The 288358-nt window shown below is 37.6% G+C and overlaps 22 protein-coding genes and 3 non-coding genes across 31 annotated transcripts; 8 read left to right on the top strand and 17 right to left on the bottom strand.

Annotated features, from left to right (window-relative positions):
* Nucleotides 1-70873: 70873 nt before the first annotated feature.
* LOC136236153 (uncharacterized) lies at nt 70874-74037 on the bottom strand. The gene is made up of 3 exons (XM_066026262.1): nt 73149-74037; nt 71991-72557; nt 70874-71359 (listed from the first exon to the last, which is right to left on the bottom strand). The coding sequence occupies exons 1-3, from the start codon at nt 73900-73902 to the stop codon at nt 71019-71021; spliced, it is 1662 nt and encodes a 553-aa protein (XP_065882334.1). The 5' UTR covers nt 73903-74037; the 3' UTR covers nt 70874-71018.
* A 931-nt stretch (nt 74038-74968) lies between these two features.
* LOC136247565 (zinc finger HIT domain-containing protein 2-like) lies at nt 74969-85902 on the top strand. The gene is made up of 11 exons (XM_066039328.1): nt 74969-74988; nt 75748-75869; nt 76073-76135; nt 76481-76599; nt 77229-77339; nt 79016-79059; nt 79497-79566; nt 80246-80338; nt 81038-81206; nt 82019-82162; nt 84304-85902. Exons 1-11 carry the CDS (start codon nt 74969-74971, stop codon nt 84426-84428), a joined length of 1080 nt encoding a protein of 359 aa, XP_065895400.1. The 3' UTR covers nt 84429-85902.
* Trnah-gug (transfer RNA histidin (anticodon GUG)) lies at nt 77728-77799 on the bottom strand. The gene has a single exon. It is a non-coding gene; the product is annotated as a tRNA-His (tRNA).
* A 48-nt stretch (nt 85903-85950) lies between the features above and the next one.
* LOC136269404 (uncharacterized) lies at nt 85951-89114 on the top strand. The gene is made up of 3 exons (XM_066064961.1): nt 85951-86839; nt 87431-87997; nt 88629-89114. Exons 1-3 carry the CDS (start codon nt 86086-86088, stop codon nt 88967-88969), a joined length of 1662 nt encoding a protein of 553 aa, XP_065921033.1. The 5' UTR covers nt 85951-86085; the 3' UTR covers nt 88970-89114.
* A 31839-nt stretch (nt 89115-120953) lies between these two features.
* Nucleotides 120954-123764, bottom strand: LOC136269303 (uncharacterized). The gene is made up of 3 exons (XM_066064850.1): nt 123134-123764; nt 121862-122431; nt 120954-121444 (listed from the first exon to the last, which is right to left on the bottom strand). The coding sequence occupies exons 1-3, from the start codon at nt 123729-123731 to the stop codon at nt 121080-121082; spliced, it is 1533 nt and encodes a 510-aa protein (XP_065920922.1). The 5' UTR covers nt 123732-123764; the 3' UTR covers nt 120954-121079.
* Nucleotides 123765-130302: 6538 nt separating this feature from the next.
* Nucleotides 130303-131581, bottom strand: LOC136269349 (uncharacterized). The gene has a single exon (XM_066064901.1). The coding sequence runs from the start codon at nt 131532-131534 to the stop codon at nt 130524-130526; it is 1011 nt and encodes a 336-aa protein (XP_065920973.1). The 5' UTR covers nt 131535-131581; the 3' UTR covers nt 130303-130523.
* A 1624-nt stretch (nt 131582-133205) lies between these two features.
* LOC136269286 (uncharacterized) lies at nt 133206-137140 on the bottom strand. Its single transcript, XM_066064825.1, has 3 exons — nt 135483-137140; nt 134323-134889; nt 133206-133691 (listed from the first exon to the last, which is right to left on the bottom strand). The coding sequence occupies exons 1-3, from the start codon at nt 136861-136863 to the stop codon at nt 133351-133353; spliced, it is 2289 nt and encodes a 762-aa protein (XP_065920897.1). The 5' UTR covers nt 136864-137140; the 3' UTR covers nt 133206-133350.
* A 944-nt stretch (nt 137141-138084) lies between these two features.
* LOC136269324 (zinc finger HIT domain-containing protein 2-like) lies at nt 138085-152906 on the bottom strand. 2 transcript variants are annotated; one of them, XM_066064887.1, is made up of 13 exons: nt 152805-152879; nt 152664-152742; nt 150468-150538; nt 149787-149851; nt 147109-147171; nt 146639-146757; nt 145899-146009; nt 144183-144226; nt 143676-143745; nt 142858-142950; nt 141981-142149; nt 141020-141163; nt 138085-138886 (listed from the first exon to the last, which is right to left on the bottom strand). In XM_066064887.1, exons 3-13 carry the CDS (start codon nt 150485-150487, stop codon nt 138762-138764), a joined length of 1023 nt encoding a protein of 340 aa, XP_065920959.1. In that variant the 5' UTR covers nt 150488-150538; nt 152664-152742; nt 152805-152879; the 3' UTR covers nt 138085-138761. The 2 variants fall into 2 exon arrangements, with proteins under 2 accessions (XP_065920959.1, XP_065920950.1); XM_066064878.1 differs by having other exon boundaries at nt 138086-138886; nt 152798-152906.
* On the top strand, nt 145439-145510 carry Trnah-gug (transfer RNA histidin (anticodon GUG)). Its single transcript has one exon. It is a non-coding gene; the product is annotated as a tRNA-His (tRNA).
* A 4614-nt stretch (nt 152907-157520) lies between the features above and the next one.
* On the bottom strand, nt 157521-242872 carry LOC136269368 (cuticlin-6-like). Its single transcript, XM_066064922.1, has 3 exons — nt 242767-242872; nt 158148-158722; nt 157521-158087 (listed from the first exon to the last, which is right to left on the bottom strand). The coding sequence occupies exons 2-3, from the start codon at nt 158440-158442 to the stop codon at nt 157756-157758; spliced, it is 627 nt and encodes a 208-aa protein (XP_065920994.1). The 5' UTR covers nt 158443-158722; nt 242767-242872; the 3' UTR covers nt 157521-157755.
* LOC136269279 (uncharacterized) lies at nt 161068-167538 on the bottom strand. Its single transcript, XM_066064813.1, has 8 exons — nt 167316-167538; nt 167101-167262; nt 166940-167046; nt 163544-164675; nt 163411-163482; nt 161907-162155; nt 161790-161854; nt 161068-161740 (listed from the first exon to the last, which is right to left on the bottom strand). The coding sequence occupies exons 1-8, from the start codon at nt 167524-167526 to the stop codon at nt 161135-161137; spliced, it is 2604 nt and encodes an 867-aa protein (XP_065920885.1). The 5' UTR covers nt 167527-167538; the 3' UTR covers nt 161068-161134.
* LOC136269310 (uncharacterized) lies at nt 170788-173050 on the top strand. 2 transcript variants are annotated; one of them, XM_066064862.1, is made up of 2 exons: nt 170788-171391; nt 171622-173050. In XM_066064862.1, exons 1-2 carry the CDS (start codon nt 171383-171385, stop codon nt 172894-172896), a joined length of 1284 nt encoding a protein of 427 aa, XP_065920934.1. In that variant the 5' UTR covers nt 170788-171382; the 3' UTR covers nt 172897-173050. The 2 variants fall into 2 exon arrangements, with proteins under 2 accessions (XP_065920934.1, XP_065920938.1); XM_066064866.1 differs by having other exon boundaries at nt 170788-171417; nt 171530-173050.
* On the bottom strand, nt 181265-183218 carry LOC136247559 (uncharacterized). The gene is made up of 7 exons (XM_066039315.1): nt 183116-183218; nt 182254-182390; nt 181824-181859; nt 181739-181765; nt 181637-181681; nt 181520-181576; nt 181265-181468 (listed from the first exon to the last, which is right to left on the bottom strand). Exons 1-7 carry the CDS (start codon nt 183216-183218, stop codon nt 181265-181267), a joined length of 609 nt encoding a protein of 202 aa, XP_065895387.1.
* On the top strand, nt 183688-187228 carry LOC136269386 (uncharacterized). Of its 4 annotated transcripts, XR_010707316.1 has the most exons (4): nt 184123-184192; nt 184251-184583; nt 184642-184717; nt 186517-187228. XR_010707316.1 is itself a non-coding variant. In XM_066064942.1 (3 exons), exons 1-3 carry the CDS (start codon nt 183886-183888, stop codon nt 186677-186679), a joined length of 351 nt encoding a protein of 116 aa, XP_065921014.1. In that variant the 5' UTR covers nt 183688-183885; the 3' UTR covers nt 186680-187228. The 4 variants fall into 4 exon arrangements, 1 of the variants encoding a protein (XP_065921014.1); XM_066064942.1 differs by lacking the exons at nt 184123-184192; nt 184251-184583 and adding an exon at nt 183688-183997; XR_010707317.1 differs by having other exon boundaries at nt 184094-184587.
* On the bottom strand, nt 206112-208645 carry LOC136269378 (collagen alpha-1(XII) chain-like). Its single transcript, XM_066064931.1, has 3 exons — nt 208349-208645; nt 207274-207840; nt 206112-206616 (listed from the first exon to the last, which is right to left on the bottom strand). The coding sequence occupies exons 1-3, from the start codon at nt 208641-208643 to the stop codon at nt 206282-206284; spliced, it is 1197 nt and encodes a 398-aa protein (XP_065921003.1). The 5' UTR covers nt 208644-208645; the 3' UTR covers nt 206112-206281.
* On the bottom strand, nt 208636-210538 carry LOC136269338 (uncharacterized). The gene has a single exon (XM_066064896.1). The coding sequence runs from the start codon at nt 209731-209733 to the stop codon at nt 208636-208638; it is 1098 nt and encodes a 365-aa protein (XP_065920968.1). The 5' UTR covers nt 209734-210538.
* LOC136269360 (uncharacterized) lies at nt 210716-234564 on the bottom strand. The gene is made up of 12 exons (XM_066064910.1): nt 234360-234564; nt 226107-226177; nt 225551-225615; nt 223511-223629; nt 222346-222455; nt 221759-221929; nt 220770-220813; nt 220246-220315; nt 218957-219049; nt 218391-218580; nt 217831-217974; nt 210716-210888 (listed from the first exon to the last, which is right to left on the bottom strand). Exons 6-12 carry the CDS (start codon nt 221912-221914, stop codon nt 210827-210829), a joined length of 759 nt encoding a protein of 252 aa, XP_065920982.1. The 5' UTR covers nt 221915-221929; nt 222346-222455; nt 223511-223629; nt 225551-225615; nt 226107-226177; nt 234360-234564; the 3' UTR covers nt 210716-210826.
* On the top strand, nt 221805-221876 carry Trnah-gug (transfer RNA histidin (anticodon GUG)). The gene has a single exon. It is a non-coding gene; the product is annotated as a tRNA-His (tRNA).
* On the top strand, nt 231607-232575 carry LOC136247547 (ATP-dependent DNA helicase PIF1-like). The gene has a single exon (XM_066039306.1). It carries the CDS (start codon nt 231607-231609, stop codon nt 232573-232575), a length of 969 nt encoding a protein of 322 aa, XP_065895378.1.
* LOC136247537 (cartilage matrix protein-like) lies at nt 241993-254202 on the bottom strand. The gene is made up of 3 exons (XM_066039297.1): nt 253625-254202; nt 242045-242422; nt 241993-242000 (listed from the first exon to the last, which is right to left on the bottom strand). The coding sequence occupies exons 1-3, from the start codon at nt 253662-253664 to the stop codon at nt 241993-241995; spliced, it is 426 nt and encodes a 141-aa protein (XP_065895369.1). The 5' UTR covers nt 253665-254202.
* LOC136269295 (uncharacterized) lies at nt 250544-253356 on the top strand. The gene is made up of 3 exons (XM_066064836.1): nt 250544-251999; nt 252177-252752; nt 252800-253356. The coding sequence occupies exons 1-3, from the start codon at nt 251327-251329 to the stop codon at nt 253132-253134; spliced, it is 1584 nt and encodes a 527-aa protein (XP_065920908.1). The 5' UTR covers nt 250544-251326; the 3' UTR covers nt 253135-253356.
* A 3806-nt stretch (nt 254203-258008) lies between the features above and the next one.
* On the bottom strand, nt 258009-258746 carry LOC136247528 (TNF receptor-associated factor 5-like). Its single transcript, XM_066039287.1, has one exon. The coding sequence runs from the start codon at nt 258744-258746 to the stop codon at nt 258009-258011; it is 738 nt and encodes a 245-aa protein (XP_065895359.1).
* A 27-nt stretch (nt 258747-258773) lies between these two features.
* On the bottom strand, nt 258774-259388 carry LOC136247527 (TNF receptor-associated factor 4-like). The gene has a single exon (XM_066039286.1). The coding sequence runs from the start codon at nt 259386-259388 to the stop codon at nt 258774-258776; it is 615 nt and encodes a 204-aa protein (XP_065895358.1).
* Nucleotides 259389-265219: 5831 nt separating this feature from the next.
* On the bottom strand, nt 265220-270342 carry LOC136251100 (uncharacterized). The gene is made up of 10 exons (XM_066043487.1): nt 270325-270342; nt 269391-269515; nt 269107-269229; nt 268904-269018; nt 268119-268525; nt 267670-267892; nt 267281-267474; nt 266472-266717; nt 265645-265905; nt 265220-265593 (listed from the first exon to the last, which is right to left on the bottom strand). Exons 2-10 carry the CDS (start codon nt 269488-269490, stop codon nt 265331-265333), a joined length of 1932 nt encoding a protein of 643 aa, XP_065899559.1. The 5' UTR covers nt 269491-269515; nt 270325-270342; the 3' UTR covers nt 265220-265330.
* LOC136251108 (omega-amidase NIT2-like) lies at nt 270209-281763 on the bottom strand. 2 transcript variants are annotated; one of them, XM_066043496.1, is made up of 10 exons: nt 281651-281763; nt 277959-278077; nt 275768-275888; nt 274545-274727; nt 273811-273885; nt 273679-273757; nt 273120-273135; nt 271938-272026; nt 270532-270587; nt 270209-270480 (listed from the first exon to the last, which is right to left on the bottom strand). In XM_066043496.1, the coding sequence occupies exons 1-10, from the start codon at nt 281658-281660 to the stop codon at nt 270413-270415; spliced, it is 816 nt and encodes a 271-aa protein (XP_065899568.1). In that variant the 5' UTR covers nt 281661-281763; the 3' UTR covers nt 270209-270412. The 2 variants fall into 2 exon arrangements, 1 of the variants encoding a protein (XP_065899568.1); XR_010698945.1 differs by lacking the exon at nt 270209-270480 and adding an exon at nt 272828-272899 and having other exon boundaries at nt 270538-270587.
* Nucleotides 281764-288358: the final 6595 nt, after the last annotated feature.

The raw sequence follows: 288358 nt of genomic DNA, 5'->3' as shown, positions 1-288358 counted from the left end.
ATGTAGAGAGTTCAGCTATAAACAAATCACCTGTAGAGAGTTCAGCTAGAAACAAGTAACCCTGTAGAGAGATCAGCTAGAAACAGTGACACTGTAGAGAGTTCAGCTAGAAGAAGTTACCTTGTAGAGAGTTCAGCTATAAAGAAACCACCATGTAGAGAGTTCAACTGCAAACAAATCACCCAGTAGAAAGTTCAGCTATGAACAGATCACCCTGTTGAGAGTTCAGTTAGAAACAAGTCATCCTGTAGAGAGATCACCTAGAAGTATCACCTTGTAGAGAGTTCAGCTACAAACAAGTCATCCTGTAGAGAGATCAGCTAGAAGAAGTTACCTTTTAGGGAGTTCAGCTACGAACAGATCACCTTATAGAGAGTTCAGCTAGAAGAATTAACATTGTAGAGAGTTCAGCTACAAAAAAACTACCATGTAGAGAGTTCAGCTGCAAACAAATCAACCTGTAGAGAACTCAGCTACAAACAAATATGCCCTGTAGAGAGATCAGCTAGATGAAGTCACATTGTAGGGAGTTCAGCTACGAACAGATCACCCTGTAGAGAGTTCAGTTACAAAGAAACCACCATGTAGAGAGTTCAGCTGCAAAAAAATCAATCACTCTGTAGAGAGTTCAGCTAGAAGAAGTCACCTTGTAGAGAGTTCAGCTGCAAATAAATCACCTTGTAGAGAATTCAGCTACAAACAAATCACCCTGTAGAAAGATCAGCTAGAAGAAGTTACCTTGTAGAGAGTTCAGCTACAAAGAAACCACCATGTAGAGAGTTCAGCTGCAAACAAATCACCTGTAGAGAGTTCAGCTAGAAACAAGTCACCCTGTAGAGAGATCAGCTAGAAACAAGTCACCCTGTAGAGAGTTAAGCTAGAAGAAGTCACATTGTAGAGAGTTCAGCTACAAAGAAACTATCATGTAGAGAGTTCAGCTGCAAACAAACACCCTGTAGAGAACTCAGCTACAAACAAATCGTCTGTAAAAAGATTAGCTAGAAGAAGTTACCTTGTAGGGAGTTCAGCTACAAACAAATCACCCTGTAGAGAGTTCAGCTACAAAGATATCATCATGTAGAGGGTTCAGCTGCAAACAAATCATCCTGTAGAGAGTTCAGCTACAAAGCAACCACTATGTAGAGTGTTCAGCTGCAAAAAAATCAATCACTCTGTAGAGAGTTTAGCTAGAAGAAGTCACCTTGTAGAGAGTTCAGCTGCAAATAAATCACCCTGTAGAGAATCCAAATCACCCTGTTGAAAGATCAGCTAGAAGAAGTCACATTGTAGAGAGTTCAGCTACAAAGAAACTACCACGTAGAGAGTTCAGCTGCAAACAAATCATCCTGTAGAGAGTTCAGCTAGTAGAAGTCACCTTTTAGAGAGTTCAGCTACAAAGCAACCACCATGTAAAGAGTTCAGCTGCAAAAAACTCAATCACCTTGTAGAAAGATCGGCTAGAAGAAGTTACCTTGTAGAGAGTTCAGCTACAAAGAAACCACCATGTAGAGAGTTCAGCTGCAAACAAATCACCTATAGAGAGTTCAGCTAGAAACAAGTCACCCTGTAGAGAGTTCAGCTAGAAGAAGTCACATTGTAGAGAGTTCAGCTACAAAGAAACTACCATGCAGAGAGTTCAGCTAGAAACAAGTCACCCTGTAAAGAGTTCAGCTACAAACAAATCACCTGTAGGGATTTCAGCTACAAACAAATCACCCTGTAGAGAGTTCAGCTACAAAGCAATCATTATGTAGAGAGTTCAGCTGCAAACAAATCACCCAGTAGAACGTTCAGCTACGAACAGATCACCCTGTTGAGAGTTCAGTTAGAAACAAGTCATCCTGTAGAGACATCACCTAGAAGTATCACCGTGTAGAGAGTTCAGCTACAAACAAATCACCTGTAGAGATTTCAGCTACAAACAAATCACCTGTAGAGAGTTCAGCTACAAAGAAATCATCATGTAGAGAGTTCAGCTGCAAACAAATCAGCCTGTAGAGAGTTCAGCTATGAAAAGATCACCCTGTAGAGAGTTCAGCTATAAGAAGTCACCTTTTAGAGAGTTCAGCTACAAAGCAACCACCATGTAGAGAGTTTAGCTGCAAACAAATCACCTTGTAGAGAATTCAGCTACAAACAAATCTCCCTGTAGAGAGACCAGCTAGAAACAAGTCACCCTGTAGACAGATCAGCTAGAAGAAGTTACCTTGTAGAGAGTTCAGCTGCAAACAAATCACCCCATAGAGAATTCAACTACAAACAGATAACCCTGCAGAGAGTTCAGCTAGAGTCAAGCCACCCTGTAGAGAGAATCCGGTAAAGAGTTCATCTACATACAAGCAGATCACCCTGTAGAGAGTTCAGCTACATTTCAAGTCACCCAGTAGAGAGATCAGCTGCAAATTATCCTGTGGGGATTAATTGACATGTAATAAATTTATGCAAGAGTTCATAATATAATGAACTCTTGATATATGCATTATATATATATAATTTGTACATTTGCTGATAAAATCAGAATGAGTTAAAGTATTTATAAAATCTGCTCCATCTTTTTCTTTTTCCTGTGGTAAAGAAAAATATATAGGTTAAAAAGCCCCAAAGCTGGCCATAGGCCGGCTTTGGGGTATACATATACAAAAAGAAGTGAAATCTAATCAAAAACAGCCAAGCTGTAAAAAAAGGAGTGCGGCCCTTGAAAAGGCTATGGTGAAAAAAGATGTGAAATCCAAGGTGGCGGCCAAGAAATGGCTGTGATGGTAGGTTAATGGTAAAAATTTTAATAACGACAATTCAGGTGAATTTTGTGCCAATTGACCAAGCGGCACCAAATTCACCTGAATTGTCATTATTAAAATTTTTACCATTAACCTACCATCACAGCCATTTCTTGGCCGCCACCTTAGATTTCACATCTTTTTTCACCATAGCCTTTTCAAGGGCCACACTCCTTTTTACACAGCTTGGCTGTTTTTGATTAGATATTTATTACAGAACTCTACATGGTGGTTTCTTTGTAAATGAACACTCTACAAGGTGAGTCCTTCTGGCTGATCTCTCTACAGGGTGAATTATTTGTAGCTGAACTATCTACAAGGTAACTTCTTCTAGCTGATCTCTCTACAGGATGATTTGTTTGTAGCTGAACTATCTACAAGGTAACTTCTTCTAGCTGATCTTTCTACAGGGTGATTTGTTTGCAGCTGAACTCTCTACAAAGTAATTTTTCTAGCTGATGTCTCTACAGGGTCACTTGTTTGTAGTTGAACTCTCTACATAATGGTTTCTTTGTAGCTGAACTCTCTACCAGGTAACTTCTTCTAGTTGATGTCTCTACAGGGTCACTAGTTAGTAGCTAAACTCTCTACAAGGTGATTTCTTCTAGCTGATCTTTCTACAGGGTGATTTGTTTGTAGCTGAACTCTCTATAGGTGATTTGTTTGCAGCTGAACTCTCTACATGATGGTTTCTTTGTAAATAAACTCTCTACAAGGTAATTTCTTCTAGCTGATCCCTCTACAGGGCGATTTGTTTGTAGCTGAACTCTCTACGTGATGGTTTCTTTGTAGCTGAACTCCCTACAAGGTAACTTTTTCTAGCTGATCTCTCTACAGGGTAAATTGTTTGTAGCTGAACTCTCTACAGGGCGATTTGTTTGTAGCTGATCTCTATACAGATTACTAGTTTCTAGCTGATCTCTTAAATTCTTTTCAGGGTGACTGCTCTATTAGAGTATCTCGATCTCGCACTTTTTTTATTTTTAATTTATTTATTTATTACTGCTTTACAGCACAAGTACTGAAGGTCTGTAGGACACCTGGTCCTACAGCCTGCTCAAAGACTTTAGCTACTTAAGGTGTGTTTGAAAAGTTGGAGAAAGGAGAAAAAATCCATGACTGGACCTAGGTAGCCTCGAACCTGCAGCCATCCGATTTACACTCGAACACTTACAGGAGTTTACCAGGTGGTCAGGATGTTTTCTCCTTATTATTTTCATGTAACTATATCCATAGGAATTCTAGAGAGTAACCCATTATCTCAAAGTACCCCAAGTAGAACCAAATGGACACTAGTTTATTTATTACTGCTTTACAGCACAAGTGCTGAGGGTCTGTAGGACACCTGGTCCTACAGCCTGCTCAAAGAGCTACACCAAACTTAATTGGTGTAGCTCTTAATTGGTGTAGCTCAAAGAGCTACTACCACACTTAATTGCTACACCAAGTTGGATTTCGTGTTATAACTCTGTGGCTTTAAGTCCGATTCTTCTACATCATTGAAGAGCCTTTCTAAGATGATTACTCCATCTGTACAGCGAATTTCAAAGCATTACCCCAAAGCGGTTTTTCTGGTAGGCGTAGAAAGTAGTCGTTTTTATTAGCTACTGTAATCTTGATTGCGTAATTGTTACACACTGTTGATTTTTTCGCTGTATCTTCCTGGTTTTTAGCTCGATTTCTTTCAAACCACAAAAGGTTTGAGGTTCAATAGTTAACCTCAGGCTATTCACCCACTGATTTTCAGCTTCTTCCCATAAGCAGTTTACCCTGTAGGCGTGACAACATATTGGTGTTATTTTTCGTGAAAAATAGCTAATACCTGCATGTTTATCGTATCTAATCCAAAACAGCCAAGCTGTAAAAAGAGTGCGGCCCTCAAAAAAGGCTATGGTGAAAAGAGATGTGAAATCCAAGGTGGCGGCCAAGAAATGGCTGTGATGGTAGGTTAATGGTAAAAATTTCAATAATGACAATTCAGGTGAATTATTGTGCCGCTTGGTCTTGGCACAAAATTCACCTGAATTGTCGTCATTAAATTTTTTTTTTTACCATTAACCTATCATCACAGCCATTTCTTGGCCGCCACCTTGGATTTCACATCTCTTTTCACCATAGCCTTTTTGAGGGCCACACTCTTTTTTACAGCTTGGCTGTTTTGGATTAGATTTCACTTCTTTTTGTATTTGATAGCTACCCCAAAGTTGGCCTATGGCCGGCTTTGGGACTTTCTTAACCTATTTTTTTTTCTTTACCACAGGAAGAAGAAAAGATGAAGCAGGTTTTTTAAATACTTTAAATATTTCTGATTTTATCAGTAAATGTACAAATTAGAATATAATACCTATCAAGACACACGGTAGTGTGCCGTGCGGCCCAAGAAGCCGGCTCGTAACACCCGTAAGTATATTGACAGGAAGAAAGAAAACGCAATTTTCGCACCTCCGTAGCTCTGTGCTTCCTTGATGAAACAAGACGATTTTTACTGATGACATGCCCTCCAACTTCAGTACTCCACATTCCAAATTTGAGCGAAATCGCTTCACGCGTTCCCGAGATATGCAACTTCAAAATTGGCTTAGTTTCTTAGTTTTTCTTCTTATTTTTCTTCCTCTTGTCGCACACTTGCAAAAACCACTATAAAACGCGAACGCCATATCCGATTGCCTTGAAAATTTGGCACACAGAAGGAGGGTATAAAGGCGCATCACGGTACCAGCTTTGGCTGGAATACGTTAAACAGGCAAAGAGTTATGAGCGATTATTCACGAAAAATAACACCAATATGTTGTCATGCCTACAGGGTAAACCGCGTATGGGAAGACGCTGAAAATCGGTGGGTGAATAGGTTAACTATTGAACCTCAAACCTTTTGTGGTTTGAAAGAAATCGAGCTAAAAACAGGAAGATACAACGAAAAAACCAACAGTATGTGACAATTACACAATCGAGATTGGCTAATAAAAAACGACTGCTTGCCACGCCTACCAGATAAACCGCTTGGGGTAATGCTTTGAAAATCGTTGTACAGATGGAGTAATCATCTTAGAAAGGCTCATCAATGGTGTAGAAACATCAGACTTAAAGCCACGGAGTTATAACACGAAATCCAACTTGGTGCAGCAAGTGCGAGATCGAGATACTCTAATAGAGCAGTCATCCTAATAGAACAGTCACCCTGAAGAGGATTCAAGAGATGAGCTAGAAACAAGAAACCTGTATAGGGATCAGCTACACACAAGTCACCCTGTAGAGAGATCAGCTAGAAGAAGTTACCTTGTAGGGAGTTCATGCAACTATGGAAAGAGATAGTTCAGTTAGAAGAAATCACCTTGTAGAGTTCGGCTACAAAGAAACCACCATGTAGAGAGTTCAGCTACAAACAAATCGCCCTGTAGAGAGATCAATAGAAGAAGTTACCTTGAAGAGAGTTCAGCTACAAAGAAACCATCATGTAGAGAGTTCAGCTACAAACAAATCACCGTGTAGAGAGATCAGCTAGAAGAAGTTACCTTGTAGAGAGTTCAGCTACAAAGAAACCATCATTTAGAGAGTTTCAGCTTCAAACAAATCACCCTGTAGAAAGATCAGCTAGAAGAAGTCACCTTGTAGAGAGTTCAGTTACAAAGAAACCACCATGTAGAGAGCTCAGCTACAAACTAGTGACCTTGTAGAGACATCAGCTAGAAGAAGTTACCTTGTAGAGAGTTCAGCTACAAAGAAACCATTCTGTAAAGAGCTCAGCTGCAAACAAATCACCTATACTGAATTCAGCTACAAACAAATCACTCTGTGGAGAGATCAGCTAGAAGAAGTTATCATGTAGATAGTTCAGCTACCAAATCACCCTGTAGAGAGATCAGTTAGAAGAAGTTACCTTGTAGAGACTTCATCTACAAAGAAACCATCATTTAGAGAGTTCAGCTTCAAACAAATTACCTGTAGAGAGTTCAGCTACAAACAAATCTCCCTGTAGAGAGATCAGCTAGAAGAAGTTACCTTGTAGAGAGTTCAGCTACAAACAAACCACCCTGTAGAAAGATCAGCTAGAGGAAGTTACCTTGTAGAAAGTTCAGTTACAAAGAAACCACCATGTAGAGAGTTCAGCTACAAACTAGTGACCTTGTAGAGACATCAGCTAGAAAAGTTACCTTGTAGAGAGTTCAGCTACAAAGAAACCATTCTGTAAAGAGCTCAGCTGCAAACAAATCACCTATACAGAATTCAGCTACGAACAAATCACCCTGTAGAGAGATCAGCTAGAAGAAGTTACCTTGTAGATCGTTCAGCTACAAACAAATCTCCCTGTAGAGAGATTAGCTAGAAGAAATTACCTTGTAGAGAGTTCAGCTACAAAGAGACCATTCTGTAAAGAGCTCAGCTGCAAACAAATCACCTATATACAGAATTCAGCTACAAACAAATCACCCTGTAGAGAGATCAGCTAAAAGAAGTTACCTTGTAGATCATTCAGCAACAAACAATTCACCCTGCAGAGAGAGCATCTAGAAGAAGTCACCTTGTAGAGTGTTTAGTTACAAAGAAACCACCATGGAGATTTCTGTAATCAATTATGTATTATATATATATATATATAAAATTTGTACATTTACTGATAAAATATATATTTAAAGTACATCTACTTCATCTTTTCTTCTTCCTGTGGTAAAGAAAAAAGATAGGTTTAAAAAGTCTCAAAGGCCAGCTTTGGGGTATACAAATACAAAAAGAAATGAAATTTAATCCAAAACAGCCAAGCTGTAAAAAAAAGGGTACGGCCTTCAAAAAGGCTATGGTGAAAAAAGATGTGAAATCCAAGGTGGCGGCCAAGAAATGGCTGTGATGGTAGGTTAACAGTAAAAATTTTAATAACGACAATTCAGGTGAATTTTTGTGGCAAGACCAAGTGGCACAAAAATTCACCTGAATTGTCGTTATTAAAATTTTTACCGTTAACCTACCATCACAGCCATTTCTTGGCCGCCACCTTGGATTTTACATCTGTAACCGAACCAGGTACAATGTGCTTTATGGTGCCAAAAAGACTGATCTTAATAATTTCACACATATACATAAATACAATTATATAGTAATTACAAGCAATCATAAAATTATAATTAATAATAAATAAACGAGTTCAGTTCGATTACATTCGTCCCTCCTAGACTAAGCTCGCCCTCGAGCTAAGGTGGCCTAAACCAGTCTGGTAGTCTATGATCACGAGTCGGGTAGCGAGATCGTGCTGGTGGTTCTTCTATGTCCATAATTATGTGTTTGACAGATGGGGGTGACCATTGGCTAACTTTTTCTGGCCTTAGCTCGGTGGCAGCTCTTAGGGCAGGTTGAATGCGAGGTCGCAGTCTATTAACATGAACAGTTTTTGTCCGTTTCCCGTCAGAGATAGTGTATGTTGTTGATCCATTTACAGTTAGTACTTCACAATCTCCCTCCCACTTATGATCTAACTTGCCAGCTGTTGGTGATGTTAGCCACACAGAATCACCAGGTTTGAAAGAACGAGATGTAGTATGCTGGTCATAATACAACTTTTGTTTGCATGCTGCCTCTGTCATATGTGCTTCCACAAAATCAGTTAGTTGTGCTAGTTTTGAGTGTAAATGGTTCTGGTATGATACAACATCGTAAGCTGTGACTTCAGGAAGGGGTGGCCGATGTGATGGGCGCCCAAACATCACCTCAAAGGGTGACATACCAGTTGAGGCATGTACAGCTGTGCGATATGCAAACAGAACAAATGGCAAGTATCGTTCCCACTCTGCATGATCATAAACAAAAGAGCGAAGCATTTGCACAAAGAGTGGTTAAAACGCTCAACCATTCCATCTCCTTGTGGGTGGTATGCTGTGGTGTGGGATTTTTGCACTCCAAAAGCTTCAAGTGTCTGTCTTAAAATGCAACTCTCAAAATTACTCCCCTGATCTGAGCGTAGGATGTCAGGCATGCCATAGGTGGAAAACACCTTCACTAACTCTTTTGTGATGCAGAGGCGTAGCCAAGGGGGGGCAAGGGGAGGCATTTGCTCCCCCATCGCCGAGTGGTTTTTTATAAAACCTCCGTCACAAGCTTTACCAGTATTAAACTGACACGCAAATGACTATAAATTATGTGCGCTACTACGCGGTATCACCAGGGGTTGCTAGTGAACGCACACACAACATTCAACTCGCTCGTGAATCCACCAAACGAAAATATTAGAGACGCACGTTTGTATTTTTAGTCTAGATTACTCACGTGATAGAGCATTTTCGAATCTAGACCCGCTCTAAGGATCTCGCCGCGGCAGGAGTTACAACTCACAAGTGACAAAGGAGACCAGATGACGCTACGAACCTACTGGCTACGAGGTGATAAAGTGTTAAATAGCTATACCAAGTTTATTTTCTCGAGTCGATCACACTAGATCTTGGTAGCTACAGCAGTGCCGCCTATTTTGTATTTTTTTAACTTTATCAGTTAGTCAGGCGGATCAGTCACAAGCTTACAAGTTCTGCTAGCAAGAAAGACAGAGGTGGGATTTCATGCAATATGTGGCATTTAAATTTCGCCGAGTGAAGTGAGTGAACATGTCATCCTGTCAGCAGTGTGCTAGGACTGCAACACAAGCTGTGGCTAACTTGTATTAGCACTAAAATATTAATAATATAGCTCTACCGGACTGTGGATGAATTTGTTGGAGTACAGTTGTGGCACGTGCGATGATGCGCGACGAATATACCTCCATTGATAAATGATAAGCAGTCAGTACTGAAATAGTATAGTTACGCCTAGTTATGTAAGCTGTAATAATACAACACCGTATGTTGGCTAGCCCACCATTGGGTCATTAGCCCTTTTTTGCAATCATGAATGATTTTGAGCATTTCGTGGGGGCATGCCTGCCCCTCCATCACCTTCTGGCTAGCTACGCCCCTGTTGTGATGCGATCGGCTGTCTGGTTTGGGTGTGGAATGGCGTCTGCCCACTTACTAAAATAATCTTGAATAACAAGTAGATAATGATTCCTGTTAAAAGACAATGGCACTTCCAGGATGTCGACAGCAACCATCTGCCATGGTTTTCCAATTGGCATAATGATGAGTGGAACTTTCTGTGGAGCGGGTGGTTTAGAGCTCTGGCACACCGTACACTCTCTGCAATACTGATCAATATCATGAAGCATATCTACCCAGTAGCCCACTTGCTGTATTCTAGCTGCAGTCTTATCTGGCCCTAAGTCACCAGCTGATGGTTGGCTGTGATACTGATGCAGTAAGGTTTGTTGATATGATGATGGAATAAGAGGAACTGTAATAAGTTCATAGACTGGCCCAGGTTTATACTGTCGGCACACTAACTCATCCTTCAGGAGTAGCTAGGACCATAACTGGCGATATCGACGTAGGGGAGGGTGACTCCAGGACAGCCCTCTAGAAGGAACTTGAGACTTTAACAATGCATCACGCAGTTGGCAAAGGACAGGGTTCTGGAGTTGCTGATGTTTAAGTTCACTGACATTCTGGGCTACATGACCAATAGCAGCATTATGGTCAGAATGTTGTCGAGATAAAGCATCAGCATTACCATGTTCAACACCCTTGTGATATTTAATTGTAAAATCAAATTCTTGGGTGGCTAAAGCCCACCGAGCTAGTAAGCCTTCCATTTTCTGGCTGGAAAGCCACTGTGGGGGGGGCATGGTCAGTCACTAGTTGAAACTTACATCCAAGCAGGTAGTGTCTAAACTGTTTTAGAATGTACACAATAGCCAAGCATTCTCTTTGGATCACACTATAATTTCTTTCTGGATTTGACAGCGTTCTACTGGCGTATGTTACAACGTGTTCGCCTTGCTCCAAAACAGCTCCAATACCAGTGGCATCTGTCAGGAGTATAAATTGGTCAGCTGATGGGCCAAAGCGTGGATAAGTGAGGACAGGGGATTCTGTTAATCTTTGCTTTAACAGATTAAAAGCTGATTAACATGCCTCGTCCCAGGTAAACGCCGCACCCTTGTTAGTAAGTTGGTACAGTGGTCCTGCTATATCAGCAAATTGACGAATATATCGCCAGTAATATGAAGCAAGACCTAAAAAGCTGCGTAGCTCAGAGGGATTTTTGGGGATAGGCCACTCACAAACAGCTGTTATTTTGGTGGAGTCTGGTTCCATACCCTTTCCAGAAAATACATGTCCCAGATATCTTACTTGACATACACCAATGTTACACTTACCACCGCGGAGTGTTAACCCTGCAGATTGAAGTCTTTCAAAAGCTTTTGTAAGATGGCAGTGGTATTCTTCAGTACTAGAGGAGTGCAGTATAAGTACATCATCCAAATAAGTGGTAATAAATGAAAGGTCACGTAGAATAGTATCCATTAGTGCTGAAATGAAGCAGGGGCTCCAGACAATCCAAAGGGCATTTTGCAAAACTGATATAGCCCTAGTCCTGGACCTGGGCAGAATGCAGTTTTGGCTCAGTCGTTTATATACATGCACTGGCAATTGTCTACTCTGCAGATCCAGGGTTGAAAAAATAACAGATCCTGCAAGCTTATCTTGTACTTCATCAGGGAGTGGTAGTGGGTATGCATCCTTAACTGTCCTTTTGTTAAGCTCCCGATAGTCGACGCATATTCTGATGTCACCTGTTTTCTTGCGGACAAACACTGTGGGTGCTAGCCATGGGCTGGAACTTTCTTCGATTATTCCATCCTTCAACATGGTCTGAATCTGCCTTTCTACATCCTGACGGTAGTTGGCAGGTATCCTACGGGGTGACACTTTTACTGGAGTACCAGTTATAGGAATAAAATCTCCAGCTAGAGTAGTACTGCCAGGCGACTTCTGAAATAAACACTTATACTGTTCAAGTAGTGATGATAATATTGGTATAGCACATGAAGGCACATCATATTCATTACAAAGTGACTCTACACATAAAGGAACAGCACACTCATCAATAGATTCTTCGGTTGGTTCCTTCAGGGCTTCTACTGCACATATCTTGGCTTTGTTCTTCTTAGTAGCGTCAAATAGTGGTATCAAATCTTGCAGATTTTATCACTTGCTTGTGGAAAGATTAGATTAACAGGACTTGATGAAAAGTCAACAGTCAATTTGTGTTTGCAGAGAAAATCCAATCCGAGTATAACTGGAGAGATTAATGAGTGCACTATCACCAGGGAGCAGGGGTGGATCTAGGATTTATAAAAGGGGGGGGGGGGGGGGCTAACTCAAGGTACTAATCTCTTGGGTAGAGGTAGCAAGGCACACTTCCCAGCATGCAAAGCATGCTGGAACTAGGGGGTCTGGGGGCATGCCCCCCCAGGAAAATATTGAAAAATAGATGCTAAAACACTGCAATTTGGAGACATTTCCACATAAAATTGATAATATTTTCCGTCTGTAGATATTTTATATACTGCCTTTAGATTATAGGTATGGCTCTCTGAAGCATTTTGCTAATGGAAAAGTTTGGATAGGTACAGACAACCAAGTACATGATGCACCCCTCTCACAATTGCACAACACTGAATAGATGCAGGTTAGAATAATAATGTTGAAAGTGGAAAATTTTGAAATTTGAACAATACAAGATTGAATCTGAGAGCATTTTCAATGGAAATTGTGAACCTGAATTAAGTATTGTCATGCACAAGTAGATGAATAAAGCCCTTTAAACAGACCAATTCATTTCATTGCATGTATAGGTGCAGGAAGATTTGGAAAAATTCCATAACAGAACCAACTACATGTTTCCAGTGAATGTTCTATTAGAGTAGTTAGCTGACTGCTCTATTAGAGTATCTCGATCTTGTAAACCTCCAATGCTGATTCGGGTCCTTGTTGCATAAATTTTAGTATAAATCCACTGATAATACCTTGGAAAGACATTTATAAGGTGGTTTATGATTATGATTACTGAAAACACAGTTACAAACTGATATGTTCAGGTAAGGAAAAAACATTACAAATCACATAGATGAGTATTTGCAAATACTCATAGTGGTTTTATGAGTATTTGTATTATTAGTGAGTATTTGTATTATTACAAATACTCATAAAACCACTATGAGTATTTGCAAATACTCATAGTGGTTTTATGAGTATTTGTAATAATACAAATACTCATAGTGGTTTTATGAGTATTTGTATTATTAGTGATCATATAATTATGCTAAGACAAAATTTCATTATAATACTCAGCATATTGATCAAGTAAAGCCTAAATATGAAGGAGGGGCTTCAGCCCCCAAAGCCCCCCCCCCCCTGGATCCGCCCCTGGGGAGTGATTGGTTTATAGAGGTCCCAAATGTACTGATAAGGTAATGGACCATAATGTGGGGATGTTGTCACCTGCTGCTGACACCAGTCTAATTGATGATTCAGTCACATTTGCTTCTGTGGAGAAGCCTGCTGCAACATTTTGTTCATTCAATGAAATTGAAGAACCCGAGTCCACCATCATGTCCACCTCTTTGTTACCTAACGCTCCCTGTATGACAGCTGTAGTGGGTCGGACAGCTGCCACCACAGCACCAGCTAACTTAGTGGGGCTTAAGGCCTGGGATGTCCCCATCCCCTCAGGGACATCCCTCGGTCGTTTCCCGAATAGCAGTCTCTAGCAACATGTCCAATCTGCCCACACAAATAACACCTTTTGGCAAGAGGACAGTTCCTTTGGATGTGTCCTGATTGCTGACATCCATAGCACACAACACTTGCAGGTCGTTTTGTGTGCCTAACAGACAATGCTGCCACTTGTTCGGTTAGGCTTGAAATCTGGTCCTTTAGTTCTTGCATTTCATTTGATTGTACAGCGGCAGGGGCGTAGCCAGGGGGGTTCAAAGGGTTCGGACGAACCCCTTTTCAGAGTTAAGTTTTTTTAAATCGTGATACTGGTTAACTAAAACTGAATTAACTTACACAAATCCACTGAAATGGGTAGCTACAGGTCTTCAGGCCAGGGGCGGATCCAGAGTTTGGAAAGAGGGGGGGCACCTTTCTGAAAAACAGTTGAAGACCAAAAAAACTTGCTGAAAACCAGTTGAAGACCAAAAAAAAAAGGTCACGACAATAATAGCTAGTTATCTTTACCAACTATATCACGTCTGTTATGTAAAATAAAATCCTATTTATAGCTTCATAGGTAAGCTACACTGCCTCATGAACATTGTGACTGCTTTATTAGAGTAATTGACTGCTCTATTAGAGTATCTCGATCTTGTATGCAATTTCTTGAAGGGGGGGGGGGGGGGGGGCATTTGCCCCAAATGCCCCATCCTGGATCCGCCACTGCAGGCAGAGGAATTCAAGTACCTCTACTCGCTATTGCGAATGAATTTATAAGAATACACATGTTTACACGTGTACACGTGTTTACAACCTTCATCCCAGGGGCACTTAATGCATCATAATTAATGTACTTTTTGCATAAAATATAGCAATTTGCTGAGTTTTGATTTATTAAAATATTGAAAGTCTCTCAGCGGCTGGGGGCTGTGCTCCCAGACCCCTGCTTCTAGTGACTCAATGCTGGTGCTGGAACCCCCCTTCAAAAAATCCTGGCTACGCCCCTGAGCGGCTGTTGTCTGGGGCTCTTGAATTGTCATCAGCAGCTTTGCTCGCTCAAGGACCTTGTCTAAGTTGCTCACTTCCCCTGTGGCACGCAATTGTTTCCCAATTCGGCTTGGCAGTCCGCTTACAAATTGGTGAAGAACTAGTTAATTACTGGTCGTCGCGTCCACATCCGGCATAGCTTTCTTGGACAGCACTTTCAGCTCGTGTAAGAACACTGGTAGAGACTACTCCGGATTTAATTTCCTAGCTCGAAAATCATCAAGAGACACGAATCGTACCTGCCCCTCTCTTCTGTACTCAGCTTTAACCAAATCGCGAGCGCTTCCGCCTTCCAGTAGCGTGGGGAGCTTCTTAGCCTTTGTGGCGTTATCCCAATCGTTGGCATCGCAACATATTTCGTATTTCTGGAACCACTCCGTCGGCTCACCCTCCGAAAATTGTCTTGGCAGGCTGATATGCTTACTAGTAGTTCGGGTCCGCAACGTGAAAAATGAAGCTGCAAGAAATAAATCCCCGACTATCGTAGTATGTTACCCTTAGTGCCCCATCACTAATACCACCCTTGGTTTGGAACTGAGTTCCCTTGTTGGAGAGACACTCGGATTTTAATATCTCACGTGATTGATCTTTATTTCGTGCGCTCCAAAGAAGACGTCCAGAGCTCCCAGATTCTGAGTGTGATATCAAGTGTTGTTGGCCTACCAAACCACGCATAGAAGTGAGTAAAACTTTGCGTGTGTTTTCCACGGAGGCTGACTTTCTGCGGATGGGTCGAGAAAATTTTTTGTTCGAGGTGCTCTACCAGCCAAGAGAAGAGAAGCCAATCCTATCACATAAGATGGTAATGAAGTTGGATGTATAAGTATTCTATATACACCAAGTTTGAAAGAGCTGCGACCTTTCTAACCATCTGGCTGGCAGAGATGAAATTTTCAGTGCAATGATCTTTAATGATTTTGGTGGGTTGCCTCCTTCCTACTGTTACAAACTGTCTTCCTAGGAGCTTTAAATCAGGGGAAGATCCAGAAGAACATCTGAGGCTTCTAAGAAGTGGTCAAATCCTTGACTTTTAAAGTTAAAAGGTCATTGGAAGCTACTACTCTAATAGAACATTCAGTATTCTATTAGAACAACCATGTATAGTCACTACATTTACCATTTGCTTTTGATTGTGTCAGTTGAACAGCTGTATAGATTGCTTGGCAAGTGTGCATTTTATGGATGTTTAAATCTTGATATTTTAACCTTGCGATGATGCAAGTAATGCAGAGTCCAGGATACTGGAGAGTCTAATAGTATTTGAAATCCATTCATTTGTTATGGAATAATTATTTTGTATGAGCTAGAGCACTTTATTGCAGGACCAGCTCATTAACTTCACATTTTACATACCTGGTTTTCTATATGAAAATTAACAACAATAATGTATCTTGTGCAACTGCCTAAACAAATAACAACTCAGTAATGCAATATAGCCATAATACCCTAATGCTGCTGTGTATATGGCCTATGAGTTTGTGAAATTATTGATTCATGACTAAGATAGAGGTAAAGCTTCACAGTTTTATCTGTCAATGTGTTCTATTAGTAGAGCTGGGAAATATACTGGTATTGTTAGTAATCTGTGGTATTTAAGTCATACCGGGTTTGATACCTCCTGTTTCTTTTTTAATACTGCTATACCATCTGGGCACTATGGCCTCCCTGTGGGCTTGTTTCATCCCATATTTAGAAGGTAACCAGACATGTGACAATGTTTGTAAGCAGGTGCTGATGTAGTCAGCTAACCAAACTATGTAAGCAAGTTTGTTAGTGGTAGTTGGTACCTGAGGCATGCTGAGCTACCATGGGTATTTGGTGCTTTTATTGAGGTAAATGGCAGTTACTTTAATACTAATGGCTTTTACATCAATACCGTGATATTTAGTAATACCGTGATACTTTTATGGAAGGTATATCGTTTGTTATTTTTTCAATACCACCCAGCACTATCTATTAGAGTAGTTTATTACTTGATAGGTGTGAATAGATTACACACATTTTTTGAAGTGTCCTTTTATCATGTTTTGCACAGGTAGTGAAAATAGGGCAGGGAACCACAGGCCATGCATGGTCCCCCAGTTTTGGTGGTCAATTCTTGTAGCAAAAGATCAACGTGCTCTTAATCATTCTAATAGAGCAATTACAAACTGCTTAATTTTTTAAAATGACACCCAAAGTACTGTCTCAGAGCCCTGGGGCATACATCCAGATGGAATCTGTGTCTGTATGGGCTAATTAAAGAACTTTTTACATTCAATTGCAAGTAGGTCTGAGTCAAATACGCTCAAAATTTTGCCCAAAATTCTTTCAGGAATTTCCCTAAATTTTCACCTATTATGCTCATCAGATGTTCCCATTATGCTTGCATTATGCTCTTAGCCAGGTTAGCAACAATTCTGACTATTATCTTTGAACATTTTAATCAGTGAATGTTCTGTTAGATTATTTCACTAAAAGTGACTGTTCTATTAGAGAGTATCAATCTCCAATGCATTTGAGTGCTCAGCTTGCAGCATCTATGCACTGCCTGTTCTATTGGAGAGTATCAATGTATTTTCATGGAATTAAGCTCCATAGCTTGAAATATCCACCTAATATGCTAGCATTATGCAGCATAGCACTTCAGTCTATTATGCTTTTTATTATGCTGGAATATTTCCTAATTGCAAGTACTTTGTAAGGAGATGTGCATGGTTGAATAATTCCTTGAACACATTAGTGAATTTTATTGTCCAAAGAATACATTTATCCTGTTGTATTGATTTCTACTTGTCACAGGTCCATATGCATTGGACTGCTCTGTGTAACAACACCCGTTCAAAATAACAAACTTATCTTGAAAATACTCATCAATCTGCAATGTTCTCTGCTATAATGAAGCCAAATTTCTGTTTATTTAGATCTATTAATTTTACATCTCTGCCTATGTCATTGTTTCCCTTACCATATCAATGATTGTTGTTCCATTGATTGTTGAGTGCAGCTGTATGAAGCTGTCATCAAAGTTAATAAATGCATGGCTAGAGCAGACTAAAACGTAGCATTACAAATCATTTGGGGTATCGATTCAGCCAACTAGTTTGTAAAGAATAATTGGCTATAAGCTTGCACAATATTTTGAGTATTAATGGATGAGAAACTGATGATTGAGTTTATGTGACGTAATTTATTTAAGCGTATGATCATGCATATGTATGATTGTTTACTGTAAACTACATGTGTGTAATGTAATAGACTAATCACACAATTTGTTCTTGAAGCGACCTATAGAATATGAGTAGGTTAATATACAAGTATATATGGTATGCCTCACTATATAGCTTAATAGGATGTGGGAAATGTATGCAGGAGCTGGAATAAGAAATGAAAGACCTGGCAGTTTGTCTACTTATTGAGCACAATGCAACTACTGAATATAGAAGAGTTAATTATGAAGGAGTCATTGCAGTGATAAACATGCTTACTTATGCTCATAATTATAAATTTAGCATGTGCTTATTGTACTACACTTGAAAGTTGTTAATACAACTTTACGGTAAAACGGTCTATTCCTCAGGGGCAGCAGAGAAAGGGGGCTGCAACCCCTGTGAAAAAATTATGGGGGCTTAGCCCCCCTAAAGTTATCTATAGCTGTGATGGAGAGCCTAGCTCAATAGTATCAATAATTTAGATACTATAATAGAGTAGTCAAGATTGAAGTATATACTCTAATAGAGCAGTCACAGTATTCTTAGAGGAGCAGTGTAGCAAGCTATGTATGTAGTTATAAATAAGGAGATATAGTCTAGTTGGTGGAGGGAAACTATTGCCAGCAGATAGTACAGTGACCTTTTTTGGTCTTCAACTTACTGCTAGACCATGGCATCATCAATCTAGGCCCCCCTTAAATAATGTCCGCCCTTGCTATTCCTGCTGGCATTAAAATCATTGTGCCAATCATTCCATGAACTATCATTAGATTGACAGCTATCATGGATGATTCAGCTTTGGTGAATGCTTTCCAAAGTAATGTGAGTGAGATGATGAGTGTACAACAGGGAAGTGCAACACTTAGTGTGCTGGTCCTAGCATGAGACCAACTACCTGGCAGGGGTCTGGAATTCCATCCTAGAACACTTTTGTGCTTTAACACCTTGATTGAGAGTGCTAATGACAAAATGGAAATTGTAATGCTATAAATTAACATTGTGTAACTTTTTAAAGTATATACCACATTGTTTCAAATGAAACTATAGCTAGATACACTCCTACAGTTATAACTAAGTGTGTTTGGATAAAAATGTAACTACACATGTCAACAATTAGTGAAAACTAGCAGCGATTCTATCATCATGTACATTGCAGGATGTCTGGGATGTCATCCCTGGAGGACTACTTTACTTGTACATAAAACACCCAAACACACTGTATGAGGATATCAAAGTGCACAATATGCACCTCAAACATTGCAAATTATACATAATTGTGTTCTTCAGTATGATTAAAGCTATAGCCTTTGCCCTAAACATTGAAGAAGTTGCTAGCTAGCTAGGTTATGCAGGATTATTGACATACCGATACACAAGGTTTTTGATCTGAAATTATATTCTACATTATTTATACAATAATATTACAATGACTGTGCAACTTTTATTAACTAAGCAACTTGTCTACAGCTGTTCAATTGACACAACTAATAGTAGATGGCAAATGTAGTGACTATACATGGTTGTTCTAATAGAGTGAATGTTCTATTAGAGTAGTAGCTTCCAATGACCTTTTAACTTTAAAAGTCAAGGATTTGACAACTTCTTAGAAGCCTCAGATGTTCTTCTGGATCTTCCCCTGATTTAAAGCTCCTAGGAAGACAGTTTGTAACAGTAGGAAGGAGGCAACCCACCAAAATCATTAAAGATCATTGCACTGAAAATTTCATCTCTGCCAGCCAGATGGTTAGAAAGGTCGCAGCTCTTTCAAACTTGGTGTATAGAATACTTATACATCCAACTTCATTACCATCTTATGTGATAGGATTGGCTTCTCTTCTCTTGGCTGGTAGAGCACCTCGAACAAAAAATTTTCTCGACCCATCCGCAGAAAGTCAGCCTCCGTGGAAAACACACGCAAAGTTTTACTCACTTCTATGCATGGTTTGGTAGGCCAACAACACTTGATATCACACTCAGAATCTGGGAGCTCTGGACGTCTTCTTTGGAGCGCACTAAATAAAGATCAATCACATGAGATATTAAAATCCGAGTGTCTCTCCAACAAAGGAACTCAGTTCCAAACCAAGGGTGGTATTAGTGATGGGGCACTAAGGGTAACACACTACGATAGTCGGGGATTTGTTTCTTGCTACTTCATTTTTCACGTTGCGGACCCTATAGACGGGTTGCCTATTTAGGGCGTGTCCCTTGTGTAACGCGAGAAAACGCGACTTTCCGTTTTACGCATGATTACAATGTTGGTCAAGAAGTCAACAAAAAACCCATTTTTTAAAATAGTTTGACAAACGTTTTTGATTCTTCAAAGGTACAAAGTGAGTTAAAATCATCCAGTCTATCATTCTAAGTAGTAGCAAAGTCTTACAAAGAATGTTTTCAGCGAGTTTTATCGCTTTCCAAAAACCCGAGATTGAGAGAAAATCATCTTCTCGTTCAGCCTTCACCTTACACGCTGGATATGTTATAGCTCGAACTTTTCTCTATAACATACTTTCTGTTCTGAAGGCTGGCTAACTCTTGCTTGCTAAAGTTAACCGAAACGTTCATTTTCTCCAATAGCCGTAATACATTTTTGACTTAGCGAACTCGGAAAGTATGTGGAAAATTTACGGTAAAACGACCACGCCTTAAAAAGGCAACCCGTCTATAGTAGTAGACATTTCTTGACAAACCGTCCTCTGCTACCAGTGTAACCGAACCTCTACAATGTCACTAGTTTGTAGCTGAACTCTATACATGGTGGTTTCTTTGTAAGGCCCCTATTTGGTGATTATTAGTTTCTCATCCACCGCCCGCATCCTTCTTAAGCTACCGCATGGTAAGCCATTATTTACTCTGCGCATGCTCAGAAGAACACGTGATACCAAACTGTTATAATTTTTGTTAATGAACGCTACAATTCGCTATATATCACCAGGAGAACTGTTTTTTTCCTTGGCAAATTGCTGCAGTGCCAGTTGCAATCGTGCTCTATCGACTTCATCAAAGCAGGCTTTCAGTTGACTGTCGAAAAATAGTTGGCGATCACGAAAATTAGAATCAGCTGGTGAAGGAAATGTTTGTAGTAAGAAAGAAAGACAATTTGGACAAGGTCTGTACATCAGTGTGTTAATATTATAAAATAATGGCATAATGGTAATACCCTCCCGCCCGCATCATAATAATTAGAAAGGCTGGATGAGAAACTAATAATCACCGAATAGGGGCCTAACTGAACTCTCTACAAGGTTACTTCTTCTAACTGATCTTTCTACAGGTGATTTGTTTGTAGCTGAGGAAACTTCTTCTAGCTGATCTCTCTACAGGGAAATTTGTTTGTAGCTGAACTCTCTAGAGGTGATTTGTTTGCAGCTGAACTCTCTACATGATGGTCTTGCAGAAATTTACTTAAAACGCAAAAATTACCATACCCTTTACGGGAAAATTTTAAGTAACCAGCGCCATCATGCTTACGGAGTAACTTTAAGTTATGTGTTCCGTCTTCATTACGGGGAAACTTTAAGTAATCATCTCCGTCATCTTTACGGGAGAATTTTAAGTCATTGCGTCACGTGATCTTAGTTATCTGTAGTTGTGACGTATCTGCCTCCCACTGTCACGCAATCCGTCCCATGAATTCACTACTACAGTACCGTATTTATTAGCTTATTACTGGGCTGCTCCAAATCAATTGTGGTACCATCGCGCACACCCTCTATGACCACTCGCTGCCTTAGCCAGTATCACGTGATTTTAGCGGCCCTTAACCACTTGATTTTGATCACGTGACTTTGGCGATTCAACCACATGGATTATGAAGTGTGCTGTAATGAGGCTGCAGATTTTCTATGCTATGACTGCAGTCCTGAAGGAAGGCCTCTTTGCAGCAGTTGCTACAACGTAACCCCAAAAGAATTGGACATTCACTGGTGAGTCTTATACCTCATGAATCTTCATACAAAATTAAATAATACTGTGTTGTGTGCATAGGTGCCTGTAGAAGAGAGTCCCAGCACCTGACTGCCCAGCACCAACACTTAGTTCTCAGAGCTCCCATCACAGTAATGATTCTTTGGATGGTGCCGAGGCCAGTAAAGTTTTAACTTTAGTTGAATCTTTTTCGCTTCTCTCCTTTTATCCGTATCAGAAGTCCATCATTGATGCTGTACTGGATATGAAGAACACAATCATTATCCAATCTACTGGAAATATGAAAAGTCTTTATATAGCAATATGTTAATCTGTGTCAACCTTAACCATAACTTTAGTATTGCCTGTTTAGCAAAATGATGACTTTCACTGTCCGTACGAAGGTAATTTTTTCTGAGCTCAAGGCGAGCATGGGTTGAAGTGAATAACTGAGCAGATCCTAACCAAAATTTATACTAGTGTGTTTGATAATACTGAAGTCTGTTGATAAATATTAGTGGTAACATATGAAGAATTAAATAAATAGACTGGTTAAGTTGGCTGGAAGAATAGCCTCCTCTATGCTTATTAATGCACTATCAACAGGGTCAGTAAAATATTTGCAAGTGTTAGTATACCCTAGCAATATATTGTAGGTATGTAGCAACTATGGGCAGCACTAGTTAGGTACCATAAATGATGGTGACTTAATTTTGGCGAATCAGCATGCAAAGCAGGAAATGTTTGGCAAACATACTGTATATGGCCAGTACTGAACAGTATAAAAATAACTAATAGGCAAATAAAGTTTGGCAAATTTCCTTTGTTTGTCAAATTTGCTTAAGCCACGTTAAACTTTCGTTGTTTATGGTAGTAACAAACCTAACAGTATCTTCAGAACAGCCAATAAATGTTTTGGATAGATTGATACAGAATTTTAAAAAACAGAATTTTGGAATGACAGACTGCCTTCAGTCAGAACGGCTAAGGATACAAGTCCGCTGTTAGATGCTGACCATTGCCTTTTGGCATACTGTAGTATATACAATGCACACACACATCATGCCATTCACATGCTTTCATTTGTCCTCCTTTTTGTCCAATTTCTTACAGTGCAAGGTGTTGATTCTGTAGCTCTGTAATGACTGGATTGAATACAGAATGGCTTTTCTACTAAGTGTTGTTTAAATGCTGTGTAACGGGGACATAGCTGTAATGATAATGATACGGCTAACAAATTTTTACAAATTAATAGGAGGGACACACATTCGGACAATAATGTCTGTGTTAGCTATGCCAAATGAGCTATGCACAGGATTACCAGCACACTGATTCTTATCTAAGCACACCATACAAGTACAAGAAATACGATTACATTTGTTTACTTATTTGCAACACAATTATCACTGTAATTAGAGTCTTGTATGTAACATGTGCTGATAAACAAGTTATTAAATTCTGTTATAACAAAAACAGGTAGAAAGAAAAATATTAATAAGCTTTGGATTCATGGAGAAAGGTCAGGAAACAAGGGAGATTGCCAGCACCTGTGGACCCCTACTGACTGTTCTGTGTGTGCAACATTACAATACTGTTAATATATATTAGTTAATGGCTTAATGATTAATGCTATATGCTATTGGTAGATCAGAGGATACTAAAAAGAAACGATTACAAAGCAAGAGAAGCCAAGAGATACTGCAGCTATTTATGGTCCTCCAGACAAGCAGCAACACTTTTTGAATGATGAAGATGACTTTAAGCAGGCAAGAAAAAGAAGGGTGCCAGTCCTAACAATAAACCCAAGATAGGAGGAAAAGTAAAGGCAAAATATGACTGAGAGTGGTTTACAGGAGAACTGGTTTCCTACATTGATCAGTGGACAATTTACTTTAAAGATAATGATTATACCAATTATGTGATTTTTTCCAGACAGACGTTAAAACGGAATATGACAAGCTTTAAGCAGGAAATTTTTATTATGTAATTGTGATATTGACATAAAATTACAATTTCATGCCTACATGTACTGAGACATATCGACAATATAAACCCCCATGTAGCAAAACTTGAGGTTCATGGCTAGGAGGGGATATACACAGTTGCATGTATAATGTGATCTATATTCTGACTTTGAGCCAGGCTTTAGTAATACAAGTGTAGTGGCTGGCATCCAAAGAATGTTTCAAATCTTGCATTGGTATTGCTCTTGGGCACCCTTAAATTTTAACAATACAACCTCCACCTTCCCTTAATGGACCATATCCACAATTAGAGGTGTACTGATAATCAGACTGGCCATCAATATGGGAATTTTAGCCCATATTGGTAATTGGTAAAGGTGCTACAAGAATCGATATTGCTAGCAATATTCACACAGTGGGATTACATTGGTTTCTTACTTAATCAGTAGCACTTTTAGTGTCACTGCTCCTTGTTTATTGAGGCTGTGCTGAACAAAGCTAGAAACCATACAAACACAGGCGATTGTTTCCTTGCTGAAGTGCTTATCCATTGTTTAAAATGAAATAGTAAAAGCCAGTACTTTAGAGATGATGAAAAAGCCACAGGAGAACTAAGGAAGGCAGAATCTGTCTTCTCTACCAGCCATTAAAATGTGAAGTAATGCAAAGTAATCCGTTTAAGCCTTGATGGGAGCATGCATAAAATAATTATTTGTGGTGCTTCTGGGTTACACAATGGAAGTGACACCACAAACATAGACCATAGATTGCATTTAGCATAAAAGAGCTACAGTAGATCATAGATAGGTGTAGTATTATCTAAGGCTGGCTATATACGTTTGTTGAAAACTGTGCCTTGCAAATATCAGATCGACCATCTGTTATTAGTTTAATTTCTTTAGGTGACATCAGTATTGGATATCGGAAAATGGCAAAAACCCATATCGGTAAACCTCTATCCACAATGACATCATAATTGACAAAATAGCCATGTTAGTGGGGTCTTCACTACGTTTTCAACTGTAGTAGCCAAAAGGAATTTCACTTGTGGCTTTTACGACATGGAACCATTAGATAAGGTAGCATGTATGATCAAGTGATGTGACTAAGCAAAACCAGACCAAAGTTGTGATGTGGATACAAACTATCAGAATTTGCCTTGTAAGTAGATGTATATGCCTCACCTTCCCACTTGCTGCAGTGCATGCATTATCACCACATCTACCAATACCCCTCTGTACAATTGCAAGTTCCCCACTATTGCCACCATTTTTATGTTGTAATATCATTGTGTATAAGGTTCATACCCTCAGCCCATACTTGTGGTATTCGGACATTACATTGATAGGTGCATTTAAGGGTATACAGGACTAAACAAGCTGAGAGATACCTTGCTACAACTAATTGGTTTCTCGTGGTTTGAATTGGCCATTATGATTATCAAATGTACAACTACATTAATTTTATTCCCATAATGCCTATTCCCCTAACACAGTATGGGCAGGGTGAGGAATGAGTGGGGATTCACAAATCGAAGTGGAAAATGCCCCACCGTTTCCCTTCCCAACTTTGAAGTAATTCCAAAGAACCAACACGAAGCCAAGAAAACTAATGCCAAAGGCCATTATAAATAGTGAATCTCCATATAGCTAATTCCCTCTGTACTGTGGGTACCAGGGGCGGATTTAGGGAGTGGGTGGGCTAAGGTGGCTGTAGCCCCCTTCCTTAGTACGTAGCTAATAAAACCCTATATCTTCTGTGTGTATCATTATTTCAGGAACTACATACATCACTACCAACACAAATAATGTCTATGTAACTATACCTATTGTTCAACTCTGTTCCAGTAGAATATAGCTTCCTTTTCCTATAAGTTCTTCAAAAACAAGTTTCGATTGTAGGTTGCATCTCCAGTTAGAAAAGTTGTAATTGTGGGTTTTGTTTTATTCAAATGATTAGCAGTGTGGCTATAAGAGGTGATTAGTGTGGTTTTTATATTTAAAATAAATTATATGATTCAAAAAGTGTTAGTTGGTTTAATTGGTTAGATTTATCAGCTTCAGTATAATATGTAGTTACCAATTCAGCCATTTAGCAAACTGTAGTCTTTGGAAATTTGCAGTCTCATAAGGCAGCTATAGCATATTCACCCACTTTGCTTTAAATATAAAATATGTATCAGTTACCTTCTGATATGACCCCATGCTGTGGGTTATGGTGCTGGCATTTGTAACTAGCCTATAGTTCAGTCTTCATAACCTGGCAGATCTATAATAAATTGACTATCACAACAATAAATTCAGAAAGTACATAAATGCAAATATAGTTGCACTTTGCTAAGGATTGCCAGTGGACTAGCTAATAGCTACTAGTATCCTTCATTGCATTCCATTTTCAGTACACTTCATTGGTTTTATGGCTAACAAATAGGCTAAGGAGCATGCATCATAGTTGTGACGTTCAACACCACTACTACTTAGCTATACATGCACAGATTTAGGCATGGCTAAGAGGAGCTGATGCATTATGGCATATAGCTAGCTATATCTAAAAGCTTGGTAGCTATAAGTAAAAAGGAATGCATGATAGCTATATTCAATGCATATTGCAATCAGTCTTGATTTAACGGAAAGGTAAAATTTGAATGATAAAATAATAAACTTCCATTATTTTCCACTGAAAAACTGCTAAAATACTCTCAGATTCACCTTTTCAAACATTTCCTGGGGGGAATGCCCCCAGACCCCCTAGGTTGGTTTGCACACTAATTTAGTCATTATTCCAAACAGGGGCAGATCCAGACTTATGGAAAGTGGGGGTCAAAATTTAACTGAGGCACTACATTGTTTCTGGTTTGATAAGGTGAGACCAAAAAAAAAGGTCACAACCAGCTGACAATAGCTGCCCACCTCACCAACCACGCATTTATAGCTGGTAAAGTACATAAAAATCCTTAAATAGCTCACTACACACTGTTCTAATACTGTGACTGCTTTATTAGAGTGACTGCTCTATTAGAGTATCTCGATCTTGGTATACTAATAATTTTTGTAGGGGGGTCAAGAGCCCTCTTTGACCCCCCCCCCCCTGTATCCGCCCTTGCCAATTCCAAATAGCTAATTTTACCATGGATACTACATGAATCTTACAACTAGGGCCTTGTGAGAAGGTTTGGTATCTTCTGATGTCTGGCTAATTACCTATGTCCCTGTCCAGCTTAGCCCCCCTTTCAAAAAATCACCCCTGGTTACTAGGTGATACAAATTATAGGTGTATAATTACTAGCTTACCACAACTGGATGTCAGGAATTAGTGTGATACCAATTCTCAGCTATTCCGGATGCCGCAAAGGCACCATGCTACAGCTGACTATTCGCCATTTTGTCTTGCACGTCTACACTAAGGTTAATGGATCACGTGATCTTTTGGAAAGTACTTAAAAGTTCCCCGTATAAGGTATGGAGTTGCTTACTTAAAATTTCCCCGTAATATAAGTGGCGTTGCTTACTTAAAGTTATCCCGTAATAGATATGGAGTACCTTACTTAAAGTTTCCCCGTATATATCAAGGAATTCATTACGTTTTTAAGTAAATATATGTAGGACCGAAGAGAACCATGAAGATTCAGGTTATTTAATGGCGCATGCTGTGGATGAGGTAATATTTGGTCGCGGGAAGAAAATAAACTTCAGAAAGAAGGCCACACCTGAGCTAGAAAAAGACTATGTATTGCATCACGTGGGTTGGGTGACACGTAAACAACGTGAACGTCACATAGCTGAGGTTGTTGACAATGAACCAATGGTGTCAGGTTATTCATGTCAGGAATTTGCTGTGGACATAGCATTTCAAATTTCCTGCTCAAGAACATACACCTACATTAAGAGCATAACATTGGTACGTCTACGAACCATGGTATATTATACACTAGTGTTGTGCAGTGCTCTAGTCTTTCTGTTGAAGGAGTGTTTTGATCAGCCGATTACTGTGATAGTTGAAGTTAACCCTCAACTGTTCAACCCTGCTACCATAACAAACCTGTTTATTGCCACAGAGGTTTACCGGCTGGGGTATACCAACCTGCGACAAGAGAAAGATTGGAAAAGTGGATTGATTGATCGGCTCAATGTGTACTTCAATATTATCCCATTTGTGGACAAACTAAAGTTGGCCTTGTTGCTGTCATTTAGTATTGTAGTTCAGCTATGGATGAAGAACATCATGTTAACGGTATTTGTGTTGATGGTATGTATCATTATGGCAAAGGTATAGCCAACATGATCAGTCACTGCAAGCTACACTTTTATTCTTACCACTTCATCTGCATAGGTCACTTTTGTATTATTTTTATGGTATAGCTACACTGTATTTTAAGATAAACTACATTTTATATATTATAGTCTTAATGCCATGCCCAGTAATCTGACTAGTTATACATACTGTATCATGTTACATTATTCATCTGATAATGGACCATAATGCCATGTTTGCTATATACATTATGTGTTCCTATAATTGACTATATGTGGAGTTTTGAAATGCATAACAAGCATGCATGATTATTGATAACATACACATGGATGCATAATGGGTGTATACTGTAGTAGCACTGATGTTAGAGTTATATAACTTCTGTTAAAAGCAGTATAATTATGTATACATTCAATGTTCCTGTTATATACTAATCTATTTGCCATAGTACTGACCATTATATTTAATTGTATTAATATCCAGGGGTGAATCCAGGGTTTGGCAAGGGGGGCACCAAGGTAGTAAACATAATTATGGAGCAGGGGTTCATAGCCCCCCAGAAACTACAGGGTGTATCCATTCACTGGACTGGACTACTGGACTGGAATATTTTTGGTTTTTGCACATTCTGTGGTTAAAATGTATTGAGTCTCACAAGCCAAGGGTCCTGAGGGAACCTACAGCCCACGACTAAATGCTGAATATGAGCAGTGGAGTATGCGATAACTGTCTTAATAATTTTGCTGTGATTTAATATGTCCTAGAATACTTATTCCTTACCCTGGTGTATAGTAATGCTGTAGGGAATGTATATCAGCAATAGTTAACCAGCGATCAACTTGCCAGTTGACAAGATATCCTTAGTGTGAGCTCAAGGAGCAACCTATGTGTAGTATAGTCTTGCGTGGCAAGACCTTTACTTCTGGAGAAAGGCTTACTGATTAGAAATTTTTTTAGCCTGTGCTTAATTATAATCATTGTGTCCCGCGGCACTGAAAACAAGTCTGCCCATGCTAGCTCAATTCCTGAGCTCACACTAAGGATATCTTGAAGGATATGGTTAATTATACATCCCCTACAGCATTACTGTACACCAGGGTAGGGAATAAGTGTTGTAGGACATAATAAATCACAGCAAAAATATTAAAAGACAGTTATCGCATACTCCACTGCTCATATTCAGCATTTAGTAGTGGGCTGTAGGTTCCTTCAGGACCCTTGACTTGTGAGACTCAATAAATGTTAACCACAGCATGTGCAAAAACCAAAAAATATACCAGTCCAGTAGTCCAGTCCAGTAGTCCAGTCCAGTAGTCCAGTAGTCCAGTCCAGTAGTCCAGTCCAGTAGTCCAGTAGTCCAGTCCAGTAGTCCAGTCCAGTAGTCCAGTCCAGTAGTCCAGTCCAGTAGTCCAGTCCAGTAGTCCAGTCCAGTAGTCCAGTCCAGTAGTCCAGTCCAGTAGTCCAGTCCAGTAGTCCAGTCCAGTGAATGGATGCACCCGAATCTACAGGTACTTCATATGTTTCAGAACTGTAATTTTTGGTATAGAACAGTTTTATGCAAAACTATGTAAATAATAGCAATAAACCATGCTACATTGATCAGTAGGGATCAGTGACAGTCATAAGTAGTTAAGTTACCTGTCAACTGTCATAATAATTATATTGTAGAATGAAATACAAAGGACCATGCACATGTTATCTGTTAAGAATCTCTACAGTTGCTGAGTATGTATGATCTGCAGCATCATCCCATGGGCACAATTAGCCGCTACTAGCCAGCTAGGAATTTTGCAGTGTTACATGTGGTGGCTGTTCTAATAGAGTATTTGACTGACTGTTCTATTTGAATATCTCAAATTTTGGGGGGAGGGGGACACAGCAAGGTCATTTGCAAAATGATGTGTGTGTGTGTGTGTGTGTGTGTGTGTGTGTGTGTGTGTGTGTGTGTGTGTGTGTGTGTGTGTATGCAGCTAGTGGAACATGTTGTGGATGATGGCAGATCCTACATACATGCAGAGTTTGCAATTTAACATGATCAGGGCTGGGCTATAGTTGTATAAACTTAATCCTGGAATAGATGGACAGCTATGCTGTGGAAATTGGACCTGTTGCAACAATGAAGTGACAAAGTGAACACTTTCTCTTGAGACGGTACAGTCAATGCCTGAGTTACTCTTAATCCATCTGTTTTGTTCTGCAACTGACCACTGTAGAGGCAATTATTATAACTTAAAAGATCAAGATGCTCTAACAGAGCAGTTACATACATCACATTTATTATTATTATAGGGTAAGTGAGTGCTCTATTAGAGTATCTCAATCTTTTGTGGCTTTATGTTAGCAGCATTTGAGAGGTGCAGAGAATTTTATGTTTTACTGCAAGTAAAATTTATGAGTTTTACTTTATAACTGAAAATCATTCTATTTTTCCTGATTCCTTTTACCACTTATTATTCCTGAAATTAGTCCGGCATACTGTGTGGGTCCCTACTTATGTACCTTTCCCTCCCTCACCCACCCACATGCACACACAGAGAGCAACAACTCAAACAGACCACTGAGTGTACTCCAGCAGATCAGCTTATAGCCACTTATTGTTGATTTTAATTATATTTCAGATCCCTCACCTGCATTGCTATATCTCACCACCTATTATTATAACATCATGCAAGTTCTCATCATTATTCCATTATATCAATGGTTATATAACAATTGTATGGAAGTAAATAAACTAACTAGCTCAAATAGCTAGGCATATATGGGAAGGCAGGATAGATGTAAAACTCATTTCAATGTTAGAGTAGTGGTCGTTAATCCTTTCACTTCTTGAGATAAGATCAAGATAGCTACTCTAATAGAGCATTCAGCTCACCCTAATAAAACAGCCAGTCCATGTAAAATAATTGTAATGAATAACAAGCCACCCGCTGGCATGGGTTAAGCTAACATTCCTGATCTGAAACATAAAATTAACAATAGGTGGCCTAATTATAAAATATCAACTCTAGTAGTAAACAGCATGCAGCACTTAACAGTATTTTTTACAGGACAACACTTCTTAGATCTCTTTTATATTAACTTTATAGATTCCTCATATTTACATTGCAATTAGTAATTAATTTAACTGTAGATGGAGGCATTTTAACCGAACAAGCATAAAGTTTGCAGTGTCTACTCTTACAATGTGAATGAATGATACTGTATTAAAATTGATAGCAAATCATAATTACTCAGGTGTGCAACTGAGCCATAAATTGTTGTGTATGCCCATATCAACAGTAAGAAAGTGAACATCCTAATAGAATTCTTAGAGAAATCTTTGCTCTGCTGCATAATGTATGTACACTTGAGATCAGACAAGGATACAGGCTTGTTTATTTCATGCTAATGTTTAGACTTTTAAAAATGATTTAGCTTACATTCCGTATGATTACAAACCAGTTTACGCTCCTAGTGGGATACCAGACCCAGTTACTCAGTAAAACTAACAAGACCTTATGCAAAGACAAGTAGTTATTTTAACTCATTTACCCCACGGACTACTTCAAATTGGAGCAAAATTAATGTAGAAGATGTATCTGTACTAGTAGAAGAATTTAAAGATGTTTTAAGTGTTGCTTTTGTAAATTAGCATGGTGTGGTTAAAATATTCATAACATAGCCTTGTAACTTTAATGGATCAATACATGAAAATTTTAGAATTTCAATGTTATCTGAATGATTTTCAATGCATCACAGGTCAAGAAGAGGCTTAGTTTTAACTTACTAAATGGTATTCTATCTAGCCTTTTCAATGTTCTATTATAGAGTAGTTGACTGTCATTTGTAACATGGTAGATGTGATAATGTTTGAGTGCCACAAAGCTAGGAGATATTTATAAGAAATCAGTGTGGTGATAAGTACAACAACTGATGATTGTGTGTTTAATGTAGTCGTTGCATTGATAATTGCCAAAATAGTTGAAATCTTATCTTGTGATATCTCCCTGTTAAATATTAGAATTACAGTCAAACCTCTCTAATCCAAGACTCAGGGGGAGCCATAAATTTTGCTGGATTAAGGAGGTTATTGGATTATCAATTTACCTCTGTAATCCAATGTTGTACAATATCTAGAATTATGTTGGATTGCACAGTAAATTACAGGTAAAACGGATCATACTAAGTTTTTAACATGAATTAATTTTAGAATTTGCAAGTATTACAGTTTATTGTCAACCAATTAAATGCTTTGGTATAAAAGTGATTTTCTGTGATTGTTTCTAATGCTGCTTTATTCTCTGTTGGATTACAAAGGTTGAAAACAATGTATTTCCAAGTCAGGGAATCAAATTTTGTGTCAAATTACAGAGTAGCTACAGAGGTGTCAGATTGCAGAGATTGTTTTCTATACAAAAGTGTTGCTAATGACATTTTGGTTGGATGGATGGAGAGGATTAGAGAGGTTTGACTGTACAATAATAGTGTGTGTTTGTGCATATGTGTGTTTATATAGTGTGCTTGTGCTGTACGTTTGTATATATGTATACATGTTTTACACATGCCTGTACTGCATAACTTTGTACTAGCTAGTGGACAATGTATATTATGTCATCATTGTCATGTCAGTTGACAGATACCCAACCAGCTAACATGGTCAGCAGCCAACCAGCATTTAGCTACATAGCTATAGCCATATATAGCCTTAACTTAGAGAATGGGAAGGGGGTGCATGCATGGGTGACACTAAATGAAGCACAGACAGGGGTGTAGCCAGGATTTTGTGAAGTGCATGGGGTTTCAACAGCAGTATTGAGTTACCAGAAGTGGGGGTGCAGCCCCCAGCTGCTGAGAGACTTTCAGTATTTAGAGGGAAGACCATCGTGATTATGATGAATGTGTACAACAAAAAAGTATGTGAATCCTCGGACTAACATGCGACCACAGATCTGATCTACACAGTAGTCAGTTGTGAGCATGGCAAGGAATAATGAATCAAAACTAAGCAAATTGCTATATTTTATGCAAAAAGTACATTAATTATAATGCATATCAGTACCCTGAGATGAAGCTAGTTCTAGATAAAGCTACCTATATAGTAGAAACAGTCAGCATAACACATACATAGAGACACATAATATAGTAATCTGTAAGTGATAGTTATCTCACTGGTATAGGAACCATGAATCCACTGATACAAATGTCATGACTTACAATCAAAATATTATAACTATACCAATATGCATAGCATGAATTCATTTGCATAATGTTAGAATGTCTGAAAAACTTCATATGGATATTTACATGCAGAGTATATGTGACTGCTCTATTAGAGAATATCAATCTTTTTAACAAGCTCTGAAGAGGGGTCATGTTACCTCTGTAAATTCTTCTCTGAGCTATGAATGCAAACTTTATCGATTGTTGTGCTGTGCCATTACACTATATTACTCACTTATTTTGTCCTGTCACACTAAATGGTGTGTTAGGATCCTACTTATAGAAGTCATAATTTTACAGGGGGTTCCTGAACCCCTTGGAACCCCCCCCCCTCTATGCTCCTGACAGGTGTAGTTTGGATTAAAATCAATAGTATTTTGTCTACATGATTCATTATTATGGTTTGACTTAAACATGCGACCGAATTTTGCCTTAATGTCACATTTTACAACTGGAATGTTAATTGAATAGTATAAGATATCACAAACTTGTACTCAGCTTTACAGTGATTAGATCAGTACTTTTTCAGTAGTCAGTACCTTGAATTACAAGAAATTCTACGAAATATTTTAACAGGTGCATAAGTTGACACATACTGTAAGTGCAGATTTCTATGTATTTCAAATGAGACTGATTTTCCAAAATCCGGTCATACACACACACACACGCACGCACACACACACACACACACACACACACACACACATGCACACGCACACTACCACATGTGGTATGTGATCTCACTCACGGTAAGATATAGAAGTGCCAATAGCTAATTGGCAACTGATATGCATGGTGCAGGGTATAGCAAATAAAATAGCATTGAAGTTACTGCATGCATGCATGCTTCCTATAACTGACATGATAGTCACAGACTCAAGTTTTGTATGGCACACCAAGAAACAAAAAAAAACAAAAACAAAAAAACAATATACATATAGGAAGCACAGCTCAAATACACAGGCCCAAGGGCAGGGCTGGGGCATAAACGGTCCACAGCTTTAGCCATATAATACTGAAAAGTCCAGCATTTTAGTAGCAAAAGTCCAACTTAAAAATCTTTAATGACTGAAATGACACCATGCCAGAGTACGTCAGACGACTCTAACTTCTGAATCAGTAAACAACACCATAAGGTCCACTTTTTCATCTAAATTAAGAAACTACCCAGATAAAGTCTGGCTACATCCCTAATGCTAGCTACGCCGGGACTGAACATGTACTGTTGACATTGTGCCAAAGTTAGTCTTTTGCAGTTTAGTGCATGGATGCATCAGCTCTGCAGATTAGCTAATCATTAAAGATAGCAGTCGATTAGTTTATGGAGGCAGCGATATATGATCTGACTGATTTTCTATAGCTTCTCAGGATAGTACCTATAGCTAGCAAGTATATAGAGCAGCACAGTCTAACTAGGGCTACTGGTATTACTTACACGTATTAAACTTTCTAACTGCATATACCGCATGCATGCAGCTGCAGAATACTAAAAGTGAAGAATATAATTATTATGAACAGTTGAATAATTATACTTTTGTATTACATGGGTTGGCTGCATGTAGCTATAGTTATACAGTACGTATAACTATCTATACTGCAATCAAGATTTAACTTTCGTAATGCATATAGCTAGCTAGCTAGATATTGTAGCAGTTGCATTTGACTACTTAACTATGCAAGTGAGTGTTATAGGGTTGAGGTCGATTTTCTACCTTATATGCATCAACTTGGTTTTCTACCGCGATACAGCCTACGCGCAAGATCATAGCGCGATTGATAGAACCATAGAGCCTGAAGTAAGAGGCAGTGAAGTTGTGGAAACTGTTGTAAGTCGAATAGAGCGATCGGCGATCTTCGAAAATGACTATGGCTACATTCGCCGCATCGCTTGGGTGGAGACGAGGGATGGGCTGAGTCGCACTGCAACCTTTAGGAATGGATATCATGGAGGATTATGGCAAGTAGACGAAGTGGTATTTAAGGAGACTATAGACACAGTGACATACCCACAACTTCTTGAGAAGTATCAGCAAATACAAGTTGAGTTCGCAATCGACTGGTCTACAACGAGATGGGAGGACCTAAGGAAGCCATTGTATTCTGGATTAGCCGTCTATCTGTACATGGTCACTATTATTGGTATTAATGAGAGCATTCCACTCAATATTCATGATCAAGCTGATCACTGGAAGAGGAATTACAGGCTCCACGTTGAGGTTACCGTGGAGGAATTTGTCACCTTGGTTGGCGAGCTGGAAACAATGACTGTCGGTACGTTCGGGGGTAAATTACTACTAGGTCTTATTGTCGGGGAAGTGCTACATGAAACTAGCTACGTACACGGTCATTTGCTATATAGTATCCTGGTACTTCTTCACTTGATCAATATCGAGATTGATATGTCTTAAATTGAATGATTGGCCACTCGAGTAGATCTCTTAAAGCTAATGTCAAGTGAAATTGCCCCATCACTTTCTCTAATTTACCGAGCTTCCCTTGAACAGAGTGTCCTTCCACAAGACTGGAAAAATGCCCTCGTGGTGCCAATCTTTAAGAAGGGAAGTCGTGCTCACTCCTCTAACTACAGACCAATTTCCTTAACATGCATTGTTTGTAAGATACTCGAACATATAATTTCCACCAGTATTTATCAACATCTAGAAGAAAATCATATTATATGCAGACAGCAACATGGCTTCCGTAAGCGGCGCTCATGCGAAACCCAACTGATATCAACTGTACACGACTTTGCAACTACTTTGAATAATGGTGGAGAGGTACATGCAATTCTGCTGGACTTGTCAAAGGCTTTCGACACCGTTCCCCACAATAAATTATCTCATAAACTGTCCTCATATGGTATACGTGGCCAATTGTTAAATTGGATCAATGCCTTTTTAACTGATAGAAAGCAGCAAGTTGTACTAAATGGAGAAACCAGTCAACCACAATCAGTAATATCAGGAGTCCCACAGGGTTCTGTCCTGGGACCGCTACTCTTTTTGTGTTACATTAATGATATCCCAACAGTAGTTAAATCTAAGATCAAGTTATATGCTGATGATGCTTTATTATACAGGAATATTAATTCAGACGAAGACATTACTATTTTACAGCAAGATCTAAATTCATTATCTCAGTGGGCCAAGAAATGGCAAATGAACTTTAATCCAAGTAAATGCGAGTGTTTAAGAATATCAAACAAGTCTAACTTACCTAACCTTACATATCACATAGACTATACTAATATCCAACAAGTTGAACACGCTAAATACCTCGGAGTCACCATAGACCAAAAACTGAACTGGCATGAACACATCAACAACGTTGTCAAGAAGGGAAATTCTGTGCTTGGTTTTTTGCGACGTAACTTAACAAACTGTCCAATCGCTGTAAAATCATCATGCTATCAAACTTATCTACGACCAGTTTTAGAGTATGCATCAGTGGTATGGTCTCCACATTACCAGACAGACATCGACAGACTAGAGATGGTGCAAAGACGATCAGCAAGATTTGCTTTAAATAAGAAAGACAGATATGCTAGTGTGACTAAAATGATGGAATCTTTGGGATGGCCTAGTTTGCAAAGCAGAAGAACAAATGCAAAACTGATAATGTTTTACAAAATAATTAACGATATTGTTGATGTTGATATTGATGACAATATACTAGTACCAGTAACATGTCACTATACACGTGGTCACCTCATGCAGCCGTACACAAGAGTGGACACATACAAATATTCATATATGCCATCATCAATTAAACTTTGGAATACTTTGCCAGGAGATGTTATCAATCAAAACTCAGTGGAAAATTTTCAAGCCAACTTGCACACACACACATGCACACACTTGTAATTAACTGACAACAAATAATGTTAATATACATTCACACACAATCATATAATTGTAATTCAGATATGTACGATTATACTCCACTTATGGAGGTATGTACATTAAATCTATATTATTATTATTATTATTCTTTGTTCACATTTTTATTTGCACTAAAATTTATGACCCACACCATGCAGCTATATATAGTTACTGTGTAAGAGGTAAGGATTTAGTACAAGGTAGCTATTAAGCTATGTAAGAGCATGCAATACAAAGGAGGGTATGATTCTGAATAAGGTCATTAAAGTACCTGCAGCAGTGTGCAACTGCTACACAATCACGTGATAAATAATGATGCTGAAATGGTCAGCATAGTGAATAAAATCATGCGGAAGAATATCTATACGTGCAGGTAGGAAAATGGAAAAGAATGAATCTATCATCCGTATATGCTCTGATAGTATTGATTATCGGTAGGTTACATACAAACACTAGTCATGAACATTTTCATGAAGTGTATACCCACTGATGCGCAACATACAAAGTCCTACTATAATTATGTTTATGTTACTATTAGCAAGAGTATATAATAAAAATATTAATATTTTTATTATGTACTCTTGCTATTAGCTATATCACATACATATATATATTCTCATATATCTTGTTTGCTTATACATGTAGACTGCCACAGGGACATTGATTTGTACATTGTATTGGACAGCTCTGGAAGCATTGGCAGTACATCTTATGAAATAGCAAAGGACTTTTTAGTAGACGTGGTTAGTGGGTTTATAATAGGAGAGAACAATGTTAGAGTTGGACTGGTAAGATATGGAACTACTGCAGAGCTGATTTTTGATTTGGATGACTCATTTGATAAAGATGTGATACTAAACGCTATTAGGTCTGTAGGTTATCTTGATGCAGGAAATACAGCTACTGGTGATGGAATATTGTTAATGGCTGAATATGGCTTTACTGCAACCAGTGGAACTCGTCCACCCAACCTCGCCATTCCCCATGTTGGTATAGTACTCACTGATGGTCATTCTAATCATGGAGTAAGTGTGACTACAGCTGCCTCAATAGCCAGAAATCAGTCAATTCAAATGTTTGCTTTTGGAATTGGTGGTGGAATAAATGATGTGGAGTTACTGGAAATAGCTGGATCACAAGATAGGGTATTTAGAGTAGATGATTTTACTAACATTAATGATGCTAGGGCATTGATAGTTCAGGGATCTTGCAAATGTAAGTAATGTTACACAATTGCTGTTGTGCAATGCATGCATTGTTTCATTGTGGTCTGATATGTGGATAATGTGGTCATACAGTGTATATGTATGTGGCAAATGTAATATAAACAGCTGCACTATATTCCATTAATAGCTTAGTTACGTTACTAAGTTTAGTGAAAACACAAGAACTATGTGGTAGACTGGGTGTTAGCCAATAAGTTCCACTTTGTTAAAACAAAATTTACCCTCAGTACCTATGCATGCTGATGTGAACCACCAAAGCATGATGGAAGTAAATATAATTTGGTACCTGTACATGTGCTTGCAATGTGTTAATTAGGAATTGGCTATTACAAATACTTGTCTGATGATGTACATTAAACTCTGTATGTATGTATAGTAGTTAATTGTACTGTAATGTACACTGTAGCTAATGTAAAGGCTTACACAAACACAACATATGAAGGAAACCTTGCTGTAACAGAGCGCAGGTCATTTGAGTTCACAATTCCAGAAGAGGGTATTTCAATACAAGTAGAAGTCACTACAGGACTTGTGATACTGTATGGATCATACAGCAACCCCAACCCCAGTCCAATATGGCATGACGTTCTTATTAGAGGAATAGATCACAGTCGGGACGTGTTCATACCCCACCCAACAGTGAACAAGAAGAAAAGACAAGTTGTACAAGCTGTGCCATTTTACTGTAACTTGATTGGGGTACATAACAACAGTACCTTTAGTATTTCTGCTGCTAATGGAAATGTTTGTAATTGTGGATGTATTCGATAACGTTATTACTGAATTGTTTTACAAACAGAATGTATAATTGTAGCCATGTAACTTTTAGTGTGTTGTGATTGACTGGCTGTACGTATGTAAACAATGTACTAGCTATGGTGACAGAAGGTTTATATACATGTATGACATAATAGTGCATGTGCTGGATCTTTTCAAACATACATCTCCAACTTCAGTGATCATGCAAGGCATTGACCTCCATGTTCTTTATGCATGGTAACTTCACTTTATGATATGCATATAGCTACATCGATTCTATGACCACTTCGACATGGTTCCATGAAGCCTGATTTCACAAATGAATAGAAATGACTAAATTTACATTTGAGGCATTTGCAGGTCAGTACTTTGTATAATTTAGGCAGTACATACATAAAAACCACCAATGGCCTCATGGTTACATTTTAACCTAAAAGTTATTATAACCTTTGAGCCCAAATTATTTTAATCATGGACCATAATGATCAGTGCTAATTCATCATGAACAGCCATATTGGTCATGTATGATGTAAATACAATATTATTTATCATTTTACATGATTAACATCTATCTAATTACACAGGTGTATAGCAATACCTGCATGTCTATTTTGATGTTGGGTAGACACTTATAGTTGCTCTTCTCAAGTACAGATACCATAATTATGTCAAGAGTTAATAATAGTAGGGAAGGAGAGTGTCTAATGCTCGATAGGCCTGTATAAAATGAGCGCGTAGAGCACCCCGCTTATTATCGTATACCTTTGTAATTTCCTATAGTGCTGATGACCGCAATAAACACGTTATGTCACATTTTGTATGGCCTTGCAAAATCGATAGTTGGTGAGAAAGCAGTGATGCGAAGATGGCTACTACAGGGAGTGATGGAAGAACCAGAGAGAAATCGTTCATAACTTTCATCTGGCGCTTTTTCTTAGGTTGGGATTCTTCAGGCTGTGTTTCATCGGCGCCGCTTCTTTTCCTTGCCATTGCTTTCGTCTGACACTTCTTCTTCGTTACTTCCGGCTCATCACTCCTCGACTGACGCTTCTTCTTGGGCCTTATACCTCGGGACGTGGCTGAACGGTAGATTCGTGATGTAATTCTACCTGTGCTTCCGAGCGTGCTTCATCTCCGCTTTTCCTCATTGATCTTCTCTGACGCTTCTTCTTGCTAGGCTGCATGAACTGTTTCTGCTTCAATTTCGGCCAGTAGTATACCTAGGGCTGTTCATCACATATCGACATGTTTGATTGCACACGTTGCTCACGAGACTGATTCGTGAACAGCTAGTAGTATCGATAACGTCCTTCTGCGGCGTGCCTCATTTCACATCTCCCTTCATGCAATCAACACGTCTGGCCAAGAAGCCAGATTGTCTTACGCGCTCATTTTATACAGGCCTATTGAGCGTTAGACACTCTCCCTCCCTACTATTATTAACTCTTGCTTCTATGCTGGAACTATTGCAATGACCCACTTTAACCACCCATAGACACATATCAAGACTACACATGTTCTACAACTCTATTTACCATCTTACAGCAGTACAGTAACCACCTTATTTCTCCAGAACCCAACGATCTAACCATCAGTACTACCCTCTACATTTCATTACACCTACTGTATTACCAATTGTGATTATTACAAATGTGACCGGATTTACGAAAAGGGTCTTCCACACACATCCAATTTACCAACTTTAACAACTCATAACGTCAGATTGGAAAAGGCTTTTGACTTAAAATTTAGTCAGTAGTGAGCACCAGCATAGCTTAGTGGATGGAGAAAATTTCAGGTTAATGTGTTTCTTGCTTGCTACATTATGGTCCTCCACGTTTATAGAATTGGATGTGTGTGGAAGACCCCTTTTCGTAAATCCGGTCATAAATATAGCTTTTCCCTAGAACAATCCAAGATTGGAATGATTTACCTAGTGACTTGATTGAAAGTAACACTCTACCCCTGTTTAAATCCAAGCTGTAAGCAATAATTAACTCAACTCTTGATTGACTTTTTATATCAAATATCATTCTATAGATATATGATTGTATTTTGGGCTGGTGCCCTGGATGCATGAGACACTGTCTATCTGTACGGTAAATTAAAATTAATAAATAAATAAATAACTTACAGTAAGAAACCAAATTACAAACACAACAGAGCAACAAAAACATAATTAATTATTATACATTAACATGGAAATACATCACATGGAAAGTACAGAAAAAAAATTAACAATACAGAGTGTTCTAGAACTTCGATTTGCTTGATTTTTCATGTAAATGCAGGGTAGACCACTATTACATTGTTGTGTGCCTTCTTTTCACCCTTGACATATTGATATTGTTGCAATTAACTGTGTTGTTCATACAGACCGCTTGTCTTTTTCACAAGGAGATTAGCATATTAAGACTTAAGGCCTATGTATGTACTGTACTTTAAGGCTTTAAAGTATGTAACAGATCAATATTATAATCTACTGACATAATCAATATTATAATCTACTGACGTAATATTATACCCTCACATACATAATTTCCAGCAATGGTGAATATAATATACTTAAGCAAGTTGGTGCCTCGGGTGGTTATTAAGACCTACAGTATAGCTAACCAGGTTATAGGTCAGTATAATACATACATATTATATTTTTACATATACAATAATTATTGTGTTACATTATCCTTATTATGTACAGGTGTAAGTGCATGAAGATATAAAATTATTAGGCAGACATAAAAGTGTTTATGTGATATCATTTCTCAAGGATGCTATGATCTGCAATATCTCTAATTCACGAATAAGAGTTTTGACAAAAGTGCACAGATCAGTAACCTAAAAATATTAAAATGTTCAATTGTTCATTCTAATTTTAAATTTGTTGCAACATCCAGTATAAACATTAAGCGTTTATAAAACTGCAATATCTGCACACCAAAAAAAACAACAAAAAAAACACTTAATTTTCCTGATCACAAAGCATGCAGTGTGAAGATCTTAGTATTGTACTATAAGTATGTATACACCAAAATTCCTTTGATCTGCTCACACAAAGTGCTAATCAATTACAATACTGATGGTAAGATATTTTTCTATCATAATCAGTTGCATGTGTTTACTGCATTCTATACATATTATTGGCATAGCTAGACTTTTATGTATCCCTGTGTGCAGGACAAAATGCCCTGTGGTCAGGGCTCTAGTTGTCTTACTATTGAACGAGCAAGATGCACTTTACATTGTGGGTTTCAATGATCTCCTGTGGCTTACAATTGAGACTCCTGTGGCTCTCAATTGAAACCAATTGAATCCCACAATCAAAATTGTCTATTATTATTATCATTATTGTAACACTTAAGCCACAAGTAGTCTTAGTCTATACCAATGATTCAGTTGCAAGAAAAGTAAGGTGCACTTTAGCATGGATCTTTCCTACATACACACCCTAGTTCCTTAGCTAATAGTGCATATACAACTCATTTTTAGGGTGGTATATACTGTACACATTTATCATGGTTACCTATCAACGCCTTGCTATAAATTAATTTTTAAGCTGTGTACATGTATTACAGTCTGTAGGTCATATGTGATATCCTTAAGAAATGCATATCTTCACTTGAGGTTAATTTTTACCAGTCAAACTCATTATACTATATAATTATGTATTTCAGCATGAGCATTTTGGCTATGTGCTCTGTCAGTAGTTGTTGGACTGATTGTGCAGTGATGCAGCAGTTATCTGTCTGGAAATGGAAGGGATGCCTGGTCATTGGGCTATCTATATAATGTACAATTGTCCAGGTTTCTCAGCACTGATTTGTCTCATACATGTATTAGGTGAGGGACTTAGTGAATGTATTAAGTATATTCTTCATCAGAAAAAGGCCCACCTGACAGCCTATGTTTAATACTCTAGAAAGCATCCAGTATACAATTTCAATTTAAAGGCTAAACTTTTTTAAAAGCTTGGCTGTTACTTTGCATGGATAGAAGATCTTATATAATCTAAGTAGGAGTGAAAAACAATAGTGGTATAATTTATAGGTGAGCCATTAAGTACAATGCAAGTTCATTCCTGTTTTGAACTATGGCTACAATATATACGAAAAGCTCCTGGACCAGTTATACAGCAGGATATTCCATTACATTTTTCAAGTATTCATATGTATAGTTTGCTTACAGTTATGGCTATTGCTGACTGGCACATTCGCTAAGAGTTATGATGGTAGCTTTCTTACACACATTATACCAGTTGTCTAGCTTTAATTTATGTTATACATCCTGTAATTGTTTTACAGCACTTGTTGATCATTTGTCTGTCAACCAATAATATATTAATTTGGACAAATCTGTAGTTCTAGTAGTCAGGCTGATATATGATTTGTTAAACACAGGTGCAGTCAACTATGACAGCAATAATAGAAAAAAAGTACAGTACACTAACGCTTATATACGTACAAATAGGAATACTGCCATATAAATATGTACTTCAATGCAACGACTGCATACAATTAAACAAAAATCAACACAACTGCATGCATGTTGATATCACTCAGATCCTATTTGGACATCAACCCTTATTAGATGTGAATGCTTTGCATGCTAGCATGCAAAGGTGTATAGATAGGGTTTATGCATGCCATTTGATCCAAGATATTACTACGTTATAGATGCTGAGACTTTCATCATTGTATAGCTTTTTGGCCACAACTAGCCCTTTTTTTAGCCCCTGTCTGATACTGTTGTTGGTAGGTCAATATTTGACTTCTTATGAGATAGATAGATGTGCACAGACCATCATGAGATAGTAACAGAAAAATAGTTTCAATGTTTATCATACACTAATTTTAGTCATTTATTTATTTGAAGCAATTAAATACTTCAATGCTTTCAGCTAATTGAGATCTAAAATTTCTTGTATATATATGGCTCATTCACAATATGAGAGAGAGTAATCAGCTTTACAGTATCTGTACACTACAACAATGTAACACTAAGACTGGTCACCCCACTACATAGGCTAGGTTACAAATTATGACATTAAGTTTGTTGTTTAATATTTGACATGTTTGTTTCAGCAGCACTTTGTGGACAACTCATTTCCTATGGTGCTATAATGGTGAAAAAATCATGAGAAACTAAAAGAAATAGTCAATTTAGTATTAATGTTTATGTAAACTGTTACAGTGTCTACTGGATTATACAAGGGAAGATTTCTTAATGGACTCTAAGTTTTAAATGTACATGGTATATCACCTTATCTATTAATTTTCCATGCCCACCTAATCAAGTAAACAATGTAGTGAGAACATTGGAAGCCTTTGATCTCGGTCATGAACACTTCTCTACACACAATTTTAACTGTATGTATTCATACGTACCACAAAAATACATCTTGATATGTAATATCTAATCAAAAACAGCCAAGCTGTAAAAAAAGGAGTGCGGCCCTTGAAAAGGCTATGGTGAAAAAAGATGTGAAATCCAAGGTGGCGGCCAAGAAATGGCTGTGATGGTAGGTTAATGGTAAAAATTTTAATAACGACAATTCAGGTGAATTTGGTGCCGCTTGGTCAATTGGCACAAAATTCACCTGAATTATCGTTATTAAAATTTTTACCATTAACCTACCATCACAGCCATTTCTTGGCCGCCACCTTGGATTTCACATCTTTTTTCACCATAGCCTTTTCAAGGGCCACACTCCTTTTTTTACAGCTTGGCTGTTTTTGATTAGATTTCACTTCTTTTTGTATTTGTATATCCCAAAGCCGGCCTATGGCCAGCTTTGGGGCTTTTTAACCTATATAATTTTCTTTACCACAGGAAATAGAAAAAGATGAAGCAGATTTTATAAATACTTTAACTCATTCTGATTCTATCAGTAAATGTACAAATTATATATATAATGCAAATATCAAGAGTTCATTATATTATGAACTCTTGCATATATTTATTATATGTCAATTAATCCCCACCGGATAATTTGCAGCTGATCTCTCTACTGGGTGACTTGAAATGTAGCTGAACTCTCTACAGGGTGATCTGCTTGTACGTAGATGAACTCTTTATAGGATTCTCTCTACAGGGTGACTTGACTCTAGCTGAACTCTCTGCAGGGTTATCTGTTTGTAGTTGAATTCTCTATGGGGTGATTTGTTTGCAGCTGAACTCTCTACAAGGTAACTTCTTCTAGCTGATCTGTCTACAGGGTGACTTGTTTCTAGCTGGTCTCTCTACAGGGAGATTTGTTTGTAGCTGAATTCTCTACAAGGTGATTTGTTTGCAGCTGAACTCTCTACATGGTGGTTGCTTTGTAGCTGAACTCTCTAAAAGGTGACTTCTTATAGCTGAACTCTCTACAGGGTGATCTTTTCATAGCTGAACTCTCTACAGGATGATTTGTTTGCAGCTGAACTCTCTACATGATGATTTGTTTATAGCTGAACTCTCTACAGGTGATTTGTTTGTAGCTGAACTCTCTACAAGGTGATACTTCTAGGTGATCTCTCTACAGGATGACTTGTTTCTGACTTGTTTCTGACTAAACTCTCAACAGGGTGATCTGTTCATAGCTGAACTTTCTACTGGGTGATTTGTTTGCAGCTGAACTCTCTACATGGTGGTTTCTTTGTAGCTGAACTCTCTACAAGGTAACTTTTTCTAGCTGAACTCTCTACAGGGTGACTTGTTTCTAGCTGATCTCTCTACAGGGTGATCTGTTCATAGCTGAACTTTCTACAGGGTGATTTGTTTGCAGCTGAACTCTCTGCATGGTAGTTTCTTTGTAGCTGAACTCTCTACAATGTAACTTCTTCTAGCTGAACTCTCTACAGGGTGACTTGTTTCTAGCTGAACTCTCTACAGGTGGTTTCTTTGTAGCTGAACTCTCTACAAGGTAACTTCTTCTAGCTGATATTTTTACACGGCATATTTGTTTGTAGCTGAGTTCTCTACAGGGTGATTTGTTTGCCGCTGAACTCTCTACATGGGAGTTTCATTGTAGCTGAACTCTCTACAATGTGACTTCTTCTAGCTGAACTCTCTACAGGGTGATCTTTTCATAGCTGAACTCTCTATAGGATGATTTGTTTGCAGCTGAACTCTCTACATGATGATTTGTTTGTAGCTGAACTCCCTACAAGGTAATTTCTTCTAGCTAATCTTTCTACAGGCGATTTGTTTGTAGCTGAGTTCTCTACAGGGTGTTTGTTTGCAGCTGAACTCTCTACATGGTAGTTTCTTTGTAGCTGAACTCTCTACAATGTGACTTCTTCTAGCTTAACTCTCTACAGGGTGACTTGTTTCTAGCTGATCTCTCTACAGGGTGACTTGTTTCTAGCTGAACTCTCTACAGGGTGATCAGTTCGTAGCTGAACTCCCTACAAGGTAACTTCTTCTAGCTGATCTCTCTACAGGGCATATTTGTTTGTAGCTGAGTTCTCTACAGGGTGTTTGTTTGCAAGTGAACTCTCTACATGGTAGTTTCTTTGTAGCTGAGCTCTCTCCGATGTGACTTCTTCTAGCTGAACTCTCTACAGGGTGACTTGTTTCTAGCTGATCTCACTACAGGGTGACTTGTTTCTAGCTGAACTCTCTACAGATGATTTGCAGCTGAACTCTCTACATGGTGGTTTCTTTGTAGCTGAACTCTCTACAAGGTAACTTCTTCTAGCTGATCTTTCTCCAGGGTGATTTGTTTGTAGCTGAATTCTCTACAAGGTGACTTCTTCTAGCTGAACTCTCTACAGAGTGATTGATTTTTTTTGCAGCTGAACTCTCTACATGGAGATTTGTTTGTAGCTGAACTCTCTACAGGGTGATCTATTCGTAGCTGAACTCCCTACAAGGTAACTCTTCTAGCTGATCTTTCTACAGGGAATATTTGTTTGTAGCTGAGTTCTCTACAGGGTGATGTGTTTGCAGCTGAACTCTCTACATGGTAGTTTCTTTGTAGCTGAACTCTCTACAATGTGACTTCTTCTAGCTGATCTCTCTACAAGATGACTTGTTTCTAACTGAACTCTCTACAGTGTGATTTGTTTCTAACTGAACTCTCTACAGTGTGATCTGTTCATGGCGGAACTTTCTAATGGGTGATTTGTTTGCAGCTGAACTCTTTGCATGATTGTTTCTTTGTAACTGAACTCTCTACAAGGTAACTTCTTCTAGCTGATCTCTCTACAGGGCAATTTGTTTGAGCTGAACTCTCTACATGATCGTTTCTTTGTAGCTAAACTCTCTATTAGGTACCTTCTTCTGGCTGATCTGACTACAGGGTGACTTGTTTATAGCTGAATTCCCTACAGAATAACTTGCAATGTAATATAATTGAGTAAATTATAAATGCAGCTGAATGCTTTATTTAGGTGACTGTCCTATTAGAGTATCTCGATCTCGCATTTGTTACACGTAGTTGTCTTTCGAATCATAACTCAGGGTTTGTAATCCGATTCTTCTGTACTACTGCAAGGACTTTCTATGATGATTATTCCAGCTACATACTGATTTTCAGCTCGTTGCTCTAAGCGGTTTACCTGGTAGACACGAAAACTAATAGTTTTTTTATTCATGAAAATCGATTGCGTAATTTTGACACAGGTCGGGTTTTGTGTCATATCTCCATGGTCTTTATCCCGATTCCTTTCAAACCACAAAAAGGCACTCCTACGATGGCTGCTCCATCTACATATCAATTTTCAACTGATTCTTCAAAGGAGTTTACCCTGTAGGCGTGACAGACCTTCGACCTTATTTTACGCAAATAATCGGTCATAACTCCGTGAATGTTCATCGGATTCCTACCAAAGTTGGTACAGAGATCCGCCTTAATGAGCCCTTTAAGTGTGCCAAATTTCAGCTCGATCCGAGAACGCATTCGTGTTTTATGGCGGATTTTGCGAAGTGTGCGAAATGAAGAAGTAGAAGAAGAAAAAAACGAAGAAATTAAAACGAAATTGTGTTCGCTCGTATCTCGGAAATGGCTGGAGCAATTTTCTTCAAATTTGGTGTGTAGACTCCCCTAGCTAGCCGGCACGTCTGTAGCAAATTTTGTTCCAATCGGATAAGGGATCACAGAGCTACATAGGTGTGAAAATTGCGTTTTCTTTCTTCCTGTTAATATACTCACGGGTGGAACGCCGGCTTCTTGGGCCGCACGGCACACTACCGTGTATCTTGATAGTACAGTGTAGCAAACATGAAATGATTGGCACAAGAGTATTTTGCAGTATTAATAAGAGCTATAATTGCAAAAAGGATGATGGTGCATATAATTGGGTAAATCCAAAAATCCATTCTGCTGTTATAACAGGGGCGTAGGGATGGGGAGTTCCAGGGGGGTTCCTGCCCCCCCTGTAAAATTTAGACTTCTGCAAGCAGGATCCTAACACACCATTTAGTGTGGCAGGACAAAATAAGTGAGCAATATAGTGTAATGGCACAGCACAACAGTTGATAAAACTTACATTCATCTCTCAGAGAAGGATTTACAGAGGTAGCATGAGCCCTCTTCAAAACTTGTTAAAAAGATTGATATACTCTAATAGAGCAGTCAGGTATATACTCTAATAGAGCAGTCAGGTATACTCTAATAGAACATGCATGTAAATATCCATGTCCATATGAAGTTTTTCAGACATTCAAACATTAAATGCAAAACTTAGCATGACCTTATACAACTGCTATAGCTTTGGTGTGCAGTGTTTAAAGATATAGAGCTCCAGTAATTTATCACTTGTGTTATGCGAAATGAATTCATGCTATGCATATTTGTATAGTTATATTGTTTTTATTGTCATTTGTATCAGTGGATTCGTGGCTCCTATACCACAGTGAGATATAACCATCACTTACAGATTACTATATGTGTCTCTATGTGTTATGCTGTCTGTTTCCACTAGGTGACTTTATCTAGTACTACCTTCATCCCAGGGGCACTTAATGCATCATAATTAATGTACTTTTTGCATAAAATATATCAATTTGCTGAGTTTTAATTTATTAAAATATTGAAAGTCTCTCAGCGGCTGGGGGCTGCGCCCCCAGACCTCTGCTTTTAGTAACTCAATGATGGTGCTGGAACCCCCTTTCAAAAAATCCTGGCTACGCCCCTGTATAATATTATATTACTTTTTATGAGTCTGAAATCTGATTGACTATGGTGTAATATGTTACCACATTGAGTGCCACACGTAAATAATGTCTGCAAAAATTAGTTACTTCATTTCAGGCTTCACAATAAACAATGTTACTGAAAAGTACATGCCAACTTCAGCCATCCATCAGAAATGAAGTAACATCTACATTTACTTTAGTAATGACACCTCTAAGATAATATCACTTGCTTTTATTACATTTTTCTATGGTAGCGGTCATGTACAGAATATCTTGTGGGATGCAGCTAGTGTGGTTTCAGAAACACGTTATGTTTGTGCTTGTATTGGTGCCTGACATCAGCACCCATACTGTTACACCGCAGTGCTTTAAAGTGGTACAACTATTTTTACTGAAACTGAAATGTGTGCAATTCTATCTGTAACGGATTACCCTGTGTATCTGTATCACTTGAAAACTCAGCTGTATACCAGGGAAGAAGGGAGCCATAGATCTCCCTCTATTATTTGGTGTTAGTGAGTTGAAAGGACCATCTGGTAAATATATATGTACTTGGACACAGAAAAGCCTGGAAGGAAAGGTGAGTATAACATTAATATAAATTAACACTGTTGCAATACTTTGATGTATAGCACTGCAAATTTATAGGCATATTTTAATTAAAAGCATGTATGCATATGCACTGATATTATCTCCTACCATATGCACATTGTAAATTGTGCCAAGAGATTAATGACTTTAAAAACTGTATTTTTATAACACAGGTGAATCTGGTAAGACAGGAGAGCCAGGAAAGCTAGTATATCAGAGATACAGAGAATCTCTAGGATCTGGAGGATCATGTACACTGTAGTCTTTTAGGGGATCCAAGAATAACAGAACCAAGAGGATAATTATGGTGTTGATGGTGTACTAAATAAATGGCACTCCAGGGACATTGCGACTCCCCAGACCAGATGGTCCCCCTGTCCACCAGGATGTGTATGTAATAACTTGTTTATTCTATTGCATGACTATGGGTTTGGGAAGAATACTTTCTTATTCTACCTCAAAATATTATAGGAATACCATATACAGGCCTGAACCACAGATGTGCAATAGAGGTGAGTATGTATCTAGCTATATAATATCTGACACATAGCTATCTGTCTGGCTTTTCCAGGGCTCTGTTGTAAATGTCTGGCATGGACTACATCAAGCAGAATGAGACTTAATCTAGTATTACATGGTTTGCTTGAAACCTTCATATAGTGTAGTTTCTCCTAAAACCCTATAGTAGACGATCACCATCTTAAGGAAGTGGATAAACAAAAATATTTAGGAATTATTTTGACAGACATTTACAATGGGGCACTAGGTTGTGTGGTAAACAATATTATACTACATGTACATTTATTTAGAAATCTTTATTTTTTGACGTTTTTAGAATTTTGGTTGAGTTTTCTAGTGCCTTACCTGTCTGGGATCCTCCTCTTAAACAGTCACAGTCTACAATGATAGCAGAACAGCTGCATTTGTGTTACTAAATGTTTAAGGAAATATGGTCATTGACATGTTTCAGGGCATTGTCAACAATTAAACTGGTTGTCTGTCTCTGATCAAATTAAGTTTAAATCTACTTGTGCCATGTTTCATTTCTATCAGTAAGCCATGCTTAGTTCTTGATCCACAATCCTCTTTGGACCACAGCATTGTTATCATTCATATTGCAACTTGCAAGGAACCTGTCATCTCTTCTACACTAAAACTCTTTTCGTTTGTCTGCCAGTTCTTAGAGGAATTCTCTCACTGATGCCACATGTGTTATCATCCTCTGTTAAGGACTTTTACTTACTAGAATGTGTATAGTATAGTTTGTATTATGCATAGTTGTCTAGTGGTAGTGTTTTGTGTTGTGTTTATTGTTGTGTGTGCTCTGCTAGGGAAGAACAGCTTTTGCCAAATACTGTGAGATTAAACAATCAATCAATCAATCAATCAATCAATCAATCAATCAATCAATCAATCAATCAATCAATCAATCAATCAAACAATCAATCAAACAATCAATCATATCTAGCTATTTATCTATGAGAGAGAAAATCCATCATGAATTGTGAAAATATGTACAACAAAGCCTTAACAAAAAAGTAGTGCTTGGGCAACATGCGACCACAAATAGGACCATAATTGGAATCAAAGCGGGAATGGCAAGGAAAGGGAAAATACAAAATAAAATTATGATATTAAGATACAATAACAAGTTCTTAACCTACCCCATCTTAGATTTTATCTCAAACAGTTTAATATGTAAAATTTTCCTAGGTTAAAATAGCATACACAACATTATAAGGCCATCATTATTTATTCCTTGTTTCGGATGTTTCTCATCCCTGCCTGCATCCCTTTTTACCTCACCGCCTCTAATTCCATTATTGCTGTTATCAATCACGTGCACACGTATTTGATGCTAAGAAGGCTAGCTATCATTTTACAGTACAGCAAATGTCACTTGCACCTCAGATGGAAACAGTAGTAAAACGTATTAAGTGCTAGTTCTTAAAAGGCTTTAGCTAAACCTTTATAGTAACAGACAGCTTGATTTGGACTTGGAGTATTTTCTTTAATAATGAATATTGAAATGAATTCCCGCCTGCATGGAAATCCAATTTTTTGTGGATGAGGAACAAGTAATCTGGCTTAAGGTGATAAATGATAGGTACACTTGTAAAATGGGAATCTATATAGGAAACATAATTTCTGACTCCAGGCTTCTGTAGCCTCCTTGCAGGTTCTTAGAGGGATAGTTACTAAATAATAAAATGTGACTGGGCCTGCGAAAACAGGGCATGTGGGTACAAACTACACCCCATCACTCCAGACGTCATATCTCAGTACTGGAACAGAATAGTTGCATTCTGTAACTTGCATCATAAAGGCTTACTAAGAGCTGAAAATTGCATTGCCATAACTTGATAGTACAAAACGTTATGAGTGATGCAAAATTGAAAAAGTAGACAAAAATCATGTGCCCACATGCCCTATTTTCGTAGGCCCAGTCACAAATACATTTGCATAAAGAGCAAGACACTCTAATAGAACGGTCATGTAAATATTGGCAATGTGTAGGAGATTATGTTGAGCATAATTAGGGAAAATAAAAGAAAATAGGTAGGACAAAGCTTACCAGTGTAGCTACGACTTAAGGTCTATCATAACATCAAACAGTCTAACAACCTTTGTTATTGAATTGTATTGGAATATGACAATTAAAAAGAAAAATTATTAGTAGCTATCACATAATTATTAATTCCATCTCCTGTCCACATTCTACTGCACCAGTGTATTTAAGATTTAAAATTATCCAGAAATACAAAATATTTTTGTGTTGAACATCAAGATACTCTAACAGAGTAGCAAGTACAACACTCAGTTATACTGCTACAACAATCAGAGCCATTTTATTGACTAGGAGACATTTTATAGATTCAAACTCCACCAAAAATGTTCCTTTTCAACAATATACTACTTACTATAAGGGGTAGCTGAGACCAAATTTTGCAAAAATGTTAGATTTTTGTATGTTGTATATATACAGTACAAAGATATAGTCACTGTGGTTTGAAACATTCAATCCAGCAATCACAGCTTGCTGATGACTTAAGCGATGTGCACTATGAGCCTGAAGGCTATCTGTCTACCAAGAGCACTTGTAACAGTTCTGGGAAGCATTCAGCCAATTGTTACTACACTAATAACTATTATCCTTCTGCCATCTACCGTCTGTGTTTTTGAACCCTTGTATATCCATGGGTGATGATCTGAGGTCTTGATACAACTCTGACTTCAGGGGCGTAGGGAGGGGGGGGGGGTTCAGGATGCCCCTGTAAAATTTAGACTTCTGCAAGCAGGATCCTAACACACCATATAGTGTGGCAGGACAAAATGAGTGAGCAATATAGTGTAATGGCACAGCACAACAATTGATAAAACTTACATTCATCTCTCAGGGAAGGATTTACAGAGGTAACATGAGCCCTCTTCAAAACTTGTTAAAAAGATCGATATACTCTAATAGAGCAGTCAGGTATACTCTAATAGAACATGCATGTAAATATCCATGTCCATATGAAGTTTTTCAGACATTCAAACATTAAATGCAAAACTTAGCATGACCTTATACTGCTATAGTTTTGGTGTGCAGTGTTTAAAGATATAGAGCTCCAGTAATTTATCTCTTGTGTTATGCAAAATGAATTCATGCTATGCATATTTGTATAGTTATATTGTTTTTATTGTCATTTGTATCAGTGGATTCGTGGCTCCTATACCACAGTGAGATATAACCATCACTTACAGATTACTATATGTGTCTCTATGTGTTATGCTGTCTGTTTCCACTAGGTGACTTTATCTAGTACTACCTTCATCCCAGGGGCACTTAATGCATCATAATTAATGTACTTTTGCATAAAATATAGCAATTTGCTGAGTTTTGATTTATTAAATTATTGAAAGTCTCTCAGCGGCTGAGGGCTACACCCCCAGACCCCTGCTTCTAGTAACTCAATGCTGGTGCTGGAATCCCCTTTCAAAAAATCCTGGCTACGTCCCTGGACTTGCTGGAACAGCTTGGATAGACTCAGTCTCACTACTATACCTAGTGACTGTTTGTGAGATACAATACTTATTAATGTAATGATAGGGTCACCCATGCATGGGACCCACAATTGGTGGCCGTATTAGTGAGGTGATCCTATCACTGAAAACCTCATTAAAGCAGCCATAAAACAAAGTAACCTTTTTATCAAGGTTCTCAACAAGCCAGCACCTGGATATTTGTTGAAACAATTGGCATAAATACACTATGACTGTACGGTAGAGTTTTAACACAGGGAAAAGTAAGAATATTTCAACATTAGGCCATACCAAATTAATCATGTTTCACAGATTGTTTGCCCTCTAGTAGTGACCCGACAGGTTGTAAAATAATAAAATGTAAATCATTTCAGCTGCAACTGCCTGCTTTGTTAGAGTTTATATGACTGTTCTATTAGAGTATCTCAAAAAAGTGATGGAACTCCATTTCCTTTCCTTCTGATACTACACCAGTTATTGCTTGTACAATATTAAATAGTCTACAGCCATACTAGCAATCTTTTAAAGAGATCATGTGATTTACATTTACTTTGGGTTTGCCAAAACATTGACCCATCGCATCTGTGAAACATTACATTAATTTGTCATGGCCTAACTTGAGGCAGAATAGTTGATAAAAGCATGAAGTACAGTGTATTGCTAGAATACTAAGTATGGATATTGGTGGCTAAATTGGGCTTAGGAGTATATAGCTGCTTTTACAGTGATATATACTGTACCTTGACTTGCTGCTCAGCGGCCCTTTATTTAGGGAATATTGTATTACATAGTTGTACCACTTTGGTATGTGGCTACTGGCCTTATTAATAAAGTGGCCTTATTAACAAAAACTAAATCAATATAATATGATATGGAAGATACATCTTGATTTGCTGGACCTGGAAACTATAATGAGGTGGCCACTTAACGAGAATTCATTGTACAATGTATTTTCTGTGTGGAAATGGTAAAATTTGCAAATCTGGTTACAGGTTTAGTTTACAGAATGACTGGATATACTTAAATAGAACATCCAACCTCTGTTATAGGGTACTAGGTATTAAAACAATTAACCTTCAATCTTAATAGACTGCCCATTGATTTAACTTTGCTAAAAGTAATGTCAGCAACCAAACTTATCATCATACTTACGTAGTCCTTAATGTTTTTCAACTTGAATATTTGACTCTTTTAGTACAGTGAAATATTTCCTGTCCTGCATGGTGGTCTTCTACTTTTTGTACCTCAAAACATCATAAAGTTAACAGTTTTACAATATATACTAAACAAAAAGGTTTCGTGTTGCAGTTGCATCAGCTACAGCTGTTTTATTTGCAGTGCTATTTGTGCATCGAAGGCAGAGTTACAGAGCATGAAAGTGTGACCACACCTTTGAGTTGTAAAATATACTTTTCTTCCCAGTAACAGTAGCTTAGAAGAATATAAAACTGAACAGAGTACACTTCATTGCTGAGGTTACCAACTTGCTTTCTGATTACTGTTTGACTGTGCTTGTAACAATAACTCTACAGAATAACAAGGGTGCCTGCCTAGACAAATGAGGTTCCACTGTATACTCCATAACAGTGTACATTGCAGAATTATCAAAACCAGTAAAAGTGGAACCTCTCTATAATGGACATTTGGTGACCCAGAATTAGCGATTTTGCTGTTCTCCTCTTTCAATGTTAAAAATGTATGGAGTCAGGCCTGTTGAGACAAAATGATTTGTCCTTGTTATGGAGATTTTTCTATTTTGTACTTAATTCAGAGTTTGGTAAGAGAGATTCCATTGTAGGATGAAGCACAGTATGTTAACCACAAGCCGACTTGATATATTTTAAATGCTTTACAATTTCATATAATAGTGTGATCAGACACTGTATAGCTAGCATATTTCTAGGGAAGGAAGTAAAGAGCTAGTATGCGTGTATACCTACTTTTAGATATAACATTTTTGCCCTGATATTTTACAGACAGCTAGTACATTGAATACACATTAGCTAAGGTCCATCCATGGATAATTAGTATGATTAGTCGTCATAGGATATTCCATATATCTAACTGTGTAAAAGTTGCCAATTAGATAATTCTTTATCCCCAGCAAACATAATAACATATAGCTTATAAAATAATTTTTTTTTAAATCCTCAAGTCAGTCTGTATAATGTAGGTCTGAATTTAAATAGCAAACCTAACTTGGCTTTTCTAAGAATCGATTAAAGCCATACAAATTAGTTTTAACACAACATTCTAGGAATACAGTTTTTATCCCCCTCTGTCCCCAGAATCCTAGTAAATGCATGCTTTGGGTTGTATATATGTAGCAGACCCAAAAATAGCTCAAGCGCAATAACGCATAACACACTCAGTGAATGGAGAGCCCAAGCAAATGCACATTGACTATAATTAACTAAATGCAAGTTATAAATGTTTGAGGGAAAATTTTTTTCTTTTATACATGATTACTATAATGCTGTTTTAAGAACAAGGTGAAAGATAATTTCAAAAAAATGGCAAACCTTCAAATGATATTAAAAGTATACAATCACACTGTCACAGCATTCTGTTAATTGGGTGCTGGACAGTTAATAACTTGTTTGCAACAGTTTGGTTGAAATTGATGTATAACCTTGATTTAAGCTTGATGTGTGAATGTGTCCATCGATTTCAACACCAAACTGTTCCAAACATACTGCCAAATCTTAAGGAAATGTCACAAAGATGTATGTATTGCTTTCATTTGTGGATGATTTGGGTGACACACTCAAAAAGGCTTGTGAGCATAACCATGATAATGATGTACTTATTTGGTGTAAGCTGCAAATGTTGTACAGAAACATTATTTTAACAGATCGCTCATAGGAGATTCTCTCAAGAGATGTTGCTGCACACTATATTGTTAGCCCTTGTGAAAATAGTCTGTTTTTGTCTGAACTTTTAAGTAACTCAATGAACACAGCAGTGTGTCAACATCTCAGTAGATTTCTTAGCTTTTAATGTAATTCTGTGTCAAATCAACAAGAAATTTAGGATCGCCTCTCGGATTTTGATGAAACTTGGTGTGTTTATCACCCATACCAATATTTAGCCCCATATATCTGATTTATCACCAAAAATATTTTGAAAATTTCATAAAAATTTGGTCCATCTCAAGTTACAAAATTGATCGTAATTTTGTGCTGTGTTAATATCTTAAAACAAAACATTCACCAATTGAGAAGACTTTTGCATGACCTTTCAAGTGATGTATAACATTTCGGGATATCACCTTAATTAAGGGTGAAAGGTAGGGACCCGCCGATTATGCTCATAATTTTACCTATTATGCTATGCTGCACTGCTCAAAAATTCACCTATTATGCTTAAATTAATGCTCAATATTTACCGATTATGCTCAATGTTCATGCCTTAGTTCATATGCTTTGCTACTAGTTTAACACTGTATAGAAAGAAAAAAAATGAGTGGCTGGAACACAAATAATAAATTCTTGCTGCATGTAAGAGAAAAGATCGATATACTCTAATAGAACAATCAGTTTGATGATTGTTCTATTAGAGTTACTGACTGCTCTATTAGAGTATATCGATCTTATTTTGCAATTGTCATTTTTCCAGCAAGAATTTATACTATCGCACAAATATTTAACCTATTATTCTGGCATTATGCTCAATGCTTTTAGGTACCTATTATGCTCAAAATTATGCCAGCATAATCGGCGGGTCCCTAGTGAAAGGTAGTTAATTGAAAACTTTAATTCTTAATATTTCCAAAAATGCTGTTTAAAATTCTTGGGAATAAGCATTGGGTCATGGTCTACGTTTGATAAAATTTTGTGGTGGGACCACAATGAGTTCAAGAGATACTGTGGTATGCAGTGGAATTTTGTACTCTATTATTACTGTGTGGCCTCCAGTAACCACTCCCATCTAGGTCATGTCAAGTTTGTCTTAAACAATTGAGGTGTACAAGTGTAGTGCAACCTGCATTAATGACCACCTGTATTGAAGGACCACCTTTATGCAGTACTGTTAATTCTTATTTCCTTAGTTGGACATTAATATTATACTGGTAGATTCAATGCAGCCATCCTGTCTGACAGATCCAAAAATGATCCTGATAAACAGGTGAACTTCAAAATAAAGCCATGATGTGTTCCAGAACAGTGAGCATTATACCTTCTTTTCAAAAGTACCTTCTTTATTACCCACCACAGCACACTAACATAGATCCACTCCACACTACAGTACCATGTGGGTGCATTGTTACAGTGGAACTCCTCAAATACGACACCCTGAACAGCAGGCACATGGAGGATACTTGTTATTTTAATAGTATATACATTTTGTACCACTTCTATAGCTTCTCTAATAATGAACATTTTATCATGGTCCCATTGCAGGTGTGTATGGGTGTATAATACTTTTTATTATTTGAAGTATTTATTTTCTCTCGTTGAGCTGCAAGTGATGCACATATGCTGTGGAGCCCTTGAGATATTAGAAAAAAAACAAGTCCTGTATTCACGCAAAGGAGATAAATATCCAATGCTGTAAATTTCACCTGGGTATTTGTGTGAATTTAAGACTTGCTTGTACTGATCTTCAAAGTGCACATAGATGTAATGAAATACTGTAGCATATGCAGTAATTACTTTCACACACTGAGTTACAAGTATACATAGAGTGAAATCTTACTATAATTCCTGGGACCATGATAAAGTGTTCGTATTAGAGAAGTCACAGAAGTGTCTGGGAACCAATGTATACCCTGTATGCCAATAAAATGAAACTATAAACAAGTATCCAGGTTATCAAATTGACCACATTTTCAGGGTGTCCTTTCCATTGTACCGACACAGTCATGCATGTAGCATAAAAGGCGAGGAATGGCCCTATGTATTCGATGAGGTACAGAGAATATTTCATATGGGACATAATTCCAGAAAAAAGATACTGTTTACAAAGAGTATGGTAGTGTACCCCTCTAATAACCACTCCCAACTATTGTAGGTCATACCAAGTTTGTCCTACATAATAGAGGTGTACAAATACAGTACAGCCTGTATTGGTGACCACCTGTATAGTCCCTCTTTAGACATGTGTCATATAAGTTTCTATGTAATTAGGAATCTGTTGTAGAAGTTCATTTACTTGTTTTGTACTGATGTGTATGTATAGTTTGCCATGTTTTGTTTGTATCTTGTGTGTTTTTGTAGGTGATACACCTATAGGCTTTTGCCTTTTGTACTCATCTTACCCTGGTTAAATAAATAAAAATAAATACAGTAATAATAGAGTACAAAATTCCACTGCATTCCAGAACATATTTAATTATATATGTATCTCTTGAACCCATTGTGGTCACATCACAAAAAATTTATCAAACATAGACCACGATCCAGTGCTTAATCATCCACCAAAAAAATCAGAGAACTTAAAACAGCAGTTTTGAATTAAAGTTTTCACTCAAGTACTTTTCAACCTTAATTAAGGTGATATCCCATTATGCTTCACTTGAAAGGTCAATCAACAGTCTTTAATCAATAGAAATTTTATTTTAAATACCGATACAAAGTTATAGTCAATTTGTTTCAGACGGATTAATTTTTTAATGAAATATTGTGGCCATAATTAAAATCAGAAACTATGTGGTTTATGGGGCTAAAAATTTGTATGGATGATGAGCACCACAGGTACTACAAACACACCAGGTTTTGTAAAAATCTGAGAGGTGACCCTAAATTCCTTGTTGATTTGACACGGAATGACCCAATAGTGACAGATACAAGCCTCAGGCACCTCTTCACAGAACATATTCCAGTCTATGTTGGACTAAAGATCCATTCTCGAGCACAAATAATTGTCGTTAGTAAAACTTTTGCCTATCAAAACCATTTCTTGGCTGCCACTTTTGATTTCATAACTTTTCCATCCCCTGGCCTTTTTAGGGGCCACACCTACTTTTTACAGCTTGGCTGTTTTGGCTAAGATATCATTTCTTTTTATAATTGCAAGCCACAAAGCCAGCTATAAGCCATTCCTTTCAGCTTGTGTTGTTTCATTATTACAGGAATTGTCTAACAAATAAAGAATCTTCTATATATTTGTGTGTATACCTATGATCCTACGTAATTGAAATATGAAATGGAATATTAGTACATTGTAAGGGTGACTTGTTTGTAGCTGAATTATCTTTCTACACACAGTAAAAACAAACTAGTGAAGGTCACTACTAATTTCTGCTACAACACTCACTATTTTTGTGTAGCTAGTGATGTTCACTACTTTTGTAGTGACCCTCACTATATAGTAGTGAACGTCACTGCACAAAAATAGTGAGTATTATGGCAGACATTAGTAGCGACCTTCCTTTTTAGTTTTTACTGTGCAGGGTGACTTGTTTGTAGCTGAACTCGCTCCCTTCGGTGGACTTAATAATATGTAAATGTAGTTGCCATGAAGATGATATAGCACAAAATACCCAGCAAGTTACAAAAACTGCATATAGGATAATTTTGTAAATTTCTGACAGTAAGCTAGCAAGACAACCATGTAAGAAACCAGTCTTACAAGGCTTGTTATGGTAGAGAAGCAGATCTGTCCTTAACTCAGCTGCAACCACCTTGTAGCACTGCATTAACTCAACTTCAATTAAAATGATGTTCAATCAGTCAGTGACACTGATTGGCAGTGTTGGGAAAGTTACTTTGTAAAAGTAACTAGTTACATATTACATGCAACTGAACTATTTAGTTACAGTTACATATTACTCATAAAATAAAGTAGGCTCTATATAACCTGCCTATACTTTATGGATCATACAGTTGTTTTACACTGAGATATCTACTTTTAAACAGTTGAATGGACAAGTTATGTAGTGAAGGTGTGATTTCCGGCTAATTTTTCACGCTCACCCAGATGGTTAGAGACGTCACAACTTTACCAATCTTCGTATGTGACTTCTTTGTCGGTGGGGTCTATTCTACGGAACGGAACGGAACGGAATGATGGACTAAACTGCGGAACGGAATGCTTTCTCAGATTGAAGCTTGCAGCTTACCATTGCTGTACAAGTTATCAGTGGCACTTCCAGCAGGTAATCAAATGTACCCCAAGAAAGATAAAACGAATTTAAGGATCGATTGTGGGTTCTTGTTGGTTGTCATTAGTGACGAAGTACTAATTGTGGGACTAGCTGACTCAGTGTGTTCATCTTCGGATATATCAAGTAGGGAACTTAATGCATGACTTGTTTTTACTAGTATATGAGTTGTTTTTACTTACTTGACTTTAGAATGTACAGTCTGAGGCCCAGCCTTTCTAATCGGCATAAATCAGTAGCTATGTGTATAGCTACACTACAAAGGAAACAAGTATAGTGACAAGCTCAGTCTAAGCAGAATCTAAAGGAATTTTGTGCAGTGTGTGCATTCAGATACCTCAAGGAGGCTATATTGTGTGAACATCAATGATTCATTAACAGAGTAGTGGACTATTGTCAGATATCTCAGCCTGAGTACTGAGTTGAATTCTGGATGGGGTCTATTTTACAGAATGGAATGCTTTCTGAATCAACTTGCAGCTTGGATAGCTGCTATCATTGCTGAAATTGCATTTTATCAGTGGAACCTCCAGGAAAATGGAATGGGATAATTATAAAACGTTAATTAAGTGATTGTTTAGGTAATCATGACTTTATTCAGTCTAATAAACAGAATATATGGTTGATTGAGTGAGGTATCACTTTCAGATTGTTCAGACGACCAGTGATGAGATGCATGGATTCATCGAATTTTTGTTGTGGTTGGAGGCATTAAATATCCAAAAGCAAACTGACTGTATAATATTAATTCACTTTCTTTATATTTTCTCAATTTTGAGCCTGTATACAAATAATTGAATTTTCCTTGTCTATAGAAATCCTAGAATAAGATGGGAGAGAAACTTATCTTTGTTTACCTATACTGTACAACCAAGAGTTTGTAATACTGATTTGTGTGGGGGAGAGTGTCTAACTCAGTATGGCCGTACAAACACCCTGCGTAAAGTTCACCTTTCATCAAATCAACACCTTTACTGGGGGATAGAAAACTGTTGATTAGTGCTGCTGAAGAAGGTAAAGCCTTTGTTCTGAAATAAGGCCGAGGTGTTACTTTAAGCAGCGTGTTTGGTGAATGCATTCAAGTTAGACACTCTCCACCTTATTATGAACTCTTGGTACAACTTCAAAGGAAAATGAAGAAAACATACAAATGAATCAATAAAATCACTACAGTAAGGTGAATTACAGACTAGTGAGATCTTGGTTAATTAATGACAGTGGTTGGAGATTAAGTGTGGTAGCTTCTTGTTCTTGAATATGTTGCAAAGTGGAAGTACAAATCAAAATGGGATATCAATTTTATTATGAAAAATTTGTATACATAAATAATCTAGCATTACTATTTCATTTGTATTACTATTTCATTTGAATTTTAAAAATAAAACTGATTCTACAAAAACCTGTTAATTTTAGCTACTTTTATATGCTCTTCTGTATAGCACGTATATCATATAGGGGGTGGGTGGGTGGGAGGGTGCGGAGGGGAGGGGTAGTGGTGGGCCGCCCACGCACAAGAAGTGGTTGACAGTGAAAAAAACAGTCTATAAGTATCATACAACTGTTTAAATATATACGTTCTTTGATATTGTAAACAACCATTACCATACCTTGTAGTGTTTTATTTTTATGTGAATATGTATAGTGAAGCGTGTGTGTGTGTGTGTGTGTGTGTGTGTGTGTGTGTGTGTGTGTGTGTGTGTGTGTGTGTGTGTGTGTGTGTGTAGCGTGTGTGTAGCGTGTGTGTAGCGTGTGTGTAGCGTGTGTGTAGCGTGTGTGTAGCGTGTGTGTAGCGTGTGTGTGTGTGTGTGTGTGTGTGTGTGTGTAGCGTGTGTGTGTGTAGTGTGTGCATGATAAAGATTTTTTTTAATTCACCAATTTGAATGTGACTGTTTTTCCCACAGGTTTATATGTTGGAGAACTGCAATCAACTAACTTGAAATTTTTATAATGACCATTTTTAAAAATATTTATTTGATTACATGTACAAAATGCAAAGATGTATCACGTGATCAAAAAAGTTATTAGCATGATGTACAAGGACTATTGACCATTCAAAAGTTGATGAATTAAACATTCAAGAACGGAATACTTCTCCATTGCAACTCGCCCACGCAATATAGCGCGCGCGTCACTAATAATCAGTGCTCAGCCGGGGTATGCGACTATTGGATTGAGATGGTGATTTTTATAAAATTATTTGTACCGTGTAAAACGTTCGTCACGAACGGTATAGCTAGCTGAAGTATTCAAGAAAGGATAGATCTAGCCTGGTATAACCTGGAATCGTTAAATAGTTCGCACCTGGATTGTTGGGGTGAGCCAATATTTTCATTGCCAATGGTTCTATGTGTAATGTTAAACCCCCTACTTTGTACCATGAAGAAGGCCGTATTAAGGCGTGTCTTCCATAGCTGCCATTCTATCAGAGCCAGAAAACTTCTTTATTTAACTCTAGTGAGATCTCAGTTAACTTATTGCTCACAATTGTGGAATCCTTATATGATCAAAGATACCACTATTCTTGAAAAAGTACAAAGACGAGCCACCAAGTTCATTCTAGCTGATTATGTCAGTGACTATACACGCTTACTCCGGTTAGGTATATCTTACCTCTAATGTATATGCTCGATCTCTATGATATTATGTTCCTTGTCAAAGCTTTACAACAGCCATCTTCTCAATTTAACATATACAACTACATATCATTCAGCTCTTCCAACACCAGGTCTTCGTCTACTAACAAACTAAATCATGTCCGCACTAATAGTAACTATCCCAGAAACTTTTACTTTAATAGAATTCCAAGGATATGGAACCAATTACCTTGCATTGACATCAACCAGTCATTAAAGCTACTATTCAGAACTATTTATGGCAACACTTCACCACAAATTTCTCTCCTGACAATCCCTGCACCTATCATTACTGCTGTAGATGCAGCAAGTGCTATGATTCTGGACTGACAATTAACTTTACTACATAAGTTTGATTAACTCCCGGCTGCCAGCACAGGTTGCTGGCAGACCATCAATGCAACTTTTTCTTCATCTATACCCACCTACACATGTACAATTGTAATTGTATGTTGCATTGTAAAGCATTAATAATAATAATAATAATAAAAATAATAATAAGCTGTTATATTTTACGTGAAAGTAGATATCATGCTGGCCATTCCTGCTAGAACCTGGTAAAGGTTTAAAAGTTATCTGACGCTCCATAACAGAGCCTTGAAAACCTGCTTCCAGTGTAGACGCGTGTATCTTGCCAATAAAATTTTTTTTATTAAAAGTCGCTTAATTGTTGGATATGCACACACAGAGCAGGGAACAAAGCAAGCAAAAAGCAAAGCCTTTCCTGCTCCAGGAGGATTTGCACCTAGTGTACAGATATCCCAGTGCTGGTTCACTAGGTAGGTACGAATATCCCAGTAGCTATGTACTAGTAACCCACATGAGGCTGTGCCATGTCCCACAGGTGAAGGTGTGGACACCCCCAAAGTCCCACCTAGACTATCACCTGCTGTGGGAGATATGAACAGACACAGATACACAACTTTACACACTCACACATACACATGACACATGCTCATCACACGCACTCATGCATGCACACACACACACACACACACACACACTACACATGTATGAATCCATTGTATGGAAGTGACTCACTATCTAACTACATACACTACAATATATATCCACATGCCTGTGTTTTTTCACACCTACAATTAATACTGTACAAGCAAGTGAGAAAATTAATATAGCGCAGTGTGAATGTTGAAATAAAATTAGAAATGCAGATACATCACATAAATTACAATCACTGACTAGCACATTTTTAATTGATGGCTTGTGACAAAATAATGTTCACACATCAGTGTTTACAGGAAGTTGTAATTAAACGCCTAATTGCATATACACACAAGTCTATGTAACTGGCTGGCAGTACAGTACCCAATACAATTTCGAAGCGGAAATTTTATTTGCTTATTATGCTAGCAGCATGAGATATTAGTTGAAAATCAAGTGTAGCAACTAGCGGTATCAGAAAAGTTTCGAGAAAGTGACACGTCATTACATTGCACAAAAAAACAGCGCAAAGTAAAAGTACTTAGCCATAGGTAGGAGGATAACTCAGTGATGGCTCCTACATATATGTTTGTTAGAGCAGCTTTGGACTTACTACAGGCCTGTGTGGGGGTAGGGGTGAGTGGTAGGGGTGAGCGGTAGGGGGCTGAACATTCATTGGTGCAAATAAAAGCATCTAGAAATGCTCCAACACCACTAATGCTGGTGGGAAATAATACCAATGGGGTACATAAATGGCAGTGTAGTACTAGTTTGATACTAGTCAGTGACTGGAGGGATAGAAGGCAGAGCTTGTACTACATTTTAAGTGCTTCACTTTTAACTAGTGGCAAAACTCAAGGCAGAAATAAATACAAAGTATAAAACTAAACACGTACCTACACAAGTATTACTCAGGTCCAGGTCAATCAACTCTGAGATCGACTCGCTTGCTAAGTATATATTCAGCACAGAACACTGAGGCACGATTGATTGTGAGAGGTCAGTTAGAAACCAGTTACTCTGTAGAGAGATCAGCTACATTTCAAATAACTCTGTATAAAGATCAAATCATCCTATAGAGAGATCAGTTAGAAACAAGTATCCTGTAGTGAGATCAGCTTGAAACAATACCCTGTAGAGAGATCAGCTAGAAATAAGTCACAGTGTAGAAAAATTAGCTACATTACATATCACCCTGTAGAAAGGAACATATCACCCGTAGAAGAAACAAATCACCCTGTATAGAGATCAGATAGAACCAAGTCACCCTGTAGAGAGTTCAGCTAGAAACATCTAACCCTGTAGAGGGTTCACCTACAAGAAAATCATCCTGTAGAAAGTTCAGCTATCTTGCAATTCTTTCTGTAGAGTTTAGTTAGGTTATAAGTTACTCTGTAGTAAGTTCAATTACAAATTGTTCACCATGTCATCTAAGGATACAGCTACATTATGAGTCTCCCTGTAGAAATTTCAGCTACTTACATACACATTTCCATGTAGAGTTTTCAGCTGCAAACAATTGCATGACTTAATTAATGATTCATAAACACAAATAATTACTAAATAATATTGCTAAATGTGTATGTACAGCCAAACAATTTAACATAAAAATTTCTTCTTAGTAATCCTCATTCCTGTAGAAAAGAAAAAGACAAGTTAAAAGAAATACCCAAAGCTAGCCACAGGCTGGCTTTAGGTATGAAATTACAAAAAGAAGTGATATCTAATCAAAAACAGCCAAGCTGTAAAAAAGGGTGCAGCCTCCAAAAAAACAGGGTGAAAAAGATGTGAAATCAAAGGTGGCAGTCAAGAAATGGCTGTGATGGTAAATGGCAAAAATTTTAATAAAGACCATTCAGGTGAATTTGGTGCTGAATCCTAGTGGAACTTGGAGGAGGCAACACAAATTCATCTGAATTGTCGTTATTAAAGTTTTTGCCATTAACCTACCATCACGGCCATTTCTTGGCCGTCACCTTTGATCAAGTTTCGCATCTTTTTTTACACTGGCTTTTTTGGAGGCGGCACCATTTTTTTACAGCTTGGCTGTTTTGATTAGATCAAGGCACACGGTAGTGTGTCGTGCGGCCCAAGAAGCCGGCGCGCAACGCCCGTGAGTATATTGACAGGAAGAAAGAAAACGCAATTTTCGCACCTCCGTAGCTCAGTGCTGCATTGATGAAACAAGACGATTTTTGCTGTGGTCGCGCCTTCCAACGTCAGTACTCCACAGTCCAAATTTGAGCGAAATCGCTTCAAGCGTTCCCGAGATATGCGACTTCAAAAATTGGCCTAGTTTCTTCGTTTTTTCTTCTTATTTTTCTTCTTCTTGTCGCACACTTACAAAAACTGCTATAAAACGCGAACGCCATATCCTATTGCCTTGAAATTTGGCGGAGGTAGAAAGGCGCATCTCGGCACCAACGTTGGCTGGAATACGATAAGCAGGCAAAGAGTTATGAGCGATTATTTACGAAAAATAACACCAATATGTTGTTACGCCTACAGGATAAACCGCTTAGGGGAAGAAGCTGAACATCGGTGGGTGAATAGGTTAACTATTGAACCTCAAACTTTTGTGGTTTGAAAGAAATCGAGGTAAAACCAGGAAGATACAACGAAAAAACCAACAGTGTGTAACAATTACGCAATCGAGATTAGCTCGAAATCCTACTTGGTATAGCAAGTGCAAGATCGAGATACTCTAATAGAGCAGTTACCCTAATAGAGCAGTCACCCTGAAGAGAATTCAAGAGATCAGCTACAAACAATCCACCCTGTAGAAAGATCAGCTAGAAGAAGTTACCTTGTAGGGAGTTCAACTACGGAAAGAGATAGTTCAGCTAGAAGAAATCATCTTGTAGAGTTCAGCTACAAAGAAGCTATCATGTAGGGTCCTACATATATTTACTTAAAAACGTAATGAATTCCTTGATATATACGGGGAAACTTTAAGTAAGGTACTCCATATCTCTGAGAACTAAGTGTTGGTGCTGGGCAGTCAGGTGCTGGGACTCTCTTCTACAGGCACCTATGCACACAACACAGTATTATTTAATTTTGTATGAAGATTCATGAGGTATAAGACTCACCAGTGAATGTCCAATTCTTTTGGGGTTACGTTGTAGCAACTGCTGCAAAGAGGCCTTCCTTCAGGACTGCAGTCATAGCATAGAAAATCTGCAGCCTCATTACAGCACACTTCATAATCCATGTGGTTGAATCGCCAAAGTCACGTGATCAAAATCAAGTGGTTAAGGGCCGCTAAAATCACGTGATACTGGCTAAGGCAGCGAGTGGTCATAGAGGGTGTGCGCGATGGTACCACAATTGATTTGGAGCAGCCCAGTAATAAGCTAATAAATACGGTACTGTAGTAGTGAATTCATGGGACGGATTGCGTGACAGTGGGAGGCAGATACGTCACAACTACAGATAACTAAGATCACGTGACGCAATGACTTAAAATTCTCCCGTAAAGATGACGGAGATGATTACTTAAAGTTTCCCCGTAATGAAGACGGAACACATAACTTAAAGTTACTCCGTAAGCATGATGGCGCTGGTTACTTAAAATTTTCCCGTAAAGGGTATGGTAATTTTTGCGTTTTAAGTAAATTTCTGCAATACCGTTCTCTTCGGTCGGTTCCTCCAAACTATCCGCTTCTGCTGGTATTTTTATAGCTACTATCCAGTGAGACAAAGAATTAGAAAACGAGTCAGTTTCATCGTCTTCTTCTTCATACACTTTTGGCTTCGAATCTCCTCGACGTTCACCGATAAACAACTGAGAATTTGTGTGGATGTAGCGCCCTACTACCACTCTCCATACAATTAGGAAATAAGGGAAAATCAACACCATTGGAAAGTAACATCCTATTGTACCGATTATCAGACACAACCAGCTATAGAACCAGTCGAATCGTCGGTAAAGGAGCACGACACCTAAGAATCCGAATGATGAGCTCAGCCAGATGTTCAACATGCTCACAACCTACACTGTGACCCGAGTGTAGCTAACCACACGCATTATTAAATTTTATAGCTTTGTTTACCACACATTAGTAGCTATAGTGTCTGGGGGAAGTCCGAGGGTTTTCTATAACAATTTCTAGGAATTGTTGAGAAGCCAGCTAGTATACAGCAAGTTCACGACTCATTGGTCACAACAAATTTATTAATGTTTTACTGCACAAGTGCTCAAATTAGGCCACTACAATGAGATAACTTGTTTCTCATCAACCGCCCGCACCAAAGTTTTCTTTTGCCCATGCGCACTCATTAGTGCACGAGATTGCAGCATAACTTTTTTGAGTATTGTGGTAGTGGGCTTATCACGTAGAAAAGCACTATTTCCATGGAAAACTACAACCCCATTGAGATACAGACACCGTTTATTAGTGTTTTTTTACTTCTGTGTTGATTAGAGTGCTTTCTGGAGCATCAAAAACCATCAAGGCATCAACATTGTGACTACAGTGTACAGTAGACTATACACTAGCATTGGTACCGTGACCTGCATGCCCTATGTGCATATCTAAGAGTCATAGTAGCTTTAGTGCATAAGACAGCCCCTCCCCCCTAATAAGACTGACCATCCTACACATGCTAACCCCGCTGCTCCATGTTTGCTGATGTTTGCTACTGCTCAGTGCTGCTGCTGCTGCTGCTGCTGCTGCTGCTGCTGCTGCTGCTGCTGCTGCTGCTGCTGCTGCTGCTGCTGCTGCTGCTGCTGCTGCTGCTGCTGCTGCTGCTGCTGCTGCTGCTGCTGCTGCTGCTGCTGCTGCTGCTGCTGCTGCTGCTGCTGCTGCTGCTGCTGCTGCTGCTGCTGCTGCTGCTGCTGCTGCTGCTGCTGCTGCTGCTGCTGCTGCTGCTGCTGCTGCTGCTGCTGCTGCTGCTGCTGCTGCTGCTGCTGCTGCTGCTGCTGCTGCTGCTGCTGCTGTACTGTGGTATGGTACATGACCCCAAAACTGGTGGAGCTCTCGTAAAGGAAATGAAAGCTTTGTTACTGAAGTTGAAGCTTATGTGAACTTGGAGTTTTACCCTCAGTGTGCACCATTGCTTGGTGTGTACCTGCCAATTACCTAAAATAAAGGATTATTATATTGGTTTTGTACACATCTGCAATTTATAGCTATGGTTTGTGCAGTAATGAAATAATGAGATAACCCGCCCGCCCGCATGTGTTACTCTATGAGAAGTTGATGAGAAACAAGTTATCTCATTGTAGTGGCCTTAACACTAAATCATCATGTTAGATTTAGAATCACGGTAGCTACACATATATGTATGCCTTATATCTGTGTGGGGACCCGCTATTAACAAGACGCTATATCTTGATCTTGGTTTACAGCATATGCAAAATAGAGCTGCATGTGTATCTATAACGGAAGTATGACCATGGATCACAGTAGCTATAAAGCAAACCTTGAATGGCTTATGTATGTATTGATGGTCTGCCAACAACTTGTGCTGGCAGCCAGGTAATTACAAAACTAATTAATTACAAATAAGAGTTAACTAGACTTACATCACTGAGCCTGAAATTACCAGTTATTCCTAAATTATGGTAGGAATTACTGCAGTATGGTAGGAATTAATGTTAACTCCACATGCAGGGGCGGATCCAGGGGGAGGGGGGGAGTTTGCTGAAAAAAGTTGAAGAGCAAAAATAAAAAAAAAGGTCACAACAATAATAGCTAGTGATCTTTTACCAAATATATTATATCACGTATGCTATGTAAAATAAAATCCTATTTATAACTTCGTGGGTAAGCTACACTGCCTCATGAACATTGTGATTACTTTATTAGAGTATAATCGACTGCTCTATTAGAGTATCTCGATCTTGTATGCAATTTCTTGAAGGTGGGGGGGCATTTGCCCCAAATGCCCCATCCTGGATCCGCCATTGACATGGTAGGAATTATTATGTAATCCTACCATGTTGGGTTAACATTATCTTGGTGAGGGTATTTTGCTTCAGCCACCAATAAACTTTGATTGTAAATATTCTTACAATACCAGACGTTAAAATGATTTGCAGACATTTCAAATGATACAAAAAGAACTTTAGTTAGCACTTTTTTTGGCACCAGGCTACAGTGTAGTGGAATTCATTGCCATCTAGTATATTTGATGACATTACTAATAATTTGTAATAAGTACTCATCCTGAACTGTTATTGTTACTACAGTAGTCAGGGCCGCCCACAGGGGAGGGGGGGGGGGGGGGGGCAACTGGGGCATTTTGCCCCGGGCCCCAGGAGGCCCCATGAAGGGCCCCCTGAATACCTGATTAAAAGATCGATATACTCTAATAGAGCAGTCAGATCTAAATACTCTAATAGAGCAGTCACAGTATTCTTCAGAGGAGCAGTGTAGCAAGCTTATAGATAAGGAGATATGGTTGGTGCTGGGTAGTTATTGTCATTGCCAGCAGTGACCTTTTTTTTTTTTTTTTTCTTTCTTTTTTTTTTTTTTGGTTTTCACCTTACAACTTGGGTGAAGGGCCCCACTTTAACTCTTTGCCCTGGGCCCCTTAATTTCTCTGGGCAGCCCTGACAGTAGTAATAATTTTTATGTGTTGTGTGTAGCTTAGCAGTGTTACTGCATGTGCATGTGTTTGTAATGTTATGAGTACTCCATGCAGTGTGGAAGAATGGCTTTGCCGAGTACTGTGATTTTAAATAATAAATCAACCAATCACTTTATTGTACATGTAACAAAAACAGTGCACATAATAAAAAGTTACAAACTCAAATACATTAACAGCTATAAGTGTATATGTTAAGCAGCTTGGAAATTATGTTCAGTCTATGCACACAGTCAAGAGAATGAGTTCTTCAATGCTTTGATTGAGAATTCATTGTTGCTATCCACTCCAACCAAGCTACAATAAAACACTACGGAGTCAGCCTGCCTCCTCTTAACTGCAGCCAAGTGTGGTATAAGCACTGTGTTACTATCCTGGATCCCTTGTACAACGTGGTCATGCCATACTGGACTAGGATTAGGGTTGGTATAGGAGCCAAAGAGTGTTATCATTCCACTGTTGGTGTGTGTTTCAACTGTAATACCTCCTTCATCGACTGTAAACTCAAACACTTTACTTTGGCCATTAGTAAGGTTTCCACTGTAAGTCAAATTGACTGTAGCTTTCACAGTAGCTGCAACAAGACAGTTGACTTATATAACTACATAATAATGAAGAGATGCACTGCACATAGTACAAAGAATAAATACTTCGCTTCTGTCTTTGTAAATGTCTTCGTTTAGTTACTCAACATGAAATTTCATGCACACTGAAGTAATTCATTTTAAGTATTTTGCTCTATACATTACTTCAGTTGTCTATATCAGGTGAGCTCATAATGGTGGTCGGTGAGGGTGACAATGGTGTTTTCAAACTGAAACAGAAATGTGTAGAGATGAACCATTGGCCTAGTTATGGGCCATTCAGGTCTTTATCCAACACCACCAGACTGTACAGCCACCTAATTTTATAGCCATCCTCATGTTGGCCATAACTCCAGATTGCTTATACAGCTTGCAATGCACTGAGTTTGGAAAGAACAGCCAGTGAAAGCAGATTTTGAAGTGAAATTTGATTATGTATTCATGCAGGTTCAAACTGTTGTGATGGGAGATAAGACAGGCTTTCCTAGAACTCACTTATAGTGTGATGCAATTTCAAATGGACAACTCTAGGTACACATGGCATATCTCTACCAATGTAAAATTGTGTATTGGTAAAATTTGTCATTGTTATCACAACTGTAATAGAGCTCAATAACTTACATTTGCAAGACCCTTGAGTGATCATTGCTTTCACATCATCGATGTTACTAAAGCTGTCAATCCGAAACACTCTCTCTGGTGACCCAGCAATTTGTAATAACTCTGTTTCATTGATATTACTACCAATTCCAAATGCAAACATTTCAATAGACTGGTCCCTAGCTGACTGAGCTGCCCCAGGCACATTTTGTCCATGATTAGACTTTCCATCAGTCAGGACTATGGCTACACGTGGGATGGCTCCATCAGATGCTCGTACTCCATGTTCTTCAGTGAAGCCAGTGTTTGTCATGAGACTTATGGCATCTCCTGTAGCAGTGAAACTGCTGAGATACTCTACAGATTTAATTTTATCTACTATGACATTCTTGTTAAAGGAATGTGTTAGGTCAAATTTGAGACTTGCAATTGTTCCGTAGATAACAAGTCCAACTCTCACGCCATCTTCAGCAATTGTGAAGCCACTAATCAAGTCTGCCACAAAATTCTTTGCTTTTACATATGAAACTTCTCCAATACTACTAGAGCTGTCCAGTACAATGTACAAGTCAATGTCTCTGTAACAACCTGTCCAAATATAAACATCAGATACAAGTAATACACTGGTGAATTGTTACCCCAGATCACATACATTCATTTTACATCACTTAAAATACTTTTTATCAGTGATACTTTCTTACTGTCAATCTGCAGGTGAGTTCACACCACCACTCCTAATATTGGCAAGTATTATCAATGACTTTTAATTGGTCAACAGCATCAGTATACTTACTGCATGGTGGTATCCTCATACTTGAATAGTGGCCGGTCTTGAAAAATGGCCTGGGTAAAAGTTACCTAGACGTTTATTTCACTGAAGTAGCTTCTCACCCAGGCCACTGGGTCTGGGTGAAAGTTGCTCGAAAGAAATAAACACCCAGGCCACTATTCGAGACAATATGGTAATAAGGTCACATTTAAAAACTAAGACATTCAAAATGCAAGGTGTTCTAAGTAAACAAAAACTTAAGTACAATTGGTCTGAAAAGTTTCATATACGTACACCCATTAAATTTATAATTTGCATACAAAATTATAAAGCAGAATATTTGTTGATGTTAAGAACAAAGATGTATTCACAGCACAATGAATTCAGTATGTACATTATACAATAGCTACCTGGATAATTTCTCTCCCATTCCCTGACAGGATTAACAAAGTCTTCAGGATTCTTCTCTGGGTTGTAGTTCCTCTTCCAGTGATCAGCTTGATCATCAATGTTAGATGGTATAGGCTCTTCTATGGTGCACATGTACAACCAGATCGCCAGTCCACAGTACAACGGTGTCCTCAAATCCCTCCACTGCACTACCAACCAGTCAATGCCAAATTCCGACTTTATTAGATCATATTTTTGGAGGAGTTGTGAATAGGTAGTTGTGTCTTTTGTTACCTCAAAGTTCACCTCATCCACTCGCCATAACCCCCCATGATAGCCTGGTCTGAATGTGGTCAAGTAGTTTGCACCATCTTGTGTTTCCACCCAGCAGATTCGTCTGATGTAGCCAAAATCATCATGAAAAATCATCGATTGTCTAATCCGGTCAACAACTGTTTCAACTATTAAGGACCCTCTCTTTTCAGACATCATTGTCATGTCTACTTTCTGTACAGTAGAGCCATAATGGTAGATCACCACATAGGTACCACAAGCAGGTATCACAATTAGAGGAATGACAATCTTAATTACAAATGGATCAGGAAAGTAATACCAAGCATTAATGAACTGTGTCTTCACCAAGTTGATGATGTTAATAGTGTAACAATAGCAACTCCGAACACAATTGGTTACATTGGCCATACACCAGCTAAACAGTTGTTGTGGATAATTGAAGAGGCCTGGGAATGCCCGACAGTATTCCACTGTAGGCATGACAGTAATTATAATAACAAAGTATACAGGGCTACAAAAGCCACTTAGATAGCAAGCAGTAGTCAGTGATATTAGAATCGAAGGTGTGACTTTAGTCAGAAATGAGGTTATGTAGTAGAAGTAACTCCTATTGAAGTAATGCTGACGCCTCATCATCCAGCTTCTTAAAGCCGAGCCAGCAGTAAATGCTCCACACCGTATCTTTTCAGCCTCTGTGTGTACCCAACACACAATTTCCAGCATTGTTATAATTGCAGTAATGGAGATGATATAGACAGGACTGCAGAAACAACTTAAGAAGTAAGCACTACAGGAAGGAATGGCTGATAGGGACACAAAAGACTTGGACTCAACAAACAATGGGATGTCATAACAAGTCTGAACACACTTCTCCCCAACGTAATTGTACGTATCAAACACCACATTACCTGGACTTGTATACAGCCAGCATAGGTCTACTACAATGATGAGGTTGATCAGGATAACACACAATGGACACGTTGTCAGTATCGTCCCAGTGTAGCATTCATATACAAATGTGACAAAAATGAGAGCTGTATAGCACATCACTGCATACAGTCGTAACAAAACCAAAGTCTTTATGTAAGTGCACAATGGTGTAGTGGACATGTAATAAGCAGTACTGAGAGCTACAGATAGAAAGGAGTATCCAGTACACGGTGTACACTCCTTCTCAACTACACCACTGGACGTCCCCAGCTTGCAATTCACCCATCCTAGGTTATGCAAACAGTACTGGTCTTCCAGCTGACACTGCAACTTCTTAAATTGAATCTTCCACTCGTCATTCCTGATCGCAGCCACATTTTCGTTACAGTCAATTTTGCATGATTGATCGATATTGCTGGAGCAGTTATCATTTTCGCGGTTTTTATCAGCGCGATTACACACTTTAGTAGCAACAATCCAGTAGGCATCTGCAGCAGATTCTGTGTAATTCTGCTGTGATTTATCACTGGAATTATTGTGGGATTCTCGACGTTTGCATATGTAAAGTGGAGAATTTGTTTTAATGCAATTCCTCGAAGTAAACAGCTCCTGCAAAATGGTACAAGAAATCCACAGGTAAGGAAGAACGAAGACAATCGAATAAAAGTTTCCAAGCCCTGCAATCAGAACACACGCCAATCCATAGCTCCAATGAAATCGTTTAAACAAAAGTAACACTCCCAAGATCGCAAACGACAAACTCAGCCACATAAACATCACGAACGTCTTTGCTAGGTCTTAGACTAGCTACATGGTAATCCACATTTTTTTTTTTTTATTTCTTTCTAACAAGACCCAGTGGCCTGGGTGAAAAGCTACTTTAGTGAAATAAATGTGTGGCAACTTTTTACCCAGGCCATTTATTCAAGACAGGCCGCTATTTGAAACAATACGGTAGTTAGAATGAACTGACAATGTTTCTATGCTAACTAGAAACCTGAGGGATATGTGGACAAGGCTACTCCTAATTACCAAGACCACATGCCGAGGTAGTTAATTGTAACCCCACATCATCTGAGGGGCTCTAAATGGCATAGAAACTGATGTTGGCTCTTTCTAATTACTTGAGAAAATTTCCCCCTCGGCAGCGCAAGTTAAGAAGTGCAAACTGTGGCTGCTACAGTAGGAAAATTATTTATTTCAGTAAATTGATTTACAACTAGTGAAAATGTAACTGTAGGAAACACAATGTGCACTCTAGATCTTACATAGTTAGCATTAACTGCCATCTTGTTGTCTCCACTGAAACTCAAGTATTTTGTGAGACCATTAGTGACCATTAGTATATTGTATGTGTTACATGGTGGATGCTTACTGTGTTCACTCTGTTGTTAGGGGCAATTCAATTTTCAAGTTAAAAATGAGTGTTCAGTTAGAGTACTTTGTCATTGACGTGTGTTCTATTAGAGTAGATATGTGCTCTAATGTAACTAGCTCTGAATTTAAAACTATAGCAGGTTTACTTATGTGAACACTTAATATAAGAATGATATAGTGTTCAAGGATGTACTGTATTATGATATGTACATAGTACGTGTATAGCTAGTAAGCACTAACTGTTATCTATAGCAAAGTCCACACATTCCTCAAGATCGTAGTTCTGTATTAGCTTGACCTGTGAAGGAAATACTTGTCTTATAATAATACATTCTCTTTGCAGACAATTCTTGTGATGACAACACTACAGAGAACCTTGAGGAGAGACTACATGGATTGGACCTGGGTAATTACTTAATTACTGTATTGATAATAATTCCAGCATAGATGCTGAAAATAATTCAATTTGAAGTGTGTAGTTACTGTGGTATGTGTGTATAGAAATGGCATGGCCTGTGTGGAAGACAAATGACAATGCCCCAAAAATACTTGTATCCCATCTACACATGATAATCTCTTCACTTGATAATTTACATGCCACATCCAATTACAGTATACAAGTACAACTGTAGAGCGTATTATGGTATGAAAAGAAAAGGCATCGTTTTAGTTTCTCTGTTATTTACGTACATATATTATTTATACTGTTCATTATTCATATCAATTTTTGTGTGTACATTACATATACAAGATGTAGACAGTGAGTTGGTATGGCAACAGTTAACTGATACTGAGAAGGAAGAATTTCATAAGATGTTAGGTGATGGAAGGATTGGTCATCTACTGGACACTTACACTCCATGGTGGAAGGTGAGGTCATCTCTATCTGCTTGTGCTCATATCCTTATACACATACATACACGTGTAGTACAGTTTGTACTGTACATATGAATGTGCGGTAGTGTATTTGTGACATTTCTGTGTGTGCATGCGTATGGTGGAGATGTGTGTGTGTATGCATGTGTATTAGAACCCCAGCCTGGTTCAGTGTTCTCTTAAATGGATAGCTGAGGAAGCAAATGAAAACTATCCATTTCTTGCATGATACAGTAGGTAAAGTTCAGGTGGGATGCTATTGTCTTTACTTGTGAAACCTCCTGGAAGGTACTTGCTAACTTCCAGTACTTGAGTATTCCAGTGTTTCTGGGTACATGGGTGTCACCAAGTACACCTTTCTATGTGTATGGTAGTAGTACAGTAGTATTAGTAGTACAGTAGTATTAGTAGTACAGTAGTATTAGTAGTGTATTGAATACCAGCTGATGATGAATTCATGCTCCAATAGTTGATTGTGTAGTGCAAATATTTACACCAGTGCTACAAACCGTATGTGTATGCTTAATGTTTCTAACTCATGCATATACTGTATGTACTGTAGAGTAGTATGCATACATTTAACTACTTATGTTGAATCTACCAGTATATGCCTTTTCTTACAGCATCAACATAGTCGTGTTGTAGAAGTATCAGCTTCTGATGATCTTTTAGCCCCCATCTACCCTTACCCAGCAATACCTGCCAACCTGCCAGCTCTGAACACTTTGCTAAAGGTGTGTGTTGTTAGTGTATACAGTATGTATATCAGATTCTTTGCATATGGACCAAAAAGAGTTGGTAAATTTTTACTGTGACATAGGTTGTCCTCATTTACATGTAGATGCACATATGAGCTAGAGTTTTCCATCCTGTGAAGGGTATTTTTCTCTGTTAAGTTATCTAAAGAGGTCTCACTGTGTTGTGTTAAGCTGTGTGTCGGTACTTACATGCTGTATGATTTGATACAGACGTTGTCATGTACACATGTACATTTGAAATGTAACTTCACTTGTTTTCTTTTCTTGTGTGAGACCTTTGTTATTTTTTTGTCTTGAATTCATGTACGCTACATATACACTGTATTTTGAATTTTGGGGAGAAAAAATGAAAACGAAAAAAATGTGCTGTGACCAGGATTCGAACCTGGGTTTTTGCAGCCACAATGCAAAGTACTTACCACTATACTATCACAGCTCACATGAGAGAAGCACCAAACATAGGTATAAAATACACAACACATTTGAAATGGTGATGAAGATGAGGACTCACTTATCATACAGTACAATAGTACTGTATAGTAGGGACCACAAAGGTGTGGGCACGATCCAAAAACCAACCTCACTTTTCCTGAGAATTATGAGGCAGTATTGGTGAGGTAAAACTAAGCCCAAACGAGCTTTCAGATCAACCTGAAACATTTTCAACAAATTGCTATGGAATTTAAAAAACAATTATTACACAGAATTTTCTACTGACTGTCTGACTGATGCCTTCAGACAAGCATAACTCGATAACAGCTAAAGCTATGGGCTTGGCTTTTTCACTGTTCGACATAGCTTCAGTTGGACACGTGCCTTTTGGCATACCACAGTACGTACAATGCATTCTTCATGGACTTACCAGGGTTCTCCTTTGTGTCCCATTCATCTTTGCTGACAGCGAAAGGTGCATGTTGATTTGATGATAGCATGTGATGGCTTCTCTTTGTAACGGAAATCGTCCATATTTTTCATAGTGGCTACTTTGATTGCAGAGGTGCTTTTCAAACAGTTCTAGATTCGCAATGCTGTATAGCGGTTGACCATAGCTGACAATGAAGCGTAATAGATACTTTACTTTTCAGACAGTAATTAGTAGCTGGGGCACACGGTGCCATTTCTTTCGTTTGATGTGGTATGTGTGGGTTCAGCAGTTATAATAATTTATTTTACGACAAAAAGTTAGCAAACAAGTACAAACAAATTGAGTTATCAGGGACCATAGCACATCAATAAAAAGTACTGAAACAAGTGCACGATATTAAATCACAGTAAAACAAGAAGAAGTGTTATTTATATCCCTACTGTGCTCAAGATACCACAAGGATGAGCACAGTAGGGACATAACACTTCTTATTGTTTTACTGTGATTTAATATCGTGCACTATTTCAGTACATTTTATTGATGTACTATGGTCCCTACTCTAGTTGAAAATTCCAAAAAAATTTGTGCACTTGTTAAGTACGTATATTATCTTCAATATTAGAATTTTTTTGTGGCTTCTAAATAAATAGTTTAAACATCAGATGTGGTTATATTTATTTATTTCTGTTTATCTTATCACTGAGTAGGTGTCATGCTTACCGTCTTGTGTGTTAATTTATTAAATTGCTTATTCTGTAATGTTTTCATTGTTTACATACATACATAGGTTCAACCATCTTCCCTCCTGAAGTACAATGTTGTAAATGTTTTGTATCCTTTGTGGCAACAAGTTTAATGGAATATGGCACAATGGTACAGTATGTGTTCGTATTTCCTAGTATAAAACTGTATTCAAATAAAGGCCGGTCTTGATTATATACCGGGAGTGGGATAACGGAATTACTTACTCTATGTTGAATTAGTAAACCTCACTTAGTGACCGTCTATTCAATAAGAATATCCCAGTATGGTGGCCATGTGAGTTTATCCAAACATATTTGTATATGTGTACCTAAAACGTACATCTACTTGGAAATGAAAAGAAACACATTTACATGAGCACTTAGACTTTAGTTCACTGTCCATAATGGATGTTTACAAAGTCTTGCATGGTGAACAGTGATACTCATAAGACTGTCAAACAAATTCATAAGTTCATCTTTGAAATATTAATGTTTAGTGGTTATCCTTGACCATCAGATGTACAGATATTCTTATGCATACATAATACGACTATTTAATGGATCTCACACAGAACTAATCCAACAAGCAGTTGAGGTGAGTCACAATGTACTCATGAGATGTGTGTGTGTGCGTGCGTGCATGCGTGCGTGCGTGCGTGCATGTGTGTATATTATACCTTTGTACGTGTGTGGTAACAAGTCAGCTAATATTTTATAAATGCTATGTATACATATGTACCGTATTTATCCATATTAAAGCGGGGCTCAAAAAACGCAAGGTCCTAAATAAAGGTCAGGGGGCACCACCTTAATACAAGGGGTAGGACGAGATTACAATAGTTTACCGCATAGCCTAAATACGTATTTCAAGGGGGGAGATTTTTGCTGATTTTGCAGTTTGGGGGTTACCAGCAAAAATAGATTTCCATATAGTCTAATACATTTTGGGAATATTTGCAAATCAGTGATAATTATATTTTTAGCAACATTGCTCAACCTCGAAATATTTATATATCCCTCAAAATATTTAGGCTATACAGTAATTTGTAGAACAAGGCTTACTCAACTAATGAAACCAGTGACTTGTCAAAAGTATGTCAACAGTATCTGCTATAAGATTATTCAGCTGGTTCATGAGTGGATTGCAAGAAATAATTGCCCAGGCATCAGTGTATATGTGTTTGTATCATGTGTGTGTGTTCTTTTGGAGTATTTGTTCATCCATCCCTAGTGTTATCATATGGTATGGACATCTCATGTTCTCCTTGTTATAGGGACTATTAAACTTGTCTAGTGTATTATCCCACAATGCAGTATTCCATGATTGTAACTCAGCCATCAAGGATTCCATCACTAACTCTCAACAAGTGAGCATGATGTGTGATACATATTACCATACAGGACTAAAACAGTGATTTCTGGTATTTAAATGCATTTTATCAAGACTATAGATATGTAGTATTGACATGTTAAACCTGTTATTTATAATTTCATCTATATATGGTACAACCCAAGTGCAACATTGTTTCTTGCAAGTGTACACGATTAAAAAAACTCATTAATTTTTAAAGGACATGGCAGCCATTTTGCTAGTGAGTCATATGAGCCTTATCCATAATGATGTTTTATGACATCATGAGAATAAAGATGGCCGTGATAGTTGGAGGACTGTTATACAGGCGCCTATGGAGAAATTTTTTAAATTGCTCATATTTCAGCCAGAAAAGAAGATATCGAGTTCTAAACAACAGGTACAGTCAAGTTTTATATAAGACATTATGATAAACAAGTTTTGTCACGTTTGATATTTTTTTCTACGTTTACAATAACTTTTGTTACTCCATAACCATACCTGTCGGTTAATGGTCGATATCTCCATGTCTAGCGGAAATGTGAACGATCAAAAATTTATCTCCATAGGCGCCTGTATAACAGTCCCCCAACTATCGCTGCCATCTTTATTATCATGATGTCATAAAACGGCATTGTGGATAAGGCTCATAGTGCTTGGGCGGTACCATATGTGTGCATAACATAGGTTGTGTGATATTGTCATTTCATTATAGCACAAAGACACTGCTACTTCACTAGAATTTGCCTATGCTGTGATGTTGGACGTGTCATGCATCATCACTAATGGATCACATGATCTTATCGGTAGATCACAGTGTCTTGTATCACATGTTCTATCAGACCTGCATCACATGATCCAGAGTAGCTGCACAAAGGCCAAAGGTGAATAAGCTATGTGTACTGTGGTATACTATTGTGCTGAACAGTGAAACAATATGAGACACTTTGGGACTTTGGCTCCTGTTTACCTATCTCCTTAAGGGATAAAATTGTGTGGAGTTATAGTTGGGACCAAAGTCTTTGTCCTTACATACAGTATTATAAACAGTGCTCCAGATAATGTCGTACACTGGACAATTTCTGGACAAATTAGCTAATGTCTGACCATAATTGTATTTGGCAGGACATAATGGAGCCCAAAAAGCCCAGGGTGTGCATATTTGGTTTACTGTTTACTTTTTGGTTGCTAGGAGATTAAACATTCAAGCCACTCAAGAGAGTGACCACTAATGTACCCCTCTGCTGTACAGAAATCTCACAAAATCACTTGTAATAGTGTCTATATCCTCAGCACAACACAGGGAATGCCTACAGCCAGAGTGCCTTACACCAGAAAATTCCTATACTACAGGCAGTGTTATAGGTCACTTGTGTCCATGGAAAGTATAATATGTCTGGACAAGTTTGGATTTGTCAGGACATTTTATCCTGGCACTTTAGAATTCTTATCGGGAGCACTGTATAAAGTCCTTTTCTATTGATTGGCAGAGTTTGTCTGTATATGCAGTAGTATGCGTACCAATTACAATTGTCATGTTAAAATGATGTGCCATGGAGTCTCCAGGATTTATACAGTATATTTGTAATGGCAAAGTGACATTACCCCTGTATGTGTTAAAATGCCAACTTTTTGAGCTTCTGTGTAGCATTTTGTGGTTGTAATTATTGTAGTATTGATCAATCACATATTACAGGTTCCAAGAAGAGTGGTACCAAAGGAGTCACCTCCACAAAGATGTTACGTGAGGTAGAGAGGAAGGTGTTCTTCTTGTTAGTATGGAGTAAGGAACACTATAGTGACCTACTACCACTACAGAAGGTCATTGAAATAGAACATGGTATGTATCACTGTTAACCACAAGTCTGTTTGTCTATGACCATGTGGTACAATGGTGAAATAGTGCTTTGCAGATCAAGGGCTGCCTCATCTTTACAAAGGCAGAGTAAGAGATATATATATATATGGCTGGGTGATAGCCTAGAAGACGCTGAAATAAAATTATTTCACAACAATTTGTCATAAATTTATGTGTCAGTTCAAATATCGGTAACCAATTTGACCACTACTACAGTATGTATGTACACATTGAGCTGGATCCTCAAAAACATTTAATAACTCATGGATGTAATTACACACGATCTTGAAATTTGGCTCATTTGTAGTACTGTTTGACCCGCTAAGAAGATTTCAAAATCTTTTTGTTCAAATGTTTGACATAATATTTACGTACAGCCAATCAAAATTCTCACAATACATATCCTATGGGGAAGCCACACAAGTACAATGTCCATTATGGCCCTTTCCCGAACTTGTAATGGAGCCAAAATGTATGTCTGCTGTTGACTCCTTTGCTGTAACCATTAATTATCTGGTTGGCTGAATTGTTTACTCTCTTGAGAAAAAAATCCACTTCTGATTTTTTGCTGTTTTTCAGGATCTAGCTCAACTTGTACATACTATATATAACCAGTACAAACATATTGGGGGAGTGGATGGGGTCATTTTCTGTACTGATACAGTTTTATAGGAAACCTCCTATCCTACAATGTGTGTACGTACTAGTCGCACAGTAAAGTTTTTGATTGTGTAGCACTTGTTTCGTATAAAGATCGTGCCAGATATTTGTTTGACAGGCTGTTGCTTTGTATGCATCTTATTCTAACATGTATATTAACATACAGTACCATCTATATCATGTTAAACTGCATAGTTTTGATCATGTTAAGCATCATTTCCTGTTACGTACATAGATTTTTCAGCGAACTGTTCCCTTGTATACCAAAATTTAAAAATTTTAAAAGGAAGTAGGGATTGATATGATACACATGATACAAAAAGTAAGGAAACAAGATTAGATGGCTACTTGCTAACATAAGACACCTGCTTTTGGCTTATATCTTGAAATGAGACTATCAAATTAACCAAGATTAGGGATTAAAATGTGTCTCATTTTAGCAAGTAGCCTGAACAGCATGGTGCAGTGGACAAAACATAATCAAAACAACAGATTCATGAATCCACCATCATTAAATTAGCTGTCTGAAATTTCTGGAGCCGTACACCTAGCACTACCGGGTCTTACGGCAGGCAGACGAAATGCAGGTGAATTTCAATTAAAAAAAAAAAATCACTATACATCGATTTTCGCTTTGTTTAACCGAAGTATAGCATCATTACAGCAGTACTAATGCATTCCTGGTGGTTTTTTTTTGGGTAAAATTTGAGTGTAAAAAATTACATAGCCATATGATTTCTTACCTATCCCTACTTATTAAGTACTACTGTATTTAATGATACTGCCACAAAGTCACTGACAGATTTTAGTAGTACATAAGAGTATGCAATAAACCACATTGCTAGCTCATTTTCTATAATTGTATAACAGCTGTTGAAGGTCTGTCAGCATTTTATAGCAGCAGAGGGTATGTACCTTATTAGGGTATATACCTTATTACCACCTTTATGTGCTGGGTCATGTTAGAGTGTGTGGCCTAAAATTTTGAAAGGTTTCTTTATCCCATTACAAGTAGACATTTCTAGAACATTTTAATGATGTAATAATGATGTGTATGTGGGTATTACTATTCACTGGACTGCATTACAGGAGTGACAATGGAATAAATTCTGAGTACGAGTAGCAGAAACCAAACTACGTATCTTCTAAGGATTTCACTACCAAAACCAAAACAGTCTAGTCCAGTGAATAGTAACACCTCATGTATGTATAATATATATGCTCTCTCCTGAATTATTCAATAAAGTATTGTGCTACAATGAGTGGCATTGTGCATGACTTTCTAGTTTCTACATGCATATGTGACGAACATGACAGAGTCTTAAACTTCATGTATGAATTCCATGAATATTTTAAATATAATTTTAGCTGACTGATAGTGACAACAGAACCCATAAACCATGTATGTGTGTTATTGTAAAATGTTCTGGTAACTTGTACTTCATCAAGTTGTTTATTGACAGAGGGACTTGTGAAGGAGCTGAAGGAACACAGAGGCATGGAGTTAAAGATTCAGGAGAAGCAGATAACCAGCAAAACATCTCAGAATACTCCACAACATAATTCAAGACTAATTGAAGAATTGTGAAGCCATATATTATCGTGCAATTTTTATCAAAAGGAGATTTGCTAATAATACTGATACGTAGCTAGCTACATGCAATACACACAGTACAATTTTTTCTTCTTTCTTTTATTGGGTTCATGCAATCTGCTGGCCCTGAAGTTCTTTCCTGGACCTTGCTGTACATAGGACTTTGCAGGTGCTACACAACTGCTAAACATGTGACGGCACGGCTAAGGTTAATTGGCTAATGAACATGCACCGCAATTGTCGCAGGATAATAAAGTCTCGGGTTTTCCCTTAGCCTGCGTATATATGATTTGAGTCGTTCCCAGGTCATTTCCCTCATTTTTGACGTAATTCCTAGTTCATGCCTAGTCATAGTAGTAGTCCTGTAAAAAAAAAAAAGTGGATTACCATGTAGCTAGTCTAAGACCTAGCAAAGACGTTCGTGATGTTTATGTGGCTGAGTTTGTCGTTTGCGATCTTGGGAGTGTTACTTTTGTTTAAACGATTTCATTGGAGCTATGGATTGGCGTGTGTTCTGATTGCAGGGCTTGGAAACTTTTATTCGATTGTCTTCGTTCTTCCTTACCTGTGGATTTCTTGTACCATTTTGCAGGAGCTGTTTACTTCGAGGAATTGCATTAAAACAAATTCTCCACTTTACATATGCAAACGTCGAGAATCCCACAATAATTCCAGTGATAAATCACAGCAGAATTACACAGAATCTGCTGCAGATGCCTACTGGATTGTTGCTACTAAAGTGTGTAATCGCGCTGATAAAAACCGCGAAAATGATAACTGCTCCAGCAATATCGATCAATCATGCAAAATTGACTGTAACGAAAATGTGGCTGCGATCAGGAATGACGAGTGGAAGATTCAATTTAAGAAGTTGCAGTGTCAGCTGGAAGACCAGTACTGTTTGCATAACCTAGGATGGGTGAATTGCAAGCTGGGGACGTCCAGTGGTGTAGTTGAGAAGGAGTGTACACCGTGTACTGGATACTCCTTTCTATCTGTAGCTCTCAGTACTGCTTATTACATGTCCACTACACCATTGTGCACTTACATAAAGACTTTGGTTTTGTTACGACTGTATGCAGTGATGTGCTATACAGCTCTCATTTTTGTCACATTTGTATATGAATGCTACACTGGGACGATACTGACAACGTGTCCATTGTGTGTTATCCTGATCAACCTCATCATTGTAGTAGACCTATGCTGGCTGTATACAAGTCCAGGTAATGTGGTGTTTGATACGTACAATTACGTTGGGGAGAAGTGTGTTCAGACTTGTTATGACATCCCATTGTTTGTTGAGTCCAAGTCTTTTGTGTCCCTATCAGCCATTCCTTCCTGTAGTGCTTACTTCTTAAGTTGTTTCTGCAGTCCTGTCTATATCATCTCCATTACTGCAATTATAACAATGCTGGAAATTGTGTGTTGGGTACACACAGAGGCTGAAAAGATACGGTGTGGAGCATTTACTGCTGGCTCGGCTTTAAGAAGCTGGATGATGAGGCGTCAGCATTACTTCAATAGGAGTTACTTCTACTACATAACCTCATTTCTGACTAAAGTCACACCTTCGATTCTAATATCACTGACTACTGCTTGCTATCTAAGTGGCTTTTGTAGCCCTGTATACTTTGTTATTATAATTACTGTCATGCCTACAGTGGAATACTGTCGGGCATTCCCAGGCCTCTTCAATTATCCACAACAACTGTTTAGCTGGTGTATGGCCAATGTAACCAATTGTGTTCGGAGTTGCTATTGTTACACTATTAACATCATCAACTTGGTGAAGACACAGTTCATTAATGCTTGGTATTACTTTCCTGATCCATTTGTAATTAAGATTGTCATTCCTCTAATTGTGATACCTGCTTGTGGTACCTATGTGGTGATCTACCATTATGGCTCTACTGTACAGAAAGTAGACATGACAATGATGTCTGAAAAGAGAGGGTCCTTAATAGTTGAAACAGTTGTTGACCGGATTAGACAATCGATGATTTTTCATGATGATTTTGGCTACATCAGACGAATCTGCTGGGTGGAAACACAAGATGGTGCAAACTACTTGACCACATTCAGACCAGGCTATCATGGGGGGTTATGGCGAGTGGATGAGGTGAACTTTGAGGTAACAAAAGACACAACTACCTATTCACAACTCCTCCAAAAATATGATCTAATAAAGTCGGAATTTGGCATTGACTGGTTGGTAGTGCAGTGGAGGGATTTGAGGACACCGTTGTACTGTGGACTGGCGATCTGGTTGTACATGTGCACCATAGAAGAGCCTATACCATCTAACATTGATGATCAAGCTGATCACTGGAAGAGGAACTACAACCCAGAGAAGAATCCTGAAGACTTTGTTAATCCTGTCAGGGAATGGGAGAGAAATTATCCAGGTAGCTATTGTATAATGTACATACTGAATTCATTGTGCTGTGAATACATCTTTGTTCTTAACATCAACAAATATTCTGCTTTATAATTTTGTATGCAAATTATAAATTTAATGGGTGTACGTATATGAAACTTTTCAGACCAATTGTACTTAAGTTTTTGTTTACTTAGAACACCTTGCATTTTGAATGTCTTAGTTTTTAAATGTGACCTTATTACCATATTGTCTCGAATAGTGGCCTGGGTGTTTATTTCTTTCGAGCAACTTTCACCCAGACCCAGTGGCCTGGGTGAGAAGCTACTTCAGTGAAATAAACGTCTAGGTAACTTTTACCCAGGCCATTTTTCAAGACCGGCCACTATTCAAGTATGAGGATACCACCATGCAGTAAGTATACTGATGCTGTTGACCAATTAAAAGTCATTGATAATACTTGCCAATATTAGGAGTGGTGGTGTGAACTCACCTGCAGATTGACAGTAAGAAAGTATCACTGATAAAAAGTATTTTAAGTGATGTAAAATGAATGTATGTGATCTGGGGTAACAATTCACCAGTGTATTACTTGTATCTGATGTTTATATTTGGACAGGTTGTTACAGAGACATTGACTTGTACATTGTACTGGACAGCTCTAGTAGTATTGGAGAAGTTTCATATGTAAAAGCAAAGAATTTTGTGGCAGACTTGATTAGTGGCTTCACAATTGCTGAAGATGGCGTGAGAGTTGGACTTGTTATCTACGGAACAATTGCAAGTCTCAAATTTGACCTAACACATTCCTTTAACAAGAATGTCATAGTAGATAAAATTAAATCTGTAGAGTATCTCAGCAGTTTCACTGCTACAGGAGATGCCATAAGTCTCATGACAAACACTGGCTTCACTGAAGAACATGGAGTACGAGCATCTGATGGAGCCATCCCACGTGTAGCCATAGTCCTGACTGATGGAAAGTCTAATCATGGACAAAATGTGCCTGGGGCAGCTCAGTCAGCTAGGGACCAGTCTATTGAAATGTTTGCATTTGGAATTGGTAGTAATATCAATGAAACAGAGTTATTACAAATTGCTGGGTCACCAGAGAGAGTGTTTCGGATTGACAGCTTTAGTAACATCGATGATGTGAAAGCAATGATCACTCAAGGGTCTTGCAAATGTAAGTTATTGAGCTCTATTACAGTTGTGATAACAATGACAAATTTTACCAATACACAATTTTACATTGGTAGAGATATGCCATGTGTACCTAGAGTTGTCCATTTGAAATTGCATCACACTATAAGTGAGTTCTAGGAAAGCCTGTCTTATCTCCCATCACAACAGTTTGAACCTGCATGAATACATAATCAAATTTCACTTCAAAATCTGCTTTCACTGGCTGTTCTTTCCAAACTCAGTGCATTGCAAGCTGTATAAGCAATCTGGAGTTATGGCCAACATGAGGATGGCTATAAAATTAGGTGGCTGTACAGTCTGGTGGTGTTGGATAAAGACCTGAATGGCCCATAACTAGGCCAATGGTTCATCTCTACACATTTCTGTTTCAGTTTGAAAACACCATTGTCACCCTCACCGACCACCATTATGAGCTCACCTGATATAGACAACTGAAGTAATGTATAGAGCAAAATACTTAAAATGAATTACTTCAGTGTGCATGAAATTTCATGTTGAGTAACTAAACGAAGACATTTACAAAGACAGAAGCGAAGTATTTATTCTTTGTACTATGTGCAGTGCATCTCTTCATTATTATGTAGTTATATAAGTCAACTGTCTTGTTGCAGCTACTGTGAAAGCTACAGTCAATTTGACTTACAGTGGAAACCTTACTAATGGCCAAAGTAAAGTGTTTGAGTTTACAGTCGATGAAGGAGGTATTACAGTTGAAACACACACCAACAGTGGAATGATAACACTCTTTGGCTCCTATACCAACCCTAATCCTAGTCCAGTATGGCATGACCACGTTGTACAAGGGATCCAGGATAGTAACACAGTGCTTATACCACACTTGGCTGCAGTTAAGAGGAGGCAGGCTGACTCCGTAGTGTTTTATTGTAGCTTGGTTGGAGTGGATAGCAACAATGAATTCTCAATCAAAGCATTGAAGAACTCATTCTCTTGACTGTGTGCATAGACTGAACATAATTTCCAAGCTGCTTAACATATACACTTATAGCTGTTAATGTATTTGAGTTTGTAACTTTTTATTATGTGCACTGTTTTTGTTACATGTACAATAAAGTGATTGGTTGATTTATTATTTAAAATCACAGTACTCGGCAAAGCCATTCTTCCACACTGCATGGAGTACTCATAACATTACAAACACATGCACATGCAGTAACACTGCTAAGCTACACACAACACATAAAAATTATTACTACTGTCAGGGCTGCCCAGAGAAATTAAGGGGCCCAGGGCAAAGAGTTAAAGTGGGGCCCTTCACCCAAGTTGTAAGGTGAAAACCAAAAAAAAAAAAAAGAAAGAAAAAAAAAAAAAAAAGGTCACTGCTGGCAATGACAATAACTACCCAGCACCAACCATATCTCCTTATCTATAAGCTTGCTACACTGCTCCTCTGAAGAATACTGTGACTGCTCTATTAGAGTATTTAGATCTGACTGCTCTATTAGAGTATATCGATCTTTTAATCAGGTATTCAGGGGGCCCTTCATGGGGCCTCCTGGGGCCCGGGGCAAAATGCCCCAGTTGCCCCCCCCCCCCCCCCCTCCCCTGTGGGCGGCCCTGACTACTGTAGTAACAATAACAGTTCAGGATGAGTACTTATTACAAATTATTAGTAATGTCATCAAATATACTAGATGGCAATGAATTCCACTACACTGTAGCCTGGTGCCAAAAAAAGTGCTAACTAAAGTTCTTTTTGTATCATTTGAAATGTCTGCAAATCATTTTAACGTCTGGTATTGTAAGAATATTTACAATCAAAGTTTATTGGTGGCTGAAGCAAAATACCCTCACCAAGATAATGTTAACCCAACATGGTAGGATTACATAATAATTCCTACCATGTCAATGGCGGATCCAGGATGGGGCATTTGGGGCAAATGCCCCCCCACCTTCAAGAAATTGCATACAAGATCGAGATACTCTAATAGAGCAGTCGATTATACTCTAATAAAGTAATCACAATGTTCATGAGGCAGTGTAGCTTACCCACGAAGTTATAAATAGGATTTTATTTTACATAGCATACGTGATATAATATATTTGGTAAAAGATCACTAGCTATTATTGTTGTGACCTTTTTTTTTATTTTTGCTCTTCAACTTTTTTCAGCAAACTCCCCCCCTCCCCCTGGATCCGCCCCTGCATGTGGAGTTAACATTAATTCCTACCATACTGCAGTAATTCCTACCATAATTTAGGAATAACTGGTAATTTCAGGCTCAGTGATGTAAGTCTAGTTAACTCTTATTTGTAATTAATTAGTTTTGTAATTACCTGGCTGCCAGCACAAGTTGTTGGCAGACCATCAATACATACATAAGCCATTCAAGGTTTGCTTTATAGCTACTGTGATCCATGGTCATACTTCCGTTATAGATACACATGCAGCTCTATTTTGCATATGCTGTAAACCAAGATCAAGATATAGCGTCTTGTTAATAGCGGGTCCCCACACAGATATAAGGCATACATATATGTGTAGCTACCGTGATTCTAAATCTAACATGATGATTTAGTGTTAAGGCCACTACAATGAGATAACTTGTTTCTCATCAACTTCTCATAGAGTAACACATGCGGGCGGGCGGGTTATCTCATTATTTCATTACTGCACAAACCATAGCTATAAATTGCAGATGTGTACAAAACCAATATAATAATCCTTTATTTTAGGTAATTGGCAGGTACACACCAAGCAATGGTGCACACTGAGGGTAAAACTCCAAGTTCACATAAGCTTCAACTTCAGTAACAAAGCTTTCATTTCCTTTACGAGAGCTCCACCAGTTTTGGGGTCATGTACCATACCACAGTACAGCAGCAGCAGCAGCAGCAGCAGCAGCAGCAGCAGCAGCAGCAGCAGCAGCAGCAGCAGCAGCAGCAGCAGCAGCACTGAGCAGTAGCAAACATCAGCAAACATGGAGCAGCGGGGTTAGCATGTGTAGGATGGTCAGTCTTATTAGGGGGGAGGGGCTGTCTTATGCACTAAAGCTACTATGACTCTTAGATATGCACATAGGGCATGCAGGTCACGGTACCAATGCTAGTGTATAGTCTACTGTACACTGTAGTCACAATGTTGATGCCTTGATGGTTTTTGATGCTCCAGAAAGCACTCTAATCAACACAGAAGTAAAAAAACACTAATAAACGGTGTCTGTATCTCAATGGGGTTGTAGTTTTCCATGGAAATAGTGCTTTTCTACGTGATAAGCCCACTACCACAATACTCAAAAAAGTTATGCTGCAATCTCGTGCACTAATGAGTGCGCATGGGCAAAAGAAAACTTTGGTGCGGGCGGTTGATGAGAAACAAGTTATCTCATTGTAGTGGCCTAATTTGAGCACTTGTGCAGTAAAACATTAATAAATTTGTTGTGACCAATGAGTCGTGAACTTGCTGTATACTAGCTGGCTTCTCAACAATTCCTAGAAATTGTTATAGAAAACCCTCGGACTTCCCCCAGACACTATAGCTACTAATGTGTGGTAAACAAAGCTATAAAATTTAATAATGCGTGTGGTTAGCTACACTCGGGTCACAGTGTAGGTTGTGAGCATGTTGAACATCTGGCTGAGCTCATCATTCGGATTCTTAGGTGTCGTGCTCCTTTACCGACGATTCGACTGGTTCTATAGCTGGTTGTGTCTGATAATCGGTACAATAGGATGTTACTTTCCAATGGTGTTGATTTTCCCTTATTTCCTAATTGTATGGAGAGTGGTAGTAGGGCGCTACATCCACACAAATTCTCAGTTGTTTATCGGTGAACGTCGAGGAGATTCGAAGCCAAAAGTGTATGAAGAAGAAGACGATGAAACTGACTCGTTTTCTAATTCTTTGTCTCACTGGATAGTAGCTATAAAAATACCAGCAGAAGCGGATAGTTTGGAGGAACCGACCGAAGAGAACGGTATTGCAGAAATTTACTTAAAACGCAAAAATTACCATACCCTTTACGGGAAAATTTTAAGTAACCAGCGCCATCATGCTTACGGAGTAACTTTAAGTTATGTGTTCCGTCTTCATTACGGGGAAACTTTAAGTAATCATCTCCGTCATCTTTACGGGAGAATTTTAAGTCATTGCGTCACGTGATCTTAGTTATCTGTAGTTGTGACGTATCTGCCTCCCACTGTCACGCAATCCGTCCCATGAATTCACTACTACAGTACCGTATTTATTAGCTTATTACTGGGCTGCTCCAAATCAATTGTGGTACCATCGCGCACACCCTCTATGACCACTCGCTGCCTTAGCCAGTATCACGTGATTTTAGCGGCCCTTAACCACTTGATTTTGATCACGTGACTTTGGCGATTCAACCACATGGATTATGAAGTGTGCTGTAATGAGGCTGCAGATTTTCTATGCTATGACTGCAGTCCTGAAGGAAGGCCTCTTTGCAGCAGTTGCTACAACGTAACCCCAAAAGAATTGGACATTCACTGGTGAGTCTTATACCTCATGAATCTTCATACAAAATTAAATAATACTGTGTTGTGTGCATAGGTGCCTGTAGAAGAGAGTCCCAGCACCTGACTGCCCAGCACCAACACTTAGTTCTCAGAGATATGGAGTACCTTACTTAAAGTTTCCCCGTATATATCAAGGAATTCATTACGTTTTTAAGTAAATATATGTAGGACCCTACATGATAGCTTCTTTGTAGCTGAACTCTACAAGATGATTTCTTCTAGCTGAACTATCTCTTTCCGTAGTTGAACTCCCTACAAGGTAACTTCTTCTAGCTGATCTTTCTACAGGGTGGATTGTTTGTAGCTGATCTCTTGAATTCTCTTCAGGGTGACTGCTCTATTAGGGTAACTGCTCTATTAGAGTATCTCGATCTTGCACTTGCTATACCAAGTAGGATTTCGAGCTAATCTCGATTGCGTAATTGTTACACACTGTTGGTTTTTTCGTTGTATCTTCCTGGTTTTACCTCGATTTCTTTCAAACCACAAAAGTTTGAGGTTCAATAGTTAACCTATTCACCCACCGATGTTCAGCTTCTTCCCCTAAGCGGTTTATCCTGTAGGCGTAACAACATATTGGTGTTATTTTTCGTAAATAATCGCTCATAACTCTTTGCCTGCTTATCGTATTCCAGCCAACGTTGGTGCCGAGATGCGCCTTTCTACCTCCGCCAAATTTCAAGGCAATAGGATATGGCGTTCGCGTTTTATAGCAGTTTTTGTAAGTGTGCGACAAGAAGAAGAAAAATAAGAAGAAAAAACGAAGAAACTAGGCCAATTTTTGAAGTCGCATATCTCGGGAACGCTTGAAGCGATTTCGCTCAAATTTGGACTGTGGAGTACTGACGTTGGAAGGCGCGACCACAGCAAAAATCGTCTTGTTTCATCAATGCAGCACTGAGCTACGGAGGTGCGAAAATTGCGTTTTCTTTCTTCCTGTCAATATACTCACGGGCGTTGCGCGCCGGCTTCTTGGGCCGCACGACACACTACCGTGTGCCTTGATCTAATCAAAACAGCCAAGCTGTAAAAAAATGGTGCCGCCTCCAAAAAAGCCAGTGTAAAAAAAGATGCGAAACTTGATCAAAGGTGACGGCCAAGAAATGGCCGTGATGGTAGGTTAATGGCAAAAACTTTAATAACGACAATTCAGATGAATTTGTGTTGCCTCCTCCAAGTTCCACTAGGATTCAGCACCAAATTCACCTGAATGGTCTTTATTAAAATTTTTGCCATTTACCATCACAGCCATTTCTTGACTGCCACCTTTGATTTCACATCTTTTTCACCCTGTTTTTTTGGAGGCTGCACCCTTTTTTACAGCTTGGCTGTTTTTGATTAGATATCACTTCTTTTTGTAATTTCATACCTAAAGCCAGCCTGTGGCTAGCTTTGGGTATTTCTTTTAACTTGTCTTTTTCTTTTCTACAGGAATGAGGATTACTAAGAAGAAATTTTTATGTTAAATTGTTTGGCTGTACATACACATTTAGCAATATTATTTAGTAATTATTTGTGTTTATGAATCATTAATTAAGTCATGCAATTGTTTGCAGCTGAAAACTCTACATGGAAATGTGTATGTAAGTAGCTGAAATTTCTACAGGGAGACTCATAATGTAGCTGTATCCTTAGATGACATGGTGAACAATTTGTAATTGAACTTACTACAGAGTAACTTATAACCTAACTAAACTCTACAGAAAGAATTGCAAGATAGCTGAACTTTCTACAGGATGATTTTCTTGTAGGTGAACCCTCTACAGGGTTAGATGTTTCTAGCTGAACTCTCTACAGGGTGACTTGGTTCTATCTGATCTCTATACAGGGTGATTTGTTTCTTCTACGGGTGATATGTTCCTTTCTACAGGGTGATATGTAATGTAGCTAATTTTTCTACACTGTGACTTATTTCTAGCTGATCTCTCTACAGGGTATTGTTTCAAGCTGATCTCACTACAGGATACTTGTTTCTAACTGATCTCTCTATAGGATGATTTGATCTTTATACAGAGTTATTTGAAATGTAGCTGATCTCTCTACAGAGTAACTGGTTTCTAACTGACCTCTCACAATCAATCGTGCCTCAGTGTTCTGTGCTGAATATATACTTAGCAAGCGAGTCGATCTCAGAGTTGATTGACCTGGACCTGAGTAATACTTGTGTAGGTACGTGTTTAGTTTTATACTTTGTATTTATTTCTGCCTTGAGTTTTGCCACTAGTTAAAAGTGAAGCACTTAAAATGTAGTACAAGCTCTGCCTTCTATCCCTCCAGTCACTGACTAGTATCAAACTAGTACTACACTGCCATTTATGTACCCCATTGGTATTATTTCCCACCAGCATTAGTGGTGTTGGAGCATTTCTAGATGCTTTTATTTGCACCAATGAATGTTCAGCCCCCTACCGCTCACCCCTACCACTCACCCCTACCCCCACACAGGCCTGTAGTAAGTCCAAAGCTGCTCTAACAAACATATATGTAGGAGCCATCACTGAGTTATCCTCCTACCTATGGCTAAGTACTTTTACTTTGCGCTGTTTTTTTGTGCAATGTAATGACGTGTCACTTTCTCGAAACTTTTCTGATACCGCTAGTTGCTACACTTGATTTTCAACTAATATCTCATGCTGCTAGCATAATAAGCAAATAAAATTTCCGCTTCGAAATTGTATTGGGTACTGTACTGCCAGCCAGTTACATAGACTTGTGTGTATATGCAATTAGGCGTTTAATTACAACTTCCTGTAAACACTGATGTGTGAACATTATTTTGTCACAAGCCATCAATTAAAAATGTGCTAGTCAGTGATTGTAATTTATGTGATGTATCTGCATTTCTAATTTTATTTCAACATTCACACTGCGCTATATTAATTTTCTCACTTGCTTGTACAGTATTAATTGTAGGTGTGAAAAAACACAGGCATGTGGATATATATTGTAGTGTATGTAGTTAGATAGTGAGTCACTTCCATACAATGGATTCATACATGTGTAGTGTGTGTGTGTGTGTGTGTGTGTGTGCATGCATGAGTGCGTGTGATGAGCATGTGTCATGTGTATGTGTGAGTGTGTAAAGTTGTGTATCTGTGTCTGTTCATATCTCCCACAGCAGGTGATAGTCTAGGTGGGACTTTGGGGGTGTCCACACCTTCACCTGTGGGACATGGCACAGCCTCATGTGGGTTACTAGTACATAGCTACTGGGATATTCGTACCTACCTAGTGAACCAGCACTGGGATATCTGTACACTAGGTGCAAATCCTCCTGGAGCAGGAAAGGCTTTGCTTTTTGCTTGCTTTGTTCCCTGCTCTGTGTGTGCATATCCAACAATTAAGCGACTTTTAATAAAAAAAATTTTATTGGCAAGATACACGCGTCTACACTGGAAGCAGGTTTTCAAGGCTCTGTTATGGAGCGTCAGATAACTTTTAAACCTTTACCAGGTTCTAGCAGGAATGGCCAGCATGATATCTACTTTCACGTAAAATATAACAGCTTATTATTATTTTTATTATTATTATTATTATTAATGCTTTACAATGCAACATACAATTACAATTGTACATGTGTAGGTGGGTATAGATGAAGAAAAAGTTGCATTGATGGTCTGCCAGCAACCTGTGCTGGCAGCCGGGAGTTAATCAAACTTATGTAGTAAAGTTAATTGTCAGTCCAGAATCATAGCACTTGCTGCATCTACAGCAGTAATGATAGGTGCAGGGATTGTCAGGAGAGAAATTTGTGGTGAAGTGTTGCCATAAATAGTTCTGAATAGTAGCTTTAATGACTGGTAGAGACTGGTTGATGTCAATGCAAGGTAATTGGTTCCATATCCTTGGAATTCTATTAAAGTAAAAGTTTCTGGGATAGTTACTATTAGTGCGGACATGATTTAGTTTGTTAGTAGACGAAGACCTGGTGTTGGAAGAGCTGAATGATATGTAGTTGTATATGTTAAATTGAGAAGATGGCTGTTGTAAAGCTTTGACAAGGAACATAATATCATAGAGATCGAGCATATACATTAGAGGTAAGATATACCTAACCGGAGTAAGCGTGTATAGTCACTGACATAATCAGCTAGAATGAACTTGGTGGCTCGTCTTTGTACTTTTTCAAGAATAGTGGTATCTTTGATCATATAAGGATTCCACAATTGTGAGCAATAAGTTAACTGAGATCTCACTAGAGTTAAATAAAGAAGTTTTCTGGCTCTGATAGAATGGCAGCTATGGAAGACACGCCTTAATACGGCCTTCTTCATGGTACAAAGTAGGGGGTTTAACATTACACATAGAACCATTGGCAATGAAAATATTGGCTCACCCCAACAATCCAGGTGCGAACTATTTAACGATTCCAGGTTATACCAGGCTAGATCTATCCTTTCTTGAATACTTCAGCTAGCTATACCGTTCGTGACGAACGTTTTACACGGTACAAATAATTTTATAAAAATCACCATCTCAATCCAATAGTCGCATACCCCGGCTGAGCACTGATTATTAGTGACGCGCGCGATATATTGCGTGGGCGAGTTGCAATGGAGAAGTATTCCGTTCTTGAATGTTTAATTCATCAACTTTTGAATGGTCAATAGTCCTTGTACATCATGCTAATAACTTTTTTGATCACGTGATACATCTTTGCATTTTGTACATGTAATCAAATAAATATTTTTAAAAATGGTCATTATAAAAATTTCAAGTTAGTTGATTGCAGTTCTCCAACATATAAACCTGTGGGAAAAACAGTCACATTCAAATTGGTGAATTAAAAAAAATCTTTATCATGCACACACTACACACACACACGCTACACACACACACACACACACACACACACACACGCTACACACACGCTACACACACGCTACACACACGCTACACACACGCTACACACACGCTACACACACGCTACACACACACACACACACACACACACACACACACACACACACACACACACACACACACACACACACACACACACACACACACACACACACACACACACACGCTTCACTATACATATTCACATAAAAATAAAACACTACAAGGTATGGTAATGGTTGTTTACAATATCAAAGAACGTATATATTTAAACAGTTGTATGATACTTATAGACTGTTTTTTTCACTGTCAACCACTTCTTGTGCGTGGGCGGCCCACCACTACCCCTCCCCTCCGCACCCTCCCACCCACCCACCCCCTATATGATATACGTGCTATACAGAAGAGCATATAAAAGTAGCTAAAATTAACAGGTTTTTGTAGAATCAGTTTTATTTTTAAAATTCAAATGAAATAGTAATACAAATGAAATAGTAATGCTAGATTATTTATGTATACAAATTTTTCATAATAAAATTGATATCCCATTTTGATTTGTACTTCCACTTTGCAACATATTCAAGAACAAGAAGCTACCACACTTAATCTCCAACCACTGTCATTAATTAACCAAGATCTCACTAGTCTGTAATTCACCTTACTGTAGTGATTTTATTGATTCATTTGTATGTTTTCTTCATTTTCCTTTGAAGTTGTACCAAGAGTTCATAATAAGGTGGAGAGTGTCTAACTTGAATGCATTCACCAAACACGCTGCTTAAAGTAACACCTCGGCCTTATTTCAGAACAAAGGCTTTACCTTCTTCAGCAGCACTAATCAACAGTTTTCTATCCCCCAGTAAAGGTGTTGATTTGATGAAAGGTGAACTTTACGCAGGGTGTTTGTACGGCCATACTGAGTTAGACACTCTCCCCCACACAAATCAGTATTACAAACTCTTGGTTGTACAGTATAGGTAAACAAAGATAAGTTTCTCTCCCATCTTATTCTAGGATTTCTATAGACAAGGAAAATTCAATTATTTGTATACAGGCTCAAAATTGAGAAAATATAAAGAAAGTGAATTAATATTATACAGTCAGTTTGCTTTTGGATATTTAATGCCTCCAACCACAACAAAAATTCGATGAATCCATGCATCTCATCACTGGTCGTCTGAACAATCTGAAAGTGATACCTCACTCAATCAACCATATATTCTGTTTATTAGACTGAATAAAGTCATGATTACCTAAACAATCACTTAATTAACGTTTTATAATTATCCCATTCCATTTTCCTGGAGGTTCCACTGATAAAATGCAATTTCAGCAATGATAGCAGCTATCCAAGCTGCAAGTTGATTCAGAAAGCATTCCATTCTGTAAAATAGACCCCATCCAGAATTCAACTCAGTACTCAGGCTGAGATATCTGACAATAGTCCACTACTCTGTTAATGAATCATTGATGTTCACACAATATAGCCTCCTTGAGGTATCTGAATGCACACACTGCACAAAATTCCTTTAGATTCTGCTTAGACTGAGCTTGTCACTATACTTGTTTCCTTTGTAGTGTAGCTATACACATAGCTACTGATTTATGCCGATTAGAAAGGCTGGGCCTCAGACTGTACATTCTAAAGTCAAGTAAGTAAAAACAACTCATATACTAGTAAAAACAAGTCATGCATTAAGTTCCCTACTTGATATATCCGAAGATGAACACACTGAGTCAGCTAGTCCCACAATTAGTACTTCGTCACTAATGACAACCAACAAGAACCCACAATCGATCCTTAAATTCGTTTTATCTTTCTTGGGGTACATTTGATTACCTGCTGGAAGTGCCACTGATAACTTGTACAGCAATGGTAAGCTGCAAGCTTCAATCTGAGAAAGCATTCCGTTCCGCAGTTTAGTCCATCATTCCGTTCCGTTCCGTTCCGTAGAATAGACCCCACCGACAAAGAAGTCACATACGAAGATTGGTAAAGTTGTGACGTCTCTAACCATCTGGGTGAGCGTGAAAAATTAGCCGGAAATCACACCTTCACTACATAACTTGTCCATTCAACTGTTTAAAAGTAGATATCTCAGTGTAAAACAACTGTATGATCCATAAAGTATAGGCAGGTTATATAGAGCCTACTTTATTTTATGAGTAATATGTAACTGTAACTAAATAGTTCAGTTGCATGTAATATGTAACTAGTTACTTTTACAAAGTAACTTTCCCAACACTGCCAATCAGTGTCACTGACTGATTGAACATCATTTTAATTGAAGTTGAGTTAATGCAGTGCTACAAGGTGGTTGCAGCTGAGTTAAGGACAGATCTGCTTCTCTACCATAACAAGCCTTGTAAGACTGGTTTCTTACATGGTTGTCTTGCTAGCTTACTGTCAGAAATTTACAAAATTATCCTATATGCAGTTTTTGTAACTTGCTGGGTATTTTGTGCTATATCATCTTCATGGCAACTACATTTACATATTATTAAGTCCACCGAAGGGAGCGAGTTCAGCTACAAACAAGTCACCCTGCACAGTAAAAACTAAAAAGGAAGGTCGCTACTAATGTCTGCCATAATACTCACTATTTTTGTGCAGTGACGTTCACTACTATATAGTGAGGGTCACTACAAAAGTAGTGAACATCACTAGCTACACAAAAATAGTGAGTGTTGTAGCAGAAATTAGTAGTGACCTTCACTAGTTTGTTTTTACTGTGTGTAGAAAGATAATTCAGCTACAAACAAGTCACCCTTACAATGTACTAATATTCCATTTCATATTTCAATTACGTAGGATCATAGGTATACACACAAATATATAGAAGATTCTTTATTTGTTAGACAATTCCTGTAATAATGAAACAACACAAGCTGAAAGGAATGGCTTATAGCTGGCTTTGTGGCTTGCAATTATAAAAAGAAATGATATCTTAGCCAAAACAGCCAAGCTGTAAAAAGTAGGTGTGGCCCCTAAAAAGGCCAGGGGATGGAAAAGTTATGAAATCAAAAGTGGCAGCCAAGAAATGGTTTTGATAGGCAAAAGTTTTACTAACGACAATTATTTGTGCTCGAGAATGGATCTTTAGTCCAACATAGACTGGAATATGTTCTGTGAAGAGGTGCCTGAGGCTTGTATCTGTCACTATTGGGTCATTCCGTGTCAAATCAACAAGGAATTTAGGGTCACCTCTCAGATTTTTACAAAACCTGGTGTGTTTGTAGTACCTGTGGTGCTCATCATCCATACAAATTTTTAGCCCCATAAACCACATAGTTTCTGATTTTAATTATGGCCACAATATTTCATTAAAAAATTAATCCGTCTGAAACAAATTGACTATAACTTTGTATCGGTATTTAAAATAAAATTTCTATTGATTAAAGACTGTTGATTGACCTTTCAAGTGAAGCATAATGGGATATCACCTTAATTAAGGTTGAAAAGTACTTGAGTGAAAACTTTAATTCAAAACTGCTGTTTTAAGTTCTCTGATTTTTTTGGTGGATGATTAAGCACTGGATCGTGGTCTATGTTTGATAAATTTTTTGTGATGTGACCACAATGGGTTCAAGAGATACATATATAATTAAATATGTTCTGGAATGCAGTGGAATTTTGTACTCTATTATTACTGTATTTATTTTTATTTATTTAACCAGGGTAAGATGAGTACAAAAGGCAAAAGCCTATAGGTGTATCACCTACAAAAACACACAAGATACAAACAAAACATGGCAAACTATACATACACATCAGTACAAAACAAGTAAATGAACTTCTACAACAGATTCCTAATTACATAGAAACTTATATGACACATGTCTAAAGAGGGACTATACAGGTGGTCACCAATACAGGCTGTACTGTATTTGTACACCTCTATTATGTAGGACAAACTTGGTATGACCTACAATAGTTGGGAGTGGTTATTAGAGGGGTACACTACCATACTCTTTGTAAACAGTATCTTTTTTCTGGAATTATGTCCCATATGAAATATTCTCTGTACCTCATCGAATACATAGGGCCATTCCTCGCCTTTTATGCTACATGCATGACTGTGTCGGTACAATGGAAAGGACACCCTGAAAATGTGGTCAATTTGATAACCTGGATACTTGTTTATAGTTTCATTTTATTGGCATACAGGGTATACATTGGTTCCCAGACACTTCTGTGACTTCTCTAATACGAACACTTTATCATGGTCCCAGGAATTATAGTAAGATTTCACTCTATGTATACTTGTAACTCAGTGTGTGAAAGTAATTACTGCATATGCTACAGTATTTCATTACATCTATGTGCACTTTGAAGATCAGTACAAGCAAGTCTTAAATTCACACAAATACCCAGGTGAAATTTACAGCATTGGATATTTATCTCCTTTGCGTGAATACAGGACTTGTTTTTTTTCTAATATCTCAAGGGCTCCACAGCATATGTGCATCACTTGCAGCTCAACGAGAGAAAATAAATACTTCAAATAATAAAAAGTATTATACACCCATACACACCTGCAATGGGACCATGATAAAATGTTCATTATTAGAGAAGCTATAGAAGTGGTACAAAATGTATATACTATTAAAATAACAAGTATCCTCCATGTGCCTGCTGTTCAGGGTGTCGTATTTGAGGAGTTCCACTGTAACAATGCACCCACATGGTACTGTAGTGTGGAGTGGATCTATGTTAGTGTGCTGTGGTGGGTAATAAAGAAGGTACTTTTGAAAAGAAGGTATAATGCTCACTGTTCTGGAACACATCATGGCTTTATTTTGAAGTTCACCTGTTTATCAGGATCATTTTTGGATCTGTCAGACAGGATGGCTGCATTGAATCTACCAGTATAATATTAATGTCCAACTAAGGAAATAAGAATTAACAGTACTGCATAAAGGTGGTCCTTCAATACAGGTGGTCATTAATGCAGGTTGCACTACACTTGTACACCTCAATTGTTTAAGACAAACTTGACATGACCTAGATGGGAGTGGTTACTGGAGGCCACACAGTAATAATAGAGTACAAAATTCCACTGCATACCACAGTATCTCTTGAACTCATTGTGGTCCCACCACAAAATTTTATCAAACGTAGACCATGACCCAATGCTTATTCCCAAGAATTTTAAACAGCATTTTTGGAAATATTAAGAATTAAAGTTTTCAATTAACTACCTTTCACTAGGGACCCGCCGATTATGCTGGCATAATTTTGAGCATAATAGGTACCTAAAAGCATTGAGCATAATGCCAGAATAATAGGTTAAATATTTGTGCGATAGTATAAATTCTTGCTGGAAAAATGACAATTGCAAAATAAGATCGATATACTCTAATAGAGCAGTCAGTAACTCTAATAGAACAATCATCAAACTGATTGTTCTATTAGAGTATATCGATCTTTTCTCTTACATGCAGCAAGAATTTATTATTTGTGTTCCAGCCACTCATTTTTTTTCTTTCTATACAGTGTTAAACTAGTAGCAAAGCATATGAACTAAGGCATGAACATTGAGCATAATCGGTAAATATTGAGCATTAATTTAAGCATAATAGGTGAATTTTTGAGCAGTGCAGCATAGCATAATAGGTAAAATTATGAGCATAATCGGCGGGTCCCTACCTTTCACCCTTAATTAAGGTGATATCCCGAAATGTTATACATCACTTGAAAGGTCATGCAAAAGTCTTCTCAATTGGTGAATGTTTTGTTTTAAGATATTAACACAGCACAAAATTACGATCAATTTTGTAACTTGAGATGGACCAAATTTTTATGAAATTTTCAAAATATTTTTGGTGATAAATCAGATATATGGGGCTAAATATTGGTATGGGTGATAAACACACCAAGTTTCATCAAAATCCGAGAGGCGATCCTAAATTTCTTGTTGATTTGACACAGAATTACATTAAAAGCTAAGAAATCTACTGAGATGTTGACACACTGCTGTGTTCATTGAGTTACTTAAAAGTTCAGACAAAAACAGACTATTTTCACAAGGGCTAACAATATAGTGTGCAGCAACATCTCTTGAGAGAATCTCCTATGAGCGATCTGTTAAAATAATGTTTCTGTACAACATTTGCAGCTTACACCAAATAAGTACATCATTATCATGGTTATGCTCACAAGCCTTTTTGAGTGTGTCACCCAAATCATCCACAAATGAAAGCAATACATACATCTTTGTGACATTTCCTTAAGATTTGGCAGTATGTTTGGAACAGTTTGGTGTTGAAATCGATGGACACATTCACACATCAAGCTTAAATCAAGGTTATACATCAATTTCAACCAAACTGTTGCAAACAAGTTATTAACTGTCCAGCACCCAATTAACAGAATGCTGTGACAGTGTGATTGTATACTTTTAATATCATTTGAAGGTTTGCCATTTTTTTGAAATTATCTTTCACCTTGTTCTTAAAACAGCATTATAGTAATCATGTATAAAAGAAAAAAATTTTCCCTCAAACATTTATAACTTGCATTTAGTTAATTATAGTCAATGTGCATTTGCTTGGGCTCTCCATTCACTGAGTGTGTTATGCGTTATTGCGCTTGAGCTATTTTTGGGTCTGCTACATATATACAACCCAAAGCATGCATTTACTAGGATTCTGGGGACAGAGGGGGATAAAAACTGTATTCCTAGAATGTTGTGTTAAAACTAATTTGTATGGCTTTAATCGATTCTTAGAAAAGCCAAGTTAGGTTTGCTATTTAAATTCAGACCTACATTATACAGACTGACTTGAGGATTTAAAAAAAAATTATTTTATAAGCTATATGTTATTATGTTTGCTGGGGATAAAGAATTATCTAATTGGCAACTTTTACACAGTTAGATATATGGAATATCCTATGACGACTAATCATACTAATTATCCATGGATGGACCTTAGCTAATGTGTATTCAATGTACTAGCTGTCTGTAAAATATCAGGGCAAAAATGTTATATCTAAAAGTAGGTATACACGCATACTAGCTCTTTACTTCCTTCCCTAGAAATATGCTAGCTATACAGTGTCTGATCACACTATTATATGAAATTGTAAAGCATTTAAAATATATCAAGTCGGCTTGTGGTTAACATACTGTGCTTCATCCTACAATGGAATCTCTCTTACCAAACTCTGAATTAAGTACAAAATAGAAAAATCTCCATAACAAGGACAAATCATTTTGTCTCAACAGGCCTGACTCCATACATTTTTAACATTGAAAGAGGAGAACAGCAAAATCGCTAATTCTGGGTCACCAAATGTCCATTATAGAGAGGTTCCACTTTTACTGGTTTTGATAATTCTGCAATGTACACTGTTATGGAGTATACAGTGGAACCTCATTTGTCTAGGCAGGCACCCTTGTTATTCTGTAGAGTTATTGTTACAAGCACAGTCAAACAGTAATCAGAAAGCAAGTTGGTAACCTCAGCAATGAAGTGTACTCTGTTCAGTTTTATATTCTTCTAAGCTACTGTTACTGGGAAGAAAAGTATATTTTACAACTCAAAGGTGTGGTCACACTTTCATGCTCTGTAACTCTGCCTTCGATGCACAAATAGCACTGCAAATAAAACAGCTGTAGCTGATGCAACTGCAACACGAAACCTTTTTGTTTAGTATATATTGTAAAACTGTTAACTTTATGATGTTTTGAGGTACAAAAAGTAGAAGACCACCATGCAGGACAGGAAATATTTCACTGTACTAAAAGAGTCAAATATTCAAGTTGAAAAACATTAAGGACTACGTAAGTATGATGATAAGTTTGGTTGCTGACATTACTTTTAGCAAAGTTAAATCAATGGGCAGTCTATTAAGATTGAAGGTTAATTGTTTTAATACCTAGTACCCTATAACAGAGGTTGGATGTTCTATTTAAGTATATCCAGTCATTCTGTAAACTAAACCTGTAACCAGATTTGCAAATTTTACCATTTCCACACAGAAAATACATTGTACAATGAATTCTCGTTAAGTGGCCACCTCATTATAGTTTCCAGGTCCAGCAAATCAAGATGTATCTTCCATATCATATTATATTGATTTAGTTTTTGTTAATAAGGCCACTTTATTAATAAGGCCAGTAGCCACATACCAAAGTGGTACAACTATGTAATACAATATTCCCTAAATAAAGGGCCGCTGAGCAGCAAGTCAAGGTACAGTATATATCACTGTAAAAGCAGCTATATACTCCTAAGCCCAATTTAGCCACCAATATCCATACTTAGTATTCTAGCAATACACTGTACTTCATGCTTTTATCAACTATTCTGCCTCAAGTTAGGCCATGACAAATTAATGTAATGTTTCACAGATGCGATGGGTCAATGTTTTGGCAAACCCAAAGTAAATGTAAATCACATGATCTCTTTAAAAGATTGCTAGTATGGCTGTAGACTATTTAATATTGTACAAGCAATAACTGGTGTAGTATCAGAAGGAAAGGAAATGGAGTTCCATCACTTTTTTGAGATACTCTAATAGAACAGTCATATAAACTCTAACAAAGCAGGCAGTTGCAGCTGAAATGATTTACATTTTATTATTTTACAACCTGTCGGGTCACTACTAGAGGGCAAACAATCTGTGAAACATGATTAATTTGGTATGGCCTAATGTTGAAATATTCTTACTTTTCCCTGTGTTAAAACTCTACCGTACAGTCATAGTGTATTTATGCCAATTGTTTCAACAAATATCCAGGTGCTGGCTTGTTGAGAACCTTGATAAAAAGGTTACTTTGTTTTATGGCTGCTTTAATGAGGTTTTCAGTGATAGGATCACCTCACTAATACGGCCACCAATTGTGGGTCCCATGCATGGGTGACCCTATCATTACATTAATAAGTATTGTATCTCACAAACAGTCACTAGGTATAGTAGTGAGACTGAGTCTATCCAAGCTGTTCCAGCAAGTCCAGGGACGTAGCCAGGATTTTTTGAAAGGGGATTCCAGCACCAGCATTGAGTTACTAGAAGCAGGGGTCTGGGGGTGTAGCCCTCAGCCGCTGAGAGACTTTCAATAATTTAATAAATCAAAACTCAGCAAATTGCTATATTTTATGCAAAAGTACATTAATTATGATGCATTAAGTGCCCCTGGGATGAAGGTAGTACTAGATAAAGTCACCTAGTGGAAACAGACAGCATAACACATAGAGACACATATAGTAATCTGTAAGTGATGGTTATATCTCACTGTGGTATAGGAGCCACGAATCCACTGATACAAATGACAATAAAAACAATATAACTATACAAATATGCATAGCATGAATTCATTTTGCATAACACAAGAGATAAATTACTGGAGCTCTATATCTTTAAACACTGCACACCAAAACTATAGCAGTATAAGGTCATGCTAAGTTTTGCATTTAATGTTTGAATGTCTGAAAAACTTCATATGGACATGGATATTTACATGCATGTTCTATTAGAGTATACCTGACTGCTCTATTAGAGTATATCGATCTTTTTAACAAGTTTTGAAGAGGGCTCATGTTACCTCTGTAAATCCTTCCCTGAGAGATGAATGTAAGTTTTATCAATTGTTGTGCTGTGCCATTACACTATATTGCTCACTCATTTTGTCCTGCCACACTAAATGGTGTGTTAGGATCCTGCTTGCAGAAGTCTAAATTTTACAGGGGCATCCTGAACCCCCCCCCCCCTCCCTACGCCCCTGAAGTCAGAGTTGTATCAAGACCTCAGATCATCACCCATGGATATACAAGGGTTCAAAAACACAGACGGTAGATGGCAGAAGGATAATAGTTATTAGTGTAGTAACAATTGGCTGAATGCTTCCCAGAACTGTTACAAGTGCTCTTGGTAGACAGATAGCCTTCAGGCTCATAGTGCACATCGCTTAAGTCATCAGCAAGCTGTGATTGCTGGATTGAATGTTTCAAACCACAGTGACTATATCTTTGTACTGTATATATACAACATACAAAAATCTAACATTTTTGCAAAATTTGGTCTCAGCTACCCCTTATAGTAAGTAGTATATTGTTGAAAAGGAACATTTTTGGTGGAGTTTGAATCTATAAAATGTCTCCTAGTCAATAAAATGGCTCTGATTGTTGTAGCAGTATAACTGAGTGTTGTACTTGCTACTCTGTTAGAGTATCTTGATGTTCAACACAAAAATATTTTGTATTTCTGGATAATTTTAAATCTTAAATACACTGGTGCAGTAGAATGTGGACAGGAGATGGAATTAATAATTATGTGATAGCTACTAATAATTTTTCTTTTTAATTGTCATATTCCAATACAATTCAATAACAAAGGTTGTTAGACTGTTTGATGTTATGATAGACCTTAAGTCGTAGCTACACTGGTAAGCTTTGTCCTACCTATTTTCTTTTATTTTCCCTAATTATGCTCAACATAATCTCCTACACATTGCCAATATTTACATGACCGTTCTATTAGAGTGTCTTGCTCTTTATGCAAATGTATTTGTGACTGGGCCTACGAAAATAGGGCATGTGGGCACATGATTTTTGTCTACTTTTTCAATTTTGCATCACTCATAACGTTTTGTACTATCAAGTTATGGCAATGCAATTTTCAGCTCTTAGTAAGCCTTTATGATGCAAGTTACAGAATGCAACTATTCTGTTCCAGTACTGAGATATGACGTCTGGAGTGATGGGGTGTAGTTTGTACCCACATGCCCTGTTTTCGCAGGCCCAGTCACATTTTATTATTTAGTAACTATCCCTCTAAGAACCTGCAAGGAGGCTACAGAAGCCTGGAGTCAGAAATTATGTTTCCTATATAGATTCCCATTTTACAAGTGTACCTATCATTTATCACCTTAGGCCAGATTACTTGTTCCTCATCCACAAAAAATTGGATTTCCATGCAGGCGGGAATTCATTTCAATATTCATTATTAAAGAAAATACTCCAAGTCCAAATCAAGCTGTCTGTTACTATAAAGGTTTAGCTAAAGCCTTTTAAGAACTAGCACTTAATACGTTTTACTACTGTTTCCATCTGAGGTGCAAGTGACATTTGCTGTACTGTAAAATGATAGCTAGCCTTCTTAGCATCAAATACGTGTGCACGTGATTGATAACAGCAATAATGGAATTAGAGGCGGTGAGGTAAAAAGGGATGCAGGCAGGGATGAGAAACATCCGAAACAAGGAATAAATAATGATGGCCTTATAATGTTGTGTATGCTATTTTAACCTAGGAAAATTTTACATATTAAACTGTTTGAGATAAAATCTAAGATGGGGTAGGTTAAGAACTTGTTATTGTATCTTAATATCATAATTTTATTTTGTATTTTCCCTTTCCTTGCCATTCCCGCTTTGATTCCAATTATGGTCCTATTTGTGGTCGCATGTTGCCCAAGCACTACTTTTTTGTTAAGGCTTTGTTGTACATATTTTCACAATTCATGATGGATTTTCTCTCTCATAGATAAATAGCTAGATATGATTGATTGTTTGATTGATTGTTTGATTGATTGATTGATTGATTGATTGATTGATTGATTGATTGATTGATTGATTGATTGATTGTTTAATCTCACAGTATTTGGCAAAAGCTGTTCTTCCCTAGCAGAGCACACACAACAATAAACACAACACAAAACACTACCACTAGACAACTATGCATAATACAAACTATACTATACACATTCTAGTAAGTAAAAGTCCTTAACAGAGGATGATAACACATGTGGCATCAGTGAGAGAATTCCTCTAAGAACTGGCAGACAAACGAAAAGAGTTTTAGTGTAGAAGAGATGACAGGTTCCTTGCAAGTTGCAATATGAATGATAACAATGCTGTGGTCCAAAGAGGATTGTGGATCAAGAACTAAGCATGGCTTACTGATAGAAATGAAACATGGCACAAGTAGATTTAAACTTAATTTGATCAGAGACAGACAACCAGTTTAATTGTTGACAATGCCCTGAAACATGTCAATGACCATATTTCCTTAAACATTTAGTAACACAAATGCAGCTGTTCTGCTATCATTGTAGACTGTGACTGTTTAAGAGGAGGATCCCAGACAGGTAAGGCACTAGAAAACTCAACCAAAATTCTAAAAACGTCAAAAAATAAAGATTTCTAAATAAATGTACATGTAGTATAATATTGTTTACCACACAACCTAGTGCCCCATTGTAAATGTCTGTCAAAATAATTCCTAAATATTTTTGTTTATCCACTTCCTTAAGATGGTGATCGTCTACTATAGGGTTTTAGGAGAAACTACACTATATGAAGGTTTCAAGCAAACCATGTAATACTAGATTAAGTCTCATTCTGCTTGATGTAGTCCATGCCAGACATTTACAACAGAGCCCTGGAAAAGCCAGACAGATAGCTATGTGTCAGATATTATATAGCTAGATACATACTCACCTCTATTGCACATCTGTGGTTCAGGCCTGTATATGGTATTCCTATAATATTTTGAGGTAGAATAAGAAAGTATTCTTCCCAAACCCATAGTCATGCAATAGAATAAACAAGTTATTACATACACATCCTGGTGGACAGGGGGACCATCTGGTCTGGGGAGTCGCAATGTCCCTGGAGTGCCATTTATTTAGTACACCATCAACACCATAATTATCCTCTTGGTTCTGTTATTCTTGGATCCCCTAAAAGACTACAGTGTACATGATCCTCCAGATCCTAGAGATTCTCTGTATCTCTGATATACTAGCTTTCCTGGCTCTCCTGTCTTACCAGATTCACCTGTGTTATAAAAATACAGTTTTTAAAGTCATTAATCTCTTGGCACAATTTACAATGTGCATATGATAGGAGATAATATCAGTGCATATGCATACATGCTTTTAATTAAAATATGCCTATAAATTTGCAGTGCTATACATCAAAGTATTGCAACAGTGTTAATTTATATTAATGTTATACTCACCTTTCCTTCCAGGCTTTCCAGGTCGTCTTCTGTGTCCAAGTACATATATATTTACCAGATGGTCCTTTCAACTCACTAACACCAAATAATAGAGGGAGATCTATGGCTCCCTTCTTCCCTGGTATACAGCTGAGTTTTCAAGTGATACAGATACACAGGGTAATCCGTTACAGATAGAATTGCACACATTTCAGTTTCAGTAAAAATAGTTGTACCACTTTAAAGCACTGCGGTGTAGCAGTATGGGTGCTGATGTCAGGCACCAATACAAGCACAAACATAACGTGTTTCTGAAACCACACTAGCTGCATCCCACAAGATATTCTGTACATGACCGCTACCATAGAAAAATGTAATAAAAGCAAGTGATATTATCTTAGAGGTGTCATTACTAAAGTAAATGTAGATGTTACTTCATTTCTGATGGATGGCTGAAGTTGGCATGTACTTTTCAGTAACATTGTTTATTGTGAAGCTTGAAATGAAGTAACTAATTTTTGCAGACATTATTTACATGTGGCACTCAATGTGGTAACATATTACACCATAGTCAATCAGATTTCAGACTCATAAAAAGTAATATAATATTATACAGGGGCGTGGCCAGGATTTTTTGAAGGGGGGTTCCAGCACCATCATTGAGTTACTAAAAGCAGAGGTCTGGGGGCGCAGCCCCCAGCCGCTGAGAGACTTTCAATATTTTAATAAATTAAAACTCAGCAAATTGATATATTTTATGCAAAAAGTACATTAATTATGATGCATTAAGTGCCCCTGGGATGAAGGTAGTACTAGATAAAGTCACCTAGTGGAAACAGACAGCATAACACATAGAGACACATATAGTAATCTGTAAGTGATGGTTATATCTCACTGTGGTATAGGAGCCACGAATCCACTGATACAAATGACAATAAAAACAATATAACTATACAAATATGCATAGCATGAATTCATTTCGCATAACACAAGTGATAAATTACTGGAGCTCTATATCTTTAAACACTGCACACCAAAGCTATAGCAGTTGTATAAGGTCATGCTAAGTTTTGCATTTAATGTTTGAATGTCTGAAAAACTTCATATGGACATGGATATTTACATGCATGTTCTATTAGAGTATACCTGACTGCTCTATTAGAGTATATACCTGACTGCTCTATTAGAGTATATCAATCTTTTTAACAAGTTTTGAAGAGGGCTCATGCTACCTCTGTAAATCCTTCCCTGAGAGATGAATGTAAGTTTTATCAACTGTTGTGCTGTGCCATTACACTATATTGCTCACTTATTTTGTCCTGCCACACTAAATGGTGTGTTAGGATCCTGCTTGCAGAAGTCTAAATTTTACAGGGGGGGCAGGAACCCCCCTGGAACTCCCCCTCCCTACGCCCCTGTTATAACAGCAGAATGGATTTTTGGATTTACCCAATTATATGCACCATCATCCTTTTTGCAATTATAGCTCTTATTAATACTGCAAAATACTCTTGTGCCAATCATTTCATGTTTGCTACACTGTACTATCAAGACACACGGTAGTGTGCCGTGCGGCCCAAGAAGCCGGCGTTCCACCCGTGATCAAGACACACGGTAGTGTGCCGTGCGGCCCAAGAAGCCGGCGTTCCACCCGTGAGTATATTAACAGGAAGAAAGAAAACGCAATTTTCACACCTATGTAGCTCTGTGATCCCTTATCCGATTGGAACAATATTTGCTACAGACGTGCCGGCTAGCTAGGGGAGTCTACACACCAAATTTGAAGAAAATTGCTCCAGCCATTTCCGAGATACGAGCGAACACAATTTTGTTTTAATTTCTTCGTTTTTTTCTTCTACTTCTTCATTTCGCACACTTCGCAAAATCCGCCATAAAACACGAATGCGTTCTCGGATCGAGCTGAAATTTGGCACACTTAAAGGGCTCATTAAGGCGGATCTCTGTACCAACTTTGGTAGGAATCCGATGAACATTCACGGAGTTATGACCGATTATTTGCGTAAAATAAGGTCGAAGGTCTGTCACGCCTACAGGGTAAACTCCTTTGAAGAATCAGTTGAAAATTGATATGTAGATGGAGCAGCCATCGTAGGAGTGCCTTTTTGTGGTTTGAAAGGAATCGGGATAAAGACCATGGAGATATGACACAAAACCCGACCTGTGTCAAAATTACGCAATCGATTTTCATGAATAAAAAAACTATTAGTTTTCGTGTCTACCAGGTAAACCGCTTAGAGCAACGAGCTGAAAATCAGTATGTAGCTGGAATAATCATCATAGAAAGTCCTTGCAGTAGTACAGAAGAATCGGATTACAAACCCTGAGTTATGATTCGAAAGACAACTACGTGTAACAAATGCGAGATCGAGATACTCTAATAGGACAGTCACCTAAATAAAGCATTCAGCTGCATTTATAATTTACTCAATTATATTACATTGCAAGTTATTCTGTAGGGAATTCAGCTATAAACAAGTCACCCTGTAGTCAGATCAGCCAGAAGAAGGTACCTAATAGAGAGTTTAGCTACAAAGAAACGATCATGTAGAGAGTTCAGCTCAAACAAATTGCCCTGTAGAGAGATCAGCTAGAAGAAGTTACCTTGTAGAGAGTTCAGTTACAAAGAAACAATCATGCAAAGAGTTCAGCTGCAAACAAATCACCCATTAGAAAGTTCCGCCATGAACAGATCACACTGTAGAGAGTTCAGTTAGAAACAAATCACACTGTAGAGAGTTCAGTTAGAAACAAGTCATCTTGTAGAGAGATCAGCTAGAAGAAGTCACATTGTAGAGAGTTCAGCTACAAAGAAACTACCATGTAGAGAGTTCAGCTGCAAACACATCACCCTGTAGAGAACTCAGCTACAAACAAATATTCCCTGTAGAAAGATCAGCTAGAAGAGTTACCTTGTAGGGAGTTCAGCTACGAATAGATCACCCTGTAGAGAGTTCAGCTACAAACAAATCTCCATGTAGAGAGTTCAGCTGCAAAAAAAATCAATCACTCTGTAGAGAGTTCAGCTAGAAGAAGTCACCTTGTAGAGAGTTCAGCTGCAAATAAATCACCTTGTAGAGAATTCAGCTACAAACAAATCACCCTGTAGAAAGATCAGCTAGAAGAAGTTACCTTGTAGAGAGTTCAGCTACAAAGAAACCACCATGTAGAGAGTTCAGCTGCAAATCATCTGTAGAGAGTTCAGCTAGAAACAAGTCACCCTGTAGTGAGATCAGCTAGAAACAAGTCACCCTGTAGAGAGTTCAGCTAGAAGAAGTCACATCGGAGAGAGCTCAGCTACAAAGAAACTACCATGTAGAGAGTTCACTTGCAAACAAACACCCTGTAGAGAACTCAGCTACAAACAAATATGCCCTGTAGAGAGATCAGCTAGAAGAAGTTACCTTGTAGGGAGTTCAGCTACGAACTGATCACCCTGTAGAGAGTTCAGCTAGAAACAAGTCACCCTGTAGAGAGATCAGCTAGAAACAAGTCACCCTGTAGAGAGTTAAGCTAGAAGAAGTCACATTGTAGAGAGTTCAGCTACAAAGAAACTACCATGTAGAGAGTTCAGCTGCAAACAAACACCCTGTAGAGAACTCAGCTACAAACAAATCGCCTGTAGAAAGATTAGCTAGAAGAAATTACCTTGTAGGGAGTTCAGCTACAAACAAATCATCATGTAGAGAGTTCAGCTGCAAACAAATCATCCTATAGAGAGTTCAGCTATGAAAAGATCACCCTGTAGAGAGTTCAGCTAGAAGAAGTCACATTGTAGAGAGTTCAGCTACAATGAAACTCCCATGTAGAGAGTTCAGCGGCAAACAAATCACCCTGTAGAGAACTCAGCTACAAACAAATATGCCGTGTAAAAATATCAGCTAGAAGAAGTTACCTTGTAGAGAGTTCAGCTACAAAGAAACCACCTGTAGAGAGTTCAGCTAGAAACAAGTCACCCTGTAGAGAGTTCAGCTAGAAGAAGTTACATTGTAGAGAGTTCAGCTACAAAGAAACTACCATGCAGAGAGTTCAGCTGCAAACAAATCACCCTGTAGAAAGTTCAGCTATGAACAGATCACCCTGTAGAGAGATCAGCTAGAAACAAGTCACCCTGTAGAGAGTTCAGCTAGAAAAAGTTACCTTGTAGAGAGTTCAGCTACAAAGAAACCACCATGTAGAGAGTTCAGCTGCAAACAAATCACCCAGTAGAAAGTTCAGCTATGAACAGATCACCCTGTTGAGAGTTTAGTCAGAAACAAGTCAGAAACAAGTCATCCTGTAGAGAGATCACCTAGAAGTATCACCTTGTAGAGAGTTCAGCTACAAACAAATCACCTGTAGAGAGTTCAGCTATAAACAAATCATCCTGTAGAGAGTTCAGCTATGAAAAGATCACCCTGTAGAGAGTTCAGCTATAAGAAGTCACCTTTTAGAGAGTTCAGCTACAAAGCAACCACCATGTAGAGAGTTCAGCTGCAAACAAATCACCTTGTAGAGAATTCAGCTACAAACAAATCTCCCTGTAGAGAGACCAGCTAGAAACAAGTCACCCTGTAGACAGATCAGCTAGAAGAAGTTACCTTGTAGAGAGTTCAGCTGCAAACAAATCACCCCATAGAGAATTCAACTACAAACAGATAACCCTGCAGAGAGTTCAGCTAGAGTCAAGTCACCCTGGAGAGAGAATCCTATAAAGAGTTCATCTACGTACAAGCAGATCACCCTGTAGAGAGTTCAGCTACATTTCAAGTCACCCAGTAGAGAGATCAGCTGCAAATTATCCGGTGGGGATTAATTGACATATAATAAATATATGCAAGAGTTCATAATATAATGAACTCTTGATATTTGCATTATATATATAATTTGTACATTTACTGATAGAATCAGAATGAGTTAAAGTATTTATAAAATCTGCTTCATCTTTTTCTATTTCCTGTGGTAAAGAAAATTATATAGGTTAAAAAGCCCCAAAGCTGGCCATAGGCCGGCTTTGGGATATACAAATACAAAAAGAAGTGAAATCTAATCAAAAACAGCCAAGCTGTAAAAAAAGGAGTGTGGCCCTTGAAAAGGCTATGGTGAAAAAAGATGTGAAATCCAAGGTGGCGGCCAAGAAATGGCTGTGATGGTAGGTTAATGGTAAAAATTTTAATAACGATAATTCAGGTGAATTTTGTGCCAATTGACCAAGCGGCACCAAATTCACCTGAATTGTCGTTATTAAAATTTTTACCATTAACCTACCATCACAGCCATTTCTTGGCCGCCACCTTGGATTTCACATCTTTTTTCACCATAGCCTTTTCAAGGGCCGCACTCCTTTTTTTACAGCTTGGCTGTTTTTGATTAGATATTACATATCAAGATGTATTTTTGTGGTACGTATGAATACATACAGTTAAAATTGTGTGTAGAGAAGTGTTCATGACCGAGATCAAAGGCTTCCAATGTTCTCACTACATTGTTTACTTGATTAGGTGGGCATGGAAAATTAATAGATAAGGTGATATACCATGTACATTTAAAACTTAGAGTCCATTAAGAAATCTTCCCTTGTATAATCCAGTAGACACTGTAACAGTTTACATAAACATTAATACTAAATTGACTATTTCTTTTAGTTTCTCATGATTTTTTCACCATTATAGCACCATAGGAAATGAGTTGTCCACAAAGTGCTGCTGAAACAAACATGTCAAATATTAAACAACAAACTTAATGTCATAATTTGTAACCTAGCCTATGTAGTGGGGTGACCAGTCTTAGTGTTACATTGTTGTAGTGTACAGATACTGTAAAGCTGATTACTCTCTCTCATATTGTGAATGAGCCATATATATACAAGAAATTTTAGATCTCAATTAGCTGAAAGCATTGAAGTATTTAATTGCTTCAAATAAATAAATGACTAAAATTAGTGTATGATAAATATTGAAACTATTTTTCTGTTACTATCTCATGATGGTCTGTGCACATCTATCTATCTCATAAGAAGTCAAATATTGACCTACCAACAACAGTATCAGACAGGGGCTAAAAAAAGGGCTAGTTGTGGCCAAAAAGCTATACAATGATGAAAGTCTCAGCATCTATAACGTAGTAATATCTTGGATCAAATGGCATGCATAAACCCTATCTATACACCTTTGCATGCTAGCATGCAAAGCATTCACATCTAATAAGGGTTGATGTCCAAATAGGATCTGAGTGATATCAACATGCATGCAGTTGTGTTGATTTTTGTTTAATTGTATGCAGTCGTTGCATTGAAGTACATATTTATATGGCAGTATTCCTATTTGTACGTATATAAGCGTTAGTGTACTGTACTTTTTTTCTATTATTGCTGTCATAGTTGACTGCACCTGTGTTTAACAAATCATATATCAGCCTGACTACTAGAACTACAGATTTGTCCAAATTAATATATTATTGGTTGACAGACAAATGATCAACAAGTGCTGTAAAACAATTACAGGATGTATAACATAAATTAAAGCTAGACAACTGGTATAATGTGTGTAAGAAAGCTACCATCATAACTCTTAGCGAATGTGCCAGTCAGCAATAGCCATAACTGTAAGCAAACTATACATATGAATACTTGAAAAATGTAATGGAATATCCTGCTGTATAACTGGTCCAGGAGCTTTTCGTATATATTGTAGCCATAGTTCAAAACAGGAATGAACTTGCATTGTACTTAATGGCTCACCTATAAATTATACCACTATTGTTTTTCACTCCTACTTAGATTATATAAGATCTTCTATCCATGCAAAAGTAACAGCCAAGCTTTTAAAAAAGTTTAGCCTTTAAATTGAAATTGTATACTGGATGCTTTCTAGAGTATTAAACATGGGCTGTCAGGTGGGCCTTTTTCTGATGAAGAATATACTTAATACATTCACTAAGTCCCTCACCTAATACATGTATGAGACAAATCAGTGCTGAGAAACCTGGACAATTGTACATTATATAGATAGCCCAATGACCAGGCATCCCTTCCATTTCCAGACAGATAACTGCTGCATCACTGCACAATCAGTCCAACAACTACTGACAGAGCACATAGCCAAAATGCTCATGCTGAAATACATAATTATATAGTATAATGAGTTTGACTGGTAAAAATTAACCTCAAGTGAAGATATGCATTTCTTAAGGATATCACATATGACCTACAGACTGTAATACATGTACACAGCTTAAAAATTAATTTATAGCAAGGCGTTGATAGGTAACCATGATAAATGTGTACAGTATATACCACCCTAAAAATGAGTTGTATATGCACTATTAGCTAAGGAACTAGGGTGTGTATGTAGGAAAGATCCATGCTAAAGTGCACCTTACTTTTCTTGCAACTGAATCATTGGTATAGACTAAGACTACTTGTGGCTTAAGTGTTACAATAATGATAATAATAATAGACAATTTTGATTGTGGGATTCAATTGGTTTCAATTGAGAGCCACAGGAGTCTCAATTGTAAGCCACAGGAGATCATTGAAACCCACAATGTAAAGTGCATCTTGCTCGTTCAATAGTAAGACAACTAGAGCCCTGACCACAGGGCATTTTGTCCTGCACACAGGGATACATAAAAGTCTAGCTATGCCAATAATATGTATAGAATGCAGTAAACACATGCAACTGATTATGATAGAAAAATATCTTACCATCAGTATTGTAATTGATTAGCACTTTGTGTGAGCAGATCAAAGGAATTTTGGTGTATACATACTTATAGTACAATACTAAGATCTTCACACTGCATGCTTTGTGATCAGGAAAATTAAGTGTTTTTTTTGTTGTTTTTTTTGGTGTGCAGATATTGCAGTTTTATAAACGCTTAATGTTTATACTGGATGTTGCAACAAATTTAAAATTAGAATGAACAATTGAACATTTTAATATTTTTAGGTTACTGATCTGTGCACTTTTGTCAAAACTCTTATTCGTGAATTAGAGATATTGCAGATCATAGCATCCTTGAGAAATGATATCACATAAACACTTTTATGTCTGCCTAATAATTTTATATCTTCATGCACTTACACCTGTACATAATAAGGATAATGTAGCACAATAATTATTGTATATGTAAAAATATAATATGTATGTATTATACTGACCTATAACCTGGTTAGCTATACTGTAGGTCTTAATAACCACCCGAGGCACCAACTTGCTTAAGTATATTATATTCACCATTGCTGGAAATTATGTATGTGAGGGTATAATATTACGTCAGTAGATTATAATATTGATTATGTCAGTAGATTATAATATTGATCTGTTACATACTTTAAAGCCTTAAAGTACAGTACATACATAGGCCTTAAGTCTTAATATGCTAATCTCCTTGTGAAAAAGACAAGCGGTCTGTATGAACAACACAGTTAATTGCAACAATATCAATATGTCAAGGGTGAAAAGAAGGCACACAACAATGTAATAGTGGTCTACCCTGTATTTACATGAAAAATCAAGCAAATCGAAGTTCTAGAACACTCTGTATTGTTAATTTTTTTTCTGTACTTTCCATGTGATGTATTTCCATGTTAATGTATAATAATTAATTATGTTTTTGTTGCTCTGTTGTGTTTGTAATTTGGTTTCTTACTGTAAGTTATTTATTTATTTATTAATTTTAATTTACCGTACAGATAGACAGTGTCTCATGCATCCAGGGCACCAGCCCAAAATACAATCATATATCTATAGAATGATATTTGATATAAAAAGTCAATCAAGAGTTGAGTTAATTATTGCTTACAGCTTGGATTTAAACAGGGGTAGAGTGTTACTTTCAATCAAGTCACTAGGTAAATCATTCCAATCTTGGATTGTTCTAGGGAAAAGCTATATTTATGACCGGATTTACGAAAAGGGGTCTTCCACACACATCCAATTCTATAAACGTGGAGGACCATAATGTAGCAAGCAAGAAACACATTAACCTGAAATTTTCTCCATCCACTAAGCTATGCTGGTGCTCACTACTGACTAAATTTTAAGTCAAAAGCCTTTTCCAATCTGACGTTATGAGTTGTTAAAGTTGGTAAATTGGATGTGTGTGGAAGACCCTTTTCGTAAATCCGGTCACATTTGTAATAATCACAATTGGTAATACAGTAGGTGTAATGAAATGTAGAGGGTAGTACTGATGGTTAGATCGTTGGGTTCTGGAGAAATAAGGTGGTTACTGTACTGCTGTAAGATGGTAAATAGAGTTGTAGAACATGTGTAGTCTTGATATGTGTCTATGGGTGGTTAAAGTGGGTCATTGCAATAGTTCCAGCATAGAAGCAAGAGTTAATAATAGTAGGGAGGGAGAGTGTCTAACGCTCAATAGGCCTGTATAAAATGAGCGCGTAAGACAATCTGGCTTCTTGGCCAGACGTGTTGATTGCATGAAGGGAGATGTGAAATGAGGCACGCCGCAGAAGGACGTTATCGATACTACTAGCTGTTCACGAATCAGTCTCGTGAGCAACGTGTGCAATCAAACATGTCGATATGTGATGAACAGCCCTAGGTATACTACTGGCCGAAATTGAAGCAGAAACAGTTCATGCAGCCTAGCAAGAAGAAGCGTCAGAGAAGATCAATGAGGAAAAGCGGAGATGAAGCACGCTCGGAAGCACAGGTAGAATTACATCACGAATCTACCGTTCAGCCACGTCCCGAGGTATAAGGCCCAAGAAGAAGCGTCAGTCGAGGAGTGATGAGCCGGAAGTAACGAAGAAGAAGTGTCAGACGAAAGCAATGGCAAGGAAAAGAAGCGGCGCCGATGAAACACAGCCTGAAGAATCCCAACCTAAGAAAAAGCGCCAGATGAAAGTTATGAACGATTTCTCTCTGGTTCTTCCATCACTCCCTGTAGTAGCCATCTTCGCATCACTGCTTTCTCACCAACTATCGATTTTGCAAGGCCATACAAAATGTGACATAACGTGTTTATTGCAGTCATCAGCACTATAGGAAATTACAAAGGTATACGATAATAAGCGGGGTGCTCTACGCGCTCATTTTATACAGGCCTATTGAGCATTAGACACTCTCCTTCCCTACTATTATTAACTCTTGACATAATTATGGTATCTGTACTTGAGAAGAGCAACTATAAGTGTCTACCCAACATCAAAATAGACATGCAGGTATTGCTATACACCTGTGTAATTAGATAGATGTTAATCATGTAAAATGATAAATAATATTGTATTTACATCATACATGACCAATATGGCTGTTCATGATGAATTAGCACTGATCATTATGGTCCATGATTAAAATAATTTGGGCTCAAAGGTTATAATAACTTTTAGGTTAAAATGTAACCATGAGGCCATTGGTGGTTTTTATGTATGTACTGCCTAAATTATACAAAGTACTGACCTGCAAATGCCTCAAATGTAAATTTAGTCATTTCTATTCATTTGTGAAATCAGGCTTCATGGAACCATGTCGAAGTGGTCATAGAATCGATGTAGCTATATGCATATCATAAAGTGAAATTACCATGCATAAAGAACATGGAGGTCAATGCCTTGCATGATCACTGAAGTTGGAGATGTATGTTTGAAAAGATCCAGCACATGCACTATTATGTCATACATGTATATAAACCTTCTGTCACCATAGCTAGTACATTGTTTACATACGTACAGCCAGTCAATCACAACACACTAAAAGTTACATGGCTACAATTATACATTCTGTTTGTAAAACAATTCAGTAATAACGTTATCGAATACATCCACAATTACAAACATTTCCATTAGCAGCAGAAATACTAAAGGTACTGTTGTTATGTACCCCAATCAAGTTACAGTAAAATGGCACAGCTTGTACAACTTGTCTTTTCTTCTTGTTCACTGTTGGGTGGGGTATGAACACGTCCCGACTGTGATCTATTCCTCTAATAAGAACGTCATGCCATATTGGACTGGGGTCGGGGTTGCTGTATGATCCATACAGTATCACAAGTCCTGTAGTGACTTCTACTTGTATTGAAATACCCTCTTCTGGAATTGTGAACTCAAATGACCTGCGCTCTGTTACAGCAAGGTTTCCTTCATATGTTGTGTTTGTGTAAGCCTTTACATTAGCTACAGTGTACATTACAGTACAATTAACTACTATACATACATACAGAGTTTAATGTACATCATCAGACAAGTATTTGTAATAGCCAATTCCTAATTAACACATTGCAAGCACATGTACAGGTACCAAATTATATTTACTTCCATCATGCTTTGGTGGTTCACATCAGCATGCATAGGTACTGAGGGTAAATTTTGTTTTAACAAAGTGGAACTTATTGGCTAACACCCAGTCTACCACATAGTTCTTGTGTTTTCACTAAACTTAGTAACGTAACTAAGCTATTAATGGAATATAGTGCAGCTGTTTATATTACATTTGCCACATACATATACACTGTATGACCACATTATCCACATATCAGACCACAATGAAACAATGCATGCATTGCACAACAGCAATTGTGTAACATTACTTACATTTGCAAGATCCCTGAACTATCAATGCCCTAGCATCATTAATGTTAGTAAAATCATCTACTCTAAATACCCTATCTTGTGATCCAGCTATTTCCAGTAACTCCACATCATTTATTCCACCACCAATTCCAAAAGCAAACATTTGAATTGACTGATTTCTGGCTATTGAGGCAGCTGTAGTCACACTTACTCCATGATTAGAATGACCATCAGTGAGTACTATACCAACATGGGGAATGGCGAGGTTGGGTGGACGAGTTCCACTGGTTGCAGTAAAGCCATATTCAGCCATTAACAATATTCCATCACCAGTAGCTGTATTTCCTGCATCAAGATAACCTACAGACCTAATAGCGTTTAGTATCACATCTTTATCAAATGAGTCATCCAAATCAAAAATCAGCTCTGCAGTAGTTCCATATCTTACCAGTCCAACTCTAACATTGTTCTCTCCTATTATAAACCCACTAACCACGTCTACTAAAAAGTCCTTTGCTATTTCATAAGATGTACTGCCAATGCTTCCAGAGCTGTCCAATACAATGTACAAATCAATGTCCCTGTGGCAGTCTACATGTATAAGCAAACAAGATATATGAGAATATATATATGTATGTGATATAGCTAATAGCAAGAGTACATAATAAAAATATTAATATTTTTATTATATACTCTTGCTAATAGTAACATAAACATAATTATAGTAGGACTTTGTATGTTGCGCATCAGTGGGTATACACTTCATGAAAATGTTCATGACTAGTGTTTGTATGTAACCTACCGATAATCAATACTATCAGAGCATATACGGATGATAGATTCATTCTTTTCCATTTTCCTACCTGCACGTATAGATATTCTTCCGCATGATTTTATTCACTATGCTGACCATTTCAGCATCATTATTTATCACGTGATTGTGTAGCAGTTGCACACTGCTGCAGGTACTTTAATGACCTTATTCAGAATCATACCCTCCTTTGTATTGCATGCTCTTACATAGCTTAATAGCTACCTTGTACTAAATCCTTACCTCTTACACAGTAACTATATATAGCTGCATGGTGTGGGTCATAAATTTTAGTGCAAATAAAAATGTGAACAAAGAATCTACTCGAGTGGCCAATCATTCAATTTAAGACATATCGATCTCGATATTGATCAAGTGAAGAAGTACCAGGATACTATATAGCAAATGACCGTGTACGTAGCTAGTTTCATGTAGCACTTCCCCGACAATAAGACCTAGTAGTAATTTACCCCCGAACGTACCGACAGTCATTGTTTCCAGCTCGCCAACCAAGGTGACAAATTCCTCCACGGTAACCTCAACGTGGAGCCTGTAATTCCTCTTCCAGTGATCAGCTTGATCATGAATATTGAGTGGAATGCTCTCATTAATACCAATAATAGTGACCATGTACAGATAGACGGCTAATCCAGAATACAATGGCTTCCTTAGGTCCTCCCATCTCGTTGTAGACCAGTCGATTGCGAACTCAACTTGTATTTGCTGATACTTCTCAAGAAGTTGTGGGTATGTCACTGTGTCTATAGTCTCCTGAAATACCACTTCGTCTACTTGCCATAATCCTCCATGATATCCATTCCTAAAGGTTGCAGTGCGACTCAGCCCATCCCTCGTCTCCACCCAAGCGATGCGGCGAATGTAGCCATAGTCATTTTCGAAGATCGCCGATCGCTCTATTCGACTTACAACAGTTTCCACAACTTCACTGCCTCTTACTTCAGGCTCTATGGTTCTATCAATCGCGCTATGATCTTGCGCGTAGGCTGTATCGCGGTAGAAAACCAAGTTGATGCATATAAGGTAGAAAATCGACCTCAACCCTATAACACTCACTTGCATAGTTAAGTAGTCAAATGCAACTGCTACAATATCTAGCTAGCTAGCTATATGCATTACGAAAGTTAAATCTTGATTGCAGTATAGATAGTTATACGTACTGTATAACTATAGCTACATGCAGCCAACCCATGTAATACAAAAGTATAATTATTCAACTGTTCATAATAATTATATTCTTCACTTTTAGTATTCTGCAGCTGCATGCATGCGGTATATGCAGTTAGAAAGTTTAATACGTGTAAGTAATACCAGTAGCCCTAGTTAGACTGTGCTGCTCTATATACTTGCTAGCTATAGGTACTATCCTGAGAAGCTATAGAAAATCAGTCAGATCATATATCGCTGCCTCCATAAACTAATCGACTGCTATCTTTAATGATTAGCTAATCTGCAGAGCTGATGCATCCATGCACTAAACTGCAAAAGACTAACTTTGGCACAATGTCAACAGTACATGTTCAGTCCCGGCGTAGCTAGCATTAGGGATGTAGCCAGACTTTATCTGGGTAGTTTCTTAATTTAGATGAAAAAGTGGACCTTATGGTGTTGTTTACTGATTCAGAAGTTAGAGTCGTCTGACGTACTCTGGCATGGTGTCATTTCAGTCATTAAAGATTTTTAAGTTGGACTTTTGCTACTAAAATGCTGGACTTTTCAGTATTATATGGCTAAAGCTGTGGACCGTTTATGCCCCAGCCCTGCCCTTGGGCCTGTGTATTTGAGCTGTGCTTCCTATATGTATATTGTTTTTTTGTTTTTGTTTTTTGTTTTTTTTTGTTTCTTGGTGTGCCATACAAAACTTGAGTCTGTGACTATCATGTCAGTTATAGGAAGCATGCATGCATGCAGTAACTTCAATGCTATTTTATTTGCTATACCCTGCACCATGCATATCAGTTGCCAATTAGCTATTGGCACTTCTATATCTTACCGTGAGTGAGATCACATACCACATGTGGTAGTGTGCGTGTGCACGTGTGTGTGTGTGTGTGTGTGTGCGTGCGTGCGTGTGTGTGTGTATGACCGGATTTTGGAAAATCAGTCTCATTTGAAATACATAGAAATCTGCACTTACAGTATGTGTCAACTTATGCACCTGTTAAAATATTTCGTAGAATTTCTTGTAATTCAAGGTACTGACTACTGAAAAAGTACTGATCTAATCACTGTAAAGCTGAGTACAAGTTTGTGATATCTTATACTATTCAATTAACATTCCAGTTGTAAAATGTGACATTAAGGCAAAATTCGGTCGCATGTTTAAGTCAAACCATAATAATGAATCATGTAGACAAAATACTATTGATTTTAATCCAAACTACACCTGTCAGGAGCATAGAGGGGGGGGGGTTCCAAGGGGTTCAGGAACCCCCTGTAAAATTATGACTTCTATAAGTAGGATCCTAACACACCATTTAGTGTGACAGGACAAAATAAGTGAGTAATATAGTGTAATGGCACAGCACAACAATCGATAAAGCTTGCATTCATAGCTCAGAGAAGAATTTACAGAGGTAACATGACCCCTCTTCAGAGCTTGTTAAAAAGATTGATATTCTCTAATAGAGCAGTCACATATACTCTGCATGTAAATATCCATATGAAGTTTTTCAGACATTCTAACATTATGCAAATGAATTCATGCTATGCATATTGGTATAGTTATAATATTTTGATTGTAAGTCATGACATTTGTATCAGTGGATTCATGGTTCCTATACCAGTGAGATAACTATCACTTACAGATTACTATATTATGTGTCTCTATGTATGTGTTATGCTGACTGTTTCTACTATATAGGTAGCTTTATCTAGAACTAGCTTCATCTCAGGGTACTGATATGCATTATAATTAATGTACTTTTTGCATAAAATATAGCAATTTGCTTAGTTTTGATTCATTATTCCTTGCCATGCTCACAACTGACTACTGTGTAGATCAGATCTGTGGTCGCATGTTAGTCCGAGGATTCACATACTTTTTTGTTGTACACATTCATCATAATCACGATGGTCTTCCCTCTAAATACTGAAAGTCTCTCAGCAGCTGGGGGCTGCACCCCCACTTCTGGTAACTCAATACTGCTGTTGAAACCCCATGCACTTCACAAAATCCTGGCTACACCCCTGTCTGTGCTTCATTTAGTGTCACCCATGCATGCACCCCCTTCCCATTCTCTAAGTTAAGGCTATATATGGCTATAGCTATGTAGCTAAATGCTGGTTGGCTGCTGACCATGTTAGCTGGTTGGGTATCTGTCAACTGACATGACAATGATGACATAATATACATTGTCCACTAGCTAGTACAAAGTTATGCAGTACAGGCATGTGTAAAACATGTATACATATATACAAACGTACAGCACAAGCACACTATATAAACACACATATGCACAAACACACACTATTATTGTACAGTCAAACCTCTCTAATCCTCTCCATCCATCCAACCAAAATGTCATTAGCAACACTTTTGTATAGAAAACAATCTCTGCAATCTGACACCTCTGTAGCTACTCTGTAATTTGACACAAAATTTGATTCCCTGACTTGGAAATACATTGTTTTCAACCTTTGTAATCCAACAGAGAATAATAGCAGCATTAGAAACAATCACAGAAAATCACTTTTATACCAAAGCATTTAATTGGTTGACAATAAACTGTAATACTTGCAAATTCTAAAATTAATTCATGTTAAAAACTTAGTATGATCCGTTTTACCTGTAATTTACTGTGCAATCCAACATAATTCTAGATATTGTACAACATTGGATTACAGAGGTAAATTGATAATCCAATAACCTCCTTAATCCAGCAAAATTTATGGCTCCCCCTGAGTCTTGGATTAGAGAGGTTTGACTGTAATTCTAATATTTAACAGGGAGATATCACAAGATAAGATTTCAACTATTTTGGCAATTATCAATGCAACGACTACATTAAACACACAATCATCAGTTGTTGTACTTATCACCACACTGATTTCTTATAAATATCTCCTAGCTTTGTGGCACTCAAACATTATCACATCTACCATGTTACAAATGACAGTCAACTACTCTATAATAGAACATTGAAAAGGCTAGATAGAATACCATTTAGTAAGTTAAAACTAAGCCTCTTCTTGACCTGTGATGCATTGAAAATCATTCAGATAACATTGAAATTCTAAAATTTTCATGTATTGATCCATTAAAGTTACAAGGCTATGTTATGAATATTTTAACCACACCATGCTAATTTACAAAAGCAACACTTAAAACATCTTTAAATTCTTCTACTAGTACAGATACATCTTCTACATTAATTTTGCTCCAATTTGAAGTAGTCCGTGGGGTAAATGAGTTAAAATAACTACTTGTCTTTGCATAAGGTCTTGTTAGTTTTACTGAGTAACTGGGTCTGGTATCCCACTAGGAGCGTAAACTGGTTTGTAATCATACGGAATGTAAGCTAAATCATTTTTAAAAGTCTAAACATTAGCATGAAATAAACAAGCCTGTATCCTTGTCTGATCTCAAGTGTACATACATTATGCAGCAGAGCAAAGATTTCTCTAAGAATTCTATTAGGATGTTCACTTTCTTACTGTTGATATGGACATACACAACAATTTATGGCTCAGTTGCACACCTGAGTAATTATGATTTGCTATCAATTTTAATACAGTATCATTCATTCACATTGTAAGAGTAGACACTGCAAACTTTATGCTTGTTCGGTTAAAATGCCTCCATCTACAGTTAAATTAATTACTAATTGCAATGTAAATATGAGGAATCTATAAAGTTAATATAAAAGAGATCTAAGAAGTGTTGTCCTGTAAAAAATACTGTTAAGTGCTGCATGCTGTTTACTACTAGAGTTGATATTTTATAATTAGGCCACCTATTGTTAATTTTATGTTTCAGATCAGGAATGTTAGCTTAACCCATGCCAGCGGGTGGCTTGTTATTCATTACAATTATTTTACATGGACTGGCTGTTTTATTAGGGTGAGCTGAATGCTCTATTAGAGTAGCTATCTTGATCTTATCTCAAGAAGTGAAAGGATTAACGACCACTACTCTAACATTGAAATGAGTTTTACATCTATCCTGCCTTCCCATATATGCCTAGCTATTTGAGCTAGTTAGTTTATTTACTTCCATACAATTGTTATATAACCATTGATATAATGGAATAATGATGAGAACTTGCATGATGTTATAATAATAGGTGGTGAGATATAGCAATGCAGGTGAGGGATCTGAAATATAATTAAAATCAACAATAAGTGGCTATAAGCTGATCTGCTGGAGTACACTCAGTGGTCTGTTTGAGTTGTTGCTCTCTGTGTGTGCATGTGGGTGGGTGAGGGAGGGAAAGGTACATAAGTAGGGACCCACACAGTATGCCGGACTAATTTCAGGAATAATAAGTGGTAAAAGGAATCAGGAAAAATAGAATGATTTTCAGTTATAAAGTAAAACTCATAAATTTTACTTGCAGTAAAACATAAAATTCTCTGCACCTCTCAAATGCTGCTAACATAAAGCCACAAAAGATTGAGATACTCTAATAGAGCACTCACTTACCCTATAATAATAATAAATGTGATGTATGTAACTGCTCTGTTAGAGCATCTTGATCTTTTAAGTTATAATAATTGCCTCTACAGTGGTCAGTTGCAGAACAAAACAGATGGATTAAGAGTAACTCAGGCATTGACTGTACCGTCTCAAGAGAAAGTGTTCACTTTGTCACTTCATTGTTGCAACAGGTCCAATTTCCACAGCATAGCTGTCCATCTATTCCAGGATTAAGTTTATACAACTATAGCCCAGCCCTGATCATGTTAAATTGCAAACTCTGCATGTATGTAGGATCTGCCATCATCCACAACATGTTCCACTAGCTGCACACACACACACACACACACACACACACACACACACACACACACACACACACACACACACACACACACACACACACACACACACACACACACACACACACACACACACACACACACACACACACACACATCATTTTGCAAATGACCTTGCTGTGTCCCCCTCCCCCCAAAATTTGAGATATTCAAATAGAACAGTCAGTCAAATACTCTATTAGAACAGCCACCACATGTAACACTGCAAAATTCCTAGCTGGCTAGTAGCGGCTAATTGTGCCCATGGGATGATGCTGCAGATCATACATACTCAGCAACTGTAGAGATTCTTAACAGATAACATGTGCATGGTCCTTTGTATTTCATTCTACAATATAATTATTATGACAGTTGACAGGTAACTTAACTACTTATGACTGTCACTGATCCCTACTGATCAATGTAGCATGGTTTATTGCTATTATTTACATAGTTTTGCATAAAACTGTTCTATACCAAAAATTACAGTTCTGAAACATATGAAGTACCTGTAGATTCGGGTGCATCCATTCACTGGACTGGACTACTGGACTGGACTACTGGACTGGACTACTGGACTGGACTACTGGACTGGACTACTGGACTGGACTACTGGACTGGACTACTGGACTGGTATATTTTTTGGTTTTTGCACATGCTGTGGTTAACATTTATTGAGTCTCACAAGTCAAGGGTCCTGAAGGAACCTACAGCCCACTACTAAATGCTGAATATGAGCAGTGGAGTATGCGATAACTGTCTTTTAATATTTTTGCTGTGATTTATTATGTCCTACAACACTTATTCCCTACCCTGGTGTACAGTAATGCTGTAGGGGATGTATAATTAACCATATCCTTCAAGATATCCTTAGTGTGAGCTCAGGAATTGAGCTAGCATGGGCAGACTTGTTTTCAGTGCCGCGGGACACAATGATTATAATTAAGCACAGGCTAAAAAAATTTCTAATCAGTAAGCCTTTCTCCAGAAGTAAAGGTCTTGCCACGCAAGACTATACTACACATAGGTTGCTCCTTGAGCTCACACTAAGGATATCTTGTCAACTGGCAAGTTGATCGCTGGTTAACTATTGCTGATATACATTCCCTACAGCATTACTATACACCAGGGTAAGGAATAAGTATTCTAGGACATATTAAATCACAGCAAAATTATTAAGACAGTTATCGCATACTCCACTGCTCATATTCAGCATTTAGTCGTGGGCTGTAGGTTCCCTCAGGACCCTTGGCTTGTGAGACTCAATAAATTTTAACCACAGAATGTGCAAAAACCAAAAATATGCCAATCCAGTGAATGGATACACCCTGTAGTTTCTGGGGGGCTATGAACCCCTGCTCCATAATTATGTTTACTACCTTGGTGCCCCCCTTGCCAAACCCTGGATTCGCCCCTGGATATTAATACAATTAAATATAATGGTCAGTACTATGGCAAATAGATTAGTATATAACAGGAACATTGAATGTATACATAATTATACTGCTTTTAACAGAAGTTATATAACTCTAACATCAGTGCTACTACAGTATACACCCATTATGCATCCATGTGTATGTTATCAATAATCATGCTTAGCTTGTTATGCATTTCAAAACTCCACATGTAGTCAATTATAGGAACACAATGTATATAGCAAACATGGCATTATGGTCCATTATCAGATGAATAATGTAACATGATACAGTATGTATAACTAGTCAGATTACTGGGCATGGCATTAAGACTATAATATATAAAATGTAGTTTATCTTAAAATACAGTGTAGCTATACCATAAAAATAATACAAAAGTGACCTATGCAGATGAAGTGGTAAGAATAAAAGTGTAGCTTGCAGTGACTGATCATGTTGGCTATACCTTTGCCATAATGATACATACCATCAACACAAATACCGTTAACATGATGTTCTTCATCCATAGCTGAACTACAATACTAAATGACAGCAACAAGGCCAACTTTAGTTTGTCCACAAATGGGATAATATTGAAGTACACATTGAGCCGATCAATCAATCCACTTTTCCAATCTTTCTCTTGTCGCAGGTTGGTATACCCCAGCCGGTAAACCTCTGTGGCAATAAACAGGTTTGTTATGGTAGCAGGGTTGAACAGTTGAGGGTTAACTTCAACTATCACAGTAATCGGCTGATCAAAACACTCCTTCAACAGAAAGACTAGAGCACTGCACAACACTAGTGTATAATATACCATGGTTCGTAGACGTACCAATGTTATGCTCTTAATGTAGGTGTATGTTCTTGAGCAGGAAATTTGAAATGCTATGTCCACAGCAAATTCCTGACATGAATAACCTGACACCATTGGTTCATTGTCAACAACCTCAGCTATGTGACGTTCACGTTGTTTACGTGTCACCCAACCCACGTGATGCAATACATAGTCTTTTTCTAGCTCAGGTGTGGCCTTCTTTCTGAAGTTTATTTTCTTCCCGCGACCAGATATTACCTCATCCACAGCATGCGCCATTAAATAACCTGAATCTTCATGGTTCTCTTCGGTCGGCTCCTCCAAACTATCCGCTTCGGCTGGTATTTTTATAGCTACTATCCAGTGAGACAAAGAATTAGAAAACGAGTCAGTTTCATCGTCTTCTTCTTCATACACTTTTGGCTTCGAATCTCCTCGACGTTCACCGATAAACAACTGAGAATTTGTGTGGATGTAGCGCCCTACTACCACTCTCCATACAATTAGGAAATAAGGGAAAATCAACACCATTGGAAAGTAACATCCTATTGTACCGATTATCAGACACAACCAGCTATAGAACCAGTCGAATCGTCGGTAAAGGAGCACGACACCTAAGAATCCGAATGATGAGCTCAGCCAGATGTTCAACATGCTCACAACCTACACTGTGACCCGAGTGTAGCTAACCACACGCATTATTAAATTTTATAGCTTTGTTTACCACACATTAGTAGCTATAGTGTCTGGGGGAAGTCCGAGGGTTTTCTATAACAATTTCTAGGAATTGTTGAGAAGCCAGCTAGTATACAGCAAGTTCACGACTCATTGGTCACAACAAATTTATTAATGTTTTACTGCACAAGTGCTCAAATTAACACTAAATCATCATGTTAGATTTAGAATCACGGTAGCTACACATATATGTATGCCTTATATCTGTGTGGGGACCCGCTATTAACAAGACGCTATATCTTGATCTTGGTTTACAGCATATGCAAAATAGAGCTGCATGTGTATCTATAACGGAAGTATGACCATGGATCACAGTAGCTATAAAGCAAACCTTGAATGGCTTATGTATGTATTGATGGTCTGCCAACAACTTGTGCTGGCAGCCAGGTAATTACAAAACTAATTAATTACAAATAAGAGTTAACTAGACTTACATCACTGAGCCTGAAATTACCAGTTATTCCTAAATTATGGTAGGAATTACTGCAGTATGGTAGGAATTAATGTTAACTCCACATGCAGGGGCGGATCCAGGGGGAGGGGGGGAGTTTGCTGAAAAAAGTTGAAGAGCAAAAATAAAAAAAAAGGTCACAACAATAATAGCTAGTGATCTTTTACCAAATATATTATATCACGTATGTTATGTAAAATAAAATCCTATTTATAACTTCGTGGGTAAGCTACACTGCCTCATGAACATTGTGATTACTTTATTAGAGTATAATCGACTGCTCTATTAGAGTATCTCGATCTTGTATGCAATTTCTTGAAGGTAGGGGGGGGGGGGGGCATTTGCCCCAAATGCCCCATCCTGGATCCGCCATTGACATGGTAGGAATTATTATGTAATCCTACCATGTTGGGTTAACATTATCTTGGTGAGGGTATTTTGCTTCAGCCACCAATAAACTTTGATTGTAAATATTCTTACAATACCAGACGTTAAAATGATTTGCAGACATTTCAAATGATACAAAAAGAACTTTAGTTAGCACTTTTTTTGGCACCAGGCTACAGTGTAGTGGAATTCATTGCCATCTAGTATATTTGATGACATTACTAATAATTTGTAATAAGTACTCATCCTGAACTGTTATTGTTACTACAGTAGTCAGGGCCGCCCACAGGGGAGGGGGGGGGGCAACTGGGGCATTTTGCCCCGGGCCCCAGGAGGCCCCATGAAGGGCCCCCTGAATACCTGTTTAAAAGATCGATATACTCTAATAGAGCAGTCAGATCTAAATACTCTAATAGAGCAGTCACAGTATTCTTCAGAGGAGCAGTGTAGCAAGCTTATAGATAAGGAGATATGGTTGGTGCTGGGTAGTTATTGTCATTGCCAGCAGTGACCTTTTTTTTTTTTTTTTTTCTTTTTTTTTTTTTTTTTTTTGGTTTTCACCTTACAACTTGGGTGAAGGGCCCCACTTTAACTCTTTGCCCTGGGCCCCTTAATTTCTCTGGGCAGCCCTGACAGTAGTAATAATTTTTATGTGTTGTGTGTAGCTTAGCAGTGTTACTGCATGTGCATGTGTTTGTAATGTTATGAGTACTCCATGCAGTGTGGAAGAATGGCTTTGCCGAGTACTGTGATTTTAAATAATAAATCAACCAATCACTTTATTGTACATGTAACAAAAACAGTGCACATAATAAAAAGTTACAAACTCAAATACATTAACAGCTATAAGTGTATATGTTAAGCAGCTTGGAAATTATGTTCAGTCTATGCACACAGTCAAGAGAATGAGTTCTTCAATGCTTTGATTGAGAATTCATTGTTGCTATCCACTCCAACCAAGCTACAATAAAACACTACGGAGTCAGCCTGCCTCCTCTTAACTGCAGCCAAGTGTGGTATAAGCACTGTGTTACTATCCTGGATCCCTTGTACAACGTGGTCATGCCATACTGGACTAGGATTAGGGTTGGTATAGGAGCCAAAGAGTGTTATCATTCCACTGTTGGTGTGTGTTTCAACTGTAATACCTCCTTCATCGACTGTAAACTCAAACACTTTACTTTGGCCATTAGTAAGGTTTCCACTGTAAGTCAAATTGACTGTAGCTTTCACAGTAGCTGCAACAAGACAGTTGACTTATATAACTACATAATAATGAAGAGATGCACTGCACATAGTACAAAGAATAAATACTTCGCTTCTGTCTTTGTAAATGTCTTCGTTTAGTTACTCAACATGAAATTTCATGCACACTGAAGTAATTCATTTTAAGTATTTTGCTCTATACATTACTTCAGTTGTCTATATCAGGTGAGCTCATAATGGTGGTCGGTGAGGGTGACAATGGTGTTTTCAAACTGAAACAGAAATGTGTAGAGATGAACCATTGGCCTAGTTATGGGCCATTCAGGTCTTTATCCAACACCACCAGACTGTACAGCCACCTAATTTTATAGCCATCCTCATGTTGGCCATAACTCCAGATTGCTTATACAGCTTGCAATGCACTGAGTTTGGAAAGAACAGCCAGTGAAAGCAGATTTTGAAGTGAAATTTGATTATGTATTCATGCAGGTTCAAACTGTTGTGATGGGAGATAAGACAGGCTTTCCTAGAACTCACTTATAGTGTGATGCAATTTCAAATGGACAACTCTAGGTACACATGGCATATTTCTACCAATGTAAAATTGTGTATTGGTAAAATTTGTCATTGTTATTACAACTGTAATAGAGCTCAATAACTTACATTTGCAAGACCCTTGAGTGATCATTGCTTTCACATCATCGATGTTACTAAAGCTGTCAATCCGAAACACTCTCTCTGGTGACCCAGCAATTTGTAATAACTCTGTTTCATTGATATTACTACCAATTCCAAATGCAAACATTTCAATAGACTGGTCCCTAGCTGACTGAGCTGCCCCAGGCACATTTTGTCCATGATTAGACTTTCCATCAGTCAGGACTATGGCTACACGTGGGATGGCTCCATCAGATGCTCGTACTCCATGTTCTTCAGTGAAGCCAGTGTTTGTCATGAGACTTATGGCATCTCCTGTAGCAGTGAAACTGCTGAGATACTCTACAGATTTAATTTTATCTACTATGACATTCTTGTTAAAGGAATGTGTTAGGTCAAATTTGAGACTTGCAATTGTTCCGTAGATAACAAGTCCAACTCTCACGCCATCTTCAGCAATTGTGAAGCCACTAATCAAGTCTGCCACAAAATTCTTTGCTTTTACATATGAAACTTCTCCAATACTACTAGAGCTGTCCAGTACAATGTACAAGTCAATGTCTCTGTAACAACCTGTCCAAATATAAACATCAGATACAAGTAATATACACTGGTGAATTGTTACCCCAGATCACATACATTCATTTTACATCACTTAAAATACTTTTTATCAGTGATACTTTCTTACTGTCAATCTGCAGGTGAGTTCACACCACCACTCCTAATATTGGCAAGTATTATCAATGACTTTTAATTGGTCAACAGCATCAGTATACTTACTGCATGGTGGTATCCTCATACTTGAATAGTGGCCGGTCTTGAAAAATGGCCTCGGTAAAAGTTACCTAGACGTTTATTTCACTGAAGTAGCTTCTCACCCAGGCCACTGGGTCTGGGTGAAAGTTGCTCGAAAGAAATAAACACCCAGGCCACTATTCGAGACAATATGGTAATAAGGTCACATTTAAAAACTAAGACATTCAAAATGCAAGGTGTTCTAAGTAAACAAAAACTTAAGTACAATTGGTCTGAAAAGTTTCATATACGTACACCCATTAAATTTATAATTTGCATACAAAATTATAAAGCAGAATATTTGTTGATGTTAAGAACAAAGATGTATTCACAGCACAATGAATTCAGTATGTACATTATACAATAGCTACCTGGATAATTTCTCTCCCATTCCCTGACAGGATTAACAAAGTCTTCAGGATTCTTCTCTGGGTTGTAGTTCCTCTTCCAGTGATCAGCTTGATCATCAATGTTAGATGGTATAGGCTCTTCTATGGTGCACATGTACAACCAGATCGCCAGTCCACAGTACAACGATGTCCTCAAATCCCTCCACTGCACTACCAACCAGTCAATGCCAAATTCCGACTTTATTAGATCATATTTTTGGAGGAGTTGTGAATAGGTAGTTGTGTCTTTTGTTACCTCAAAGTTCACCTCATCCACTCGCCATAACCCCCCATGATAGCCTGGTCTGAATGTGGTCAAGTAGTTTGCACCATCTTGTGTTTCCACCCAGCAGATTCGTCTGATGTAGCCAAAATCATCATGAAAAATCATCGATTGTCTAATCCGGTCAACAACTGTTTCAACTATTAAGGACCCTCTCTTTTCAGACATCATTGTCATGTCTACTTTCTGTACAGTAGAGCCATAATGGTAGATCACCACATAGGTACCACAAGCAGGTATCACAATTAGAGGAATGACAATCTTAATTACAAATGGACCAGGAAAGTAATACCAAGCATTAATGAACTGTGTCTTCACCAAGTTGATGATGTTAATAGTGTAACAATAGCAACTCCGAACACAATTGGTTACATTGGCCATACACCAGCTAAACAGTTGTTGTGGATAATTGAAGAGGCCTGGGAATGCCCGACAGTATTCCACTGTAGGCATGACAGTAATTATAATAACAAAGTATACAGGGCTACAAAAGCCACTTAGATAGCAAGCAGTAGTCAGTGATATTAGAATCGAAGGTGTGACTTTAGTCAGAAATGAGGTTATGTAGTAGAAGTAACTCCTATTGAAGTAATGCTGGCGCCTCATCATCCAGCTTCTTAAAGAGCCAGCAGTAAATGCTCCACACCGTATCTTTTCAGCCTCTGTGTGTACCCAACACACAATTTCCAGCATTGTTATAATTGCAGTAATGGAGATGATATAGACAGGACTGCAGAAACAACTTAAGAAGTAAGCACTACAGGAAGGAATGGCTGATAGGGACACAAAAGACTTGGACTCAACAAACAATGGGATGTCATAACAAGTCTGAACACACTTCTCCCCAACGTAATTGTACGTATCAAACACCACATTACCTGGACTTGTATACAGCCAGCATAGGTCTACTACAATGATGAGGTTGATCAGGATAACACACAATGGACACGTTGTCAGTATCGTCCCAGTGTAGCATTCATATACAAATGTGACAAAAATGAGAGCTGTATAGCACATCACTGCATACAGTCGTAACAAAACCAAAGTCTTTATGTAAGTGCACAATGGTGTAGTGGACATGTAATAAGCAGTACTGAGAGCTACAGATAGAAAGGAGTATCCAGTACACGGTGTACACTCCTTCTCAACTACACCACTGGACGTCCCCAGCTTGCAATTCACCCATCCTAGGTTATGCAAACAGTACTGGTCTTCCAGCTGACACTGCAACTTCTTAAATTGAATCTTCCACTCGTCATTCCTGATCGCAGCCACATTTTCGTTACAGTCAATTTTGCATGATTGATCGATATTGCTGGAGCAGTTATCATTTTCGCGGTTTTTATCAGCGCGATTACACACTCAGGCCCGTAGCCAGGAATTTTGAAAGGGGGGTTCTTTTTGACCAAAAGTGGACCTTTACTTGCATGATGATTAATAAAGGTACTGAGACTGGGTGTGCGAAGCACACCCAATCTAGGGGGGTCTGGGGGCATGCCCCCCCAGAAAATTTTTTGAAAACAGATACTAAAAGGTTGAATTTAGTGGCATTTCAGTCAATAAAAATAACAATTTTTTTAGGTAAGCTGAAGACCAGCTGTATGAATGATATCTGGAAAAATATCTCTACTGCTACTGTAATTATACCATCTGCACATGCATGTGTCTAAATATAATATATTGGAATGTCACAATGAATAAGAATGGGAAAGATTGAGCACTCTGCCATGATCAACAGGGGCAGTGTAGCAGAACAAAGGGTATCTTAAACAATGAAATTTACACATTGCATGGAGTTGAAGCATGGATGCTATTCGTGGGCTCTGCATGGAGGGGCTTGTCCACCAAAATCTTATATTTTAATGAAAGCTCGGTTTAGACAATCTACATGTAAATTAAGTAGCTTTGAAAAGAAAATGTAATTGTGACTGTTCTATTAGAGTGATTGTTCTATTAGAGTGGTTGACTGCTCTATTAGAGTATCTCGATCTTGCATTGCATTTAATGCAAGCACTGAATGAGTTACTCGGAGCACTTATTTTAGCTTCTTATTATAGTGGTGTCTAGTAAACTGTAGCTAATGGACTTTTGCTCCTGAAAATTTGGACTTGTATACTAAAATTGTGGACCTTTTTGCTAAAATTGTGGACCTTTTACTGAAATTGTGGACCTTTTTTCCAAGAGGGCGGTTCTTCAGAACCCCCCGAACCCCCCCTGGCTACGGGCCTGACACTTTAGTAGCAACAATCCAGTAGGCATCTGCAGCAGATTCTGTGTAATTCTGCTGTGATTTATCACTGGAATTATTGTGGGATTCTCGACGTTTGCATATGTAAAGTGGAGAATTTGTTTTAATGCAATTCCTCGAAGTAAACAGCTCCTGCAAAATGGTACAAGAAATCCACAGGTAAGGAAGAACGAAGACAATCGAATAAAAGTTTCCAAGCCCTGCAATCAGAACACACGCCAATCCATAGCTCCAATGAAATCGTTTAAACAAAAGTAACACTCCCAAGATCGCAAACGACAAACTCAGCCACATAAACATCACGAACGTCTTTGCTAGGTCTTAGACTAGCTACATGGTAATCCACATTTTTTTTTTTACAGGACTACTACTATGACTAGGCATGAACTAGGAATTACGTCAAAAATGAGGGAAATGACCTGGGAACGACTCAAATCATATATACGCAGGCTAAGGGAAAACCCGAGACTTTATTATCCTGCGACAATTGCGGTGCATGTTCATTAGCCAATTAACCTTAGCCGTGCCGTCACATGTTTAGCAGTTGTGTAGCACCTGCAAAGTCCTATGTACAGCAAGGTCCAGGAAAGAACTTCAGGGCCAGCAGATTGCATGAACCCAATAAAAGAAAGAAGAAAAAATTGTACTGTGTGTATTGCATGTAGCTAGCTACGTATCAGTATTATTAGCAAATCTCCTTTTGATAAAAATTGCACGATAATATATGGCTTCACAATTCTTCAATTAGTCTTGAATTATGTTGTGGAGTATTCTGAGATGTTTTGCTGGTTATCTGCTTCTCCTGAATCTTTAACTCCATGTCTCTGTGTTCCTTCAGCTCCTTCACAAGTCCCTCTGTCAATAAACAACTTGATGAAGTACAAGTTACCAGAACATTTTACAATAACACACATACATGGTTTATGGGTTCTGTTGTCACTATCAGTCAGCTAAAATTATATTTAAAATATTCATGGAATTCATACATGAAGTTTAAGACTCTGTCATGTTCGTCACATATGCATGTAGAAACTAGAAAGTCATGCACAATGCCACTCATTGTAGCACAATACTTTATTGAATAATTCAGGAGAGAGCATATATATTATACATACATGAGGTGTTACTATTCACTGGACTAGACTGTTTTGGTTTTGGTAGTGAAATCCTTAGAAGATACGTAGTTTGGTTTCTGCTACTCGTACTCGGAATTTATTCCATTGTCACTCCTGTAATGCAGTCCAGTGAATAGTAATACCCACATACACATCATTATTACATCATTAAAATGTTCTAGAAATGTCTACTTGTAATGGGATAAAGAAACCTTTCAAAATTTTAGGCCACACACTCTAACATGACCCAGCACATAAAGGTGGTAATAAGGTATATACCCTAATAAGGTACATACCCTCTGCTGCTATAAAATGCTGACAGACCTTCAACAGCTGTTATACAATTATAGAAAATGAGCTAGCAATGTGGTTTATTGCATACTCTTATGTACTACTAAAATCTGTCAGTGACTTTGTGGCAGTATCATTAAATACAGTAGTACTTAATAAGTAGGGATAGGTAAGAAATCATATGGCTATGTAATTTTTTACACTCAAATTTTACCCAAAAAAAAACCACCAGGAATGCATTAGTACTGCTGTAATGATGCTATACTTCGGTTAAACAAAGCGAAAATCGATGTATAGTGATTTTTTTTATTTATTGAAATTCACCTGCATTTCGTCTGCCTGCCGTAAGACCCGGTAGTGCTAGGTGTACGGCTCCAGAAATTTCAGACAGCTAATTTAATGATGGTGGATTCATGAATCTGTTGTTTTGATTATGTTTTGTCCACTGCACCATGCTGTTCAGGCTACTTGCTAAAATGAGACACATTTTAATCCCTAATCTTGGTTAATTTGATAGTCTCATTTCAAGATATAAGCCAAAAGCAGGTGTCTTATGTTAGCAAGTAGCCATCTAATCTTGTTACCTTACTTTTTGTATCATGTGTATCATATCAATCCCTACTTCCTTTTAAAATTTTAAAATTTTGGTATACAAGGGAACAATTCGCTGAAAAATCTATGTATGCAACAGCAAATGATGCTTAACATGATCAAAACTTTGCAGTTTAACATGATATAGATGGTACTGTATGTTAATATACATGTTAGAATAAGATGCATACAAAGCAACAACCTGTCGAACAAATATCTGGCACGATCTTTATACGAAACAAGTGCTACACAATCAAAAACTTTACTGTGCGACTAGTACGTACACACATTGTAGGATAGGAGGTTTCCTATAAAACTGTATCAGTACAGAAAATGACCCCATCCACTCCCCCAATATGTTTGTACTGGTTTTATATAGAATGTACAAGTTGAGCTAGATCCTGAAAAACAGCAAAAAATCAGAAGTGGATTTTTTTTCTCAAGAGAGTAAACAATTCAGCCAACCAGATAATTAATGGTTACAGCAAAGGAGTCAACAGCAGACACATACATTTTGGCTCCATTACAAGTTCGGGAAAGGGCCATAATGGACATTGTACTTGTACGGCTTCCCCATAGGATATGTATTGTGAGAATTTTGATTGGCTGTACGTAAATATTATGTCAGACATTTGAACAAAAAGATTTTGAAATCTTCTTAGCGGGTCAAACAGTACTACAAATGAGCCAAATGTCAAGATCGTGTGTAATTACATCCATGAGTTATTAAATGTTTTTGAGGCTCAATGTGTAAATACATACTGTAGTAGTGGTCAAATTGGTTACCGATATTTGAACTGACACATAAATTTATGACAAATTGATGTGAAATAGTTTTATTTCAGCATCTTCTAGGCTATCACCCAGCCATATATATATCTCTTACTCTGCCTTTGTAAAGATGAGGCAGCCCTTGATCTGCAAAGCACTATTTCACCATTGTACCACATGCTCATAGACAAACAGACTTGTGGTTAACAGTGATACATACCATGTTCTATTTCAATGACCTTCTGCAGTGGTAGTAGGTCACTATAGTGTTCCTTACTCCATACTAACAAGAAGAACACCTTCCTCTCTACCTCACGTAATATCTTTGTGGAGGTGACTCCTTTGGTACCACTCTTCTTTGAACCTGTAATGTGTGAATGATCAATACTAAAATAATTACAACCACAAAATGCTACACAGAAGCTCAAAAAGTTGGCATTTTAACACATACAGGGGTAATGTCACTTTGCCATTACAAATATACTGTATAAATCCTGGAGACTCCATGGCACATCATTTTAACATGACAATTGTAATTGGTACGCATACTACTGCATATACAGACAAACTCTGCCAATCAATAGAAAAGGACTTTATACAGCGCTCCCGATAAGAATTCTAAAGTGCCATGATAAAATGTCCTGACTAATCCAAACTTGTCCAGACATATTATACTTTCCATGGACACAAGTGACCTATAACACTGCCTGTAGTATAGGAATTTTCTGGTGTAAGGCACTCTGGCTGTAGGCATTCCCTGTGTTGAGGATATAGACACTATTACAAGTGATTTTGTGAGGTTTCTGTACAGCAGAGGGGTACATTAGTGGTCACTCTCTTGGGTGGCTTGAATGTTTAATCTCCTAGCAACCAAAAAGTAAACAGTAAACCAAATATGTACACCCTGGGCTTTTGGGCTCCTTTGATAGGACATTATGTCCTGCCAAATACAATTATGGTCAGACATTGGCTAATTTGTCCAGAAATTGTCCAGTGTACGACATTATCTGGAGCACTGTTTATAATACTGTATGTAAGGACAAAGACTTTGGTCCCAACTATAACTCCACACAATTTTATCCCTTAAAGAGATAGGTAAACAGGAGCCAAAGTCCCAAAGTGTCTCATAATATTTCACTGTTCAGCACAATAGTATACCACAGTACACATAGCTTATTCACCTTTGGCCTTTGTGCAGCTACTCTGGATCATGTGATGCAGGTCTGATAGAGCATGTGATACAAGACACTGTGATCCACCGATAAGATCATGTGATCCATTAGTGATGATGCATGACACATCCAACATCACAGCATAGGCAAATTCTAGTGAAGTAGCAGTGTCTTTATGCTATAATGAAATGACAATATCACACAACCTATGTTATGCACACATATGGTACCGCCCAAGCACTATGAGCCTTATCCACAATGCCGTTTTATGACATCATGATAATAAAGATGGCAGCGATAGTTGGGGGACTGTTATACAGGCGCCTATGGAGATAAATTTTTGATTGTTCACATTTCCGCTAGACATGGAGATATCGACCATTAACCGACAGGTATGGTTATGGAGTAACAAAAGTTATTGTAAACGTATGCTATTTAGAAAAAAATTTCGAATGTGACAATACTTGTTTATCATAATGTCTTATATAAAACTTGACTGTACCTGTTGTTTAGAACTCGATATCTTCTTTTCTGGCTGAAATATGAGCAATTTAAAAAATTTCTCCATAGGAGCCTGTATAACAGTCCTCCAACTATCACGGCCATCTTTATTCTCGTGATGTCATAAAACGTCATTATGGATAAGGCTCATATGACTCACTAGCAAAATGGCTGCCATGTCCTTTAAAAATTAATGAGTTTTTTTAATCGTGTACACTTGCAAGAAACAATGTTGCACTTGGGTTGTACCATATATAGATAAAATTATAAATAACAGGTTTAACATGTCAATACTACATATCTATAGTCTTGATAAAATGCATTCAAATACCAGAAATCACTGTTTTAGTCCTGTATGGTAATATGTATCACACATCATGCTCACTTGTTGAGAGTTAGTGATGGAATCCTTGATGGCTGAGTTACAATCATGGAATACTGCATTGTGGGATAATACACTAGACAAGTTTAATAGTCCCTATAACAAGGAGAACATGAGATGTCCATACCATATGATAACACTAGGGATGAACAAATACTCCAAAAGAACACACACACATGATACAAACACATATACACTGATGCCTGGGCAATTATTTCTTGCAATCCACTCATGAACCAGCTGAATAATCTTATAGCAGATACTGTTGACATACTTTTGACAAGTCACTGGTTTCATTAGTTGAGTAAGCCTTGTTCTACAAATTACTGTATAGCCTAAATATTTTGAGGGGTATATAAATATTTCGAGGTTGAGCAATGTTGCTAAAAATATAATTATCACTGATTTGCAAATATTCCCAAAATGTATTAGACTATATGGAGATCTATTTTTGCTGGTAACCCCCAAACTGCAAAATCAGCAAAAATCTCCCCCCTTGAAATACGTATTTAGGCTATGCGGTAAACTATTGTAATCTCGTCCTACCCCTTGTATTAAGGTGGTGCCCCCTGACCTTTATTTAGGACCTTGTGTCTTTTGAGCCCCGCTTTAATATGGATAAATACGGTACATATGTATACATAGCATTTATAAAATATTAGCTGACTTGTTACCACACACGTACAAAGGTATAATATACACACATGCACGCACGCACGCACGCACGCACGCACGCACGCACGCACGCACGCACGCACGCACGCACGCACGCACGCACGCACACACACACACATACATCTCATGAGTACATTGTGACTCACCTCAACTGCTTGTTGGATTAGTTCTGTGTGAGATCCATTAAATAGTCGTATTATGTATGCATAAGAATATCTGTACATCTGATGGTCAAGGATAACCACTAAACATTAATATTTCAAAGATGAACTTATGAGTTTATTTGACAGTCTTATGAGTATCACTGTTCACCATGCAAGACTTTGTAAACATCCATTATGGACAATGAACTAAAGTCTAAATGCTCATGTAAATGTGTTTCTTTTCATTTCCAAGTAGATGTACGTTTTAGGTACACATCTACAAATATGTTTGGATAAACTCACATGGCCACCATACTGGGATATTCTTATTGAATAGACGGTCACTAAGTGAGGTTTACTAATTCAACATAGAGTAAGTAATTCCGTTATCCCACTCCCGGTATATAATCAAGACCGGCCTTTATTTGAATACAGTTTTATACTAGGAAATACGAACACATACTGTACCATTGTGCCATATTCCATTAAACTTGTTGCCACAAAGGATACAAAACATTTACAACATTGTACTTCAGGAGGGAAGATGGTTGAACCTATGTATGTATGTAAACAATGAAAACATTACAGAATAAGCAATTTAATAAATTAACACACAAGACGGTAAGCATGACACCTACTCAGTGATAAGATAAACAGAAATAAATAAATATAACCACATCTGATGTTTAAACTATTTATTTAGAAGCCACAAAAAAATTCTAATATTGAAGATAATATACGTACTTAACAAGTGCACAAATTTTTTTGGAATTTTCAACTAGAGTAGGGACCATAGTACATCAATAAAATGTACTGAAATAGTGCACGATATTAAATCACAGTAAAACAATAAGAAGTGTTATGTCCCTACTGTGCTCATCCTTGTGGTATCTTGAGCACAGTAGGGATATAAATAACACTTCTTCTTGTTTTACTGTGATTTAATATCGTGCACTTGTTTCAGTACTTTTTATTGATGTGCTATGGTCCCTGATAACTCAATTTGTTTGTACTTGTTTGCTAACTTTTTGTCGTAAAATAAATTATTATAACTGCTGAACCCACACATACCACATCAAACGAAAGAAATGGCACCGTGTGCCCCAGCTACTAATTACTGTCTGAAAAGTAAAGTATCTATTACGCTTCATTGTCAGCTATGGTCAACCGCTATACAGCATTGCGAATCTAGAACTGTTTGAAAAGCACCTCTGCAATCAAAGTAGCCACTATGAAAAATATGGACGATTTCCGTTACAAAGAGAAGCCATCACATGCTATCATCAAATCAACACCTTTCGCTGTCAGCAAAGATGAATGGGACACAAAGGAGAACCCTGGTAAGTCCATGAAGAATGCATTGTACGTACTGTGGTATGCCAAAAGGCACGTGTCCAACTGAAGCTATGTCGAACAGTGAAAAAGCCAAGCCCATAGCTTTAGCTGTTATCGAGTTATGCTTGTCTGAAGGCATCAGTCAGACAGTCAGTAGAAAATTCTGTGTTATAATTGTTTTTTAAATTCCATAGCAATTTGTTGAAAATGTTTCAGGTTGATCTGAAAGCTCGTTTGGGCTTAGTTTTACCTCACCAATACTGCCTCATAATTCTCAGGAAAAGTGAGGTTGGTTTTTGGATCATGCCCACACCTTTGTGGTCCCTACTATACAGTACTATTGTACTGTATGATAAGTGAGTCCTCATCTTCATCACCATTTCAAATGTGTTGTGTATTTTATACCTATGTTTGGTGCTTCTCTCATGTGAGCTGTGATAGTATAGTGGTAAGTACTTTGCATTGTGGCTGCAAAAACCCAGGTTCGAATCCTGGTCACAGCACATTTTTTTCGTTTTCATTTTTTCTCCCCAAAATTCAAAATACAGTGTATATGTAGCGTACATGAATTCAAGACAAAAAAATAACAAAGGTCTCACACAAGAAAAGAAAACAAGTGAAGTTACATTTCAAATGTACATGTGTACATGACAACGTCTGTATCAAATCATACAGCATGTAAGTACCGACACACAGCTTAACACAACACAGTGAGACCTCTTTAGATAACTTAACAGAGAAAAATACCCTTCACAGGATGGAAAACTCTAGCTCATATGTGCATCTACATGTAAATGAGGACAACCTATGTCACAGTAAAAATTTACCAACTCTTTTTGGTCCATATGCAAAGAATCTGATATACATACTGTATACACTAACTACACACACCTTTAGCAAAGTGTTCAGAGCTGGCAGGTTGGCAGGTATTGCTGGGTAAGGGTAGATGGGGGCTAAAAGATCATCAGAAGCTGATACTTCTACAACACGACTATGTTGATGCTGTAAGAAAAGGCATATACTGGTAGATTCAACATAAGTAGTTAAATGTATGCATACTACTCTACAGTACATACAGTATATGCATGAGTTAGAAACATTAAGCATACACATACGGTTTGTAGCACTGGTGTAAATATTTGCACTACACAATCAACTATTGGAGCATGAATTCATCATCAGCTGGTATTCAATACACTACTAATACTACTGTACTACTAATACTACTGTACTACTAATACTACTGTACTACTACCATACACATAGAAAGGTGTACTTGGTGACACCCATGTACCCAGAAACACTGGAATACTCAAGTACTGGAAGTTAGCAAGTACCTTCCAGGAGGTTTCACAAGTAAAGACAATAGCATCCCACCTGAACTTTACCTACTGTATCATGCAAGAAATGGATAGTTTTCATTTGCTTCCTCAGCTATCCATTTAAGAGAGCACTGAACCAGGCTGGGGTTCTAATACACATGCATACACACACACATATCCACCATACGCATGCACACACAGAAATGTCACAAATACACTACCGCACATTCATATGTACAGTACAAAATGTACTACACGTGTATGTATGTGTATAAGGATATGAGCACAAGCAGATAGAGATGACCTCACCTTCCACCATGGAGTGTAAGTGTCCAGTAGATGACCAATCCTTCCATCACCTAACATCTTATGAAATTCTTCCTTCTCAGTATCAGTTAGCTGTTGCCATACCAACTCACTGTCTACATCTTGTATATGTAATGTACACACAAAAATTGATATGAATAATGAACAGTATAAATAATATATGTACGTAAATAACAGAGAAACTAAAACGATGTCTTTTCTTTTCATACCATAATACGTTCTACAGTTGTACATGTATACTGTAATTGGATGTGGCATGTGAATGTAAATTATCAAGTGAAGAGATTATCATGTGTAGATGGGATACAAGTATTTTTGGGGCATTGTCATTTGTCTTCCACACAGGCCATGCCATTTCTATACACACATACCACAGTAACTACACACTTCAAATTGAAATATTTTCAGCATTTATGCTGGAATTATTATCAATACAGTAATTAAGTAATTACCCAGGTCCAATCCATGTAGTCTCTCCTCAAGGTTCTCTGTAGTGTTTTCATCACAAGAATTATCTGCAAAGAGAATGTATTATTATAAGACAAGTATTTCCTTCACAGGTCAAGCTAATACAGAACTATGATCTTGAGGAATGTGTGGACTTTGCTATAGATAACAGTTAGTGCTTACTAGCTATACACGTACTATGTACATATATAATCCTTGAACACTATATCATTCTTATATTAAGTGTTCACATAAGTAAACCTGCTATAGTTTTAAATTCAGAGCTAGTTACATTAGAGCACACATTTACTCTAATAGAACACACGTCAATGACAAAGTACTCTAACTGAACACTCATTTTTAACTTGAAAATTGAATTGCCCCTAACAACAGAGTGAATACAGTAAGTATCCACCATGTAACACATACAATATACTAATGGTCACTAATGGTCTCATAAAATACTTGAGTTTCAGTGGAGACAACAAGATGCAGGTTTGTGGCAGTTAATGCTAACTATGTAAGATCTAGAGTGCACATTGTGTTTCCTACAGTTACATTTTCACTAGTTGTAAATCAATTTACTGAAATAAATAATTTTCCTACTGTAGCAGCCACAGTTTGCACTTCTTAACTTGCGCTGCTGAGGGGGAAATTTTCTCAAGTAATTAGAAAGAGCCAACATCAGTTTCTATGCCATTTAGAGCCCCTCAGATGATGTGGGGTTACAATTAACTACCTCGGCATGTGGTCTTGGTAATTAGGAGTAGCCTTGTCCACATATCCCTCAGGTTTCTAGTTAGCATAGAAACATTGTCAGCTCATTCTAACTACCGTATTGTTTCAAATAGCAGCTGGTCTTGAATAGCCACACATTTATTTCACTAAAGTAGCTTTTCACCCAGGCCACTGGGTCTTGTTAGAAAGAAATAAACTCCCAGGCCACTATTGGAGACAATACAGTAATACATAATGTACTAGCCAAGCACATCTAACACTGGAAAACAGTTCACTTTCATAACTGACAAGCACTAGTGTACAATGAGGTATAGCTTGTGGTCACCATAAACCATCAACAAATTAAAAATACCTATAAGACTGCTTTCCAGCAGTGGTGTAGTTATCCAATGTTGCACTATTGACTAGAAATTGTCTGGTTGTCGAACGTTATTTTGAACACTTTTGCACTTGAAAACACACGCAAAATAATTTTAAAAATATAAAAGATTGTATGTTGAGATTCACCCTTAAGTTTATCGTGTCAGCACTACACTGTGATGTATTGATACATCAACACCTACAGAATAGACATTCAATACTACCAAGAGAGTATCCAACTGTCATATACCATATCAAAAATGATCCTGTAAAGTCCACTCTGCTTGTTAAAACATTTTCAAAGAAGGTGTTAAATTGGTCTATTAACAAGTGGTGTGCACACAGGCTTTGTATTGTGTGTAAGTATTGATTACTAGATATGAACACTTCTATGATACCCTAAATTTTACTGAAATATGCAGAAAGACTTAACATGATAATTTTTGATATGGCTCTCTCTCTATCATTTACTCTTGGTACTCTGAAGCCTGTCTTGTGCAGAAAGTAAGTTGACAATAAGGGCATTTAGTTCACGATTTTTGTTTGATGAATGTAGCAAACAACCATGGGCTAGATCACAGGTTACTACACTGTAACTACAGTGTATGTACAGTAGTAAGGCTAATTTCTATTGAAGGATTTAGTCACCTCAGACATCAAAGGAAATACCTGTATTGCACACAAAAATTTTAGCCATGACACTGTCACACTACTTTTGGCACTTGTTCTATGTATTACCATGGTGTGTGGATCAAACGAGAAATTTGTGGTGGAGGATAACTTATACGGTAGGTCATATAGCCAGACATTATGACAGGTCAACACACTGTTTGAGCACCGTAAAAGGACTCTAATCAATTAATTACGTACTTTCAAGACATCTAGAGAAGATACATATTGGTTGAAAGCTACAAAGACAACAATTAAAAGTGGCTTCCAGGAAAAGTTTGATGACAATAACAACTTGACTACAAGCTATATACGTAAATTTGGATTGGTCATTGCATTTAATTGAAAACTTCAGCCACATTGCCACACCCTTATGTATTGAAGAGACCCGCTTGTGGGGCTGCAAGTAATTCTGTTAAAGATGGTGACTTTTTCAGGCAACTGACAATGATCTACAGCAACCCAAGTGGGTGTAACTAATCACTGGACTGGAACACTGGACTGGACTACTGGACTGACATATTTTTGAATTCTGAGGTTGAGCCAAGGGCCTTCAGAAAACTTGCAGTCTGCTACTAAAATGATGAGTGTGAGGAGTGGAGTAAGCAAAAACTGACTTATAGTGATTTCACCTCTATTTATTATGTTCTTATACAGTACATATACCTATACTCCTTATCAGTATACTGCAGGGAACGTGCTAGTTATGGTTAACCAACGATAATGTCTGGGAGATAGTAGCAAGCTCATACAATGCTAATAAATTATAAATTTGGTCACATATAGTACACCAACCAGCACATGTAAGAACAACCTCAGAATGTGTAAAACCAAAAATATGCCAGTCCAGTGTTCCAGTCCAGTAGTCTAGTACAGTGATTAGTTACACCCCATAATATACATTATAAGGACTAACCAACACTTTGTTCTTCTTCCTGCATCCTCCTTAATATTTCTATCATTTTCTCCTTGTCTTCCTTACTACACAGAAATACACACACCTAATACATACAGTAATTTTGGGTAACAATGTGAGAGGGGAGGTACTAGAGTTGCAACAATACAGTGTGTAGATGTATATATTGTCTCTTGCGTATCACGATACAGCGATATATTGCGTGATACAAAGTGGAGTCTAAGCAATGGTCTATGTTGTTTTAATCTTACTTTTTTGTTGCTGTTTTTTTTAAGAGAAATAAGTGAGCTATTTTTCTTTGAGATATGATTCAGTTTAACCACAATGTACAATAATTCGATTGTCAGACATGTTAACAAGCCACGATATGTCGATATAACACGATATGTGACATATCGATACAGCAACATTGTCTTAAAATGATACGATATACGATATATCGATATACTGTTGCATCTCTAGGAGGTACCTACATACAGAACATCATGTAAAATAAAATTACAACATCAAAAGAGGGTATTTTATTGTTGCTAGCTAGACTGCTGTGCAAAGAAGAGTTTCCAGTTGACAGGGAAAATAAAGATGAAATTAAAGGAAGCATGGGACTTCACCCTAGGCCTACTTCAGCCAATAAATTTAAGGTGGATACATAGATCATTGACTATAACTTAACATCCTCACCTCCCCTTCTGCTGTTTCATTTGATCAATACAACAGTCTTTGTAAAACTTCTCTGAACATTGTAGATGTTTCTGAAAGCAAAACAAGCAGTGAGTAGTATAATGAAACATTACTAACCATTTGCAAGTAAATTATTGTTATGATATAGTTTGATGCACAACAACACATATACTACTCCATACCGCACGCAGGCACGCACGCACACACACACACACACACACTGGATTCAATTATACTCATCACATATCAACTTATGTGTCAATATTCTAACAAGGTGACCAATCTCTATTTCCATAGTGTAGCCCTGCACACATGCAGTACAAAGACACTTACATATCAAAGGCTTGTGTACTTGTACGTAGCACCAAGCCACAAGTGCATAAAATAGGAAAATTCTGTAGTTTAAGAGATACATAGTGCAGATACATACAATATGACTCATCGGATTGATTAAGTGTACGTGATGCAAGTTTCAGTATTAAAGTATCCATTTAAAAGAAAGTATTTTAAAGACTCTCCATTCACTTGGGAAATATCCACATCTTGCATTCTCACATGATTTGTGAAACAAACTATTTAGGAATCCATTGAAGCTATTGCCAACTCAACCATTAAAAACAGTTTGGTAACACAAGTCTACCCCGGCCAATGGTTAGAAATAACCTCATGTGAGGTGTCCCATTTGTACAATTTCACTTGTACATCCAATCAAGGGGAGTCACTACGTATTTTTTTAAAAATCTAACAGAAATTTATAAAATTATTATTTAGTAACATACAGTGCTTCCCTAACCCCAGGGAAATATCACTGGCAGCATGTTGTGGTCTACCACTACCACATAAAGATCTTGCCCCTTGTAATCACATGATCATTGATCACAACAGGAAGTTCCAATAATGATTTTCTCAACGTTAATTTTGCATACTGTACAGGCTTTAGTAAAAACAACCTTTGTAAGAATGTCAGCTCACGTGTCAGTGTGCCACCAAATCAGTACAAATTCACCTCTGTGTTTTTCCTACAACTTGAAAGATAATGCATTAAACAGTTTACTATGGTTGTCCCCAGACAAATAATGGCTTGAAAAGCTGCCAATAGAATAATGAAAATGGACCACCCATCCGCATGCATATGCCCAAGTGGAGGATGGGAAACAGAGGAAGTGGAAATATTATCTTTATGGGAGACACTTGTCTACTCGATTCAGAGATGGCTGAGAGGTTGTGTGGCATCACCTTTTTATCTGGCCTCTCGTTGTAATGCCAGCTCTATTGGCCTGTTGTTGGATTCTTGATGTCGGGGACCTCTTCAGAATTTTTATTTTGTCCTAACTGTTATATCATGTATTTGTATGCAGCTATCATACACTGTATATTATGTCATTGACAGTGAACTGGTATTTGTACTATAGCTGGTAGTGACCATCATAGATAATACTATATTTAGTATGATGTAATGTTGTGCTTTAATTAGAATAATAGAGTGTGATTCAATGAGCTTTACGTCAGACATAAAAATGGCCGCTGTAGTGTGGGGACATTCGTAAAATTTGTATGGTCGACTATGGGAAGAAAATTTTTGAATGGAAATATCTCAGCCAAGAAGGAAGATATCGAACTCTAACTAGCAGGTATGGCTATAAGACATTACAATAAGTGCGTAGAAGCGATTTTCGGTTGATTTTCAAAACAAAGTTAGATTCCTATTCTTTCAGCTAATTTATAACCATACCTGCTGGTTAGACCTCGATATCTTCCGTCTTAGCTGAGATATCGCCGTTCAAAAATTTTCTTCCCATAGTCGCCCATACAAATTTTACGAACGTCCCCACACTACAGCGGCCATTTTATGTTTGTGACGTAATTTTGGATAAGGCTCATAGTGCTGTGTGTTGTGGTGTATCCCTCCTTTCCTGTGTAATCTGCCACCTGTTCTTCTTCCAAACGTCCCTCAACGACAGTATATGTGTGCACTGTATTTGACACTGTAAAGTATCGCCTTATGCTTTGACCACGGATACAGATCATAGTACAGTACTAATCCAGTCTAGTGACGATTAAAGTGACACCCCCGTTCAACGCACAACCAAAATTGGGTCTACCAGTCTGCTCACGAGATACATCAAGGCAAAGGGGTAGACCACGCACCAGTATGATTCTGTTATAAACTCCTTGTATAAGTACATTCATGCTCACCTGGTCACGGTAGCAAGGCAAAGAACAGTAGCGAAGGTTACACTTGGGACAAGTATATTTTGCGAACGTCTTGAAACATCTACAGCAGATATATAGGAGAGTATCAAACAGCTATACTTATGGTAAGGGCTCACATTTTACATATTTCATCAATATCGGATTGATCTGGGTGAAGATCCGTCATGATTCGTTAATATCAGATACGCGCCTTAGAAACAAATTACATTAATTATTGGCTATTAGGCGCTACTGAGTCTAGCTACGCAAACCGTGAATGAGCACACAGTTTGCCATGGTACTGCAAGGAGATGTCTAACAATTATATCGTGTGCTACTCTGAAGACGTATTTCTAAATTGTAAGCGTCTGAAACATCATTTTAGGCGCCGGCGTTATGATCGACTGTGACTTGTTACTAGTAAGTCAGTTTCGGAATGCACTAAAAGTTATAATCTGTGCTTTACTAGCTATATTGCCTGAATGTCCAGTTCCCCTGTTTGATTGAATGTGTACGGTACAAGAAACATTGATCACAAATATAATGTGATGGAAGAATTTAGCCCCGGCTTATCAGTAGCTAGCTATAAAGGTGAAAAAATTTGCACTCATATGTGAACATGGCTGAGTACACAGTTTACCAACCTATGTTTCTGCAGGGCTACTGCCCACATCCGTTTCCTGAAGCTAAACAATGATGATATTAAAATCAGTAGCAAATTTCTAAAATACTAGCTACTGAGCTAAATTTAAATGTAATGATCAGCCCTTTTGTTTATTTGTGTCAAGATTGATACACTCTATTTATTTTAATTAACAAAAAAAACCATCACGCTAATGTCTCTAGACTAAGGCCACTCCAAATAAATTCTCTGTTTCCCGTCCACCGCCCGCATCTGGCTACTGTCCAGCTCTAAAAACTTCATTACTCCGTATTCTTCCATTATTTTCCGGTTATTCTTGCATACTGACAGGCTTACTTGAAACAGTGTCAGCTCACGAGTCAGCAGTGGTCAAGTCAGCACAAACTCCACGTTTGTGTTATTTTTGCAACTTAAGAAGGAAGGTACAAGCTTAAACATGCTTTTATGCAGCTTTTTATGGCTGTGCCAGGCAAATAATGGCTTGAAAAGCTGCCAATCTTATAATGAAATAATGGAAATGGACCGCCCGCCCACATGCACATATGCCTGAGTCCAGGACGGGAAACAGAAAATTTATTTGGAGTGGCCTAATAGAAGAGCCAGTAAATCGATCAAATCACTGTTGCCTTGTTACTAAATATCTGCTCACCCACATCTAAAGATGGACCAGAGTAGTCAGAGTAAGCCTTTATTATTTTCATGTCACAACAATCTATTTCCCTGCATCGTTTAATTTTACCTTTCAAGCATTGGAGGCAGTCTCACATGATCAGGTCACTTTTTCCTGTCATTGGGTAGTTAAAGTGTACTCACTAATAACTGATAGGTGAAAGAACTACAGAGCACTCACCCCGTTTGTCTTTTACACTGGTATATCATGGTTTTAGAAACATGGGTTAATAGCCCTCAGAACGTAATTATTGCGTGCTTCCACACACATGTCAGAACTTATGATTGTGGGTTTGAATTTTATTTTGTACATTAAATAAACAGTGGCTAAAAACTTTTCTTTTTACAACTAGCCCTAACCTAAGACCAGGGGATACACACAGTGTTTGAAGTACTTTTTGTGTCCTGTGTATTGCCATAATTGTCCAAACAGTTAAACTAAACTTGTGTTACAAAGTGCCAGTGAAGAGGAAAACTGTATAGGGATTTCTGACTAACTGGGGCAATCTCTCCCAGGAAATTTTTGAAATGTAAGTGTGACAAAACTGAATCTAGAAGCAATTGAGATCTAGAAGTATAATTAGCCTAAAGGGAACATAAGAACTACATAATATAATATAATTGCATACCTACAAGCCTCATTTTATTTTTAATCAGAGTAGACCATAAAATGGATTTTTTTTTGAAAATGGCTATCGTAATATTGGATAGATATTGAGGCATTTTTAGTCAAATCCCTGTAGTAATTTAAAATCGTAAAAGAGTCAAGATGTACAACATGTATAAGTAAACTGACATAAATAAGTTTATACTTTTTTGGTGCAGCTGGCTGGCTATTTTTGTTTACATTTTACAACTAGCCAATCACCATTTATAACTATCATTATTTTTACAGCTAGCTTTTTGGCCACAGTTAGTCCCTTTTTAGCCCCTGACATTATAAGACTACTAAGTTTGCTATTGAGACAGTATGTAAGTTACTATATAAGTACAATACTTAGGATTATATCTATTTTCAATGTAGCAATCTTATACCATCGTCTGCTCAGTAGCCAACACATGATGCATAGAAATATGCATCCACACGCGTACGATTATTCATCAGAGAGAATAATTCATTGATAATCAACTTGTAACTACACTTAGCATGGCTAAGATGCATGTCACTAAATACAAGGAGTCACAGCATATCGTATCTGTTCTGGTTGAACTTCAAAGCCACCACATTCTCCTGGGCAATATGCAACTTGCAGTGCCAACAATTGTTGACTGATTTATAATTTAGGCACTTGTTATTAGAGACTTGTTTTCTATTTTGTGAACAATGTAAAGTTATACACCACAAACCATCGAATATAAAGTTATAATTCATTCATGATTGTTATAGAGAGACTGTATAGCTACTGTATTGTCATTATTTCCAATGTCCACTATCAAAATTCACACATCCCAAGGCAAATACACTTGTCAAGCAGCCAGCGGTTTCCTCATATGTACAGTGTATATCTATCAATGATTAACCCATATATCAGATACACCACGGGAATTTAACTCATGCTTGCTTGATATAGACATGCTCACTCTGAGGCTTCGGCTGGTGTATTGCAGTATATAGTTAGGCAGAGCATACATGTACTTGTGACCATGGTATAATTATATACATATATACAGTGTATTCGATTTATGTGAGACAGCATCATGGCCATAATTGTATGACACTATAGCTAAAAGATCTGGGTAGACGTCTCGCATGTAAAAATATAACATTAAATTAGAGAGGTTGGATATCAGTGAGGTTGAATATTAAGGGGGTTTACTTTTATCAATTATGCAAGTTCATGTTAGGGACTTCAGGTGGGAAAATCACCCCACTCTGTAGTTCTCAAATTCTAGCTTTACTTTCCTAGCCATCGTGCTTTCAAAATAGCAATATATAGAAATAGCCTGATTTAAATTTAAAAAAACATAAAAAGGCCCCATAACTGTAAAAAAATTCATCAAATAAGAGAATCTGTGCACTAGTCAAAGGTCTTTATCCTTGTTTCTGAAAATAATGTACCACACCCTTGAATAGTACCACACTATACTTGCATAATTACTCTTTACTAGTGCTCTCATACCTTTAGTGTTAATCTCCATCTTGATTTAAGGAAGGCATTGTCCTGGTAAAACTTAAACGGCTGTCACATAATAGAAATTCCAGATATAGTAAATTGATCATGTAGCATGAGGCGTAACATGGTTGTGCAAAAAGGACTTGAGTGAAAGAAAGGTCTTGTATAGAAGAAGTAAGTAGCAATGTTTTGTGATTGCTTTATTAGTAGAATAGCTATAGTAGTGGCTGATTTAAAATATTAGTAGCGCACTTTCAAATAATACCACAGTGCGGCACTATTCAATGGGTTTTAGCTATCCTTATTTTTTGGACAAAACAATAATAGTAGCTACCCCTGGGGCACAAATCGAGTAAATATGGTATACCACTGGAGAAAGACAGTCAAACAAATCTTTGAGCAGGCTGTAGGACCAGGTGTCCTACAGACCTTCAGCACTTGTGCTGTAAAGCATTAATAAACAGTACACACCATTGGATCTTAAACTGCCACATGCTGGCCATTCCATTAATGGAAAGTATCTGATTTGGGTTGGTATAGTAGTACAACTTACATTGTCTGTTGTACTCATGTGAGAGTTGATTATCGCAGTGTAACTGTTGATAGACCTATTTTTAGTAACAATTTAAGTACATAGTTGCTGGAAATGTCTCCTTTTCCAGTGACTAAGTCAAAAATCTGTCCTTCCATCTAGTGTCCATCATGGTGACCTGCTTGCTACATGTCAACAAAAATCCTTGCTCAAAATGTAAGTCCATGTTAATCAAAGTTTTGTTAGTATATATTTATGATACATATATATAACATGACTGCATAGAATATTATGACTTTTCTGCACAGGTTGGTTGGAAGAGATGGCTATTATCTGGGTGGTTATTATCACGTGTACAGAACTTAGTGAGCTGGTCAGATTATATGTAGTGCGGCGTGTAGTTGTATGCTTAACTTATGTTGATATCACTTCTATGTATGTATGTATGCATGAAAGATATTAATTTAATTAACTATAGTTATTTAATCCCTACTAGTGTAAAATAACAATACAGTTATGGATTCACTACCAGGAAAGACAGCTTTTGGTGCATGATATGATTAGTACATTCATGATGGCGCTTCTCTTTTCTAAGCAAAACTCAACTATAAAACTAATGCTTGCAGTGAAGCTGTGTTAAGTTGAATATGTATGCCTGGTACAGTACTTTTACATCTGTCCAAACAGGGAGCCACAGATATATGCATGTTATAATCATCCTACATAAGGCATACAGTAGGCAAGTACATACATGTTGTGGCACGCATTCATCAATTTTAATTAGCAAAGGGTATGTCATGCTAATGCCTGTCAGACAGTATTAGTTTACAGTACAACCATATACAAAAGTTATTCTTAAGAAATGAGTTTCCTTGTTTTCTTGTATGGGATATAAACTGTACTTCAGTTCAGTTATAATTATGTGACAATGAGAAAAATGTGGTACAAATGTACAAGCTGCATTATCTATTAATATAGGACCCGTCTGCTAAAAAAAGATTTTGTGATTACATAGCCCTAAAACAGTACTAGCTATAGACAAAAAAAAAAACAATATTGTACTGTGATACAGCAAACGTCACTCTTTGTATTATATCTAACCAAATTGTGTTGTGTCAGTGTACTAACTATGTAAGTCTATTCTTGTGGTACAGCTGTAGCTTCAATAGAAAACTGAAAGTCTTCTTCTCTAACCAGACAACAGTAGAACAGGCCATTAAATCCTTCTTTTCGCTCCTCCTCACTTGGGTAATCTACAGGCAGTTTCAAGTATTCATCAATATCTGGCTTATAATCATGCCATGTTTTGCTAGGATTTGGGTTAGTATAGGAACCATACAGTGCTACTTTGCCACCGTGTATTTTAATTTCAAATGTAAGGTCTGTAGTGATTGGGAACTCAAAGTATCTTTTCTCTTTAGCATTGACATTTCCTTCATATACTTTTTCAACATCAGCCTTTACAACAGCTGCAAAAGACATTAAGCAAGATGATAAATATGACGGTTAATGTACAGTATGTAACGAACCATATTTCTTGCACCCTCGAGTAATCTGAGCTTGCACATCATCAATATTTTTGAATCTATCAATTCTAAACACTCCGTCCTGTGACCCGGCAATCTCCAACAACTCTCTTTCATTGATTCCACTGCCAATCCCAAATGCAAGCATTTTAATGGACTGATCCCTGGCTGACTGCGCTGCCTCAGGCACATCTTGTCCACTGTCAGACTCTCCATCAGTCAGGACTATGGCTACACGTGGAATTGCTTCAACAGATGCTTGAACTCCATATTCTTCAGTAAAGCCAGTGTTTGTCATGAGACGTATGGCATCTCCTGTAGCAGTGGAACTGCTGAGATACTCTACAGACTGGATACTGCTCAGAATTTCATCTTTGTCATAGGAATACTTAAAGTCAAATATCAATCTAGCATTTGATCCATAAATCACTAACCAACTCGAACATTGCTCTTGCCAATTATAAAGCCACCAACCAAATCAGCTAAAAATTTCTTTGCCTCTTCATATGAATTTGACCCAATGCTTCCAGAACTGTCCAGTACAATGTAAAGATCAAGTGCAATGTTTACTTTTTCATCTACAATGTAATACACACAAATACATCACTTGTATACACTACATATAATAGTACCAAGGGGGTTGGATAATCATTTAGCACTGTACAAACATTCTATAGTGTGATCGTATTGAACTGTTCAAAATACCAATGCATAGTCACTACATTATATTGTTAGATAATTGCATCACTACTATCCAAATTTTGTTCACATGTTATGATAATTATATGATGTGACCAGATCTATGAGACAAGATTAGTGCAAGGCTATGACTCTACAGATACAATGCCTAATTTTATTATGTATCTTTGAATAAACATATCTAAGAAGCCATATAATACATGGTCTTATCACTAGCTATTAAGTTCATTGCTTAAACTTCTGCATGTACTAGTGTAAACTGTTAGCTACAATAGCTTCTTTAATTGTCTCCATAACAGCAACTGCTTCCACATACATTTTATTGAAATTGTTATCATCTGGTTTTTCATAGTTCTTCTTATGGAATTCGACTTGCTCTTCGATGTTAAGTGGTATAGAATCTTTCCTGGTACACATGTACAACCAGGCAGCTAGCCCGCAGTAGAGTGGTGCCCTAAGATCTAGTCCCATTTCACTGTAGTCCAGTCAATGTCAAGTTTTAATTTAATTTCCTTGTGCTTCTTCAGCAAAATTGGGTATGTAGACGTGTCCTTGGTTTGCAGGAAGAACTTTTCGTCTACTTGCCACAATCAGTCTTCCATGATAGTCTTCCCTAAAAGTTTTTACTGCATCTGCGCCATCCTTAGTTTCCACCCACAAACTCGTCTGATGTAGCCAAAATCTGGACCAAATATTCCTGATCGTCCAATCCGATCAACTACCGTCTCCACCACTTCAGTACCAGTCTCCTCCCGCGTTTTAGTCAAATCAACTGGAACTTTTACCCGAGCTTTTACCTGAACTGGTGTAGAAAAGTAACTGCTTATGACCTCGACGAGTGCCCAAGCTGTCCTACCAGCTGTGGCAAGAGCACTCAGTGCCATCGTAGTCTCGCGTGGCTCTCCGCACGACGCTTATCGATCTGAGGATTTTGAATCTTTGCAACACCAAAGGCACGCCTCTCACGTGAAATTTAAAATTCTTATAACACGCCATGAAACCAGTGAAATTAACACTGACACACGAATATAATATCTATCAACAAACGACTTGTTTGAATCATAACCGTTGCTTCGGTCTGAGTAAAGGGTCTAAACCGTCGAATAGTCTGGCGGCGCCCGCCCCTTCGCATAGAGTACCCTTACTCTATGCGAAGGGGCGGGCGCCGCCAGACTAACTGTCGAATGGGTAAAGGCAGGAAGTGATGTACTAGATCACGTTTTTAGACGTGTTGTGAAGATTTGGAAAGGAAGGCGTAAAGTACAGGGTAAACTCCGCAAGCTTCTTATTATTTGGAATGATCACGTGCGTATCGATTAGCGAAATGTGATATCGGGAGCGTAGTTGAAGGAGCATAGAGTTTTGTGACTTTCTTTACAGGTGACAATGTTTATTGTGCTGTTGTATAGACGTTTTAGTCGTATCTAACTGCTACGTGGGTTATAGTCTACGGTTTCCGTGACTTTTTGCCGGTTTGTACACATGCTTTTACCTTTATGAAAGCCCATGCCAGGCAGTGGAAGGTGAAAAAGTTGGGACAGGGGGAGGGGATTAGCTCAAAATTATTTGAGAGTTGTAAGGAAGCTGGAGGCTTGTTCATGGTTGCAGTGATTACAGAAGTGGCTGTAAGCATAGCTACTCAGCATGCTCCTTTGTCTTCAGCCTGCATGCCAGACCCTAGGGTGTTATTACAGTGTATCTATAATCCCATGCTATTCACTATACATATAGTTAAGTAGCTACAAGTCTTATTCCCTTCCTCTATATGTAGGTGATCATGAAGATGTAGTGGTTTTGGGACACTGTATTAGTTGCTTTACTGGAATGTATTAGTTGCTTTACTGGAAAATGGCGGGGGGGGTACTGAATCGTTGAGGGACATGTAGGTGATATAGAGCCTCAGTTTGTGTAGAGTTGTCAAAGTAAAGATGCTGCTGTTATCTACTGTCAACAGGAACTGTCTCAAAGGAAAAGTAATGTTGCAAAACTATACAGAAGTGTGTGCTTTGCTAATGCTGCCATGTTCCATTTAAAATGATAAGCAGAAAGTTTGTCATTTACATGCAGCTATCAGCCTATCTGTCCTTACACAGAAATTCCCATCCAGAGCTACCTACATTTTGTACTATAAAATGACTCAGTCGATGAATGTGTGTGTGTGTGCGTGCGTGCGTACCCAGCTGACCCATGCGTGCCATGTATTGTAGCTATATACAAACACGGTATTTATCATGACACATCAATCATAACTATATATATTGATACTTTTGTTAGCAAGCTACATTGTATACTTATAGTACTTCAACATGTTGGTACACTTTTCTTTGCAGCACAGGTCGTACCGTAGGTACTTCTTTACTTTTTAACTCTATTATCACGTCAATATGAACAGAAGAGCTATGAGCCAATTGCATATCGGTAAAAATTTTTTCTGAATAATTTTCTTTGAAACTTGGGTTAGTAGATGCTGCATAACATATCCAGTGATAATCTGTTTTGCTGGGTTTTTCTGTCAAAACATACAAATCAGTCCCATAAAAATCAGCAGCAGCTTGTAGTTCAACTTGAGTTGCCCAAGTGCCAGGTTTGGCCATATGTTTCAAGTGACGAGCCATGGAATTATTGAACAAAAGGGTGCTGTACACATCTTGATTTGCAGTGATATGAGAGCATAATTTTTTTTGTACATTCATATGATAATCTTCATCTCCATGTACATACACTGCTACACTTCTAAAAAAGCAGTTTCCATCTGGCAACACATTTTTTATCATCTTTCCTTCTGTTAGCAATTTTCTGGTAATATTAGATATGTTTGCTGATGACAAATATCTGGGTGGAATTGGATCGTCAGGAAAGTTTCCACATTTTGTGAACATCGAACCAGTATAAACGGCCTATAAATTTAGTAAATCAAAACAATGTTGAAACTTTATAGTAAAACACCTTCATGATCTCATCTTTAGATAGTGAAAACTTCTCCTGCTTTGTTGCCAGGAATGCTTTATTCCCAACAGAAAAATAATTTAAATACAGTATGCACATATAAACCTTACAACTTACAAAGATTTTCTATTTTATTTTCAATAGATGCATGTGCTTCAATAGCATGTGGTTTACTCTTTTGAATCACGTTCTGTTTTTCATCACTATTGTAAGGGCTTCTGGAGGTAATAAATTTACACCGTCTCTGAACACAACACTTTTTAAGACGTTCTGGTCCCCCAAATTTCCTTTTGTCCAGGCAAAAATGGCACTTTCCACAATCAACTGCTTTACAATTCTGACATTCACCACACCGTTTTCTCTTTCCTGTGAATTTGTATATTGATACAAAACAACAATAACAAAATCAATACAGGATAACCTGAGGTATTTTTTGGAAATAAACAGGTGACCTTCATGTAATTCGTGCAAATCGGCTATGCTATAGCAAAAATCTTAACTGTTATATTGATTGAAGTAGGGTACCAGTGAAATCCCTACTTTGGTATTATGAACCAATGGTGGTTGCATGCCAATGTGGGACTGGCACTGAAGGACAAAACAACTGAGGAAGGCCAGCTATTTAAAGTGATGGACAATCTTCACAGTTATTTTTTGTGAATATCAAGCAGTCAACCGGAACATCAAATGTCATTGGTGTGAACAATTTAAGACATGATTGTACAATATACAAAAGGGACCCTGGGGGTTTACACATTATCACAAAATGGCAACAGCCTCACAATACCTTCATAGTACCTTGGTGGTATTGGTGAGGTAAACCCAATAGTGTATATGTAGCTACAGATGCAATATAATTTTTAAAAATTTATGTGTTAAGGCTTTACGGCACAAGTGCTGAAGGTCTGTAGAACACCTGGTCCCACAGCCTGGTTACAGTTGGTACATAAAGTGTGTTTGAAAAGGTAGAAAAAGGAGAAAAAATCCATCACTGGATCTGGGCAGCCTCAAACCTGCAGCCATCTGTAATAATTTGTAAGCAGAAGGGGTGACTAAATTATAATTTTAATGTACTGTATATCAGACAACCTCATTGTTTCACTATTTTTATGTCCTGATTGAATTCAAAATTTCCTAATTTTAATTTGCATTTACTTGTTTATTAACTTTTTTGGTATGACTGTGATCCCATGCATTCTACATCAAAGAAAGAATGGCACTATAAACATGCCACAAAATTAATTTTGCATCTGAATGCATGCCCTGATATTCAATTACTGAGAAATGAAGTGGCCTTTATGCTTCTATATTATCCCTAGCATTACAAGTGAAGAACAATACAAGCAGCGCCTCTGTAGTCAATCCAGTTACTACAGAAAATATGGTTGATAAATGTGGAGATAGTGTGCACAGCCTAACGGGAAGCCATAACATGCTACCATAACCTAAGTTAGTTAGTCAGTCAGTAGAATAGTCACTGAAGCCACTACACCTTTTAAACAACTGAGACCATGTACAAGGTTAAAAAATGTATATTAAAAGATAGAAGCTTTAGGGATTCTATCACAAGAGGTAGTAATGGAGGAAAATTTCAATACTAGTATGCCCTATTATAACTAACCAAATTTACTGCTCCCATTTGTTTCCTTCTTGACATTACAGATCATATCCGGATCATTGTCAACATCAGTGCCTATAATACGTACATATGTAGACACGTACATAAAATGTGAAGATGTAACCTACAGGCTTACCTAAACTGTTCTTTATCTTTTTTCCTTTTGGTCTTCCTACTGATCTTCTGCTTGCCTTATTTAATGGGTCTTCTTTTACTTTAAGTTGCTTTAAGGGTAAAGGGCATGTAGAGACATTAGATTTTCTTTTCACACGCATTGTCCTATATTTCTTTGTCAGTTGATTAGCTCGTGAAATTAAGTGAATTCTTTGCTTGTATTCATTGCTTTCATCAGCCATTAGGCACTTCATGACTGGGATTTGTTCTGAACTCAGATTAGTAGATGCAGTTTGCAACAGCTCAGTGTGAATGTGGTTTACCTTGTCGTCAATTTCTTTCAATACACTGATATCGTGAATCATGAATACGGTAGCACTACACTTTGCTAAATTGTCTCTGATTTTTTTCTGCATGCTTAGTAGAGTTTTTCCAGATGGATGATATGAGGGTATTGTACTATGACCTGCATCAGGATCAGCATGGTTACCATCATAGTCAACTTCTTGGTTAATATTATGATCTCCTGTGTCAGTATGGTCGTCCACTTTACCAGCACAGACAGTTGCATCAATTACACTGTTTGGTTCAGACTGGTTGACCTTTAAAAAGGTTTCTTTTAATATCATATGAGGACTTTCTGTTAGGGATATTGGTAGATTTTTCCATGACCAGCTCGTGTGCTCAAAAATGCTAAAAACGTGTTTGCACGGGAGGTTTTGTTTAAGAAAATATGGACATGAACAAGTACCATCAGTGATGTTGACATCATACACTGAGCTCCCACTTGAAGATTTAACTTCGTATATGCCGTCTTTTGCATGTATTGCTGATATAGAGTCAGCTGGCACTTTTTTGGATCTCTCCATGTTGGCAATGCATGAAGTCTGTATATTAAAAGGACGATTCTTCAGAAACTCTGGGACATCATTTCTTGGTACTCTGTGCAGGGATGATTGCTTGGCTGTAAGAACAACATACTCTCTTTCTTGGTCAGGAAAAATGCAATGCAGCAAAATTTTAGTTAGTGAAAAAATTGATTTGTCATGCCGTAAAGTCAAGTAATGGTTTTTAAGAACATTGTTAAATGATTCCACAAAATTATCAGTATTGATATTTGCATGGTACACCTGCCTATAAACATGACTCCACAGCTACAGTATAAAATATAGCAATGATGGCACAAATCAAATAAAACAATTACAGTAGCTATAAACAAAACCCAACCAGTTTACATTTTTCTACTATGAATATACTGGCCTGTTAAAGTTGTAGTAAAAAAAAAATGCAAGTAAAGCTGGACATAGCAACCTTAATTGCCAATTGTAAAAAGAAGTGATATTATACAGTACGATAGTACTGACCACAGAAGATTGGGCGTGGCCCATGATAAGACATCACCTAAAAACCAGCCTTGCTTTTCCCTGATGACGATGAAGCAGGTTAGGTTAAAACTTAGCCTTCCAAAAACAAGCCTTTAGATTGACCCAAAACACTTTCAACAGTTGCTATGAAATTGTTTAAACAAAATTTTTTAGTGACTTGCTGACTTATGTAGTAACTGACTGATGCCTTCAGACAAGCGTAACTCGATAGCAGTACTTGATTTTTTCACTGTTTGACAACGCTTTATCGGACACATGCCTTTTGTAATTCGTACTAGTGATGTGCGATATAGGATATTTTCCTATCACGATTATTGCACACAATTATCACGGTACGATATATATCACGATATACAAACTCATCACTCAGCTTGTGTACTTACACCGATGACACTTGTAGCACTAATCTACTAGAAGTACAATACAACACGGTACATCACTAGCATACAACATTACAAGCTCTTATATCAAAAATATTACAGTGTACAATGACATCTTGGGTACATTTTTCTCTAATTATAACTAAAATCTATACTTCGGCTTATATCACGATATAAAGATTCTATATCATATCACGATATAAAGATTCTATATCATATCACGATATAAAAAAAATTATCACGATATTTTGATATATGTCACATATCGCACATCACTAATTCGTACAATGCATTCTTCATGGACTTACCAGTGTCCTCCTTTGTGTCTGATTTATCTTTGCTGATGGCAAAAGGTGTCAACTTGGCGGTAGCTAGTGCATGATACATGTAGCTTTCCTTCGCAATAAAAATTATCCATATATTTTTATAGTGGTTACTTTAATTGCAGTCGTGCTTTTTGAACAGTCCTTGATTCGTACAGTAATGCTGTGTAACAAACATAGCTGACAACGAAGCATAATGGATACTTCGTTTTTCAGATGAATACTTTGTTTTTCAGATGATATTTGATAGGGGCACTATTTTTTTATTTTGATGTGGTATGTGTGAGTTCACCAGTCATAATAAATTTATTTTACAAAAAAAAAAGTTAACAAACAAGTAGAGCTGGGCGATATCACAATTTCCTACAAGCGATATATCACCACCTGAAACATCATGATACTACTAAATATCACGATATCCATCCTTAAGTGGTATAGCAAGAATATTTTCATAACAAGCACTTTTTTGGATATAACTTGGATGGCAATTCCATCTAAGAATTGAATAAATATGTGTAAATATGTAGAATTACACTAAATACAGAAAACTACTAAAATACGATATGATGATATTACAATTTGAAGACGATATCAGAGGTAAATATCCCAATATACGATAATATTGTGATATTGCCCAGCACTACAAACAAGCCGGCGGTACACAAAGAAATAGAATTTTCAACTAGAGTAAGGATCATAGCACATTGGAAAAAAAGTGCTTGGTCATTGGTTTTGCTAGTGACTTGGCCTAGCTAACCTAGCAGAAGAAAGCTGTTAGGATAAGGGAGGAAACTGGCTGCTCCTAGTCCGGGGATACAATATACCACTTAAAGCACTGCCTATGCTTGTGTGTACAAAAAATATAGCACTCAGGATCTTGAGGCAAATGCAGCACTCGGCTTCACCTCATGTTGTATTAGACTCTCAACACACCCCTTGTACTGTATTTTCCGTACACACGTCTGGTGGTACTTTAACTATAACATAAAGCACACTTTGTGGGCTATAAAGTACTTTTTGCCCTAAGTGTACTTTTTGAAATATAAAGTAAACTTTCTTTGATCTCGCCCACCCAAAGATACTCTCCATGAACACGAATGCCATTATAAGTTAAATTTGTTTTTTTGTACCACATTCATGTGTTACCCAATGCATTCCGATGAAAAAAAAGACAATATGCAAACAAGTCAGATTATTTTCAACCAATCAGCAGGTCATATTAACTGAGCTCTGCCCAAATATAAATATACTGGTAAACATTTAAAAGTCTTTCGTTATCTACTGGTAACAGTAATTATCTGCCTATTAAAGAGTGATAATAAATAATTACAGGTTTGCAATTCAGCCACTGGTTTATCAAGTATTCTTGTAATGGCAAGTTTTCTTTGTACCAGCTAGATGTTTGAATCTGTGTTAACATCTCTTCAAATTTCTCATCTGTGTGACAATAAAGTTTATAACACAATATGCTGCATAAAATTTATCACTAACTTGAAGTAGCATATAACAAGGTTCTAAATGATGATTTAACTGTTGCCTTATCTTCAAACTTCACACCATTTGATGATTTGTTTATCCATCTTTCCACTGCCTGCAAACTATGGAAGTCACATACCAATCTAAAACACTTTGGATGTACCACACCAATAGCACCTATAGAACAGTTCCAACTCAAAGACAATTAGCCATGTTAGTGAAAACCATACCTAATTCTTGTGAGCTCTTATCAGTCATGAAGAATTTTGGACTCCACCGTGGGTTCCATTGCTTAATAATCTTAAGCCCTTCAGCAATAAGCTCCTCTGTTTCATATTGGGGAATAATAGTGCCAACAACTCTACCTATTCCAATTGATGTCTTGACAACAAGGAAGTAACAAGGAAATCCATATCTCAGAGTTTTATAAACTCCATCCATGCTTCAGCTGTCTTCAAAGTGCTAACACTTTCATTTATTTCAGAAAGTAGGTTTTGATTCCTAATAGTGAACATGCATTAGTGAAGTATAACATTTTAGAGTACAAAACAATAAATTATGTCATGATAGTGATCATACAGTATCATTACAGTAAGTTATACCCCTTACACATAAACCAACAGTACATACAGTAAAGCATCCAGCTGAAGTAAGATAAAATGCATACAGAGTACAGCTTAACTGTAGGTTTTATTCTATAAGAACACACACACAATGGCTGCATTTAGCACAAATGCTGCACAACAAATTCCATATATTCATGTTTTTCAGAAACGATTAAAAGAAAACCAGGCACGCATCCCAGCCAGCTACAGGCCATGATGCCAACTGTGGGCCTGTGGGTATTTTATAGGGTTATACGTAGGCACACTCCATTGGCCCAGTGTGAACACAAAAATGGTCCACACTCCTCCTTTATTTTTCTCATACTAGTTCAGTTTTGTGGAATACACTTTAAATGGTTGGCCAAGTGGTATGCTACTGGTGGAGCAGTAGATGTCTGGGTTTGGCCAGTTTGGCAGAGATCTATATAACTTTTGAATACTTATGAAAACCCTAGCAAACCCCATTATGAACCACTAGTGTGGTATTGCACAATGTGCTTTGCAATTTAGCAATGATACGTTTTACACATTTTAGAACAAATCATTGCTCACATGCAGTACTGGATATTACAAACAGTTGTAGTACAGTAAAGGTCTTTTGTAAGCATACACATTTCTGAAAAATTTATGTACATATGGGATAGCTTGTAGACTAGAAATACCACTTGCGTGTCAGCTTGAATGCAAACTTTAGACCATCAAGTGAGGATACAATAAAGCAGATATAATACTGTACATATATAAGCAGGTTTATTTGAAGGGAAAATATCTGATGGGAGAAACTTTTGCATGATAGCTGCTTGCTCAATACTCCAACAATAACATTTTGATAGAGTACTGACAGAACTACCAATACAAAATTAATTTAGAGCTGTCAATACAAAATGTTTTCCTCCATAGCCACCAACTGCTATTCTGATTATACTGGTAAGAACACATGCACTGTTGATTCAAAGAAAATGTATTTTAATAATTTAAAGCATTGTTACTCACCAGCCTGGCAGCTACATGTATGGATTTTCACCACAGATGAGGCAATTCACCACTTTTAAAGAGCACCTGGTGGCCAGGATAATCCTGGTATTATGAAATGCTTATAAAAGGTCATAAACTGCTATCAACCTGCTACGTTTATAATTATATACTGCATATATGCATCATGTAACTTACTGTTCCCCATATGTGATACACTTTTTGTCTTCAACCAATGCATCAGATTTTTCAATAGCCTTGCTTTCTTCACCTAATAAAATGGATTTGCCTTCTTCACCTGATGAAATAGTGTTGTCTCTTTCTCGTAAGTTGTCTCTTTGACTTGATGAAGTAGAGCTGTCATTATTACCAGAGTTGTCTTTTTCATCTGAAAAAGTATATTTGTTAGAAGCCATCTTGTATTCATGAAAGAAAAAATTAAGCTGATTTTTGTCTTTTTCTTCACGTAGCAGGTGTAATACAGCTCCTTGGTCAAATTGTGAATTTCGTTCTTGGATAATAGCCTTCTTCACCATAATTCGTACATCTTCAGCATTGGGATAGTATGCTCTATTGAACAAAGATGGTTCTTTGTCAATCACACCAGTCTCAAGGTGCAGTGGTATAAGTTCGTTATTTACCCACGTTTTCAAAGCCATTCTAAGAGCCCTTTGATTCAAAAGTGAGTCTTGCACCAATTCAGATACTTTAGCCTCTATCTGTTGCAAAGGTTTGAGACAAATTTGATCTGCTACAGATGAAACATCATGAGAATGGGCAGAGTTCATTGGTACTTTAATTTCAAGGATTTCAGTTCCATTGGACATTTTTAGTAACCGCAAACAAATGGCTGCTTCACAGCCAAGCCTTCTTGTTCCAATAGCATGTCTGTTTTTCTTTGACAGTTTCAAAGATTTGAGCCTGCCTTTGCCTCCCCTCAAACACACATATGTATGTGTCCAAACTGACTTATAGGAATGGACTGATTGCTGGAATTTGATGACACCACTTTCTCTGGATGTGTTCTGGTTCTCTTGCACACCAGTACGAATTGTGAACTGACACTCGGTTTGAAGAGTAAACTGTTTCATCCAACTCTTCCATAATTCTTCTGTGTATGGTGTCATGTAGCCAATCACTGATTTGGTAGTTGGTTTCCCTTTATTATCACCTGAGGAGTAATACTCAACCTTAGGACTTAGCAATTCCATGCAACAAGGTGGAATGTCATCTGTTGGAATGCATCGGCAAAGATTTGCAACATTACTTTCTTTGTGAGACAGTTCCTGTCGACAGCGGGTAACAGTAGCACCTTTACTTTGACACTCTGCACAAACTGAGGCTCTATCATCTGTATGTTCCTTAGCAATTCTGCAATGTTCGGCCCCTCTTTTGCCAGTAAAACAGCTAATACAGCATCCCAAAATCACTACATTCTCCTCACCTGCATATATAGTTACAATATAAGACAATCTTTTGAAAGCTAAGTATATACAACCAATCCATGGAGTTAATGGTGTTCTAAATGAAAGTATAACATCCCACAAAGATCTTGGGATTATATTTGACAATCACCTAAAGTTTGGCAACCATACTAATGCCAAGGCTATTATCACCTTCTGGGAGTTAAGAAATCTTTTGATTACTTGGAGCCTGACATGTTGGTGAAGCTATTCACTACATTAGTATATACCAAACATACCTCCTACACTTGAGTATGGCAACTCTGTTTGGGGACCAGCATTTATTTTGGATCAAAAGAAACGCTGATAAAAGTGCGACATAGAGCCACTCACTGTTTACCAGATAACTCTTATGATGAAAGATTATGTACATTGCAGTTACCATCACTATACATCAATGACTTAGAGGGGATCTAATTCTATTGTACAAAATGTGAACAATTATTTTTAGCTCAGACTTTGATACTATGCAAACACCAATAAGAGTACATGAATTTATAAACGATTTAAACCTTTTTCAAAAATGAAATGTAGGGCTGATTATTTCTTCAACAGAATTCTTAATGACTGGAAGTTTACTTGACTATTTGTGAATCCAGATTCAGTAAATAGTTTTAAATCTCACTTAAGATTTAATTTCGTATAGTTATGTTTTGTGTTGATCCATATAAAGGTATTACCTTTACAAGTTATAAAAAAAAAGAAACTGCCTTTACAAGGTGCTAATGAAAAATGAACAAAACATAATTGTAGCTACTTGACTGCATGTATAGTGAATAGCATAAATAACAATACCAGTTGGGATAACTAGGTGTACTGTAATACCCACCCTAGGGTCTGGCATCCTTTGTAGCATGGAACAACTAACCAGGGCAGTAGACTTAGTACAAAAAAAGATTGGTTACTCACGGAAACCATGCAACCCACGTAGCAGTTAGGATACCACACAAAAAGGTCTATACAACAGCACAATAAACATTGTCACCTGTAAGGAAGTCATAAAGCTCTATTCTTCAACCATGCTTCCGATATCACATTTCGCGGTCAATTAATCGATACGCACGTGATCGTCCCAAATAATAAGAAGCTTGCGGAGTTTACCCTGTACTTTACGGCTTCCATCCGCCTAAATTTACGGGCTGAAACATAATATTAAAGATAAGTATCCGGGATTGATTCTGTACTTTCGTGCAATTTAATGGTTGACCCGTGCGTGATACTGTGTGTTGTGTTGGTGGGTACTAGCGGCATCTAGCTATGTCAGTGGTATGTGATTTATTGTAGCGTATTCAGTACTATAGGAGATGAAGTAGCTCGCTATACCCAGTCACAGCGGTGTGCCAGACGGAAACTATTAACCTATAGTTTCGGTCTGGCGGCCAAGAGACACAACTGGGTAGCGAGCTACTTCATCAATATGGTAGTTATAAAAGGCTCGGTCTGTACCAGCCAGAGTATCTTGAATTGTTGGCTTATTTTGTACGTCTATTATCTAGGCTAGGAAGCGTACCACTACTGATGACTCGGCGGAGGATGACTCGAAACGTGCTTGTGTTTCTCAAGATGGCGGATTAAAAGTAACATTCCTGTATATGGGCGTTTTCAGATTTTTAAGACTGACAGTACGTTTAAGTATTGCAAACCTACCCGAAAAAATACCAATAGACAGCGTAGGGCAACTGATAAGTGACGCCAACTCCAAACGGCAGATGGAAAGTTTCCTAGAGGAAATAGATAAAGACAACCAAGGGTTCACCAAGTGCTTTTCCACTGATATTTTTGTTAATGAAGGAATCCTTAAAGATGTTTTTAGACTTTATGACGGCTGTGAAGAGGTTGCACATTATGTTTATTGTTATGCAGATTACCAGAGGTGCTGCCATTCAAAATGGCAATATTGGCGCCAGGTATTTTTAGCTAATGAGAACCTTTGTGGTACACCATTGATTTTCACACCGTGTGATCTTGATCAACAACATAACTGTGATCTCTGTTTAAAACCATATTTCTATGACAATGGAACGTTGGAAGAGTACTTAAATAACTCCACAGATTCTCATTTCACTTCCGAGATAAAACAAATGCTTTACTTGGCAAAAAGCAACAATAACAAGGAAGGCATGTTTGCTTATAGGAAGGATTTTAATGAAAGTTGTGAGGATTGGAGCGAAAATATTTGGTCAAAAAGACTAGCTGCGTGCATAGAGAAATACATTGTTAATAGGCAGTATAGAATCAAATACACAGGTGACCAAGGAAACCGAATGTATAATGAACAACTACTTCATCATAGATTTCACGGAGCACCAGATTTGACTATTTATCAGTCTGGTGATGATGCAAGAGGGGTGGCAGTAGCTGCAACTTTAGAAGGATCAGTTGACGATTCAAATGAGAGTAGCCAAGAAACAACTGTAGGCCCAGTAGAGGATTCAATTAAAGTTGAAGGAAAATATAAGGATCGATGTTTGAATATGACTATTCTTGAAAAGTGTGGTGAACTCCTTGCAAACATGCACATTGTGCTAGTGGACAAAATGTTAAAGGCAAAGCGACTTCATGACGTACATCTTGAGACTATAAAAGTTGATGGTATATTACTCAGTAGGCCTTCTGGCATAGTTATATGCAAATATGTAATGCCTGTTATATGGTTTGGGGAGAGTTCCATTACAAGGAACTCTGAGTTAACACTGGAAAGTAAAATTACTCCTATCTTGCCAGAAAATATTTGTGTATCAATGCGACGTTTGCTGGATAATAAACAGTAGGCACACAAGTGTAAATCGTAAATATTAGGTTTATTAACATAATTGTATGCAATAAAGTTTACATCGATATAACTGAATTATATGAACCTTATTTTTTAGATGCATGGATTAAAAGCATAACTGTAAAATTTACTTCGTCACCAATATATATGACAAGCAGAGTTGTAGTTTACTTTTGTAAGTATTGTGTAATATTGAAACACTTGCTAAAAACCACTAATATAACAAGTTACTTTACTTACAAATGTGATGTAATTGAGTATTATGAAATATTGTTACTACCAAAGTACCAAGACTAAAGTTACTGGGCATAACCCGCACCTCACTTTTGAATACAATTAATAAAGTAAGCATATCAATTAGGCAAGTGGTTACTCAGGTCAGGTGTTCTTGATTATATAACTCCAGAAAAGTGGGATACAGTGAAGTTTTCTTCAAAAGTAATATAGTATGGATGTAATCGCATGGGGCGAGCACCACAATAGGAGATATCTGTCTTGATAGTTGCATTGTATGTATGGTTGTGTGTTTGGCACACTCTAAGTTTCACTTCCTTTTTTTACTAAACAGATGTGGTACCAGAAATCGTTAAAGTGTATACCAAACTACATCGATATAGCACTTCCCAGAGTAAACCAAAGTAGCCATAACATGTGATCTGCATGCATACCAGCTACTACAACAGGCCATTTCATTTTTGGCACTAAAGTATGTAATCAGACTAATTACTGATGATATAAGAGCTGGAACATATTTTCCATCAACCTTATATAGGCTCAATACATTTTGACCTTTCCAAAATTTTGTGGTTGTGCAACCATACATATATCCTATAGTACATGTACTAGTAAATAGATCAAAGCCTGCATGCCCTACACTTTGGTGGTGGTTAATATGTCAAAGAGATCTTGAGTAGTGAAGCGATAAGGCTGACATGGTTTTGTGGTCATAAGGTACTACTGATATTATGTGATTGGTGACAAGAGATTGGTTTAACAGTATACAATAAACTAGTGAGCACTCATCTTTGCAATGAAAATTAACACTTTAGACAGTAGCAAACTTACTAATCATATGTTTTACAATATCGCTAGTGTTATTAACCCAAAAAACTTATTAAATTTATCGTCGCTTCACTGCTCAAGATCAACTTTACAGATTATTTCCAGACCACCACCAGTGTGTAAGGCAGGCTTTATTTGCCGGTACACAGCAGGATACACAGCAGGATATACGATATGCATGGTGTGGTTGCACAACCACAGAATTAAAGGAGCTAAAATGTACAGCCTATTGAGATTGTGGTATTTTAGTCACAAAAGCTGTCAATTAAGAATCCCTACAAGTTAATCAATACTTCTATGACAAATGAAAATGTCTATTTATCAATATTATAAGCATTATTCAAACTTGGTGGTTAACAAAATTTAATAAGCACTATATATACACATTAATTATAGTGCATGTGTTGATTTATGTGATTTATGACTAATTATGGCTTGACTTCAATATAATAAATTACTTTACAAACCAATTAATTACACATTTGTATAGGCTTCTGCCTGTGCATACATGTTACAGTTTTAACAAATGCCCAAGTTTTTACAAAACTAAAGTACGTAAGGTAAAATACAGAATTTTTTTACTTCCAGTCCTAAAGGCCGCTGTTGAGCGTATGTGTACAGGAGCTGGCACAACACTACAATAAAAAGTGTATTTGTGCATATGTGGTATGCTCTAAATGTGTTGTACATAACATGCACTCCTGTGGTGTATGTGATGTGTAGGAGATAATAGTTCACATTTGCCTCAATAAATAGCAAATGTGAACTATCATCTCCTACACATCATATACCCCACCTAAGTACATTTTATGCATATCACATTTAGAGCTCATCACATATGCACAAATATACATTTTATTGTAGTGAAGAGTTCTAAGTGAGAAACATATTGAGGAGTAGCTTCAAGGATTTGGTGAAGAGTGTATGCTTTATAATGTGGTTCATACTCTGTCTGAAATTTCAACACTTGTAGTAAGACCTTAATTGTCATCTATTGCATACAACCTGATAATTTTTCCAATTACTGGAAGGTCTTTATTCACATCAGCACCAAGTACCACTCCGTCACCACACCTGTATTCTATCATTCCAATTTTTATCCACTTTGTCCTACATAGAAAAAATAGCACATCATCATTCTATGATGTAAAAGACATGTAAATTACGCAGGTACACTTAAATCAAAAGGCATGTGACTGTTACAAGTTCCAAATGGATCACGGTGGTTTTTTCAATAAGATATTACAAATCTGTAACTAATAGAATAACACCAGCCTTACTCGTAAGCTGTATCATACTTTTCTTCTTGAACTGTAATAGAAGTCACAGACCCTACAAATGCAAAACAATATAATAATTTTATGCATGAGCTAAAGTAGACAAGTATAAGCATACAACACTAGTTGCATGCAACCACACATGTAATTTAAGAATAACCTGGTCCAACTTCTGAAATGTTTCCACTAGGGATTTCCTTAGTGTTTTCAAACAAATAACAATGAAGTAGCTGGTGTCTTGTTGACAGGGTGTAGGGTAAGTTGATGAAGTTACCCAAAGACTGAGCTTGTTTTTTAAAATACGCATGTTTAGCCTCAAAGCGCATTGTCCAGTGATGCACAAGTGGTCCAAATCTGCATAAAGCTACCGTATTTACTTGGTTAAATGCCGCACCTTTAATAGGGGTATCACTCTTTTCACCCTATTTCATAACCCTACAGAACTTAGACAAAAAACGGTGAAACCAAAAAGGCGAGAAAAAAAAGCGCAGTATTCAAGGGGGATCGAACCCAGGATCCCAGTGTGATGGTCCGGTGTGCTACCGATTATGCTACCACTGCTAGCTCTCTTGATTCCCTTCTTTTGTATCTTATAAATGTGACTAAGGCCACTCCAAGTCATACCTTAGTTTCTGGTCACTCCCAAGCCTACAAATGGATGCGGGTGGGCGGATGATCAGGACTTCAGGACTATAGACTCTACTGTGACAATATATTGTATGGTATTATTATTTGCTCAATTTAGCAAATTCATGTTGATTTTATACTTAACCAACAACATAAGTAGTTGTGCTTCGGCAAAAAATGCACTAGGAAAGTTGTTGATGGATCATGGCTAGCTATACACTGATGTATAGCATTTAAGTATATATTTATTTATTTATTTAGAATATACTATAGGAAATGTTTTGCTCATGTAGCTACTTATGCTTTCCAAGTGAAATAAATGTCTCATTAGCTATGTCAGGAAAGTGTTACTATGACTTATAGCTAAGTTGTTCATATGATCATGATACACAATGAAATTTAACTTCTATTTTCACATCAGAAATTCTTCATTCAAATGTAAAGTCTTAGCCCCCTAGCTATGTGTTTCCAGCCTTCTATTCAGTAACCTTGAGAAAAGTAACTGTCAAAATTTTGAGTCATTGAGTGCTCCAGACTACTGTTTTTTAGTGATCATCTGGGAATGTTTAAACTATAAGGGTTTCTACTTGCCAATCTAATTTTAGTTATGGAAAAGTTTGAGTTTAAGCTCACCGAATGTTGCCGGCTTTCCATACCCCTGTAGTGTTCAGTGATAAGGAATTAGACTAATCATTAGAGGACTACATTTGAATTATAAAGTTAAAGCTATGGCCCATCTGCATGGACTAGTAGTTAATGCTGCTGAAATTACTTTGGTTACAGAAGCATTAGTAACAGTTATAATCTGAACAGCTATATAATCAAGGACAAAACTAGCTATAGTTAGAAACATTTTATTAGTGTGGCATATATACCTAATATATACCTAATATTAGAGTTAAGAGTAGTGTGACTGCTCTATTGGAATCCCTGAATGCTCTATTAGAGTATATCGATCTTTTGCAGTAAAAAATAAGTGTCTTGCTGGGTCACGTGCACTTAAGCACCTGTAATATTAATAATAGTCCTCATAAGGCCACTACAATGAGATAACTTGTTTCTCATCAACCGCCCGCACCAAAGTTTTCTTTTGCCCATGCGCACTCATTAGTGCACGAGATTGCAGCATAACTTTTTTGAGTATTGTGGTAGTGGGCTTATCACGTAGAAAAGCACTATTTCCATGGAAAACTACAACCCCATTGAGATACAGACACCGTTTATTAGTGTTTTTTTTACTTCTGTGTTGATTAGAGTGCTTTCTGGAGCATCAAAAACCATCAAGGCATCAACATTGTGACTACAGTGTACAGTAGACTATACACTAGCATTGGTACCGTGACCTGCATGCACAGATAAAACAAAATTGTTAAAGTTACAAAAAAGTTGTGTAGAATAGACGCATCTCTATTGACAAATAAAAATTTGTTAAAGTTACAAATAATGTTGTATGTTACAGTAACACTTGGATTATTGCCGTAGTAACAAGGTATCATGTGAAAAGAACAAAGCATATTTGTAGTTGTAACAAATGTTAGTAGCTATACAATTTGTTACAATGACAATTAATTGTTACCTAAACAGACAATTATGTGCTGTTATAACATGTGTAATTGTAAATGCAACAGAACAGGTAATGCCAAGGCTACATCAGTTAGTGTCATCTTAACAGAGGGCATGTGTCACAGTAACACAAGCATGTGTCATTTCAACAAACCATGCAATGCCAAGGCTACATCAGTTAGCGTCATCTTAACAGAAGGCCTGTGTCACAGTAACACAAGCATGTGTCATTTCAACAAACCATGCAATGCCAAGGCTACATCAGTTAGCGTCATCTTAACAGAAGGCCTGTGTCACAGTAACACAAGCATGTGTCATTTCAACAAAACATGCAATGCCAAGGCTACATCAGTTAGTGTCATCTTAACAGAAGGCCTGTGTCACAGTAACACAAGCATGTGTCATTTCAACAAAACATGCAATGCCAAGGATACATCAGTTAGTGTCATCTTAACAGAAGGCCTGTGTCCCATTAACACAAGCATGTGTCATTTCAACAAAACATGCAATGCCAAGGATACATCAGTTAGTGTCGTTTTAACAGAAGGCTTGTGTCACAGTAATACATGAACGTGTCATTTCAACAAACATGCAATGCCAAGTTACACCGTATAATGTCATCTTAACAGAAGGCCTGTGACACAGTAACACACAAATGTGTCATTTCAACAAACATGCAATACCAAGTTACACCGCGCCCGTATAGTGTCATCTTAACAGAAGGCCTGTGACACAGTAACACACAAATGTGTCATTTCAACAAACATGCAATGTCAAAGTTATACCATATGGTGTCATCTTAACAGAAGGCCTCTGTTAAAATAACACAAGCATTGCCATTTCAACAAACATGTACATGTAATGTGCAAGATTACATGATTTAGTGTCATCTTTGCAAAAGTCCCATATTATAGTAACACATGTATGTGTCATTTTAACCAAAGACACAATTATGTAAGTTTACAGAAAAATCTGAATTCTTGTATGCACATGAACCTGTGCATAAACCAATTTATAGTAAGTGATGTTTCTTTTCATCTGTACCAGTATTTATGTACGTAGGTGTAGTAAATGAAAGAAAGTGGATAATACATTCTTTTAGGAACTAAAGTGAACTTAAACAACAAAAACTGAAAGTACATAAATGTCACTTTAGAGCTGATATACAGTACTATAATATTAATTATATTACAAAGTTCTAACGAGTTCTGGAAAAAGGTCATAGTGGATGTCCTACAACTTACGTACTATACAGTGTACAATTAATGTTTAATCATCAGCTGAAATCAGTTAAAGGTTGTTTCTGGCTCTAAGTAACACTCCAGTGTAGCTACTATGTTGGAATAATTTGCACTCAGCAGCTTAGCATCTTGAATATGAAGACCTTCTTCTGTAAAAATCCTTTACCCTGCTATGATACTCGATGTCAGAAACATAGTGGACAACAAACAAAGTGTACAGAGTTCCAAGAAGTGTAGAACATTTCACGGCCACCTTCTCCACTACAACAGCATACTCGTCCAGCACTTCATCATCTGCGTCAACAACATGAACCATTTGAGAATAGCTCTCTTTACAGCAGTCTTCAATTTTATCTCCCCTCTGTAAAAGAATGCAGACATATCTTATATACATATTTAGTATTGCCCAGCCTTTGAATCCTGAACACATACAATTATAATGAAAATCAGTCCAGTCCTCATATCCCAGATATATACACTGGAATCTAACGCTTTTGCACAAATGATTTTGCTTAATTTTTGTAGTTACGTACATCAATTAACATACCAATGTAGGGACTTACCATGCATGTCTCTTGTTTCACTACTTTTTAAAACACCACTTTGTGTGGGTGGATCAAAGGCACCACCTGAGGTATTACTGTGATATTGCTCAGGAAACATATACTGGGAACATGATTTCCTCATATCTTTGATGCCAAGCCAGCTCCGCTTTGATTCTTTATATTGAGTGCTATAAAGCTTTAAATTGTGGGTTTTAGTTTCATAGTTTAGACTAAGTGTAGTGATCTACAACTATATGGATCACTATAGTCTATACAGCTGGGAATCACTAAGATTTGTTTTGATGATACATGGATAGATCCGTCTACGCACTACGTGTCAACTGTTGTAAGGACCACGGAAGATCACTATATCGTCACAGGTTAGTGATTTTTATATGCCTAAATACATTATTAAGTATAGTATATAGCTTACTTTCTGTGTACACAATAGCGTTAAATGGCTTACAACAACTTACAATTGTATGTATACCACCACATATACGATTAATGATGTACATATCTAGGTATTTTTTCCATGCAATGCCTTTTAACCCAGTATATAAAACAAATAGGGCGAGCACTACTTATTCCACGACTGCTCAACATTTGCCTGATATATGCCTCAGCCGTCCCTTGCAGCCGTGGTATAACTATTAAATGCACTATAGTAGGTTATATACAGCCTTAATATTTGCGGGTCCTTAATGCATGGGATAACATTCAATAAAAGATCCTTATACATGCAGTGTACCGACAGTCAGTCCATGTTTTAGTATTATTCAAATCTAATTCCCTACACTTCTTGCTAGTGCCATTATGGTATACCACAAACAAATAGCCTTACCACAACTTTATTTAAAATGAATGGTATATCCACATCATCAGCCTCTGGAACTTTATTCTTTGCAGCAACTCCAGTATCTTTCCTGTATTTTGGCACTCTGTATTTCGTCGTCAAGAAGAATCCAAGGCACCTTAAAGCTGTAAGTGTCATGTTTTCTGCAAGATTAAAAAATGCTCACATAGCATGAGATCTGTCTAACAGCTTTTATTACCATCACTGTCTTGCAAAGCATACTTTCAGGCCGCAGTCTTATTCTTTGAGGAAGTAACATATTAAATAATTGCTGGCTGTCATGTTATCCAGTTGGAATTGAAAATACCCCGAGTGTTGTCTTTAGCCACTAATATCATATCCATTTCTGCAGCCACCTGATAACAATGTAGCATATAATAAGTGAAGTATACAGTAGATAAGCCTCTTCTTACTGCACTACCACATATAATTATAAATACAAATACTACTATACCACTATATAATATAGCAACATTGTTTAATAGTTTTGCCATCTTTTCCCCAGATGTTTTGACATGATCATTGGACAGATTTCACCTGCAGAAAGGAGATTATACCCACATGATGTCAGAATTTATTTTGATCTAGGATTTTGTGTGATTACAGAAACCAACAATTCTCAATGTTATGATTTGTGAACAGCTAGCCCGTGCTATTCCAATCAGTGTCACTGTAGCCTAGGATGTCTGGGGCATTCCCCCTGGAAAATTTTTATACTTTTATTGTTTAGGCTTCCTACGCTCCTGCACATGAACTCCAGGGTTGCACACAAGTGTTGTAACATTTGATTTCAGCTATGTAACATTTTTGCTGTATAACAATATAGTGGATTGACGTACTATAGATTGCTTTTGCAAAAAAAGTGTACTCCTGAAAAACATCTCCATCTATCCTTGAGTATCATCTTTTTTCTTTTAGGATATGTTCTCATCATGTACTCCTTGACTATCTCCATGTTGGCTTTGTTGCCACTGGCTGCTTCTCTCTTCAGCTTATCCATGTGTCGAGTGTGCGAGTGATCATCCTCAGATGATAATGTAAGGAATGGATATGGATGCTTACGTAGGTCCAATTTTGGTTGTTTGAGAGGTTTGGCTTCAGCTTTCGACGTTGAGGATTATCTGTTAATATTCTGTGCCTACATATATATGAAATTTTTCCATGAATGCTATATATTAGAGTAAAATTATGTATTTTAATCCTGTATACACACTATCAGCTGTACGCGTACTGTTTGCTTGAGAAAAGGGTGAATAGCAACCAATGATTTGGCAACAATTTCACAATCTGAAGTGGATGGGCTCAATATCATCATTTTTTTGTTGTTTTGGAAGTTTTTTTCTGTTGCTTGGCGGAAAGCAGGGATGGGAAATGGGTTAGGCACTTTCTCTCTCAGTGGCTATATCAAAAATATATGGTGTAGAGCAAATTTATAAGTAATTCTACTTACTGTACACATTACAGATTGTGGAGAACTGGATGAAGCACTGGCAGAATCATCTAATAGCTAAATTATAATAGAAATTCAGCATACTTTTCTATTGCCAATATTATTACAGTTACTTACGATTGGCTCTGTAGATGTAGATGTAGTTGGCAAAGGATTTTGTTTCTGCAAAACAAGCACTGCGGTTAAAATTGCAATTAAGTATGTGTAGCATGAAATTACCACAGGTTCTTCAATATCATCATCACTCTGTGAAAAAGAAAAATGGTGTTAATTAATAAGATATATGTACATAGGTAGCACAAACCAATTGAATACTGCTCCTTGAGGTTCCCATTTCTTCCTAAAAGGGAGTACACATTACTGTAAGTCGCTTTACTTTCATGCAACATTTAATGATGAAAGTTTGCGTATAAAAGTATTTGCACTAAGTGTTACATTGAGGCTGGCTGCAGGTCTTGCAATCATGATGTTTTTGTGACAGCAAGTAGTAGTATATAATGATGTGTTTACTTGTGGTGGAATAGTCAAGTACCCAGGGCATAGCCAAAAAATACCACTTGTGTCAGCTCTATTATGTGTAATACTGCATGGCCATGTACGTACATTCATTCTTTGATGCTTGATTTGTCTTAGAGCATGCAGTAAGCAACATGGCTAAAGATACATTATGGATTTGTATAACAAATGTTTTATGGAATGGAAAGAGTGAATTACAGTATGTATTGCGTATATACCTGATTAACTAATTCCTCTTTAATTGCTTTGTAAACCTTCAAGCGCAGCCCAAATTGTGAAATTACTTCCTTTAAACAGTCTGGACCAGAAGTTGTTGTAAAAGCTAGGGAAATTGCTTCACCATCCATTCCTTGATCTACAAAGGAATTATATGTGTAAGTATTTTATTTAAAAGAATCAATTTCCCGTAAATGGCTCCACTTTACAGTAGTAGTAGTGGAGAATGACATACAGCAGCTCAGTTTAAAATGCATGCAATATCAGAATAATATACTTCATGGCCAAAAATCATGTTAGCACATGTACATAATAAATCAGAATTAAACGATTCCCAAAATATCTTTATCAGCTCCTGGGTCAGGGATAACCAGTGAAGATTTCCTATATGCACGAGAGGAATAAAATGGCTGTGTATTTGAAGATAACAAAATTTAGCTACATCAAACAATTTGAAACAACAGGATGCGTTATTTCACCCTGACAGAGACTCCATGTACACTGACAAAAATGAACATGGTAAACATGTCACTCTATCAAATGGCTTTTTTGTATTCCAGCAGCTGGGATTTTGTTAACAAACATGTATGCTACACTTTCCCACCCAGCTAGCCAATGGCTATTGTAGCAAATGGAAAGGAGGGGTTAATACAGCCAGCCAGTAATACACCCAGCCAGGCATGCCGGCCGTGTACACAGTATAATATACGCGTATATAATACTATGTTCTGCCATAGCCGGATCGTCACAGCTGAATATATATGAAGAATATACGATCTGTGGTTCTGCCGCCCCCGGCTGTAGCTACTAGTATTAAATTCACAACACTATTCCACGAAAATAACCCGACAGCTAGCTGCTCACCCAGAAACTGATTTCTGATTTCTTCACCAAATCCTTTCGTCAAAATCCAGTCTCCAAGCTGATCAACTGTAATTGAGTAAAGCAGGACGCAGGGGGACGCCATTTCACCGTGACTCAATCTATTCAATTTCTACAAATTGTTCTGCAGCAGCTGTCAGCACATGCACTGCGCACGTGGAGTTGTTTTCACCAATCAGAACGCTCTGTGTGATGTGAGGTAAGCGGGAAAAGGCGACCGCCGCCCTGCCAAATTAGTGATGCGCATTATTAAGGTTAAAACGTTTCAGTGTCAATATTGTCCTTTCTGTTGCTCACGATGGAGAGTATACATGAGACACGCGTTTGAGTCTCATTCTAGTCTACCAAGCTTTTCAGTGAATCAATGGTTGCGTCAAAACTTTTTCGAAATATTCTACGATGAATTCGCACCTATCTCGTTATCAGTAAGATGATTTAAAGACAGTTCCTTCTATGGAAGTAGGAGGTGAATGCTTCTGATGCACCGATGGAAGTCAGCGCACAGAACGAGGTGCAGAGTTTTGATCATGTGGATGAAGCAGACAGGTTTGCCTTAGGGGCTTGCTGCTCGTCATCTTCATCATTGCAGAACTCAGCTGCTCTCTATTTATTAACCTTAAAAGAAAAATACAAAGTTACTCTAAGAACTGTTGATTTTTCAGTTGACAAAATGAAACAATCTGTGGATATTATGGTCGACAATTTAAGTGCTGCTGTAAGGAAAGAAGTCACAGAAGTGAGTAACTTAAGAGATGAAGGTGCATCAAGAATACTTGCAGTGTTTTGAAAGTTCCCCAAATCTGTTCACAGGATTAGAGGCTCAGTACTTACAGTCCAAGTACATTGAAAAACATTTTGGTGAGGGTGAGTACATAAGGATGGAAGCCAAACATGCGTACATAAAAGGTGTTGCTCAAATCGGAAACTTCATAAATACTCCATATGCCGTAGCCCTCCGTCACCAAAGGATGCTAGTCTGGTGTGGCCGCCCCTTCGCATAAAGAGGAAGGGTCTGGTCACTCTAGCATACAAAAATTTGTGGCCTGTTACCAAAAACAGGTAACACCAATCAGATTGCGTTGTTGGTAATTACTGAATTTTTGTGACGTTTGTTTAGAAGTTGCCATAGATACTATGGAATTATGTAATGAGTGAAAGAGATTATTGCGAAGTTTCATGAAGATGAAATAATGATTGAAGCTGCTGGTAGTCGTCTATACCGTGTAACTGAGATCTGCTTACTTTGTATGGTCGTCAGATGTGTTATTCTTGTTTCCATTGTTGTGATGTCATTGTTTAATTACACTCCACCACTACAAATTTGTAATGCTAGAGTGACCAGACCCTTCCTCTTTATGCGAAGGGGCGGCTGCGCCAGACTAAAAGGATGCTGTGTGGAAATTTACAGAACTGAGATTTTTTGATTATGAGCAAATAGAGTCAGGCCCAAGTATGTATGTGAGCATATTCATAAATTTGTAGTTTTAAGGTATTATTCCATTTTGCAGGTGGTTTACCAAGTGAATTAGAACATGAACCGGATAGTATATACAACAGTCTCTCTTCAGCAGTGACAGTTTTAAGGTATTATATAACATGCAGAGTTGAATATCATTTTCTTACTAGTGACCTGTTACGTTTACACGTGTTACACATTTTATTTAAAGATCACCCTATTGTTGTATTTCTAATCATTGGCAAAGCATGTGACACACATCACTAAAAATGTCATGGATAACTAATCAGTTTAGATACCTACTTGTGGGTATATCTGTTGTATTTTAAATATCTCATTGGTGGGTAAGCTTCAAAGCATACTGTACGTGACATAGTCTAAATGTGCATGCATACGCTAATGCAAATGAGCCTTTGTGTACACTAATATGTGACCCACTGAGCGAAAACACGGTTTTCCTCAAACTTCATTTTATGATTTCTTTGTCTTTGAGAGGGAAAAACGAATGGGCTGTTAAAGTTTCAGCCTTATCTGGTTGGTACTTTTGGAATTATAACGGTAGACAGCGAGAAAAACAAAACAATCGATTTATACAGTGACTATACGAAAAATAAATTACAGGCACTCCTTTAATTGATCAAAAGTCATGAATGCAACAAGCTACGGAGTTGGGACTTGCACCATTGTGTTCGCCGTGAACTGGGACATTCATCAAGGTACAGTTTTCAGCCTCTATCCACTCATGCTTTCAAGCAAGAAGGCTGTTCAAGCTTAGAAACGGCAACGACAAAGTTACATTTTACCGCAACGGAAACAAACACGCATAACTCACGTTTCCTTCGTGGTACAAAAACAAAACAAAGATATTTCGTACGCTCCATGAAAAGGCGAATCCTCTGGTGTATTAGAGATTTCAATTCAAGTTTTCCATCACTGTTTACTGAAGCGATTAAAACGTACATAAAATTATTTTTGTAGTACACATTTTTTACCCAGTGTATTTCCATGGCATTTATCTTGAAAACAGAATTATGCAAAATAGCCGGGTTTTCGCTTAGCGGGTCACATAACAAATGAGACCAAGGACATGTGTCCTGCATGGTTATCTAGGTGTCCTGATTTCACGGGTCCATGCGAATGTGTGTATACTAATACAAATGGGACCATGGACAAGTGTTCTGATTATCAAGGCATCTCTATCAGAGAGGTGTCCTGATTTCAGAGGTCTAAATGTGTTTGGATCATGGACAAGTGTTCTGATTATTAAGGCATCCTTATTGGTGAGGTATTCTGATTTCAGGGGTCCATATCAGGGTTGAAACTAGGTTGGGTCATCCAGATTGTCTGGGCCACATTTTGTCCAGGTCAAGCGGGTCTCATCTGTGTTATAGAATATCTGGATTGGAACATGTGGGTTATGAATTAATTGACCTTGAAGGATTATGTTCGTCTTGATAGTGTACTAAAGTGTACATACTCTCGAAGCACAATTTTATCAGTATGATAAGAGTGCAGAAGTGTTTGGCATTGTATGTTGTTGTCTGTAGACTCACATGAAGACCCACTTATCAATTGCCAGCATGTACAAGCAAACTTGAAAGTTTAGTACAAAAGTCTATTGTTAATATAACAATTATCTTTTTCTCTTGTCGATGATCTCTGCTATAATGCTATCTGCAGTCAACAACACGTTTACAGTGCTCTGGGTGTAGACGCCTCTGTTGTAATAAAACTGGGTCTCATCTGGATTACTATCCGGTTTTAACCCTGGTCTAAATGTGTGTGCACTAATATGTTAATAAGTATCCAGTGTACTGTAATATTTTTTAGCTGAAATTTTCTAGGTTTCACATACACAAATATATATATCACATTCATACTGAATCAGGTGTGTACATATGTAAAGTTATTCTTTGTCATGTTGCAGGCCAACGTGGGTTAAAGTTTATGGTGAAGAATATCATCGAAATGATTTTGTTCATCTTGGTTGGCAGCTTAATGATTTGCCACTGTTCACAAAAGTGAAGGACATCCTTGTCATAGGTGGATTGACTTTTTTCCAAGTAGAAAGTACAAAACTGTTGGGATAAATGGACACATTCATGGCTACCTTATTGAACATACCTACCAAACCTCTTCTCGTGTCTATATAAATGATTTGCCATCCAAACATAATGTAGCTGCTCATTCCTTCATTGGTAATACAAGACTATGTATCATCCTAAAATCACAGTTAGAGTTACTCAACATTACCAGAACTGCAACTTGATGAATGTTGTAATTGTCACATATTGTTTGTTGTAGTTATAACATCAACTGTGTAGTTATTACATGCGAGTGTCATTGTTACAGGAATATGTCACATGACAGTAGTAGTGCTGCTATTGTAACAGTGTGTTTGTCATTGTAACACACGACTGCTATTTTAACATTGGTATGTCAAATTACATATGCTGTATGTCATTGTAACAAAGTTGTTATATGTACACAGTTGTTGTAAATATCACATTTTGCTATTATAGCATTGTCGTAACTATTACATCAACTGTGTAGTTGTTACATGAGAGTGTCGTTGTTACAAGGGTATGTACTATTGACAGTAGTGGTGCTGCTATTGTAACAGTGTGTTTGTCATCGTAACAGATGACTGCTATTTTAACACAGGTATGTCACATTAAATATATGTTGTCCTAACATATTATGTCAATGTAACAAAGTTGTTTTATCAGTGTGCCCTATGTGCATATCTAAGAGTCATAGTAGCTTTAGTGCATAAGACAGCCCCTCCCCCCTAATAAGACTGACCATCCTACACATGCTAACCCCGCTGCTGCATGTTTGCTGATGTTTGCTACTGCTCAGTGTTGCTGTTGCTGCTGCTGCTGTTGCTGCTGCTGCTGTTGCTGCTGCTGCTGTTGCTGCTGCTGTTGTTGCTGTACTGTGGTATGGTACATGACCCCAAAACTGGTGGAGCTCTCATAAAGGAAATGAAAGCTTTGTTACTGAAGTTGAAGCTTATGTGAACTTGGAGTTTTACCCTCAGTGTGCACCATTGCTTGGTGTGTACCTGCCAATTACCTAAAATAAAGGATTATTATATTGGTTTTGTACACATCTGCAATTTATAGCTATGGTTTGTGCAGTAATGAAATAATGAGATAACCCGCCCGCCCGCATGTGTTACTCTATGAGAAGTTGATGAGAAACAAGTTATCTCATTGTAGTGGCCTAAACTAGGGTTTCAGGTTTACCATGCGGGCGGGTGACCAGAAACTAAGGTTTGACTTGGTGTCGAGGGGTCCGACACTTCGCAAAAAGCGTACGAGATTTCCAGATTTCTGCCGTGATTTCTGATTTCCAGGTTGATTTCTGCTGATATCCACCCACGTAACCTATAATTTACGGGAAAACTTCTCCAATTTACAGAGAAACACGAAGTGTCGGACTCAATTTACAGAGAAACACGGAGGTTAGAGGCTTGATTTCTGATTTCTACCGCAGGAGCGTACGAGATTTCACGAAGTGTCGGACCCCTCGCTTGGTGTGGCCTAACGAAATTAGCTGTATATAGTAAGAAGAACCTAACCCTAAAGGTGAAGAAGAAACCAAAGCTGAACCCTAACCCTAACGCTAGCACTACTAGACGCTTCCCCTAAAGTCTACTACTCGTGGCAACTACTGGACGCTTCCCCTAAAGTCTACTACTCGCGGCAACTACTGGACGCATCCCCTAAAGTCGACTACTCGCGGCAATTACTAGATGCGTGCCCTAAAGTCGAAGAGAGAGAGCAACAACTACAGTAGGAAGTCTGGATGCTTTTGAACTTATTAAATATTACTTAAGGGTTATGAAAGGTGGTGAAAAGAGTAAAACCCCTTTAATAGTCACCGCACTGAAGGGGGCCCACAATCCATTGTGAAACTAAGGGCTTAAACATCGTTCTCGCGTATCGAACGGTGGTCAAATTTGAATGGGTTTCGTTACTTTCACATCGTTTGATGCCCCACGTAAAATTACGTAACAACATTGCGTTAGAGGCGCTTTAATAAAATAATTATTAAGCACTGACTGAAACACGCGAGGACACGCTTTATCAAACCAGATACATAGAATCTAATGGGGAGAGGTAACAGCAGCCAGCTAGTGTTCTGTGACTAAGGGGTCTGCCAGAATAACAGAGGTAAGTAAAGTATGCGGCATTATGTATCACATCACCACCAAGATCACTTTAATATGCCTGGTTGTAATGTTTTATGCTGCAATACCGCTATTAATGCTATGAACAGAACTCTTAACACAGACATGGTAACAATTTCCTTCACCCCAGATATATTCCTGCCTTGGTCAATTATAGTAAGGGCAGAGGCTCAGATTGTCCCATGCAGTTGCAGTGGTGTTGATGGTTTTGCAGCAGTGTTCGTAGTTGAAGTATTCTTTACTAGAGGAATAGCATAACTGTAGCTAATGGATAATACTGTAGCCTCTTTCCCAAGGGTCTGAAACTCACATAATCTTACAATTTCTGAAACAGTTTTTGTTACTTTCACATTGTTTGATGCACCTCTACATACCATTATGTAACAACACTACATTATAGGCACATTGATAAAGCACTGAGACACGTCAAACTCAATGGGTGACAGCAGTCAGTCTTGTGATGACTGAAGATGATGTGCGACTAATTGCTCTGCCAGGATAACAGAGGTATGTATGCATTATGTATCACATCATCTCTGTTACCTTCCATTATCCTTGAGTGTACTGTTTTAAAAATGCTATGAACAGAATTCTTAGCACAAGCATGGTGAAAATTTACTTCAGGGATATTTCAACCTACTGGTGACCATCTTTTAATAGGGACCTAGTGTACGTTTGTTTCACTGAGGTGTCACACAAGCACTCACTATTGGATGATCTGCGTCAAAGACAAAATTTACCTTAGCCTTTGGCTTACAGCTTTTGACCTGACTTGAATGCATCTTCCTGAAATTTTTGTCTACTGTTTTAGGCTTAATTGTTAGGTTTTCATCCCTGGCCACATCCAATGTGGCCATTTAGCATTTTTAAAAGTTAGTATAACTAGCTATAGTAAACCAAGAAAGCTGCTGTCTGGGCCATGTGAGCCAGCTAGATATAAATCCGTACACCTTCATTGTTACTTTAAGTGTTGAAACTATTTAGGTTTATTATATCCATTTACCAAACACACCAGTCCTGTGCTTTAAACTTTCTTAATACATCCTATCTATATAACCAGGGGAGTAGGACAAGACCACGTGAATGTGTAATAATGTTGCACAAGTACTTAAAGTATTTCATGTGAACTGAATAGACCCTGTACAAAAAGTAGAGGAAGGGGCTTGATACATATTTTGCTCTATTTAGTTTGTTGCTTGTAGTGGTGTGATTCATGATTGGAAAGATGCTGCTGTTATGGCAAGGGCTAAAAAGGGGGGGGGCTAGTTGTGGCCAAAAAGCTAGCTGTAAATGACTTTTGGCTAGTTGTAAATGGTGATTGGGCTAGTTCTAAAATTTAGACAAAATAGCCAGGTTTACTACAGGAAAGTATACTTACGTATTGTACCTCTTAACTCTTTTACAATTTACCACAGGGATTTGACTAAAAGTCTAAAGATACATCTTGAGATAGCCATTTTCAAATTTTTCTTTTTCATGGTCTACTACTCTGATTAAAAATTACCTTACTAGTTTTAATTTCTTTCTTACAGTTCACTATAAACTGAAAATCAACACATTCATCAAATCATTGCTTTCATGCACATAATTATATACATAGTTATTTTGTCCCTTCAGCTTGCTAATTATTTCCAGATCTCACTCATTCTCTAAAATCATTTCCAGGTTGAATCATGGCACTTATGTTTCAAACTTCTTGGGGAGTATGCCCAGACCCCTCTTTACTGCCACTTTGTCCCATGACTTTCATGTCAACAGTAACAGTAGGCATCAATGATTACAATACAATTGTTGTTGTATGATCTATTACTTTCAACAGGTAGTATGACTATGGTTTAATAAAATATTTTTGTTAGTGCTTTGTAGTGCACGTGATCTTGTCTTACCCCTCTGATCTACAACTGTGAAAGATACATCATTGAAATTGTTACAGAGCTTTGAAACATTTTAAGTTTTTCCATCTCGTAAGTTTTAATATTTATTTATAGGTAACTGTGAGTTTTAACACCTCTTTCCATCTCCCACTGTAGTGATATTTTGTAGTCTTGACTGTTGACTGTGAGTTTGACCACAATCACAGATTGAGATTGATTTAGTAAGTGATACGTGATACCCCTAGTGTTTTGTTTTATAAGCCTAGCACTACAATTAAACAGGTGATTCTGAAGTCACAGTCTAACCCCCTCCACCATACTCCAAATAACCCACACCCTGTTTGCCCATTGTAATCTATAACATCTGGGTTTTGCACCACTAGCAACTGTAGCAGACTATCTATCATTGTTGCCAAACAACCAACAACATACTTAGTAACCATAGATACAAGACAATAACCATATGTAAGTCCAGGAGCACGACTACCTGAAAACTTATATTCATAAGTGAATAGAATATAATGAAAGACTAAATACAACAATGGAGAGTGAGGGCTAGCAACAAGAAATCAAAACGTAAAAATTTTGAACCATCCAGCACCAAGATGATTCAGGGAAAAACCCACTGGGTTTTACCCACATACGCATGTTACGCACATCAGTAATGTCATCAGTAATGACTGAGTTTCTTTCTGTAGCTATGTATGTGTTCACTTCTTCATTTTGATGACAGTAGTGACTTTCCATGTAGAATTCTGCCGTTCTCCTAATACAAATGTCATTTTGCAAAGTTTTTTTAGACATGCTCTGTAAAGTGAAATACAATAGTAATTGTTTTGTTTGTTTTTGTTAATGCAGGTAGCAATGATGTCATCGTCTAATTGTGGGTCAGTCATGACTACTCGCACAGCAGGTGAAATTGGCCAGTATCTCCTCATATTGTACATAGAACTCTATCATCAAGGGTGACTTTTTTTGCTGAAGAGCTGCAGCATTTGCAATAGTGTGATGCTACACTGTGGTACATCGCTCAATAACTTTTTGTTCCAAGTTTTATGTACATGCTGTAACTGATCATATTATTGTTGTTTAAATATCACATCTTTTTATTTACAAATAACTAACCCTTTGTTATCACATCTTTATAGTAGATCCAATATTACCGTAACTTCTTTCTGTAACAGAACATGTACAGTATGTTACCTCTATTACATTCAGATGGTAGCCCTAATAATTTATGAATGGAATGTGGCTTATTCGTAGTAATGCTTGACCTGCTAAAATACCCTGAAGCTTTTATTTCAAATGTCCTATGTGGTCTGACAATTTTACTGTTTTATATGTACTAGGAAACACACCATTTGGTCTTCTCTTCTGAATTTGGAACCAAACCATTATTTCTTTATTTATTATACTGGACAGTCTGTAATTATTGATGCATCCAGTGGGGGGAGGGGGGATGCATAATCAACAGAGACACTAACAATAATGTTCATGTAAGTTTAGACAATTCAAGAGTGTCATTATCTACAACTTCATAAATATCATTTGTACACTCAGTCAGATTGTTATCACCAGGAACTTGTCGCTTCTCCAACAGAGGGGACATTACTTGTTCTAAGTACGATTTCACCATTAAGTATTATTCACAACCTTTCCGTAGTTGACTCTCCAACAAACCCCATACATATTCACTGTACACAGAATCACAACTGCACTTTACCTTTGATTTAAACCCCTGGGTTACCACACATGAATTGAATCACTTCATCTGAAGCCTATACGTACTTAATGTCCATAGCAGTGCAAAACACGCTGTGCTGTACATGATACGAAAGCAATGGATTTTTAAACAACATTTCAGTCTAATAAATAGAGTAGTTACAGTTGTACAGGAGCAGCTTTACATAGTAATGGCATGTTTCAAGCCTTTAGTGAAAGGGGAAAGGGTCCTGATGTAGGGAAAGAGAATAGTGCACGTGCTGAATTGTCGCTGTTCAAGACCAGCTAAATAAATTACTTCACACTTGGACATGCTGACATGGTGGGTATGCCTTACAATGACAGTGTACAGGACAAAGTTCTTGTAAACAATTTCAATTTAGTACATACTGTAACAGTATAGCTGGTATTTTGAAGGCACACACATGTTGCTGTATCTTAATTTGTTTGCTACTGATTATGGAGGATGATTTGATGCCTACCAACTGAGGCGATTCACTTGGTTTGTCTTTTAACTCAGACTCTACTGATTGTGTGCAGTGTAACACCATTTTGCAGTAAATGTACTTGAAATTTAACTGTTAGACTGGAGTGATTCAATTATATCTAATCATGAGCAAGAGTTGAACTTGCACACGCTGGATAACAAATGGCAGAAATGATAACCCTCTTGAGTTTACTTAATATTGGGACAGTCTGTACTAATATATTGCAGGTCCCTATGGTGAATGGGTGAATCCCCCAATTCCCTGTATCCCACCAGTCCCAACATAAGCAGTCCATTGTGTTTGTGTTATGAAGTAACAGCTGCTCGTGCCTAATTGTATAAAATAACAAAGGTTACCTGCACGCACAACATGGGGCAGGATACAAAACCTTGCACGAGACTGTACTATCAGCAAAGATAGCAAATGTAATTTAATGCCAATATTTCTGTATTAACTAATTCAATGAAATATTAAAAATTAATTTAAGGTGTTTAATCAAGCAATACAGCTACTCAACCTATACAGCACTGTGCATGACAATAAATTGATTTCAGTGGCTGCTTTGAGCTTCAGTAATGGTGGAGTAATATATAACATACACTTGTAGAATGGCATGACCCACACACTATAGCTAACTGTCACAAATGAAAGGCAGACAGTGCTGCACAGATGATTAGGTATGCAGATATTTAACAAAGTTTTACAGATACAACAGGAAGTACTGACGAAAGAAAAATTTGAAGAATTCACAATATTATTAATCAGCTTTGACGAAATAAAATTTGACGAAAAGCAAAAAATAACAGGTCTAAACACTGACTTTTGAGGTGCTTATTGGACAAATTAACCAATTTGTCAAATTTTACTTTTGTAAAAATTTTCCTGTTATAAATTTACAGTTAATATTGTTTCAGAAATTGTACTGTAGTATTATCCATTAGCTACGTAGTTATGCTCACAGGCAATTCTAAGGGGAAGGGGGGACGATTCTGTAGGTCTAGTTCAACTACCAACACTGCAAAACCAACACCACTGCAACTGCATGGGACAATCTAAGCCTCTGCCCCTCTACTATAATTGACCAAGGCAAGTTGAAATATATCTGGACTAAAGGAATTATCACCATGTCTATGTTAAGAATTCTGTTCATAGCATTGTAGCATAAAACATTACAACCATGCAGGCAAACAGTGGTGATCTTGGTGGTGATGTGATACATACTCATGCATACATAACTCACTTCTGTTATCCTGGCAGACCCCTTAGTAGCACGTCATCACAGGCCACTGGCTGCTGTCACTCTCTCGAGGTTTGATAAAGCGTGTCAGTGTGCTTAATAATTATTATTTTATAAAAGCGCCTATATATAGCGCAGTGTTGTTACGTAATTTTACGTAGGGCATCAAACGATGTGAAAGTAACGAAACCCAAATTGGAATAGTCGCCGCATCGATTTTTGAGACTAAGGTAATAGTAGCCGCGGCGTTTAACCAAGTAAATACGGTATATTATTACTTTCATATACAATGGAAACTGCATGTCTCAGCAGTCATATACAAAGGCCACCTCTCCTATAGTGACCCCCATAAGTTCCTAAGGTGATTTATCCATATAAACTTAAAATTGCCCATAAACTACCCTTATTATCGATACAATTTTCTGGCCAACATGACAAAGTCCAATGTATTTTACAAGTGCAGTGATCTATTGCTTACTGCATCATTATATCCTTGAATTTAAATGATCAATCGTAAAGTACTCTTCTGTAAAAATCATATAATTTAGCATTAACTTTGCCTCATATTGTAGTGTTCCTTCCAAAACGTCGTGCATCACATCCGGAATTAAAGAACCATTGCACATATCAAAGTATTTTAAATCATTGAGAATTGATTTACGGTTGATTCCATATTCTTTAGATTGTTCTCCTGATCTGTCTGCTTCTACCAAGTCACACTGACTTTTGTGATTTTCTTTGGTCCTTAGTTCAAAGTCGCTTTCAAGGAACTGTTCATATTATGTAAACATACAACCAACTTGAGCACCTTACATGCTGCCTAAAGTTTTCATTAGTGGCCATGCAATGGCGACATATCTTTATAGCAGAGCAGCTTTCTTTAAAACCTCCAAGAGAAAGGCTCCCTAAATTATCTGCTGATACTAAGGCCAAGGAGCCAAAAATTGTTTTGGACTCTGCATGAAGAATAAATTCTGTGCCTTTTTCCTACATACAATATATACACAATGTACATATTAAATTATCATGTTATATTATTATATTATATATTATTATATATTATAATGTGCAGAACCTCAAAAAGAGTGTGTGGCACAACATTACAATGTTAATTCATGCACAAACCAGTTTTTTGATATCTTCAACGATAGGCTTTAGAACTGCGTTCATACCATACTTTTTAATGATGCTTGTTTTAGCAATGCACAAAAGTTGAATCGCTGAGAGCCGTGAGCGATACTTTGGTTGTATATTTCCAAGTGTAAAGTAAAAATTCCCAGCATAGATTTATATGACATGGAAACATAAGCATGCATGTATGCATGCATGAATATGACAGATATATATGCAATACATAATATTATGATGCTTAATGAATGCATTCTAAAATAAGGATCATGCAGTAGGACATATAAAACTTCACCAAGTATATACTTTACTCACCAACTATATGCCCATTAATTTTATAAAAGTTAAAAGAAATCTGTGTGAGATCATGCAGTAGTGAACATCACTGCAAATTCGTAGTGACAGTCACTAATCTGTATACAGTGATGTTCACTATAGCCACTGTTTTCACTATGTTTTCACTAAATTCTTGGTGTATATATATGCATGTAAGGAACATGAGTTGCATGGAAACTTTTATTTGTTAATTTTGAATTGCTTAGCATGTTGATTTCACCCTATTTAATTTACATACACAGAACTTATTACTTAGGCCATACCTATCTGATCTTATGTTGTACTGGCCCGACCAACTGCAATTTTCCTCAAATCAAATAATATTGAAAATCAAGTGTTCTTATTTAACAGCAGTGTGACGTCAACATCATCTGCGTGGTTAAGTGTTGCAGTCAAGAAAGGACCACTGAAGATCGTCAAATGCTCTAAAATTGCACAGGTAAAATGGGAAAGTTCTTTGGAGATTTACAGTATTTTTATAGTCATTCAAATCTGATGCTACTAGAAGAGTGTTGAAAGTGGAGATTTCACAGACTATTAGTTTTTTAATGATCATGAAGTTAGTAATAAAGCTAATCGCTACATTCACTTGTTTACATTTTGTTTATCAATTTCATTTTCAAACCGACCTACCTACCCAAATTTAAAATAATTTTGCCCGCGCAAGATAAGATCAAATAGGTATGGCCTTATGGTAATTTGAAACTCGGCTATAATAATGTATTGCAAGTTGTATTAAACGTGCATGCACATAAGTACCTAATTTGTGAATACTGGTTTTTGAGCCCAACGGGTTGCAGCATTCCAACTCATCATAACATAGCAAAATTTGCAGAGAATTGGGCTTTGTCGAATAGAGCTCATTAGCTGAAAAATTTAAGCCATCACAGAAGTCATTCATAGTATCACTACACATATTGTGGCCATTTTCCACCTGTGACAATACAATCACCATAAGTACCATAAAATTTTGTGTAACCTCAGCTAGGATAGCTTCATTTTTCAGTAATACTTGAAGGGTTTCTAAAATAGGTATGTAATATGTACAATCCTGCTTGGTAACACATTTTCGTTTAATTCCCCTCCCTTTCCAGATGCGTCTTTCGCCAAGGACTTTTTGGACCGGCTCCTAAATAATGCAGAGAAAATATTATTACGCATGCATGCATATCACGTCCATGAATGTCATACTTACAATATAATGAAAATGTACTTCATTTGTTGATGCTGTGTTTCTAATCCTTGAAATGGATGACCATATTGGCCATCATCATCAAACAATGTTTTTAACTTCTCACATAGAGACATTGATGCTCCCTCCTCATTCGCGATTTTCATGACCTGTATATATGTGGAGATATGCAGGTACTAATGTGTCATGCACAGTACACTAAATTTCTTAATCATGCGTACACAGCTTAAATGGCTCTATGCCAAAAATTTAGAATATAGTAAATATTCTTGTATGATATAACTAATCTGCACGTACCTCAGAATTTAATGAATGTGATCTTATCTGGTTTAAGCTGGTTACTTCTTCTATTATGTGCTGCATAACCACCTGAGGAATTTTATGTTTTTCCTTCAATCCTAGGATGAAACGTGCTGAAAATTTCTGCATAGTTTCTGGTGTAGTAAATTCTGATATAGGTATACTAACATTTTCATCATATGGTAGAGTGCCATCAGTAGTAGAATCAAAAATCTCATGATTTTGTTCACAGTTTGAAATGTTAGGAGCAACAGTCAATGGCGGGTGGATTTTGATGCTTGTGTAGATCATAAGCATGATTTTGATATGTTCGAAAACTAGTAAAACTTCTTTGACAACTATTAATCCCACATTTAAGTCGAAATCCGGGTTGATGAGCATGGATTAGCTTTAAATGCTGCAGGTAACTCTTAATATTATAGCATAATGGCAATTGCGCCTGAATGGAGCATAGTGGGCAAGTTAATTGATTTTCAGTCCTGGATATCTGCTGCAGCAAACCTGCATATATCAATGGCGGATCCGGGATGGGGCATTTGGGGCAAATGCCCCCCCCCCCCCTTCAAGAAATTGCATACAAGATCGAGATACTCTAATAGAGCAGTCAATTACTCTAATAAAGCAGTCACAATGTTCATGAGGCAGTGTAGCTTACCTATGAAGCTATAAATAGGATTTTATTTTACATAACAGACGTGATATAGTTGGTAAGGATAACTAGCTATTATTGTTGTGACCTTTTTTTTTTTTTTTTTTTTTGGTCTTCAACTGGTTTTCAGCAAGTTTTTTTGGTCTTCAACTGTTTTTCAGAAAGGTACCCCCCCCCTCTTTCCAAACTCTGGATCCGCCCCTGTATATATATGCATACAATATCATGCACCTGTTAAATAATATCATTTAACGTCCCAGGTACAGAGGTACAGTATATAGGCCTGCAGCTGAGCCTATTATTCTTTTAACTTCGCCTTATTATTCTTTCGAGAATTTCTTAAAATTAATTAATTAATTACCCATTAGCTATATTCCCAAACACGAGATCTCTCACGACAAGCTATTTACCAGCTAGCTAAGTACGTACACTATCAACTATAAAAAACGGATTTGCCAGTGATATTTCAACTGTCGAGTCTGTCATTAAATAGCTAGCTACATCAATCAAAAAGAGCTATACGTATATACATGCAGCCATACGTTGCATGAGCTTCAGAATCTTCACTTTCATTAGAATCTATATACCTCTTGAGTCCTCAAGGATGTCTCCAACCAAGTTGGCCATTATATAATCCGACTATATATTCTTCTAATATTCCTGACAACTTCCGATTATTCTATAGAATTATTCTAGCAAAAAGCATGCATGCACTCATTATTCTTCAAATTGTGCTATAATATAGCATGCATAATGGGCTTAGACGCTCACATATTATATTTGTAGTGTCCGGCAGTATAGCTACTAGTTAGGCCAGGCAAACTTGATTAATTGTTTCTCATCCCCGCCCGCATCACTTTTCACCCTACCGCCTCTAATTTCATTATTGCTGTTATCAATCACGTGCACACGTTTTTTGATGCTGAGTAAGCTGGCTATCACTTTACAGCACAGCAAACGTCTCTTGCACCCAAGAAAGGGTGGTAAAACGTAAGTATTAGCTTTTAGAAGGCTTTAACTAACCTTTATAGCAACAGATAGCCTGGTTTGGAACATTTTCTTTAATAATGAATAATGAAAAATGACCTCCCGCCCGCATGCAAATCATCCAAAATTTTGTGGATGAGAAGCAAGTAATCAAGTTTGCCTGGCCTTAGCTACGGTACAGCTCAGATGAAACTTAACGCTCGCGAGCATAGAACTCCGAGTGCGAGTAGTCTACCCGTGGGTGCGAGTATACTTTACTCGCAGGTGCGAGCATTAAAACTTTCTGTGGGGGTATATGCGCTACTCACGAGTGCGAGTAAACTACTCACGAGTGCGAGTAAACTACTCACGAGTGCGAGTAAATTCCTCGCGAGCAAGCGTTAAGTTTCATCTAATCTGTACTGTATAGCCGTAAATATTTGCAGGGCCGCCCACGGGGGGGGGGGGGGGGGACTGGGGCATTTTGCCCCGGGCCCCCCTGAATACCTGTTTTAAAGATCGATATACTCTAATAGAACAGTCAGATCTAAATACTCTAATAGAGCAGTCACAGTATTCTTCAGAGGAGCAGTGTAGCAAGCTTATAGATAAGGAGATATGGTTGCATGGTGATGGGTAGTTATTGTCATTGCCAGCAGGTTGTGACTTTTTTTTTTTTTTTTTTGGTCTTCACCTTACAACTTGGGTCAAGGGCCCCACTTTAATTCTTTGCCCTGGGCCCCTTAATTTCTCTGGGCGGCCCTGAATATCTGTACCGGCAGTATGCAGTACGTGTATACATGCATGCATTTTGTATAGCTATATGGTGCAGTGCTTGTGCATGCATGCTTGTCTCACTTACTTGACGTTCGAATCTGCTCCATTTAGCTAGCTATCAATATTATAAAATCTGAAATAAAGGTTTAATATGCAAGTATATATACAGCTCGGCGTGCAATATGATCACGTGTTTTTGTTTTTGTTTTAATGTGCATGCACACATGCGCTGCACGCAATCTCACTTAGCAATGTGGCTATAAGTACGAGTGGGTGCTACTAGTGCACTCCAGTTCTTTTCAACTTCAGCCGATATGGATGTAAATGAGATGAACACACATGAGCTTTGCTCTTTCCTGCAAGAAGCAGGAATACATGAAGATGTCGTCAAGAGCTTTTCAGAGAACAGGATTAATGGTCTAGGCTTTTTCAGTCTTACAGAAGATGAATTTAACGAGTTGATTCCGATGATTGGGGATAGGGTAACCGTAAGAAGGTTAAAACAGAAGCTCGAGACGGCAGCGGTACAACAATCCGATCAAACTATGGTATCAGTATATGTTTGTAACAGTTTGCTAACTACATACCTACACAGTACAGCGGTTTAAGCACTTCTTGCAATTTTTGTACGAAAGGCGTATAATACTATAGTGCATACCGGGGTTTTCAAGTCCGTTGTCCTATTACAATTGCGCATGCGCTAAAAACCTACTAACCGAAGGGCCATTCACTGGTGATAAAGGAGTCACAAAAACACAGTGAGTAATAGTTTTATCTCATTTACAATCATTCATCATAATAGGGCACACACAGTTACCTGATCTCACTTGAATCTGCCATTTCTTTCGCACTGCTAAGCGCATGCGCCAAAATACATAGGACAACGGACTTGAAAATCCCGGTAGCTAGTGCATGTGATTGCGCATGCGTGTGTACTATTATCGGCTACATGCTCTTGGAGTGAAAAAAACTTTTTCTATCATCCCTGCCAATGAAACTTGTCGTGTATGCAACCGTCTGAGGCTTGATCGGTACTGAATACCGTTGTGATGCCAAGAAATCGTTTATAATGTGACGCATGCGTAACTATATACGCAACCACTTGTATGAATTGCATGCAAGAAGTGCTTAAACCGCTGTATAGCTCCTTTCACTAGTTATATTATTTCAATTTTATGTAGAGCTCTTCTATGAACGATTCTGGGGTATCAGTTGATGCAGACCTCGATGTAAACAATGATCATGATCACCAGCTGGCTAAATTAAGTCAACAACCTCAGGGTGGGGGAAACTGGCATCTTTCTTTCAAAATTCCGGAAAAAGAATTCTTCTCTGCAACGGTTAACCAAGCTATCTCCACCGGAGTAGTACCATCATAAGCAAGACGTGAAATAGTTCAGGTTTTACGTACGTTGATGATGATCCACACTGTTTATCCAACATCGGAACAGTATATCACCATATGTAAAGGACTGATAGAGAAATATCCAAATCTGGCTGATAAAGTGGGGACTAATGGCTTTGTAAGTGTGTGTGTATATATATATATCATGATATTAGTACAGTGTTTTATGTACAGGGCTCCTGGAGATTGCAGTTGAGGTCGTCCTTTAAGAATTTTAGAAGAGATTATCCTCGCAATGATGCAACTGATAAGCAGTCTTCCAAGAAACGAAGAGTTGGTCATACCCCAGATGACGCAGTTGACGTTGAGGCAGCAGCAGATGAGAATGCAGATGAAGAATATGAAGAGGCCATCAAAGATATGCAAGCAGAGTATGTAAAGGGCAAGAAAGGTGGGAGGAACCATTCTCTGATAAAGGAGCTTATGGAGAAAACACATGCTACTAGACAAAAATGGATCCAGCAAAATAATCCTGCAATTGCTGATGTGATTGATTTATTTCCTGCATTGTCAACCACCAAAGGAGTAAGTCATGCAGTATACGTATTATAGCTATAGCTATATTTGCTACATGTATAATCATGCATCATTGCCATGCAGTATAAGCCCTTTAGAAGCTATAGCTATTATAGTATAGCCATGTACAATCAGTGGCAATAACTTTAATATGCAGGTGCATCGTGAGTTCTACTTTTTTCTTGGTGCTGACCAAGTAGTCAACTCATTAATGGACCGTTGACCAGAATGGAAAGAAAAACTGATTTTGTTGTCAAAACTAGAATCAAAATCTCGCCCTACAATAAAGAAAGTCCTTGATAAGCTAGAAAATGAAAATTATGAGGAATCTGAAGGCAAGTTGATCTGCAAAATACGTATTGTTATGATTATACCCGATATAGATTTTACAGACTACTACTGTGTGGATCTGCTCCTTAAGTTACTTTTTCCACGTTCTTGTAAAAACAAAGAAGTTTTTTTGAAGCATTACAAGGTAAGCATATACAGTATGTTTAGTTTATTAGACATATACAAGCATTATTGATTCTATATATGCAGTGATTATTATGCCCTTTAAAGTTAATATATGTTCATCTACCTATAGAGTAGTGATGTTGATCTGGATGATGAGATATCAGAAATGCAGTCAGCTACATTTATAGCAGTGACAGGGCTGCACAATGATAGTGATAGCAGGATCCAATATTTCATCTGTTGTGAACAGATTATTTATCTGGAAGAGCGAAGCGATTGATAGATGCGGTAGTCAATCTTATTGCTACCTACTTCATGTTCAACATATCTTATCCAAAGGCCTTAGCTCCTGTGATGATATTCTTTCAACACTTTGTCTTTAACATTAGAGATGATCAAGCTGTACCTACTGCCACAGTGAAGCTCATCGGCAGCCTACAAACAATTTAGAAATTCTATAAGCAGCCTGCAAACAATTTTTAGAAATTAGCGAAAACATGGAAGTGTATTTTCTTTTATATAGGTTTTAGTGAATTGTGCATGCATGTTAATTGTGTGCATGCATGTATGCAGACTGTATTTTTGACTTGAATCTATTAAAATGTTTACTGTATTATACAATGTGCATGCAAAACAGTACAATAAGGTTCTAGCTAGCATACTGACTGATAATCAAACCCTAAGGGTTTACGCACAAACCCTTACTTTCTTTTATTGGGTGCAGGTAAACCTACTACAAGGTGGAAGAAGCAGCCCTGGGTGTACATGTACACTCAATTTTGTATAGTTGGTGTAAATATCACCCCCACAAAGAGCAACTAACAAACTCTTTAGATAAATACAGGTATTTGCTACACACCCTGTATCATCTATGTGAACACCCTTCGGGATCTTGGTGTACACAGAAGGTAGAGCACCCCTAAAGGTGTATGGAAGCACCCTATTTTTAACAGTGCAAGAGAGGTACCACTAATTAGCATCCATAAAAATGTACAGTACATTGCAGAATGAAGCATGTATATATATAATGCTAACCACTGGCCAGCTTATTGTGTATATACAGCAGTAATAATAATGTTATGTTTGCTATGCGTTTGCTTCATTGAGATATATATATGTACAAAGGTGTGACCAGGCACTTCTGAAGTTAATGGTAATGTGCTAGTACACATGTTTAGTGAAAAGAGCTCAAAATGTACAATATTGTAAAATTTTAAATTAACTATGTATCCATGCCAACAATAGTCTTAAGAGATCAAGGTATTGAAAAGTATATTGAATTACCTAAGATAATTTTGGATGATCGATATTCCAAATACCTAATTGTGTAAAAGATGCTTGCTTAGGTATCCTATATTTACCAAAAATGGCTATAGTAAGATAATGATTCATATCCCGAGTGACATCACTAAAACAAATATCAGCACCTTAAATGGCAAACCAATGTTGGTTTTTCTAAGAACCAGTTATTTATAAAGCCATACAAATTAGCTTTAATGAAATTTCCAGGAATACAGTTTTTATTCCCTTACTCAATTGTCCAGAGTGACATTAGGTTTCAAAATAACTTACGTATAATTATTTTTTAAAACATCAGCAAGCTGTATCTAATATAGATGCAGTTTGCTGATATGCTATAACCAATGTTGGTTTTTCTAAGAACCAGTTAAAGCAATGCAAATTAACGTCAAATAAATTTCTAGGATTAGCAGACTACATAAAACACAACGAGAGTTCACACAAATGTAAACTTTTGGATTGCAATTGGTGTATACTAATAGAATAAACTTTACTCAGTGAAGGAGCACACATAAAGTTAAGCCATCTGAGCTGTGAGAAGGTTGTGGACACCTTGATGAATGAAGATCGTGATCAGCACACAACAGACAGAGCTTTTATGCTATTTCTCATGCTTGGATAACGAAATATACATGCTGAATAGGAATTGTACATAATTGAGTGTCATAGAGACTACACTTATGGAAGGTCAACACAGTTTGTATACATATATACATCTATTAAAAGAAAATAGATTAATTATTGTGTGACAACACTTATGTGTCTAGTGCCACTGAAAGCAACAGTAATTACTTGACTTTAGGAAACTTTACTGTAACAATAGAAACACTATGAATGTGGACGTATATATCAATTAATATGCTGCCAAGAGTTAATATTGATGCTATCAAACAATTCTGTATAATTATGCTGATAAAACAAAACTACAGTTTATTACAACTGTATACCACTATTGTATTAACAGAAGTAGCAACATGGGCATACAATGTAAACTTATATTACTGGAAATTCTTACATTTATTGTATTAATCCTCCAATATATTTCAGGGGAAATCTGTCCCAACCACTACTTTGTGTATAGCTGGTATCATATGGCTTCTAATTTGTGATAATAATACTTATGTAGGCAGTAACAGCAGCTGATAGTGCCATCACGCACAAGAGAGCCATGATTGCATGCACTCCACACGGAATACATTTTATATGTTTGCAACATGTCTTGCATTACGTTACAGTGACTGGACAAGCACACACATAGAAATAAAATTAATTCTCTGATTTATAGATTCCAACAACAAAGACAAAACTTTACAGTCAACTTGTGGCTGGTGGTGATATTTGCTGGCTTAAATTAATGAAGTTAGATGTGTACCCATGATACACCACTAAATTACCAACTTTGAAGACTCATAACTTCACATTGGAAAAGCTAATGATGGTCAGTAGTTAGCACCAACATAGCTTGGTTGATGAAGCACTTTTCAGGTTAATATTTCTCTCTTGTCAATGAGCATTGAGTTACAGTCTTTCCAGTTCACAAAAATTGGCTGTGTGTGGAAGACCCCTTCTTGCAAATTTGGTCACATATAATGTATAACATGCTGTAGAATTATTTTACAACAGACCGGAGTCATAATAGTTTGTCATTTCAGAATAAATCATTACGCTTGGCTTTTCTTGTTGATTTGGATGTTTCACTGTTGAGGCCTTGAAGATTACATGCTGTCTTCTTGACAGTAGCTAGATACTCATAATTGGTCTGTATCTGTGGTTTCTGAGTCATAATTTCTATAGTATGGCCTGTGCTGAATTTTAAAACTTTTTTGAGTAGGCTTTTAGATAATTACTAGTGTAGATGTAGCCAGGAAATTTAGAAGGCAATGTTAAGCTGACTGCTACAGAGCTGACTGCTCTATTAGAATATTGATCATTTGCAGTAAAGCTCTCTTCATTCAACTACGTCATAAGTGTTTTGGCACTTCATGAAAATCTCATGAAATATAAACTCATTTACTTTTCATCATGTTATAGTTCAAAGCATTGGACACATTATGTTATAGTTCAAAACATTGGACATGAAAATGTCATGAAAAGGTGTACTCAAAAAATCATTACATTTTCAGTATATCAATTTCATGTGAAAATATTACCAGTGATTGTGTAGTCACAATTCATTGCATTTTCACTACTAGTTTGTGAAAATGCAATGATAATGATATTTCACAATTTTATGAGATTTCAGTACAAACTCATTACTTTTTAATTACTATCATCATCCCAAAATCCTTGTGTGAAAAGTGTATCTAATGGAAGTATGACCATGGGTCACAGTAGCTATAAAGCAAACTTTGAATGGCTTCCCAGTTTATTATAAATATATACTTTACAATACAAGTATGTATTGATTGTCTGCCAACAACTTGTGCTGGCAGCCAGGGAATTACTTAACAAAACTAATTACTTAATTACGAAACTAATTAATTACAAATAAGAGCTATAGCTAGACTTACATCACTGCATGAGAAATTACTAAATTATGATAGGAACTACTGCAGTATGGTAGGAATTAATGTTAACCCAACATGGTTGGGATTACTATAATATATTCCTACCATATGCATGTTGAGTTAACATTTTCTTGGTGAGGGTATTTTGCTTCAGCCACCAATATAAACTTTAGTTGTAAACATTCTTACATCTTACAATACCAGTTGTTCAACATGGTTGCAGACATTTCTCAATACAAAAAGAACTTTAGTTTGCACTTCTTTTGGCACCAGGCTACAGTGTGGTGGAATTCATTGCCATCTAGTTTGTTTGATGACATTACAAATTATTTGTAATACGTAAGTACTCATCTTGAACTGTTATTGTTACAGCAGTAGTAATAATTTTTATGCGTCGTGTGTGTTGCCGCATGTGTATGTGTTTGTAATGTTATGAGTACTCCATGCAGTGCGGAAGAATGGCTTTGCCGAGTACTGTAAGTTTAAACAATAAATCAATCAATCAATTTATCTACAATAACAGTGCGCATAATAAAATTTTAAGTTACAAACTCAAATACATTGACAGCTATATGTGAATATTACTATATGCTAAACAGCTAGGAAATGATGTTCAGTCTATACACACAGTCAAGAGAGTGATCATGAGTTCCTCAATGCTTTGATTGAGAATTCATTGTTGCTGTCCACTCCAACCAAGCTGCAATAAAACACTATAGAGTCAGCCTGCCTCCTCTTAACTGCAGCCAAGTGTGGTATAAGCACTGTGATACTATCCTGGATTCCTTGTACAACATGGTCATGCCATACTGGACTAGGATTAGGGTTGGTATAGGAGCCAAAGAGTGTTATCATTCCACTGTTGGTATGTGTTTCAATTGTAATACCTCCTTCATCTACTGTAAACTCAAACACCTTACTCTGACCATTAGTAAGGTTTCCACTGTAAGTCAAATTGACCGTAGCTTTCACTGTAGCTGCAACAAGATAGTTGGCTTAATATAACTATATATGGAATGTACTGCATATAGCACAAAGAACAAATACTTTGCTTCCATCTTTGTGAATTTTTTCATATAGTTACTCACCATGAATTTTGTGCAAACTGAGGAAATTCCTTTTAATGCTCTATACAATACTTCAGTTGCCTGTATCAGGTGAGCTCATAATGGCAGTGGGTGGGGTGACAATGGTGTTTTCAGACTGAATTGTGTAGAGATGAACTATAGCTAAGCCTAGTTATGGATCACTCAGGGCTCAAAACTGTAAGGAAATAGTTTACAGCACGCATGGGTCTTCATCCAACATCACCAGACTGTACAACCGCAATACTCATGTTGGCCATAACTCCAGATTGCTTGTACAGATTGCTATGCGCTGAGTTTGGAAAGAACAGCCAGCAAAAGCCAACTACTTGGGAAATTTGATTATGTATTCATGCAGGTTTTTGTTCGTCATGAAAAATCAAACTGTTGTGATGGGCGATAAGACTGGTTTTCTTAGAACTTAGTTATGCAATTTCAAATGGACAATTCTAGCTACACATGCATATTTTTACCAATGCAAAATTGTGTACTGGTAAAAATTCATTATTGTCATTGTTATCACAATTGTAATAGAGTTTAATAACTTACATTTGCAAGACCCTCGAGTGATCATTGCTTTCACATCATCGATGTTACTAAAGCTGTCAATTCGAAACACTCTCTCTGGTGACCCAGCAATTTGTAATAACTCTATTTCATTGATATTACTACCAATTCCAAATGCAAACATTTCAATAGACTGGTCCCTAGCTGACTGAGCTGCCCCAGGCACATTTTGTCCACGATCAGACTCTCCATCAGTCAGGACTATGGCTACACGTGGGATGGCTCCATCAGATGCTCGTACTCCATGTTCTTCAGTGAAGCCAGTGTTTGTCATGAAACGTATGGCATCCCCTGTAGCAGTGGAACTGCTGAGATACTTTACAGATTTAATTTTACCTACTATGACATTCTTGTTAAAAGAATAATTTAGGTAAAATGTGGGAATTGGAGTTGCTCCATAGATAATAAGTCCAACTCTCACGCCATCTTCAGCAATTGTGAAGCCACTAATCAAGTTTGCCACAAAAGTTTTTGCTTTTACATATGAAAATTCTCCAATACTACTAGAGCTGTCCAGTACAATGTACAAGTCAATGTCTCTGTAACAACCTGTCCAAATATAAACATCAGATACAAGTAATACACTGGTGAATTGTATACCCCCAGATCACGTACAATCATTTTACATCACTTAAAATATTTTTTATCAGTGATACTTTCTTACTGTCAATCTGCAGGTGAGTTCACATCACCACTCCTAACATTGGCAAGTATTATCAATGACTTTTCAATTGGTCAACGGCATCAGTATACTTACTGCATGGTGGTATCCTCATACTTGAATAGTGGCCGGTCTTGAATAGTGGCCTAGCCAAAAAAGTTACCTACACGTTTATTTCACTGAAGTAGCTTTTCACCCAGGCCACTGGGTCTGGGTGAAAGTTGCTCGAAAGAAATAAACTCCCTGGGCCACTATTCGAGACAATAGGGTAATAAGGTAAAAACTAAGACATTTGATGCAAGGTGTACTAAGTAAACAAAAACTTTAGTACAATTCTGAAAAGCTTCATATACACCCATTAAATTTGCATACAAAATTATGTACATTATACAATACCTGGATAATTTCTCTCCCACTCCCTGACAGGATTAACAAAGTCTTCAGGATCCTTCGCTGGGTTGTAGTTCCTCATCCAGTGACCAGCTTGATCATGAATGTTAGATGGTATAGGCTCCTCTATGGTGTACATGTACAACCAGATCGCCAGCCCACAGTACAACGGTGTCCTCAAATCCCTCCACTGCACTACCAACCAGTCAATGCCAAATTCCAACTTTATTAGATCATACTTTTGTAGGAGTTGTGAATAAGTAGTTGTATCTTTTGTTACCTCAAAGTTCACCTCATCCATTTGCCATAACCCACCCACCATGATAGCCTGGTCTGAATGTGGTCATGTAGTTTGCACCATCTTGTGTTTCCACCCAGCAGATTCGTCTAAAGTAGCCAAAATCATCATCAAAAATCATTGATTGTCTAATCCGGTCAACAACTGTTTCAACTATCAAGGACCCTCTCTTTTCAGGCATCATTGTCATGTCTACTTTCTGTACAGTAGTGCCATAATGGTAGATCACTACATAGGTACCACAAGCAGGTATCACAATCAGAGAAATGATTATCTTAACCACAAACGGACCAGGAAGGTAATAGCAAACATTAATGCACTGTGTCTTCACCAAGTTGATGATGTTAATAGTGTAACAATAGTAAGTCCGAACATAATGGATTAGATTTGTCATACACCAACTAAACACTTGTTGTGGATAATTGAAGAAGCCTGGGAATGTCCGACAGTATTCCACTGTAGGCATGACAGTAATTATCATAACAAAATAGACAGGGCTGCAATAGCCACTTAGAAAGCAAGCTGTAGTCAGTGATATTAGAATTGAAGGAGTGACTTTAGTTAGAAATGAGGCTATGTAGTAGAAGTAACTCTTATTGAAGAAATTCTGGCGCCACATTATCCAGTTTCTTAAAGAGACAGCAGTAACTGCTCCACACCGTATCTTTTCAGCCTCTGTGCGTACCCAAAACACAATTTCCAGCATTGTTATAATTGCAGTAATGGAGATGGTATAGACAGGACTGCAGAAATAACTGAAGAAATAAGCACTACAGGAAGGAATGGCTGATAGGGACACAAAAGACTTGGACTCAACAAATAATGGGATGTCATAACAAGTTTGAACACATTGCTCCCCAATGTAATTGCACATATCAAACACCACATTACCTGGACTTGTATACAGCCAACATAGGTCTATTACAATGATGATGTTGATCAGGATAACACACAATGGACACGTTGTCAGTATTGTCCCAGTGTAGCATTCATACACAAATGTGACAAAAACGAGAGCTGTATAGCTCATCACCACATGCAGTCGTAACAAAACCAAACTCTTTATGTAAGTGCACAATGGTGTAGTGGACATGTAATAAGCAGTATTGAGAGCTACAGATAGAGAGGAGTATCCAGTACATGGTGTACACTCATTCTCAATTACACTACTGGACGTCCCCAGCTTGCATTTCACCCATCCTACGTTATGTAAACAGTACTCGTCTTCCAGCCGATACTGCAACTTCTTAAATTGAATCTTCCACTCGTCACTCCTGATTACAGTCACATTTTCGTTACGGGCAATGTTGCATGTCAACTGATCGAGATCATCCCGATTCTTATTTTTAATTTTCTTTCTTTTTTTCTCGAGGTTTTTATCAACGCGCGCATTGCACACTTTAGTAACAACAATCCAGTAGGCTTCTGCAGTAGATTCTGCGTAATTCAGCTGTAATTTATTGCTGGCATTATTGTGGGATTCTCGACGTTTACATATGTAAAGTGGAGAATTGCAATTCCTCGAAGTAAACCAGCTCCTGCAAAACGGTGCAAGAAATCCATAAGTAAGGAAGAAAGAAGACAACAGAGTAAAAGTTTCCAATCCCTGCAATCAGCAAACATGCTAATCCATAGCTCCAATGAAATCGTTTAAACAGAAGTAACGCTCCCAAGATCGCAAACGACAAACTCAGCCACACAAACATCACGGACGCCTTTACTAGCTAGCTATATACATGGCCATCCACGTTGTTTTATAGGATTTCTACTATGACTAGGCATGAGCTAAAAGTTACGTCAAAAACGATGGGAATTATCTGGGAACGGCTCAAATCATTCATAGTTTCGATAAACCTAAGCCTGAGGGAAACCCGTGACTTCATTATTAGCCCAATGCCCGAGACCGCAATTGCACGCGGTGCATGTTCAATTAGCCAATTAACCTTAGCTGTGTCACATGTTTAATAGCTGTGTACTAGCACCTGTAAAGGTCCAAGAAGGAATGCAAATTGAATCCACGAGTTTAAAAAAAACAACTGTAGCTACTGTATATGGTTGCATGTACTGGAGCAAAACAAATGCAATAATTCTTTTTGATAAAATTGTACAATAATATGACTTCATAATTCTTCAATTAGTCTGGCAGTATGTTGTGGCGGAGTATTCTGAGATGGTTCGCTGGTTATCTACTTCTCCTGAATCTTTAACTCCATGTCTCTGTGTTCCTTCAGTTCCTTCACAAGTCCCTCTGTCAATAAACAACTTGATGATGAAGTAAAAGTTTCTAAACTTTTTAAATAACACACATATGGGTTCTGTTCTCATTAACAGTCAGCTAAAATTATATTTAAAAGTATTCATGGTATACATACGTGAAGTTTAAGACTCTGTCATGTTCGTCACATAGACATATGCATACACTGTACGTATACTGTATACATGTCCAGAAACTAGAAAGTCAAGCCACAATGCCACTCATTGCAGCATAATCTTTATCCAGGACAGACAGTACAACCACTGCTTTATACTATACATACAAAATATATGAGGTGTTAGTTACTGGACTAGATTGCTTTGGTTATAGTAGTGAAATCCTTAGGAGATAGTTAAGTTTCCGTTACTTGTATTCGGAATTTATTTCGTTGTCACTTCCAGTCCAATAATGCAGTCCAGTGAATAGTAATACCCACATACGCATCGTTATTACATCATTAAAATGTTCTAGAAATGTTCAGTGTGTAAACAGTGGAATGGACTACTGGAATGGTGGAATGAAATTTTTAATGTTCAATATCATTTTTAAACTAGGCATGTGCATTCAGCCGGCTGTGGGCACACACACCTGGTGTACTGAAATTGTTTTCATAAAAGTTGTGTGCGTGTGCATGTGTGTGTGTGTGTGTGTGTGTGTGTACGTACATATCTATGTTTGTCCATACGCATCCACATGAGCAAAATCATTAAATGGTAACAAGCAGCTAGGATGTATGAATTGAAAGCTAAACGGTTTGTACTAAAACTTCCACACACATAAACTTTGCTCTGCGGTAGTTTCTTCTTGGAGGTCTGAAGTACAGGTATGGTGACTCTTCATATACTTTGTGAACGGTCTTCCCTTTTGGTTTTATAGACGACTTTAACGCAATGTTAAGGCCTCTTAGGCTACCAGAGATAGTATATCCTTCAAGTCGTTACCTGTACTTATGCAAACGAAAATGAAGGGCAGCCTCAAGGCCTTCTCTACACAAATCATGTGAGAAAACATGATAGACACACTATAAAGCAGTTGAGAAGATAATTATGTGGTTTGTTATAGTTAGCAGCACATAGCAACGTAATTACAGAATTACAAAATAATTCATGAATTATGAAATATGCTAAATTACATTATTTACAAATCTATCTAGATGATTTAATAGCATGAATCTATATGAAAAGCTGCCTGCCCAACTGACTGTACGTCATGCCGCTTACTCACCAAACTCAGTGTGAATCGACACAATCAATGCTAATAATCAAACACTCATCATCCAGCTACTTTAAGATTATTATTACCAGTTCACGCATGCTTCCGTTCATTCTCTACAGTGCGTAGAAGATCAAGGTGTAGAGAAAATTTGAGCAACATTCCTTTGTAAACTACAGTACAAACTGTTCAAGTCTGACTAGCGTATAGGAGGTGGTGGGTTCGAATCCGTGTGTTGGCAATTCTTTTGTTCTAAACATGTGCACACCTTTTTAAAACTCAACTTTTAGATTCTAGTATCTTGCATGGGGCATGCAAAGCATGTATCGACGCAGGATTTTAGCAAAATTAAATGCCCATCACCTGGCAACTCAAGCGTTGTAGCAAATCAATAAATCAATATGTACTTTTGTTTGTTCTTTATAGGGGGATGAAGGCACTGGTGTAGAGAAGGATCACTGAAAAGTTGAGTTACATTCCTGTCAAAAACCACAGACAAAACAGTGGTGATTTGTGCACCTCCTTTAACCCCAAGTGGTTACAGTAGGACCTCCATTATCCGAACACCTGTGTTCCAGCTGAACCACAAAAAGTGTTCAGATAAGTGAATTTGTTTGGATAAATGAAGCCCATTGATTTATATACAGAGCTCTGTTGAACTACTCTAATAGAACATACACCCGTTGACAAAATACTCTATAGAACAGTCACCGCTACTGTTTGGATAATCAAAGGCTCGGATAATCGAAGTTCGGATAATTGAGGTCCTACTGTATAATCAACCTGGGTTCAATGCCAGCCTAGGTCACAGCTTGTTTTTCACTTTTGGGACCTTTTTGATGCAGTTCTATCTGTTCCAAGCAAGTCTTCATCCACCAACTCAGTTTTTTAGCCCCGGCACATAAATTGGCAGCACTGGCAAGTCATCCCTAGTATCCCTGGTAGCACTTACCAGTGGTTCTCAGTACCTTTATTTGTACTGTTAAACATTAATAATAACTACCTTACATCATAGGGACTGTTATACTGAGCACTTTTGCGGTAGCCTGCACAGCAGGCAAATTGCCAACATATTTGTCAATACATCTGTGTGTTGGTCCAGTGTGTTGGTCCAGTGTGTTGTATTATAGTAAGTAAAAGCTTCTTTCACACTTTACAGAATATCTACATCTAAATAATCTTTGTTTTAAACACATAGGTGTGCACTGACATGCAAAACCGTATGATTATTCAAATTTACCTCACTGCTGCTGTAGTAAATAACATGACTGGACAGGTACCGCTGTGCATCTGAAAATGATATTGCTGGAGACGTGCAGACACTGTAGTTTACACTGAGGAACTGTGTGTGACCTGACACAACTGTTTCCCTAATTTTAAAACTGGGTTTTTGTACGGCAAGAAATTGTACTGACTTTAAATTATGCACAAGTTAATTTCTCTTTATTGATAGTAAGGTAAACGCAACTGTACCATGTGTACTGTATATATAATTGTTGACTCACTGAGTAATTGAACTACATTCCTGTCAGAACCACAAACAAACAACTTTAGTGATTTTCACCATCAATTTCAGCAATGAAACCTTAAACTTTTTTAAAAAGTGACATCACCATGCACACTACACAGTTACATGATGTTTAATGCTTGGTTCCTGTTCCCAGAATTAACATGTTTAATGATGAGATGGTCCTGCACTTAGGGCAGGTACCAATGCTAGTACAATATACATGGACGATTAATTGCATACCGTATAGCTGGTTTTTGTCGCGAGCTTGAAATGCTGCAAGTAAAAAAAATATGTCACACATTTTTGCAAACATGCTGTTGTCGCACAAATAAAACCTCGCAGCTATTTATTATCCTTTTAGATGCTCACCATTAGAGACATACGATGAGGACATTGAGAAACTAGTTGGAAATTGAACTTGGTGTCCTGCAATAGCTCTTGCATTCGTGGATACCATGACATATATCATGGACTGCAGCTTTGAGAAACTGTTAGGGAATTTCACAATGTTGTAGATTGATATGCCGTAGACATTTATGCGGTGGTAGTTACGAAGGATTCAGACGAAACTGTGGCATACCTGCCAGAAAAATTTCAAGATTAGGTGGTATGTTTTATAGAGCAAGGTGGTGATATAGCTTGTGTGGTAATGGGTAAACAGTGGTGACATTTTAATAGTGGTGATTTTTTTTATTGTAGTGGATTAATTTTTTGCGAATTCGTACCTGACGCGAAAAAAATCCCTCGCAACAAAAACCAGCTATATGGTATTTAGTTACAATGGCATAGTATTAATTGCATGGGCGCCTGTATTTTAGAAGTAGCATAGCAATGATAGCATCAACTTGTTTACATCCAAATTAGTACAACTCCTCCCCCTTATGCAAAGGACTCCCTAAAGTCAGCTCTTTTAGCATACTTCACCTCACCATTAGACAAACTGTATAGTTTACCAAATTGAATGTAATGTACAATATTAAAGACAGAACTTACACTAGCTATATATAGCAGTTTATTTTTACTTTGAAGACTCCTGACTTAAACCCTGTTCCCATTTCCCAGATGATAACAAATTAGCTAGCTAGATGATTACATGTATGCATTGTAAAAGTACGTGCACTGAATAATGAAGTATCTCGTAAGCATTTACAACAAGCCTTATCTACATTAACAATAATGTCAGAAAATAAAATTTAAGCTAAACTTTGTTGTAGTGGTGCCACATTGCACACAGAACTAAACACAGTAAAATTTAAGTTTTCAGACAAGTGATAAAGTAATATCATATTGAGTCATAGGTCATACAAGTGTTACAGTGAGGTGAAGTATGCTAAAAGAGCTGACTTCAAGGGGAATCCTATTTATTTGCTTACGTAAGGGGGAGGAGTTGTACTTACTGTATTTGGATGCAAAAAAAATTTATTCCACCATTCCATTAGTCCATTCCACTGTTTACACACTCCCCCATTTGTATGGTTAAAGAAACCCTTCAAATGTTAGGCCACACACTCTAGCATGACCCAGCACATAAAGGTGGTAATAAGGTATATACCCTAATAAGGTGTATACCCTCTGCTGCTATAAAAAAATGCTGACAGAACTTCAACAGCTGTTATACAAATATAGAAAAATGAGTTAGCAAAGTGGTTCACTGCATACTCAATGATGAATCCTGGATACTAAGTGCCTCTAAAAGTAATTACTGTGTTGCTGTTTTAAAAAGTCATTCATAGCCATTTAAGACTTCACAACCATCTGCAAAGGCAAAATAGCAAAAATCAACAGTGAGAACTAGTACTAAGAGGTAATTATTTAATGATTCAAAAATGTAGCAACTAACAAGAGAATCTGGCTCTCCCCAACCACCTACAACTTAGCATGTTTGTGTCCCTTGCCAGCTCCTTGATAAGTACTTTTGTGTACTACTGAAATCTGTTGGTGACTTTTGTGGCATACACTATATATACAAGGGAACGGTTCACTGAAAAATCTATGTACGTAACAGGAAATGATGCTTAACATGATCAAAACTATGCAGTTTAACATGATATAGATGGTACTGTATGTTAATATACATGTTAGAATACCGTATAGGGGGGAGTTTCAATGAGAGAAACTTTTGCAGATTCACAATTTTGTCAAAAACCGCCTCACAAATGCACGTAGAAAGTCCTTCAGTAGCCCAACTTCTTTCATAAGCCATACACACTTTTGGGATTGTTCATCACTGTCTGTAGAAGTCTGGCAGCGCCCACCCCTTTGCATAAGGTAAGGGTCTGGTGAAATACAGATACTAAATCATTTCTACTGCCCAGAATCGGCGGTAGCCAATTAAGGCATGACAATAACATTCACACAGAAATTGCCTTGGCAACGCAATGCTTTTGTTCGAATTGAAAGTCAATCACCTGACATAACAAGCAGTTACAGGCACTTGCACTGCCAACTGAATTCCGTTTGAAATGATTTGGTATTTGTATTTCACTAGACCCTTACTTTTTGCGAAGGGGTGGGTGGTATCAGACTATCTCCATAGCTAGTTATACATGGAGCCACATACATTTAGTAAGGTTTGTTGCTGCAATCTGAAGGCATGCACGAAGTCATTTGCATTGCTATGTGTATGCCCAATGTAGAGCACGTGCAAGGCTAAGTACTTTAAGCAGGTATCGCCACACTTTCGTCCACCGCGAAAGTTTAACCCCGAATAACTTTGTTTGCCCTCTACCGTGAAACTTTCACCCATTGAAACTTCTCCCTATACGGTATGATGTATACAAAGCAACAGCCTGAATGCTGACACACAAATATCAGGTACCATCTTTATAAGAAACAAACAAGTGCTACACAATCAAAAGCTTTACTGTGAGACTAGTACGTACACACATTGTAGGATAGAAATTCCTATAAACTGTATCATTACAGAAAATGAAGTAAACATTCCCCATTCACTTCCCCAATATTTTTGTACTGGCTAGTAGTGATCAAATTGACGGGTAGGTATAAACAGTGGACCTGGGACCAGGGGACCCACAAGGATCCATCTTTCTTTGGAATTTTATACACTTGACAATATTTTATACTTGTACTAGGTACCTGTGCAAGTAGCATGGCCAATCCACTTTTCCTCATCATGGTGTCTCACACAAGGTTTATACCAATTAGAAATTAATTAGCTATAGGTGCCTCTGAGAAAGTGTCTAAAGCCGACAGCATCTATTGGCCACTCGCCTACTGCACAATGAGCATACTAGTCTATTATGTCACCCAGCTACTAAAGTTTAGAAACATTGTGCTAACAATTATTCCAGGGAAATAGCAATTACTAGCTAAGCCTCATAGCAGGCAAGTTTCAGCTCAGGAACTCCACAACCAGACCTCATGGTGCATTTCACAATGTTTCTAAACTTTAGTAGCTAGGCAACATAATAGACTAGTATGCTCATCGTGCAGCACTCAAGTGGCCTATAAGGGGGCATCTCCAAACTGATTTTAGTACACTTAACATCATAATGACGTTAAGGGGGGAGGGGGGTTCAGCCCATGACATTATTAATTTTTGTTAAAGCAGTTATAGTGTAAACAGCTAGGAACAGAGAAAGTGACATGATTAAGCACCAATACTGTTTGTAGGCTATGTTTTCAGGTAAAGAATATAACTTTTTGTGCTTCTATTGCCAATGCATTGTTTTCATAGCGTGACTTTAAGGAGGGGGGTTCTGAAATTAGCGTTATTATGATGTTAAGCGTACCAAAATCAGTTGGAGATGTCCCCTAAATGCAGTCACCTTCGGACACTTTTTCAGAGGCGTTTATATTTTCTAATTGGTATAAACATCATGAGCGACACTGTGATGGGGAGAAAAGTGGATTGGCCATGCAAGACTACTTGCAGAGGTACCTAGTACAAGTATAGAATATTGTGAAGTGTATAAAATTCAAAAAAAAAAGCTGGACTCTAGTGGGTCCCCTGGTCCACTGTTTACACCTACCCCAAATTGACTACCGATACTTGACCACCTGTAGTTACAAGTCTCTTCTAGGCTGCCACCCAGCCATATATCCCTTTGCAAAATGCTACCTAGATGCAAGCAGTAACGATAAAAACTGATGAGGTAGCCCTTGATACTAGGCAAAGCTATGGATTATACCAGTGTACCACATACTGTACCCACAGACATACAGACTTGTGGTCATGTGCAATACATACATACCATGTTCTATTTCAATGACCTTCTGTAGTGGTAGTAGGTCACTATAGTGTTCCTTACTCCATACTAACATGAAAAACACTTTCCTCTCTACCTCACATAACATCTTTGCGGAGGTGACTCCTTTGGTACCACTCTTCTTTGAACCTGTAAATGTGTGAATGCTCAGTACTACAACAATTATAACCACGAAATGCTACACAGAAGCTTAAAATGTTGCATTTTTACATATACAGGGGTATGTCACTTTACCATCTATATAAATCTTGAATTATACTCCATGGCACATATTGATACATGTATGCCTAGATACCAACAAACTATTAACATAACAATTATACTATTATTGGTACGCATACTACTGTATGTACAGACAAATTAAGGACACAATAGAAAAGAACTTTATAACATGTAAGGACGAAGATTTTGGTCCCAAAGATGGCTCCACACAGTTACAGTCCTGAAAGAGATATGTAAATTCAAGCCAAAGTCCCAAAGTGTCTCTTGTAAAGATGTCCCACTGTTCAACACAATGGTACACACAGCCCATTGTGAGTATTCACTTTTGTCCTTTGTGCAGCTACTCTGGATCATGTGATGCAGGTCCGATAGAACATGTGATACAAGACATTGTGATCCACCGATAAGATAATGTGATCCACCGATAAGATAATGTGATCCATTAGTGATGATGCATGACACATCCAACATCACAGCATAAGCAAATTCTAGTGAAGTAGCAGTGTCTTTGTGCTATAATATAATGAAAGGACAATACCACACAACACGTACAATACATACGTAACTAAATAACAGATTTAACATGTCAAAATTAATACATAACTACAGTACCGCTCAAATGTCGTCTCGCCAGTATGCAATCAATTTTAAAAAACTTGCTAATTAAATGGCATGGCACCTGTTTTGCTCACGAGTATTTATCTCAAACAAAACAGGATGAATACTCGTGAGAGAAATAGGTGCCACACTCTTTAATTAGCAAGTTGTTTAATTGCTTGCACTCATGTGAGATGACGCTGCATTTGAGCAGTACCACATAGTCTTGATAAACTGCATACAAATACCAGGATCACGATATTTTAGTACTGTACAGTAATATGTTGCTCACTTGTTGACAGTTAGTGATGGCATCCTTGATGGCTGAATTACAATCATGGAATACTGCATTGTGGGATAATACACTAGACAAGTTTAATAGTCCCTATAACAAGGAGAACATGAGATGTCCATACCATATGATAACACTAGGGATGAACAAATACTCCGAAAGAATACACACATGATACAAGCAATAGTTGTATCATGTACCCAAGTGATTTGCCTGAAATGTACGCCCAAGTTCGAGGGCCGTCAGGCCCGAGAGCGTGGGTGTACATATTAAGCAAATCACGAGGGCACGTGATACAACTGACATGTACCATGCCAATGTAGGCTAAGAGCCTGCGGGCGATTAATCATCCAAACCAACATGAGGCCGACCACCGAATTCATTATATAGACCAACTTGTGAAATTCGATTATGGGACAGCAGCGACTAATGTTGTGTTAACATGAACGGGCAAGTCCTAAGGGTATCACAGAAAAGTTCAATTTAGTGATTTTACAAGTATTTTAAAGCCGCTGCATCGTTTTACAGACTGTTTACAACATTTACTAAACATCTATAGAGGTAAGCTTCGCTGTAGAGTGTTTATCTCGTGTTACTTAAAGAGTGGACGTGTCCATATTTGAAAACGCGGCGAACCACTTATGAATATGCTATAGCAGTAGTTCTCACATTAAACCAACATTTCTCAACTCATAGGATGGCAAGGGTGACAAATCGCTTCCATCTGAACACTGTAGGATGCAAAATCAAAAGCATGGTTTTCATCACGTGACCAATAACAAATTCCCACAATTGATTTCGGCTTGAAGAATTTGGTGGTACTGCTCCCACATCAAGGCCATGGTACATGTAAAATGTACCATAGCCAGCCATGGTTTAACTTAAATGTACCATGGCCAGCCAGGGTTTATAAGATGTGTACCCTGAAATTTGCTTTTGAAGTTAGGTGGCTCCATGGTACATACACACATATATATATGCTAGAAAGCAAAGTTTATTTTATTTATTAAAGTTTTACAGCACAAGTGCTGAAGGTCTGTAGGACACCTGGTCCTACAGTCTGTTTAAAGTTGTTCCATAAAGTTTGAAAAGGTGGAGAAAGGAGAAAAAAATCCATGACTGGACCTGTGCAGCCCGAACCTGCAGCTATCTGATTAACGCTTGAATGCTAACAGGAGTTAGCCAGGCGGTCAAGATATTTTCTCCTTGTCAATTTCATAAATATTAGCCGACTTGTCACCACACACGTACAGAAAGTATTACATTCTAGTGAAAACATTGTGACTCACCTTAACTGCTTGTTGGATTTGTTCTGTGTGAGATCCATTAAATAGCCGTATTATGTATGCGTAAGAATATCTGTACATCTGATGGTCAAGGATAACCACTAAACACTAATACTTTAGAAATGAACTTTTGAGCTCATACAACAGTCTTACACTGTATGAATACCACAGTTCACCATGCAGGACTTCTACTACTGCAACATTGTGACAGTGAACTGAAGCAATAAGGTCTAAATGATATTTATGCAAATGTGTTTCTCTTCATTTCCAAGTAGGTGTATGTTTAAAGTACGTATATATGAACATGTTTGGGCAAACTGACATGACCACCATACTGGGATGTTCTTATTGAATAGGTGGTAACTAATTTAAATTCAACATGAGTAGTAAACTACATTATCCCCACACCCTGGTTTATAATCAAGAGTGGCCTTTATTTGAATTTTTATACAAGGAAATACGGTACATAAAAACACATATTGTACCATTGTGCGATATTCCATTAAACTTGTTGCCACAAAGGATACAAAACATTTACAACATTGTACTTCAGGAGGGGAGATGGTTGAACCTGTGTATGTAAGTAAACAATAAAAACATTACAGAATAAGCAACTTTTAGAAATAAATGTAATAAACAGAATTAAATCCCAGTGCGTGGTAGTGTCAAAGCGCTGCGCTGGGTTATCAGCTAGACAGAGCAGCATTGCTGCTGTACAATATATTAATTATCACCCAGTGATAACTATCACCCAAGCCACTCAGTCTTGTTCGTGACATCATAATGATCGCAAATGGTATTGTTTACCAATGGAACAAAGAGCCAAATAAGGAAATATTGATACAAAACACACCAATGCAACACTTAAACCAGCAAAATCCTACAAGAAAACTGTTAATTCTTTACACAGTAACACTACAAGTTACCAATACGATAGTTCAACAAATGTCAAGAACAGTCTGTGACGATTTTCGCTCCAGCAATCACGGTTACAAGGGTGAAGAGCTAACTTCTTTCGATAACCTCTATCAGCTTCATAATACCAGCTTCACCATTCCATCTCAAACTACAGTAGCCACTTGTTCGTCTTTTTTTCCTCTTGCGTGCCATGCGACACCACCATACCAACCTCTGACGAAGGAAAATTGTACCTGGAACCGCTGCTTCGCAACACCACAGTTTATAGGAAGTATGCAGGGTCTCTCTTGTAGCTACTAAGTAGAATCTCTACACAATTCGGACGAAATCTTGACAGGAACTTAACCGGAACTAAATTTACTATCTGTAAACTTCTGCACACTCCCACACACTGGGATATAAAATAGTTATATCCCGTATCCTCGGATGATATTATTGTTATTACACTCGTCCTCAGCTCCGCCTTGGACTCGTGTAATAACAATGATACCAACCTCATAACGGGATATACTATAACATAAAATACATATAGCCACACATCTGATGTTTACACTATTCACTCAAAAGAATTACAATTGAAGGTAATTCATCTTCTTACTGTTTCAAATGATTTTATGTCTATGTTTGGTGCTTCTCTCACGTGAGCTGTGATAGTATAGTGGTAAGTACTTTGCGTTGTGGCCGCAAAAACCCAGGTTCGAATCCTGGTCACAGCACATTTTCTCGTTTTCATTTCTTTTTTTCTCCCCAACATCCAAAATACAGTGTACTTGAATGCAAGACAAAAGATAACAAAGGGTTTTCATTACACACACACAACAAAAATACGCAAGTGAAGTGATATGTTAAAGTGAAGTGATATCTTAAAGTGAAGTAATATAAGTGATATTTCAAAGTGAAGTAATATTTTAAAGTGAAGTGATATTTTAAATGTACATACGTACCTACTGTACATATATACATGACACCAAATTGTACAGTATGTGAGTATACACAGCTTAACACAACACGGTGAGACCTCTTTAGCCATTCTGATAGCTTTACAGAAAAAAAATACCATTTACATGCAGGATGGACAACTCTAGTACATCTAAATGAGAACAACCTGTATTGCAGCAAAAAAATTTTTTTTTCATCCATATGCAAAGAATCTGTTGTACATACACGCACACTATCAACACACACCTTTAGTAAAGTGTTTAGAGGTGGTAGGTTGGCAGGTATTGCTGGGTAAGGGTTGATGGGGCTGAAGGATCGTCAGAAAATGATATTTCTACAACACGACTGTGTTGATGCTGTAAGACAAGATACATACTGACACAAACCATACACTCTACAATATACTGCATACAGTACATGACACAGTATATAGACTCTTTTCGGGTGAGCTGCTGCCATAGCAACACCCACCATCTTGGAGTACAACCCGTTTTGCAACCCTGGTAGCGTTGCTTTCTATAAGAGTAAAACAATACCCAGGAAGTAGAGCTTCTTCTTCTGCATTCCACAGCTAAGGTTGACCAGGTTAAATGTACGCTTTCCCTCACACTATCGGGATTTAAAAACGGATTGTACTCCAAAATGGCGGATGTTGCTAAGGCAGCAGCTTACCTGCAAAGGGTCTATACATATTAAGCAATTAGTCTGTAGTGCCGGTGTAAATATTTGCATTATGCAATTGACTATTGGGAGCATGGACTCATCATCAGCTGGTATTCAATACACATTAATACAGTGAACCCTCAGTTATCCAAACCACTTTGTTCTCAGGCAGTGATAAAAGTGTTCAAATAAGTGAATTGTTCATATAACTGAAGCCCATACAATTCTATACAGGGCTCTTTTGAAATACTCTCATAGAACACACACTCGTACTCAAAATACTCTAATAGAACAGTCATTTATAATTTTGGATAAACAAGGGTACGGATAACCGAGGGTCTACTGTTCTACTAATACTACTACACACATAAAGGCAAACACCATGTACTTGATGCACTCAGAAACACCAGAATAATAAGGTACTAGAAGTCAGTATCTGCAGGAAGGGGCAGAGCAAGTACTTGCAGGGGGTTTCACAAGTGAGGACATTAACATCGAAAATCCTACCTGAACTTTACCTACTGTATCATGCAAGAAATGGATAGTTTTCATTTGCTTTCTTAGTTACCCATTTAAGAGAGCACTGAAGCTGTAATTACCAGGCTGGGGTTCTAATACGCATACACACAAGCATGCACATGTGCACCACACGTATGCACACACAGAAATGTCACAAATACGCTACTGCACATTCATATGTACAGCACATCAAGTATGTACATGTACACACAGATAAAGATGACCTCACCTTCCACCATAGAGTGAAAGTGTCTAGTAGATGACCAATCCTTCCATCACCTAACATCTTATGAAACTCTTCCTTCTCAGTATCAGTTAACTGTTGCCATACCAACTCACTGTCTACATCTTGTATATGTAATGTAAACACAAAAATTGATATGAATTATGAACAGTGTAAATAACATAATTATGTACGTAAATAAAAGAGAAACATACAATGATTTTTCATGCTATACACAAACATAATACACTCTACAGTACACGTATATACTGCAGTTGGATGTGGCAACAGCGGCATGTGCATGTAAATTATTAGTGAAGTGATTATCATGTGTATATGGAATATATGTGACCCACTGAGCAAAAAACGGCCATTTTAGCAGAATTCTATTTTGCCATAAAATACACTGGGTAAAAATACACGTGCTACATGAAAATTTTATGCAAGCTTTAATCGCATTCGTACACACTAGAATTAAGCTCAAATCAATAAAACCTATATACCAATGGATTCGCCTGTTCACGGAGAGCAAGAAAATCTTTATTTCGTGTTTGCTAGAGCTCGGCGGTATTGAAATTTGAATACACGGTATTAGTAACAGGAAAATATCACGGTATATCGGTATATAGTTAGCTTGTTATTGTAACTATTGCATCATTTCTTGGGCCTAGTATGAAGCAGTATGCATCCCAAAAACCTAAACATATATAGTTCAGTACAAGTAAGCATGTGTTGTAATGTGACAACCCCACGTTTTTGTTCAGGGTGTGTCTGCTAAACCATCAACAAATTGGATAATTAAACACCAAAGGCTGGGTTTAAAGCAATCCTATACCGGCATTCATTGATATACCGGTATTTCGATATATCGGTTATCAAACGCTGTCACGGTATGATAATCGGTTATGATATTTTATCACGATAAACGGTATTACCGATATATCGCAGAGCACTAGTGTTCGCACATGGTATAGAAACATTGTTGGTTCATTCTAACTACCGCATTGCCTCGCCAGCCTTGAATAACGGCCTGGGTAAAAAGTTGCCACACATTTGTTTCACTGAAGTAGCTTAGGTCTTGGTCGAAAGAAATAAATGCCCAGGCCACTATTCAAGACAATACAGTAATACATAATGTACTAGCCAAGCACATCTAACACTAGAAAACAGATAAATTTTGCACTTTCATAGCTGACAAGCGCTAGTGTACAATGAGGTATAGCTTGTGGTCACCACAAACCATCAATAAATTTGTTGCACTATTGACCTGGTTGTCGAACGTTATTTGAACACTTTTGCACTAGAAAACACACACACATTTTTTTAAAATATAAAAAATTGGACGTTGAGATTCACCCTTCAAGTCTATTGTGTCAGCACCACACCATGATACATTGGTGTATCAATACCCTATAGACAATCATCACTACTGAACCTGTCTTGTCCAGAAAGCAAGCTGACAATAAAGGCATTTGGTTCACGACTATTGTTTGATGAATGTAGCAAACAACTATGGGCTAGATCACAGGTTACTAACTACAGTGTATATATAGTAGTAAGGTTAATTTCTATTGAAGGATTTAGTAACCTCAGACATCAAAAGAAATACCTGTATAACTATTGCATAAAAATTAAGTCGTGACATTGTCACACTACCTTTGGCACTTGCTCAATGTATTACCATGGTGTGTGGATCAAACTTGAAATTTGTGGTGGAGGACAACTTATACGGCAGGTCATATAGCCAGACATTATGACAGGTCATTTTAAACACACTGTTTGAGCATCGTAAAAGGACTCTAATCAATTAACTACGTACTTTCAAGAAATCTAGAGAAAGATTGGTTGAAAGCTACAAAGACAACAATTCAAAATGGAAGTTTGATGACAATAACAACTTGACTACAAGCTATATACGTAAATTTGGATTGGTCAATGCATTTAATTGAAAACTTCAACCAACTAACAATGATCTACAGCAATACAAGTTGCTCTTATGACCTGAGCCCTTGAATGGTGCACACAATATACATTATAAGGACTAACCAACACTTTGTTCTTCTTCCTGCATCCTCCTTAATATTTCTATCATTTTCTCCTTGTCCTCCTTACTACACAGAAATACACACACCTAATACATACAGTAATTTTGGGTAACAACGTGAGAGGGGAGGTACTAGAGTTGCAACAATACAGTGTGTAGATGTATTGATATATTGTCTCTTGCGTATCACGATACAGTGATATATTGCGTGATACAAAGTGGAGTCTAAGCAATGGTCTATGTTGTTTTAATCTTACTTTTTTGTTGTTTTTTTAAAGAGAAATAAGTGAGCTATTTTTCTTTGAGGTACATAAGGAAACAAGGAACAGAATAAACAATCCTGTACACTCTCATGTCATACCTACACACAGAACATCATGAAAAATAAAATTACAACATCAAAAGAGGGTATTTTATTGTTGCTAGCTAGACTGCTGTGTAAAGAAGAGTTTCCAGTTAAAAGGGGAGATCAAGATGAAATTAAAGGAAGCTACGGGACTTCAGCCAACAAATTTAAGGTGGATACATACATCATCGACTATAACTTAACATCTTCACCTCCCCTTCTGCTGTTTCATTTGATCAATACAACAGTCTTTGTAAAACTTCTCTGAACATTGTAGATGTTTCTGAAAGCAAAACAAGCAGTGAGTAGTATAATGAAACATTACTAACCATTTGCAAGTAAATTATTATGATATAGTTTGATGCACAACAACACACACAAACAAACACGCACCCACGCAAACAAACACACACAAACACGCACCCACGCACACTATACACACATTATACACACACAAATTATACGTACATACACTACACTACACTACACTACACACACACACACACACGCACACACACACACACACTGCACTCAATTATACTCTGCACTCAATTATACTCATCACAAATCAACTTGTGTCAATATTCTAACAGGTGACCAATCTCTATTTCCATAGTGCAGCCCTGCACACATGCAGTACAGCATTTAGAGACACTTACATATCAAAGGCTTGTGTACTTGTACATAACATCAAGCCACAAGTGCATAAAATAGGAAAATTACGTAGTTTAAGAGATAGTGCAGATACATATATAATATGACCAAGAGTTATTATTATTAACTCTAGATATGACTCATTGGATTAAGTCCACATGATACAAGTTTCAGCATTTTAAAGACTCTCTCCATTCACTTGGGCAATATCCACATCTTGCATCCTCACATGATTAGGAATCCATTGATTCTAAGTATTGCGAACTCAACCATTAAAAACAGTTTGGTAACACAAGACTACCCCAGCCAATGGTTATAAATAACCTCATGTGAGGTGTCCCATTTGTACAATTTTACACGTACATCCAATCAAGGAGAGTCACTTTTTTTAAAAATCTAACAGAAATTTATAAGTTATTATTTACTACATACAGTGCTTCACTAACTCCAGGGAAATATCACTGGCAGCATGTTGTGGTCTACCACTACCACATGAAGATCTTGTCCCTTGTAAACACATGACCACTGATCACAACAGGAAGTTGTAATGAAGCCAATAATGAATTGTCTGGTTGTAGGGTAAGTTAAATGAAATTCATCACATAAAAAGAGATATCACTCTACTAGACATTCAGCTCCATATGATCTGTGACTACGGTCAAGATTGATGTTTGAATCTGATGGTTTACTTCTGTTGAAAATTTGTCTTACTTTATCCATTCGATTTATTTTCTCTATATTTTTGTGCACTACTGACTCACGCAGCTTTGGAAAACAACATGAATGTTGTCCTTTGGAAACCCCAATTAAATTCTGTTTTCCACATCTGTTTACTTTCAGCACTAAAATGTTTCATTACTCTGCAGTATTCTTCTGCTATTTTGTCGACGATATTCTTGCGTACTGTACAGGCTTTGGTAAAAACAATCTTTGAAAGGATAATGTGCTACCAAGTCAGTACAAATTCACCTCTGTATTTTTCCTACAACTTAAAGATAATGCTTTAAACAATTTACTATGGTTTTCCCCAGACAAATAATGGATTGAAAGCTGCTAATAGAATAATGAAAATGGACTTCCTGCCCACATGTAAATATACCCAAGTGGAGGATAGGAAACAGAGGAAATGGAAACATTATCTTTATGGGAGCTTCTGCCACTCATCTACTTACAGTGTAAATTAGACTCGATTCAGAAGATGGCTGAGAGGTTGAGTGGTACCACCTTTACGTCACTGGCCTCTCATTGTAATGCCAGCTCTAATGGCCTGTTGTTGGATTCTTGATGTCAGGAACCTCTTCAGAATTTTTGTCCTGTCCTTGCTCTGTTACTCACGCTTATTCCTTCCGCCATGGCACAGACGACAGTTTGTCATTGCAGCGGCCAATTAACAAAATATTCACTGGACTTATTTATAGGTAATACTATGTTTAGTATGATGTAATGTTGTGCTTTAATTAGAGTAATAATGTGTGATTGATAGTGTTGCATGTCACGGTGTATCCCTCCTTTCCTGTGTAATCTGCCACGATAAGGAACCTGTTCTTCCTCCAAACGTCTCTCAACGACAGTATATGCGTGCTTGACACCATAAAAAAGTTGCCTATATAAAATCAGCCTTATGCTTTGACCACGGATGCAGATCATAGTACAGTACTAGTCCAGTCTAGTGGCAATTGGAGTGACACCCCCCTTCAACACACAACCAAAATTATTTAGCCCAGTCTGCTCACGAGTAGTCTTGCGTGGCCAGACTGCTTTTGCAACTCCAATAGCTGTTTATTTCTGAGCTGTCCTCATGCACAGACACTGGGGAGGCTAATTGAATAACATCGGCTGCAAAGGAGACGCTGATGAAGTCAGTAGGTAAAGTCGAGAAGGTTTCAATCTGTTTATCCTTTTAAATGAATCTTTGATTTTTCTCTTTGAAAGCTCATCCTCATCATGTAACAAGACTCACAACTGGATTAGGAGCAGTGTTTATTGTAGGATTTCTCCTTTGGGGGGAAAAGGAATTTGGGGGGTGACCAGGTGAAAGTCTGTTATATAGTTGTCCAAGTTCACAACTACATAGCTATATAAAACAGTTGAGAAATAATTGCCAAACATGGCTGTGTCATGAGTGTTGATTTTTGTGATTGGGTGAAGCCAGATCCTATGGTTGGTAAAGCTTGATGCATGAGTGCAGTACTGACCACATAATGCTAGGACAACCATGTGCTCCTCATGTATACTGTACATAATTATTCTATTAATAATGCACTGTATATCAAGTGTTGAATCTTTACAATTTGTGTGAGATCATGATCAGTATTGATCATTGTACGTATGATACACAAAGCACTAGCAAATTACAAGATCTGCGTGGGTGGATGTCTTCCAAGAAATAATCCAAAACTTGAAATTAAATATTAGGGCATTTTCATGGTTATAGCAAAACAAGAAAGTTTTTAAAATCAGGCTTTCTGAGATAAAATGTGGGGGTATTTGTGCTAGCTGTGCATGCATGCCATTTTGAAAGTAGAATTTTTTACAAATTACACTTTCTGAGATTGAATTTAGAACAATTTTGAGAGTTGAACATGCTATTTTTCTATATAATTATACTGGGTAAACTTGGGCTCTAAGATATTGAATAGTCATCACTAATCTATATTATAAGAGTGAAAAGCCGTCTGTCTGTCTGCATTCCATTTGATGTCACGCATTGTACTCTCGAACCGCTGCGCGTTTGGAAGCGTCTTTGGCGTCACGGAAGCGCTGATTATTGAGCTCAACAATGGCGCTTTCGAAAAGTTCGTGCGAGCTATCGTTAGTCGTCTACGGGCCGTTGAAGGCAGGTGTGTAGACTAAAATTCGCTTGAATTCTTTCTATAAACCGCATGCAAACCGCAAGTAAACACTTATCTCAGTCCATTTGTACAAGTCTTTATAAGACAAAAATATTGCTGTGACAATGTGGTGAAGTAGATAGGTTAATGGTTTAGGTGCCTGTCTTACGTGCGCGAGGTTGTGGGTTCGAGTCCAGCTGGTGTTAACTTTTTTTTTTCGTTTTGGGCACCTTTTCAGTACACCTTTTTTCGCACTGTACTGCATGTGTTTTTGCCAACTGTACACACGTGATATTTCTAATTCAAATTCATTTGATGTGCTGTGTAAGCATGCCCGAGCATGCCGCCTAAGCGAAAACGATCGTCTACTTTTTGTGCGTTTCAAGCAAAGAGACGCAAGCAGAACCAAAGATTGGATCCAGAGAAGAGACGGGAAGAAGCAGAACGACAAATACTGCGCCGCCAGGAGGCTTCAACTGGAGCTACCACCTCATCCAGTGCTAGGTGTGAACTCGACTCACAACAGAGACGACGACAACGTGACGCAGAAGCCCATCGTGTGGCCCGCCAGGACGAAGAAAGAAGATCACAGGAACGGATCCACGATGCAGCTGCCCGTCGACTTGCGCGTGCGGACCGGGCCACCAGAGAAGAAGAACAGCAGCGTGATACAGCTGCCCGTCGACTTGCGCGTGTGGACAGGGCCACCAGAGAAGAAGAACAGCAGCGTGAAACAGCTGCCCGTCGACTTGCGCGTGAAGACCCGGTAACAAGGAGGGAGGAGCAACAACAAGATACAGCTTCCCATCAACAAGCTCGAGCTGATCCACTCTACAGAGCTCTGGAGCAGCAGGCTAACACAGCAACAGGTACGTGCAAGCACACACCCAAGCTTTAGGGGGCTTAACTATCAGCCACACAACTTCTTCAACACTACAGATGTAGGCACACTTAGTGTAGAATGCACACACTGCGGCGCATTAAAATTTCCCCAGGAGACCGAATCCCTTTGTTGCTTGAAGGGTAATGTCCAGTTAGAGGCATTTCCACAGCCCCAGTCATTCTTGAGACACCTGTATGAAGGTACAAACACAGCAGGTAAACATTTTCTAGCTAGCATACGTAAGTATAATAGTGCATTTCAAATGACAAGCTTTGGCTGTAACGAGATAACTATGGCTGGCTTCAATCCTTCTTTTAGAGTACAGGGTCAAGTCTATCATCGTATAGGTAGTTTAGTTCCATCAACAGGTGAGTCTCCTAAATTTTCCCAAATTTATTTTATCGACAACCAGCAAACTGAAGTAGCTACAAGATGTGGGATAGTTGATGGGTTAAGGCTTGACATAGTTAGGGGTATTACTGAGCTTTTGCATGACGATAATCACTATGTTCAACTTATTAAGGTAGCTAAAGAAATATTTGAGCAGCATGATGAGCCAGCAAATATTAGGGTAGTGATTAATGAGAACAAACGGCCTGTAGGAGAGCATGCTAGGAGGTACAATAGCCCGATGTGTGACGAGGTAGGAGTGCTAATGCCTAATGATAATGTAAATAATAGGGACATAGTTTTGCACTATAGGGATGGGTCTTTGCAGCGCATTTCTGAACTTCATAGGGGGTATGATCCTTTACAGTATCCTTTACTCTTTTCTTATGGCACCGATGGATGGCACATCAACCTGAAATTGGCTAATGGTAGGAAATTGACAGCCATGGTGTATTACCACTACCACATCATGGTCAGGCAGCAAGTGCCTGTATTGCTTAAGGCTAAAAGGCTTTTCCAGCAATTCCTGGTTGACGCCTACTGTAAGATTGAAACTGAGCGCTTACAGTTTCTCAGGCGTGAGCAAAAGGCACTACGTGCTGATTGCTACCAGGATTTGCGGGATGCAATGGTAGATGGGGATGGTGACCCCAGGAATGTTGGTCGTAGGGTGATCCTACCGTCGTCATTTACTGGTGGACCACGCTACATGCATGAGCGTCAGCAGGATGCAATGACCTACGTTAGGTAGTATGGCCACCCCGACCTCTTTATCACCATGACCACCAATCCTAATTGGCCAGAGATTAGGAACAATCTACTACCAGGTCAAGAGCCTCTGGACCGTCCTGACTTAGTGGCCCGTGTGTTTAGGCTTAAGGTGAAGAAATTGTTAGAGACGCTCACAAAGGAGATGATTTTTGGGAAACCACGGGCTTGGCTCTACTCAACAGAATGGCAAAAGGGAATGATAATCCAATGGGAGGCAAGTGCATGCTACTGTGTGGTGACTTCAGGCAGATTCTACCTGTCATTCAAGGTGGCACTAGAGGTAACATTGTTGATGCTTGCCTCAAGCGATCTCATCTGTGGGACAGTGTGGTGGTTAAACAACTACACACTAATATGAGAGTGCACCTGTGTGGGGATGTGGCAGCTGGACAATTCGCTGAAGAACTATTGGCCATTGGAGATGGGAAGTTTCCTATTGACACTCTACCTGATGTTGTCCAGCTACCTGACACCATGGGAACCTTTGTGGATAGCAAGGAGGAACTGGTTTCCAGGGTGTATCCAGATTTGCTCTCTAACTTTAGGGACTTGGCTTGGCTTTCTGAATGCTGCATTCTTGCTCCTCTTAACAAGACCACTCATTCCATCAACATGACTCTGGTGGAGCAGTTACCTGGTGACTGTTGTGAGTACAGGTCCTTGGACACCATACCTGATGAATCTCAGGCTGTTCACTTTCCAACAGAATTCTTGAACTCTTTAGAGGTATCTGGACTACCTCAGCATCTTCTCTTACTTAAAGTAGGCGCTCCTATTATTATTCTACGCTCTCTAGATCCTCCAAGGGTTACTAATGGCACTAGGTGTGTAGTTACTAAACTGTCGGCTAACACAGTAAAGGCCAAGATTTCTCATGGTAGATATGCAGGACACGATATTATAATACCACGCATTCCTCTCATTCCGAGTAACTCGGTTTTGCCTTTTGAATTTAGATGGCTTCAATTTCCAATTGCACTTTGCTTTGCCATGACCATTAACAAAAGCCAGGGCCAAACTTTTAAGGGTGTAGGATTAGATTTGATGGACGAAAGTTTCACACACGGCATGCTTTATGTGGCACTATCTAGGGTAGGTTCAGCAGATAGATTGACACTTTTAGTTAGAGGGATTGCAAAACACGTAATGTAGTCTATAGTGAGGTTTTTAGATAGGCAAACACATGCACTTTAGTTAGGTTTGTCTGCTGCTACTGCTGCTTTGTGATATTGTGGATCAGCACCTGTGGATGGTGGTAAGGAAGGTATTATGGTAAAAAAATGTATCAGATGGTTGCTTTGTATATTTATGTATGTGTGAAACTATTTATCTTTTCTATTCTTTTGTCTTTATGCATATCCTGGATGGTTTGCTCGGAGGAGGGATGACTGCAGCTACACAGTGAAATGACACGGTCCCGTGGCAGACTGTTCTTCACAACGTGGGGCACGTTGTGAAAATGGGAGCTATTTATAGACTTTGCAGCAATGATTTGAACTCTTTCTACACATGCATACAAAGCAGAGTGGAGCATTTTTCGGTTTTTCCTGTGCAGAAAAAACAAAAGAAAAGGCTGGCAGGTTTTTTCCATGAGCTGTCTTGGGCTGGATGACTAAAAAATTTTTGTTTTCATTTATTATTATTTCTTGCTAGCCCCCACTCTGTGCCCATGCTGTTATATTTTGTCATAACAGAATCGTTGTAGTGCAGATTACAGTAATTCATGGTATGTTTGGTTGATGGTAGAATTTGAGCAACTTAAGTCACAAAATATTCCAATAAGAGTGCACTTCTCCACAATTATTGCATTCATGCAATCCTTACACCACATTGTTTCCTTAGTCTTTTGTAAAGTATCTATAATAGTATATTACCAACTGTAATTTCATTTAATTTCCATGTCATTGTACATACTGCCCTGCACGATAGGGCAGGTACTACAGCTAGTACTATATATGCATGAATTTTTGTTAGCTGTATGCTAGGAGGATTTTAAAAATTAATTGGTCTGACACTGAATCTGAGGACTTCAAGGTTGCATTCACAATTTTAACCTGGGAAAATTTTACGTATTAACTATGCTGAGATTGAATCTGAGAACATTTTTAAAAAGTTTTGTGTGTCATTTTAAAGCCAGCTTAACCTAAGTATAGTGTAGTAGTTACTCACAATTTTAGGGGGTGAGTCTGAGATTTTAGGGGGGAAAGTTCCCCCCCTAATAGCCCTAGAATAAACACTGATAGTCGTACACTCCTGGTCAGTGTTATGCACTTGTCAACTTCATGCCCCACCACCCACCCCCGGGAGGGTGGGGGAATACAGGGGATTTGACAAATCGCGGTGTCAAATTCCCCACTACTGGGGCAAAATCGGCTGTCAAATCCCCACTATGTCCCCACCCCCATAGTAGGGGATTTGACAACACCTCAAGGATGACTAAGCGCATATTTCATGCATGCGACTAGTAATAAGCCTGCCCTGTAGCTAGTAAAATTAGCTATAGCAAATGCGATTTTATTGTTTAGAAATACAACTACCGAAAATCGGTCAGTGAATTGTACAACTGTCAATTGCCCCAGGGGTGGGGACAAGAAGCAATGTCAAATCCCCACCTGGGGGTGTGGGGACGCCCCGGGGGTGGGGCATGAAATTGACACGTGCATTTATTTAAAATAAAATAAATAAATAACACTGACCAGGAGTGCACGAATATTTCATTGTTTTATTGACGTCATGGCACCTCCTTTGCGGCCAGACTCGGCTCAGAAGTAAACAGCTATTGGAGTTGCACCAGACCCTTTTATCCCCACCAAATCCACGGAAAAAAGCGGTCTGGCCACGCGAGACTACCTCACGAGATACATCAAGGCAAAGGGTAGACCACGCACCAGTATGATTCTATTATAAACTCCTTGTATAAGTACATTCATGCTCACCTGGTCACGGTAGCAAGGCAAATAACAGTAGCGAAGGTTACACTTGGGACAAGTGTATTTTGCGACCGTCTTGAAACATCTACAGCAGATGTATAGGAGAATATCAAACAGCTACACTTATGGTAAGATTTCACATATTTATTTCATCGCTATCGGGTTGATCTGGGTGAAGTTCCGTCACGATTCGTCAATATCAGATACGCGCCTTAGAAATCAATTACATTAATTTTTTTATTTTTACAAATATGTTAATGACATGAGATAAAACAGTACATAATAAACAAAAACAAATTATCTTAAATATGGGCCTCAGCAACCTGCACAGCAATGGGACAGCGCAAACTGGACCTGGCACCGCGAATGCACATAATTGCAGACCTCAACAAAGAGAAGCTCAATTTACATCTCAGCCATCCCATCACTATTCCATAGGAAAGACTGTGCTTTGCACTCAAAAGGTTGGCCAATCTCTTATAAAACTGAGCAGCAGCATCACCCATTCCACCAGTAGTAGTAAAAATTAAGGGAGTAAATGAGGCATTCTCTACTTCATGAACCCGTTGTTGGTATTCACGTCTCTTTTCCTTGTCGACGCATGACGTCGGTATACAGAGTGTAGGGGTTGATTTGAGGATGCACTAGGGTTTAAAATTCTGACATCAAAGTATGACCTCTCAAATCGTCCTCCCCAAAAACCATTAGCTGCAATGTCAAGCCTTGCGTTATGGCTATTAGACGCTACAGAGTCTAGCTACGCAAACTGTGAATAAGTACACAGTTTGCCATGGCATAGATAATAAATACCTTATTATCTATGGCCATGGTACTGCATGGAGGTGTCTAACAATTATATCGTGTGTTACTCTGAAGACCTCTTTCTAAATTGTAAGCGTCTGAAACATCATTTTAGGCGCTGGCGTTATGATCGACTGTGACTTGTTTCTAGTAAGTTAGTTTCGGAAATGGATGAATAACAAAAGTTGCCCCTAGCGACCTGAATTTTACAATATTTATAGTAACATCTCCAGGATATCGCATAACATTTTAAAGTTTGCTGTTTTCCATACATTGTCCCAGTGTCTCTGAGAAGGGGTAACAGTTGCCCCTTCTAGATCTGGGCAATCACATAAATAATGTGTGGGAAAACAATTAATGCCATTTCTCAATTTAACATTATTTGTAGGTGTGAATCTCACAATTAGTGTAACCTCTCCAAATTATAAAATGCCGGATAGAGTATATAGATCATGAGATATGACATTTTGAAATTTGTGGCTTTCCCATATATACATCATCCATGTGATTGCCCAGAAGGGGCAACAGTTACCCCCTTCCATAGATAATGTATGAGAAAAACTACAGGCTTTAAAATGTTACATATAGCTATCTCATGCATGAGCTATATCTGCCATCTTTTTAAAAATTGGAGACATTACTTTTGACATTCATACCAACAAAATAATCTACAATTCAGGTTGCTAGGGGCAAATGTTTAAAATTCCTTATTATGAACTGAATTCATCTATTTGTGTGTATATGCAGTGAAGTTATGATCTGTGCTTTACTAGCTATATTTCCTGTATGTCCAGTTTCCCTGAATGTGTATGGTACAAGAAACATTGTGGTTGAGTACACAGTTTACCAACCTATGTTTCTGCAGAGCTACTGGCCAAATCCATTTTCTGAAGCTAAGATTTCAGAAACAATGATGAAATTAAAATAGCAAATTTCTAATATACTAAATTTAAATGTAGCTAGCTAATCATCCCTTTTGTTTATTTGTGTCAAGATTGATACACTCTATTTTATTTTAATTTAAAGAAAAAAAAAAACCTTGGGTATCACACTAATGTCTCTAATAGAAGAGCCAGTAAATCCCTCGAATCACTGTTGGCTTGTTTATCTGCTCACCCACATATAAAACTGGAACAGAGTAGCTAGTTGGAGTAAGCGTTTATCATTTTCATGCCACAACATTCTATTGTTTAATTTTACCTCTCAAGCATTGGAGGTAGTTCCACAACATGATCAGATCACTTTTTCCTGTCATGGGTAGCTAGAAAGCACTCACTTAATAGCTGATAGGTGAAAGAACTACAGAGCGCTCACCCATTTGTCTTATACACTAGTATATTGTGGTTTTAGAAAGGAGGTCTAATAACCCTCAGAGCGTAATTCATACATGCTTCAACACACAATGTTAGAACTTATGATTGTGGGTTTGAATTTTATTTTGCACATTAAAATAAACAATGGGGCTAAAAAACTATTTCTTACAACTAGCCCTAACCTAAGACCAGGGGATACACATAGTGTTTGAAGTATTTTTGTGTCCTGTGTATTGCTGTAATGGTCCAAGCAGTTAAAGTAAACTTGTGTTACAAAGTGCCAGTGAAGAGGAAAGCTGTATAAGGATTTCTGACTAACTGGGGCAATCTCTCCCAGGGAAATTTTTGAAACGTACGTGTGGCAAAACTGAATCTAGAGATCTGAAAGTATAATTAGCCTAAAGGGAAAAAATTTAAAAATAAGAACTACGTACGTATATAATTACATACCTACAAGCCTCATTTTATTTTTAATCAGAGTAGACCATAAAATGTCTGGGAAAATGGCTATCTTAAGACTAGATAGATGTTGAGGCATTTTTAGTCAAATCCCTGCAGTAAATTGTAAGAGTTGAGATGTACAACATGTAAGTATACATAAATAAGTTTATACTTTTTTCTGTGGTGCAGCTGGCTATTTTTGTCTATATTTTACAACTAGCCCAATCACCATTTATAACTATCATTATTTTACAACTAGCTTTTTGGCCACAGGCTCTAATGAACAGTGTAAAGTTATACACCACGAACCATGGAATATAATTCATTCATGATTGTTTTAGAGAGACTGTATAGCTACTGTATTGTCATTATTTCCAATGTCCACTATCAAAATTCACACAACCCAAGGCAAATGCACTTGTCAAGCAGCCAGCAGTTTAGTGTATATCTATCGATGATTAACCCATATATATATATATATATATATATATATATATATATATATGTATCAGATATACCACAGGAACTCATGCTTGCTTGATATAGACATGCTCACTCTGAGGCTCAGGCTGGTGTATTACAGTATATATATTCAGGTAGAGCATGCATGTAAGAGCATACATGTACTTGTGAACTATATACATAATATACAGTGTACTCGATTTATGTAAGACAGTGTCATGGCCATAATGACACTATATAGCTAAAAGATCTGGGTAGACGTCTCTCATGTAAAAATAAAACATTAAATTAGAGAGGTTGAATATTGAGGGGATTTATTTTTATCAATTATGCAAGTTCATGTTAGGACTTCGGGTGGGAAAATCACCCCACTCTGTAGTTTTCAAATTCTATTTTTTAGTTTCCTAGCCATCATGCTTTCAAAATAGCAATAGAAATAGCCAGATTTTTTTAAAAAACATCAAAAAGGCCCCATCACTGTAAAAAAATTCATCATAAAAGATAATCTGTGCACTAGTCGAAGGTCTTTATCCTTGTTTCTGAAAATAATGTACCATGCACACCCTTGAATAGTACCTCACTATATATACTTGCATAATTACGCTTTACTAGACCTTCAGTCACTGCTTGAAGGTTCTTAGATTACTAATTGTTAAGCTGCTTTACTGTAGTTGTATACCCAGTTAAACTGATAGTAAAATATCAGTAACTTTAAGTATATGGAACATAATTGTTTTACTAAGTTTTAAACTCTCAATAAAACATCAGTGAATGCAGGTTTACTGAAAAATTACTAAAATAACAAACAATTAACTGTTCCATATACTGGGGATATACCACTCTAGTAAACTAAGAAGCTTCAAGCAGTGAGTGTTATTATAATAATCCCCATCTCAATTTAAGGAAGGCATTGTCCTGGTTAAACTTAAACGGCTGTTGCATACTAGAAATTCCAGATATTAGTTAGTAAATTGATCATGTAGCATGAGGTATAACATGGTTGTGCAAAAAGGACTTGAGTGAAAGAAAGGTCTTGTATAGAAGAAGAAAGTAGCAATGTGTTGTGATTGCTTTATTAGTAGAATAGCTATAGTAGTGGCTGGTTTAAAATATTAGTAGCGCACCCTCAAATAATACCACAGTGCGGTACTATTCAAAGGGTTTTGGCTATCCTTATTTTTGGGCAAAACAATAATAGCAGCTACCCCTGGGGCACAAATCGAGTAAATACGGTATACCACGGGAGAAAGACAGTCAAACAGTACAAACCATTGGATCTTGCATGTATGCTGGCCATGCCATTAATGGAAAGTATGGGGAGATTTTGGTACGGTAGTCAACTTTACATTGTCTGTTGTACTCATGTGAGAGTTGATTATTGCTGTCTAACTGTTGATAGACCTACTTTTAGTAACAATTTAAGAACATAGTTGCTGGAAATGCCTCCTTTTCCAGTGACTAAGCCAAAAATCTGTCCTTCCATCTAATGTCCATCATGGTGACCTGCTTGCTACCTGTCAACGAAAATCCTTGCTCAAAATGAAGTCCATGTTAATCAAAGTTTTATTAGTATATGCTTATGATACATATGTGACCGGATTTGCGAAAAAGTACCTTTCCACACATTTTACATACCAGCAAACTAAATGAGGTAGCACTTGACTCCTTACACCAATTAGCTTGCTCTTAGTATCAAACCGCAGCCAGATACTGTTACAGTAGTTGTACTCATGGAAAATTTCAGACAATTGTATGCCATGATAAAAAAAGTTATGAAGCTTCAAAGTCCAAAAAAATAGGTCAAATTTTGTTTGTGAAAAAGGTACCTTTTCGCAAATCCGGTCACATATACATAACATGACTGCATAGAGTATTATGGTGGTCACATATACATAACATGACTGCATAGAGTATTATGGTTTTTCTGCACAGGTTGGTTGAAAGAGATGGCTATTATCTGGGTGGTTATTATCAAGTGTACAGAACTTAGTGAACTGGTCAGATTATGTGTAGTATGATGAGTAGTTGTATGCTTAACTTAATGCTGACATCACTTCTATGTATGTATGTATGTATGTATGTATGTATGTATGTATGTATGTATGTATGTATGTATGTATGTATGTATGTATGTATGTATGTATGTATGTATGTATGTATGTATGTATGTATGTATGTATGTATGTATGTATGTATGTATGTATGTATGTATGTATGTATGTATGTATGTATGTATGTATGTATGTATGTATGTATGTATGTATGTATGTATGTATGTATGTATGTATGTATGTATGTATGTATGTATGTATGTATGTATGTATGTATGTATGTATGTATGTATGTATGTATGTATGTATGTATGTATGTATGTATGTATGTATGTATGTATGTATGTATGTATGTATGTATGTATGTATGTATGTATGTATGTATGTATGTATGTATGTATGTATGTATGTATGTATGTATGTATGTATGTATGTATGTATGTATGTATGTATGTATGTATGTATGTATGTATGTATGTATGTATGTATGTATGTATGTATGTATGTATGTATGTATGTATGTATGTATGTATGTATGTATGTATGTATGTATGTATGTATGTATGTATGTATGTATGTATGTATGTATGTATGTATGTATGTATGTATGTATGTATGTATGTATGTATGTATGTATGTATGTATGTATGTATGTATGTATGTATGTATGTATGTATGTATGTATGTATGTATGTATGTATGTATGTATGTATGTATGTATGTATGTATGTATGTATGTATGTATGTATGTATGTATGTATGTATGTATGTATGTATGTATGTATGTATGTATGTATGTATGTATGTATGTATGTATGTATGTATGTATGTATGTATGTATGTATGTATGTATGTATGTATGTATGTATGTATGTATGTATGTATGTATGTATGTATGTATGTATGTATGTATGTATGTATGTATGTATGTATGTATGTATGTATGTATGTATGTATGTATGTATGTATGTATGTATGTATGTATGTATGTATGTATGTATGTATGTATGTATGTATGTATGTATGTATGAAGGATATTAATTTAATTAGCTATAGCTATTTAATGCCTACTAGTGTAAAATAACATACAGCTATGGGTTCACTACCAGGAAAGACAGCTTTTGGTGCGTGGTATGATTAGATGGTACTTCTCTTTTCTAAACTCAACTATAAAACTAATGCTTGCAGTGAAGCTCTGTGTTAAGTTGAATGTGTTTGCCTGGCACAGTACTTTTACAAACAGGGAGCCACAGATATATGTATATAATCATCCTACTAAGGCATACAGTAGGCAAGTACATACATGTTGTGGCACGCATTCATTAATTTTAATTAGCAAAGGGTATCACGCTAATGCATTTGTCAGACAGTATTAGTTTACAGTACAACCATATACAAAAGTTATTCTTAAGAAATGAGTTTCCTTGTTTTCTTGTATGGGATATAAACTGTACTTCAGTTCAGTTATAATTATGTGACAATGAGAAACATGTGGTACAAATGTACATTCTGCATTATCTATTAATATAGGACCCATCTGCTAAAAGATTTAGTGGTTACATAGCCCTAAAACAGTACTATAGTTATGCACTTGTCAATTTCATGCCCCACTCTGGGGGGGTGAAGGAATTGACAAATTGTGGTGTCAAATTCCCCACTACTGGGGAAAAATCGGCTGTCAAATCCCCACCCCTATAGTAGGAGATTTGACAACACCTCAAGCGCATATATTTCATGCATGCAACTAGTAATAAACCTGCCCTGTAGCTAGTAAAATTATAGCAAGTGCGATTTTATTGTTTAGAAATGCAACTACCGAAAATCGGTCAGTGAATTGGACAACTGTCAATTGCCCCAGGGGTGGGGACAAGAAGCAATGTCAAATCCACACCTGGGGTGTGGGGACGCCCCGGGGGTGGGGCATGAAATTGACAAGTGCATTACTAGTTTAACAAACAAACAAACAAACAAAAAACAATTGTGATATAGCAAAAGTTACTCTTTGTATTACCAAACAAAATTGTGTTGTGTCAATGTACTAACTATGTAGCTCAGTCTATTCTTATGGTACAGCTGTAGCTTCAATAGAAAATTGAAAGTCTTCTTCTCCAACCAGACAACAGCAGAACAGGCCATTAAACCCTTCTTTTTTCTCCTCCTCACTTGGGTAATCTACAGGCAGTTTCAAGTATTCATCAATATCTGGCTTATAATCATGCCATGTTTTGCTAGGATTTGGGTTAGTGTAGGACCCATACAGTGTTACTTTGCCACCGTATACTGTAATTTCAAATGTAAGGTCTGTAGTGATAGGGAACTCAAAGTATCTTTTCTCTTTAGCACTGACATTTCCTTCATATATTTTTTCAACATCAGCCTTTACAACAGCTGCAAAAGACATTAAGCAAGATGATAAACATGATGATCAATGTACAGTATGTAGCATACCATATTTCTTGCACCCTCGAGTAATCTGAGCTCGCACATCATCAATATTTTTGAATCTATCAATTCTAAACACTCCATCCTGTGACCCGGCAATCTCCATCGCCAATCCCAAATGCAAGCATTTTAATGGACTGGTCCCTAGCTGACTGAGCTGCCCCAGGCACATCTTGTCTACTGTCAGACTCTCCATCAGTCAGGACTATGGCTACACGTGGGATTGCTTCAACAGATGCTCGTACTCCATGTTCTTCAGTAAAGCCAGTGTTTGTCATGAGACGTATGGCATCTTCTGTAGCAGTGGAACTGCTGAGATACTCTACAGACTGGATACTGCTCAGAATTTCATCTTTGTCATAGGAATGCTTCAAGTCAAATATCAATCTAGCATTTGATCCATAAATCACTAAGCCAACTCGAACATTGCTCTTGCCAATTATAAAGCCACCAACCAAATCACCTAAGAATTTCTTTGCCTCTTCATATGACTGTGACCCAATACTTCCAGAACTGTCCAGCACAATGTAAAGATCAAGTGCAATGTTTACCTTTTCATCTACGATGTAATACACACAATATATCACTTGTATACACTACATATAATAGTACCAAGGGGGTTGGATAATCAGGAAGCACTGTGCAAACATTCTATGGTGTGATCGTATTGAAATACCAATGCATACAGTCACTATAAATTATATACTGTTAGATAATTGTGTCACTACTAGCTAACTGAATTTTGTTCACATGTTATAATATTATGTGACCAGATCTGTGAGTAAAGACAATGATTCCACAGATACAATGCCTAATTTTATTATGTACATATCTAGGAAGCCATATAATATGTGGTCTAATCACTAGCTAATAAGCATGTACTAGTGTAAACTGTTACAATACCTTCTTTAATTGTCTCCATAACAGCAACTGCTTCCACAAACATTTTATTGAAATTGCTATCATCCGGTTTTTCATAGTTCTTCTTATGGAATTCGGCTTGCTCTTCAATGTTAAGTGGTATAGGATCTTTCCTGGTACACATGTACAACCAGGCAGCTAGTCCGCAGTAGAGTGGTGCCCTTAGGTCTTCCCATTTCACTGTAGTCCAGTCAATGTCAAGTTTTGATTTAATTTCCTTGTGCTTCTCCAGCAAAATTGGGTACGTGGACGTGTCCTTGGTTTGCAGGAAGAACTTTTCGTCTACTTGCCACAATCCTCCATGATAGCTTTCCCTAAAAGTTTTTGCTGAATCTGCGCCATCCTTAGTTTCCACCCAGCAAACTCGTCTGATGCATGTAGCCAAAATCTGGACCAAATATTCCTGATCGTCCAATCCGATCAACTACCGTCTCCACCACTTCAGTGCCAGTCAGCGTTGAAACCGGGTCGGGTCATCCGAGTCACATTTTCTCCGGGTCATTACAATTGGATCACGTGAGAAACGAAATTGTTCGTTTGACGACGTGGAACTTATAAACGCTATGGTGTAGCTCTTTCGTGAGCCACGCCCACTTATCGCACTACCAACATATGCTCAGTCACGCCCATTTGTTAGTAAGTGCAGTATGTAGCACGAAACTGAGGGTATCTATGGTGAGGGGTAGCTATTGTCAGTAGGTGAAGACCTTTTTTTTTTTTTATGGTCTTCAACCTACAGCTAGGCTGAAGTTGCAATATTTACTCAACACGAATCGAACGCTCAAAATGTAGACCCGTTCGCTCGCTCGAGACTAGCCGAAACACGTCTCGGCTTTAATGAATCCGGGTCACATCCAGGTCAATCCGGATCAAATCCGGATCAAATCCGGGTCAGTGGGTCATCCGGGTCAGCAGTAGTGACCCGGTTTCAACGTTGGTGCCAGTCTCCTCCCGCGTTTTAGTCAAATCAACTGGAACTTTTATCTGAACTGGTGTAGAAAAGTAAATGCTTATGATCTCGACGAGTGCCCAAGCTGTCCTACCAGCTGTGGCAAGAACACTTGCCATCGTGGTCTCGTGTGGCTCTCCACATGGCGCTTATCGATCTGAGGAGTGCCAAATCTTTGCAACACCAAAGCGCAATGCGTTCACGTGCACGCCTCTCACGTGAAATTTAAAATTCTTATAACACGCCATGAGACCAATGAAACACTGACACACGAATAAAAATCTAACGACTTGATTGAATCATAACCGTTGGTCCGGTCTAAAGACCTATGCTGCATGCAGTAAAGCATACATATCCTGGTTGTTCCCTTTACCAATGAAAATAGTATATTTTGTCATCACTTCTGAGTATGTGCAGTGGCGGATCCAGATGGGTCTCTGGGGTTTCGACAGAAACCCCCTTTTAAATTTAGTTCAGTGGAAGTCTAAATAAATAAACATTGTTGTACTTGTACTGACAATTTATCATATCAAACAACTATATACCACTGTATTTCAATAGCATGCATGCAGCTGCACTTAACTGACACCATTTATAGCTATTAAACCCTCATCTCCCACTGCATTAGAAACGATCGAGATACTCTAATAGAGCAGTCAAGTAACTACTCTAATAGAGCAATCAAAGCTACAGCTTATAGTCACCATCTTTGCCCTATATAGCTAGGCAGTTTAAAACATCGGATTTATTGTATTTCCTAACTAAAAGTAGCTTAAAATCCAATCTCAGAGCTTCTAAAATCTCATAATTTTCAGGGGAAATGTCATCAGATGCCTTATTCAGCTATACCAACTTTCAGAAACCCCGTTTTAAAACTCCTAGATCCGCCACTGATGTGGCTACATACACATGAAAGATAATAATTAGCTAGCTATATCAGCTTATAATTTTTATATGACTAAATTAAACAGGGAGTTACTATCATGAATAGGGGAGTAGCTAGCTGTACTATTATACCATTTAATTTGTGGTGGTGAACCCATATGTCTGAGCTACATTACATCGATATCAGTGTCATCATCCAACTCTTTAAACTAAGCAGAAAGATCCAGATATAGTACATAATTTGAATCATACGAAAGGTTATTCTTAAGAAAAAAGTTTCCTCATTTCCCTGCTTCTAAAAATTATCCAAATACTAATGGTATCAGTCAAAGTGCCATGATATCTTTGCTAGTTCATGCTTTGTAACTTAATTACGTATGCAACATCATAATCTTTAAACCATAATCTTTTTCAGTGTGACACTTAAAACAAAGTCATGTCCTATAATAAGAATAGTCAACACAAACCCTTTGCATAATGTTGTCTGTTAGTATGCAAGTTGAGATCAGAAGTCATAGCTATACATTAAGTATACAAACTTTCCTGTTTACTTTTATAAGACATGATTTTGTTTAAGTGTCACACTGAAAAAGATTATGTTTTAAAGATTATGATGTTGCATACGTAATTAAGTTACAAAGCGTGAACTGGCAAAGATATCATGGCACTTTGACTGATGTGAAACAATTTCATGGCAATGTAAACAGCAGTAGATACTCTGGACTTGGGATTAGGACACACAACATACTTTGCAACCAATGAGGTGGCCTGTGAGTTAGTCAACCGACAACTTGTTATTGTTCACCAAACTACAGTGATCCTAGTATGTACTAAGTAGTTAAAAGCAAGTTTCATGTTACATGTATGTAACAGTTGTAAGAATTTGTTTATAAGTGCTTCACTCATCATATTTTTTAAAGACTACATTTATAGTTTTGCAATGACACATTGTCTGTAACACAGCAAGATCAGATGTCAGTTTCCTTGTCACTAGCTACTTAACTAAGTAATTTTGAGACATAAGGAAACCAGGAAATGTACATCTGTGAATTAAGTTGAAGACCTTCACTTAATTATGTTCTGCACAGTCCATAACAGCTTAATAGATGTCAGTATCTATAGTTATGTATATACTTGATATTCATACACTGTAGGTATAGGGAGATAATTCATGCAGTAGATCTAAGTGAAATACTGCAATCAAAATTAATGTGACCCAGCTGCAGTCTGACAAAACCAGTCTTATTACTTTTGTAGAGATTCAAGTTTGACAACTCATAACTATCAACATTTCTAGTAAATCTGCTTGAAACTTTGTCACTACATTGTGTTATGCAACAACTTTAATTAGACTGGCCACGTTTTTAATTTAAGCTGTTACTTAATTCACAAGGCAAGTTATGATTTGTCTTGTATTAATTGGAAAGAATATAAGAATAATTTCATCAGACTAGCTCATGATCACTTATGCATCCTTTGCCTAATTGATTCATATCTATCCCAACTTGATTCTGTGAAAGAAGGTGGCTGCTAACAAATAGCTAATTTATGTGAGGCCAAGAAATAGCTGTAGTGATGTTAAATGTCAACAACTTTGTAATAATACCATTACAAAAAAAAGTCATTTGGCTACCAACTATTTCATTGCTGTAAGCAATGTATTGTTTTATGTATGTGCTACATTGCAATCATGACTGAGAAGCCATTTGCAATAAATGTTTGTTCTTTAATTAACAAAAGAAAACACTATAAATTCCCTACAGGTCAGAGGTTAGAGGATGATGCAACTAACAACAGATAAGGTTTCACTAGTAATGCTGGGACTGTACCCATCTAGTATAGAGAATGACACAATGCATTCATTATGTATTTCATTATAGTGTCCTTTGACTTCTATTCTATACATTGCACAATTCATGCAGTAGGTGTACAACTTACACTGCAGAGTTGCATACCCACCCCAGTGTTTTCATTCAAATACAGTGGCTGAATTTAACTATAATACTATTATGAGTAGCGTACAGTAGCAGAATAGCAGCATTATGTTCCCTGCACTGGCTCTGTAAACATAATCTTCCCAATTATTTAACTTCACTAAAGCATAACTAAATTTATCAACTTGAGACCTTTACAGACAAATGTGCTATAAAGCGTATTCGTTCTGACAAAGGGTGCACAGGAAGGAAAATAATTATGACCTGTAAAAGTCATACTTTTGGAAAAGTTATAAGAGTGTATTTGTAGTTCCAGTTACATAATTATAGGGTGGTGTACGGACTACTCCAATCAGTGTACTTATACTGTACAGTATAGTATGAGTTAATGGAGTGATTGAAGGTATACACCATTAAAATGAAGAGTAACTACAACTCTTAAAGAGTTCCCATAATAGGGAGGATTTAACACCTCTGGAGAATAACTATTACTCTAAAGGAGTAACACATGCTCTGCAGGTAGTGGCACTTACTATTCAGTTATTCTCTTCAGAGTGTTGGTTACTCCCCTGGGGTGTTAAATCCTCCTTACACTGGGAACTCTTTAGAGTGGTGGTTACTCTTTATTTTTAACAGTGTAGACTAGGTAGCAAGTACATCATACAGTTCGAGGCCTCTAATCGTTTTTTATCATATGCACAAGATTGGAGTAATCTCAGAACGTCAGAGTATTGTCAAAACATTCGATAGTCATTCATAGTATACTTACAGGGCTCCAGAAACACGACCACAGGAAGCAGACCCACTCAGCAGTCTAGCAGGGTGGCCTGTGATTGCTATATAGCAAAGCACTAGTTTCCATAGCTATACAACCATCTATGACCCATATCATCATGAACATGATTCAATCACATGTCAAATAGCAGTCGTAAACTTAAATCCTGTTTCCTTAATTTATTAGCTCTAAAATTCCAAGTAGCTCAAAGCCCAGTACGTATATACACAAATATTAATTACGGTGATAAGGAAATTTTACATTGTTGGACTTGTTAAGTGACATCAACGAATGGGCAAAAATGACACATTAAAAGGCTTTGACCTTTTAATGTGTCTTTGTCATTAGAAGTACTTTGTCATTAAAAGGCTTTGACCTTTTAATGTGGCTTTGTCATTAGAAGTACTGTATGATGCAACTAATAACAGATGTTCAGTTCCAGAATGTTGGGACTGTGCCCAGCTATTGTATCAGCATGTCCTTCTGCACATTGTAGAATACATAAGTGTAGTGTCCGATTGAATAGTTTAAAGCATTCAATCGATATAAGCAAAACTGTATACCAACTCCAAATTTTCACTACAAACACAACTTTTGTAGCTACTGTAACAGTGTGTTAGTATAATTATACACACTGTAGTTTGTACACACACTGTATATGTACTTACAGGGACAAGAAATGGAGGGAAATTCAACAAGTGACATATGGGCCAGTTGGGCTCTCTATCACAAGAGCCAGAAGTAGCTGATAGTTACTAGTAGATTGGCGTGAAAGTAAATTCAGCAGCAGTCCAGTTGAATGATATACCAGTAATACACATACAGTGACTGTCAATTTATACATGTCTATATGACCAAAATTCTGTTCTCACATCATGAACTGTGATTTGTGACAGTTAGTAGGGTACTCACTGGAATTCAATATAATATGAATTCAACTGATTTTCGTAAGAAATTGCCAATATTCCTGTTTCCTTGTGCTTTTATCAAAAATAACTTAGCACAGTAGCTTCTTTTATGGCAATAAGGAAATTTCACTTTGCTGACAGTATTACATGAAACCTGAGACTAGCTCCTCGGTGAACAGGCAAATATGTCACTTTGAAAGACTTCAACCTGAACCTTCAGCACATTATATGACATCTTTAAACAGGCTGTAGGACCAGGTGTCTCAGCACTTGTGCTATAAAGCCATAATAAATAAAAACATTGTGACGTCCTATGTTCATTATTGATGGTATACATGCTCACAACTATATCTATAGATTTCAATAAATGCTTGTATCATTTTCAAAATTGCCAAAATATGCTTATAGCTAGCTATCTAGTAACATCACATGCTTGCCGGTGTTTGTCTTGCATAAAACACAAGATTAGCTATATTACTAGTAAACACACCATCTATATAGTACACAGCTTGCCTTATAAAATATACATTTTCAATATTTATAAATGGTTCTCTCTAATTTCAACATACAAATCCCTTATAATAGCTAGCTATCTCAATGGTTAAAAAGCATTTGGATAAGAATTCAGATTACATACTATTAATGGCTACATATGGTCACTCCAAATTGATGTTTCCTGTCTTCCACTACATAGTATGTTTAAAACCAGAAAACTCCTTTCCCTCTCCATGTGTTGAGACTCTGAGTGCTTGGGGATCATGTGCACGTTCATTAGTGAGGCCGATAGTTCTGGGTAATGGAGCAGTCTGGAGATAATAAGGCCACCCAATTTTTGATTCAGAAAGTTGCTATTGATGCTCCATCGGTAATGGCAACAATTCTATCAACATGGGATTGGGTAGAGTTTGCTTCTCTGTCCACAGTTTGAGCAAGACGATTAAAACTTTTCTTTTTCTTGCATTTAGTTGAAAAATTGTAAAAATTTTAACTACACCTTCACTGTAAAAAAAGTAAATAAATCATGCTCTAAAATCATGTGAGCTTTGTCCAAACTTTTTATATACAGCTGAATTAAATGTTTGTATTATAAATTCTACGAAGATGTTTTAGACAATCAAATCATTTAAACTGGTTGGCCTCCTTGTATTTCTCTCTTAGCTATATATATATATACTCATGCACGGTGGAACCTTTGTTAAAAAAACATAGCTGTGCATTAGACCACCACTAAAAGTTTTAAAGTTCCTGTTGACCGCTATCAATAAAATTTTACCTCTGCACTAGCTATATAGTCTGCAGCCTTAAAAAGGACAACAGTAAAAATTTTGACAAAGTCGATTGGTCCATTAATTGAGTTCAGAGGTTCCACAGTACTTGTACAAAAGAAGTGTAGTTCTAATGGCGGATCCAGGATGGGGCATTTGGGGCAAATGCCTGCCCCCCCTTCAAGAAATTGCATACAAGATCGAGATACTCTAATAGAGCAGTCAATTACTCTAATAAAACAGTCACAATGTTCATGAGGCAGTGTAGCTTACCTATGAAGCTATTTTATTTTACATAACAGACGTAATATAGTTGGTAAGGATAACTAGCTATCCGCCCCTGAGTTCATAACAGATAATTTAATTTTACCCTCCTGTATACCAAACTTGGTGTGATCAGGAAGGAAAATCCAATTTGGAATGGCCTATGATTCAGCCGATCATGTAACTGTTATGAGCCAATATTTAAAAATATGATGCTAGTAGCTACTGAGCTAGCTACATCATGTCAAGATTTTGTACAGTGCATGGCTACTTGGTTAGTAATGTCACTGTGATTAATGACATTGGGTGAGTAAAGGCTAAAGCCTACTCCAGAAATAACTGTGTTAGCTAGCTTGCCGCCAGTTTTGCACAATCTCACATGTGCTTCGATTGTGGGTTTTATGGCACAAAAAAAGCGGATCGCTCTGTGCCTAGCTCTGGTGTAGAGCTCACTTTATAGACATGATAGAACCTTAATAAAGTCAGCTGCACCGAGGGCGAGCTGCATATAGTAGTAAGATGTGTCGAATCAGTGATATGGTAGCTACGTATGTTGACCTTTACTACATTTTGTACGTGTTACTGACAATGAAGTGTGCACGTAGTTAATGAAGCGCACATTGACGAAAACGTACTATCTACATACTGTTTTAAGATGATTGAGGTTCCCCGATGGAAAAGGAATATCCGGTCCGTAAGTATGCGAAAATAACCTAGAACTATCGCAGTTATAAACTCGCGCAGCATGCACATTAGTCAGTTGTTTGTGCAATATTAGCAACTTGCAAGAGGTCGTAGAGACTGCCCGCGTGCAGTTCACGTAGAGCTACTAATCTCTATTGGTGCAGTTTTATTCATCACTACAGTCAGTGGTAGCTATAGCCGCTGAGATGTTGAGCATCTTGCTAAGTTTTTCATTTGCATTTCTTGGAGTGGTGCTGCTATACCGACGACTGGACTGGATATACGGATGTGTTACCCTGGTAGTGGCCACAGTTGGATCTTTCTATCCTATTGCATTCATCATTCCTTATCTCCTGATTGGATGGCGACTGCTGCAGAAACAGGCTGCCACAGCAGCTGACCAGAAGGCTTCAACGTACTTTTCATTGTTTATTGGAAAACGTGGTAATGGTAGAAGTCAAAAACTTGATTGGATAGTAGCAGTGGAGTTGCCTCCTGAACTGGGCCAAGAGCATGCAAAATACTTGGTTACCAAAACAATGTTAAAAGGAAATGGCCAGCAAGTAACAAAATCCAAAGCTGACTTGGAAGACTTGAAATTCCATTTGTGTCATGTAGGATGGGTTAACCACAAGCCTGACATATCAACTGTTGTCACAGGAGATGAGCTAACCAGTTCTGAAAATTCATGCAAAGAATTGGCTATAAACCTTGCCATCCGAATGTCCAGCTCGAGGGTATACACTTACATCAAGAGTATGGCATTGCTTCGCCTGAATGTAATGGTACTCTATGCCGTGATGATTTTCATTGGACAGTTGTATGAATAGTACATCCGCTCCATTGATACAGTTCTTCCACTGCCTTGGTCAATACTTATGATGCTTAATATGATTATTGCAATAGAGCTCTGCTTGTTGCAGCTGGGTAACTTGCAAGATGAGGATTATACTGAGGATGTGAAAAGCTTAAGGGATGTGTTGCAGACTTGTCATGAACGGCTTTTGACTGCATATGAAATAATAATCAGCTACTTTAACAAACCTATGCATGTACAAGTCAAAGTTGATTTGGCCAAAAAGCCTGAACAAACAGGTACACAAGTTATTGAAACAGTAGTTGACAGAATTGGACGTTCATCGATCTTTGGTAATGACTTTGGCTACATCAGGCGCATATGCTGGGTAGAAACAAAAGATGGTACAGATGAAAAAACCTTTAGGCCTGGCTATCATGGGGGACTATGGCAAGTCGATGAAGCAGTTTTTCACAAGACCCAGGACACATCTTCTTATCCAATTCTACTCAAAAAATACGATCAGATAAAATCAGCTTTTGACATAGACTGGCTGTATGTGAAATGGGTAGACTTGAGAATGCCGTTACACTCTGGGCTAGCAGCCTGGTTGTATATGTTCACTCGAGAAGAGAAGATACCACTTAATATCCAAGAGCAAGCGGATCACTGGAAGAGAAACTACAGACCTAAAGCAGAAGTGACCGCTGATGATTTTGTGAAGAAAACTGTTGACTTGGAAAAAATGAAATCAGGTATGTATATCAAATTACAGTAGAGTAGCAACTTATTTTCAAATATAAGGTAGTGTAGTTGAGTGCAAGGTAAGTCAAAGAATATTATTGATTTGCAGCTTGTGTGTATTAGCATGATTAATTACAGTTTTCTATATTTTCCATGTATTGGTAAATAGTCAATTTTAATCATTACAGATGTTGCTGTGAACATTGCACTTGATCTGTACATCGTGCTTGATAGCTCTAAGAGTATTGGGCGACAGTCGTATGAAGAAGCAAAAAAGTTTTTAGGTGACTTGGTCAGTGGTTTTACTATTGGGAAGAACAATGTTCGTGTTGGCTTAGTGATTTATGGATCTGAAGCTAGGTTAATATTTGGCTTGAAGCATTCCTATAACAAAGATGAGATTCTGAGTAGCATCCAGTCTGTAGAATACCTCAAAAGTTTCACTGCTACAGGGGATGCCATACGTCTCATGACAACTACTGGCTTCACTGAAGAACATGGAGTACGAGCATCTGATAGAGCCATCCCACGTGTAGCCATAGTCCTGACTGATGGAGAATCTGACAATGGACAAAATGTGCTTGAGGCAGCTCAGTCAGCTAGGAACCAGTCCATTGAAATGCTTGCATTTGGGATTGGCAGTGGAATCAATGAAAGTGAATTGTTGGAGATCGCTGGATCACAGGACAGAGTGTTTAGGATCGATACATTCACTAATATTGATGATGTGCGAGCTCAGATTACTCGAGGTTGCAGAAAATATGGTATGTACATTTTGAGCTATATTTATTCACCCTGTATTATTTTTCAGCTTTTGTAAAGGCTACTATTGATACAACATACAATGGAGAAGTGAGTGCTGAAGAAAGCAGATTCTTTGAGTTCCCAATTACAAAGGATGGTATTACATTTCAACTTGAAGTCACCACAGGAAAACTGGCATTGTATGGCTCCTACACTAACCCAAATCCTAGTTCAGTATGGTTTGACCACAAGATACAAGGAATACAGCGTCGTAAAGTGAAAGCTTTCATACCCTGCTCTGACTGGAATGAAAAGGATGGATCAACTGGTACATTTTACTGTAGCCTGGTCGGAGAGAAGGACAGCAAGTTCTTTATTACAGCACTTGGCGGAACTCAATGAAACCCATACTCAAGGATCATACTGTTAAACTCTATAACTATGCATACATTTCATAGGCAAATCTTTTGTGTTTATTTTAGCATTATTCTATTGATATAATATGGTGGTTATTACTAATAAACTCTATCAGTTGTGCATCATTATGAGTGGATCTAATGCCAGCATTAAAGGTATACAATCACCATAGGTTTATTTAGCTTTTATTATGGATTGAAATAACACATCATCACATCAAAACTATGCACTAAAACTCTTTCTTAGAATATGATTTTTTTTAAATATCTATATACAAAGCTAATTACTTTACAGAATTTCATGTGATTGAAAATGAATTATGTATGTTATAATGACAACATAGAATGACGGACATGAATACAATGGTGGATCCTGTTGCCTAATGTTGCTTGTAATTATATGCTTTGCATGAATAGATATGTATGTCTCAATTTTGTTTCCACCTATGCATTATTATGTTTGCTAAGGCACTCACATAGCAATGAATAATCTCTGCACACTATACAGTGGAACATTAGTCCCTGTAGCTAGTGACCACCATGACCTAGTGATCAGATAATAAAAAAAGTCTGTAATTCTAAGGTTATGTGCAACATCTTATATCAATAAAATAATGTACGTTTGTCCAGGGCACAGCTGAAGAACAGCTTTAGCTGATGCTGTCTCCCTGTTTAAATAACAAGAGAAATATATGAAATTTTTATAAAACTCTCACTACTCTAGTAGAATAATCTTTTGAATTCAATTGACTGAAACTTTGGATAACTGGAGTTTCACTGTAACTATAGCTTGCGTACATTAACCTATTAGCTATTAATACAAATTGAATAGCAAACATGCTTCTTAAAGCTTATAATGAGGTGTGCATTCTTGTATTACAATACAGATTTAGTTGAAAGCAAACAGCTGGTATACAGTGGGTAAGTTAAAGGTTTAGGGGGATGTTTTCTTGTAGCTTCACATATGTGACCAGGCCTGCGGCATGCAGGTACAAACTACACCCCTCCACACAATGCATATGGGTCATAAAATATTCCATTCTGTAACTTCTATTATATATAGTCAATTAAATGTTTGATGAGGGCTAAATATTATCAAGAGTTCATAATATATATACTAAGGAGAGTATCCTACTCTCATATACCCCTGTAGAAAGGCGTATCGTGAAGTTATGACGTAACACTTCTGAGTTCGCCCGGTTTTCTTTGTATAATTAATGATGTCATTAGTTGAACACGGTATCGATTGAATGCGTGCCTACCAACGTCGCTAGCAACCAAATTAACTCCAGCTCTAAGCGTTTCTCACCCAACTACAATCGTTCCTTCATGGATTAAGACCTCTTCGTAGGCGTTTCTTACTAGGCCATTCGCGAATACGGCTATCCTGAGCGTCGCAAGTGTGAAACGGTGCTAACGATTCTTGCACTTTTACGGCTTCCTGTACGTCACAAACCACAACATCTTGTCGTTACGTCATAACTTCACGATACGCCTTTCTACAGGGGTATATGAGAGTAGGATACTCTCCTTAGTATATTATATTATGAACTCTTGATATTATGCATCCATTGGATGATACAATAAAAAGTACATTTCATGAAAGTATGGAAAGTTTACAATAACATAGGCAAATTAATTTTGTGTGCCACATGCTCTAGCTAATTTCACAGACCCAGTCACTTAGACTTTGTAAATCTGAAACACTGAAGTTGTAGGAGGACAATCACCACCAAAAAGGGGTTGGCATGAATGAAAATTAAAATTTCAAAATTATCTGAAAGTACTCTCAGTAATGCAATGAAAGATCCTTTTGCTTCATGTACAATAAATGTGTACATTTATACATAGAAAAACAGCCTGCTTACATAATCATTTGCTTACCATGGAAGAGCATCCTTGCATTCTAATTTTAGCCTATCACAAGGCCACAATGTTTGCTTTTGATATATGTATGGAGTCATAATGTTGCATATACTCTAATAAAGCAGTCCAGAATTTTTAATTACTTATTATACCAGGGAGCTAGGTTGTCAACAACGAGCTAACCTGAATTGCTCATTATTATAATATTCTAGTATATCAATGAAGAACTAGCAAAATGTGTGTCCCACAATGTGCTGTCATCACTCTCTACACTCTACAAGGTGAATTGTTTGCAGTTGAACTCTCTACAAGGTGTTTACAAACAAGTCACCCTGTAGAGAGATCAGATACAAACTTGTTATCAGCTACATATAAGGTACCCTGTAGAGAATTCATGATCAGCTAATGTTTCAATTCGTTCATGGAGCCTGAAAGGTGCAATACCTGCATAGTAGCTACTGTGTTTGTTTGTGATAGCTAATATGAACTAATAGAACATGTGCAGTATTATCAGCATATAACAGTAGCTACAAATGGGGATGGTAACTAGCAAATATAGTGCTCTAGTTGTATACAAAAATCAAGCCAGTGATAAAGCTTGACAGAATGCCATGCATGCTTATTTAATGCCCACTAATCATCTTTATCTAGCATACCCAATATAACGCATCTTAGCTTTGTCAGTTATGAGAATAAAAGACAATTAAAACAAGCAAAAATACTGTATAATACACTTATCTCTTCCTTGTCCTCCCACTCTTTTAAGTGCTACTTACAAGAGAGTGGGGTACTGACTCGGAAGCACCACTTTCTTGTGTGCTAGCTAGAAAGCCAATATAGAATTTATTTATTATTAGTAATGTGCAGCCTCAGTTTGAGGATAAATACACATACATTACATTACATACACTACACTATACTCACAGTAACTAAGCTATGCATTACATGATTAAAGAGTTAACATTGGCACTATGATGTTAATTTGCTGAGAAAATGAATGATTTCAACTGTATAGATAAAGATGGTTATTGGATTTCTTGAGGTAGCAAGTTCCACTGCCTGACTGACCTTTGGAAAAGGAATTTCTGTGTTGGATTCTTCAAGCATAAAGAGCTGTGATGGAATCTTTGATTGTGACCTCTGGTGGATGTAACGGGAAAAGGTCAGTAGGATGAGGGATTTTGAGTTACACTACAGGTACAATCGCATCTTAAAGCACACATGAATGGATACTAAAAGGATGGAATAGCAAGAAGGAGAAGAGTATACATTTTCTAGGAATCAACAGGAAGGGGACAAAACCACTAAAAATTGAACTACTCTAATACAACAATCAACTACTCTAATAGAATACCCAATTGAAAAACACTATGATCAATATGAGGCCACTGAAATTGAGCACTACTTCTTCTTCTTGATTTATGCACTGAGCTTTCTGTAATGCCAAATGCTTAAAAGTTTATACCCTACACCATTTTATGTACCATGAATTATAAGACTTTAAAGGTTATCCTTCTTTTGGTTAAATATATACGTAGTGGATAATATCAGTTGTAGCTACACAAACTTGATAATTGGACTTGATTGAGCTCCACACATTTTCATAGAACTTTCCAAAGGAGATGCTTTTCAAATAACTACGCTATGAATTAGAAATTCTCATGCAACCATAAGCAAATGCCCTTCTTGGTGAAAATAAATAGAAAACTCCTTGAAAGAGTGTGCACACATAGAATCAGTAATATTGCTGGTTGTGGTTTCATCTTGAATTAGCAATATTTAAGGCTATAAATTACGACTTCTGGAGAATGCCCTTGAAATTCAACTTAGATCTCAAACCATAATAATTATCATACTGCAGCATTAAATTTTATGCTGTACAGGGTTGCAAAGGGTGGGGGGACTGGGGTACGTAAACCATATAAAGTCACCTGTAGGCTAGCATCAATTTTAAATCTTTTAAATGCATCTAAAATGTACAGTAGTTTGCCAAAATCAAGGTTGCAACTATAACATTATTATGCTGTGTACCCCTACATGCCTGTCAGCTTTAGAATTGCTACTGCTATGCTGAACTGGCCATCTACTTATTTTCCAATTTAAAACTGATCATTAATACATGCAGACTAACATGGCTGTGATTTGTTACATATTTGTACTGTATAATAATATTGTGTCTGTGTACACTATAAGCAGTGTGATAGACAACTGTGTAAAGTGCCTCTAGATCTGGGTAATTTTTTTTTTTTTGGGAGGGGGGAGAGACATGACCTCAGACCCCTGTAGCATGCACGATCATGCTACATAATATTATGTTGATTGTACTTTACACACTATTGGTTTACCGACTTATAGTATTGCTGCATTCTAGTTACACATGTACAGATAGCTAAAATAGATTGGGGGTCCCACTTGTTATTACTACCAGCAGTCCTGATAGTGCCCTTTATATGACAGCTAATTCATAGTTAACACTGTATTACTACTAGTTGTATGCTACAGCTGCCCCTGCTGTAGATACCCCTTGTTTAGCACCACCCCCTTAGGAAATCCTAGATCCTGCTACTTAACTACTATTTGGTTCCTAGCTCCATGTGATTATTTTGCTGATTATTGCCTTCATAAGGCAATAGTAGTAGTATGTTAGACAGAGTTCGTGTGACCAGGCTTGTGAAATAGCTATAGGGAGATGCTGTACTACAGCGTACACCCTATATTATTGATGTCACTAACACTTCAAAAAGAAGCTTCAGAATGTATATTTGTACATTTGTTCCAATCCTACTACAAAAATGAGCTAATTTCAAGAACATGTGTAATTCCATTCTTGAGTTATTAAATGTTTTTGAGGATTCAACTCAACGCGTACATACTATAATTACCCCAAAACAAGCATATCGTGTGTAAAATAGTAAAAATGTACTAAACACTACACCTATATAACACAACATTTAATCGTACATGCATGATGTTCCGGTGTACACCATTATATGTCTAAAGCTTGCTTATCCTGAGGAAGATACAATTGTCTTTGAGATATTGACATGTGGGAGTAACTTTCTGGAGATCTTCATTGGAAACAAACTTTGGAAATCCCCAACCACTAGCAGCTCTGTTACAACCAGTTACTCTATCCGCACACTTATGTGTAGTATGATTATTATAGATGACCGATCTTGAATAATGCTCACTGTTACATTTTTGATTCAATAGCATAATTTCAAATTTCCCCATCAGAGGCCAAGTCAGTTCATCATCATGTGGGCCCTTCATGAGGTTGAGAAATGCTGACAGGTAAGTGTCTTTAACATCACCAGTACCAGCAGCATAAATCTGCAAGCTCATCTTATAACCTCTAGTTTGTGAATAGAATGGCTCACCAAGCCATGCAACATGTATTCTTTTGTGCTCAACAAAGTTCGACATCTTCACTATCACTGGATATATCTGAGTAACGCCTATAACTTTAGTTGCCAACTTTGTTAAATGACTGGGCCATTGTGCTGATCCAATAAGCGTATTGGAAGATTCAGTGGTGTTGATTAAACGATGCATCATAACCTCAAGACTGCCAAGTCTGGTTTCTGTGGAGTGCAATTTAGTTTCATTGGCTGCAAGTTTGTCCACAGTTTCAGATAGCTTGTCTTCTGTGTTAGCCAGTTTAACTTTAGTCATCAGTAAATGCTTTTCCATTTTCTCCTCTTCATGTTCCCTCTTCCTCTTACGTAACATCCTCTCCTCACACCCCACATTGTGATACTAGCACTGGACCATTTCAAGAGGACACTCCTTCCTGTGTGTTTCCATATCTTCACGAGCAATCTTCTTAACACTACACCTGTTTGGACATGACATAGGAAGCTTGGGACACTGCTCTTGGTGTATTCCTGTAATAAACCATTGCCTACTTGCGAGGTGGCATAATGGACATTGAACAATACGATCAGGACACTCAGTCTCAACATGACTGGTCAGACATCGTCGCTGTAGTGTCTCTCCACACAAATTGAAACACTCCATATCCTCAAACTGACAACCATCACAGTCTCTAAGGTGATTGTTGATGTCATTCAGTTCACCCTGCCAGTCACACCCTTTCTCCTTGTTAGTACACATCACATGAAAACTTGTAATCTCTCTCGTAATCTCTCGATCAGCCTGCTTGTTGGGTAACGTAGCAAAATCTTCATTACGACAAAACGGACAGACCGCAGAAGTTCTCTTAAAATTATCCAAACAAGACTTGCAAAAGTTGTGACCACAACATCCACTCAGGTAAGCATTACGGCAGGGATGGAGACATATTTTACAAATGTACCGATCGTGAGGAGCAACCACAAACTTGCACTCGTATCCGCCAGTTTCACTGGGCATAACTCGATCTGTGAAATGATTCTTAAGCCAGTGACCCCGGGTTATGCTGCGGACTGTAATTCAAAGTATAGACGCTACTTTACCATACGTCAACAATAAAATCGAAGTAGACGGGACGTAGCCTCTCCACTGAAAAGATGATCAGCCAAACGCGAGGCCAAACGAAACGTGTTTGATCATGTGTAAAAGTGCGCGGCATTTGCAAAGTTACGTGGCAAATTAACAAGCAACTGAACTGGACTGACTGGACAGGGGTGTAGTCAGGGAGTTTCCGAGGCCGAGGATTTCAGGATGTCCCTTTGCCGAGATTCTCAGATTAAAGTTTTCATCCGACCTGAGGAGCTGCATGGAACATAAAAGTTTGGTAGCTAATCATGCAACTAGCTAGCTATAGCTAGCACAAAATTTAGTGAGCAACAACAAACTTACATATCTGCCAGATACTCTAATAGAGGAGTCAGAGCACTAATGTCAGGTTCAGGTTTCTGTCTCCCCGTACCACAGGCTAACTTGTTGCCTCCCCACAGGTCCCTAGAGAGCTTTTAACTGGCCTAAATTGGCTAAAAGGAACTGTTTTCGTTAATGTCGCCAGTTTGAGAAGCACTGAACTGTGGTGCCATCTTCATGGCAATCTGTTGAAATTATTTAGTCTTATAAGCTACAATTTTTTTCCTTTTGTCTTGCCAGGGCTCCAGTTATTAGCTACGTATTACTTTTTTTTGATCACTTGGTAACCCTGCGACTAGACTCCTGACCCTTGTAATTATATTTTTTTTCTACATTCAGCATAGTTTTCAGTTATAGGTTTCTGACTCCCTACTTCACAGGCTTACTGATAGCCTCCTTGCCAGGCCCCTATAGGGATAGTTGTCAATATTGCCCATGTACTGAAATGTCAAATTATGACATTGTCATCATCATAGTTGAACAATGATTAAGTTGGATTGTGTTAAATGTCAAGGTTCTAAAAACTACATTTCTGAACCATGTAGACACTGATCATGAGACATCATAGCATTACGTATGTAGGCAATACACAAATAAATTGTGTGAGAGCTTGTAGCTACAGTATACTGCTAGTCAAATCATGCATGTGGATAGACCGACCACCTGTATTATATCAGTTGAGCATACAAGATGGATCCTCAATACACATAAGTATAGTTAGGAATATACACATGAAGTATATATCAGTCTTTTCATTTAAAGTCTCTCAGCAACTATATTATTAATAAGAGGAAAAATCAGGCTAACTTTGTTGCCTCCCTGTAGATCCCACCCCCCCCCCCCCCCCCCTCCCCTCCAAAAACAACAACTTCATACTCTAATAGAATAGTCACCTCATGTAACTAACACTATAAGAATCCTTCACAGTTGCTGAGTATTACATGAAAAACAAAGGAATTTTGCAGATAAAATACGCATGGTTCTTTGCATGCCATTCTATATTACAATTCACTCATAACTGAGCCACTTATCAGGGGCATACGGAGGGGGGTTTCAGGAAACCCCTTTGGATTTATACTGTACTTGAAACACTAAGAAATTGAAACTTCAAGTTTCCAGAATCTGGAATCTGCAATGGAACAGGACACATTTTAAACTTTTAGCTATCTTAGTTAAATAATAGTTTCTCACATGATAGCAACACTTATAACATTGTTCTGAATTATGATTTTAGTGAAAAGGTTGAGATACTCTAATAAAGCAGTCAGGCAATATAAACACTACTCTAATATAACAGTCACTTAGAAACCCCTTTTCAAAATTCCTGCTAATGACTGTCACTGATGCCTACAATGCAGGCCACTTAAGCACAATTATTACCGTTATATTTGTCCATGTATAAAACTGCTCTACATCAAAAATATTTCAGGCCTGAAACATAAAGTACTTTTTAGCTTCTGGGGAGCTGTGGCCCAAGATCTCCTGCCCCATATATGTGTGTGTGTGTGTGTGTGTGTGTGTGTGTGTGTGTGTGTGTGTGTGTGTGTGTGTGTGTGTGTGTGTGTATACCTACTACCTTGGTGCCCCCATCCATCCCTGGGTCATGCTACACAATAACACAACTCGTAGGCTTTTACATTTCGGAAATCTAATTGGCCAAGATGCCTGTCCCAGAGGTGCACTGAATAATGTAAACAAGCTAATCTGTATATACACTGATATAATGCATATCAACAAAACAAGGTCATGCAGTGGAGTTATAAAATGTCCATAAAGTGGCATCATGATGCCATGCAGGATAGTACAACCATTGTCACTTGTTGGTGTTTAGATAGATAATTTTTGAGACATTCAGCTTGGGTGAGGATATAATATTCTGGTAAGTATAAGTGCATGTTCTATTAGAGTAGTGTAGTTTATTAACTCGCTGGTTTTTTTTTCTTTTCTTTTTTAATAGGCTATCCTGTCTGCAATGAGGGGTTTGGTTAGCCATGAGCTGTTTAGGATAAGTAATTATAGCTCAAATCCTTGCTTGAAGTTACACAGCTAGGCTAACCATGCACGCAGAATCTATATTAATATATAGTTAAGTGTCAATTACTAGACCATTATAACGACCCAAAAGTTATTTTTTTGTCCTTGTCCTTGTACTGTATCTGTGTGCTTTATTTTTGTACATGTATATATGTTGAGGAAAGCACTCTTGTACAAGCCATTCCTGGTCATTTTGACAAAATTAAATAAGCAAAGCAACAGAGGATTCAGTGAGCTGTCATGGATTGTTGTATATAAATCATATGAACTTTCACCGAGAAGATTGTGTAGCTAAGTGGTACTACTGTATCTCATGCATAGATGTTAAAGCTTTTTGCTCTGGTGGAGCAAATGTATAGACATACAGTAATTTTTTGTAGGCAAGTGCTGCATGAGTAGGCATATACTAATAACCACTAGTTATGCAAAAAAAATTGAAAGGAGCAATTACAAAAATAAAAATGATTTGATTTATAATCCATCATTGTTACAGTGTGCGAAATAACTTTTCAGACGTGTCCTGTCGTACTGTCAGGACATTGTGAAATTTGAGTGGGCATCAAGCAATTTGACCGGACATTTTAACTTCTATTGTTTCTCCTTTCCTGTGTTTCTACCTGTTTCAAACATTGGGGCCTGCACCAATGTACTGTAGAGCTGATTAGCTACTGGCCACATGAAAGGGCTTCTATGGAATCAATTGGGCCTTTGTAGGAAAAGAGTTATGAGGACTTCAGTCAAAGCCTTCTGCTTGTCTTGGAATGATATAGCTACCCTGTATATAGTCAAACTAAGCTTAGGCTTAGAATATATAGTGGCTCTATCACAGATGTATTGTTCATTCTAGCTTAAAATCCGGTTGTGCTGATATCATAAATACCACAAGTGAAAGTACTAATGGCAATCAGATTATAAATACATTTTACTACTGAAGTGCATGTGACTGATACAGTAGGCTGGCACAACATAGTAAACTGTTGACCTCAGAGGTAAACTTGGGCATGCCTTTGTGGTCAGTACAAGCCAACAACACATAACTTAATTACATGTCAATACCATCATGTCTGGCCTCCCTCCTAGCCCAATCCTAACACTATAAACTTTGAAAGGACAGTATTTCCGGACAAATTCAATTATAGGCTGACACCTGGTGTAATTGACCGGAAATTGTCCATTGACCGACCGTCATTTCGCACACTGTTGTTAACAGTACTGATAAATTTGAAATAATATTGTTTTGAAAAACGTGTTAGTAGACTATAGTTACACTACTGGAAACTGCATGTCGATGAGATCCCAATGAATTAAAATAAGTACCTGCCCTCCTGTAAAAAGTCAATTTTTCATTGAGAGACACATTGAAATTGTAATGTTCAATAAATTTTCATTAGGGCAGGGTAAACCTATGAAATTCCAGTGAAAGCTGGCTAATGAGAACTATATATGCGTAAAGCTGTTTCATGCAAGAGTTTTCATTGGCCAATTTTCACTGGAATTTCAAATGTACCTAAACTTGCAATTAATTGGCCAATCCAAGACTTCACAGGAGGGTGGGTACTTTTTTCGTTGGAATTTCATGGATACTTTTAGGAATAGCTCTATCAGATGAGATTAGCTACTATAGTCGGTGTATAAATAACACTACACAAAACTGATGTACTTATTTAAGACATAGCTCATTGGACACTACACACCTGTATACAAGAGAAATCTCCCATTTATATGCAATAATATACATCCTACTCTGTTTCCCCTACAGTTGAGAATGACGCAAGAATCAGATCAGGAGTAGCTGATTAATTGGTAGGTCTAGAATTTTCAATTTTGGGAGGACCGGTACCAATATAATATATGAAAACAATATTATAGCATTCAGTGTCTTGAGAGTAACAAGTGCATGGTTTAAAATAATCATGGCAGGTGTGATCCATTAATAGTCAACTACAATATGCAAGTGATTATAGTACTCTCTTATGTATGCATATGTAGCTAATTACCATTTGCTAAAATTTATTAATATTACTACATGACATATCACACCCTTACTGATATAACGCACAAGATAACAGGAGGAATGGTAATAGTACAAACGTTTACTCCATGTATGGAAAGTCGCATATTTCAACAGCCTCGCCAAAGCCATAAATGTATGAACATTTACAACCTTGTTGCACTGTGTAGTAAAAGTAATGAATAGAACATGAAGTGAAAATTAGCTAGTGGTAATTCCATTAGCTACTAACTGGTGACTATAGAACACATTCACACTTTAGGTCTTCTTATCATTACAATTGCTACAATTCTTGTACCATTATCATTACATGGCTTCAGGTACAATTTCACAGTCTCAAAGCAAACAGAAATAGATATCAATCGGGCATGAAATGATCAATCTTCTTACCATAAACATTAACGTAGGTGCTGTTATAAGTTATTGTTTCATTTCCACTGCTCACGTTAGTGACGTTACACCTGTACTGGCCACTGGTTCTTGTAGTGTAAGTGGATATGTTGCTAGCACTGACTATGGTCCAGTGTCCAGAAGAGTCTCCCTTCTCCCAAGAGTACACTGGCCTACCGTGGAACAATATAATCAATAATATAAGTTCTGCATGTGGGTGTGAGGGTACTAGCTACCATCTGTGGTATTTCTCCACCAATGCAATTGACCTTAATTAATGTCTATAAGGAATTGAGTTACATTTGTAACACTGTACAATATACTTTACTGTTGATCAAAAGTTATTTCCTGACAATTTACTGATTCCATCAAAGGCACCTGCTGATTTATCTGTGCAGACATTTAATGTATTTTTAATGTATTTAGTTAGTGCTACGTAGTGAACTAAAATTAATGACAAATAGGTATAAATATTTGTTGTTAAGTAACTTCATGATAATATTAACTGCACATACCAACCACAACAATGGCCCATTAGAGGCTGTTCTGTATCTGCCAAGTGGTAGAGCCATGCTATTGGCTTTCAGAAGCATCAGTTCCAAGATTTTTTCCTTGTTACTTTGTGTTTCACCAACACCACTTTCATTAAGTTCCCTGAACAATTTTTCTAGACCCTGACTACTAAGGGATTAACTATTTTGGCCTGCAGTATTATGCTTATATAGTACCAGTTTGGCTTTTACCAACAGATAATTGTTCTACTACTATACTCTTTAAGCTTGATCTATTTAAAACTATAGATTAATTATAATTCATCAAAATCTCCCGTTAGTGAAACAATCTCTATAGACTGTTCAGCTTTATCAATATATTTACATATATGTACCACAGTCCTATATGCTTGAATTAATACACCAAATAGTTACTAATACATAAATAGCATCGATATTGTTGTGATTATATTAAAAGGTGATTAAACACATCAATCACATTCAAAATTTATAGTCCATTAATAAACAAAGTAAAATTGTTTTTATTGAAAATGAAGTCTTTTTGTTCACTAGACAACAGTTAGGATAGCTCTATCAGATGTTATTGCTAATCTTCCACTGATCAAGTAACACACGTATCTACCAGCATCATGTTTCTTAACATCAGTAATTGTTAGTGTGCTTTTTCCACCGAATGATGCTACTTGTCCAGTAAATATGCTACCATTGTGTATCCAAAAAAATCCGACACCAGATGTAACAGATGCTCCACATGTTAAAATGGCTGTTGAACCAACCGGAGCCCATGTGTCTTGAGGTTGAGTAGTGATTTCTACCAGTGTATAAATAACACTACAACATTTTACAAAACTAATGTACTTACTTATGACACTGATAGTTGAAATGCTTGATACAGTCTTTCCAGCTTCATTGGACACTACACACCTGTACTGGTGTGACTCTTTTGGTCTCCTCACAGTAAGTCTGTTATGATCTCCAGCAGGTCTCCACTGTACTCCATCAATCTCACGAGTCTCCCATTCATATACAATGGACCCAATTCCATTTCCTCTACATTTGAGAGTGACACTGGCATCAGGAGTAGCTGACTGACTGATAGGATTGACCACAATTTTAGGAGGACCTGTGAAAACCACACAAAATGGCATCCAATGTCTTAACAGTGACCTAATATAATTTTCATATCTCAGGGGTGTAATTTTTTGATGATGGTCAGCTACAAGTGTCTTGGAAACTGTTTAGAACAATTTACAGATTGAAATTCAAAGCATTGGTAACATATCATTTGTTAACTAAGCTAAAAATTTATTATTACTGAGACGTATCACACCCTAACTGATACAGCATGCAAGACAATAGGAGGAATGCTAATTAGTACAAACGTTTACTCCATGTATGGAAAGTCACATATTATATATCAGCCCCACCAAAGCAGTGAATGCATGGAACTCGTTGTACTACATATGTAGCTAGCAACATGTTTAAAGTAATACATAGAGCGTGTCAAGTATTTTTAGCACAAATTTGTGTTTAATTATCAACTATAGACTAGAACATGACACACCATGTCTTATCAATGGTGCTACACTTCCTGTAACACTATTATTGCATGGCTTCAGGTACAATTTCACAGTCACAAAGCAAACTGAAGCATATATCAATCAGGTACGAAATGACCAATCTTCTTACCATAAACATTAACATAGGTGCTGTTAGAAGTTATTGTCTCATTTCCACTGCTCACTTTACACCTGTACTGGCCACTGGTTCTTGTAGTGTAAGTGGATGCATTGCTAGCACTAACTGTGGTCCAGTGTCCAGAAGAGTCTCCCTTCTCCCAAGAGTACACTGGTTTACCAGAACTACTAGCTCTACATGTGAGTGTGAGGGCACTACCATCTGGTATGAGCCCACCAACTGGGTGATCTGTGATTTCTGTAAATACATTAAAACAAACATCATATTTGTTATACTGTTGATTCAAAGTAACTTCCTGATATATTGTTGATACCAGAGACTACTGTACTATGTAATTTATGCATATTATATACATATTATATTAACTGACATATACTACTGTAAGTTCAAACTTTGAAGTTACCTGTGCAGAGAAACACCCTACAATGGTTTAACCGCCACCATTCACACAGTTCTCCCTCACATCTAAGCATTTTCCTTCCCTAATATAGCTGGTGTTTGTTTATCTCTAAAGTATCAGGCACCTAATTTTAATATTCAGATGTCACATCCATAAAAGCTCCCAATGTAATCAAATTGTTATACCATGGAACAAATATAGATGTACAAAGGCTCTCATTGTTTACACCGAAATGGTTTGTGGTGACCAGATTCTTTAAACCTCAGTGATAATAATATTGCTAAGCTACTTGCTCTGTGTTTTTATACATATCTACAGTGTATCTGTCATAACATTACACATATCACGATGCCACAATTATTAATGATCACATAATGCAGGGGAATGTTAACATGTATACCTAATCTGACGACTGCCTCAAATGTTAAACTGAAATAAGGCTGTCTGATTATCCTGTTGTTGTGTGTCCAGTACTTTATGAAAGCAAATCTTGTAGCAGTGTACACATCAAGGGTAGACCATCCGTTAGTGTTACACCTGCTAACTTCGCTGGTGCTATTTAGGCTGTTCTGTACCGTCACACAACTGTAGAACCTATGATAAAAAAATCACGATAGTAAATTAAGATACAAAGGAAAATACCAAAATGATACAAGTGAGATTTTCTGAAATATAAACTAATTCTTTAAATAAATAAATAATCCATATTTAAACATTGCATGCTACATTTTATAAGGACAGTAGCTACAGCATGTCATTGTCTTGTGAAGGATATATACTATAGCAAACCTTTCTCCTATAAAATCTGATTCTTGTCTTAGCCTCACTAACACTTCATGATCAGTTGGCACTTCTATTACCCAACTGCACGTAGTATAGGGATAAGGTGGGGCCTCAAACCGGCCTTGTGTCTTATTGATGTATATGTTGCAGTTGTGAGGAGAGACAGTGGGTTGATCACAGCAGAAGTTACAAGAATTATCACTTTTACTAGGTAGCTCAGAATCTTCTCCTGTAACATACATGCAATGTTTATGCAACATGCTGTAGTGCATGGAAAATCTCGTAAAAGGGACTTAATAGAAACACTCTATTGCCCATAAGTAAGGTAAAAATAAAGGTTCAAAGTCTATGCATAGAGTATACTTTTGAAATAGGAAGATCCTACGCTAAAACAAAATATGAATCTATTTCGCTCTGTATGAAGAGGCTCCACTACTATATAACTGGGTACATACTTTTACTGCATTCATCTCTGTACAGCAGATTGGTTTGCAGTATATCCAAAGGACTGAGATCACTCCTGAACGTATTAATAGTGTTATTCCCTTTAGCTTCTAGAGTAAGAGAGCCATCTTTAGAGAACGCTCTTGGAGAATAGTGCATGATACTCTCGTAATCATACTCCACACCAAGTGAGTCAACATCGGATGGTTTTTCTGTGGCAAAACCCCTCTCATATATTCCTGGGATGATGTTGTCTCTGTGAACAGTGATGTAGTTGTCTCTGTCAGGACGTTGGTGCTCATGATAAAACCCGATAGCATGGCCTAGTTCATGTAACACAGTACGGATAGTGAAACAGGCACCACTCATTGTGATTGGCTGGATCCTTCCCTCTAGCCGACCAACAACAGAGGAACACCTATGTACATCAAACAGTAAAGTGTGTTATGGTGAACTATTAGTGTAAAATATCAAGGAGGTAGGTATACATGTAGCAGTTTGCAAGTCAGAAGTGATACTTAATTTTTAAAGCAGCTCTAATAAATTATATGCAAATTCACAACACAATGAAGGTGTTACTTTGAGCAGATTTTGTTTTGTCTAGTGTTTAAGATTTACTTTCACTACCAAAAATGGTTACTGTATTACATATATATAGAAGAAAATTACCGGAGGAAAGATACTGTAGCATACTTGAGAAACTACAATGCATCACTTACAATCTGCTAAGAGCATTCCAATTCAAATTAAATGCTTCATTTCCTAACCACAACAGAATACATACATGTGTACATACCATAAACTGTATATAAAAATGATCCCAGGTTGGTTGCTACATCTTTCTCTGAATTTTATGCAAGTCTTATTCTCCCAGTGTCTCATAGCTTCAAAGATTGTTTCTCTGTGTGAGGCTGTAATATACCATAACTGCATGATATGGTGGTTGTCAGCAATGGTATGGCCTTTCCTAGCCCATGTTTATCTACAAGGTTAACTAACCAGTAAATCCATCTGAGATGCTATAGTACACAATTCCATTAGGCCATAACCTGGTCTTATCGGCTACAGCACTACGCTTAAGCCTTCTGTGGGCTGCATGTTGGATATGGTCACCTGAAACCTCTGCAAGGAATAGTGATAGTGAACAAGATGCAATACCATAAACAAGCATATGTTTCTCCAATAATTATCAAAATCAACTCATTTAGTTACTGTACACTATGAAACTATAATAATGTATTATTCTAAAAAGACTATAGTAATATTCCATAGTCCAAACCTACCCTGGTATCTGGCATGAATAGGAGATCCAGAATTCAATACAATGTACTGCAATAGCAGCACCAGCATAACAAGTATACTACACCTGAAACTCTCACCCATCACAAGCTGTGCTGCTATCAATGACCTGCACAACCAAATTCATGATTATTTATAGCTAAACACATTCCCTATTTGGTATTCAGCAGTCTTTCAGTCTATTGCAAGCCATGAATGTAATTTGTTAGTCTGTGTTCATAAACTTTATGAACTGATAAAACTATACCACCCAGGACTGGAATTGATTGGTTTGCTATTACACACCCCTATAGGAACCCCACCAAAAACAGCCACATTAACAATGTCCTCACAAGCTATCAAACACATGGGAATATTGACTTTATGGTTGCATGTAATCTATCTACAGGTAATAATTATAACAGGTATCAGGCTTCGTGCCTGCATATATAGTATATGTGTCAACAACTTCAGGCATGTCTCCCATGCACTCATCCATGTGCTCTAAGAAATAGTTCTACTAGTTAGGTGGCTTCTTTTGTTAGCTACATAGCTGAACACATGCCATTGTTACCCGCCCTGTCTTTAGTAAAGCTTAAATGGTGTTAAACTGTTCACAAAAGTAACAGCATAGCTAATTACAATGCGTTATATAGGAACATTTACATAAATAAATAGTTGGCTTATAGCCATGAAAACATGTACACCCTTATGCACCATTAGAAAAGCAATCGTTAAAAATGCTTTCAGAAAGCTAGTACTCATAACAGCCATAACTTGGGCCACCGTAACATGCATCCATTCATTATATCTTAAAGTTAGTATCTTTAACATTTAGACAATGAAATATACTCAAATCACAGACCGGTATGCCGCTACACTTTTGTAAGAACACACACATATATATAGCATTCAAAATAGCAATACATATGTACAAACTTCTTGTATAGTACATAACATGACACTCTTCTTTATCATGAATGTAGCTCTATGGCTATATCATTCCACACTCAGATAGCTAAGGCATTTAAAAGTCATTTCTTCTTTCTTTGTTAATTGGTAGCTGACTACAGACTTCCTCTAAATATTTCAAATCTACATGCAGTGCTCAAGATTAAAGAACAAATGATAGTAAAACATTCTTACCAATATCAGCTAATAAAACCTGCTCATATGGGCCACATCTAGCTATCACTTTACCCCTGCAACAATACATAAAATAACACAGCAAGAAGGTACAAAAAGAAGTAAAATCCACACAAAAATAGCCAAGCTGTGATTAAGAAATTCATGGTTTTATGCAGTGCTGTTAATGATGATGGTAAATATAGTGACCCAGAACACTAAGCTCAGTGATTTCATAATGATATTTTATTATATTTTGTTACTTTGCAAGACCTCAAAATTGAATATAAAAACAATTATGAATTAAATAGAAAAAAATGGCGTGGCCTTTATAAGCTTGGGGGGAAAATAGCCATTATTAAAATTTATCTTCATTAATATCATTCCAACCATTTCTTAGCTGCCACTATTGATTTTACAACTTTTTCACCCAGGCTTATAAAGGCTGCACCATTTTTTCATAGCATGGCTGTTTTGTGTGGATCAGTATTATCCACTGAGAATACAGCTTTACACATCGTAAGCCAGTCAATTTATGTCTGACTTGATGAAGTTATAAAACTGCTTTGTCTTTGTTAACTTGTAAACTGATATGTATTATCTATTATTAATATTACCGATTCCATTAAGGATTCCTTTAGGATACAATTAATTTTCAATCATTCTATTGGGCTTTACGTTTTTGAAAAATTACTAATGTATGCACACACGTAGGTGACTGGGTCTGGTCTTATTGCCCATGACAAAAACAACACAACACAAAACTACAGTACTATCAAATTTCAGAATCAAAATCAGCTAGACTTGAGTGGTCTACTTTGCTGGTTGCTTTTCTCAAGCACAATGGCAACCTGTACGAGTAATAGAGCTCTGGCCAGCCTGAAGATGGCTTTATGTGGCTATACAGCTCCGTGGTGTTGAATGAAGACCTGAGTTGTAAATGTCTTTTCCAGTTTGATATCCGAATGGCCCACAACTTGGCCTAATTAATCCCTACACCTTCTTCTTTAACTTTGTACACAGCCTCTTGCCTTCTTTCAAGCCCTCGCCACCCACCCCTTTTGGAGCTTGCCTGCATTGAGTTAAAAACTATCTAAAAATGATGGGAAACTTAGCTGTTGGATATGTGGGTGCACTAGAAGGTAAGGAATTGGCATAAAATATGTGAAAATTTGGTACATGTAGCAGTAACCATTGGTGAGCTACAACACACTGAATACAGAAAAATGGCATTTCTCAATAAGTGGAAACTTTTAAAACGATAAATAGGTGATAAGACCTATTTTCCCAGACTAGGTCACATGTGGACTATATGCTATTATGTACATACACATACGTACTGTATGTATGTATGTATGTCTTTAGTACCATATGTACATAACTGGCTAGTTACTAGCTGTTATAGTTATACAACTTTGTATACCCACCATGGATCAACCACCATGCTGTTGCCATAGTAATGGAATATGGCATCTTTGCTGTTATCCTGACTAGGGCACACACCACACACGTACACCTGTATAACATGTATGTTAGCACTGATATTAGGCAATATGTTACCAAACAAAATATCACGCAAAAATTTGATTGAATATCTACAAATATGGGAATTCGAATGCATGTATCTCTCTAGCAAATATGGGTATGTAGTAACCAAGCATGCATGTAAGCCAAAATTTGGTAGAGTGTATGTAGACTCTGCCTTAGTTTATCAACAATCTCCCTTACGGCTCTACAAATATTTGGCATCCTGCAGTTCTAAATGTTGATTGCCTATATCTATAAACATGAAGTAGTAGTGCTGTTAACAAATGGTCGTTCAGTTGCTATTTCGTAAGTTTACTACACATTAAGCAGTAAACTAAATGAAGCCATATAAATTAGTTAATGTTATACAGTGCAAATTGCTATACAATACAATTACACTGAGAAAGTCCATGATATACTTGAAGTTAAGGTAGGGCTTATTGAATGAGTATGCTTGTAGTTGAAATTTTCAGACCAACACTACAGAGTCTGGTTTTTAGGCACATTCACTTAATAAAATTTCCCAAAATATTTATATTGTTAACAAGCATTTGTTACGCGCATGTGCCAAATAAAAAACATCATCACAAGTGTTTGTGGATTATCACTGTGTGATTTGCAGTCGCCATGTGTAGCAATATTTGGAGTCTAGCTCCAGTATAAATCCATCATGTGGAAAATGAATTCCATATGGGAGAAGATCATTTTACATGGTGAGCATGGTGAAATCCACATTATTATTATTGGTCATGTGCCACATGAAATTTCGAGCCTCAAACAGTTGACAAACCTCTAGCATTTCATCTCTTGTATAGCCGCACCTCATGTTGTAGCTTCATGTTCATGCACATGAACTTATCAACTATGATTAAGTACAACAAACGGGTATGTGTTTAATAAATAATACCCATGCTTAATACATATGTACATGCACTTCTGTGGTCTAGAAACTTTGTATTAGTCTCTCAGCCTCCTTGCACGTGCTTTATTTTTCACACTGCCCTGTAATAGTGTATGTGGTTTGGAATGAAGTATACCATATTAAAGTAATTGGACAACAAAACATTTCATGAAGAGCTTACTTGACTATCCACAGCTCTTTTGTATCATTCAAGTGTTGTAGAATGTAAAAGAATGTGTCAATTAAGTCACTACATTACTTTGCATTTGCATGAATGCACATTTACATAGAGACGTACATGTGCAGTATATGCATACATATTTACATACATACATATGCATGTATGTATGTACATACAAACACACACACACACATACATACACACACATACACACGTACACGCACACACACATACATGCACGTACACGCACACATACACACATACTATACACACATTACACATACACACACGCATGCACGCACGCACGCACACACATATACACATTACACACACACACACACTCGCACACACACACACACACACACACACACACACACACACACACACACACACACACACACACACACACACACACACACACACACACACACACACACACACACACACACACACACACACACACACACAACACACACACACACTACATACATACACAATATATATACACAAAAGTGCTGTATAATAAGTACATACACTTACAATTATACATACTATATACCTTGCCCTCAACATCACTTCCCAGTGTGCTGATCCAATATCAACATTGTAGGCACTAGGATAACACAATAAACTGCACCCTACAATGATCACCATAAACCACAATCATATATTATGGACACTATCAACACACCTTCCTTCCCATAGTGCAGAGCCAACTCAGGATACCTCAAGTCACGGCATATTCCAACCCCAACACTACCCCACACTGAAACACACAGTGTAATCAATAAGTCATACAAACTACAACACTGGCTACCTATCACCATATACCACTTAACTATACAGTCCTGGTATAATTACATGCATGTACAATACTTGTAGTCTATAATTATCCATTTAGCTGATAGTAGTGTCAACATAATTTTGCATGAACAGTCTAGTTTTCAGATTGTTCAATAGCTCTCCAGTTTTGTATGGAAGTTATTAACACTGCACTAGTACAGATAAATTAGAATGACATATTAGATGGATGATACAGTGGATGTCAGTATACTGATATCTACATCACCAATGAAAGCATGTACATTAATCAACTTCTACTGGGCCTTGTCAGTGTTAAGTGCAGTTAATTTCGCTAACACAGTTTGTTAAATCCATTCCTATACGATGCTGTTGTTTAACATTCAAAAGGGACTGAGTGATGATAAACAATAGGAAGATTCATTTTCATTGTTTTCAAAAAGAGTGCACTTTTGAATGTAGAAAACATCAAGTTGCATTCTGTATATACGAAATGCATACACTATATTAATCTGTTCTAAAGCAAACTCAAATAAATACTGGATCCTCTATGATGACTTCTACTAAGCTGGTATACATTAATGTGTTCTGTAATGCTCAAATCTCTTCCTATGATATACTTACTAGTATTAACAACGGTAAGAGTGTCACCAGGAGAGAATATCTCTGACTCTTTTATCATCATCTGTCCAGGGACATAAGTGTTGGCGAGGTACATCTTATGATATTTGGATAACATGTCACCGGTTGGTCCAAACACTGGACAAGTATTGTAAAATTTGGACCCATCTCTCTCTGGTATTGACCCTGATACAGTATATTAAATAAATACTTTATATTCAAAAACCATGTTTGAATAGAAACACTACAGTGTAAGTCTACATGTAAACACTGTATATGAATATGTTACCAGCTATAACACACTCTTAGTCTGTATGCAACTAGTTATTTGTTTGAAAAATTGCCTCATATTTCCATTAATACTTGTATTAATGGAGTCAAACAAAGCCTTCACCTGCAGTTGTTGTAGCACACATGCACATACCATACATGTACACACATACACACACACACGCACATGCACACACACACACACACACACACACACACTGTACTACATACTACACTACACTACACTACACTACACTACATTACATTACACTACACACACACACTGTACTACACTACACTACATTACACTACACACACACACACACACACACACACACACACACACTACACTACACTACACTACACTATATTACACCACACACACACACCCACACCCACACACACCACACACACACACACACACACACACACACACACACACACACACACACACACACACACACACACACACACACAAACACAAACACATGCATGCCCGCACCTGCAAAGCAAGAAAGAAAAGCATTAGCTATAGCACATTAGACCACCTATGCATATGCAAGCTTATCGATAACTCCTGGGAGCAAGACTAGTAACGCAAAGTTTCTTGCTTAACAGTAACTAGGGCAGTTAAACTAGGCCATTGCTCTGACCACTTGACTGCTGCTACCTCATACACAAATGCATACACACACTTAGTTGCACACACTACACATATGCTTCACTACACACAAACACACACAAACAAAACAATTTTAGTAATTTGTTTTATATACACAGCAAAGCTTCACTTAACAGCCACCTCATTAATAAAGACCACTTCACAATAGTGACTACATTATGTTTGCCTCAACATACATGTTACTGTGACAAAGATATTATTATAAATGCTATATACTTTGAGGCTATCCCATATACACAATGAGACTTTAAAAAACTAAACACACTATATATACCTCCTATGATGTAGATATCACACTCCTTAGCAACAGCAGATAGAGCAGTACTAGTTGGACCAGGTATCTCTTCAGCATATTGAGCAAACAGCTTGGTAGAGTAGGGACAATTAAAACACTCCTACAATACATACACTACAGGTGGTTATCATACAGGACCAGTAACATACAAGAAAAATATATAAGTTTCAACCACTATAGCCCCTCTATTCTGGATAGCTTGAGAACGCAATGAACTCTAAATAGAGTATTATACACTGGGATGAAAACTGACAGTGAGGCCAGATTTTAGGGTATGGGACTCCACTACATGCATATGTACATTGTTACATAGGCAGTATAAAAGGCAAAATTATGACAATGTTATTAGTCATTTCTACGAGACTTCATTGTACACATAACTGTCCAAAACGTTATCAAGAGTTCATAATTATTATGAACTCTTGACGTTACCCACTGCAGTTTACCAGTACCATGAATCCCCAAAAACACTTAAGTGGTTGCATGAATTGTGTAAAGCTAAAGTACATAGGATGCAAGACAGCGGATACTTCAAGCAATAATTGCACCTTCCCAGCTGTTTAATTGTTAAATCAAACATGATTAAGATAACAAGACATCTAAACAGTTCCACAAGGATATCAATTCCTCTATGCTGATTCCCTCTGTCTGCCTAACACCTCATGACAAGGATCAAGACAGCTTTCTGGTATCATCGCATGCCCCAGAAATGGCAGTTCACGAAACTAACATTGAGCAATATTGAGTAGTCTGATTACTGGTGCATGGTGTTAGTTAATTTTGTCTTTGTGTGCAATTAGAAACAGTTTTCTCACAACACACTGCACACATACAATACAGACAGACACAGTTAATGGATTTATAAGTGAAACCTTACTGGGTGCAGTAAATAGAAACCACCAATGTGAACACATTGTCTACTGATAGGACACAAGGTACACCAGACCATGGGAATTACCAGCTATGCTTTAGAGTACTCAGTGAGGATGAATACTGAATTTGGAGTGTGTAAATTAAGTTTTAAGTTGTGTTGGAGTAATATATGATCACATCCATACCATGCACACATACACACACATCTCTAATAACCTCAACAGAAGTCAATTCATTGGGTGGGACCACACATACATCAACACAACATATACACATGATACAGTAGAGCTTTTCTATGCTGCTGCAGAAATATAAGAGTAAAAGTGGTATAAGGCTTACGGTGTATGGAGAACTTGTTACACCACCTGTACACACTTTTGTAATGTACATGTACTAGAGTCCATGATGACTGCAATATGCCTTGAGGCACCTATGGATTCCCAGTATTACAGATCATACACAATTCAGCCACTTTATACAAATATGGCACATCGAGAATAGCCACAAAATAAAATTTTGACTTTTTGTCCTCACTAGTAGGTGAACAGGTGTTCAGGTTCCTGTCGTAAGTGCCTTTCTTAAAGCATTTAAAGATTTACAGAATTTTGGTGATAGTCTATAGCACTGTGCCCAATTAATGCACTATACTGCACAATGTTGTGTTCTGCTATTATGTCACAATTTTGACTACTGTGTGTAATATTTTGTGAGCTTTGCTAACAACAAAAATATTTAGTAATAAAACTTTCCAGACTACAGTAGTTAATTACTAAATTGTTCACAATTTCATTCTAAAATTGTCAGACCCATATTAGTGTGATAGAAAGAATAAGAAAAGGTAGCCATTGTACGCATGTATACACTGTTATGTGTGGTATTTAACTAGTTTGCAATCTAAATTTCATTTAAATTGCATACTGTACATATTTATGTATGTATGAATTATGCACTAGAATCTGTTGACCTTAAGTGGTACGTACAGTGGCTACATGTGTAGAAACCTCACCAAAGGAAACTTAATAAAGCATTTTGTTTACACTTTGCATCACAACAATGACCTCTGATCTATGAAGACCAGTTAAACCTTACCAAAAGATTTCCACCGAAAGCTACCTGGTATAATTGTACAGTGCAACAAACATGGTTTCAAAATTCTATCTCGAGATGTCATATATTACAAAACATAAACTCTAGGTGTAAATCTCTATTTACCAAACAGGTGCTTGCATTATGCAGATCATCCATTATCCTTGTTACACAATGAACAAAATATTTAGATAAATGACAGACTACTCACCGGTAGTACTACTACTTTTGCTCCACTAGAAACAGCTTCTCTGATCAACTGACAAGTACGAGCAACATTCTCCTCCTTATCTGCACCAACTACTGATTGTATTAGCCCAAGCTTGATCACTGTATTAATAGTAAATGCATGTATGTATCTAGTGTTTTGGTTATGCACACACACACACACACACACACACACACACACACACACACACACACACACACACACACACACACACACACACACACACACACACACACACACACACACACACACACACACACACACACACACACACACACACACACACACACACACATACACACACACACACACACACACACACACACACAACACACACACACACACAATCTGTTAAATTGTGACAATGGACACTAGCTATGCAATATGTACTTAAACAACACAAAGATATCAAAGGTCAGTGTAAGATAAAAGTGTTTTGTTTTTTTTTGTCACTGGATTCAACAGGTCTCACCATGTCTGCATGCTATTGACCAAGAGTCCCATTTGCCTGTAATTACCAGAACAAGCTGAATTTTCACTGCAACTAATGAGTATTCAAGTGTTCAAGTATAATCTATTCTCACATTGTATTAGTGCATAAATACTCTTTTGTAGAGGTATCATACAGTACGATAGTACTGTATAGTAGGGATCACAAAGGAGTAGGTGTGGCCCACGGGATAACATCACCCAAAAACCAGCCTCAATTTTCCCTGACGACAATGAGGTAGTATTCGTAGGTAAAACTAAGCCCAAGCAAGTTTTCAGATCGACCCGAAATGCTTTCAACAAGTTGCTATGGAATTTTTAAAAATATTTATTTACCAGAATTTTCTATTGACTGACTGAGTAACCGAATGATTCCTTCAGACAAGCGTACTTGATAACAGCTAAGGCTACGGGCTTGATTTTTTCACTGTTTGACGTCACTTCAGAACGACAGGTACCTTTTTGGCATACCACAGTATGTACAATGCATTCTTCATGGACTTACCAGTGTCCTCCTTTGTGTCCCATTCATCTTTGCTGACAGAAAAAAAGGGTCAATTTGGTGGTAGCATATGATGGCTTCCCTTCGTAACAGAAATCACCTGTATTTTTCATAGTGGCTATTTTGATAGCAGAGATGCTTTTCAAACAGGTCTTGATTCGTACTGCTGTATAACAGATTGAACATAGCTGACAACGAAGCGTAATGGATACTTCACTTTTCAGACGATAATTGGTGTGCATGGCATCATTTCAGATGCAGTATGTGTGGGTTCACCAGTAATAATAATTATTTACAAAAAAAGTTAACAAACAAATACACAGAAAAATTTGGAATTTTCAACTAGAGTAGGGACCATAGCACATCAATAAAAAGTACTGAAACAAGTTGGAGTAGTGCACGACATTAAATCACAGTAAAACTATAAGAAGTGTTATATCCCTACTGTGCTCACATAATGGAAATGCACAGTAGGGATATAACACTTCTTATTGTTTTACTGTGATTTAATATCGTGCACTACTCCAGCTTGTTTCAGCACTTTTTATCGATGTGCTATGGTCCCTACTCTAGTTGAAAATTCCAAATTTTTCTGTGTCTTGTTTCAAATGGAATGGCAATCACAATATATCCAATACTCTACTCTTCATCCTTGATCAAACACTTAAGTCAAAGTCAAGTAAGAAATTTGCTGTACAAGTTTTGTTTGTAAAGTGTATAGCTACCGCAATTGATCCCTTTTGAATCACAACAATACCTAAGCACTGTAATTTACGAGAATATACAAGAATTCGGTTAAGAGTCATGTAAGTCAAGGATCAAGGTTTATTTTTCCATTCTGACTATGGACAACAGGGTATATTGTAGTACCAACCCCTTGTAATGTTTGATTGAGAGTTAAATTTGTAAATTGAAATGTCTAGCAACTTCTAGTGCTACCCGGCCAAACAAAACTTCAGTGGGATGATATTCAAGCTTTGATCAGCCAGTAATATAAATTCGATCATCAACCCATAGATAGACCTAGTCTGGCGCCGCCCACCCCTTCACAAAAAGTAAGGGTCTGGTGAAATGCAGATACTACATCACTTCAAAAGGAATTTAATTAAACAGCATATGTAACTGCTCATAGGCGGCGGAAGGGGGTGCTGGGGGTGCTCCAGCACCCCAACTATTTTACTGGGGGTGCTGAGCATCCTCAACTTAAGCTGTATTGTGCAATAGTCATCACGTGAACTCCTGCAAGGTTTCCAGAAACTGGTCAATCACTGTCGAGATACTATAATAGAGCAGTCACCTAATACAACAGTCAAGCATGTATTAAAATAGATAGCATTTCATTAACAGCTAAATCAATCAAAAATGCCCCCAAATTCAATCACCTGATACCTAATTTTCAAAATTTTCCTGGTTGGGGGCATGCCCCCAGACCCCCTAGAATTAGCATGCTTCGCACTATTACCAACATATTTATAATTTTGGGCACTCTTAGCACCCTTCCGCCTCCTATGCTGCTGGTAATGTCAAACGATTGTCCTTCAATTCGAACAAAGCATTGCATTCCCAAGGTAATTTGTGAGTGAATGTCATTGGCATGCTTTAATTGGCTACACCCAAATCTGAGCAGTAGAAATGATTTAGTATCCGTATTTCACCAGACCCTTGCGAAGGGGTGGGCAGCACCAGACTAGACATTGGCAAGCTGGGGTATAGCCTACAGTACATAGTGTAGCCAAACTGCTACATTTTCTTTTGTACTTGTACACAGAAAAGAAAATAGCCTTCTTCATCCTGTAATACTAATACTAAAAGTGACACAAGACTAGTGACTACACCTTACCGTAGGGCAAGAAAATTTTGTGAGATACAAATTTTCGTAGGTTTCACAGGTGTCTTTACCTCTTTTTCATGAAAATTAAATATTTTGTAGCTCCTATACAAGTTGTATAGAGATCAATGTTTAAACCACAAAAAATTGTACCACAAAAATCACTGATTTTACTACAATCCACGAAAATTACTTGCCCCTACGGTATGCTCCAATCAACATTAAATACCCCCAGTACAGGAGGGTTGGGATATGGTGGAGATTTGACCTGGTAGAAAGTCAAATTCTCAACCCTGGCGGATAAATTAAATTACTTCAAATTCTCCATGGAGCTTCGTTTTATCACGTGCCACAAGTAAAAGCTTTTACCGCTTGCTCAAATTCCCTTCCTGATCGGGCACATTTTAAACTTCAAATACCTTCCTACAGCCCGACACTGCCCAGTGGGGCGCTTAACATTGGTAGATGTATTGCTTTATTATCAGGGGCGGATCCAGACTTTAAAAAGGGGGGTTACACTCTGAAGCTACAACTTCAGCCTAGCTGTAGGTTGAAGACCAAAAAAAGAAAAAAGGTCATCACCTACTGACAATAGCTGCCCCTCACCGTGGATGCCCTCACCAACTATATTTCCTTATTTATGATTAGATACATAGCTTGCTATACCGCTCCTCAAAACACTACTGTGACTGCTCTATTAGAGTATCTCGATTTGACTGCTCTATTAGAGTATCTCGAGTAAGAGAGGCTCTCTCAAAAGTGGGGTTCCATGGAACCCTTTGAACCCCCCCCTGGATCCGCCCCCTGTGGTTCGATCCTTGCCATTTGCAAAGTTACTAGGACAACACGTCTTACCTTTGTCCATAACATCATCAATTCAAAAACTTCGTTGCAGACAGAAGCTGGGAGAGACTTGGGAAATTCCGCGCCAACAGCTGCAGATCTTAATGTAAGCGCACGCGTTTATAGGTATCATACTCCGCAGATCAGAGCGCCGGGGCAAAAATTGTTTTCGCCAAACTGATATATGCTACCTTTAGATAATAGTCTAGCTATAAAATTTCCACAAAATTTTGATGCTGAAATTTCTACTGAGGTCTTCGGCAACTGTATATTAAGGTAAGTAAGAGGGTTTCCGGACAGCTGGGTATTCCGGACACTTAGTTTTTAATCTGCTACTGAAGGATGGAATAGAAACCAATCAGGCTATGGTTTAAGTACCCTACTTGTGTACTATAAAATACTAAAGTTTTGTTTCGATAGCTTTAAGGATTGCCGAGATACATCACAATTCGCTTGCGCGTGTAGAATATTTTTGTGTAAAAAAACTTTTACTACGCATGTTAACAGGAGATTGAGGGCACCGTTCATAATTCTAAGCGACCATAGGCAGCACAAATGATCAGTCACACTATTCAGTGAACGGATACATGATTTAGAGATAGTACAACTGGAACCCAAGCCCATTACCTGTGACGTGTTAACTGGCACGCACAATCAACACGGCCAGAAGCCCCAAGCAAGGATCCGCGGGGCTACACTACTTAAACTATACTGTTTCGGTGTTAAGGCAAGGACTGATACAGATTTCCAAGCAGTAGATCAAATGTCGCATCTTCGAAAGTGCTGCAAGACACACGCACGGTCCGAGCAAGGCTGGCAGCAGTTCTGCTTCTTAAAAATCGCTGTCACCAACAAAGTAACCACACAAACAGAATGCTATCAGTCTCTGCTGGGCCTTGACACTGAATAGAGTGCAGCATTTCCCATAACAATGGTAGGTACGTCTTTTTTTAGTGGTGTCCGGAAACCCCAGCCACATAAAATTTTGACAATTTCTCAAACTACAAATTTAAACTGCTCTTTCTCCTAGTACCCTATACTTCATCACCCACAATTTATACCACCGATAGCCTAGCTCATTAGCTACAATTCAGCATTAAGCATTTTAAAATCCGTTTTTCTTTCGAGGAGGAATGAACAAATTTCTAATGCGTGTGCAAACTTTGTCCGGAAACGCCCGCCCCTATCTTAGTCTCGCGTAGCCAGACACTTTTCTTTCTTTTGTGTGGGGGCGGGGAAAGAAAAGGGTCTGGTGAACCATAGATACAGTATCCATGGGTGAACCATGTATATATAGTATAGCATTCGTCGTTGGGCTATCCCGAGATTGTGGGAATTCTACTGCGCAACTTCCGGATTGTTGATTGGCACGAATGACGTAATTTGCTAATATTTGCGTCATTTGTATCCTGTTACCATAGCTACTATTGAAATATCTATGGCAACAGGATGCAAATGCAGCAGATCACGTAATTTGCACCCACAAATAATCCGGAAATTGCGCAGTAGAATCCCCACAATCTCGGAACGGATAGCCCAACGACGATGCTATATACTGTGTTCACCAGACCCTTTCTTTCCCACCCCCACACAAAAGAAAGAAAAGGGTCTGGCTACGCGAGATATGTATATATATATATAGCTATTTATGATTGTAAAACTCACAAATTTGAGTATAAAAACAATGTCTTTAGATTATTAATTACTGTTTTTCACTGTAGGTGACTTGGCCATGGTCCTTAACACTGCATCTTAAACTTAATACATGTCATTTGCCTCAGTACTTGCGGCAGCCCTGAGCTACAATTTTGTGCCCAATTTCTTTCTCATATTAGCAATACTATATACTGATACCACATCCGGTCCATGGCACCTCCTTAACTGCATTCCAAGCAAACTGTATTATTGTTGTTTTTTGCTTGGTCCTGCTGTCTTTTCATAAATAATAGGTTTTATATATTGAGGGAGTTTCCACAGTAAAATGATTAGCTTCTGTTGATACACCAAGTTATACCAGGCAGGCAGTCTGATGATGCAAGAATATGGCATTTTCTTGGTCCCTGTGTAACTTGCTGTGTAATACACTTGCACCAACTGCTGTACTTGGCTGCATGATACAGTATCGTGAGTCTTGACCTTCATTGCATTTTTGCATGCTATCAACTTAATACTAGCTAAATTATTCAACGTACTGTTACTATAATTCTATATGTAGCTAAACATACAGTTATTTGTCAATCATATGTCCTATATATTATACTGTATGCCAGATAGCAATTGAGCATAATTATATAGTTAGCAAGCGACTCTCCCCAGGCAACAATCCCGCCTTCTCTTCTTATTACTCCATACCGCCCTGATATTGTGATTCACAATCAGAGAAGTAATTCAGTGGCCTTACTATAGCTTACCTGTCATTTGGACTCTGTCCATCATCTCGAATCTGCAAGAGACCGTAAGCTTAGGAAGGAAGATTATCAGCTACTCTTGGCTGAATTAGATCGACTTGGGATTGCTAGCTATTACAATACAATTGAGATGAGTGTACTAGGCCACTATCTACCAATTTCATTGTCATCTTTTACAAACTGTGTGAATTTCATTCAAAATGAGTTTATGATGACTAAATCTAGAAGCGAAAGGATCTTTGACTCAGTGGCAGCGATATCAATCTCTTCCTCTAGGAGGATATTTATGGCGAAGGACTGTCAAGAATGGTGTGTGGAGACTTGAACGTTGTATTTGTATAATATAATTAATTTGTCTTTTTAATTGAGTGTATATGTAATGCTGTTTTTTGTTTTTTTGTTACCCTTGCCATGCCCACTTGTGGAGCTTATATTGCCCTATTTGTGGTAGCATGTGTCCAAGGATATAATTATACTGTTACTGTGTTTTCATCAATAAAACTGATGGTTTTCTCTCTCTACGTAGTTGTACATAATTATTTTGTTCTCCTTGATCTACAGATGATTACAATTGTGTAGTACCTAGGAATGGACCAAATGGTGCATTAATAATGGCCTTACATGGCAACTAAACCATATAGTATGATATACTCTATAATTATAGTAAGCAGTCTTTCAGTTAATTATGGCAACCATAGGCGGCGGAAAGGGGTGGCTAGGGGGCTAAAGCCCCCCCCCCCCCCCCCCCCCCTCAGAATGATACCACTCCGAAGTTATCCTGGGCTGAAAACCGCGATAAAGATCGAGATAGTCTAATAGAGCAGTCACTTTATAGCAGTCACAGTATTAGAGCAGTGTGTAGCGAAATTTTTACGTAGTTTATCAGCTATGAGTGCGTAGTTGGTGAGGTGGGCAGCTATTGTCAGCTGGTTGCGACCTTTTTTCTTTCCTTTTTTTTGGCCTCACCATACCAAACCAGAGACTAAGTCTGGGTCAGTCCAGCCCCCCCTCATGTCAACTACTTCCTCCGCCCCTGATATCCTCCGCCCCTGATAGCAACTAAAGGATTGATTATGTTGTGTGATTGATCAAACCATTTATATTACCCTGAAACCTCTCTAATCCAACACCTCTGTAATCCAGAATACCTCTATATTCTGACATTACCAAAAAAAAAATACTTTTACTATGCAATGCTACCTCAATAATCTAACATCCTTGCTAATCCGACATAATTTTCTTATCCCAATAAGTGTCGGATTATAGAGGTTTTGCTGTAATGGTTTCTCCTCTACATGGCAACAAGCATCTTTGGAATACTCATGCCAGGTGATACATCAACCCACAAGATGTAGGAGTTTAACCACTGGAATGTATAGTTGGTATAACTGTGTACAAAGTTGAATTATATGCATTGTAATTGTTTACAGGAGTGTTTATGTAAGTACTATACTTGCTTTGTTCTCTAACAATGTTGGTAGTTTGTTACATAATAATAGTTGTCCTAGCTGACTAAGGAACTCGGAACTGGTGATGCACTGATAATTCTTTATAATTCCCTACCACGTGGGTCTAGCGCAAATCTGGACATATACCACTGGATTATTTGATAATCAAACAGCCTCAAATGCCAACTGTCCATATACACGGATAACCATATTCTCCTCCTTTGGTGGGAACAACTGGTACTGTGAATCAGGAACTATGAATAACTGTCGTTTACTTCAATGACCCCGGGCCCACTCTGGGATGGGTCTGGCTGTATCATTAGTAGCTGCTGTGACAATACCACTCAACCATGGTTTTATTGGGAGTTGAGTGGGATCACTACAAGTAATATAGAAGCTAGAATTTGTCCACATGATGGCTATGTTGACAGAGGTGTTGCAATTGACCAATTAGAGCTGTATATTCAGTGACAGTTTAAGTGGGACATTTTGCTTTGCACTAGTCTAGCACTTATATATGATTATGTTTGCAGTATGTCATGTTTGTGTCTCATCACTGTAGCCAGATGACAATAATTAAATCATAACATTACTGAAAAAAGGGTGCAGCCTTCAATGCCTGGGTGTGAAATCAAAGGTGTGGCTAAGAAATTAAATGGCTCAGTGCAATGATTATATTAATGACTATTGACTAATGCTTTGCTTTTATATTTCTATATTCTACATTGTACCATGCATAAGCATATGAGATAAGCTAAGTAGCTAGTATTATAATTGACATGATATGCATATCATGCCAACTGACTGACATGCCACAATTAGCTACATAATATTATTGTGGTAGTGACAGGTAGTCAAACTGCAATGAAATCATACTAAGTATATCATCACAGCACTGTTGTTAAAGAGTACTGTTAGTTGACCTGCACTGGGAAAAACATCACTGACATTGGTTCTTCAGCATGCATCTCTATGAGGATACAGCCCACTTGGCAGGCTCTGCCGACAGCCAGATCACGGATATCCTAAGAAATACTGTATTAAAAGTATATATATATATATACCATAATTGACAGAAAAAACTCTAAATGTAATGAAAACACCTGTGGAGAGTGAGCAACATGCTAATGATAGTAAAATCTCAAACTATATTAACATACAGATCTAATAATCGGTGCTTAGTTTATGAGCTGCAGTTTGGTGGTACAATGATTTATGTTTGATCTTCTGTCTGAAAAGACCATGCAAATTCATTTAGCCATGAAATTCATCATTACAATGTTGGTTGGTAAGCTGATTTCAATATGCACAATTCTTTTGGGAGCTTCCAAATGTCAGTTCGTGGTTCTAGTGTTGAATATAATAATCGGTTTACAGCTAAAACACTGTAGTTAGTTATAGTATCATAATGCATAGTTCTCATAATGTTATATATGCCACCATGCCATCACATTCTAATCTACTCTTCTAAATTATGACAATGACTTGTAAATTTCATCATTATAATAGCCTCAGGAGCTCAAATTTCTGTATGAGGTAAATTGTGAAAGTTACTCTTGCCTCAGGCAACAATGCAAACATAATCAAATATATAACCAAACCACCTATTAGCTGATCAACAATCAACTGGATATACCATTTATCCAATGTTAGTGCATATGGATATACCATATACCATTACAGTGTCATGGAGTTATGAAAATCATTTGTGATGGGAAAAGGGGGGCCTCCAACACATCCTCTTTATAAAGTTTGACAATTCAGATTGGAATAAGCTATTGCCTTGAAATTTGTCCTGAAGAGGGCACCAACATACTGTAGTTGAATAGACGGAGAAAAATTTATGCTTGTATGTGTTTCACAAGCATAGGTAATAAAATAATGGAATTGGATTCATGTGGAAGATCCCATTTTGCAAATCTGGTATATCCTAACATATTCACTTCACATTTCAATAATTTACCAGTGTATTGCTCAGCTATAACATAGCAAGTGTCACAATAAGCTGTAGACATCTCTGAACAACTGAAATTCATGCCAGCGCACCAGACCATTATACATTCATTTGTGTTGAGTGATGTAATAACCAAACTGAATGAATACAGAATGAGTGATCGCAGGTAGGTATGGATACCATTGTTGTGGTAACTGAGTGGTAACTGAGAATACAATATAAATAATCCACTGGTTTTAAAGAGGCTGTAATAAAGGTTTTACAGAAGCCTTTGTGTACTTGTTTTTTTTTCTTTCTCTGACAATGTTAGTAATTTGTTACATCATAACTGTGATCCTGACTAAGACTCTGGTGATTGCTACTGACCAGTGTGGTGTGTATGAATTTAACGAAATCACCTTTTTATCTTGGATCATCTTGTGAAGACATCTATGATAAGAATCCAGATAGTCATGACAGGTCAGGATATTACTGGATCACTGATGGTCCCACCATGGTATATTGTGGGATGACTTACATCGGACCATCTTGTGAGGATATCTACAACAATAATCTTGCAGAAATTTTCAACAGGCCTGGATACTATCGTATCAACAACAATGTGTGGGCTTACTGTAACATGACAGCCATTACAATCACAGCAGGTGACTTTATCCTGACATGTACTGGTGTGGGTGGAGGATGGAGAAGTATAATCTACATCAACATCAGTCAGGAGATGATTTCCCAAGTGGATGGCACAAACACAATGAGACTGGTATTAGCTTCTGTCATCTGGTCAGTGATAATGATACTACTTGCTCTTCTTCCAACTTCTCCACTAATGGAAGAACTGAGCTACCAGATGGTGTGAGGTAGAGCAAGAGGGTATCAACTGGGATACACACTTGGTTTTTACACTGATCAGACC

Source organism: Dysidea avara, chromosome 1 (genome assembly GCF_963678975.1).
Source record: "Dysidea avara chromosome 1, odDysAvar1.4, whole genome shotgun sequence".
Lineage (NCBI taxonomy): Eukaryota > Metazoa > Porifera > Demospongiae > Dictyoceratida > Dysideidae > Dysidea > Dysidea avara.
This window is presented reverse-complemented; position numbering and strand designations above follow the sequence as displayed.

Excerpts from the sequence above, each read along its gene's own strand:
- LOC136269286 (XM_066064825.1), bottom strand. The coding sequence starts at position 136,863 with ATGTCCACTACACCATTGTGCACTTACATAAAGACTTTGGTTTTGTTA. Across the intron at positions 134,890-135,482 it reads ATGGGAGAGAAATTATCCAG|GTTGTTACAGAGACATTGAC; the intron begins GTAGCTATTGTA and ends ATATTTGGACAG. Across the intron at positions 133,692-134,322 it reads CACTCAAGGGTCTTGCAAAT|CTACTGTGAAAGCTACAGTC; the intron begins GTAAGTTATTGA and ends GTCTTGTTGCAG.
- LOC136247528 (XM_066039287.1), bottom strand. The coding sequence starts at position 258,746 with ATGTTACGTAAGAGGAAGAGGGAACATGAAGAGGAGAAAATGGAAAAG.
- LOC136269324 (XM_066064878.1), bottom strand. The coding sequence starts at position 152,847 with ATGACGGATCTTCACCCAGATCAATCCGATATTGATGAAATATGTAAA. Across the intron at positions 146,010-146,638 it reads CTTACACTCCATGGTGGAAG|CATCAACATAGTCGTGTTGT; the intron begins GTGAGGTCATCT and ends CTTTTCTTACAG. Across the intron at positions 143,746-144,182 it reads TACAATGTTGTAAATGTTTT|ATATTCTTATGCATACATAA; the intron begins GTATCCTTTGTG and ends TCAGATGTACAG.
- LOC136269378 (XM_066064931.1), bottom strand. The coding sequence starts at position 208,643 with ATGGATGAGGTGAACTTTGAGGTAACAAAAGATACAACTACTTATTCA. Across the intron at positions 207,841-208,348 it reads GTGGGAGAGAAATTATCCAG|GTTGTTACAGAGACATTGAC; the intron begins GTATTGTATAAT and ends ATATTTGGACAG. Across the intron at positions 206,617-207,273 it reads CACTCGAGGGTCTTGCAAAT|CTACAGTGAAAGCTACGGTC; the intron begins GTAAGTTATTAA and ends ATCTTGTTGCAG.
- LOC136247559 (XM_066039315.1), bottom strand. The coding sequence starts at position 183,218 with ATGGCGTCCCCCTGCGTCCTGCTTTACTCAATTACAGTTGATCAGCTT. Across the intron at positions 182,391-183,115 it reads AATCAGAAATCAGTTTCTGG|ATCAAGGAATGGATGGTGAA; the intron begins GTGAGCAGCTAG and ends ATTCCTTTGTAG. Across the intron at positions 181,860-182,253 it reads AAGAGGAATTAGTTAATCAG|GAAGAAATGGGAACCTCAAG; the intron begins GTATATACGCAA and ends ACTCCCTTTTAG.
- LOC136269338 (XM_066064896.1), bottom strand. The coding sequence starts at position 209,733 with ATGTCCACTACACCATTGTGCACTTACATAAAGAGTTTGGTTTTGTTA.
- LOC136269404 (XM_066064961.1), top strand. The coding sequence starts at position 86,086 with ATGCCTACAGTGGAATACTGTCGGGCATTCCCAGGCCTCTTCAATTAT. Across the intron at positions 86,840-87,430 it reads ATGGGAGAGAAATTATCCAG|GTTGTTACAGAGACATTGAC; the intron begins GTAGCTATTGTA and ends ATATTTGGACAG. Across the intron at positions 87,998-88,628 it reads CACTCAAGGGTCTTGCAAAT|CTACTGTGAAAGCTACAGTC; the intron begins GTAAGTTATTGA and ends GTCTTGTTGCAG.
- LOC136269360 (XM_066064910.1), bottom strand. The coding sequence starts at position 221,914 with ATGTTGGGGAGAAAAAAAGAAATGAAAACGAGAAAATGTGCTGTGACC. Across the intron at positions 220,814-221,758 it reads ACATAAAATCATTTGAAACA|GTTCAACCATCTCCCCTCCT; the intron begins GTAAGAAGATGA and ends TTACATACACAG. Across the intron at positions 210,889-217,830 it reads GGTCATTGAAATAGAACATG|AGGGACTTGTGAAGGAACTG; the intron begins GTATGTATGTAT and ends GTTTATTGACAG.
- LOC136269303 (XM_066064850.1), bottom strand. The coding sequence starts at position 123,731 with ATGCAAGTGAGTGTTATAGGGTTGAGGTCGATTTTCTACCTTATATGC. Across the intron at positions 122,432-123,133 it reads GCTGGAAACAATGACTGTCG|ACTGCCACAGGGACATTGAT; the intron begins GTACGTTCGGGG and ends TTATACATGTAG. Across the intron at positions 121,445-121,861 it reads AGTTCAGGGATCTTGCAAAT|CTAATGTAAAGGCTTACACA; the intron begins GTAAGTAATGTT and ends TGTACACTGTAG.
- LOC136247565 (XM_066039328.1), top strand. The coding sequence starts at position 74,969 with ATGGTACAAGAAATCCACAG. Across the intron at positions 75,870-76,072 it reads TGAATTTAAAACTATAGCAG|ACAATTCTTGTGATGACAAC; the intron begins GTTTACTTATGT and ends TTCTCTTTGCAG. Across the intron at positions 76,136-76,480 it reads ACTACATGGATTGGACCTGG|ATGTAGACAGTGAGTTGGTA; the intron begins GTAATTACTTAA and ends TACATATACAAG.
- LOC136247537 (XM_066039297.1), bottom strand. The coding sequence starts at position 253,664 with ATGTTCCACTGTATAGTGTGCAGAGATTATTCATTGCTAT. Across the intron at positions 242,423-253,624 it reads CAGAGATTATTCATTGCTAT|ATGAAAAGGTAAACATTGCA; the intron begins GTGAGTGCCTTA and ends ATTACATCGTAG.
- LOC136269295 (XM_066064836.1), top strand. The coding sequence starts at position 251,327 with ATGATGCTTAATATGATTATTGCAATAGAGCTCTGCTTGTTGCAGCTG. Across the intron at positions 252,000-252,176 it reads CTTGGAAAAAATGAAATCAG|ATGTTGCTGTGAACATTGCA; the intron begins GTATGTATATCA and ends TAATCATTACAG. Across the intron at positions 252,753-252,799 it reads TCGAGGTTGCAGAAAATATG|CTTTTGTAAAGGCTACTATT; the intron begins GTATGTACATTT and ends ATTATTTTTCAG.
- LOC136247547 (XM_066039306.1), top strand. The coding sequence starts at position 231,607 with ATGGCAAAAGGGAATGATAATCCAATGGGAGGCAAGTGCATGCTACTG.
- LOC136251100 (XM_066043487.1), bottom strand. The coding sequence starts at position 269,490 with ATGGGTGAGAGTTTCAGGTGTAGTATACTTGTTATGCTGGTGCTGCTA. Across the intron at positions 269,230-269,390 it reads TATTCATGCCAGATACCAGG|AGGTTTCAGGTGACCATATC; the intron begins GTAGGTTTGGAC and ends TATTCCTTGCAG. Across the intron at positions 265,906-266,471 it reads CACCTATGTTAATGTTTATG|GTCCTCCTAAAATTGTGGTC; the intron begins GTAAGAAGATTG and ends TGGTTTTCACAG.
- LOC136236153 (XM_066026262.1), bottom strand. The coding sequence starts at position 73,902 with ATGCCTACAGTGGAATACTGTCGGGCATTCCCAGGCCTCTTCAATTAT. Across the intron at positions 72,558-73,148 it reads ATGGGAGAGAAATTATCCAG|GTTGTTACAGAGACATTGAC; the intron begins GTAGCTATTGTA and ends ATATTTGGACAG. Across the intron at positions 71,360-71,990 it reads CACTCAAGGGTCTTGCAAAT|CTACTGTGAAAGCTACAGTC; the intron begins GTAAGTTATTGA and ends GTCTTGTTGCAG.
- LOC136269349 (XM_066064901.1), bottom strand. The coding sequence starts at position 131,534 with ATGTTGAACATCTGGCTGAGCTCATCATTCGGATTCTTAGGTGTCGTG.
- LOC136247527 (XM_066039286.1), bottom strand. The coding sequence starts at position 259,388 with ATGCCCAGTGAAACTGGCGGATACGAGTGCAAGTTTGTGGTTGCTCCT.
- LOC136269386 (XM_066064942.1), top strand. The coding sequence starts at position 183,886 with ATGAAGGTGCATCAAGAATACTTGCAGTGTTTTGAAAGTTCCCCAAAT. Across the intron at positions 183,998-184,641 it reads TGAAAAACATTTTGGTGAGG|GTGGTTTACCAAGTGAATTA; the intron begins GTGAGTACATAA and ends TCCATTTTGCAG. Across the intron at positions 184,718-186,516 it reads TCAGCAGTGACAGTTTTAAG|GCCAACGTGGGTTAAAGTTT; the intron begins GTATTATATAAC and ends GTCATGTTGCAG.
- LOC136269368 (XM_066064922.1), bottom strand. The coding sequence starts at position 158,442 with ATGACAAACACTGGCTTTACTGAAGAATATGGAGTTCAAGCATCTGTT. Across the intron at positions 158,088-158,147 it reads TCGAGGGTGCAAGAAATATG|CTGTTGTAAAGGCTGATGTT; the intron begins GTTCGTTACATA and ends TGTCTTTTGCAG.
- LOC136251108 (XM_066043496.1), bottom strand. Across the intron at positions 275,889-277,958 it reads CAAAAGTAGTAGTACTACCG|GAGTGTTTTAATTGTCCCTA; the intron begins GTGAGTAGTCTG and ends TATGTATTGTAG. Across the intron at positions 270,588-271,937 it reads AGCATGGTGGTTGATCCATG|GGGTAAAGTGATAGCTAGAT; the intron begins GTGGGTATACAA and ends GTATTGTTGCAG.
- LOC136269279 (XM_066064813.1), bottom strand. The coding sequence starts at position 167,526 with ATGGATGGAGTTTATAAAACTCTGAGATATGGATTTCCTTGTTACTTC. Across the intron at positions 167,263-167,315 it reads TAAGAGCTCACAAGAATTAG|GTGCTATTGGTGTGGTACAT; the intron begins GTATGGTTTTCA and ends ACTGTTCTATAG. Across the intron at positions 161,855-161,906 it reads AAATAAAATAGAAAATCTTT|GGAATAAAGCATTCCTGGCA; the intron begins GTAAGTTGTAAG and ends ATTTTTCTGTTG.